Source organism: Diadema antillarum, unplaced genomic scaffold (genome assembly GCF_040938485.1).
Source record: "Diadema antillarum isolate AM-2024a unplaced genomic scaffold, OU_Dant_1.0 seq00001121_RagTag, whole genome shotgun sequence".
In the NCBI taxonomy this organism is placed as follows: Eukaryota; Metazoa; Echinodermata; class Echinoidea; order Diadematoida; family Diadematidae; genus Diadema; species Diadema antillarum.
This window is the reverse complement of record NW_027271935.1, coordinates 585,137-830,000: the sequence shown is the minus strand read 5'-3', so window position 1 is coordinate 830,000 and position 244,864 is coordinate 585,137. Positions and strand designations below refer to the sequence as shown.

Genomic DNA, 244,864 nt, shown 5'->3' with positions numbered 1-244,864 from the left:
CACAAAATTCATTACGGACGGAAGGACGGACGGACGGAAAGACGGACGGACGGACGGACGGACGGACGGACGGACGGACGGACGGACAACCCGAAAACATAATGCCTCTGGCACCACTTCGTGGCGGAGGCATAAAACTGCATTTACTCTAACGCATTTTACACACACACACGCGACAACACAATGCTTAGTAATAATTACACAAATATATAATTATACTCTATGCAATGCAAACCAACTTAGGCCTAATACATTCGGGTGTGGCGACGTATAGAGGTCAACATCCGTAATCGTTATAATACCAGTAGGTCCACATAACATCCTCTATTCCTATATAACGATTGGAGAGCCTCATTGGACAATGAAAACAGCTGTCTCGCGCATGTGCGCAGAACACCATTTCTTGAAGAGTTGACATGGTAACAAGAATCCAGCTTCCTGATTGGCTGTTGCTAAGAGAAGTTGATTCCACACTGAAGTTGCTATCCTAACATCTTTCGTAAAATGGGGCCCAGAACACCATTTTTGCCTAGTTAGCGTCGTTTCCGCGTCGCAGATCTACTCGATGTTGACGCCATGCGAAAGGCTCAATAAAAGATGATAGACGCATGAAGAGATCCCATCATAGTTTTTTTTTTGTATTTACGTTTTTATTGATTTTGATTCAAACAAATAACATAACAATCAAGTATAAAATCACAACTTGGACTACAGTAAAAAAAATACTATAGAAATAAAAAAAGGTAGTATACAATAATATACAGTAAATAAAAAAAGGTATGGTGATAGACAGCATACAGAAGAAACTCCACATAAAAGATCTGATTAAAAAAAAAGTAAATAAACGGATACAATATCAGGCCTACATATATATACGTGACAAAGATCCCATCATAGTTTCTCTGATGGTGACAAAGTTTCGAACCTGCCAGTGCAGTCAAACTGAGTATGTAGATTGTAGGGGAAGCGCTGGTAAAAGATCAGACATCAGGCCTAAAAGGTAATCTAGCAGATAAAAAAAAAGAGGGGGGAGGATGGTTATCATTATGATAACTGCTCTTTCAGTGCGTCACATTATCGCTACAAAGCTGAGGTATACTTTAAATTGACACATTAAAAAAGAAAAATCTTCACGAATCATGATATAGGCCTACACATCCGTACGATGCATGCGCTTGACAGCCAGAATGGCGTATGTCGGCTGCTACAGAACATTCTGAACGGTGTCTTTGTACCTTGCAAATACTACTAAAATAAATACAATATTACTATGCATAGGCCTACTGAGTACTGTTTTGACTACCGATACGACTTGAATGTACAGTAGTTACGAACAGAGAAGGCAAAACACTTGGTGATATTTATTTGAAATTGAATCTTCGCGCAATCAAAAAAAAAACATTGCAACGGGTTTCAAGTGCTTCAGCCAGGGGGCTTGGTCCTGCCTCCAACATCCCCGCCGCGACCGCAAGACGTACTAGTACCCCTGTTCCTCCCCTCACTCTCGAAAATCCGCCCATAAAACGTGTACGCTCGGGAGGGCAAGCAAAAAAGAAAGAAAAAGTCGTCCGTATGCACGTACGGATACTTGTACATGTAATGGGGAGACAGTGCTCGTATTTACATCATGTCTCATGCCGTGCATGCACTGCCTGTCGATATGGATGTCAGCTATCTGAACGGCATTCAGAGTGAATGTGTGCGGTCGTCGGACGGCCTCCCTCCCGATCCCATCCATTGCGCCTCTGCGTAGCCATCGGATGTATGACTAAAGTCGCTATCGGCGCGGCGGCGGCTGCTGCACGCTGCCGATTGTAACTGGGGTATGTGGGAAGGAGATCGGAGAGGCATGCATCAAAATCGCTCGTCTGCGCTGCCGTCGAATCTAAAATACTGAATTAAAAAAAAAGAGAAATATGAAATGCAGAATATTTGTAAAATCAGCTCTCTGGGATTTGTTATAATCCGAAATAAGATTTCAAATGGGCATGACCGGTTGTGTTAATTTAGTTAAGCGGATGAATTTTAAAGGTTGCAGCATGCGTTTCGGCGATCACTGATCTCTGTCGCGCATGTGTTGTGCATCGATCCGTGCGGCTAGGGCAGTGTGACCGAGTGAATATCTGTGGGTTACTTCGTAATTCTCACGAGATTCTACCGAATTGAGGTGTTAGGTGATTATTTTTACGTAAAGGATTATCAGTTATAGATATCATCTATTATTAGGAGCAATATTTCGGCTGAAAGAGCACCGCTAGCTTTGAAATCTGCGATCACAGTAAGTACACGCCTCTCCCCACACCTACCGGTACACACTCGTACTGTATGCATAATTTTCCATTGCACGTTGTCACGTGGAATTTGTGTAGTGTGTGTGTTTTATACAGGAGCTTGTACTCTCATGTAGAGGTAGTACTTCCTACACCTTTCGGGGCCCAATCTCCCTCAGTCTCCGCCGCTAGAGCTGCGAACTGGCCTAACTCCTCACGTAATACGCTCTAGTCGGATACAAATAATCCTCTCGAAAATGCATGAAGCTTCCGTCGTCCAAGTTCGGTGCAGGGTTCGTGAAGCTGTGAGCTTGCGAGTGAAACGATAGTCCCTTTTTTTATGTTTCTCTTTTTTTTTTCGCCCGAGAACATCGAATCTATCTTTGCCCTCTTACGTGTTGATTACGTAGGTCGCACGCAAGTGAGCGACTCCGGCGCGTGGGCGGTGCGACCAATTCGTGATTTCGCTGCTATAATTCGGAATAAAGCTTCATAATGCAAAACCCCCTCACGAATTTTGAGCTGGCTGTAGTCTAAATTTAGTACCTACAGTGTCGCGTGCACAATGTCAGGCCTTCCTACTGGGAATGATGCAAATACTGTTTGAAACACGAATTTGTTTTCCTCTGTATTGCACAGATGTATCGTGGTAGCTTCAGTCCCTCTCGTTGGAATAGTGAACATATCTGTGACCGTATGGATCATTCGGCCCCCGACTGAAAAAGTCGCGTCCGTTTCTTCATGGGGCTGGGATATAGATTGTAGTGTGTGTGATGTGACTGTATATCCAGTGAAATTTGTCAGTGTGTGTGCGGCGCTCAATAAGAGCGCTGCCGGTGAAAGTAATTTTCGTGCAATCACTTTTCTTTTGGGGTGACAGTGACTGACAAAATGTTAATTTTTCCACCCCAAGGCATCTGGACAGTGGTCCTATCATCCGATAGTGGATCAGATAGTGAGGATACAAACCCTGGACCTAAAGTGAAATTTAGCCTGTTGCCCATGACGAGTGACCGGACTAAGAAAGAGGATCTGTCGGCTGCTGCAGTAGCACAATCAGTAAGTGTGTGCCTGTGTTCCCTGTGTGCAAGTATGCTATGTATACAGTGCAATGACTTTTCTTTACATATGGCATTGTTTACAACCCCTCTGAACAGGGGTAAACTGACATTTACTTTATTCCTCCTGTTCCTTTTTGACAAAACAAGCCTGTGGCTTAGCACCAAAAAAGTTAGAGAGTGTTGCAGAATTTTTTTTTTCCATAATCCCATTTCTTCACCCCTAGTTGGCTGTGCATGTGAATCGTGCGCAGTCATATTCAACATATGTTAGGGTGTATAACGAACCATATGGTTGGTACTCGTGCGTTCACTGCATACATTCATAAGGAATAATGACATGCAAGTGAACAAGTGTTCCAAACCAAATCATTTTCATGCTGATGCTGTCATTTATCATCATGAAATGCTTTGGAATTGTTGTTTTTCCCTCTGCAGGGCAAGAGCATGGATTTCATGCTCCTTGCACACATGTGAGAGAACTGCATATGTTTATGTCTGACACCTACTGTCTCCCCCCCCCCCCCCCCCCCCCCTTTTGAGATTATGCCTCAAGTCTATACAATACATAGATCAGGGGTCATGATTTAATTGCTGTCTAGATACAGGTCGTCTACAGTATGTTATGAATTAACCCAATAATAGATTGAATTTTTACATGGCATAAAATATTTTCACTAGTGAGTATAGAGAACAGATGATCTCATCTTTTCACACAGCTTTTAAGAATATATTATTTATGGATATCATTGTAATGCATTAATGATTTATAGAAGTTTTGATTAGGCTTTATGTTTTATATAATTTTATTTCTTCATATGGCCTTGGGTATTTTAGATACCTACAGAAAGTAGTTACCTACCTGTAGTATATATGTCGCGTAACTGTTTTGTGGATGATTATTTCTTCATCAAATAAGGAGGGCAATAATTTGAAAATATTTATCCTCCAAGTACAATTTAAGACCAAAATATGCTGTAAAAGTGACTCAAGAGTTTGGTGTCAAAAATTTGGTTGGATTTCTTTTCTATTTGATGGGTAGAATGTGTGTTGGTGCTTCAGGATTCCATGCACACTGTATTAAAATCATGTTTATTAATGCACATCGATACTCGTGAAGCATAATTATTTTGCAGAGACATTGTATGGGAAACGTTTATTGAAGGCATGCGTTGTACAGGTAAAAATACTCACCTGTGACTTTTTTCGTTCTTTGATGCAGTCTTCCACCCCTTCTCCCCCCCCCCCCCCCAAAAAAAAAGAGAACCCGAAACAGAACAAAACAATAACAACCTGTCAAATGATTCCCTATTGAAGCCAGTTTCTGATCTAAATATTAAACAATTGATTCCCATGTTTACATTGCTTGTGTGCCTGCAGTCGCATTAGGGTGTATTGTGTGAAGCTCAGGTCACCATTGAAGGAAATGTGTTACAAGAAAGCAATGACTACGATGTAAATGCAAGTAAGAATGCTGTAGTACAAGTTCAAGTTTTGTGGAACTAAAGCAGGTGATACACACATGTACACACACGCATACACACACACGTTTTCTCCCTTAGATTCACTCATACTGTATTTGTTTACAAATTTGGCTTCACAGTAGTACTGATGCCAGTGACAGAGGGTCTTGTACATTAAAATTCCATGCAGCCACCGTATTTGCATTTTAAAATGAGCTACACTGTGTGCCCAAACACTCCGCAATGTGCACACATTATGTGGGATGGCAACTGTGCAATCAAGTAACGTCAAGTGACGGGACCGTTGAAGTGGTCATGACAATGACCTGTGCTGGTAAGATAGTGACCTCTGTTGGCAACAGCATGCACAATGCCATGTTTACATGACTTGTGAGGACATATAGGGAGGGATTACTGGCTTCAATTTACTGTACAATGTGTACATTGCAAATCTGCCATGCTTGCTTGCTTGCTCTTCTCGCTCCAACGTACAACTGTAACTTCTTCATCAGAGTTCACTTGAATGAGGCTCTTTCTTTTCTCTGATAGAGATTTTCGTTTTGCTGTGAGGAGAAGTGACATTTTCAAGTAACTGTTGAATGAAATGGTTGGTGGAATTGTATACCGAGCGATGTATGATTGGAAATTGAACTTTTGATACACCTGTATCAGTGAATACATGCTATGAGAAATTAGCTCTGGAGCTTCTTTGCAAGATGTCACAACATACAGTTGTAGCACTTTTTATTTGTTTTGGATGAAAAAAAAAGAAGAAGATGAATGAAATAGAATTTTAATGAGAGAATCAGGGATGTGTGAGAATATGATGACCTTTTACTGTACGTGTACATCTACAATATCAATTCCGAGGTAATCAAGGAAAGTCATTGAAAACTGATTCTTTTATTTCACAGGTAAAACTTTTCTAACTACCAAGGGGTGTGAACTTTTATGTACATAATTCGTTTAAATCATTAATATTTTGTTCTTTTCCATTGATCTCATTGTCACATACAGTATGTTCTTCTTTTGAATTGGATGTGATTTTTTATTTTTATTTTTTCATAATGGAAGTTATTAGTCTTTGTCAAAGAGAAACAAATGTTGTGGTTGAAGTAAATGTTCTGCAAGTGTAATTGGCACATGTTGAAAAAAAAAAGAGTCTGACAATTTCATTGTATCATAGCATGTCAAATGTAGTCCAATATCAAAACCCACCTGTTGAATACGGCAATGGAGGCTGAACAAACTGATAGTAAACCTTGTATGCTATATGAGCTTGAAATATCATGCAATCTATTTCCCCAAAAAACCATGAGTAGACCTGATGATGGAAATTCTAAAGCTCATCAGCGCTTATTGTCTCAATTAGTTTACTCTCAATATTTACAGGGTACAAATATGCCCCATGCATCATTGCGGATCAGCAATGTTTTGATTGGATACATGATGTGGCAGACAACCTTGTACTGTATGTTCTGCGCGAATGCCAATCAATGCTGTCAGACTGTGTGAACAGTAGTTTCCAAAGACAAACTAACAAACAAACAACTCCCTGTATTCCAGGCTGGGTCTTCCCTGTAATGAAAAAAGAGAATGTATGTATAGTACGGTACTGAATTGGTATTCAACATTTTCAGATGTCTATATTTGGAATTACTTTTTAGGAGGGGAGGGATTATTTCATTGTCTGTGGTATATACTGTATACACATGTTGTGTACAAGGTTTTAAGTCAATATGTGCACTGCTGATCTACTCAGACACTATACAGTACATAGTTGTACAACGGTATTACACTTTGAATGTACACCATGAAATTTGACGAATAGCCAGAAAGCAATCTGATACTCTCAGTATTTGATTCACTTTGCAAGTGATGTTTGGAAACGTGCAGGGGACAGCTTACAAATGTAGCTGCAACATATGTTACACTGTGCTCTTTTCCAATATTGGGACTTGATATTAAAAGCAGTGATATGATTTCAGGGCTTGGTACACTGTATACACTAAATTATGAATGGATTCCCATATATGCATAATCTTTTCTAGCCCAGCAGTACAGCATGTGTTTGCTAACATTGTTTAATGAATTTGTTTGTTGCTTCCTTGTTTAGATACACTTGTAGCTATGTCATTCTGCAAGGATGACTGGACTACATTTAGTATCAAAAATATACAGCTATTGTATATGATGTTCTAATAGATAACAATGTACAATGGCATGCTCTGGCACAATTGGGAGATCTATGGGAAGAAGCAGGTGGCATCATATCAACAAAGAATTGTTGCTTCAGTCATATTGGCTTTCCATAAACTAGATTTAACTCTGCTTTGTTTTATCGTAATTTTTTTTTTTTTAATCATCTACTTACATGTAACTGTGCTCCAAGCTCACAACACTGATGTTGCAAAAGTAACCCAGTCATCAGTTTAACATGTTTGTTAATTGTGTTGATACAAGGTATCAGGCAATTGCCAATTTTGAGGTGTCATTTAATTTTGTTGTGGCCTGGTTGTGTGATCGTCTGATTTTTTTTTTTTAAATTTGTTTGTTTTGTTTATACCTCTGCATTGTATTGGATGGCAAAGTTATATACCACAGGCATTGCAATAATGTGTGTTCCATGAGTGTAACACTCAAGGTGCACTTAATACAATGTAGTTAAAACTGTAAAAAAAATAAAAAATAAATGAATAAAAAAAAAAAAGAGGCGAGGTGAGCCTAACCTCATTTACATACAAAAAGTTGTATTACATTGGCCTCTATACCAATATTCTTGTTGGTAGTTTTCAGTGCACACCGAGTACCGGTACCATAGTTTTCAAAGTACAGTGCACACCATTTAATAGCACAAATACTCCATGAAGATGGTAAGTTTATACTCCATTTACAGTGTACATGATCTTCTACCTCCTGGATTGACACCCCCTCACCCCCACCACCACCACCACCAGCACCACCAGCACCACCCCCACCACCACCAGGAGCAGAGGGCCGTCCCTCCCTTTTCTTTTCTTTTTTGGCTCACCTGAGCCAAAGTCTAAAGTGAGCTATTTATGATCATTCATCATCCTGCATCTGTTGTGCCTAAACTTTTTACATTATCATCTTCTCTTCTTGAAAACCATATGATGGATTTTCATTAACCTTGGCAGGTGATGTTGCTGGTGTGATAGGATCTCAATTTTTTTAAATAGGCACTATGCCCCTTGGGGGACCCCCAAACCCCCAAATTAAGGAAACTCTGAAATCTTCTTCTCTAGAACTAGAAGTGATGGAGCTAAAGCCCCCGTTCCACTATGTAGTTCTCGCTACGATTTGACAATTTTCTCAGGTCGGGAAGGATCGGGTAAAACCGGAGCCGATCTGGACACCGTACGATGTTAGAACGCTCTAAGTACGCTGCAGTTACGACTACCAAGTGCTTGCTAGCTCTTACTACGATGATCGGGAATGAGACGTTACGATCTCTGCCGCTGCCGGTACGCTTCAGAACGATGTAGCTACGCTGTCAGTGCGATGTTGCCGATGTTATCCGATCGATGCACGCTGTATCTACGCTCTGAACGATCTATACGATCTTATCACGCTGTTACCCCGTTCAGAGAGCTGAAAAGTGCCCGATGTGCCCCGATGTACCCCGATTCGACTGTCGGTCTGCAGTCAGTCAACTTATTAGCATGCAGAACCGAAGAAATATACTGTGGACCTCGAAGAGGCTCCTCAACTCACGGTTCTTTTGCAGCAATGCATTGTATAAACAAAGACGTGCTGATTTTCCAAGGCTTTTTCTTGATGTCCTTGCTTTTATAGTCCGTCTTCCTCCAGTTGTAGATGATTTCATATTCTTCAAAATTCTGCTATGTCCTCTTCCTCCTCTTTCAGCATCACGTGCAGTCTCTCTTTCTTCGCCTTTTGGGTAGCTGCTTCGCTGCTTTCTTCTCTTCTTTTTCTTCATCTCTTCTTCTTCGAAAATTACAGCTAAAATTACTTCCCGTTCTTGTGCCGATGTTATTACACTCAGAAAGACCTTGTTACGCTCATCCCGCTGCGTTTACGCCGTCACTACGCTCTCCCTGCTGCGTTTACGCTGTCACTACGCTCTCCCCGCTTGCCGTACGATTAAAAATATGTCAATTTTGATCGGGGAGATCGGGAAGAAATTTTGAACCAGTTCAAAATTTCTTCCCGACCTGAAAAAATGCCCGCTCCAACCCCGACCTCCACACGCTGCTACTACGATACTTCCGATCCCCGTACGCTTTTGCCGCTCTCTCCCGATCTGCTAGATCGGGACAGATCGGGGTCCAAATCGTGATAGTGGAACGGGGGCTTAAGTTAGGTGCTATGAGTAAGTACATGGGTGACTGTAGTTTCAAATTTGTTCATGGCAGATCTGGGGATCCCCCCCCCCCCCCCCCCCCCCACAAAAAAAAAAAAAAAAAAAAAAAAAAAATAAAAAAAAAGAAAAAAAAAAGAAAGATAGAATAGAAGATAAAAAAATGAAATAAAAATTACCAAACCAACAACAACAAACAAGAACAAAAACTTGGGAATCAATTTTCACATTTTTATCTTCTTGAAAATGTGTTGTCAAATTTTCACCAATCTTGGAAGGTATTATTGCGAGGATGATACTGGTAGACTGTATTAAGATTTTGTACAAATGGACATCTTGCCCCTTCCCCCCATTTTTTTTTTTTTATGACAGATCCAGGAACCCCCTTGAGGCCAGGAACAATTGGGAACCAGCTTTCACATTCTAATCATATTTTTGAAATGCATGGTCAAATTTTCTACAAGTTTGGCAGGTATAGTAGTTTATTATTATCATTGTGATAGAATACAAATGGACACTAAGCACTCTTGGAGGCCTCCCAAAGCACCCCTCCCCCCTTTTCCTTGCTATGTTGTTCTTTAACCTGTAGAGGATGGACCGATTTGGAACACGCATTTCCCATAGACACCTGCCCCAGTATTCTCGGGACTCGTCTGCAACGGGTTAACATACATTGTACATCACGGGTAAAGTCTGCAAGAATGTGTGGAAAGTGAACTTGCAATACTTGGGTGAGCGCTAGACACAGTCTCCTAGTTTTGAATACCATGGAAACGCATACGATGTGCCGGAAATAGGAGCAACCCTCCTATTGAGCGCCACCAATATGTTGTATCATACGTGTTGAACAGATCATATTGCAGTCAGTAGCAAGACAAGGGTTAAGCATGCGCAGTACCTGTGATGCAAAACATACAGTTTTCATATGTACACAATGCGTACGAGACCTCTCAATACAGGTTGTATCATGCAATGATGTGAAAGTTTATACTAGGGTATACTAGGGTAAAAGCAGGTCATCATATGCATGGCAGTGGTGCATACAGTGGGTGAGGAAGGTCATATAATGAATTGTTTGCTAGGCACGCTGACACAATGTAGACACTTTCAGTGCAAATGGAGACAGGTGTTTTTTGTCTGCAGCGGCATCTTGGTTAACCCTTTCTGTGCCAGGGACTTTGGACAGTATGTACAAAATAGGCCTACAATGCTAGAAATTGCATTTCCTGTGCCAATTTGATTACATTGTAGCACTCAAAGTACACGAAGGGTTTACAAACCATTTTAAACTCACTCATTGTAGCAATTGTACACTTGTCATAGTAAGATAGTATCTTGAAACATTTAAAATGCTTATGATTGTATTTGTTGTATGCTTTTGAGGACTGCATTTACTCTGTATGCCTACAGGTTGTACCTACATTTAATGTAAAGCAATACAAAAAGTATTGTATCGTTAGGCCATACACAGAGTCTGTAGCATTGGTATTGTGGATCTTATATTTCTGGTAGATCTCTGACTTGTACAAATGTATAAACTTGTATTAAAAAGTGAGTGTGTGTGCAAAGCAATACAATGTGCATCTTAATTGTGACATACTGGACATAAATGACCTTGTTCTGAAGCATTCCCCTGTCTGCTATTGTCAGCACATTATTCAAGGTACCATACAAACTGTCTGTAGTGTGATTCAGAAGAAAACCAAAGGATCTGATTGTTCATGGCTGTAAATGAATGATATTAGCTCTGTTTTTCATTCAGCCTGTTGTGCCATATAATAATAGGATAGCAGAAACAGGGATACCTTCTCAAAAAAATTATGTAATGTTTCTTGATTACAGGGTTGTTTGTACAATACAATTGTACATGTACTGTACTACTGGATGTTAGAATTGTATTTGAACATTCTTTCCTCATTACTTTGTGTTTGTAATATTTCTGATCTACACTGTATTGTATTTATTTCATAGCTGCCAACTAGTTGTACACTGTAATCCAAATGTTCTTTTGCAAGATGTTCTAGGTGCTTCTTTATCAGCAATAAGAAATAATGGTTCTTGATACAAAGTATGATGTTGTTTTCCCCTTCCTGCAATGGAATGGTACTGTAACATGCTTGAACAAAAAAAAAAAACAACAAAAAAACAAGAATTTTTGATTTATTTATTTTTTTTTTTGGGGGGTGGGGGGGGGGGGGGGGGGCTTTTTAAAAATGGGTTTTAGCGACTTGCCTCTGAAATACATGTATGTGATATTTTGCCTCTGGCACATGCTAGTGCTGCTACATTGTACATGTACATACCTCTCGGTTGTCCATCCAGTCACCCACGGTCAAGTTATTTTATTCAAAAGAATCATGTGTAGCCTTGAGAATGATTTGTTGATATTTTGGAGAGGTACTGTACTGTACAAAGATGTACTGTATGCTACACGTATTTAATGGATGTGTGCACTAGTTACAGTGTTAAAGGAGACCTCTGGATGATTTTCAGACTTTTGAACAACTATGAATTACAAGTAAGTACAGAGTTTCAGAATTTATAGTGTTGGATGAGGAAAGAATGTTTTCAAACTTGATAACAAACTGCAATGAACAAGGGTGATGACATTGCAGCCTCACCATAAGAATGCATGAGTTGAGATTCAGGGAAGCAAAACAAAAGGAAGCATGCATACATTCTACACAGGTGAACTTTTTATCAAGTGGTATTGTAATGAATTACACGGCTACATTTCTGAAATATGTGAGCCTCCTATGTCATCAACATTGTTCATTGTAATTTGTTTAAGATTTTTCAGAGCATTGGTTTCTTTGCTCAAAGACCACAATAAATTCCACAAATGTACACATGGAGCTGTTGATTTATATACAAATGTACTACATGATGTGAAATTATGAGAATCGTCTTGAATGCCTCTTTTAACCAATTCTGCTATGTCAAACGGTCAAAGGCCTACAATAGTGTTCTAGCAAATTTGTTTTATACAAGAAATATTATGTCGAAATGAGTATACATGTGGACAGTACTTTTTGTTGACAGTGTTCCCTTTCAGAAGTAATCATTGAGGCTAATTTTGTTTAATATGTAAAGACTCCAACATAGTTGCCGAAATGTTTGTTTGTTTTTTTCATGTATGATAACCACATGTTTTTCGTGAAGTTATTCATTCTAAATGCGAGTTAATATTTGCTACATGTGCATTTAAGTTTATAATGAAACCATTAAACTAAAGATGGGCAACGATACGAGTCACTGCACTCTCAAAGATATGCAATGTTCAGTTTACTCTGCTCTTTCACAAAACAGATATTTTCAGGAGCATACATGTAATAGCCTGAATTCACAAAGCCCTAAATCTCCTTTCTGGTACAGGTACAAAGTTGTAAAACTGCTTTACAATGTAGGCAAGTACTTAATGTATGGGCTTTGTCAACCGCAGCAAACAAGCTTTGTAGTATAGCATGTACTTCATGCTTGTTCTGCTCAAATGAAAAATCATAATGCCATTGGAATTTTCATTACAGTGATTCCTGTGTACTCTTGTGCACTCCTGTGCACTTTAGCCCATTAACTGCTGAGGGTGTTACATATGTACACTTGTATAGTATAACATTGACATCGCATTATTCATTTTAGGGTCACTCACATGATTTGAAGTTATTAAAAAATTTAATATGTTAATTTTTTTTAATTTTTTTTATATTTTTAGTGTTTATAACATGTTATTTACCATTCTGACGAGAATGATTTCAAAACTTTCAAGTGGATTATTCTGTTTTGATGAAAATCAAATGTTAGATCAATATTTTATGCTGTATGTGAAATCTTAATTTTGAAAAATATAATTTTGCACAAAAAATGAAAAATTATGTATCTCAAATTTCGATGTTAAATTTTCCAGTCTTTTCATCGAAGTTTGTAGATACTGTGTAAGTATATTGGAAAGCAAATGAACAAATTTCTAGTGATTTATATCTTCATTTTATGATATATTTGCGAATTGAACAGCATGTCAGTAAGGTCCATGTAAGTGTAGTCCCACATGCTGATATATTTTTCCTGTATACATGTAGTACTTTGTGCTATAAGGCATATTTGTCCCCGCCCAACGAGTTCGAGCAGGGGACTATGAAATGGGCTCCGTACGTGTGTGTGTCCGTGTGTCCGTGTGTCCGTCCGTGTGTCCGTGACCTTTGACCTTTGACCTTGATTTTTGACCCATATCGTACATTGGCTACAAAATGCTACTCCTTCGCCATTTCTAACCCGATTTCGATTCTGTTTGCTTTATGTGATGGCACTAAGTGAGGGCTTCAAAACTTCTTCACAGAATTTTGACCTTTGACTTCTTTGACCTTTGACCTTAATTTTTGACCTACATTTTGTGGTACATTTTGCTACAAAATGCTACTCCTTCACCATTTCTAACCCGATTTCGATTCTGTTTGCTTTATGTGATGGCACTAGGTGAGCGCTTCAAAACTTCTACACAGAATTTTGACCTTTGACTTCTTTGTCCTTTGACCTTGATTTTTGACCTATATTGTACATTTTGCTACAAAATGCTACTTCCGGCGGGGACATATATTACGCACCGCGTAATTTCTACTTTTCCTTGTTTTTTCATAATTTATACACGTGTAGCTCTAATATCTTGTTTTTAGGATGGCACAATTTTTTGATTTATTACGTTGAAAGAAAAAATTACATTCCAGTGAAATATCATGAGTTTTCACGAAAATATCAGCTGATATTTTCACGAAGTTACAAAAAGTATCTTTGGGGCTGCTGAAGTGGCCTTCAGCAGTTTATGGGCTAAACTACATTTGTACTGCTGCATGCTCATATTCTATAGTCTTCCTTATGACTCTTCCTTGATATTTTATATGAGTGGTTGTGTTGTATGATATTGCCAGGGCTTCAACTGCAAAAAAAAAAACCACACCACACAAACAAACAAACAAACAAACAACCCCCCAAAAAAACAAACAAACAAACAAACAAACAAACAAACAAACAAAAACAAACCAAAAAAAAATGTGTCTTGCAAGTCCCGTGGGTAGGCCAAAACATTTTACTGAACAATACAGACAAATTCAAATTGTACAGTGAACATACTGTATTCCAGTCTATCTAAGTAGAAGTGTAATAAATGATAGTGGAGCTACACATACATTTGTACACACTCTGTGATATTTGGAACAGTGTGTGCTTTTTTTCCAGTATAGATTAGGAGAGTCCATTTCATTTGAGTTAGACATCATTTTAAAGCTTGAAGTCTGCTCTTTCAAAATCTGCCCATAACTAAAAATCCGTGTGTGGCTACATGTACAAGTGTACTTTTTGTTGGTTTTGTGATACAGGGTCATATACACTCGGACTATACAGTGTACGTGCATGCATCATGGTGTCTCGAGCCAGCTGACATGAACAAGGAGGTGATGATGACACACAGTACAGTGTCCCATTGATCCACAGATAAATCTTCTCTCTAGTTCCTACTGTATTTACATGCAATAGAAAGAAAGGGGTAATACTCATTTCCTTTGCATCATCAATCTCTGTATATGGCATTGCAGTTGACAATGATGACTTCAAGGGCAGAGGGTTACACAAATGTAGTTGCTTGATGATCAAGTTATAATACAAGTTCTATGAAAATTTGTAGGGAAACAATTTGATTACCAATTTCAGCTGCTGAATAATGTTTCAAATGGTATTCTGTACACTTCTGTGGAAGAAAAGTGCTACGCAAAAGACATGTGTAGCAGTGGTGTAAAAAATGCATCATAGCAAATTGATACATGTACATTGTAAACATGATCATCTTGGCTAATTCATATGGGTCCAACAAATGACACTGTTTGGTAAAGACATGTTGAAATTAAAGTTCCACAACATTCTTAAATATCAAATCCAGTTTTGATGAAAATTTCTGCAGCATTCTGTCTGATTTTCTTACATTTCATGAAGTCATCTTTACAATATATCTTGAGGAATTGCACTTGAATTTATAGAATTCAGTGGAACTTGTCCCACTACTCTGTTACAATGTACATGCCTACCCAACCTGCAACATTAGTCCATTCACACACATCCTAACTATAAACAGTTTTCGTAAAGTCGATTGTTGTGTATGGCCACAAAAAAACGAAACAAAAACAAAAACAAAATCACTAACTGTTATGATCTGCATCACAATGCAGAAATGGGTCCATCTTGATATGTACATTTTTTCAACCCTAGAGATTATTTGTCTTCCGCTGCACAGTATGTGTGAATGGCATGAAAAAAGACCAAATTTTTAATCCCCTGATGCCACATTAGCTCTGGTATGAGAGTGCCTGGGGTCACGCTCTGTCGCAGTTCAGGGATTTAAAGTGCTTCGCTTGCAGACGAATTAGTTTGGCCATGTGCAGCAGGCAGCAAATGAAATGAATTTATGCTACGTGATGCAAAACCTAACAACTCTTGTGAGTGATTGTAATGTCTGGAGATGTAATGATTATTCAGTACCCTCCTTGCTCTTGTACATCACAAATTCACTCCAGATTCAAAGACAGAATATTGACTTTATAGTGGACATTTTTGCACAATCTATGCTGCACTATGAAATGTCACAAAAAGGTTTACGTGCAAATATTTCCTTAGTACATTTTTACCACATGAATTGTTGCAGCTTTTAGTAGAATGTCAAGTGTCAGTGAAAACTGAAACAAACGCAGAGTGTTACCTTTACATTTAAATGTTCAAAGACAAATGAGGAGGCATACAATGCAAGTTTATGTGGGGATTCCCCCACTTTGTCTCGGGAGAGCAGTTCCCCTGTGTTGAGTTCCTTGTGTGCACACTGTGCCTGTACGTCATTATATAGATGATGACTGGCGGGGTAGGAACATACCGAATGTTCCACCCGAAGGGTTTGAAATGATATTATTGAGGGAGGTTATAAGTCCCGAGATGAAGTCGATTATAGCCTTCCGAAATAGCATTTCAAACCTTGAGGGTGGAACGTTTGGTACATGTTCCCGACAACAAATGTCGCCATCTGTTACCATATGGGTTAGTCAAATCACACTTTCGTACGCATTACAATAAATCAGTCATCTGCTTTTTCACGGCAAATTTATTGATATTGCGTAAAAATATGATCGTTCAATCGTTTGGTATCGTTTGTCATTTGTTAAGTGAAAATGTTCGCCCATGGGAGAACATTACAAAAATGTTTTGCCCATGGGCGAACATACATTGTAATCAATGTTCCTCCATCACGTGACTGTGTTTAGCTAATCACTAACCGGTATTTGACTAACCCATTTAATATAATGTACTCCTACATGTGTACATGTAGTAGATGTGCATGTTTGCCTTCCCCAGAAGTTGCACATTTTAATGTACAACTAGTACTTCTACACTGTACTTCTATGTATCATGTTTGCCATTCGATCCATGCACCCTACATTTTGTAATTACATTTTTACAATACATGCCATGAATAGTTCTTGTGCCACAATCTGACTGATTCCAAATCCAAGTCCTGCTGTACTTCACAAGTGAATTATTCCCAATTTGGCCTATGGATTCAATGAATGAAGAAAATCTATTAATGAGTGGTATAATAGATTCTAAACAGACATCTTGTGTGCATCGCATCACATGCTGTTCTGTGTTCTTGGTCCACTGTGAACCCAGCTAAATCACCATTGGGAAAAGCTGGATTCTGCTTCACACTTCAATTTTTTAACGCGAATGTTCACTATGCACGAAACATGGGTCATTTACGTGCAGAGTAGTACTCTACTGCCCAACTCTGTTATGGACTGGTGCTTGTGGATCAAAACTGCAAGACTTCAAGGATGAATCAATCATGTGCACCTTGTAGCTTGTATAGTGTAATGGAGGACATGAGAATTCTGTGTTTGCAAGCGTTTGGGCAACATATGAATTTCCCATTCCCCCCCCCCCATTTTTATTCCTTTTTAAAAAGGTCCTAGATTGTTAAAAAAAAAGAAAAAAAGAAGACATTTGATACACTCTGTGAAACCATATCGATCATGCATTCTGTGATTTCCAGATTTACAATACTACACTGTATTGTATGTTCACTTTCCCCATGTAGGCCTATATGTAGTTTTGTGTAGTTTATACAGGGTAGTTTATTAGTTTGGTGATTTTTGCTCATACTGTAGATACCGTAGCTTGATTGTGCTGGCATTAACATACATGTTTTATTGGTTGAATATTTCTGAATCCATTTAGACGTCTACACACTCGTAGACTTGCTGTTATAGACAGCCCAGTTACCAAAGTTTGACAATTTTTGCATTCAACCACCACAGGCCGTAACAGGCCATTTATCATAATAATGATAATAATCATAATGACGATAATAATAATAATAATAATAATAATAAAAATGATAATAATGATAATGGTAATGATAATAATAATAATAATAATGATGATGATGATGGTGCTAATAATGATAATAATCATAATGACGATAATAATAATAATAATAATAATAATAATAATAATAATAATAATAATGATAATGATAATGATAATGATAATAATAATATTCAAATGATAATAATATTCAATCCTTTGAAACACATAATACCAGATATTCAAATTTATCCATATATCACCAGGCCTCGAATTCGATCAAATTTGGTTCAAGGCCACTTTTTTAGGGGGCACAAATCCACTGAAAAAGGGTACAGTGTACAAGTGAGTTATAAAATCTTGTGGCTGTGAACCGTTTGATTTTGAAAGGGGCATTCCGGCTAGTGATTTGGCTAGGAATTTGATAGTTACGTATTTTCCTGACCAGAGAATGTAAAGGCCCCCTGATTTTTTTTTCAAAGTGTTTTCACTTTCAATGTATGATATCAGATGCACGTACAACACTCCAGTTTCCCTTTGACTGTGTGATGAATTTTTCATGAGTGAATTTAATGGCAGCCTGAGTAGTACACAAAGGACCTTTAAATGACTGAGGTGCATACGCTAAATGGGAAAAGATATTCTGTGTATTGCAGGTTCAAGATGTGTATTATAAATGATCAATTTATTCATTGGAATGTTGCAATGTCATAGATCATTGAATAACAACCATTGCATAAATCACTGTTATTGTTGAGGTTTGGCACCTCTGCATTGCACAATGATTTGTATTCTAAGGTTGACATCTGTCGTATGGGAATTACCATGCTGGGATGGAGCTATGGTGGGTAGTCTATTCACCAGCCTTCTTTCCTGTGTCGGATTTTGTGCTTTGTCTTTATCCTGTACATTCATCCATATGCTCCCTCAGAATATTTGTTAAAGGACAAGTTCACCTTCATAAACATAAGGATTGAGAAAATGCAACAATATTAGTAGAACACATCAGTGAAAGCTTGAGGAAAATTGGACAATCGATGCAAAAGTTATGAATTTTTTTAATTTTTGTGTTGGAACCGCTGGATGTGGAGACTACTACAGCTTGTGAGTCATATGCGTACAACAGTATAAAGAAAATATAAAAGAAAATTCAACATATTTTCACTTTTTTTCGCATAATAAAAGAGCAATTGACTTGCCTCTTTCTAAAGGCAGGGGGAATAATATTACCCATAACATTTATCAGTAACGAGTCAGGGGAATGTGTTCTTTTTTCAAAAGATGGAATTTTGTGAAATTCTCTTTATATTTTCCTTATATTGTTGTACGCATGTGACATCTAAGTTATTCATACACTGCAGTAGTCTTCTCATCCAGCGGGTACTGCACAAAAACTTCAAAAATTCATAACTTTTGAACGGATTGTCTGATTTTCCTCACAACTTTCAATGATGTGTTCTACTAATATTGCTACATTCTCTCAATCCTTATGTTTATGAAGGTGAACTTGTCCTTTAAGTTGTGCATTCATGCCAGTATCAGCATCTTTGAGTCATGATCTGTGATATTCATTGATGAGCTTCACTGAAACCAAACACATTTGGCATTTTGCATTTTCAGAAAATAATCAAAGTGACTTGGCTGGAGACCAGCCCTGTGCGTATATCATTTGCATTAACAATCCAGGTTACACCCTGTGGCAGCATGTGACATTAGTACGCATCCCCTTCTTGCAGTGTGTGAGTGTAGTGAGGATCACCAGAAGAAACGTCTGTGTGTACATGGGTACATTGCACATGTATGTATGCATGTCATGCTTGCCGAATGCTGGTTTTGACTGAGTGCTCCATGAGTGCTATTAGAAAGATAAGGAACTGCCAGTAAATTTTATGCCAAGTGCATGGTAAGTCAATGAATGCTTCTTTTATTGCAAAGGTTGTCTAAGTGTGCCCCCCCCCCCCCCCCCCCCCCCCCCGATATCAGACGATATTGGGTTTGTGCTTGATATTGCAGATGTGTGTTTAAGAGGTTAAGAAGCCACCTACATGTACACTGTACGCTATATATGTGCTGTATGAGATAATCACAAAGAGATTGCGACATGATCTTGTGTGGATGCAGCCAGCATAGAGCCATAGATTATGTTGTACACAGCACTGCGTATTGGACCACATGTGCACAGCACAGTATGTGCACCTCCCATCTCTACAATGTACAAGTGTGCTGTCTTTGCCATGTTTCCTATGGTGTACAGTGTACTTCCTGCCCGGACGGCCAGGCCATTGGTACAGTACACAAGCATGGCAGCAGGGTTTGCCACCGTTCGCTGTGGTTTTTGATGTGTTGTTCATACCTACTCATCATTTCATTACATTGTAGCTTGTATGATCCTGTCAAATTTACAGCTGCCATATAAATGTGGCATGCCCCACATGATATTTGTGGAACCTTTGTTGTTGTTGTTGTTGTTGAATACTGTGCGAGCTAAATTTTGCAAATCCCCTGTAATCATAAGATAACAAGGTGCGAATATAAAAATACATGACAAAAAAAAAAATGTGCAAAACTATTACAGAAACAAATTATAGCCATGACCGGGTTGGATCACACATGCCTAGTACACTGTACAAAATGTAGCTATAATGTATAGCATACTACAATGTACATGGGCCAGAACAGCAACATAGCGATATCGGCAACAACATGCTAGTAGTACAGAATAGTACTTCAAATGCAGAACACCCTACTTAATTGTTTTATGTGTTACTGTTGTTGTTGTTGTTGTTAAAGCGCATGGAATCAACAAGTAAAAAAATTCTGTACAAGAGTTGTTACTTCGTACTCATTCTAATTCATTTCATGAAAGTGAAGTAACAAATACAAGACCCTCCAAACTGCAAAAGTAAAAAAGATGACTTGTTTCAAGGCTGTTCAAACCAAGTGGTTTTACAAGGCACATTGTACTTTGTCATATTAATTTGACAACCAGGTAATCAAGCTCAATGAAAGTCCATTTCATATCTCTCATGAATTATAAAATCAAAAAGTCTCATTTATCTTGATGTACTTTTTTAACACCTTGCATTATTCTCCTATGATCATTTTGGATCACCTAGAGAAAACAGTATTCAAAAATATATGTATTAATGCCCCTGTGCAAAGTTATATGAAACTGGGAAGTCACATCTTTGCAAACTATTTGTGGCACAATTAGACCAGGTATCATGAGGACACTAAGCTGTGGGAAGCTGGCCCACCTTGGATATATTAAAGCCAATTATTTTCGTGTACAGATATTGTTTTGAATGAGGTCACGGACATTTTCGCAATTTGACACTGAGGCTGTCGTAGGTGCAATAACGCCTGTCCATTTGCAATATATTTGCGTGTTGTTCAACTAGCAGCCCTACAGTGATTTGCAAAAGTCACAAAAATTACACCCTCTCAAAAATGACTGCTTTTACGTTATTTTGAAATCCCTATAACAAAGTGTCTAGAGCAGCACACACGCAGCCAGAGTAATAATAATGATAATAATAATAGTAATAATGATGATGATGGTGCTAATAATGATAATAATCATAATGACGATAATAATAATAATAATAATAATAAAAATGATAATAATAATAATAATAATGATGATGATGATGATGATGGTGCTAATAATGATAATAATCATAATGACGATAATAATAATAATAATAATAATAATAATAATAATAATAATAATAATGATGATAATGATAATGATAATAATATTCAAATGATAATAATATTCAGTCCTTTGAAACACATAATACCAAATATTCAAATTTATCCATATATCAACAGGCCTCGAATTCGATCAAATTTGGTTCAAGGCCACTTTTTTAGGGGGCACAAATCCACTGAAAAAGGGTACAGTGTACAAGTGAGTTATAAAATCTTGTGGCTGTGAACCGTTTGATTTTGAAAAGGGGCATTCCGGCTAGTGATTTGGCTAGGAATTTGATATTTACATATTTTCCTGACCAGAGAATGTAAAGGCCCCCTGATTTTTTTTTTTCAAAGTGTTTTCACTTTCAATGTATGATATCAGATGCACGTACAACACTCCAGTTTCCCTTTGACTGTGTGATGAATTTTTCATGAGTGAATTTAATGGCAGCCTTGATTTGTCCTTTGTAACCTCCCTAGTTTTTATGCGTCAATTGAGGTAACCCTGGGGCTGATGCATTAATGGTTGTGAAAAATGTTTGATGTACGAGTAACAAGAGAAAAGCTATTCAATGCTCAGCGTGACAAACAAACCAAAGAATATGCAACAAACCATGATACACTGAAGTTCCTCCTGTCAGGATCTGTCCCATTCATTCCCATCCATACATATTACCTTTCATATGAGTGCAACCAGACTCAGTTCCCAGGACTTTCATGCATTCAAGGGCAGTATTTTTATGCTGATAACTGAACCATGCCCAAATATAGAACTGGAGTGAAAGACTAGACCCAGGAAGCACATGGTGTACTGTTGCAAGTGCTCACTCACCCATTACTCTCTATATACACACACACACACACACACACACCACATACAGACACACCAAGCAAGTGGCCTAGGAAAGTAGTTCCGGCAGGTGTTGACCTCTTCTTCCTGCACACTTTGTGCTGTGCCACACATAGAACTGATGTATTGGTACATGTATGAGTCTAGGCCCACTTTTAGGTGGCAGAGGTCATGTTGAATGTTACGATGTCATTGTGTATTAGCCTCAGTGCCAGACTGTGCCTGTTGAAGCCAGTATTGTATACATCTCCAGTGGTTTTCTTGAGTGGATGCAACATGTATGCCCTATTCTTTATAGACACTGAAGTGCATGCATTTATGCACCACATGCCTCATATGGCAAAACCTCACTCTAATGAGCATTGAAAATATTTACATGTCATGTTTGCATATTTTTTGGAAGTGTCTTTTGTTTGTGAATTATGTTGGTTGAATGACTATGTTCCAGACAGACTTGGAAGGTTGAGGCTCTTCACATCTTTTTGTTTCCCTCTTTATATACACCGACTGTAATAGGGAATCAATAGATAACCCTGCCCTGTACATCAGTTCCATGTAGACGTGAACGACTCATGCAGAACAGTGACAATGGTTTAATACCAATAGTCTTTGTTGCTCAGCAGGCATTGTCCTTGTTTCTGCTGGTAAGCCCAAACTAACATGCAACATGTTCTGTGGAAATGAGATAGATAAGCCTAGAGGACATGGAATGAACCGTTCATGATTCGTTGGATACAACTTTTCTCTCACTTGCTTCCTTTAATACTGTTGAGTCATCAGAGCTTTAACACCAAGCCTAGCTTCCTGGTATGGTGTGCGTCGATCCTGAGAAGCCATTTGGAGTGTCTAGATCAAAGACTATGGATGTTGGAGCATACGAACCATAGTAACTGCTCAATGCACTGTGTGGTGTACAGTGCAACGCACACAAGAGTGGGATTATTACACTGCATGCTGGACAATAGCTCCACGTAGATTGCATAGGATTCTCAAGCCTTGTGAACTAATACGAATGGGCACGTGCTCTTGTGTTTTTTGAACTCTACTCGTGGATCGTGTAAGTAGTACTGTAGAATGTGGTAGGTTTGCTATGATATTAGCATTGTGGGCTTGAAATCCAAAGTTTATTTTTATGTGCTGTTGTAGTGTTGTTCAGCAGCGTGGCTTTGGTGAATGCCGAATGGGGTGGAACCACTAGTACTTTGTGTCTGTACAGCAGACTGGTAGCTGCATCATATACAGCCAGTCACTAGAGCAATGCCATGTCATTGATAATGTGATTGATGTATCTGGTGTGCAAGTACAGATGGGTGAATCTGTAGTAGATAACCATTGGCTGGTATGATGTAAAGCCATGTTTATACAGTACATCAGTAATAGGATTCATGCCAAACATGTAGTTTATATTGCAATGTACATATGATATGACGTATTTGTGTTGAAGTATGCTGAACAACTTGTACACAGCACTCTGCTTTTAAAGGGATCGTATAGTTTTGGTTGAGACCTAATTTCAGGTTTCTAACATTTTTTGGGGAGATAATGAGAAACCTCTTATGAAAAATGAAAGAGCATGTAATTCCACAGGGAATTCAATGTTTATTTGATTAAAATTGGTTTTGAAATGGCTGAGATATCCAAAACAGAGCGATTCTAATAAAGCGTGGGACCCACCTTTCATTACAATCGCTTTGTTTTACTTTGTTTTAGGATGTTTCAGTCATTCCAAACCTGATTTTCATCAAAATAAACTTTAAATTCCTCTTAAAATGGTATGCTCTGCACTATTTCATAAGTGTTTTCTTGGTATCTCGCAAAAAGTTAAAAGCCCAATTCTCATCTCCACCAATACTGTACCATCCCTTTAAAAGAACAGTATTGTACTGAAACTCAACGTCCTTCTATTTTCTCTCATACTCTGTGTATATGAACATGTCTGATCGAAGAATGAGACAAGTACAGGTTTTTTTTAGGCATTGCCTGCAGCAAAATCATGTAGAGTTCTATAGGATGTTCTGTTTTGTAGGGTTATGCATCATATGGTAGTGTGGAACCTTAACAATGTAAGGTACAGTATTTTGTAGTGCATTGGCCAACGTGTCATACCAATTATAGGCACCTGCTGGTAGGTTTAATATTGTGTGCATTGACCTCTGCTTACTCAGAAGATTCCAGGGGACCCAATGGAGGAATGGGTTCTGCTGATCTAGCAATTTCTAACTTAATGTGCAGGAACACATTACCATATTGTTGTTGCTTTTTTGTGCCAAGTGATGAATGATAGCCATATTCACATGCAGGAATGAATGGTTTTTGCATAATTGTGATGTGAAAGCCCAAGTTTATTTGCTACAGTTCACACACATCGCACAGGGTAAATTAGTGTGACCTTTCACACACATCGCGCAGGATAAATTATTGTGAGACAATGTCTATAAAAAGAAGAAGAAAAAACATTGACTGGACAATGACCCCAGGCATCCAAGTGATGCAGACCCACTGTGGCACATTGCATTGTGGGATGAAAATATTTCTCATTGTTTACTGTTCATGCGCTCAAAGCATTGTTGCATTTTTAAAAGAAAAATACAAGCGGGATTGATTTTTGCATCTGGATGCAGATTTCGATAATTAACAAGTTCTTTAATTGTGTCCCCACACACAAATTAGTGATTTTTCACATCATGTTGCAAAACTTGAGTTTCAAAATGTGTTCACTAGATGTGTAAACAGGGCTAATGTGTGACATTCATTAATAGTTCTGTTTCAGAACAATCGCTGGTTGAGAAAGAGAAGGACATTAAGGTGCGACTAGTGCCATAGGTTATGGGAACCTTAACGTCCACATTTTTCTCAGCCAACAAAATCATATTACATTATTGTAGCCGGTCCGGCCTCTAGTTGTAATGTTTCAAGTTCTTCTAGAATTTGACGAACAGTGTCGTCATATTGGATAACAAATTCTGTTTGTTTTGTTACAGCATTTTTTTTTTTTTTTTTTTGGGGGGGGGGGGATGGGGTGCTAGAGATGGGGCTCGGCATTTTGGAGTGAGTTATGTGTATACATGTTATGGTTAGTGTGTACAAATAGGTGTGTACGTTGTATGATCTTGCACCAAAATGTTGCATACCAGACATAAGAGTACAGAAAGAAGAAATGAGTGAAGCTAGAGAAGTTCTGCAAATGAGATATATAGGCCTATTTGTGGAAGTACTTGGGCACAGATAATCATTCATGACGGGTATACAAGTGTGCTGTATGCATACAAAATGTGTATTAAAGTGCCTGTGAGAAGTTATGAACTTTTCTTTTAAAAAAGGGGCAATAATTTTTCATACCACCAATTTGGTTCTTTAAATTTCAAATTCAGCCACTCTTTAAAAAAAAAAATTGTCTAATACAAGTCCCACTTTATGAAATACATGTATATATTTGGGAAATGTGTGCCATACACTCTTTTTTTTTTTTGCTCATAGTTTGAATATAAATGGACAAATTAGGCCTATCATTTAGCTTTCCTGAGAATTTCCGAGTCTGAGAGAGAGAGGGAGAGCTATTAAAACATGTTTTCACGTAAATGACCATATTTTCACTGTCCCAGTGATGAATGGGCTTGTCAGTACAATCATGTAGATAGAATAGTGGTAATGATGGCTACAACTTTGTAGCACACACATTCCATCACATTCTCTGAAGCTCATGTGATGGTGTCCGGGTCGTTTCAATCATTGGTTGTAAAATTATAGGCCTGACTCTCACCATGCAATCTACACTGACAAACTGCAGACATCACAGGTCATCAAAGTCAGTGTACAGTGGAGGAGGGGGGGGGGGGGAAGTGAACATATAACTGTACTTGAAAGTATTCTATAGTATAACTGAAGAACTCACAAACAACATGAGCTCAAAGTTCACTGGCATACCTTATGTAGTCTTCTTCCCAGCCCCTTGTGCAGATTTATGCCAAAAACACCCATCCATATCGAGCCTTTCACGTTTTGGACACGGCTAAACAAGGACTGTGTCTATTGTGGCAAGTCATAGTATCAGTACCAAGTTGTAAAGTAGTCGCGAATGTTTCAGACAGAGGAGAACTGAAAGAAATTGTGCAATGTGAGGGTATTGGTGGAAATTAATGCCCTGTCTGTAAAAAGTTTGTAGACTGATACAATGTAAGTAAAGAGCCTTGTGATAATCCAGCGTACCTTTCAGTAAGTACAGAGTTCAGCTTGATTGATTGTATCCATTCATACTGGTAGGCTCACATGGAGGCTTGATCGCAGTGTACACAGTATTACTGCATTTTAGGAGCGGTGGTGAATAGGGGGTGTGTGCGAGGCTGCTTTTTGCACATGGTGTGAATGATATCACAGAGTTCTGACATAGTATACAAAGTGTTGTAGTCTTTTGGACAAAGGAGATCTGCAGAGGACAAGGCAAGAGTTTACCAGTATCAAATGTTTGTTTGAAGTAGTAAGTTTCTGACATGAAGAGTATCCATACTAAACTGTGAATACCGTAAAGTTCCGTGTATAAGACGCACCCGTGTATAAGACGCACCCCTACTTTCGGACCTAAAATAAAAAAAAAAAAATTCCACGCAAATATTGTGTGTGTCATACATATTATTTCAGCTCAAAATTTCCCTAGAATGCAGCATGTATTTGCTTTATTTTTCGTTTCCTTTTATACTTTCTTTTAACGGTATTCATCGGACATTGGCAAAACATATGGAAGACGCAAAATGCGAGACTTGTCTCGGTACTCACTTGCTATTGTTCCGCCTTTCAATCGTGGTACATGTGTCATGTATATCGTACTCATGAGTGTACAGTACGATCTTTGCTGTCATACATAGCAGAGGGTACGTGTCTCGCACATTGACGCATGTCAGACTGGAAGGTTCATTACGAAAAATAAGAAAAACATCAACAAGTGTAGCAGAGGGATCATACGGCGAGACATACGGTGTGTAGGGTAATTACACTCACTGTTGTTTCGCCCGGAAGGATTGCCAGTAACATGTGTGTCTCTTGTACAATGCTTGCAGGGGTCGCACTTAACTTTTTTTTTAACTAGCCAGGCGGACTACTTAGAATCAATTTTGACACTGAAGCAATATTTTGGCTAGCCAGACGGACTAGTAACTTCAGAATTTTATGATTTTTAGCTAGTCCGAAATGATTTCGGGTGGCCAATGGCCAGCGGACCATCGCTAATTTCGAACCCTGGCTTGTATGCACAGTGCTAGCCTTTTGCAAAAGGCAGCTCGCTATAATTTCAGCACACACACAGAGAGCAATGGACTTGCACACACAGCGCGCAACGGGCAAGCGCGCTACGATCCGATCGCTGTGTGCACGCAAGTCCATTGCAAAAGCCTCTCTGCAGCAAGAGCTGCTGCCTTTGCCAAGCAAAGGCTTGCTAGCTAGCTAGCTAGCTAGCTACAGTGTAGCTATGCTATCCTAGCTGACATCGAAGAGCAAACGCATGCTTCACACATCGTTCATATTTACGGTGACATAGTGTCGATCCTACTCAGTATTTTACAGCTTTTGTCTATGGCCATATTGATACTAGTACATTGATAAGTTTTACGGTATCGGGAATTTAGTAATGATACCTGTACATCGCGTATTCCAGCTACTAGGTTGGCTGTTGGTAGCTTGGTAGACTGACATCGGTAGCATACAGCAGTGCTGTTACAGCTGTTGTCTATGGCCAGATTGATACATCGTTACTGCACAAGGCCGATCGTAAGTTTATCTCGTATTTGCAGCTTTTGTGTGTGTCCAGATTGAAAGATCGCCCATTTATCCGTAAGTTTTAGTGATTGCTTACCTTTCAAACGTCGATGGGCATACATGGCCCCAAGTTGGCCTTATAAAATTGGGTGTACATGACAGATTTTTTTCTGTGATTCGACTGTATCCGTGTATACGACGCACCCCCGATTTTCAATGTTTTCCGACGAAAAAATAGTGCGTCTTATACACGGAGCTTTACGGTATGTACATAGTCTTCCAAGACTTCAACTTATAATTTTGATACTGCTCTATTCTGGTATTTGTGCATTGTAAAATCTGTTGTGTACAGTGTGTGTGGTGTGTGTGTGTGTGTGTGTGTGTGTGTGTGTGTGCTATACTGCATGGTACATTTTATATCAAAGGTATTTTCCCCCCAAAGATGAATTTTCAAAATTGGCTTTGTGGTATATTTTATATCAAAGGTATTTTCCCCCCAAAGATGAATTTTCAAAATTGGCTTTGTGGTATCCTCATTTGGTTGAAAACAACCTTGGTTTTACAATAACTAAGTAATTCATTTTTCTTTTGATATGTTCATGTGTAACTGATTGACTTACAGTATACTTGCATTGCCTGAAATGTGGATAGAGATCAAAGTTGAACTTTCATAGGAGTCATTTTGGCATGGCAGTATTCTCAGGAAGATTAACCCTTCTGCACTTGGAAGGGAGGTTAGAGTATAGACAAATCAACCCTACACTGTAGGTGCTTTTCCTACAAGGCATTTAACACTAGTAGGAGGATATAACCTTTATGCATATGATACACCTTGTACAGTGTATGTCATAGAGTTTTCTTAGCGGGTCAAACTACTCACCGAAGAACAGTCACTTGGTTATAATGACTCAGCATAAATGACTTGAGATACATGCACAATAGTATGATTGCAGAGGAGGGTTGATACAGGCGTGATACAGTATACAGCATTGTCTGTACCGGGCAAAGAAAAACATACCTGGTACATTTGAACAACCCAAACCCTTGCTGCCCCCTCCCACATACAACTTTATAGTGTATGTTACACACGATACACGTGTACATACTGTAGTGCTTGACACATGTTAAAAGGTGCTAGATAAACTTATAAAGGTACATTGTAGCCAACATCCATGTCCTAGGTCTGTTCATTAGCAGGGCAGTTCAACAGTTCTTTCTATCCAGATCCCACATTACTGTGTGTCAGGAAACTATTTCTCTAACAAGGACGGCAGAGGGAATTTTTTGCCCTGCATTGTGTGTGAATTAATGGCTGCCAAATAGGGATGTTTAAAAAGTGACTATTCCTAGCATTGCTGGCAAGGTCTTATTAGGTAATACACATTTTGTCTATCATAGTGCATCTATGGTTTTGTTTTTGTTCTGTGTAATATCTGCTTTTTTGTATACAACCTGTACACACATACACTGTACATGATGTTGGTATACAATTTGTACAAACACCTGCTTATACATTTCTTGTATCTGCTATAGACGACCAAATATTCCAGTTACCATAGGATGGAAAATTTTTACCACTTGTGCGACAACTATTTCAGTGTGTATAAAGAATGAGTAACAAATTCTTCCCCCAATAAAACTAACGAAAACAGGCAATTTAAACCCAAATGGCAATTTTCTCTATTGCATGTAAGTAACTGTAAAAACTCAGATGGCCATGGCGCTATTTAATTTCTGCAGCAATGTGTCGACAATGCTGAGCTGTTACATAGCAAGAGCTCTATTTGATCGTATAAGAAGAATATGGAGCACCAACTCAATCTCCGAACTACCTTAGTTTCATCGATTTTCTTTGCAGTTGTTACAAGCTGGAAAAAGAAATATCAAGTTCTATTAAAAGCTCTGAAAATGCAATTCTTTTGTGACTTGACAGTGAATTTTTAGTCATGATAAAAAGGGGGGAAATAGATTTGATTGCAATACATTTGTACGCTCTGCCCGTGCCTGCTGCACACAACTCTGCAATACCATGTTCTACACACAAGACAACACGGGTGTGACCCCACTTGACTTCCGTGTGTTGCGTACAGGTGCATAATATTCATTTTCATGTGGCATCCGTTCAGCGTACAGACCTGACCGCTAGTGACAAAATGTTTATATTTATATTATTTCCGCTAGACAATTCAAATTATATCAAATAATGTACATAGAAGAGACCATCTCTAGGCTATACATGGAGTTTGTCTTTATAAAGGAATACTGTATACGCCATATGTTTAGCGAGTCTAAATTTTCACAAATCGGGACTTCCCAACAACTTCGCGAGTAGTTACATTGGCGATCGTGGAGTACTGAACTGAACAGAGAAATGATATGTGCACGTTACAATCATATCAGGATCAGAGTCAATATTTTCGCATGTCTTTAATTTCGCGAATAGCACCTGACTAGCGAAATTTGCGAAAATAAATACCTCGCGAAATATTCAGCGTATACAGTATCAATCTGATGCCACTGTAATACCATGGGAATTATTTTGTTTTATGCATATTCTCAGAAGTGATGACTTCCTCATGGATAGAGCGTAAACTATTGAATTAAAAAAAAAAATCCTTTTAGTTTTAATCTTTGATTAATCTTACACCCCTTCACTCAGGTGCAGAGCTCTGGGTAAAGCCAGAAAGATTTTGTAATTTATGCAGAGTCTTGTGGGTGAAATCCTGAGTAAAATGTCGAGGTGACTTTTCAGAAATTTATCCTAGACCTGTCCGTGGTAAACATTGCAGGTGAACTCCGAGGTGAAATGCAACAGGCCAGCATGCCTGCCATATTTATACAGCATTTTGCCCTTGAGAAATTAATATTCGGGTATGTGACAAATGTACCGTGCACTTCCACTGCAGAGTAGCAGACGAGAGAACTTCAACCGGGAGCTCATTCGATGGTTTGAAAGAAATTCTTCCCGGGTGTTCCACAATTTAAATTCCCCTGTGAATTTTGCGGGTGATGCCTCGAGTGACTGGCGTGAAAGGGGTTTAAGTGTGAAGGAGTTGTAACTTTTGAGTGCATCAGACAGGGCTAAACCACATTGTACCTAAGCTAATTATTGAGTTTAATTTCTAACTGGTAATTTTTTTATGATCGGTAATGTACATTGTAGCATGGACCGAATTATTTTCTTGTAATGCTTTAGTACATGTGAATTTGCCCACTCACATGTAAATGTAAAAATGTGGACCTCATTCTTGCTCAACACTTGGTGTATACTTATCATGCCATGTTGAATGCCATTCTACAAGATGTGTGACTCATATGGCCTCTTCACCAACCAAGGACATCCCTGATTTGCATACTGTGTCCAAAGGTAGCAAACTGGAGTGGTACCTGCATGATACCATGCATTAACATGAGGGCCAAGCGCACACACACACACACACACTCACACACACCCACCCAAAAGACACTTGCCAATGTCACAAAATGTTACCCTTGATATTGCTGAACCAGATGCTGCATCATACCTGGCAGGTAAATTGAATGTATCTCATAAAGCCTCAAGGAGACTTGCATTAAAGGGACACTCTAACTGTAACTAAAGTTCAAATTGACTCTTGATTATAGGAAGAGTATATAACAGAGAAACAGCAAAGAGTGAAAGTTCAAGCAAATTGGAGACTTGTATACAAGTAGGGCATTGAAATAATGGCATTGATTACCTGATTTTGACTGACATCTTTATTTATTCATTATTTATGTGTGAATTTGTAGAATTATAGAATTCTGTGAACTATTCTAATTTTTCTTCAGTAGACAATTTTTGTAATGTATTCAAATTCTATGCAAGCCTTGTTGACAAAAGATTGACGTGACAACCAAAAGGCTTCCTGGAATCTTGCCTAACCTGGGAACAATAGCTGAAGAATACTACATAGTTGTACACATAGGTGAATTCCTGCCTGAAAAGCTTACAGTAATTGGAGGGAGTGCCCAGGCGAACAAAATTGATGTACTTCACTTAATACGTACATATACATGTCTCATTATTATGATTGTCATTCTAATGGCAATTAGAATTGCCTGTGGCAATGCATCTCGCGGATAAAATGTTTGATCCCGAACACACATTTTGTCATTAGCCTGTGAGAAAAGAAACAACCATGAATTTTATACATTGCATATTACGGTCTATTATCTTGTTCATAGCAGGACTTTAATTGACCTGTTTGGGCTTATTCTATGAAACCTCTTACAACCCCAAGTGCAAAAATTTCATTGATATCGTGCATTATAAACAGGTTGCTGTAGTTATTGAAAGATGTATCATCAGCATGAACATTGAGCTTCTCTCTCTCTCTCTCTCTCTATCTCTCTCTTTTTTTCTTCTAAACATAACATAATCCCAACTAGAACATTCTAAATTGTTTATTTCTGTACATGTGTTTGATGCACCTGCCCAAGTTTTAAGTGATTTAACATGTGCAGTACATGATTATGTCTAGCCATGGATTTGCCAAACGTCTAAAAATACATCCAAGCAACTCGGGTGAAACTGAGCTTGTCATGACAGAAATTAATCAGTCAGTGAGTAGGCGTAGCTTTGGTATAAAAAGACACAGTGCATTAACTTTTTCTGCCTTCAAGCTTCAGGATATCCAATGTAGATCCTGGGAGGGTAATGGAGTTGCACAAGTTCAATCTTTTGCATATTATTCTGAGCATGTACATTGTACATAACATGTGGGTATGGGTATCCCCATTTCAACACTCTTTGATGACAGTTTCCATTCAAAGTATGGTGATTTCAGTGGTGAAATATTCCATTTTCATATAAAGGATTTAAAGGCAAAATTGTATAGTTTATTTGGGTTTCCTTTTTTTTTTTCTTTCTTTTTTCTTTAGTTGTGAGGCTGCAAAAAAAAAAAAAGAATTCTTATTCATGGCTGCTTAATGCACAGTCCCAGTTCATCGAGATTGAACAGATGTTCATTTGGGAGAAAATGGTATTTTGTTGTCATTTTTGTTGGTGGTGATTATGCAGATCTGCTCTAAGTATGCAGGTCTGTGGCTTTGTGGTGCAATTCAAACTTTTGGCTGTGCCATCATGCGACTTGGATTGCTTTAAGCATAGTTTTATAGCACTCGTCTGGGATGATGGCTGGTATCCCATCTTGTGGTTATGACCTACTTGGGAAACTATGCATGGCACATTTTGCTCCACTTTGCATTCATATATATTTTTTTCTTTTTGGAAGTGTAAGGGGAGAAACATTATGATATCATTACCAGAAAATGAAATAATATGAGTTTGAAATACAGTCAAACCTGCCTTAGCGGCCACCTGTCTATAGCGGCCACCTGTCCATAGCGGCCACTGAAAAATCCCCCCGGGAGAAAAGCCATGTTAAAGACCCTGTGTATAGCGGCCACCTGTCTAACGCGGCCAGCGGCCACAAATTTTGTTTCCCGCGGTAGACTTTAACCTGTCTATAGCGGCCACAGAGCTGGTAATTCAGCGTGTTTTTCTCATTTTTGGCCGTGGCAGTCATTCATGGGCAACGTTAAGTGATCGCCACCGCTGCATTCATCACTTATTCAGTCATAATAATGCGCTAGTGTTAAGCTTTCCTCACGACTGTACAACATGCTACTGTGCAACAATTTCATAAACACGGGCATTGTTCAATGCATGAAACACACGTGTGCATATGTACGCATGTAAATGTACACTAAGTACTTATAGATGTATACAACGATGATACATGTACATGTACATGTATAGGCAATTCACACATAGCTGGATAACCTGTCTATAGCGGCCACCTGTCTATAACGGCCACTTTTTTCGTTTCCCTTGGGTGACCGCTATAGACAGGTTTGACTGTACACATAATATAGTACAGCTGTAGTTATACTGTAATGAGTGACGTCAAACTATTGGTTTTACTCTTTCTTTAGTTCAGAAAACAAAAGCAAAAACCAAACAAACCCAAGTGTTAAAAAAGATGGATATACCAGTCTTTGGCATATACATTTATAGATTTCGATTTATATGTATGCCTTGTATCTGTTATGATATAGTATGTAGCACATATGATGAAGAAAATGCTTTACCGTAGAGAAACATAAAATATATTGTGCATTGATGTTTACTTGAATTCTCATTCTACAATTACCAGTCATGGATGAAATGGATTCCTTATTGTAATAATTTGACTTCTTTAACACAAAACACTTATTTTCATACTTCTATACCAGTGTGTATGGCCATGAGCTTTAGTTTTTGTTTGTTTGTTTTCGATGGAGGCAGATAATTTTCATGGATTCTTTGCTTATATCTTTTCGACTACCTCTGTTGCAGGGTGTTACGAAGAAGACCACCTTGAACCCTAATGCCAAGGCATTCCAGAGTCCCAGGACGCCAACCGGCTCGGTGAATTCAGACGCTGGGGAAGGATCGCAGGACTGGGCTGACCATGATAGTGGGATATCGGTTGCCTCCTCACCGCAGGTAGCAATGAAATCACAGGGTACGTACCAATGCCAGACTGACCCCCAGCACTGTCGGTCATTTCCGGTCCCTGACTCCCCAGCAAGGTCTCCCTTATCTTGTAACCACTGGGTGTAGTAATCCCTTCTGTCTACCACATACTGTAAAAGTGGAAATTTTTACGGTGTTGAAATTTTCGGGCATTTCACGCAACCAGAAACTAGCGCGAAAATAAAAGCACGGGAATATTTCTGCTTGCCATACGTTCCTGTGCGTGATGTCTTGATTCCGCGGAATTAAAAACACGCGAAACCCTTCTGACCCAGCCTAGCACGAAAAATTAGTCGCGCGAAAATATCCACTTTTACAGTACTGTAAAACTAGAAAGTTTTGCGTGAATGAAACTCTAACGAATTTTGCAAAGAGCCGAGATTCACAAAAGTAGAATGCCTGCAAAAGTGTATGCACAAAGCATTGATATTGACTGCAAGTGCAATTCTGTACAACATCACGGTCGGCAATTCATGAAAGCCGCAAAAAACAGACCGTCGGCTCCAATTCGTAAGCGTTTCATGCCATGAATATGTTTGGTTTTACATTACTCCCTTGTCCCCCTCCCACTATGCCCATCTTACAATACCTGCCACCCTCTTCCTTCCTTGCCCTCATAGCCATGCCTATCCCCTTCAATGTCTGCACCACGCTTTTTCCATTATCCCTTACCCACTTTCTGTTCCTCACCATTAGGTGTGTCTTCATCAGCCCGAAGTTCAAACTAGCGGGATATTTTGCGGTCTGGGAAAATAGCCCGATATTGCGAATGTGCATCTTCATCAGCTCGATACAGCCCGCTTGGGGAAATTAGCCTAAAGTCCGAAAGTGGATTTCCCTGTGCAAATCTCCGTATGTACGATGCACAACAGACTGGTACAGACACGTGTTTCGGTACAGTATGTATCAGAGTAGTAACAAGCTCGACCGACTAACGTTCGTCGCGCTGATCTTTATCATGTACACAATACATGTAATGAGCTTTCAGGTGTATTTTCTACCATTCTGTTGGTACATTAGTTTGCAAATCGTATCAACATTGACAGTTTACGGGACATCGTATCTGTGATAAGTAGACAGGGCCTTCGCCGGAAAGCAAAATGAAGGGTACAGTTCATAATCTGTTGCTTGCACCAGCCAGTGCTTCCCCGGAATGTATGGTGGGATCCAGAAATTTTCGGGCTGATGGAGACGCAAACGAATTAGCTAGCTATTTCCCGAATTAGCGCACTAGTTCACAAACTAGCCTAAGATTTTGGGGGAAATTTTCCTACGCTATTTGCGTCTTCACCACACAAATAACATGCTATTTTGACATCGGGCTAGTTTCGTAAACACAAAATAGCGCGCTATTTTGAAACTTAGGGCTGATGAAGACAGGCCTTTTGTCAACCCCACCTGAACTCGATTCCTCCCACCCTTACCTTTGATAGTCCCACTATCCTTTATACCTTAGTTCCATACCATCATATTAATCTCTACCAAGAGTGTACCACTGACTTTATCCTCACTACCCTTTCTCAAATCCCACCCTCCTTGTACCTTATTCTCACACTAGATCATGTGTATCCCCACCAACCCCTTGTTATGTCTGCCATCTATATTCCAACAAACCATGTCCCCATCCCATATTGCCATTACCCCTTTATCCCCCCCCCCCCCCCCTTGTGACGTACTATAATAATTTGCCCCAAAGACTAGAACCATGTGTAGAGGGCTATATTCTCTTCATATTTTATTTTCAGCCAGCTTCTGCGGCAGATTTCAGTAAACTGGCCATTTTGCTCTGGCCGTAACCTATCAGTGCTTAGAATCATTTGTCATCCCAAATGCATGCCGGAAAGAATTGCTTTCATGAGACATTATGATAGATAGTTGTCAGCCGCAATTGCTGAAAATAGCCCATCCAAGATGCATGTGTGGATGTTTTGCCATATATTCTTTTTTTAGTCATTGGTGTTTACAGTAATTTGTGTTTTAAATTGTATACTATATCTATGGCCATTTGTTTTGAATTACTGATGTATGTTTATTGGCATATCGGATGTAGGCAGCAATCTATCTCTTTTGTTCTGTATGTGACCCTGTGCTGCTAGCAGTCAAACTCTCCAGTGGGTTAGTGAACTAAAAGAATACTCACCTGCTAAACTGATCAGAGACTCGATCTGATTGCCCACTTGGACAAAACAGTTTTGTTTAAAATAAAAAAAGAAGAAAATGTAAACCTCAGTACTGGTACTCATGAAATGCCCTGTATTGCCTGGTCATGAAATGCCATGTATTGCCTGGTCAGAAAAATTGTAAATAGTGAAAGCACAGTTAGCATGGGAGATAATACTGTAAAAGTATTTTCTTTCATGGTGGTTTTATTTTCACGCTTTGAGGTTGAACCGCGAATTTAACATCACGCAAAAATGTTTTGAAGAGTCGCGCGAAATTAACCACGCAAGGAAATGTTTTGAACTTACCGCTTGTTACAACGCTATTGCGCACATGCACACATGAAGATTCCGTGCATTGAGTGTATTGATGGTCAACACACACAGCGATACCGCGCAATACAAGCATGTTATTAAGTACTCGAGAGACAGGATTTCAGGTAAGCCTGCTTTTCATTTTGATTTTTATTTAATAAATAAAAGAATAACTGGATTATAGTTTAAGTTTTCATGTGCAAAATAAAGCAGTTTTTGCCGACTGTGAATTCACAGATTTTGCCGACCGCGAATTTAAACACACGTGAAAAAGTCGGCACCGATGGAAACATTGAAAGTATCTGTACGCGAAAGAAACCACTTTTACAGTAGGATACTGGCCTGCTAAACTGATCAGAGATTCAATCTGATTGCCCACTTGGACAAAACGGTTTTATTTAAAAGATTTTTAAAAAAAATGAAAATGTAAACATCAGTACTCATGGAATGCCCTGTATTGCCTTGTCAGAAAAAAAAAAAAAAATAAGTAATGAAAACACAGTTAGCATGGGAGATTATACGTTTGTGTTTCACATCATGCAGAGCTGCTAGTTCAAGGGCACAAATTTGCTGCCGAGAGCGTAGGAACGCGGCAAGGTATGTTAATGTCAAGCTGCTAAATTTGGCTGACACTGCTCCATAGGAGGAGATAGCTATCAGATGGTTTAAACGAAGACGGGAAAGAAAGCCAGACGGGCAAAGCTGAAGTACATAGAGCCCTTGAATATTTCACAATTCCTTGCCCTGCTATTAATAGCAGGTATGACATTTGTATCAACGTATGATACTCAAAGCTTATGGAAAGTCTGGGGGGGGGAAGGTAGGGAAAAAAACAAACAACGAAAACAAAACGGTGGCGGAGGAGAAGCGCGGGGGGGAAAATTAGGATATCTGAAAAGCGCTGCGCCTATGGGATGCGAGCTGTGTTTACAGAGTCCAGATGGAGTCTTGTGTAGCAAGAATGATGACGTAGATGGTAATAAGGCAGAGAACACCGGAGTGAAGTAAACAGGTAGCACTTGGACAATTTCTATTCTTAGATCGCATCGAGCCAACAGAAGCCGTAGGGGAGAGAAAGTGGGGGGGGGGGGGACTGCAGGAGATGGAGGGGGAGGGAGGGACAGAGAAATGAAGAGAGAAACGAAGACAGGAAATGGCAAGGGGAATGGGGAAGGAAGAGAGTGGGTAGGATAGGAGGCGCAAGTGGAACGAGACGGGGGGCACGGCTACACGTAATGAATCATTCATTGCAGGAGGCATTTTGCTGTGAATTAAGAAAGAATGGGAAGTGCGTGGAGAGATTATCCTCAGGATTGTGGCTGATGTCGATGAAATCAAAACTTCCCCCATCTTTCAAAGCTCCAAATTGTAATCCTAATTCAACCCTCTCTGTTGTATATTGTATTCTTTAAAAAAAAAAATTGAATCATTCTAATTGCATTTTGGTTTATAGTGCCTTAGATAGTTAGATGCAAGTGACAAGTGAGTTTCAAGAGGTACTGACAACATAGAAGCAACTTTCATGTCATTTGTTTAGATTTTGGTCCTATTTTCCTCCAAGCATCAACCATTCTAAAGTGCTTTTAGAAGAATTAATATTTGTATTGGTGGCAAAACCTCTGGAAGCTTTTTAAAAAAAAACCTGTGAGCGTGATGTTTATAAACCTTATTTTCCATTATAGAGAACAGAAAAAATTCAATTTTTGAGTCGCGCAGACATTTTGCACGTTTCTCTTACATTTTCAAGTTGTCCTTCGAGACAGAACAGCTGCCAAGAGAGTAGAAGAGAAGAGCTCTATGTTTAATATTTTGAGTGTCCGGAGCACAAATGATTCGCTAGTTGCATGGTATGCGATTGTATCCAACAGTTTATCAGGTTTGACTTTTAAAATTATTGTGCATCAAATACTTTGATGCCTCTTTAAAGCAAGCAAGTCTTCTCTGTTGCTCTGTGATTTCCATGTGCTGCATCTTCAATCATCAAGACTGAATTGTGCACTTTTTTCTCATTTCCTTGCCAAACCTTTACTCTTGAGCATACGAAATTGTAGTTCCAAAAGAATAATGTACAACACAAAGTTACCCTTCACATGCTCTCTGTGGGTTCAAGAGGTAAGGGGATGGAAATGTCTTGGCTTTGTTAGAGCAATGGTGTAATTGGTTAAAATACACGATTTGTGGAAGTAGAAATGAAAGGTTCAGTTTTTGTAAAGACATTGGGAAGGAATATTGTGTCAATGGTCTTCTTCCTCAATCTCTCATAATTTACGTTTACAGACTGCCTTGGTTTCAGGGTTCAGGACAGAGATGCAAAAAGTACTTTGTATCTCCTTGAAAATATGGCTCGAGAGTGAAAGAGAGCTTTATTAAGATAGTTTACAGGAAAGCTTTGTTGTAGTGACATGTGTCTGAAATGTTTGTCTAGAGTTCCGGAACATAGCTCAGAACTGGGGTATAAAAGCCTCTTTGTTGACTGCAACTGCCAATGACATCGTGTGTCTAATACAAGCTCTATGGCATGTCAATCAGATTAATGCTGTTCTGGATATTAATTGTTCATGAGCATGTGCACACACCATAGCAGATCGAAATGAGAGGTACAAAACTCAGACCATTTTCACAGAGGTCGAGAAAAGTAATTGTAATGTTTGATTACAATTATGATTACAGTTTTACAATGTGAATTATTGTCAACACACATGACTGAGGAAGGCATGGTGGATTCATTTAACACAAACAAATAATTCAATTTTTACACAAACTTGCTAACTTGGGAATCATGTTTAGTATTCCATTTCCATGGTAGTAACTAGTGAACAAGCGAGGCTTAGTCACCCATTAGTACCTCGGCAAGCAATCTAGGCATGTTGAGAATTTGATATTTGAAGTATACATATTCCAGGACATTTCTTTTCAAAAGGTCATTACATTTACAATAATGTTGTACCGTACCAAGGAAGATTTCTCGCTTTTCTTTACATGTATAATGTCTTATGATTCTTTCTGTTTAGATAAACAGTCACTTCATGCATATTATGCAGAGATGAATTTCTCACGGCTTATCCCATTCCTTTCACTCAATACTCCCCCTTGGATGCATCCATAATGACGATGTCATTTATGATGGGTCATTCAGCCTTTCGGTGCTGCCCACACACTCGCCGCTGTGCATAATTGCCATGCGGCCTTCGCCCAGCATTTTGTGTCTAAAATGCGTGTTTGTGCTCGGCTTTGATGACGTCACTAATGAGGCTGAAAGGGCCTCCTTGGTAGGGCTGATGGCTCGCGATGGCCGAAGAGTGATTCGCAGCGTGGTATCGTTAAAGGAGCCCTGCATATGATTTTCAGTCTTTTTGCATTTGAACATCCGTAGATAGACCATTTCTGTCATTTCTTACAATTAATGGATGTTTCTTTTCCTACAGCCTTGTTTACACATTTCATTTACCTGCTCCCGTTAAGTTCCATTGGTGGGAATTCACTTTAGTTGATGCTAAGTAGGGCAAGCCTCTGGCAAGCTTTGTAGTTGCTAAAGGGCAACTTTTGTGAACAAAGCATGCATAAAATCTAAAACATTATACAGAACTGGTCTGTTGGTTAAACTAGGTATAGAGTTTCAGAATTTAGGACCTATAGTGATCGTGATGCGGATGAGGAATGCATGTTTTCAAAATTCATGACAAATCACAGTGAACAAGTATCAGCTTCACATGAAAATGCCCGATGGGATGCTCAAGGAGGCAGAACAAAAGAAGAAAGCATGCATAAATTCTACACGTACTTGTCATTAAAGCCAGTGGTGTAACGCAATGACATTGCTACATGCACATTTAGCTGGATTGTGTGAGTCTCTTCCATGCATGTCATTCTTTTTCAGTGTAACATGTTTGAGGTTTCTCAGAGTATTGGTTTATCTTTTCAAGGACCACAATAAATTCCACAAATCTTTATGTGGCACTATTGATTTATGTACTACATGATGTGAAATTATATAAGTCATCTGGAATGCCCCTTTAAATAAGACAAGGGTCCTCCAATGGTGAAAGGAAGCTGTGATAATGGTATTGAAACTGGGGAATGAGGGATGTAAACACCTACTTTGTAGCAGCATGGCTTCCTTCTGTCTTAGGGGCACAATGAGAGCCGATGTCGCTGTGTCCATGTGTGGTCACGAGGGGCCTTGTGCCTGACTTTTAGGGTTTCCTTGTGAAATAAAACGATGGCTTTAGCCCACGCAAATGTATTTCTGGTGTTAGCAATAGGCCCATTTACACTTGCTTGGAAAAATCGTGATTTTTCTAAAATCGCGACATTTGGGTGTAAGTTGCTAAGCAACTACACCCAAACGCCCTCGAAACATCGCCAGAAAAATCGCCAGCCGGAGTGCGATTTTTTGAAACATCGCGAAGTTTGAGGCGAAGTTAGCGAGTGTAAACCCAAGCTGCAGAAATATCGCGATTTTTCATCACGTGACTCTCGGTATCGGATTGCACCGGGAGTTTACGCGCGCTCCCGATCCCTCTTTGGAACGTGTAGAGAGCACGTCGGTCACTGGCCAGAGTACTAGTACACGGTATAGACAGCTGTGTACATCCACAGGTCTGAACGGCCGATCCTCGGTCGGCTCGTGGTCTCTCACCTCACCCTCCCTGATGAAACTAGTACACTGTACGTGAAAACTACTACTGGTAGCAAACCTTAAGTTCTCCAACCACGTATCATCACCCCATGACAACTTAACAAAATAATGTTCTCCCAGAAATGCGTTGATTCAGATTGTGGGAGTGCCGTACTGCTCTCGATATATATACGTTGTTTGTGGAATACAGGACTCAGGAGTACGTAACAAGTGTAAGTTCTTGCTGTCGCCTGTTAAGATACCAGACCTAACTTCCAAGTCTTATATACTTCCCACTTTCGTCATATCGGCGAAATTTCATGATCCTCCTGAATGCTGCTGTAGATGAAGTTTTACACACCTACTACGTATGTAATATAGCAAGCTATATAGTTTTACCGTAAGTAAACAGTCTCGAGAAGCACATATTTATGTGTGCATTGTACTGATAAAAAGCCCTGGCTCGTGATCAAAATATACTGCACTGCAGTGAAAACGAACAGAATAGCGCGCGCTTCCACTCAGCTACCGTGTTGAAAACAGGTAAATTACGCATGCGCACTACCGACCAAAAAATCGCGATGTTTCGTGAAGCTCAAACTTCGCGTGCTTTTGCGCAAGTGTAAACGGTGGAACCAAAATATCGCGATTTTTAAAATCGCGATGTTAGTAAGTGTAAATGCGGCTAATGTCGGAATGTGTGTAATTTTGTTTTCATCATTCTACCAATGTGTGTGATGTCACCATGCTGAAGGTGAACATAAAATTAGAGTGACTACTGCATACGCCATATATTTAGCAAGTCTAATTTTTCGCGAATTGGGACTTCCCGACAATGTTTTGAGTGCTTAAATTCGCAGTGGTGGAGTACTGGAACTGAACGGAGAAATGTATGCATGCACATCACATTCGTGATGGTATGAGAGTTAATGTTTTCGAATTTTTGTTTTTCATTTGCGAATAGCACCTGACTCATGAAATTCGTGAAGATAAAAACCTCATGAAATATTTGGCGATTACAGTATACAATAAGGGGGAAATATTATGCTTGCAGGTATCTTTTGCTGTAAATAAGTGTAATAATTTTGCCTGCCATCAATATTTTATACACATGTTGCATTGTTGCAGCTGTAACGTCGGAGTGGAAATATGCTGCTGCATGCCATTAGAAATAATAATAAAGGACAATATTGCGCACCTTCTATAATAATATACTCTACTGTGCATAAATCATGCATAATATTTGGGTTATCATGACTTGCTCTGAGCTTGTTCCTTTGTTCTCTTGTGCAGTTTAAAATGTATAAAGACGGAATGATGTGGCTATGTCAGAATCATTTCATATGTGGTAGTTCCGTGTGTGTGTGTGTGATCATAAATCACTATGTTTTGATTGTTCATTGGCAGAGAAGTAATCCCTTCGATGTACTGTGTCAAATATAGCAAAGCAAACTGTGACACTAAGTCAAGTTCGTAGTCCTAGAACTATTCTTTGCTCAAGGCTGTTCATATTTTTAGAAGAGGATGAGTGACAGCAGAGGCATTCACATTCAGAGTCACTGCATGGTATTCAATGCCATAGTAATTTGTTGTCAACGTCTAATTGGCAAAATTCCATCAGTAATAGATACCACGGTATCTCAGTTGGTACTGTTCTCATGCACAATTTGTACACATGAAATACTGTGGTATTTCTGGCCCGAAAGTGCACCTATCTGCAGTACAAGCACTGTGCATGTTGCATGATACGGTATCTCTTATGGGGAAAAGACAGGAAGTGGCTTTGGTCCATTGAGAAATACACCCAACATGGTAATCTGTGACATAATTCATGCATTCAAAAGCCGGCATTATATATTTCAAGGGAAGTTTGAATTACCACGCTACACTGTAAATACCATGATGCATGTGTTTTGTGAGGTATTTCGTGGTGTAGTTAAATTCATATCATGAAATGTCATGCAAAATATGGTAGTATTTCACCGTAAGTGTGAATGGGCCTTGTGATTGCTCATCATTGTGTGATAGACACATTAGCTGTAGACATCAGCTGTTGTTTGGCCAGACAAAATAGCCAGAAATTGCTGGCCTTGTCAGATGAACATCATTTATTATTGCTGGAAATGTTGCAAAATGAGGCACTCTCATTGTACGAATTGCATTCCCTGGGCAGATATGGTAGTGTTAAATGTTCTTAAATCAAGGTTGTTCTTGTTTGGTACATAGCATGATCAGTGGATATTCATGAAATCACTCATTTTAATGATCAACATTGAGGAATCCTTCAGGCACACTAAATGAGGATAGCTTGAAGTTTTATTATTGACTAGACTGATACTGTAACCATTTCATTCTTGCCCAAAATAAACTCATGCTCTGAAAAAAGATCTTTCCCGTCCTTCAGTTGATTTCTGAGATAATTCACCTTGCTCAAGGAGAATATGAGGAGGGTATGTATGTGTGAGAGTGAAGTTGTACAATACACAACAAAGAAGACTGCCATGTGCATTTTTTTTTTAATCCGTTGTTTTGAAAATAATTTTGTGCTGATCACAAGTGGCTTAATGCAAAGTTTTCATGTGTAACAGTGTATTTTATATTAACTCACATACACACTGACAGTGATGGCTAAAATTTATTTTTGGATATTCTCTCTCTCATTCTTTCTGTATTGGATTTTTTAAATTCCATAATTATTTATTTGTCCATCATCTATTGCACAAAGAGAAACAAAACAGATAGGCCTATACAAAGTGAGTTCAGTGATTTATGCCAAAGCGTCTCAGTCATCCTGTGTGGATTCTTGGTAGTCTAGAAGAGCAGACAATCCATTCGATTGTGACATGCAATCAATTATTTTTTATTCCCCTTGACAAAGAAGCTTGATAAGAACTTAATACCATTTGACAAATGACAACGTAGTGGGTGGATTTTTCTGTCTTGCTTTCTTTCTTTTATGCCTATCTGAGATCGAAATAAACTGAACAGAAAGTGATGCATGATTTGTCTGGTTCAGATGCAAATGGCAAGCCATTTACTTGTAAATGAAGAATCCTTGGGGATTGGTGTAAAAGGAAAGTGAGAATAAGTATAAGCTCCTGTTGCTTCTCACTGATAATTTTTCATGTAGATCTCGAGAGGTCTCTCTCTCTCTTTCTTTTACCTGTGTCATTTCCATACATGTTCTCCCTCTCTGCATTTCACAGAATATTATCAGAATTCATCCTTGCAGTTTTGCAGTAGCAAGCAACTACTAAGAAATTGTCAAAATTGCTTATGAATAAGTGGGAAGTCATACAATTTGTAGTAAATCAACAGATAGAGCGTACCATATTAATAGTGTATGATTATCGGTTGAGGTTTATATTTTTGTTTGTTTGTTTTGTCTTTTTTGCTTATTGCAGCCACAACTAAGACCAGAATTACCCTAGACCAGTACAAAAGTCATATTCATGGCCAAGGGACTTGTGTTGATAATGAAGAAGGTAAACAGCCTGGTTTAATTTTGTATCTTGTCTCTTCTTTTCTCCCACCCCCTACCTTCCCCCGTCTGTTGTCTCAACCACCCCCCCCCCCCCCCCCCCAAACAAACCCAGGACCCTCCGGTGCCTTCCAGATGAACGGAGACATGGGCAAGTACACAGCACTTGGTTACCCACCCACCCCTGAATCCCCCGTCTTTCCCCTCGCCAATGGACACTTATTTGGATCCGAGTACCCCTACCTCCCCGATGGTCAAATTGTGACTGGTAAGTGGCGTGACCCCTCGTAAGTTTGCATGCCCTCTACTTAACCCCGTCTGGGTATTATGTTTGTTTGTTTGTTTGTTGTGTTATTTGTTCTTTTAATTTTTGTTTCAGTGTTATCTCGACCAAGACAACAGATTGTGGTAGATGGTGTTTTGTGGTATTGCTGTGCATCTCCACTTCTCTGTCTTACTTCGTCATCATCATCATCACCGTCCTTCCTCTTCATCATCGGCATCTTTTTCATCTTCTTGTTTGTGCTGTGCGCCACTTGAAGCTGGAGGATGAGAGCGTCCTTTGAGGCAGGGTGGCCTTTTTTTTTTGTGATGATCAAACCTGTCAGGCAAGGTGTTACATGAGCAACATCAAGTATAAACACTCCATATATACTGCTCTCCTGGACTCCGAAAGAAACAGAGACTGTAATGTGGGCTTTCAAATTTACGAAGAATCCCCATGCAATCACTTTCCAGGAATGCATTTATAAACATATAGAGTCGCTGGGTGTTTGCACACAGAAACATACACCTTGCTATAGATGTCTTCAAAAAAAAAAAAACCAGAAAGATACATCATAAAGTGGCCCATCATCAGCCAAATATGGGAAACCCACCACATGTTCATGCAGGAGTATGCATGTTTATCTCATGCAGTGTGATGGAAGTCAGAAGTGTCAAGCTTGGCTCTAACTTTACAATCGTGTATTGGAATTCAAGCTCTTCATATTACATACATGTACACTGTTTAACCAGAAATATTTTCTGTGTGAAATTTTCACGAATTGGAGCTGATGACGGCCTTTCTTGCAGCATGAAATTGCCACTGGCATTCAATGCATAAACGAGAACTTTTGTGTGCATTTTGATTTCGCAGATCTTGACTCCTTGCAAAATTCGTGAAAATTGTATGCATGCAAAAATTTCTGGTTTTGCAGTAAATGTGTACCCAAGCAAAACTCAAAAGCAAAAGACCCAGACCAGGATTGTCCAAACATGATATGAGAAGGTCGTTTGGGAATAAACAAGATCATAGTTTGCATTCAGACCGAAAGAACCATCAACTTGGTTTACTTTAATAGCATGAAATGTGTTTAGAAACACCCTGACCTCACTACTTGCGCTTTGTAAGAAGCAAGAAGACATATTATGTATGGGTAGGATAGGTTCAGGCATTTTCATTCACATTCTGTGTGTATTTGTCTTACAAGGTCAAAATGTATCAAATGCATACCTGTATCCCACATACCCACATCCACGTTGGCAGTTTTGTGGTGTGGAAGGTATTGAATGTAGAATTGTGAAATAGTAACATAATCACTATCAAATTTGCTCAAAGAGTTTTACCAATGTGAGTTTTATGAAGATGTGAAACTGAAGCATTCGTTTACTTTATGATTGTTTTCTGTAATTGGTCATACTCCATTTGTTGAAGTGCAGAAGATTCACTTTCATAATGCAAGCTATTTAGCTGGGGTCTTTTTTTTCTGTTTTCGAATGGAAAAAGGCAGTTGCACTGCCATATCTTTACCAACAAAAGTCATTTTCACAAGTCATTTTGCGCCCAGATGATTTTCTGATAAAGCTGCCTCAAGACAGCTTCTTACGGGCTGTCACTATGGTAATATCTGGGATTCGCAAATCTTAAATGATTAGGGGAGGAGAGACCGGATGTAAGGAAACATATGAAACTGTGAATGACTCAATTCCCCAGGGACGACAATTCAAGGGGCATTTTGGCATTTTAATTGTTAGTACACCATGCACCCAGAGAGAACCGCATCCTGAATAGGCGGTGCATTCACATTAATTTGGCAGTGATGTTACATACCACAGAAGTTTGTTGACACTGTTCTCATTTAGCAAAATACCAAGTGGTAATAGATGTTGCAGTCATTCACATGGTGTCTTGGTCATTCAAGAAATATTTTAGAATTGGTAGCGAAAATCCTGTGATCTCATCGGTGGAGAGCTATACAATGTGTTGATTGTTTAATGGCCGCACACTGAGTCACAGTGATGTAAACATGTTATCGCGCACTTGTAGCAAGAGTATGCGCACTTGTAACAAGGGTTCACGCACTATGCAAGCGTTCGTGCACTCAGTACAATGTATGAGACGCTTATTGGCTAAAAAGTCATGCATCCAGTAAATACTGGATGCATGGTTTTGAAGTACTGGATGCATGATTTTGGGGCTCTTGTCTATGGCAAGCCAAATATGCATCCAGTAAATTTATCATCGAGTAACATTGTAGAAAAATGAATTTTTGGCAAGAAAATTACCCATTCTATGACACGGATGACACACATGTCTTTTTGTGTGTCAGTCGGAATATAGTGTACGTGCAGTAACTATGGAATTTAGCCTAAACCCACTTGGCTTCGCCTTGTGGGTTAAGCATTCCATAGTTACCTTGTGCACACAGTTCCGGCTCACACACTCCGACCTGTGCATCATTTGTATACTGTGATATTTCTGGCAGGCGTTGCACATATCTCCAATGGGAAAAGACACACAGTGTGTCTGGTCATGTGAGAATTGCACCACTGTATGATCAGTGTTATTTTGCAACATGTTTCACGCTCAAATCTTGCATATGTATTTAGTGCGAAATTTGAATCACCGTGCAAAATACCGCAGTATTTTGCAGTGTTTCACCGCTGGTGTGAATGCACCTACAGTCAAATTCAGCAGGTTGCCACAAATGTTGTCAGTATACCTCTAGTGTAATTGCAGTGTAATTTATTCATAAATTAATTTTCACCTGAGAAGAACTTTTTTCCCCTTCATGTGAATTAGCATTCCCTGCAATACATAATTATTTGGTTTTTGTTTCTTGTTTATTTGTTTGTTTCTTGTTTGTTGGTTTGTTGGTTGGTTATTTGTCTTCTAGGGGTTTGGTGGACAACTTTTTTTGTGTGTATTGTGGTGGCAGGAAAAGAGGACCATGTTAGTATGCTAACTAGTTCAGGTAAATTTAAATGTAGTCTGGAAGTAGTGAAAGTTGAAGCAAACTCAGACAATCCATTCAGGATTTTTTGTTCTTTTTTTTTTTGTATGTTGATAAATTTCCACTGTAGCCTTCTCAAGGTGTGAACTTGACAGCAATTTGTTGTCATACCAGAACACTGTTATGATAGTGTTTTTAAAATACAACAAAAAGATAATGAAAACGATTTTGTTTTTGTTTTGCTTCAAATAAAAAGTTCAAATTTCTTTGACTTGTTTTAAGATACAGTGAAAGCTAATAGCATCATACAAGCCTTTAGGACGGAGATCTTTTGATGTTCTAGAACAGTTTATATTTTGAGACAAAAAAGTACTAGTGATATATCCAAGATATATCCAAGATATATCCAAATGCATTGAGGTTTGTGCAGTTATTTCCAACATTTGATAAATTTCATGCTTATTAGATTTTATTCAATATCGTACCTTGAATTAGACTTTAAAAAAAAGAGAGACTAAACACAAGGAATATTGCTAAACCTATACTTAAGAAAAAAGGGCCAAATCTGGGACAATGTGTGAAGCTGAATGAATCAGAAGTCGTTCATAAGAAGAGAACCACTTCTCACCTTCTTCTCCAGATAGTTTCAGTGGGTCATTCAAAGTTTATCACGGTTACCAATCAGTGTGCGTGGCAGCGCACTTCAATTGGCTATCATTACCCCGATTCTGGTCAGAGCTCTGCGGCTTGTGGCCGTTCGCAATCGCTACCGTCTAAAATGTGATTATCGCCTTATCGCGAGTCGAAGTGGTGTGTCTGGAGAACGATGACAGGCTGTGTTGGCCATTTGCAGACTAATAGATGTCTGGATTCTTTTAGTATAGATAGTCTTGTGCAGTCTTTTTTTTTTTCATGCTTTTCTCTTTTTTGTTAAAAAAATGTTTTTATTGAAATACAAAATGTGCATGCACATCATGATAAACATGCATTAATCACTAAATGGTCAAAGACCAAAGCTGGAAAACTGTTTTTTGGTTTTGGTTTTTTTTTTTAATAAGTTACCAAGTTTACATTTTTAGAGGCTATGGAATGATTAGTGGTGTTTTTCAAATGGAAGGAAGGAAGTGAGATGATCAAAGGAAGGTTTTACATTTTACTTTTTATTTTCATTTGAATTGACAGACATACACTTCTGCTAGGAAGTCCAGTGGTATCAAACCAAAGGGAATGCGAATGCAACATTCTAGCAATGCCCAGTCAATGGTTGGGAGTGGCAAGTGTGAGGGATGCTATTATGACTAAAGCACTATAGTACCATGATCAAAATTGATAACTCTTTCCTCTCTTTTTTTTTTCAGTGACAGGAGGTAGATTTTTTTAGTTGTTGATTTTTCAGAATGATTTGATAGGAGGAAGACATTTTGTTGTTTAGAATTTTGCAGAATGATTTGATGGGAAGAAGACATTTTGTTGTTTAGATATTTGTGGAATGATTTGCGTATAGAAGTTCTCATTCTCTCTCTCTAGAATCAGGCTGATACAACCGGAAACCTGCCCAACCTAGAGAGGTTCGCTCCAGACAATTAACTACCGAGACTGCCTTGAAGGAATATTATAGTTCTGAGGGATCGTTCAAAATAGAACAGTTATTTGTCGAAGCTATGAAAATATCAATAGCCATGTTTTGAATGCTAGAACTTGAATGCTCTAAATCTTGCAGAGGAGTGATCATGATATGAGGAAAGAGTGTCATGAAAAGTCCAATGCCAAACTTGGATGTAAGGATTCTTATCTGTGAATCAAATAGTGCAAAAAGAATTGAATACAAAGAAAGGAAAAGAAAAACACTTGCTTTTTATAAAAGGACTTCTACCTATAAATCCAGAATGAATCTGCAAGTGTGTATGAGTATGTCTTGTTGTACGATGTCAGACGTCTGAAGCCGGAAAATGCTCTGAAGTTTGATATTTGAAGGTTATTTGCTCAGTTTGCGTCTTAAAATAGCAGTGGCAGATTCAAAGAGAATGTGCCTGTCCTTTGAAGTCAGTCACATGTAGTTTTTGCTGCGAGCAAGTACCGACAAATGTCAACATCTGGTACACCCAACCCTGCCAAATTTTGCCGCTGTAATCCCAAATATTTGAGCAGTTTTTGAGCGATACTGGGAAATGATACAAAGAACTGCTTCGTATCACGTTAAGCAAGTGTTGAGCCTCATTCCACTATGAATTTCTATTAAGCATAACAATATTGTTACTATATCGACCAAAATATTCCTCGAGACGTGGTAATTTTAGTTGGAATATAGCAACTACTATTCTGTTACTGGGCGCTGTCTTCGGAAGGATTCAAGTGAAATAGGCAGTCGAGACTTTCAATGAACAGCAACAAGAACGAGGGAAGAATAGGATGAATTTTTTTTTTTTCAAATCCATGTGTTGGTTGAGATAGTATACAGAAAGGAAAATAGAGAAAGAAAAACGCACCTACAACACCTTGACCTGTGTGTTTTCTTTGCTGTGTTCAAAAAATTGCAACAAAAATTCCTTTTTTGTTTTCATCTGTTATTTTTTCTTCTCTATCGCTTGGTTAATGCTGACATCATTTCTTTCTCATTGCTGTTATGAAATAGATGAACTGTGTATGATGGATTTTGTATGTGCATTTTTAATCCAGAAATTGAAACAATCAACAAACAAATAATAACAGTGATGGAATAGTGTAGCAATTTTCAGGCTACTGTAAAACAAGGAATGTTTGCGTGCATTTTGTTTTCGCAAATTTCGCGAACGCCAACATCCGCGAAATTAAAATGCACGCAAAAGTTCTTGCCTACACAATATTCATTGGATGCCAGTGGCAATTTGCGAAAATGTCATGCTGCAAGAAGGGCCGTCGGCTCCAATTCGCGACATTTTCATGCCGCGAATGTATCATGTTTTACAGTATATGTCAGTTTTTTGCGGGCCATTCAACACTTTTCCCCAATGCAGTTGGGAGTGGATGCTGTTTTTAGCCACATTCATACACACACGCACACACACACACACACACACACAAATTGACAGTATTTGAAACATGACTTTTTGCCCTGCAATGCGAAAACTTAATTTGTGTGTGTGTGGACACATACACAAAAGAAAACAGTTTTTGCGATCCGCATCAGGATAGGAAAATCAGTCCTGATTGATTTTATTTAAAAACTTGCGATAATTTGCCTGGCGGTATGCGTGAGAACTGTACACAGAGACTTTTTCATCTTTTTTATTAATTCTACAATGCATCTTGCTACAGTGGGTCTGCAAGCTCATATTCCTGGGATCATGTTACGGTCACTGTTGATTCTTTTTTGAAACATTACAATAATTTGTCCTGCACAGCATTATGTGCACAAGTAATATTGATATTTTTGCATCGCAATGCAAAAACTGATAACTCTTGTGTGTGAATGGGGCTTTTTTTTTCATGTCTCTCTGACAAATCCTATTTTGCAGTCGTTTGTAATGGTCAGACCAAGTCGTTTATGCATGTTTTCTTGAAAATCCAGTGCAGTGTTTACTTCATTCACCCATACTGACTGAATCAGCTTGTGCTGTGAAGTACGTGTTTGTCTCAACTCAGCTAATCTGCGTTTTCTCCCCACCCAGCCTTTCTCCAGTGACCTTGGCTTTCGCCCCACATTTCTACAGCAAATTTGTTAAATGGAGATCCTTTCTTGACAATTTCTGAGTCAGCTGTGGTTTGCAGAAATTGAACATTCTTGCTGCTTACGAATTCTCCAAATGTACAAACAAGATTGATAAGCACATCCTAGGGGGATAAATGAGTTTGCCTCTTAAGAGCATTATTTACCATGTGCAGATGAAACAAAAATCCAGCTTTAGTGCTTCAAAATAGTTCTAAAATATAAGTTAGGGATAGAAACAACCAGTGTAAAAATTTGATTCATTATAGTCAATGTTTAGTATTGTTAAATATATATACAGAATGTGCACAGTAGTTATAATGAAATTGTGTTTAGACTAAACTGTCTACAGTTATGGCCTATTGAGAAAAATAGTGATGTCTGCTTTATGATGTAGGCTTTATTGTGAAATTTTTACATGGTAGGATGTTTTGTGATTCAACTGACCTACATATATGCATCAAATTTGAGAACACAAACTTTTTTAAATCACAGCTCCCAATGGTGAACAGTACCTTTAAGGGCTTTGTCATAAAAGTTATTAAGAGATGGTAAAATTACAAGTTTAAAGGACCCCCCCCCCAAAAAAAAAAAAAAAAAGATAATAATAATGATAAATGAATAAAAAATAAAAATAGATAGATTTTATAAAGGAGAAATATTGAGAAGGAAAAATGCAGTTTGACCCAATTTTTTTTCCCCAAATGTTTATCAAAGTTTTTAAAAAATGGTACATCGGGGGAATTAACACTGTCACAAGATTTGACCTTACTGAATTGGCTTTGTCAGTCATACAAGTTGTAGGAAACAGACCTGTGCGTATGCAAGACCTCAAAATACAAAACCATCAAGGAAATAGTTTTGAATCATTACATGTGTAGCTTTCCTGCAGTTTTGCTTCTGAAGGCTATTTCATTCTCTGTGGTTACAGGTAAATAGCACTTGTAATTACTATGTAGTAGAGGGACTCGAGTATACTGAACGTACGTTGTGCATTCCAAGATCAGGAAAATGTTGGTAATTCCCAGTCCATTGCAGGAGCAAATCTGATACATTTCTGATTAAAAAAAAAAAACAGTCAAAAAAAGTAATAGCAACCAAATAAAAACTACCCCCAAAATGTGATTTATATAGTGATGTACACTGCTATTCATAATTTCTGCAAGTACCTCAAATGATGTTTTAAAGTGTGATGCATGCACATCTGAAGTGATATTTACTTTTCTTTGTAACAAAGTGATAACCTTGTAACATTTTTCTTGTTTTTTCTTGTTCTTCTTCTCTCTGTCTCCCTTTCTTTCTCTCCCTTCACTCATTCCATGCCCCCCCCCCCAACAAAAAAAAAAAATCCTCTTTTTTTTCTCTGTAACCTTTGCTCTTAAATGTCTTGTATTTTATCATTTAAAATGTTATGCTTTGCACATCCTGATTTCTCTACCTTTCTCACACATAACTGCATCTGTACTCTCTCCTGCTGACTTTCTTTCTTCTTCCATCTGTGCCTCCTCCCTCCACCCATCTATCTTTTACCACCACCACCACCTCCTCCTCCCCATTTTGTTCGCTCCCATTTTCTCCCTTCTTCCTTGCCTTTCATTCCTCCCCTTTCCTTCCCCCTCCCCCTCTCCATCTTGTTCCTCCTACTATCCCCCTTGTTCCTGCCCCCTCATTCTTTCCCCTCCCTGTCTTACATCTGTCTCTCCCTCCCCCTCCCCATCGTGTTCCCTCCTGCTATTCTTCTTCTTCCTTGCCCCTTGTCCCTCCCCCTCCACCTCCTCCTGTGTTCCCTCCTGCTTTCCCCCTTCCTCCTCACCCTCGTTCCTCCCCCTCCCTTTCCCTCCACCCCTTCTTGCTGCTGTATCCTGCTCCCCCGCCCCATCTTGTTCTTCTTTTCTCCCTTCTTCCTTCCCAATCCCTTTCCCCTTCCCCTTCTCATTTCTGCCCCTTCTCTCTCTCTCTCTCTCTCTCCTTTCCTTCTCCCCCATCTATCTCCTACTTCCCCTTCCTTCCCACCTCTCACTACAGCTGAAGACTTATCTCAGCAGGAACCACCCAAGGGCGATGACCTACGCAAACTCTTACAGAGACAACTTGAGTACTATTTCTCCAGGTGAGTGCCTGACAACATCCTCTCTCTCTCTCCACTTGTAGCATGTGACAATTGTAATCCTAGGCTCTTCTCTTCCATGTAGCTCATCTCTGGATGTAGATCATCTCAGATACTTAATCTATTTGCTTCTGTCGGAGGATGCACTAAGAGAATAGTTCATGTAGTCTCTGCAATATTACAAAATCCAGGCTAATTACTTGACGTTCAGTCTTCATTACATAACCATGCATGGCATAATCAAGCTGTATTTGTGTATTGGGGGGCTTGTCAGGGCTGTCAAAGTAGCTTCTGTTTCTGATACCTCATTCAACTTCCTAGACTTGTATTTTCCTCCAAATTGGTTGAATCCTAAAGCCGGTGATGCGAAAATCTATGCAGAAATATAGTAATATTAGAGAGAGGAAGTGATTAAAGAATTTAACAAAGCACGCAAACACATACTCAATGCTGTTCTGGGGCTGGTTGTGGACATGAAGTGTACGAGAGTGCGCAGAACGTACAAAAGGTCGCATGATGTGGGTAAGGTGTGATGCCTTCCATCGTTGTACAACTTGCTGAGTAGCCGGACGGGGAGGGGGAGGATGGGTGTTTGAAGATGAAAGGAAATTACATGTGTCATTGACTCGGGGGAAGGGGGGGGGGGGGGGTTGGAGCACGCTCGCTCTGAATAAGGACAGTGACCGATGAATGCCATTGACTGCATATGTTAGCATTTTCTCTCAGTCCTGCGTACAACTGCTCTCTCAGACTTCGACTCGGCAGTGCGATTCTCCATCAAGTGCTTAAAGTGTTACGAAGAAACCTCGAAGAGGAGTGATCTTTTTGTGAAGATGGCAGAGAAAAACAATATCATGTGTCCGTGTGGCTGGTAAACACTCCGATTGCCGCGGAAAAGTGAAATGTCAAAGTTTGAATTACAATAGATATTCAACTGTCATTTGCGTCCACTAATTGCCGCGAGAACCATGTGACCATAAAAGTCATAATTGCAATGCATATCCACTCGTAATGCCTAGCTCATGCGTCCTTCCCCTTCCCCCATTGAGCATTCATATCCTAAGGGGTGTATTGCCTCGTCTGAAATGAAGAGTTTTGCACTCATGTCTTTATCTTATGTATGAATATGATCTTTTATTTTCATATCTCACTAGGCGTTTTCACATCAGCCCGATGTTTTAGGCATTTTCACATCAGCCCGATGTTTCGAAATAGCGCGCTATTTTCTGACTTGGAAAAATTAACCCAATCACGAAATAGTGCGCTATTTGACAATGTGAACACAAATTAGCGCGCTAATTGTATCGCTCTGATCGAGAAAATTTCTTGAGTCCAACTCAGCAAATTTCTGAAATAGCGGGATAGTAGCGTGCTATTTGATAATGTGAAAACGACGCGAGAAATTAGCGCGATGCATCCATCTTGCCTAGCGTGTGTGACCTGATCGATCGAGGCAAACTGCACACAAATCATGAGGAATTTTTGAGAGGGCGCACACATTACTGATGCTGTTTGCACATACTCAGCTGTCGAATTAGCTCGACAAAAATTCGGGATAATTCTCTTCGGGCTGATGTAAATAAGAAATGAAATAGCGCGCTAATTCGCAATCGCGAAAAACACCTCGAGCTTTGATTTTTATTGGGCTGATGTGAAAACGCCTACTGTGATATGACTGAGCTCTTGAGTCCATCTAATCAAGTCTAGGACTTTGTAAACATTGAGATAACATGGTAAATATCCAGTTTTCAATGGATGCAAAATATTTCAGGCAGATGTATTAGTGTAGATGATAACAGCGGCTCGCTCTCTCACCTGGGACACAATGGATCCGTTCAAGTATTAAAGGGAAAAGCTGCAAAACGTAAGCATTCATACCGCTAGGAAGCCAGCCCTTCAACTCTGCTGCCTGGAAGAGGGAAGATGCATTCAAAATGCCCTCTGTGATCCAGACCTCAGCATAGCAAGGAAAAAGCACTAGGTAGCCTTGGAAACAAGTTACTGACTTTGCACGTTGCTATGACAACGGAAACGAAGCCCTGGAAGGCTGCAGGCCTATTGTTGCCAATTCTAACGTCATTTCTTGTCGTCATCAAGGTCTGTTAAATACCCTCGGAAGAAATATGTATGTGCTTTTTCGTTATCACTGTTATTACTATGCTGTTCTTATTGCATATTGATAAAAATAATGATGATAATGATATGATAATCATGATTATTGGATGTATGAGTAGCAATAGGTGCTGATGCAACAGTTCTGACATTGATGGTGTTGTTAGCTGTTTGCCGGCAATATTTTTCTAAAGATAATAGGGAGGAGACTGGTATCAGTGTTGCAAATCGTGTCGATCTGCTTTTTAAAGCTCAGAAGCTGTGCACAGTGGTATTAAAATAGAAAGTGACTATCGTCGCTTACGATGCACAGAGCCACTCATGCAAGTACCGCAACCACGCGTGCAACTACTTCCATGCCAGTCATTGCCGTCGCTACTTTGCAGGTGCAATGTTTGGGAGATGAGAATAGGTGATCGTCCATAAAATGGCAGAGTTGACAGGACAGGATGCCTTCTCCCCTTCCCCCCTGCCCCCCCCCCAAAAAAAAAGGAGCAAAACATAGAAGGAAGAAAAAAAAAAATGAATTGAGGGAAATAAAATTTCCCATGGGTGCCGCGAGCAATATATCAGTGTGGGAGGATAATTCGTGCTTCCACACTCCCTTTGATAAATTGATGTTCCTTGATAGCTCGTTAGAGTTTTTTTTTTTTTAAGTTCCCAGAAGTAGCACTTTCCATACATGTATTGTAAGTAGTGCGTGCTTCGTGCAGCAAGAATAGGCTGCTGATATTGCAGGTGCATGTGGTATAATTGTTCCGCTCACATGCTGTGTGACAAGGGTTGTGGGAATGTGTAGAAGCTGCTTCAAGGGTAATTTGGTTGTCAGAGCCATGTATGCCTTTGCAAGACATTGAGCATACAGGAGACATGTCATCGGTTTTCTTGAATATCCCTCCAGTGTAGTATTACTTGATAGAAGACAGTATGTAACAATTTGTTCAGGGTGTTTGTCTGGTCATGCAGGGACAATTTGAGGACATTGTGAGCAGTAAGGTCAAAGGTCAGGGGTTTGAGGTGAAAGGCCGATACCTTTCATTGCTAGGGATATTAGTGAAGCGGGTAATGGAAGATAATGCTTGTTGACCGTCAAAGTGGAAAGTGATTGGCATCTTGTATCCATACAAGTTTTCAGATGAATATGAAGATTTATAGCATACAAAGTGCATAGTGTAGAGCCTGTAAATACATTAGTATTTAACGGTAACTCAGTTCGTCATCTAAATCATGTAGGCTTGCCTGCCTTTTGAGCTCATGATATTTGCAGCATTTATCACATTGGTGTCTCTCGCACACAGTTCTCTGGTCTGGAGCAAATCTTATTTTATTTTTATTTTTTACTTGTCTCCTTCTCCATATTCCTGTACTTTGTTTCATCTTCTTAAGAATTGGTTTATCCCAACAGAGCTTCTCAGCAGTAGACTAGAATTGCATATGTGGGCGAAATTGCCACCTAAAATAGCTCTCCTCTTGTTCGCTTGCTTCAAACCTCATGTCAAATTATGGCAAATTCTGCCGTGCTGGACTGTGATTATTGAGTCTGAAAATCAATCAATGACCCTGTCTGCCCACGGTACAGTTCCAAAATATCACAGGATTTCAAGTCGTGTCGAGTTTCCCCTCCCGATGTTGTGTGCTGCGCTGTTGTGGTTTGCGTTCGTCAGTGTTGATTCACGAGTGTGTCGTCACGCCGCGATCTGTCAGCCCTGAGTCACGGCACTTTTTGTAAAACGCGGCGGGAAGCTGTCCAAGCTCTTGTGACGCAAGTCGCTCACTACGCAAAATTAAAGGGGAAATCACTTCATACCATGTGGTAGCATAAAGAAGTAAAAATCCTATTTTCTACGAGCATTCCCGAATGACTGAAAATAGCCTTATCAAAGATAAGATCAGCTTTACCTGTACTCCTATATTGACAGACATCTGCCCATTCATTTTTGCTTTGTCTACTTTTTCATATTTTTTTTTTTTTGTATGGGGGGGGGGGGGGGGCATTGATACCTTTTTCTTTCCTGTACTGCGCTTGTTTGTTGGTACATGTAGCCTTTTATGTAAATGATACCCTGACATTTGAACAGGTGTCAGACACTCGGTCCAATTTAATTTACTCGTGGGCTTTACACGGGATATCTGAATGTGTATGTAAATAGGTGGATACGGCTCATTGGAATGTGGGAGTAGAGACTTGCGATGCTATGAGCTTCATTAGTAACAGTGTACAAGTATGTGTGTATATATGCGTACCGCATGCAGTTGCAGCCAGACAAATTTCACCCTGTTTTGTGTTTCAGTTGTTGACCTTTATGTTATGCCCAGGATACCAAAATGTAGTCTAATAGAGTAGATATACATAATGGCATCCTACAAATATTTCATTGATGTAAAAAACGAACTAACAAAATCAGCAACACACAAATGATCTATAATGAAAAGTTCCCCCCCCCCCTTTCCCCAAAACAACCCCCTCAAAAAAATAAATAAATAAATAAAAAACGATAAGTCATTGTAATATTACTCTTGCAAGTTGGTAAAATGTCTTTTTTCTCCAGTTCAGTGTGCGGTAGAATAAAACAAATATGTACAAACACAGCATAGTCATATCTGCTTTTCCTGTTACATTCAGTCCAAGCAGAATCATTTACCGATAATCTTTTAAAGTTAATTCTACTTTAAAAATCAGAGCATGTGCTGTACAGAATTACTTTGTTGCACGGGAGCAAATGTGAGTTGATGCAGCATAATGAAGAACATCGTTCATCTTGCTCGGAAATGTTGTCCTCAGGACAATATTCACCGGCGGTGCTGTGAATAATTAGTGATCGTGAAATTCGGGTCACGGATTTCAATTTGTAAACTCTGCCCGTGGATTGTGTGGGATCAGTGAGTAGAGCAATGCAAATATACAATTTGTTGTGCACGGTTCAGGGCGATCTGATTGATCGGACCAATTAGTTTTGATGGTGAGTTGAATATTTACCTCGGTTAATGACAGTACTCGGAAATTAATGAAGTTGAGATGAATAGGAGATGGGGTTGAAGGAAAGTCGGCACACTAATTTCTCCAAACAAATATGTCAGGGTTTGAGGACAGAGTGTAGGGGGCTGTAAGGAACAGTTTGTGAGATCGGATTGATGGATCAACAAATCTCTTCATGTGGATTCTATAGTAGAGATGCCTTCTTGGTAATTCAATTTGATATCACGTGTCCAGGGAGGTGGAAGACCTCTCTTCCACCTCCCTGATGTATCCCAACCAAATTGAAGTAGTACATTTGCCATACATTTTGCGGGAGTTCTTGTCTGCAGAGGGCAGCACACAAATTCCCCAAAACTTCCAAAATTCATAACTTTTGAACGGACTTTTTGAATGGTCGGATTTTCCTAAAGGTTGAACATTAATTTGCCACATCTGTGATATGTCCAATGTATGTGTGGTGAAATTTCCCCTGTTAAAAAGGAGACTGGAGACTAATATGAATACTGTAAAAGTGGAAATTTTCGCGGTGCTGAAATTTTCGCGCATTTCGCGCAACCAGAAGCTAGCGCGAAAATAAAAGCCCGCGAATATTTTTGCGTGCCATATGTTCCAGTACGTGATGTGTTGATTCCGCAGAATTAAAAACACGCGAAAGTCTTCTTACACAGCCAAGCGCGAAAAATTAGTCGCGTGAAAATATCCACTTTTACAGTACATCCACTGCTTATACTGTGGATGTAAAGTACTCCCTGTAGATTTTAGCTGTAGGAAGGAAAACAAATCAGATTTTTAATTCTTTGATGCATTCTTTTCATTTTTTCAATAATGCAGATTAGATTCAATTCACTTGCAGGGCACTTTTTAAAACTGAATTATTGAAACTTATCTATTGCATAATTTAACTAGAGGAAGCGGTGATGTGATGATACAAGACCTGTTGATATCGAGCTATACGCAGTGTGAGTGTACAACCAGGGCCGTATTCAGGCTACGCGTGAGTGATACAAGCAATAAACATGCATGAATGGGAATGAAAGATTTATAGGAGGGGAGCAATGCCATGCATACAGCACATTCTGTATGCATCTCAACAGCTTTGTCATGATAATAAACATTGTCATTATTCTTTTTTTGAAATATTTTCCAATTCAAGTTGACCTGGGATGATGCCGTGTTTGCATGAAGCTGTTGACCCGCACGTAGGACAGCCCTAATCCTGATTTGCTATATCGAGTCCCCCAGACGGTACAAGAATATGCAGTATTGTGATAAAATCGGTAATGCCCGTCGGATTACACGCCATGCATTTGAAGAGGCTGAGCAAGGAGTAAAGAACGACTTTCTTTTTCCTTCTTGTTTTGATCCCTCCCTCATGGTGAACACAAACTTGCTTTTCAGCCGCGTTTTTCACTCCCTTTTTTCCCTCCCTGCTCCTCAGCATCTGTCGCGACTTGCCCAAGTTTTCCGGATTTCAGATTTCAGCTTCCCTGGGTGCTGTCGAGTGCATATTGTGATATTGATCCGACGTGATGGCGGGGCTCTTCTCAAAACTGTGGATGAAGCCGGGGATGCATGTTCCACACGTGGAGAGTTGTTTTTGAGCCGAGTTATTGACAAGACCTCCCCCATCTTTCTCCCTTTTCACATCTTTAACCCTCTGAGGGCCACAGCCCCAAATTTGCCATTCAGATTGTACATGAACAAGTTGCTGATAGTACTGACAGAGTTAACCAAAGAGGATAAAGGATGCGGGTTTTTATTTGTTTGTTCGGGTTATTTGCGGGTTTTTTATTTTTATTTTTTTTAAGGAGAGTTTGCCTTGGAGAGACAAATGGGGTCGAGAGATATGCAAAGCCATTGTCTTGAAGAGAAGGGAGGGATTTTAGTTTACATGAATGTGTGTAATTCTGCAGGCGTATGGTTTTGAGGAATGTAGGCAAGCAGTAGTTGAGAGGTTTTATGTGTGTGTGTGTTTTTGTCCAATTATGTGTGTGTGTTTGTCTGTCTATCTACATATGTATGGCATATTATACTATAGAGAAAATATGTCTGTCTGTCTGTATGTCTATCTATATGTCTGTCTGTCTATCTATGTATGGCATATCATTCTCTAGATAGAGAAAATATGCCCCACAAAGCTGCTTGGTGTGAAATCAGTGATAGAATGGAAGCAACTGATCTGTGATATTTCAGGTGAATGGACTAAATTCAGTTTTTGTACCAGTTCTAGGTGAGTGTGTTAGAGTACAAATGACATGTATGTATAAAGGGACCCCATTTTGATTTGTTTTTATCAAATTATAAGCAGGTAGCTTGGTGTGGTAAAAATTCAAATACTGTAAAGCACAATGTTTTAGCAGCATGAAATTTTTGCGAATTGGAGCCAACAGCCTTTTTTTCACAGCATGACATTTTCGTGAGTCTTGGCTCTCATGACAGTCGCGAAATTAAAATGCACATGAATATTTCTGGTTGTAAAGTGCACAGTATGCTTGGGAAACATGATTTTACCATAATCTGTGTATTCCCCATAATCATCATCATTAAATGAAATCCAATTTCAAATTCTAAATATTTAATTCCATAGACACGAACTCCTCAGAGAACAAGACGCTTAACTGATACTTGTAAGACAGGAAAGTGCGCGCTAATCCTGTACAAAACAAATGGACAGTGCGCGGTTCTCAAGCGTATTACGCACATCACCTGAGACCACTCAAAGACGCTTGATAAACAACAACAACAACTTCAAAGACAGCGCGTCTCAGGTGATGTGCATCTTTGCCAGAGATGCGCTGTCTTTGAAATTGTTGTTGTTTATCAAGTGTCTTTGATTGTTTTTAGATCGTGTTGTTGCCAAATTTTTACCTCCTCGAAATAATCCTTATTACTTTAAAATCTCGTTCTTTAAAATGATCCCCTTAATCGAAAAAAACTACAACTATAATTCTCAAATCTTTTTAAGATGATAAAAATACCACTACCTTTGGAAATGAATGATGTTTCTAGGTTTTCGATTAAGGGGATCATTTTAAAGAACGAGATTTTAAAGTAATAAGGATTATTTCGAGGAGGTAAAAATTTGGCAACAACACGATCTGAAAACAATCAAAGACACTTGATAAACAACAACAACAACTTCAAAGACAGCGCGTCTCAGGTGATGTGCATCTTTGCCAGAGACGCGCTGTCTTTGAAATTGTTGTTGTTTATCAAGTGTCTTTGATTGTTTTTAGATCGTGTTGTTGCCAAATTTTTACCTCCTCGAAATAATCCTTATTACTTTAAAATCTCGTTCTTTAAAATGATCCCCTTAATCGAAAAAAACTACAACTATAATTCTCAAATCTTTTTAAGATGATAAAAATACCACTACCTTTGGAAATGAATGATGTTTCTAGGTTTACTGAGTTTGTACTTAGCTCTCTTTCGTATCGTCATGTAGGGTAGCCATTTTTTGTCCATTTTTATCGCGCGCCTTCGTATCTTGTTATCACTACTATCTTTGGTTCAAACATTATGTTTTCTCCTTCGTCGACACATGATCTTTCCAGCGCCACTAGACTGGTCATTGCCATTGTCGGGATATTTTGTCTCAATGAAATGATACCAATGTGGAATCCCTTCCTCCCACTCTTGCATCATCCAGCTTGTCGCAGTCTCTGCTGCTAATTCGGAGAACAGATCCCACACCGTTCATAAAAGATACAAAACCGTAATTTGCTGAAAGTGATCGTGGCTAGCGATTGGCGCTGATCACGTTGCATTATTGATTACGACAGTATCGTCAGACAGTAGTCATGCAGGGTGAACATGAATGTGGAATGTGGTGTGTGTGTGTGTACATCTGTGTGTGAGTGTGTTTGTGTGATTATAATCTTAGAATGCCTTTGACTTCTTTAGCACAAACTGTCGACTGACAACGTTGGATTTTAATCTGTGATGTGGGATCGTGTGCACTGCCGTCCCAAGTTCGTGTCACCATGCTCTGCCGAGCCAATGAAGTCTCAGGATTTGTGCCAGTGATCCAATCTGTGTGTGAAAGACCATTCTGAGGACATCACACTCATTCTCAAGTCACATTGCATTTGCACTCCTGTCCTCACTTGTCTGTATTCATGGTCCTCACGCCATTTATTTAAAGGGATTGTATAGTTTTGGTTGAGACCTAATTTCATGTTTCTAACATTTTTTTATGAGATAATGAGAAACCACTTATGAAATATGAAAGATCGTGTAATTCCTTGAGGAACAACGTTTATTTGATGAAATTTGGTTTTGAAATAGCTGAGATATCAAAAACAGAGCGATTCTAATAAAGTGTGGGACCCACATTTTATTACGATCACTTTGTTTCACTTTGTTTTTGGATGTTTCAGTCATTCCAAAGCGGATTTTCGTCAAATAAACTTTGAATTCCTCTTAAAATGGTATGCTCTGTACTATATCATAAGTGTTTTCTTGGTATCTCGAAAAAGTTAAAAGCCCAATTGTCATCTCCACCAATACTGTACTATCCCTTTAACCCATTGTGTGCTTTGAATGCCAAATGGCACGGAAAACCCAATAGAATTGTACGCTCTGTCGATGGTTTCAGGTGTGATCTCTTGAAGACATATCACCCAAGTGTAATTCAGGTTCTTACTGTCAACATCCATCTGCATCCCCACAAGTGATGCCAGAGGCATTGTTTTTTTTTTTTTTTTTCATTATTTAAAATGTGTAAATCTTGAAGAAGAAAACAAACAACCAAACAGTAGTGCAAATTTGGTGAATGGTACCCATATTAAGAATGCAATGCAATGCTTCGTATTGCTGGTTGAATGTTGTATTAAAAGCAAGTGCCATCTCCTTCACAAGGAAAACAATGTGTGTAATCCCTGCATCAGCTGTCATCCTAAAACTCTTTCTGTCTCCATAGCGTTACAGTCCCTGTTCAAAGGATACTCCTTTTTTTTTTGACTTGATTTGATTAGGTTAGAATATAGATGAAAATTTAGCATGTTCAAACAGTAAGTGGGGAATGAGAGAGCAGGCGGCTGGTCACTAACTTCCATTTGTGATGCTTGGCAGCCATCCTCACTACCTGGAAATGAGCGGCAGTAATCACTTTTTGTGTGCGCGAACTCGTTATTCCTGTTGGTAGTCAAGAAATGATCTAGTCTCCAACCTCCCACCCCCTCCCCCAGCTATTTCTGACCATCTTGGAGCATCCCCAGTCAGATATTGCAACATGCTGTTGTGAGTCACGGCCTGCCAATATTCCGGTGTCTCCAGCTTGCATGATAAAGCCACCTTGGAAAGAAGGGGGGGGGGGGGGGGAGTAGTACCTTTTGGAATTTACTTGATTGCTCATGCCTTCAACCATTTTGCAGACTACCCAAGTTCAGGAAATCTTTCCATGGTACCTGTTTGGCACTGAGCTGATGACGGACCTAAAATAGAAGGAAAATGAACCAGAAAAATCCGCATTTATTTTAAAAAGACCCCAAAAGAGGTACTGATCATGAGTCACAGGCATTGAAATCTTCAAGCGGTGACAAGTTACAAGCGAATCATGATTTTAAAGAGCTGTACTAGGTAACAACAGCAATATTTTCTGAGTGGAGATATTGTAATCAGAATGATTTTTTTTTAAAGTGTCAATGTGTGTACATACCTACAATGATAGGGGAATTTTATTGGGGGGGGGGGGGGGTAGGAGGTAGAAAGGGGTTTGATTACGGGGCGAAATGCTGAAAACATGACTGAGATTTGATGTGCCAGGATATTAAAAAATGCCAGCGGTGGTTGTTGGAGGCTATAGTTTCATTTTGAAGGGAGGATTTTATCAAGGACAGCCGGATTGCAGAGCGGTACATGATTTACGCAGAAACCTATGATCCGGGAGATTCTGTTTGGAATCCCCCTGACATCAAGCTTGGTAAAGGTGTGATTAGTGACAAGTATATGTTTTGTTACATGATTTTACAATTTTGCATGACATGCAAGAGAGGGGAGGGTGCGAAAAGGTGGCGGGAGGGTATAATTTAGGGCCTGTGCTGGTGTGTTTGGGTTGGGAAGATAGATTTGATCATATTGAATACTTTGGAGAGAAAATGTCCCCATGTGTTCATACACATTGTATGCCATTTGTACTTTTTGTGTGATTAATGACTTACATTGTAATAGGCAAGTCATTACATAATGATTTGATTAGAAGTAATCTTGTACAGTCTTACTGATTGTCACAGAAGCCCATGACATTGTTGAATTCAATTGAATATTGGGGGGGGGGGGTGAAGAGAATTATTTTCTCAGCATTATTAGCTAAATTATGAGAAATGATTGTTTCCTCCAGGAATTACTGTAGATATAACTGTAAATTGGTGTTTGTAAGCTGTAACTGATGATAGCAGTCAAAGCAAAGCAACAAGTAGGTAAAAATCTGAGTCAAGGCAGAAAATTAATATGATATTGTTATAGACTTATTGATATCTCATTTGTTGATCAGATCTCACTTGAGTATGAAATGATTGCCAGCCTGGTTATTTAACCCTGGGACCACTTGTTGAAAATAATTTCACATCGAAGGTGCACAATGTTATACTTTGTCTTTAGGAAAAATTTTCTTGTGAATTAGCACAGTGACAACAGAGCTTATTGTCCTGTATAAAGATTGACCCACAATAGCTTCCCCTCTTTTTGTAACTTTATTTATTCTATAAAAGATCATGGGGAAAAGACGTCAAACTCCATGACTGATCTTCTGTTCATAGGATTTACAGGCAATGTTTAGTTGACTACTGGGAGTCAAGGGGACAAGTTGTATCGAGGCTGGGGGAAACAGACAAAGGTCACGCGGGATATCACACGTGATAAATACTCAGCAACTGGTGACTCGCTGTTTACAAACAGAAACTCGGTATTACAAGGATTCGGGGCTTGGCAAGGGGATGAGGGTGATAGTTGAGGCCGATAGTTGAGGCCGATATCGCAAGACAGCCAGATAGTGCACACTAATGCATAGACCATGTGCCATTTGTGCAACAGATTTGTTTGTGAACAATAAAAAGAAAGTAGGAAAAATGAAGAGGCGAGAAACCTACATTGGGTAGTAAGGGATATCAAAAATAAAAAAGAGAGTGAAATTAAAAGAAAATAGTACATTTTTCCAACTATGTGTTGTATTCTTTTTGCAAGTTGGAAGTGCAGATTTCATACCAAGGTGCAGACATCATAATTCTTTATGTTGTAATATATAAGCATGTATTAGATTATAGGTTCTTCAAATCTAATGTGTAAGCTATTCTTTTTCTAAGAATAGCACCTCAAGTGCCATCTTCCCCAACCCTATATATGTCAATATTTGATGGCTTTTATGGTTATCAGAAGTTTTCTTGCATTTACAGTTTGTCACTCTACTTGAGCAGGATTATGTGGGCATTGCATTATCACATGGAACAACTTATCTTCTGTTCCTTCATTTTTTTCCCCCTCAAAGAATTCTAGTGCCGAAAATAGAATCTCTGTAATCAACAGGTGAAAACAATGAAATTTTCATTTTAGAGACTTTTTATGCACCTAGTGGTTTCCCTGTTCATGGCACTTTCAGCACAGTGCAATAACAAGGAAACAAAAACAAGAAATGCCGCACAAAAACAAAAGGCAAAAACCCACCTTGCCCTTTTCTTGAAGCAAACGCTGCCTGTTCTGAGAAGAGCTACTGTCGTGTTAGGCGGCTGCAAAAGCAGAGAGACAAGGTGTTTTGCCAGGTCTAAGTGGGGGAAAAAAAGGGCAAAGGCAAATGTGCAGTAGGCCTGTATGATATGCAGATCTTGAACCTTGAGGCAAGCTGTTTTTGCTTGATTTACATGGCAAAGAGCTGCCGAGGCAAATTTACAATATCATATGAAATGCAGGTTTTGAACCAAGAGTTGCAGTTTGACAGATATTTCATATTTTGTAATTTCTTTCTTGCCGTGTTACGGTGGTAAGTGGAAACACGGTGTGTTTCTCTGGATAGTGTCATTTTAGAGTTCTTAGATTTCAGGATACATTTTGATAAAATTTCCCCATGACATTTGTTTGCGGCATTTCAAGTCAGTGTGGCTGTTCATATTGCAAGTAATAACAGGTATATTTAAAATCATTTCATGGGGGGGGGGATGAATGTATTTCAATAGAGTAATTTAGTGATGCGGGACAGGAAAGATATTTCATGCATGTCGGTATTAATGTAAAGTAGAGCAGTCTAGGAGGGAATAGTGGTGTAGTAAACAGGCAGGGTGAGTCAGAAACGTGTAAAGGCAAGCAGTAGATGGCTTGTAATGGCTAAGGAGGGGGTGCTGCAGAAGATGTATTTTCCGAAGCCAGCCCCACCCCCCTCTTTGGTAAAGAGGCAGTGATTAGCCGCATTTACACTTACTAACATCGCGATTTTTAAAATCGCGATATTTTGGTTCCACCATTTACACTTGCGCAAAAGCATGCGAAGTTTGAGCATCACGAAACATCGCGATTTTTTGGTCGGTAGTGCGCATGCGTACGTGCGCATGCGTAATTTATCTCTTTTCAACACGGTAGCTGAGTGGAAGCGCGCGCTATTCTGTTCGTTTTCACTGCAGTGCAGTATGTTTTGATCACAATAGCTGGTTGGAACGTTGAGCCAGGGCTTTTTATCAGTACAATGCACACATAAATGTGTGCTTCTCGAGACTGTTATACTTACGGTAAAACTATATAGCTTGCTATATTAGATCACATACGTAGTAGGTGTGTAAAACTACAGCAGCATTCAGGAGGATCATGAAATTTCGCCGATATGACGAAAGTGAGAAGTAGGACTTGGAAGTTAGGACTGGTACTTTGTACTTTATCAGGCGACAGCAAGAACTCACACTTGTTACGTACTCCTGTACTAGTATTCCACAAACGGCGTATATCGAGAGCAGTACGGGCTCTCTCACAATCTGAATCAACGCATTTCTGGGAGAACATTATTTTGTTAAGTCGTCTTGGGGTGATGATACGTGGTTGGAAAACTTCAGGTTTGCTACTAGTAGTAGTTTTCATGTACTAGTTTCATCAGGGAGAGGGAGGTGAGAAACTACGAGCCGATCGAGGATCGGCCGTTTAGACCTGTACACAGCTGTCTATACCGTACTAGTACTCTGGCCAGTGACCGACGTACTCTCTACACGTTCCAAAGAGGGATCGGGAGCGCGCGTAAACTCCCGGTGCAATCCGAGACCGAAAGTCACGTGATGAAAAATCGCGATATTTCTGTAGCTTGGGTTTACACTTGCTAACTTCGCCTCAAACTTCGCGATGTTTCAAAAAATCGCACTCCGGCTGGCAATTTTTCTGGCGATGTTTCGAGGGCGTTTGGGTGTAGTTGCTTAGCAACTTACACCCAAATGTCGCGATTTTAGAAAAAACGTGATTTTTCCAAGCAAGTGTAAATGGGCCTATTATTGGACATGCTTGCCGAGTAGATGGAGAAAGGGAATTGAGTGATGCTGTTGCGGAGGAGGCCAATTGACTTGGGCTGTGACGGATGACGTGGGGGGGGGGGGTGGGGGAAGGAGAAAGAGTACAAGCTGTAACGTGCACAAGTGGATATGGATGGAAACACTTTAAAATTTCTGGGAAGTACTAGTATGTATGCGTGTGCACATTGCATGCTTCAACTATCACCAAGAATGAATAGACCAGAAAGACAAATTACGTCAGGATCTGAAATCTCTCCTGGTTTTTTTTTTAATTTCAGTTATGAAATATAATCTTGATACTGTATAATGAGGAATATTTGTGTGTATTTCGATTTTGTGAAATTAGAATGAGGTTCTTGGCTACACTATATGTGACAGCGAAAATTACATGCCACAAAAATAGCCATTGGCTCCAATTCGCTAAAATTTCATGCCACGAAAATGTCTTGCTTTACACTAGTCCCATATGTCCATATTTATGTTGCTTCTTCTGTACTTGTAGTCTTGATCTGGAGAAGAAGAGAGAGAGAGAAGACAGCATGCTATGGTATGCACAAGAGTGGGTGTGTGTGTGGGGGGAGGGGGGAGGAGGAGCAAGGGAGGAGCAGTCACAGGCGTACAGCTGTTTGTGTGCATTGACTAATGCGACTCCCTCGGTTCTTGGAGTGTGCCGTCGCCAGGAGGCAGAGAGCTCCGTTCAAGTCTCAAAGTTTTCGAGACTGCCTTCGTTGCATGCCCTCGTCACGGGCAGACACGCCAGAGAGCGGCCATCGTGGCTTGAGCACTTAATTAAGGAGCAGTTGAAAGTCCACAGTGTGGTATTCCTTGCCTAGTGGTAATTAGCTTGTTACGTGGAGAAGAGTCAAGTAGCCATACATACCGATTTTATACCTTTATGGATGTTAGGATATTAGGGCATTCAGCACAAGAACGCAGAATGATGTAAGAGCAAAGATACAAGAAAATTTGTTGGCATAACACTTTTCTACGGCAATCTTCTCCCCCCCCCCCCCCCCCAATATTATTATTTTCAGTCTCCACCTTGGAAGATTACTGCAGGCATGATGCATGTTTGTGAGTTATCTGTCTGTCCCTCTGTCCCTCCCACATCTCATTATTAGGACTTTGGGGACGGGGGCAATATGCTATGGCTTTTCTTGATACCTGGCCAAGGTATCGTACTTGAAATGTAGATGCGCTGATTAGAATTTCGGTTTCTTTTTTGTGAAAATGTAACTGAATACACTGTTGGCAAGGAAAGGGGTGTGTACAGGACACTGTGTACACTCTACTCACAGCAAGTTGAGAATGTTGAAATGTAATGAAACCCTACATGAAGCAGGTAATGACTTCCTGATTATCTAGGTCTTCCAACATGACATTCTTTTGTTGAATGAATCTTGAAATCTTCAGTGTGATTTCACTTTCTTTGAACTTCACATAGGTACCTCATTTTAAATGATTATTCAAAATGTGATTTATGCTCTCAGATTTGTGTGAATGAATGCAAGGTTAGTGATTCATCCATATTTGACATTTCATCATAGGTCAAGTGCCGATCTTGATGTAAACCACTGTCGCATGTTTTTTTTTTTTTTGAGGGGGTGTAAATGTTGTATAAAAGCATCAGCATTTGGAAAAAAAAAAAAAAAACCTTTCAAATGTGTACTGGTAAATCGAACAATTGCATTTGAATGCAGATGTGATTATATTGCGAGTGGACTATTTGGGTTCTTTAGAACACGCCATATTCATAACCGATGGAAATGGGCAGTTACATTTTGTTTGCTTAAAACCTTTCAAATCATGGAATATTCTCTTTGTACTTTTGATTCCCTTTGGTGTTGAAAGGATAGGTTGCATACAGTTAGGCGTACACTTGTTGGGCTTTTATGTCTGTGATTAGATACTCCCTGGTCTTTTTGATAGTAATACAGGCCTATCAATGCTTCCATGAAACGGGTCTCGACCTTCAACATTCTCCCCCCCCCCCAACCTTTGTGATTATAATGAATGCCTATAATTTTTGTCGACAAAAAGGTTTTCGACCTTCAACATTCCCCCACCCCTGGAAAGTTGTGTCAATAAGTCGGTAATTACTCTACACACTGCTATTTGTTTCCTTGATTAATTAACAGGTCCATTTCTCTCCAGCTATAATGCCATGGGCTTCTCACGTGTGTTTGTGTTTGTCGGCACTTTAATCACATGTATAATTTCCAGCAGCATGCCCATTTGTAGAAAACTCCATTGCAATTTGCTGGAAAAGTCATTTCCTAAATAGGGCTGGCACCAAAAGTTGATTACCATATCATCCTGTTTGTCAACCACGCAGCAGCATTACTGTATGTTTCGGAATACAGAAAGATAAAAAAGAGGGAATATAAAAAGCACATGCTTTGCCAGGGTAGTCAGCCACACCCTACACGTACATTGTACAAATGTGTACATATGTAACAATTTATCATAAACTTTGGCATGATATCTTGACAAGTAAATATCAAAGTAATCATTCATGTTCACTAAGCTCTCTCCTAGCAACATTGTAAATATGATTTTTTTTTTTTTTCTGTGTCAATCACACGCGTACACTTAATGTAGCATTTCACCGATGTCGGGAAAATTCTGCAGAACTAGATGTGATACTTGTTGCTGGTGCAAAGGTGTTGGAGTATTTGTATTCAGGTCGCGTTATTGAATGTACTTCAGAGATGTTTGGTCGAACATTGCGCAAGCTGCCATGTATCTTTCTTCTTCCTTTTTATTTTTTAGCAGGTGTGTAAAAAATTTTCTTCGGGTTTGCTGTGAGATGGCTTGGCCCCAAAAGCAGTAGAAACAAGCAGTCGTTTCACAATCAACTCTTCTAAAGCTTTTTCGTTCCAGCAGTATGATATTTGTTACTGTTGAGAATAAATCTGCCTGTAAATTGTGGTGCATTTTGATGCTGTTATCAAAAGTGCAGTCTGTATAAAGAAGGTACATGATTGGCACTAAAACTAAAATAACCCTTTAATGGCAGGATTTCCTCCCCATTTGTACTCTATTCTGGCAACATTTGAGGATGAACTGCACAACAGCACAATAATGTACATGGAGTTATTCATTGTGGTGCAATCGTTGATTATTGAGCAAATGTGCTAGATTAATGCAGTATCATCCTTTTTTGGGGGGGAGGGGTGGAGGAACTGTATATTTCATTTTTCAGATTATGCTCAACCCAAAAATGCTAAATGCATGTGAAGTTTAATGATCAGCTACATTTTAACCCGTTGAGGACGAGTCCCGAGTATACTCGGGCAGGTGTCTATGGGAAATGCGTGTTGTAGCAAAATCAGTCCGTCCTCAACGGGTTAAGCCCCCGTTCCACTATGCCGTTCTCGCTACGATTTGACAATTTTCTCAGGTCGGGAAGGATCGGGTAAAACCTGAGCCGATCTGGACACAGTACGATGTTAGAACGCTCTAAGTACGCTGCAGTTACGACTACCAAGTGCTTGCTACGCTCTTACTACGATGATCGGGAATGAGACATTACGATCTCTGCCGCTGCCGGTACGCTTAGAACGATGTAGCTACGCTGTCAGTGCGATGTTGCCGATGTTATCCGATCAATGCACGCTGTATCTACGCTCTGAACGATCTATACGATCTTATCACGCTGTTACCCCGTTCAGAGAGCTGAAAAGTGCCCGATGTGCCCCGATGTACCCCGATTCGACTGTGGGTCAGCAGTCAGTCAACTTATTAGCATGCAGAACCGAAGAAATATACTGTGGACCTCGAAGATTCATTCTTCTTTTTTTACTTTTGATTTTCAAAGTTGTTGTTGCTTCGTTATTCTCACTACTCTTTCTTCATCAGCGAGCCCGTGCTTCTGTGCCTCCAGTGCCCTGGTTATGACCCACCATTTCCCTCTCCTCTCCCCTCCTCCCCCCCCCCCCCCCCCTGTCCACCTCGAACTTACTACCTTCTTCACTACTATATCTTTCTATCCTCTCATCAATTTTTTTCCTTACAAGAGAGCCGCCATGTGTTTGTGAATGTGCGTCCGTATGTGTGCATGTATGTGTGTATTACTCTGTCTGTCTTTTTTTTTTGCTACCGCTTAGGGAAATTTGTTATTGTTGTTTTTTGCAATTATATATTTTTCTCTATGAGGGGACTGCATTCTAATACTACAAGCTCTGCTTTTTAGCAGTCCACTCCATTTCCAGCAATATTTTGTATGCATTTACCACAGTGACGTAACTGTTATTTGTATTTCTGTTGATAATTTGCCTGTATCTCTTTTACAATGTTATTCTGTTCATCGCATTGTGGTACTGATTTCATGACGTCTGTGTATATGAGCGTTTCTTTGTATTTTTTATTATTTGTTTGTTGGAAGTGAAATAAATCAACTTGAACTTGAACTTGAAGAGCCTCCTCAACTCACGGTTCTTTTGCAGCAATGCATTGTATAAACAAGGACGTGCTGATTTTTCAAAGGATTTTTCTTGATGTCCTTGCTTTTATAGTCCGTCTTCCTCCAGTTGTAGATGATTTCATATTCTTCAAAATTCTACTATGTCCTCTTCCTCCTCTTTCAGCATGACGTGCAGTCTCTCTTTCTTCGCCTTTTGGGTAGCTGCTTCGCTGCTTTCTTCTCTTCTTTTTCTTCATCTCTTCTTTTTCTTCGAAAATTACAGCTAAAATTACTTCCCGTTCTTGTGCCGATGTTACTACGCTCAGAAAGACCTTGTTACGCTCATCCCGCTGCGTTTATGCCGTCATTACGCTCTCCCCGCTGCGTTTACGCTGTCACTACGCTCTCCCCGCTTGCCGTACGATTAAAAATATGTCAATTTTGATCGGGGAGATCGGGAAGAAATTTTGGACCGGTTCAAAATTTCTTCCCGATCTGAAAAACTGCCCGCTCCAACCCCGACCTCCACACGCTGCTGCTACGATGCTTCCGATCCCCGTACGCTTTTGCCGCTCTCTCCCGATCTGCTAGATCGGGACAGATCGGGGTCCAAATCGTGATAGTGGAACGGGGGCTTTAAAGAAAATCATTAGGAAATATTGGATATTTATACCCCCACTCATACATAGTATGCTCTCTCATTTTTTGAGCAGTTGACCTAAAATTTGGCATGTGTGACTGCTACACCATAGATAGATGGGCAAGACACCTTTTTCGTCAGTATTGCAAAATATGTTGCCATGGCAACGGTAAATTTTCATAAAAGTCACAAAGTGTTGTGAATCAAACTACTGTATCAGTTTCAAAGCAATTGAGCTGAAATTTGGCGCATGCAATCAATGTAATGTCTGGTTGTGAAAGACATGAGGGGGCTTTTGTTTTTTCGTTACTTATTCAGTTGTATAAGAATACAATGTACACGTCATGCTGCTCTGAGTTTTCCAGGTTTACTGAGCATGATGAACGCATTAATCAGATTTTGCTTCCTTCTTTGTTTTTTCTTTTCTCTTCAATCTATGCAGGGAAAATCTGGCCAATGACAGATATCTGCAGTCGCAGATGGACTCAGACCAGTATGTGCCCATCAGGACGATAGCAAACTTCAATGCGGTCAAGAAACTGACCCATGACCTGCAGCTTGTTATAGATGTACTTCGTGGTGAGTAGCAGGAAGTAGTCTTTGCTCCAGGTGTATCGGAGAGAAACGGAGCTGCCCCGTAATCTTTTCATTACAGATGATGGGATAGGATGTGTGCATTGGTATCAGACCTGACAGGTTGCAAAAATCAGCCTCTGTGCTTGAAGACAGACTAGCCGTCAGATCTTGCCATAATTGTCATAATCATCAGATTGAAAAATAAGATATCATCATCATATTATTGACAACAATATTATGATATGTCAGTGGTAGTGATACTGATGATGATACCACTACTACTAAAATTCTAGTGATTATGATAATTTAATGGTCCCAGCACCTGCGGTAATGATATAGGAACAACAGAGATGATTACAAAGTAATGACAATGTTTTGATGATATTACTGAAAAGTGCAAAAAATAGAGTTTAGGTATCATTTGTGCAGTTCCTCTCCCTAAAGAAAAAGAGGAAATCAAATACAAATGGAAAATGAATACTAGTAATTTGTGATTATGATAATGAAATAGTTTTTGATACTTGGATTGACCAGTGTTTGAAATCTATGAAGTACAGAGTAAAGTCTAGCTGCCCAAGTGCCGTAAATCTTCATTTCTTTCCCAAGCACTCTGGTTGATAACGGTGTCGTTCGTCGTTATTGCCATGTTTGTAATGATTTATATGGGGATCTTCTTTCATTACAGGGGCTCGTATACAGGTCGTAAAACCTTGCACGTTATAATAATCACTGCCGCTGAAGACAACTTGCCACCCTATACACACTGGAGTATATTTCGTTTATTTGAAGGTCCCTTTTCCGATAAGATCAAGAGTAGCATATTACTGGATGATAAACATGTCGTATTTGGCTTTAGATGCTGCTTGGGTTGGGAGGTGTGATGCCCATGTCCACTGACTTTGTTGTTTCTCAGTGGTGGTAGTTTTGGTCGGGGGAGGGGGGGGTGGGTGGGGGGGGGGAAGGAGGGAGAGGGGGGAAGCATTACAGAATGGCAGTGTGCACAGGCACATTCTTAATTGTGCTTTTGGTTGTCTGTTTTTATTGCGGCCTCGTCAGTTGACGAGAAAAATAAAAGTATTGACCAGTATGAACATTTACCGATATCAAAAAACTCACAGAATAATTCAGGTTTGTCTTTTGGTTTTGTTTGTTTCGTTTGTTTTATGTGTCTTGAGAAAGAAAGAGAGAATTTAAAATCTAATGATATTTAGTGGAAATGATGTCCCAGCAATGACAAATTCGTCAAACTACTTTTAATGTTGCTCTATCCTTACTCGAATTCCCCCCCCCCCCCCCCCCCCCCCCCAAAAAAAAAAAAAAAAAATCTTTAAAGTCGCAATTGCATACATGTACAGTTTATATCATGTGGTTTTGTAAACTGGACATACAATTTGTAGTGTATTTTAGCTAGAAAATACTCCAGTTTAGGCCACAGAACATTTTGCTCCTTGTACCTGTACTGTTACTGTCGATCCCACTTAAGAAACCGAATTTGAAGTCAGAGGTCAGAGCCTTGTGTGGAGTGAAATTCTGTCGAAACCTAACAGTCCCCTTCATGTCTGCCTTGCATTATATTTTGTCACTGGGATGACAGAACCTTTTGTCCCAAATTTTTGTGAAAATCACGTTTTGGGATTAATTGGCAGAGAATCTTTTAAGTGATGTCCTATCTAAATCCTTGCTGTCTAACCCCCAGAATGAAGCCACCATGGCAGGTTGAGTGAAAGGTGGTCTCATTTGTAATAGTGCTTTGGCTGCCACATTTTTTTTGCTCTTCTCAACATTTGACATTTTTGAGATTTACGCGGTGATGTCTCCCCAACAGCGATTCTGCTATGTTGTTTCACATGAGAAACCAGAGGCCTTTGCACTTACAATCATTTGGGCATGTCCACTCAATTACCGCAGGGAGAAAAAATATATATCATCCTCTGTGCCCTTTTATGAGCACTTTTTCCACAAGTCTCAGAAAAATATTACCATCATCGGAACATTGCCCCCATCTGATCAAGTATCCGCCTTTTGATGTTGTTTGTGTGTTTTTCGTGTGTGCTTGTTTTTTATGGTGATGACTGCCTTAGGAACATTTTATACATTTGTAAGCTGTTAAGCACCTCAGTCAACATAGAATTGGGTCAGCCTTACATTAGATATGTAACTGCCACTGTTATGACCAACCTGGGCCTCTCTAGAAAAAGAGGGGGGTGGGGTTGGGAGGAAGGAATCACTGCTAGCGTCGTTTTTTTGTTTCCCTGTCTTTCGCTTCGCATAATTGATGTAGGCGTCGCTAATTTTGGTATCATGTCGTCGTCTCTCATTAGACGTGAGTGTTTCTGAAACCACAAGTGCCTCAATTTAAATGCAGTTGGGGGGGGGGGGGTGGGGAGGGGAGGAACATAGTCGGGGCAAAAGAGGGATGGAGGAGTTGGCGGAAGAGAGTTGTGCCAGCCATAGGAAATAATCATGTGCTCTGCAAAATTGTCCGCAAATGCAGAGATAATGAGTGGAGTGAGTCATGCACGTCGTATACAGCCAAGAGGAGTTGTGGGGGGAGGGGGAGACACCTTGATTGGATGGAATAGCGCCTCGTAAATTTCTCTGAAACCAAAGCCACAGACTGTGAAGGGTGTCGTATCATGGTGCCTAATGAATGAATGGATGAATGAAGGGGGATGGGGAGGGGGAAGAAATAAGGCAAATTTTCAACAATGCATGATACCATATATACAACTTATTTCGCGGAAATTTAATTGGATCAAGATTTTCAGATTTTTACAGATATTTGGTGAATAGAGTGAATCTGGAGTATGCTTTCACGAAATTGTTACATTTGTACTGCCAAACCATTTGACATATTATTTGAATGAGTATTGGCCTCAATGTAGACTATGATACACCCTACAATGTACTGGTTATTCTTAGTTACCAAATGAGGTTAGGTTTTACAGTATTAAAGACCAATTTGACTCTTCTTTTTTTTTTATCTGTAACCACCACTTAGAGACATTTAACAGTCTTTTGTTGAAAAAAAAATATAAAGACAAACTGAACAAAGAAGTTTGGGAGAAACCAACCAGTGACTAAAACCTCAATGTTTTGAGGGGGAAATTTATCATTAACTGCATGACACCTCGTTTATCATACACCAATTAACTCTGATTGACATTTATATCTTACATATACAACCTCAATCATTCACAGCAAAATAAAGAAAAGACAAGAAGTGTCCAGCATTATTTTTTATGCCTGTCCTTATTTCAAAAAGCCAAAAATAAAAAGATAAAAATTGACACATGTACAATATGTGTATGTCACTTTTAATACCCATTGCCAATGGGAAAAACTTGGGATGACTTCTGAAAGAGGGTTTCCTCCCTTAAAGCCACCACTTGCTGATACGTCATACATCTTCACTTTCCGCTCTTTAACATGTCACATTGGGTTAAAGGTAAACAGATATCAAGCCCCCTCGGAGAGCCTCTGTGCCTCCCTGCTAGTGGTGTATATAAACAGTTTACTTTTTCTGCTACTATCCATTGGGTTCACTTCATTAACAGCGGGGATATTTCATTCAAATGCAGGGACATTAAACATTGCTGTCTGTGGTCCGTAGAACTTTTCCTTGGCAGTTAATATTTATAAAGAGTATATGTCCTGATCTTGGGACTCCTGACAACTCATTCAGATCCATCAATTCAATTAGAACCAGTATAATATTCGGGGGAGTGATGTTAGGTTTAAGGCATAGTTGTGTTTTGAGATGTCAGTTGTCCTTGTTAATTAATCTGATCTCTGTCTCTTGAAGTTTGCTTGAAATGTGCGTTTTGCACAAAGGAGAGATAACAGCTTTATTCTAGTAAGTTTCCAAGTCCGATGTGTGGTTTACTGTAAGAATCTATTTCGGCAATATTCAGTCGCATTTCATTTTTGCATGCATATATTGGGAAGATGCACATGAAATAAATACACATGTGACACTACTCTATTTAGAATTCTTTTGCTTTTTGTTTTTTCCAGGAAGTTGAGACTTGCCAGTTCAGGTAGAATTTATGAAGTGGCATTTGACAATTGATAAATCATAGCAGAGAACATAAAATATTTTTTGGTTCCACCTGCTATTAAGTTTGTCAAAGGAGGCTGAGTGGCGGATACTAGTAGGACACAAGAAAAGTTTCAAAATATGTTGTGAGAATTGCTAGCAAGGTCTGACGCTTTGTAGGAAGCGAGGATGCAATCACCATGAAGGGTGGATTTTGACAGGGATTGGAGAAGGAAATGGATTAGCTCCAAAGCAGCGCAGGGCATTTCACCATATTTTATCTGCTTTACCGGTCACGTAATGCTTTATTAAATTTCAGAGTCGCCGTTTGTCCAGGTGGACAGCAAAGGGGAGAAGGTCAGGCCAAATCACAAACGATGTACGGTCATCCTGCGAGAAGTGCCGGAGACGACGCCCATCGAGGTAAGTGCACTCCTTTCATTTGCATCTCAGACATGCAGTATTGCTGTCTGCAAGAAAGAGGGAGTCGCTGGTAGAAATGCAATGATGATGAAGGGGGATTTAGACAGAGCAGTGCAAAAATGCAATTGACTCTTGCAATCTTGCAACCTTACAAGGGAGCAAGTGTCATCAACAATTACGCTAACTAGTGTAAGATGATTTTACTCTTAAATGTCAAATTGCTTCCAGTTTGAAGTGCAACAGTTGAATGAAGTCCAGTGGACATACCCTGTTGGAGCTCTCAAGGAACCGTACAGAATTTAATCTTCCTTGGACTTCATAGATAGTCCACTGACATATTAACAAAGGGAGCTGTAATGTGGAAAGAGAGCCAGGCATTTGTTCGAAATATCCCCAATGCGAGCAAGCCTATAGACTGGTGTGTAGCCAAGTTAAGCCTCAGATCACGCTGGATTATAGTCATAATGCAGATGTTGCCTTGTGGTGTAGTCCTTAATAGGCAACATAGATACAACTTGTGTTCTTGTGAAGAATTTGTTGCATGAGAGCAAGTATTGATTCATACACCAGTTGTAATATTCTTGCGGGAGAAGGCCATGTGGCTTCGTGACAGCAACATCTTTGATACCTTTTGGAGAAGAGAGAATCTGAAGAAAAAAAAAGAAAAAAAGTTAATAAAGATAAAACCCAAACATATCATGTGTTTATCTAAATGGTCGGGTGTTTTCAGCTGTTGGGGGAAAGTAAAAGTTGTATTTATGTTCATAAAGTTGCTTGGAATATTTTTCCCCTCAGTGATTCAACATGGTATTGAGGAGGTATGCATTCAGATAAAGGATGGGAGGCCATCATGCAGCATACTATGACAAAAAAAAAAAAGAAAAAAAAAATATATATTATGTAAATGGGATATTTGTGGGTCATTCAGTAACCCCCATCAGATGAGGCAATGCCTTCCCTTCGGCCGGACCAAAAGCTTCCGTTTTGATCCTTGCATGTTTGCCGACAGGAAATGCGCATGCCTTTGCCCACGACAGCGGGTGCATACTTGATCAAACAGGGAGAGTTGTGTAGAAGCCTCGCATGGCACAAGATTGCCAATCTCAAATTGTTAGATTTATCATTTTTTCAAGCTTTTTTTTTTTTAAATCCGGAACAGCAGCCGTCACAAAGTGATTTTTTTTTTTTCTGTTAAAGCTTGTGAATGGCCTGAAAACAAATTTGTCACAACCTGTTATCTCAGCCTGCTTTTGTGGAGAATTTTCTGTTTGATCATGAATTGAGGCGCTGTTTTCAAGAGTACTTTGCTACCATTGCAAGTTGCGATCACAGTTACCATGGTATTAGCCAAGTAACAACCAATCAGCTGTGAGTAAATAAACCATTACCATGGTAACTGGAGTCGTAACAACTGAAAATATCACTGCCAGTATCCGTATCTTTGTCAGTTGCCATAGCAATAGTGGCAAGGAAGCATACTCCCATCTACACAACACAATGTATTCACCATTTCTGTGAGCTGTACTGTCTTTATGTTCCGTTCCTAACATGCCTTATCAAGATATTTATGCATGGATGCCATGTCCACCAAATTTCTCTCTCCCGCAAAGTTAAAATCCAATGCTGGATGTCAGCTAAAAGAGAATTGAAATCAAATTTTCAACCCGCAGGAGGTGAAGGCCCTGTTCACGCACGAGCAGTGCCCCAAGTTTGTCAGCTGCGAGTTCGCCCACAACAACAACTGGTACATCACCTTCGAGTCGGATTCAGATGCCCAGCTGGCGTATAGACATCTACGAGAGCGAGTAAAAAACTTCCAGGGTAAACCAATTATGGTGAGTCTGCTCTTCTCATATTTTATTTTTATGCCTCCGCCACGAAGTGGTGCCGGAGGCATTATGTTTTCGGGTTGTCCGTCCGTCCGTCCGTCCGTCCGTCCTTCCGTCCGTCCGTCCGTCCGTCCGTCCGTCCTTCCGTCCGTCCGTCCTTCCGTCCGTCCGTAATGAATTTTGTGGACAGGGTAACTACCAAAACCTTTTGAGGTATCCTAATGAAACTTGGCATGTATGTGTATTAGGGGGTGAAGTTGTGCCTATCAACTTTTGGGTGCACATGCTCAAGGTCAAAGGTCAAAAGGTCAAGGTCAAATGATTAAAATTTCACTATTTCCCCCATATCTATGCAATGCCTAAAGATATTTTCTTGAAACTTAGTGTATACATGTATTACCCAATTAAGATTCTCTGGTGAAAGTTTGGGGTCATGAGGTCAAAAGGTCAAAGGTCAAAAGGTCAAGTAAAGTTAAAATTTTACTTTTTTCTCTATATCTTGGAAATTGTTCAAGGTATCTTCATGAAACATAGTATATATGCATGTACTGACTGGCAGTGGTTATCTAGGGAATTCAGGGTTCATTGGGTCAAAGGTCAGGGGTCAAAGGTCAAGGCAATACTTCAAAATTTTACTATTTTCCTTATATTTATGCAATGCCAGCAGGATTATTTTGTTTAACTTGATGTATGCATGTATAACCCAATAGAAATTATCTGGGATTTTTTTTTTTTGCCAAGAAGGTCAAAGGTCAAAAGGTCAAAATGAAAGTGCTGAATTTACTTCTTTCTCCATATCTCGGAAGTGGCTCAAGTTATCTTGAAACTTAGTACATATTTATGTATGTTCTGCCTGGCAGTGATTCTCTTATAAATCAAAGGCCAGTTGAAAATGATAACAATTTACTGTTCAATACCGAAATTGCACTTTTTCTCCATACCTTGAAAATTACTCGGTGCATAAACTTATGAAAGGGTCAAAGTCAAGTTAAAGTTCTTAAATCCCCAAATACATGCTCTCCTCCAATTCATCCAATTAAACATACACGTGTAGGTCAAGGAAGGTAAACATTCAATACATTTGTGACAAACATGTCATTTTGATATTTTGCCAATTTTGTTAAAATGTAATCACACATTTTTCTCTCTGCCTTTAAGAAAATTATCTTATTCAGTGATGATTTGAAAGAGAAGAAGATCAGACTCATACATGCTGTTCTTGCATTGCCTGAAACAGAGCCATTCGCAGGATACCAAAAATTGTATGAATAGAATTCCAAGAAGCTCAAATAACTTAACAGCCTGAGCTCATCCCTCCCCCCACTTCTGGTTTTTTTTTTTTATTCTTGGCTTACATATTATCTAATACTTTCTTTTGATTGTGAATGTAGGTTGCAAGTCATGACTGAATTCAAGACAGCGCCCCCCCCCCCACACCCACCCACACACACACACCAATCACATACATGCGTATAAAGCACAGCAATTTGTGTTTTGAAGTATGCGTGCTGTTGCCATGCATTCTCTGTTCACTTAATCCGAATATGTAGGTATACATGTTATCATGTTCGTGGCTCGTCCTCATGTTTCAGCTCTTCATACTGTCATGGCTGATAGCTCTTCAGCCGTGAGTCACAGAGTTTTTGTTGTGGTTATTTTGTCGATGCTTCATGCAGTACTATGCATGACGGTGAGTCACATGCGACTGGAAAGAGGGGAGATTGAAAGGACATGCTTTGAGAGAGCTTCCATGTTATCTAACGCCGCATCATAAACACAGCGAGATTACGCGCAGAGCTGATTTTTCCATTTGCCTTGCCCAAATGGCAGTCGGAAAATCGGTCTGCAGCGATTTTGTTTGGCAAGGTATATAACGCAATAGTAAAATATCTGATGAATAAGACTTGGTTCCCCCCCCCCCCCCCCAGCCCACTCTCTCTTTCTCTTCAGCATGATACATTCTGAACATGGGAAGGATAGATGATGTCGTGTTGTGAGTTGCCTCTAGTATTGACCTCCGACCGCTTTCTATGTTAAACCCCGCTGGCAGGTGGCCAACGTGACATGTAGGGGGACGGTACTTGAAAATGGGGCAGGGTCAGGAGCACACAGCACATCCCATTATCAGCTTAATGTGGAACAGAACCCATGCCCCCCCCCCCCCACACACACACACACACACACTCACACACATAATAATGCATCAAGGTCTACCAAAGAGAGCAGTCAATTGGCATAAATGCATCTTGACATCAAAGTGGTTTGTTCCCCTGTCTTTTCGGTAGAATCAAGAATGAGTTGGTGCGTCAATCTTCCCACAGGATGATTTCCCCACCTGTATTCTGTCTCATTCTATTGCCAAATTTTAAAGACTATTTCAAGTTTCTGAAATGGTTTGGGAGGGGGGCTGGATAGCTGCCATGGCAAAACGAAACAAAATGTAATCCTGTGACCCTGAATTGAGTGACCAAGGCAGATACATTGTAGTTTTAAGTACACACAATGTTTGTGGTCTTCGAAGTTTTAAACTCCAGTGATTAGATTGAAGTTGTAAACTATAAGGGGCATCCACACAACACCTAATGTTCAAGATTAGACTGTGGAGGCAAGCCCCGCTGTATAGTTTAATCACAGACTTGGATGAAATACATACACGCAGCATGAGTGAAACTCAATAATGTAGGATAATACAGTAGTGTACAACACACACTGGAGATTGACCTGGAAGCTAAGGGAAAATGGGGTTCACAGAGAGGTGACACTAACTTCCAAATTCGTTGATTATTGAGTCCACATTAAGTTAAACTACAAGTGGAATCCACCCCCACCCTACCCCTCGTGGCTTTGGATAGAGTGTAAATCTTGTGGTTCCAATCATCTTTCAAGATTGCAAACTTTTGATTGCATCTACACAGTGCTTACAATATGTAACTATGAGTTGATCATTGAAATATAAAACTTTAAGCTAATCTTGAACATTAGGAACTTTATGTGAATGTGACAAATATATTTGCTCTGTACACTATCAATTACTATGCACACTGATGGATGTTCAATTGATACTTTCCCCTGGGCTTTGTCATCTTTAGACTGGCAAAAAGCAGCAGAGACCAGAAAATAGTATTCGAGAGCGATATTTTAACACTGTCAAACAGAGAGAAGGCTTTTCATTGAACCACCATTAGTACATTAGTGACCTATATTGAAAGGAATGCTGTGGATGTTGCAGGGAGGGGTTAATACTGGAAGTGACAGCCATCTTTGTGCAAAGTCTCCCCCAGTTCGGGAAATTCCATGTTTGTATGGTGAATATGATGCTAAATGTGTATTTTTTGTTTATAAGTAGAAAAATATGATTATTTCAAGTCTAGAATTGACATTTCAGACATTTGTCAGAGTGGACTTTTTCATTTTCGATGTGATAATAAGCAGAAACGAAATGGGGATTAGTACAGTCTGCCAGAAATTTGTTAAACATGCCTTCTTCCAAGAATGATCTGTATTCCTTTGGCATCGTTGTGGGTTTCTCAGTGTGTGCAAATGTAGGGGAAGATCTCTGTGTTGTCAATGTAGGTACACGCTTACTGCACGTGGATGTGTGTGTTTATGTGTGTGTGTGTGTGTGTGTACCTTTGGTTACGTGTGCTTGTATGCATGTGTTTATGTGTGCATGTGTTGTCGTGGAATTCAGCCAAGATAGCGGTCAGTCATTACACACAAGCTCTTCGTGGTCAGTAATAATGATAAGTGAGTAATCTCCGTGGCCATGCTTCGCACTGCCACTGCCACTGACCGCTGGAGTGACTGTAGGGGAGGTCAACTGACCATAAATACCCTATCCCCAAAGTGTCCTGAAAGGGGGGGGGGGGGACACTGCCACTCTGGTCAGAGGAAATGGACTCTACGGCCAGATTAGCTGCCAGAGGCATCGGTACAAGAGATGTCACATTTGCCTACGCTATTTATGCAGGCTCCTCTCTCTTTCTCTCCCCCCCCCCCCCCCCTTCTCGCTCGCTAGCTCACTCCTCATCTCTCTCCCTTTTCTTTTTCCTCCTGCTCACCCTTAGTGCAGTGGAGCAAAGAAGAGTAGATAGACCACTTTGGCTAATGCATCTTAAACATGAGACTGATGATACACAGGTGGATAATGGTGTGCACGCAGAGTATTAAGTGTGATTGAAATGAAACTTACCTTGAAATATGACGACTTGCATGTATTTCTAGATTTAGTCTTTCTCTTCTCTTCTTTTTTTCAGCCAACGTACAGTAGCCGTCTTTCATTGCTTGTTTATAAAGGATTTAACAGATTCAAAGTAATGAAAAAAAAAGACCCCGCGCGATTTTGATGTTGTTGTTTGTACTAGCCCCCATCATCTAAAAGTCATTTGTTGATTGATTTTGGATATACCCGATGGTTAATAATTGAAGTGCCTGATGAAAGGTGGAATTCATATACATACTATGTACATTGTATGTCAGGACTTGTGTTTGTGTGTACTTTGGCATGTGTGTACAGCAATCCTGTGTATGTGTATACGTGTATAATGTTTGTTTGACTGTGCGCATGTGTGTCTGTGTCTGAGCCAGTGGTTCCGAAAGGGCTAATTGCATTGATTTTTATTCTGGGGGTGGTTCATTGGGGAGGGTGGGGAAAATCTGGTGTAGTCACATTATTGCTGCTGAAACACGCACAAATTGATGAAGAACAGCATACAATGTATCACTAGCAGGTAATGATTTAATAGCCAGCTGTTAATCCAAAGTAATTCACATTGTCCCAGAGGGACAAAAAGGCAAGAATATTACCTTTATATGGTGGAACATGATATCACTTCTGCTGTGGTTATCTCATCTGTTTTTGTGTGTTCATTCTGTCTTTCTCTCAAAAAGATGCAGCACTCCGAAGAAACAGCTATTGCTACGACAACATATTGTCTGAAATTTAAATATTCAAACTGCTGTTTGATCCAACACTGCTGTAAGGAATAGTGATTTCCCCATATTTCATGATAACACTTCCAGTATGTACATGTAAACTGTACATTGCTTAGGTTGTGGATTGTGCCATTTGCTCTTAACTGTGATTTTAAACTAAGTCTTTGATCGTTTTTGCCTACATCTGTAGATATTCATAGCAAAATAATGCTTTTCTATGGGGGGCCATAATTACTCCGAAGCACATGTCTCAAGCAATGGCCCTCTGTTGTAAAGATAGATAAATAAATGTATGATTTATTTCATAATTACTTCAGACAAGGTTTACCAAGTAACATTATTTAAAAGTTTTTTGGAAATGAATAGGAGATATATGACCATTACCTTTCTAAAGGGGAGAATGTGCTTTTTACTTGGTGATTTTGATATGCACTGACAAAACAGGTCCCCCTATCAAGATGCTAATAGCTAAATGAATGTATGTTGCGGCATACTAGTGGTAAGAAGTGACCTTCCACATACCACAGCTATGAGCTATTTCAATAAATAGATGATGGGGTTATGATACATTTTATGTTGAGGGGCCATAATTACCCCGGGGCCACAATTACCCCAGTCTCCCCTACACTTTATATGCCGAACCTTTGGCTATAGATGAATTACGACATATAGGCTGAACCTTCAGCTATCGATTGCGACATATTATTCATTTGCATTGTATGAGAGTGGCCTTCATGTGCATTGCGAAACCCAGGTTGGGTTTGTCTACAAACTTGACGCTGTGGCCAAGTCGTAGATACCAATGGAATAAGCTTGGCAAGTTGGGACTGGATATGTGGGCTCCCGAAGGGTTGAGATTGTAGCATTGTATGGAAGGGTTATAGTAAGGGATTTAGGAATAGATTTAACATTAGGGATTTGAAGAAGGGTCTTGGTTAATAAAGTGTAATGTCATGGAAAATTACGTTAAGACAGTGGAGGATGATGCTGTTGTGCTTGCAAGGTTTGTGGCAGGTCTACAATTATAAGAGGCAACAGAGCTTCACTTCCTCGTTTCATGACTCTGTGTAAGACAAAACTAATGTGCCACCCAAACCTGTAGCTCTTCTGGCCTCGGTGAAAGGGGAGTTCTGATCATAGGCTGAAAGTGGTAGATAATGAGGTTGATCTTCTCAATGAAATTGGATGACAGTCTAATTTAGCTCATCAGGGCTTGCAGGTAGGTATCGATTGAAGTTCCCCGAAGCCCGCCTCTCTGTCATCTGACACTGGGGCCGTGTACCACCCGGCAATTCAAGCCCGATGCAGGCTGCTTGCGAGGTGCCTCCATTACATTTGAGACGACATAGTTGGCGAGTAATGGTGTAGCAGTTTGGTAAAGAAAGGTCCGCGTGATGGGAAGAAAGGGCGAGAAACTTGATTTGACCCCGTGAGCGTCTCTTCGTTGGAGAGACACTTGGTTGGCATCATTTAAGTGTAAGACTCTGAGCATGTATATGACAAAGAGTTCAAATATTTAGCATAAATCCTACTCCTGTTTAATGTCCCTGTTTATATTTCAGCAGAAAATACAGCCCCTGACTCATATTCTATGTGTTGAATTCATGTCACTCATGAGTATTGTTTGCAGTAAGAGAACTTCATGATAGTGTTTAAATGTAAACTTGCATTTCTATGTGAATTCATGAAGCATGTTTTATGGTGTTTCTTTGTTTGTATATGTTTGTATTTGCCTTGAATATAACAGGCTAGGATAAAAGCTAAGCCCTTGCAGAGAATAACGTACACCTCCACGCCAAAGGTGATGAACGGCTACCACCTGGCCACCACCTCCTTCTCCCAGGCCCAGACGGCCATGTTCCAGCCGGCCCAGTTCCAGTACACCACCACGGCCCCTACGCAGCCCCTCAACGGCATTCTTCAGCAGCCCTACACGTACTACCCAACCAACGTCCCACAGTGGAGCCCCACGTACTATGATGCTCCGCCAGCTATCGTAAGTTGTCTCCCCACCCTTCCGAGCCTTTTATTCCCCCCCCCCCCCCATCCACACACACAAAAAAAACACACTCACCCATACGCAAACACACATGCATATAATAGGCCTTTAGTTTCTCAGTGCTATACACAACGAACAAACAGTACGTCCTTTTCCATCAACCATGCCAACATTCTTGTGGAGTTGAGGCTGGCATCTAGTGACATCCAGATAACATTTCTTAACATACAGTTTAAATCTGTGTTGCCCGGTAAATACATTTCAGCTTTGACAGTGTCCAGCTTACATGACAAAATAAACACACTTGCATGTATTGGTATGAAAATTTATCTAGACATGGGCAAAAATTTGACATAAATATATGTATAAGTGCAAAAATTCAAGTTACTTCAAACAAAGTGTTGCATTAATTTTAATTATTGCATCATGACAAATGTTCACACAAAGTTTTTGAGCAGTTCGACCAATTATTTTTTAGCTAGACCCCCAAAAGCATGGTTAGTAACGTTACGGTTAGTAACGTTACATTTGTCCGGAGTAATTCCGCAGGTCATTTCACCCTTTTGTAATTGACAAAATGTCACATGACTTCTGGAGTATTTAAATGTATTCATCTTTTACCCATTAGCAAAACTTTGAGGAAAAAATTTCAAAGGAACCCACTGTAATTTGCATTTAAGTGAATTTCAGCATCCCCAGTCCCACATGTACATTTTAAATGATGGTTTTAGATCTCGCGAAATCAATAAATACGAAAAATAAAATCTACTGAATTTGAAAGACCTTAATGATTGGTGAACATCCATGGCATTAGTTGGTACCTAAATTAAAGAGTAAGATAAAGAGGCACATTTCTTTTATCCATGTCATCAAATTTAGTTCATGGAGCATTAACTGTACTTTTTGCCTGCAGTTTGTCTGCTGTTAAAAAGTTATAAACCATCTTTTCTTTACCCCAAACACACATATAAATACAAACGGCCTACCCACTATCACAAGGCTGAACACAGGTGATTGCTTTAGGGAAGATAGTAAAGCCACGGGAATGATATTGATGACTGTTAGGTAAGAGTAATGTCAATGATTAAGGATGTTATCTTAGTGATAAGGGCTATCAGTATATCAGTGAAGAAAGTAATCTCCAGTGCAATATGACCTTTGCTTCAGTGTATTCACATACCTTTATTCCGCACTCGCTTTATGTTTGCAGCAGCATACATGTATAATTTTCCTTTTATTAAAAATTGCATAAAAGCATCTCACTAGCTGGGTCCTTACGCTGTTTTTGAATTTATTGTAAAGGTCTGTTGTAAAATCTTTCCCATCCTGGCGTGAGAAAGGTGGCATAAAAGCAGGTCATGCTCTGGAACTCATTTTAAGAGTCGTTATCTACACTTATTCTACTGCTGACCTGTTACTTTGTATTCGAAAAGGGGAAGGGAAGAAATGAAAAAAAAAAAAAAAGGACGACGACACAGTTAAGAGGAACAACTGTTTCTATAACTAGCAAGTCCCACCGTTGCCTCATCAGAAAATAACCCAAAGTTAACCCGGAATCCTGAGGGATTTACCCCCTTCCTGTGGGTGTGAGTCACTGAATATTTACGACTTCTGTCATTTAGCTCCACGTGCTGCTCAGCGAGATATATCGGAGGAAGCTATGTGGCATTTTTTTTTTCTTACTCTTAATTTTGTGTCGGCTAATCCCAGTATGTCATCTTGCCATGTCATGGATCGAGACAGAGAGAGAGTGTGTGTGTGTCTTGGGGAGGGAGCATATCAAAACGGTGACCTTAATTTTATGTCTGTGATCTGCCAGAAATTCTTCCCTCATTTCTGCCCGCTTCTTCCATGGTTTATGCGCTCCCCACTCCCCCCCACCCCCCTCCGGCATGTTGCCGAGGGGGGATTGCGGGGGTAAAGCCGACACGATTCGGTGTCTGCCGTCAACATTGTGAAACTGAGTCACTGGTGGAATTAATGATGGCCGTGAGCAGAGGAAACTGTCATTTGTCAGCGGGGGGATCAAGTTCGGTTCATTTCTGATCGAGTGGGGTAGAGGGGGAGAACAGTGTGCCGTGCCCCTCTGAATAACATTTAGAGCAAACATTATTATGCAACATTACGTGGTGGTTGGAGCGCTGGGGGATTTGAATGTTTGACAAAATGGCAGTGCCAAGTCTATTTCTGTGATAGTTCAAACATAGGAATCCTGACAGACTGCCATCAAGTTGATAAACCTCAAAGACACTTGAAAATGTTGGCTTCTGTTCAAAGGATAAGTTTGCTCTATCTGGAGACAGTGTAGTATTGTTGTTGTTTGGTTGGGTTTTTTTTTTGGGGGGGGGGAGGGGGAGAAGAAAGATTCTAGCGATCAATTTCAATCAGGCCTTTAGTCTTAGTCACTTCAAAAATATATGGATGAGATCTTTGATGGCAAGAACTTTCTCCTTTATCGTAACAATGATTTATTCCTTTTAGTTTTGCATGCAGTCCTTTAACTGTGTTGCCATTTATTTGCCCCAAATATTCAAGTGTGTGAAGAATGTTATCAGAAAAAAAAAGGATAATGCCAATATATACATGTAGTATGAATAATATCAGTATTTACGTGTGTTGTAATTTTGGTCACTACGCATACTTATCTGAACACTGAATGCTCATTCCAGTTTGACATTTATTTGACAAGTTTGAACTCACTTTGTGCCAAGCCTGTGAGCTCATGTCTTTCAATAGCTTGCCAAGTTCAGAAGTGTCAAATCAAAGGCCATACTTCAGAATTGTTGAATTGTGTTCAACCAGTTGACAATTAGACAATAGGCCAGCTCATAGTCAGCTCATGTTGGCATTCTGACCAGTGACTTTTCTATTTTTTCTCTGTTGGTTAGGCACTTCACTGGTTGTCAGAGCAACATCATGAGTAACCTTGCTGGACATAACAATTTATGGAATTCTTGGAATTCACATTTAAGCAAAGAATGAACTTGCATAGACCAGGTGACTAGAATAGCCCATCAATTCATACTTGGGCAAGCGTCCATTTCATCGTTTTGCATTGAAATGCATTAACAAAACTGTTCTGTTAATATTGCCAAATACTAGGCTGTAATGAACTCTTTTTGCTTTCGAACGGACATGCTAGCAGTTAACATGTATAAGGATTACATCATGAATAATGATTTTGTCAAAGATGCATATATCTCCATGAATTTAAAGGACAAGTTCACCTTCATAGACATGTGGGTTGAGTGAATGCAGCAATATTAGTTGAACACATCAGTGAGAGTTTGAGGAAAATCGGACAATCCGTTAAAAAGTTATGAATTTTTGAAGTTTCTGCTCAGTCATGGCTGGATGGAAAGACTGCTATAGCTTGTGATGTCACACGAGTACAACGATACAAAGAAAGAATAAAGGAAATTCAACATGTTTCCATTTTTCTCGCATAACAAAAGAACACTCGAATTCTCTCTTTCAGGGGGCAGGGGGAATAATATTACCCATAACATATGTCAGTAGCAAGTCGAAGAACAGTGCACTTTATTCAAAAAGTAAAGTTTTGTGAAATTCTCTTTTTATTTTCCTTATAGTTGTACGCATGTGACATCATACACTGTAGTAGTCTTCTCTTCCAGCAGTGACTGCGCAGATACTTAAAATATTCGTAACTTTCGAACGGATTGTCCAATTTTCCTCAAACTTTCACTGATGTGTTCTACTAATATTGCTGCATTCTCTCAATCCTTGTGTATATGAAGGTGGACTTGTCCTTTAAAAACCAACATGCTCGCTATCATCACAAATGACCTCTTTATGCTCATGGGCAAAGTGGAAACTACAGTACAAACTGCCATATAAATAGCATTGATTTGTGAGTAACAGTGCTTGGGCTGTTCGCTGCACATTGGGCCACCGTGTATGGTATTCTTGCTCGGCCATTGTGGTATCGGTTGATGTCGCCAGCACTTCTGATGGCTTTCTCTTTCTGTGCTTGCATGCATGAAGGTCTAAGATTGATGTTTCTCATGAACGGTTTAATGATTTTCCCTTATAAGAGCTTGGAGTCACACGGGCAAGAGGGTTTCGTTAGTGTGTATGAAATCAGACTTTGGACTGTGAAGATGTGTCTCAGATATTAATATCCCTTTTGCTCACGATACATGATTTTTGTTCTTGGATGGATTATGATAGATTTTCATTGTCCTTGCAAGCATTTTTCATGTAGCCATGTGTTCCTGTTTTGTGTTTAGATATAGAGTTCAGTAACATAGTGCTGCTATTCTGTTTGTGATTTTGAATTGTATTTATAAACAAATGTTCAGATAATTCAAGAGGAACCTCGCTACAAAACTTCTAATACTGCATCTGTCATTACTACTTGATGGTTGCCTCCAAGATCAAGTACACAATGCCTTGCCAAGTGCCTCCGTCCATCATCAGCATTTATATGTCGGTTTAAATAATTCATGGCCAATATCTCCTGTAATGCTATACCAAACTTCACAACCACCACCGCCCGAAAAAAAAAAAAGGGAGTGTGGGGAGACATTTCAATCATGTACCAATTGATATCCCAAATGTCATGCATTAAAGTGGACCATATAAGCCACACCAAAATTAATTTATACTGTATGAGCTGTTATTTTCACAAAGGTTTAATTTTTGTGAATCACTGTTGGACTGAGAATTTAACTACATGCAAAAATATCTCAGACTGACCGGCATTAGTGCACTTACGATAGCCGAGGTGTCAAAATTGTGAAAATAACATCCTTGACCTCCTCATTTGCGAAAATATATGTACGTGAAAATACATTATCAGATTGAAACAAATTATGTTTTTGCATGTTTTCTGTGCCCTTTCAGCAGCCACAGCCATTTGGGACCACCAGTGCCTTTCCGCAGAAGTACCAGCCCAGCAGCAGCAGCAGACACAACAGCTACCAGGGGCCTCGGAATTCCCAGAGGTGAGGGACATCCCCCTATTCTTTTCAAAGGATGACATGACCCAGAACGCCCTCGTGTGTGTGATTTGCATCAGTGGGTGCCCTCACATGTATGATTTGCATCAGTCGTTCATTGTTATTGTTTACTGGATTTATTTGGCATTTATCATTTTTAAAAAAAGAAAAAAAAAAGAATAGTTGTGCCAAAAGGCTTCACACCGGTGAAGCCAGCTAGCCTGTCTTCCAGACTGATTGACTTTTTGTTCTATTTCAGTAGCACCCGTACTGTACACTTAAAGAGCCGCTCGTAGTAACAGAGAATCCAGTCCCCCTAAAGACTATCCCCATCTTTGAATCCTTGTGATAGACAGCTCTTATTCTCTCAATTGGGAATGTGTGCTTAGGGAAAACCATGGTCACTTCATACTAATGCAAGGCGGCATAAACATCACTCAATGAGTGAAGGGCATTCTCATTCTGGATTTCAGGCCGGCTGTAATAAATGTTTCATCCCAGCGTTCGACCAGATGACATGTGTGAAAAGTGGAGATGCACGCTTGAATTGCTTTAAAAGCTCAGGATCATTAAAGCCCACCATTACATAATGAACAATATGTCTCTGTGTGTATGTGTGTTCTTGCTTGATTACACTTTTGACTTTGCAATGTCTGTCTTCCAAAGAGCATTGCAGTCTTTTTGTTCATGTTGAAAGGACGTCCACGAATCAAGTCTAGTCTTTAGAATACTCTGGTACAGAACCCTAGGTTTATCTTGCACCTATGTTTGTGTCAAAACATGCATGTATCAGTCTTAAGAGGTTGCATCATATTGTATTTTCTATTGTAAATTTGCCAACTTCTACACCTGCTTAAGGGCAGTAAACAGGAAAATGCATACATACATGCACACCCACTATGTGGACAAATGTACAGAGGCCATTGAGACATAAGATAAAATGTAGAAAAGATTAAAGGGATCATACAGTTTCGGTTGAGACCTAATTTCAGGTTTCTAACATTTTTTTGTGATATAATGAGAAACCTTTTATGAAATATGAAAGAGCATGTGATTCTATAAGGAATTCAACGTTTATTTGATGAAAATTGGTTTTGAAATGGCTGAGATATCCAAAAAAGAGCGATTCTAATAAAGTGTGGGACCCACACTTTATTACGATCGCTTTGTTTTACTTTGTTTTTGGATGTTTCAGTCATTCCAAACCCAATTTTCATCAAATAAACTCTGAATTCCTCTTAAAATGGTATGCTCTGTACAATATCATAAGTGTTTTCTTGGTATCTCGCAAAAATTTAAAAGCCCAATTGTCATCTCCACCAATACTGTAGTATCCTTTTAAATATAAAAAAGCAGCAGATCGTTGGGTTTCCTTAAGCAGGCTTTGGTAAATCACACACTTGGACGATTGTTTTCTGCCATTTAAAAAAACAAAAAAAACCTCCGTCAGTTTGTCTAGCTTTAGTTTGCCTCTCATGGGATAGAAACGGGCCAGGAGACACGATCGCCATGACAACAACAGACACCGACACCCCCCCCCCCCCCCCCACCCCACCCTCACCAACCCACCCATCTTTGCTCTCTAAAGTCGCTCTCAAAACTTGACTCATAAACGGACGGCGAGAAGAGTAATGACGTCGCGCCATAGTCTGGCGGAGAGCTGTGCCCGATTTAGCGCCTCTCGGGACCACTTCGCATCCAGGGTGCCGTGTTTGTCATACTGCCCTGCACTCGTGTGAATGCGGAACAGTTAGAGTGGAGGAGAATAGCGCCGTGAAACAGCTGACTTTAGAGCCCCGATTGCAGACTTGGATAACCACTGACAAAACAAAAATTGTTAAGATTAAAATATCCCTTTAGAGGTGTCCCGTCCTTTCTTTGTCATCTTCCAAAAGAGTTTCCATAGTGTACTTTGTAATCGTAGTTTCCGGCATTTTTCAACTAAAATCACTTCATTCAGAATTTTTGCAATCAAGTTTCCCTGCAAGTTATCTTATATGAGTACACTTCGTGCAAAATGAAGAGTGTTAAGCTTTTCTCTTGTTCTGAGATAATTTTAGAAAATATATTTCGGAAAAGAAACCTGTGGAGGATATGACTTCTGTCCTGTAGCCTATCATATGCAGTGGACTGTATTAGAATCAAGGAATTGTCACCTTTGTTTGGTCCTGAATATAATTTAGCACATATTGGTTTTAACATGGTAAAGCTGGGATCTACATTGACCAATTTCACATTCTCTTCTTGACTGAATGATTAGTTCAAGCAGATCTGGCAAAGGTCACCCAAGGTCGTCCAGTACTCCCGAGTTGCGCATGAACGATCATCGCATGAACGACTGCATGGGAATCCTGGACCCCAACCCGCCACCCCACCACCGACACTTCCATCCCCAGGAGCATCGCAGGTCGACGCCCCCCGCCATGCCCCTCACAAGCCCCCGCATCGCCCCCTACAGGGGGGACGACGCCCTGGACCGGCTGATGGATCGCAAGGAGGACCGGGGCGGGGAGGTGTTCCTGGCCCCCAAGCGGCGGGAGGGCAGCGCCAGGAGGGGGCCCATCCACCACTTTCACGACGACACCATCATTGGTAGCACCAGTACCTCATTGCAGCAGAGTCACAGGTGGGCGTCGGTCGGTAGCATCTCCCCTACACCGGTCTTGGCATGGAGTAAAAAACTGTTTTTAAAGACTCCAAAACTCCAGGCTGTTTATCTCTCCTTTTAGTCAGAGTCAAGTAGTAACAAACACAGTATTTGGTCCATTGCAAAAGCAAAGGCAGCCACCATCCATCCTGTCCATCTAGTCTCCTATGAATCAACTTTTTTTTCTTCTTTCTTCTTTTTTTTTGCATTTGGTGTGCTTTACCATTTATAAATACCAAAGTTTGCCCCTCGGTGACTAGCAGCAGTTAGTAAACGATACCAACTGGGCACATTGTGCCATAGAAAGAGAAAAAGTTCTGCCTTGAGGCATGCCCACCTTCATGCCATACTTCTATTATGTGATGAACCGTTGTTGTGTGGGCACTTGACAGTTGATTGTCTAAACCCATAAAGTTTTGCATTGACACAGGGATTGGATAGAGCAGGAAATGAAAGCTGGTTACGATACATCCTCAATGGTGTGTTGCAGGTTATTTGTGTAGACTAATTGTCACATGTGAAAGTAGTCATGAGGTGTTTTAAGGGTAGAACAGCTCATCAATCCATCAGGCTTTTTTTTTTTCTTGTGTGTCTGCACTTTTATTTTGTGGGATAGTGAATATTAGACATGCACAAGTGGATAAAGGGATAGTCTGTCACCACAGGGTGGGTCAAGATTTTGAACTTTTAATTTTTCTGTCTCCTCTCTTCGCATGGTCTGTTCAGTTTGGACAACATCTTTTAACTAAAACTTATGCTCTGTAGGTTTGACAATACTGCGTATTCCTAGAACTGAATAAGAAATATGAGGATTTTGTTGCACATTTGTGATTGGCAGGAGACCGCCCCCTAGTAACTCGACCAATAACAGTACCTTCAGAGCGAGACGAAGGCGAGAGGAGGAGACGAGCATCCTCTCCTCTCGTCGGAACACCAGTTCCGGAGGGAGCGGTGGCGGCGGCAGTGGCGGAAACGCCGGCAACAGCTCAAGCAGCGGCGGTGGCGGCGGTGGCAGCAGCAGCGCGGCATTGGCCAAGGAAGCCCGCGACGTCAAGGAGAAGGAGGCGTCCAAGACGCCGTCCTCGCCCAAGATCGACCTGGCCTCGTTTCCGCCGTTGCCCGGGCGACCCCCCAAGGATGAAGGCGGGGAGGAAGGGAAGGACGACGCGGCTGGTAGTAAGGATGCGCTGAGCATGACTCCGATGGCAGATGTCGTCAAGGGACTGAAAGAACCCAAGGTGGGTTGTGCGAGCATTTCCACACAGTGTATGCTCAGTGTTTCGATTGTCTGGTGACACAAACTCGTTTGACAATTCTACTTTGTGCTGTAATGGAGTCATAGCCACAGAAACTGAAACAAGAGCTCATGACTAATGCCTGTGCTCTATTGTTAACCTTGTGCTCAGCACAGGCTCCATTTTCTTAGACCCACTTCCAAGCATCTATGTTCACTGCACTATGACATGAAAAGAGCTTCATGCAATCCAAAGATCTCTGGTGCCCCTTTCATAGGGAGGTTTTCTTTTATTGTAAGCTCTCATAATGACAGTTTGCTATGGCAGCAGTCCAAGTTGCAACCTATCAACCAATAGAAATTGAAATTTAGCTGCAGTTACCATAATTAAAATTTGCAAAAACAGAAAGCATCTGTACAAAGTTGGCCCCTGATATACTTGCATACCTTTCAAGAAGGGAGCTGTTATACAAAACCCCGATGTATTTCAGTTCCTAATGTACAATTGAATCTCATGCACCCCCAACGATCTGCCATATATGCTTGCAAAAACATACAATTTTAATTCACAGCAAAGAGAACCTGTCAAAAGATCAGGCACATCACACTATATCGTGTGCACTTTCAGCAAATCCTCACTCTTTTCACAAAGTTTCATGTAGCATGTTGTGAATACATTGGAAGAGTAGCCATGATCGAGATATGGTGATTAAACCTTCCTCTCTTTGTTCATGTAGAGGGTGGTGAGAACCACCGAGCCAAAGCCTGCACCGGTGCCCGTCCCAGCCACCAAGGACAGCTCCACCAACACGGCGAGCGTGTCCACGGAGAGCAAGGAGGTGGAGAAACCGGCGGGCGCCGCATCCAAGGCTCCGACCCCGTCTCCGCAGCCTGCTAAGTGAGTGTGGAAGGGAGGGAGGATACAGCTACAGCTACAGAGTTGCAAACGTCTAGGGGTTGTTGGTTGTGGTGTTGGTCGTGGTGTCACTTGTGGTGTCGGTTGCAGTGGTGGTGTAAGTTGTGGTGGTGTCAGTTGTGGTGTCGGTTGCAGTGGTGGTGTAAGTTATGGTGTCAGTTGTAGTGGTGGTGTAAGTTGTGTCAGTTGTGGTGGTGTCAGTTGTGGTGGTGGTGGTGGTGTCGGTCGTGGTTATGGTGTTGGTTGTGGTGGTGGTGTCGGTTCATGTGGTTTGTATAGGTGGTGATGTTTTGATGAGAAATGAGAGAAAGGTGATAATCATGATCTCTAGAGACATGCTGCTAAGAATGTGATGTGAGGATGATGACGAGGACAATTCAGTGGCTTTGTAGAGGAAAGCCCATATATAAATAATGATGTCTATTGTTTTAAAAAGGTGAATTTAGTACCCTAACTTACATGAAAGCAGTTGATAGTTATGGCATTTCCATATTTGCCAACAATGTTCTCCATACCACTGTTGTCAAATTTACCAATACCACCAGTATTATCTTTGTAAAAAGGGTATGTTATGGAAGATCAAGTTCATATATCTTGTTTGGGGGAAAAGTCATATGTTTTGAATGCCTTGTCATATTAGGAGGATTCACAAGTTGTCTGCAAATTTGTTTGAATGCATTTGTGGGTTTGTGTGTTTGTGTGTTTTATTTTGTAGGGAAGAAATAACAAAATAATTCTAATGAAACTTCACCCACTTGTGTCCCCCCTCCCACTCCCCCCAGGCAAAAGCAAACTTCATCCTACACCCAGACGGATCCAGAGGAGAAGCAGTCCTCCAAGGCAGAGGCCAGCATCACTCCTGCTCATGGCAGCAGCAGCAGCAGCGGCACCGTCTCCGGGGGCCACAGACCAAACATGGCCAAACCTTCCGCATCTTCCTTGGCTGCCTCCAGCGCTGCCACTTCTTCCCCCTCCACCCCCTCCTCCTCCTCCTCCTCCTCCTCCTCCGCTGCCCTCGCCAAGGCAGGGAGTGCTGGCCACCCAGCCGCGGCAACGGAGGGCAGCAAGTCGGTTTCCATGGCGACGCAAGCGGTGACATCATCGGTTGGCACGGCAACGCCTGCATCCTCGACCTCCTTGTCTTCGGCAGCATCTCACGTCGCTGCCTCAGGGAGGAGTGCGTCTGCAACGAGTAGCGGCTCAAGCACTGCTGCAGCCCCGTCTGCCAAGTCAGCGGTATGTAATGCCACACTTTTTGTGATGGGTGGGGGAAAAAATAAAGTGGGGCGGTAAGGGGTACATCGAGAAAGAAGACCAAAAAAAAAAAAAGCAAGAAACAAATGAAATAGATGAAGGAGAGGCTATTTTTATAAGTCTCTGCTGGATTGACACTGATGCCCAGTGTTAGGAGGGGAGAAAAAACCTGTTTATAGCATTGAGGATTTTTTTTTTTTCAGTGCATCTTCTCCTTAGTGTATTAGGTCAGGTTTCTGGCACCTATGCATGATGAATGCAAATAAGCCATACGCAAACATGCCTTTCTCACATATTTTTTTTTCTCTCTTTGTTGTGTTGATTTTTTTTTAAAGGTCTCTTTTTTTTTTCCTCATTCCTCTTCTATTCTCTCATGTTGTTTGCTGTTTTACTGTCTTGCATGTATTTCAGCATTTGCACAGATGCCAACTTTCATTTTTAGCAGTATTTGGTACCGGGTTTTATTTTTTTTTTCTGCCAAAATTACAGCAGGGTTCATGGAAAATACTGTTTATTCCAAATTGTATTACTACACATGCGTATTATGGGAAAGGTAAAAATATTGTTTTTCCACCAAAAATATGCCTTGTCAGCCCTCAGAATACTGCAGTTGTTTTTTTGGTTTTTTTTGGTTTGTTTGTTTGTATTTTTTTATGGTCAGCATTCCTGTCAGTTCCAACACACTGTGAAGAATCTGTATCTCCAGAGTTTACGCTCCACTAACCCGAGAGGACCAGTGCCCTTAGTATTCACATGGTGGTAGCCAGTTTGGCACACCCCCTTCCCCCATACCGCTCTCTAGTATAATCTAAACCCGATACCTCATTTGTACTTAGCAAAAAACGGGTTCTGAAGCCTCAAGCAGCCTCAAGCAGCCTGTCCACCCGGTGTAAACAGAATTCGGAACAGGAGATCCAATCAGATCAGGGGTTTTTGAGCCTCCTATAGCAGCTTAAAAGAACCTCGGGTTTCGAAAAGTGGCTTTTTTGCCGATCCGGAAGTTTATCACAGAAGGTCGTCAGCAGCTACCGTAAACAAACCAGCCATCATGACTGACCACCATAGATAAACTCTGCACAACTTGCACACTCTCGCACTCAGTCATGTTTGCGGTTATGTAAGAAATTCAAAACCCCACTTCATTCATCGGGGGGGGGGGGGGGGGGGGGGGATGGGGGGACTCGGTCACCATGAAAACGGAGCCAGTCAAGGCCGGCAGCCAAAGCAGTATAAACGAAAGAGACCTTTTTTGTGGCCTTTTCAAACCACCTCGAGGAGGCTCCAAATTTCGCCCGCATTATAAACGGGGAAAAGGATAGTTTTGAAATTAGGTTTGTAGTGGGTGTAATATCTGTAGAAATGGCCTGTAAGCATTAAGTCTGGAACCTCTTGGTGGTGTCTTGGGTCCCATTTCATACAAAAGTTGATATGATAGCAACTCATGCTGGAATGGCAATTGTCATGGTAACAACAAGAATCTAGCTTCCTGATTGACTGTTGCTATGGAAAGTTGTCATCCCAGCAAGAGTCGCTATCCTACTATTTTTTATGATATGGGGCCCCGGTCTAAATCACTCACTTTCAGGGAAATTAGCAAGAGGGATGTATAGAGACTCCAAAAAAAAAAGATGGAACAGTGCCCTTGATTTTAGATAAAGAGCATGAAGTGACAGTGAAGTGTTCTAGCTTACTACAGTATTACGACTATGTTGGAATGCAATTGATACTGTGCAAATTTTGTAGAGGTCAAATATTTTGTTGACATGATATTTTGTGAATCTGGAGTTGTAAAGACAATTTTGTGGATGGTTGAATTCGAGATGGGGAACGCAAGTGTCGCAGTGCTTTCATGTACTCAGCATGTAGGCATGCATGTATGTACATCACTGTCACACTTAGTACTGTAAAAGTGGAACTTTTCGCGGTGTTGAAATTTTCGCGCATTTCGCGCAATCAGAAACTAGCGCGAAAATAAAAGCACACGAATATTTTTGCTTGCCATATGTTCCTGTGCGTGATGTCTTGATTCCGCGGAATTAAAAACACGCCAAACTCTTCTTACCGGGCCAAGCGCGAAAAATTAGTCGCGCGAAAATATCCACTTTAGCAGTACTCACATAACGACTTTAACTTTTGACTTACGAAATCTGTGAAAACAAAACCCCAGCAAGATTTTCAGCATGTGCAGTAGATGATGGACTTCAGTCATTTGAGTGACAGAGGATTTGATAAACCCCACTTAAAGGGGACCTCCGGATGATTTCAGACTTTTACATTTGAACAACTATAAATTAGTTAAACCAAGTACAAAGTTTCTGAATTTATAGTGATTCAGTGTAATTTGCTTAAGATTTTCAGTTTATTGGTTTCTCTGCTCAAGGACCACAATAAATTCCATGAATCTATACATTGAGCTGTCGATTTATGTACTACGTGATGTGAAATTATGAAAATCGTCTGGAATGCCCCTTTAACCTCTGTATCTATCTCCTCATTTACTTACTAACCACACAATAAGATGCCAAGGCAAGTACGGAATGAACTCTAGCATCTCTGATATGTCCATCTGCTTTGCGTTTCTATGTGTACAGGATACAGCAGGACCATCCAGGCTGAGCTATGCACAGGTTATAGCCAAGAAGAAAGCTCCAAAGCCAGCTTCGGCGAATTCTTCCGAGAACCCTGAACCTTCCAAATCGAACACCGGCGGCAGCAAGCCTGGCGCACCACCTTCCGGTCTCCAGGCGTCCGGCCCCAAGGACTTGCCAAACCCAAACGCTGCCACCGCGGGCAGCCATGAAAGAACTCAGAACTCGACAGTCGGCATGGGGAACCACACCGGCCCCATGCAATCCCACCCCCAGCAGATGGGGGCCAAACCGCAGAGGTTCCCCCGCTACCGGAGCAAGCTGGAGCAGAACGGCGGGGAGGGACATTTCTACTCATCGGGTGGTAGGCACAGAGGGAGAGGGGATTATGGGGAACGAAGGTCCCCTCCCCATCACAAGCCAGCCAGCAAGTAGAAACCACGCCCCTCTCAGTCGCAAATGGCATCCACTCCGCAAACACCCAACTTTGCAGATTGCTAGCAAAATGGAAAAAGGAAGCAAAGATGAATTTTGAACAGGGTAGGAACTTAATGAAAATGCTCTATAAGCGAGGGTCATTGGCAAAGAAAATGTCTAGACTGCAGCCAGCCTTTCTCGGGGCGTGGTTGTGAGACAAATCTTTGCTCTGTGCTTTATTTTGTCGGCGTGATGTTCGCGGATGGTGGAAAACGTGCCGCTTTTTGTTTGTGCTTGGGCAAGAGTTGGAGAAGTGCTAGAGTGGAACAGAACAAATATCGCCCTGAGCCAGTTCAGTTGAGCAATGTTTGGAGAGTTGGGCATGTGTGCTGCTGTGTGACGACCTGGATGCCACGTAAGGTGGTTTCGCCCTGTCTCCCCCTCGGGGAAAAATGCTCTCTCCGAAGGCAAGGCGCCCTGAAAGATTAGCCGGATTGCTGCTATGTTTGCAAGAGGAGTGTGAAGACCCTGCATCATTGATGCAGCTATTGAAGATATCTGCTACGAGTATAGGAACAAACATTTAGTTTCTCCCTTGGAATGTGCTTGCTGAGCAAGCCAGCAAAGCGGAAGATTTGAGTGATATTTGATTTGACGTTTTCGCTGTGAAATTGCCCAGCGGAGGCCTAGGGCAGACTCTGAAATTAATTCATTATCTGTGTCGTGTTTTTGTTTTTCATGCCAAAAAAAAAAGAAAAAAGAAGGTGAAATACAAGCAGCGTATTTAAGTATGTGGAAATGAAAACTTCCATGATGAGAAGTTGTCTTTACGTGCCGACTGTCACCTCTGTTGATGCTCCGTCTGTAGCGACTGTAATAGTGACTCTTTGTGATGCCAGTAGTCTGTGACCTTGTTATAGAGCGACGCTGACATTTTGACCTTTGTGATGTGACATTTGACATTTGACCTCGTTTCAGTGTGACATTGACGCTGACCTTGTTAAATGAAGGGATGCACGCCTCCAGTTTGTCAGTGTTGGAAATGTTTCGGTGAGGTTCCGGCAGTGAGCAGCAGAACTGGGAAAAAGTTGATGGAAATGAGAGTTGTCAACGCTGAATATCTTCACAAGGATGTTTTGCCACGGAGTTTCGAGCATCATCTTGATACTAAATGTGAATGGAAGGAAGTGGAAGCGCATTTCTTACAATATCCAGCAGAAGGCGGTGCAGGAGGATGCAGTCCGTACATGGGAGATCAGGGGATCCCGTCTGACATGATCGTAGACAGGACGGTTCAAAAGCCAAGAGCATCGCCTGCTTCCGATGAGGCCGATGCGTCGAGAGACGAGAGCTGCGGAATTATCGTGTATTGCCGCGAGGGATGGGTAGAAGCGCTGCTGACGTGACTTCGCGGTTCGGGCAGATTGGATGTTGGCGAGACAAGTCGTCGCTTTCGGGATGAGGGTTTGCAAAGTTCCCAGCTGGGAGCAGTCCCTATCGCGAAGCTGTGTGCCAGGGCAGCAGGAGTAACTGTGGCAACTTCTTGACAACGTCCAGACGTAGGACCAATGTCTTGTTATGCCACCACTGCAGATCATCGCATCACAGCGCAGGCCGAGCACGAGAATAATTGTCTGTTGATGTATCACAAGCGAATGGTCCTTGTAAAGCAGGCCTTTCAGCTTGGGATGGGCTTGTGTGAAGGGGAAGTAGCTGTACCCTGGCAACGGAAAGGAACAGTATTTTCTGCTGGTTATGCCAACCACACAGAATGTTATATGTTGGACTAGCAGGCCAATGGACATGTAACGAGATGAAGGCTATGGGAGATGTAGGTCTGCCAAGAAAATTCTTGGATTCTGATCACTGTGCAGATAAGAAGATTGTATTTTTGTGTTTATTTTTTATTAAAGATATGTGATATTTGAGTTTATTTTTTTCAAGAATCACTTGAGAAAAAAAAAAAATTTGAGAGAAAAGAAAGTCACTTATATGTGCAACTCTTATAATTGATTATGTGTGGTTTTTTTTGTGTTTTTTTTTTAAGTGTAGCGTGTGCATATCCAAAATGTCATTAAGACCAAGCTCCAAGATATTAGTTGAGCATTCAAAAGATAAGTGACTATAACTTAGACGTTCCTGTCATATGCAGATGCCCCTCATATTCTGTTGTCAGTGAAAGGCAATTCCTCTTCGTGATCAATGCAGTGCCGTGCAGAGCAAGATATTCTTGAGTAATTATTAGAGAAGGAGAGGTGGAGTGTGTGGAACACCTGGATTTTAAAGTCCAGCCAAACAGGATTTGACAGTATTGTTTAGAATGCATAGATTTTTAAGTAATTAAATGAAATTATATCTAGAGTAATACCATAGCATGACTGAATCTGAGGGCTATGAATTTATTTCTGTCTGACGTTTTTAGATACGTCTCATGTGGAATGTGGAGATCAGGCAAACTAATAATATATATTTTTTTCACTGGATAGTTTGTGAAAGGTTCCCTTATAACGTCGGTGACAGATCTCTTTTGAGCCGTGTGTTACGATGCAAAGCAAGGACACCAGTAGTTGTGAAAATCAGCTGATTTCTCTAAATGTAGTAATGTTGATAGCTCAGCCACAGGTCGGTACTTGGTGTGCTAGTTCAGAGTTCACTGAACCGCTTACAATGTAGAACGGCTTTGGGCACCATCCGGACAATTATCCCGAGTCGATGGTTTTCCTTGTTTAAGTCCCATGATAATCCCTTTTAATGCTTGTTGTTTGCTTGCCCTGTCCCTGTGAGGGAAAAAAAAAAAGATATATTGTTAAGACTTAAGTATTAATTTTGTTCTCTAGTGAATGATTATTGTGTTGTTAATGATCCCTTTGATAGGATGGGGGATAAGTCATGATACTCGTGTTTATGTTAACATGTAATTACTCTTGATTGTGGAAAGAATAGCACTTTCCTTGACACTGGCAAAGTTCATGCCACGTCAATTGTGATTGCTCTGGATAGCGCACATCAGCATAATTTTGCCTTTTTGTTTTTGTCAGCATCAGATTGCTGAAATGTAGCAACATCAAGCTGGTGTTAAAGTTGATCAGCAAGTGGCTATTAGCTAAGACACTTTAGTTTGAAAAACTATCAGTGCAGTAGATGTGAGGCAAACTGTTGATGAACTGAAAGGATGTTAGCTCAAGGTATAGCCCTAGAAAAGAGTTACGGCCTTCTTGCCCTGCGTCCAAGACAGGATAGCGGAAATGCCGTCAACCGTTTGTACTTGCAGCCGAATATCCGACCACCTTCGCGCTCGAATTCAACACGGTTGTGAGCTAGCTTTGTCATAGACGCATAGGTTTGCCCTTTCCCAAGACTCTGGACAGCCAGATGGGAGATGTAGCATAAACGTAAACGGGCAGCATCAAAAGCTTTCAGGACGGAAGTATTGTATGCTACGAATGACAGGCTTGTGTTGGGTTTTCGCTCGTCTCAAGAGTCCACCAAGCAGAAGTAGAATTCCCTCATTTGTTGTTGTTAGTTTTCTTTCGTTGCTTCTATCAGTATTGACCTGCTGTTGAGCTACTTGGGCTATCATTGATTGCTTTAGGTATGTGGTGTATGTCTGCCTGATATATAGGGCACGCAGAAGAATGATATGTCTATATCACTGTATACATGCATGTATTTCCGAGTTGGCTTTTGAAATTTTGAAGAAAAAAAAAAGAGAAGAAGATAAGACAAACAATCAGTACTTCTGTAACAAGTCAAATTTCCATTCTTCTCTCCAAAGATGTGTTTTAGGTTGTGATGAGAAATGCTGCAAGTGTGTATAGATGATACATTGTAGTTGATAAGGGGGTAGCCAATAAAAAGAAGAAAATGAACAACAACAACAACAAAAATCACAAAACCAAAATATATCTGTTCATTGTGATATGTTGTAAGAATTAACGAATAGGGCTACCTCTGTAATCACTTAGGAGTCTAATTCTGGTATTCACATTTTTGGTACATGGTGTTGGATTAAACCAACTCCAGCAAGGGCGTCCCATTCAGAGTTTGGTGTGAACGCAACTTGGAAGTTTGTTCTCATCCAAAACAGGCATTAGCAATCCACTTTAAATCCAGAGTACCTATTCTCTTTCGCTGCCAAATGACAATTCAAACTAAAGATGAAGTGCAGATGTAGAGACGGTGTAATTAATTTCCAGTTTCTCTATGACGGTGAAAGTACAAGGGATTGGGAGAAATGGATGAGAAGGCGTGGGGGTTATTCCACATTTGAAATATATTGACATTCAAACGGCAATTTTCAGTGGTACCTAGGAGGTTCATACTAAAAAAACACAATTTCCAAAAACAGCCATCTTGAAGCAGAGAGGATGCTTTTCACCTGGAGAAATCTTCTTTTCTCTCTTTTTTGTTCAATATATCACAAAATTTGGTGCTCATCTAGCCTCAAATATATTTTCTGCATGCCAGACCGGAATAACCACAGGTACAATGTATGATACGTGTGATTGATATTTACGACTGTTCAACCGGAAGCACCGAAAATGCTCCTCCCACGCAAGAGAAGAATGTGAATGATGGAAAGATTTGGAAGATGAAAAAAATATGAGTGTTGGAATTCACCAGTGGGCATTTTAGATGTTTGAGGAAGAAAACCTTAATCATTCAGACTGGAACTATCCCCAAGGTCCAAGTACCGGTATTGCGATAAAGGGAACAGGATGGCAGGGTGGGGGGACAGATAATCTCCGAGTGGCATGATAGGTACGCCACAGTCCGATAGCCTACACAAGCTGCCAACCTAGGGTATTGTACTTCAGTAGTAAAAGGGATAAACAATGAATGTGTAAGATACACTTGTAAGTAGCTGACATGTATTCTGTGTGTTCATGGAGACTGCTCCCGATCTGTTCATTTCGTACCCTAGTCTGTACCCAGAACCTACGATGTTGAGTGGCAACATCCATCAGTGCCCCCCCCCCCCCCACCATTCCCATGACTGCCGAAGACCAAGCAATGTACTTTACCCAGAAGATGTTTGTTCGTGTTGTGTGTGACACGTTTCTTGTCTCACTGAGGTATTCTGTGTGTTTGTGGCATTTGTTTTCCTCTCACCCGACTCATACTGCAGACCACAAGCAGAATTTCATGTAATAACCACTCGAATTGGTGCAGTAAAACAACCTTGCCTCAAACTCCATTGGTACAGAAGATGGCTGTGAATATTCAAGGACAGTTGCTTAGTGATAGGTTACAATTGTACAAAGCCTCTTGCTAGAAACTGCTGTAAGTAGCTATCCTAACATCTAGATAATCCTCTTTAACTGTAATATGGCCAGAAACTGATGGGGCTAGTACCCAGAGTCGTGTTCGTCTGTCCTTAATCCTTTTTGGGGTCAAGAAGGAGAAATTGTCCAGTCAGTAGTTGTTTAATTAGATTCCTCCTTCGTTTAATTCTGTCATCACAATGGTCAACCTGTGTGTTTACAATGCCTATTGTATTATAGTACGGTGTAGTGAGGGTTTAATTTTTGAGAGAAGATGAGAGAGATGGATATTACATGCAGTCATCCCAACAACATGGCACCATGGCCCATCCAAGTCGGGTGCACACATTAATAGGGATGTAAATACAATTGTGTATCTATGGCGGGGCTGAACTGGATCTTTGTGATCATATTCAGGTTGTCATGAGTGGGGTGTGTTGAGCGATGGTACAAGTTCTTGGGGTCCACAGATGGTGCTTGGAATTCACAGAGAAATACTGTCACTGGCCACTTGATGTGTACACCATTAGTACTCGTATGAATACAGGAGAATAATCTATGATAGAATTGCACTATGTGGTTTCGAAAGCAGTGTAAAGATGTGTTTTAATGAGGGTACTGGGACAATATTTCACGAATGCTCAGATTCGTCCTTCCCCTTGACTTTAAATGAATCATTGCAATATTACGAAGCAAAAAGAAATACGATTCTCACTTTCAGACACTTCGATGGCCTCTTCTTTTAATAGCTCACAGACACAAATGAAAAAAGATATGAGAGAAAAAAATCAACAGGGCAAGGTGGATGAGTTGATGCAGGTGATTTTAAGAACAGTCAAATCCTAGGCTTAGATACTTACCACTCTGGACTATATTATAAACACTGTCCAAGTTGAGTAACATGCTTTTACAATGATCGAGATCTGCCATGTCAACGGGTGATACCAAGTAGTTAACACATGATTCTTGGCTCAGAATGTCTGCATATCAGTCATCATATCCAGATTTGCATCAGGCCTCTTTTGTCACGCTGGGAAATTTGGGGAGGGGGAGCTGGCGTTGTCGTGTGATGTGTTCAAAACAAGTGAATAAGACTAGTTTCAATGGCCTGCTGTAATACACGTATTCATGAGTGTGTGTCATTTACTCAAGTACCGTTTGAATGTATCGGGATAGGGACAAATAGAACAGGGAGTGTGTCTTGCGGAAGATACAGGGTGAACTTATCAGAGTCCATCTGAACCTCGGAGGGACAGACACATGTTTATTTACAAGTGTCCTTTCTTGTTTTATTGTTGCATAATTCTTTTAGCGTGACGTAATGTCTCGCTCTGAAATCCTTCTAAGACCATGCAGCTTCTACTAGTACACAGTGTGTGTGTGTGTGTGTGTGTGTATGTAAAGTAGGGGAAATCCCAAGAATCCCAAGGGACACCATGTACACACTCGAGGCAGTTGATCTAGAGTAGAAGGCTCCCTCACCACAGGGTATTCTATCCGCCTGCAACCCGGTCGTCGTGGTCGAGGTACTTAAAAAAACCTTCCGTGTATTCAGATGTCATTCTCTACCCGCAATCCCCCCCCCCCCCTTCCCCACATAGTTTCACAGAGACCGTACTTTTAACTGTAACCGTACTGTCTCGATGTGAGGCCCTGCAACGTACGATGACCGGCATACTTGACTCTTATACTGGACAAACCGTAGTCTCGCACGATGTGGTAGAAGAAATGGGTTCACCACATTCAGTTCTTTGTGTTTGTCAAAGCACACGGAGAGAGAGCATGGTATTCTCCTGGAAACAAACGAAAAAAAAAAAGTGCTTCCTTTTTGTTTTTTCTTTCTTGAAGATCTCTCATGATGATGTAATGTTATGAATTTGATTTGGAATTATGTGATTAAGAAATCGTATTGAATTGAAGAGAAATGTTATTGTAGGGTGCTGATATATATAATATTGCTCTTTTGAAACATGTTATGTGACAGCTGTAAATAGATGTGAAAAAAAAGAAGAAAAGTTATATTATTGTTGAGATTTTTCTCGTGAAATTTGATGTTTGTGGCAAGCCTTAAAAGAGAAGACTATCAGTGAATAATCAAAATTTAACAAAAAAAAAAGATAAAATGTATGCTGAGTATGCATGTGAAAATTAATCTGTCGTGGTGGCAGTGACTGAGAAGTGTAAAGGTTCAGAACTAAAGGTCAGAAGCCTGCGGAGTGACAACATCTTAATGTTTAGAGGAAATTTTGCATCAGTGCTGGAGAAGAACAACAACTGTCATTACCAGGCAAAAGTTGTCCCTGGCTCTCTTGGAAGCAACACCAGCTATTGTAGCAAAGCAGGGCAAAGTTAAATGGGGAGTTTGTAGATGTCACAAGATAAGATGTGAGTGGACAGTTAGTCCTGATATTTTTTCTCTTGTGATTGAAGCAAAGAATGTCCAGCTTCCACCGTTTTTAGTACGTTTTGTCCATTAAGTGCCAAAAGGGCATTGATTCTGTTTTTTCTTTTTTTTTCTTTTTGGCAATGTTTATGCCCTTCTCATTCCAATTTATATAAATCTGTCCTTCGCGCACAACTGTACGTACATCCATGAAAAATAGTTGAGGGAGGGTTTTCCTTGGTTAGGTGCAGGGGCAGATCCAGGAATTCCGTAAAGGGAAGGCACCTTTGCAAAATTAAAGGGGGAGTGTACGCCCCGCCCTATTTTTTCTGTTTATTTCTTTTGTTTTAACAAAAAAATAAAGAGGGGGTGTGCACCCGGTGCGCCCCCCTCTGGATCCGCCACTGAAGTGCATTTCATGCCCTTGACTAGTGGTATACCTGGGGCATATACAGAAGTGGCAACTCCACCAATTTGCTGTAGTGTCCCTGGATTTACTTTACACTTCGCATTTAGACAAGTTAAAGTGAATTACTTTGAGATTGCTCAATTGCCTATTTAACTTTTCTGCCTTGTTGAATGAAGCACAAGGCAGTTGGATTTGCCAGTGCACCCAAAAGTTGTTGATGCAGGGCGTTCTACGAGTAATTTGGGTCCTTGCAAATTCGGGAAGCCTGATGTCAGGAGGGGGGAGGGGGGAGAGGTTGTTTGTCTGCAGAGACTCTATGAGGGGATTCCCCTGAAAACTCCACGGGGGAATCCCCCTGCAAACTTCACCCGAAGACCCAAAAGCTTCTTGACTGTGACTGCAGTGTAACCTGCCTTTATCTCCCTGCCTCGCTATGTGTTCCTCGCGCTGTTTGCCGCTATGCGAATACGAGATAAGAGTTTGGCCTATCAACCTGGTCTTTCAGATCTCCAGATGCCCATAGGCTCATTTTATATAGTCGGCTTCATCAGTTTCCTATGTGAAAAGAGACAAGTTGGTGTCATTGAAGTTAAGTAGTATGAAAGATCTTGCCTTGGCAAAGGTTGTTCCTTGTGCACAGTATTAAAGTATTTCAGCGGCAAACTCAGTGTAGGTTGACTTGATAATTGCCGTTAAGAAAGCATATGGATATGACAGTACAGTAAAAAAATATTTGCAAAAGAGAAGAGGAAAAAAAGGTCAATGCCAGTATGTCACAATTGCCAACAGTATTGAGATGAACAGCTTAATTTTCACATGCAAGATGTATAAAGATGAATAAATAAGTTAAGTCAAAACATGTAGATTTATCATGCAGGGATGGTATGTGAACTAGTCTACAACTTCAATTCCAGTCATGTGTATTTTTGTCATTTATGGGATATGGGTGGTAGGCGTGGGTTATTTGATGTGTTTTTTTTTTCCATGTGAATTTTATTTTTTGAGCACTGGGAAGATTTTAATGTTTTGTTGGGGGTTTTTTTCTGTGTCGTTTCGTGTTTGGTGTCAAAATGTTGACATTTAGGTTGTTACCTATGTTGGCGTGTGATGATACATTGTGTAACTTGCAAGGTAATTTTTTTTGGCTCGAGAGCAATTCATGGTGTGTGTCATCTGTTGGAATTTTAGTTTCCTTGCGTTATTTATTGGATGTATTTTTTTTTTCGTAACCAAGTGTGATGGATGTGATGCATTTGGATTAGTTCACACTTTTCCGTACATTTTTGCCAGACCTCCAACGGCCAAGGAGCGTACCGTTTCCACACTCGTTTGTTGCCAATGCCTTGATGAGAAGATGCTGTGTCTTCAGAGGGCGCATTTTTTCCCCCCTCGTCGTGTCACAAAATGAATCACGGTGCAGGTTTCACGTGGCCGTGAAAGTGACGACCATGCAAGTGTGGCAAATGTTGATCCTTGTTGTTGCCGTGTTTCCTGCATTCCGAAGACATGTTTCACACTTTCTTGCCAGTACTTTTCTTTCGCAGCGAGATGAAGGGTGCCAGTAGCCGATCAAGGAATATGCGTACGAGGCAAACGTGTTTTCCTCATCAAAATAACGCAATATTTCAAGCTTGAAAGTATTCGAAAACTCGGACATTAATCGTCATCATCTATTCAGGTCATGGGGGGGGGGGGAGGTGGGCGGATGGGTGGTGTGACAAAAAGTATTATTTTTACTGTGGTCACATGATCAATGCAAATATTTCACATTTTCTCTATGTTTCTCTTTAATGTTGTCCATTGCCTGCATTGTGGAGTATCCATTGTAGTGGCTTGATTTAAGACTAGCATGGGGATTGTACAGTACCCCTTCTCTCCCTGTTTACCTAGATACATCACATGTAGCAAGCAAACATGTCTTCTTTGAACTTAACTGCTCAGTTATGTTGGCCAGTGTATGCTGAAAGTTTAGATTTTTTTTTTTTTTTGATTTTTTCTTTTTGTAGCAAACCAGGGTTTGTTTCAATATCTTGAACAGATGAAGGAAGAGAGAGGGGAAAAAAAACAAGTAGGTAAGCTATCGAAAAGAAGTGTTTAGTGTAAAGTATTTTGCTTTGTAGAATTACAATGCCATATTCTAAATCGTTTATTTCTTCTGTTTTTCATCTTCTGTAGCTGTGCTGTTTCCATGCCACGTGATACACAATGTTTGTGTGTTGGGTTTTTGTGTGTTGGGTTTTTGTGTGTGTGTGAGTGTGTTTTTTTTTTGTTTTTTTTAACCACCTGTCTCTATTTCCCGTTTTGTGTTTTCAGATTTATTTGCATATACCTTCAATAAGTTGTATTGATATACCATGCATCACTGAAAGATGAAAGATGTGAAAAACTATGTTGAATGTGCAATTTTTCTTTCCATTCTACTGTGTTTATGGCCAACAGTTCCAATCTAAATCAGTTGTTTTGTCTGAATCTCGAGCTCAAGTATATGAAATTCGATTTGGATTGGATGTGTGTTATGAGTGTTGTTTTCCTTTTTTTTTTTGTTCATGTTTACTGTCCATATGTAACATGTGCATATCTATTCATGCAGTTAGACTCTAGCTCTTTTGCATTCTTGCAGTACAAATAACAGATTTGCCAGCTATAAATGTGCAAGATATTCAGCAATTATTGCAGGCCAAGCCAGGCTGTATTATTGACTCATTTCTGTATTTCTTTGCTTATAAAAACAATAGTGTGGCTTTGAAAGCTTAAGGGAAAAAAAGCGCAGAACTGTTAGATATTTTCTAGTTGTTAGCTTGGATATAGCAATTCATCAATAACTGAAAAATCTAATGTTAGCATGTAGCCATCCTTGAATCAGACTGCGGTCAATTTCTTCACCGACCACTCTTTTCACCGGTCAGCCCAAATGAAGATAATTCCCGTTTTGCACACACAGTGGGGTGATTTTGCAAGAGGCACCCAAATTATCCAGAAGCTGGAAGCAGTTTTTTTGTGTGTGAATTTTGCCGTTCTTTCGAGTAATGAATTGAACCCAAAGTATAAAGAGACTTGCCAAGTCATCACAATAAGCTTCAGACTTAATAAAAGATGATGAATCTTGAGACCTCCTGAAACAAACTGTCAGTTGCCCTGGGTGCCTTTTTAGCGTAGAAATTTGCAGTCATTGTAAGTAACAATGATTTCAGCTACTTGCACAGCAGCCTGAACTGTTGATTAACACACAGGCCACGATATGATATCCTTTCAAATTCAAAGAGATGTATGGTTTATAAAATGTATGCAAGATGCTTTACTTGCCTTTATTCCCAAATTTCTTTGTCATTATGCTTGGCATTCATTAATGAAACAGAAATTACTCAGATTGTGTGCAAAACAGAACAGTTTGACCCTAATTTGGATAACAAAATCTCATATAAGTTGAAACTGTATGGGGTATTCCTATAACACCCTCTTCCACAGATGTTTTGCCCTCTTGAGCCTATACACTGCATAGCACACCCTGCTCCACTCTTAATCCAAGATCTTCAAGGTTACCCCATATAACTGTAAACGTTTTCTTTGAAGAAGGAAGTTAATGTCCACTTTGATATTCTCTGTAGCAACCTTGGTTGACCCACCCCCCCCCCCCAAAAAAAGAAAAAGTACATAGCAGTGAAATGTCATTGTTTATACAACGTCTGTATTTTTCTTTTGTAGTTTGCCTTTAACTGTTATTTTCTGATGTAGATCGCATATTAAGCATGTGCTTTAGTGGTACTCCGTAAGTTTTCTCCCACAATATCAGTCTCAGTTTTGTGCAGTTCAAATCCTATTGCTCACATAAAAAGAGGTGGGTTCTTTGTGACTGGGAGCTTTGTTTTATCTTGTTTTTCTCTCTCTTTAGATACAAGTATGAAGTAGTCTGTATAAGTCTCCCTGTGTGTTTATGAGACTGTACAAAACAATGGCCAACTGTCCTTTGTGTGTGTGTGTGTGTGTGTGTGTGTGTGTGTGTGAGTATGTGTGTGTGTAGATAATGTTAGTGATGTTTGTATTATACACATTCACTGTCAACTCTTTGAAGTTTCTTCTCTTTTTCTTTAACATTACCAGGAAAACAAAAACAAAAAAAAACGTACAAAAAAAAAAGCAAATAGTTGTATGCCTCTATCACGAAATAAAGATATTTTGGTACTTTTTTGAGTGGGTGAAAATTTTAAAAGATGAAAAATCAACAAGTACTCTTCTTGTTATGTCACACCGTATATGCATGTTTAGCTTCTCATTGGGATTAGTAAGAGCTTATTTTACATTTGTGCGTTGACAATTTTCTTCTTGTGTACATAGATATAAAGTGAATTTCTATGGCAAATAATGAGTGACATACAGGTGGCAGTTTTTGTGTACATAAAATCATGTACTTTCATTGACTGCCTTAAACTATTATGTAATACGTGTATGTTTGTGAAAGAAGTCCCTGCAATTTACATGCAAAAAAAAAAAAAGTAGTAAATGCAGAACAAAGCAAAAACTTCAACAAAAAAAGAGAAAAAAGTGGTTTTAACAGGAAAAGAAATGTTTATGTATTGTTGCAAAGTTGCTGTATGGTTGTAACTGAAAAAAAAAAAAGAGCTAGATAATTTTATGATGCATTTTAAAAAGATGTTGCTTTTTTTCTTCCAAAGTATTAAATTGGTGCAAAGATGTATTTGAATTTACCATGATTGGCATTGAACGCATGAGACAGTCGTTTTTCTTTTGCTTTGTTTTCTCTTTCTTTTTTTTTCCCGCCATTCTTCTTTTTGGTTGGTTTGGTAGATGGGGTTTTAATTTTACATTCAGTTTCCGACACATTTCAAGTAGAATTGAAAACTTCACACTGTGTGGTGGGCCTTTAACTTCTCGTATGCAGACATTTGACTTGGTGGCAAAAAGTACGGGTTTACGTATAAATACCACTTGCAACGTACTTCACACTTCCTTACATGTGTAATGTCGAGAGTTCGCTGTATTTTATTGTCACGACGAACAAAGAATGTCAGTTGTAGAGGGAATGAGGTCATGACCTTGCAAACTGTAGACTTAACATGTAGAAGCAACGCAACACAAGCCTTTCTATACAGAGAAGTAATGCATGCATTATATTGAATGTAATATGGACACATGTTGAAAAAAATACTTTCATTGAAAAAAAAACAAAAAAATTGTCACTTTCTTTCCTCTTGTGAATGAGCTATGTGGATAAAAAAATAAATGATGATGAAAAATTGAAAAAAAAAAGATATATGATCTGTGGAAAATTGTTCTCTTCCGTGTGTATTTTTTGTTTTTGTTTTGTATGCTCTCAGTGTTAGCCTGATTTTCTTTTCTCGTTTGTGTGTAAGTATCTTAAATGGGAATCAAAGACATTGAATAAGGTTATCTTCACAACTGCCAGTTTGTGTGGTTTTTGTGTGTGTGTGTGTGTGTGTGTGTGTGTGTGTGTGTGTGTGTGTGTGTGTGTGTGTGTGTGTGTGTGTGTGTGTGTGTGTTTTGGGGGAAAGAAGGATTGGGGTTAATTTCCATACATCTCAAATTTACACGATTGGCCCCAATAGAGATATTTGAAATACAGCAAAAATGTGACTTGTACACTGAAAATAAAACAGTGTAGCTGGAGACACACACAATGTAATACATTGGACTTAATGCCCATCTCTCCACAGAGCGACTGAATTTTACAAGATATCCTCCGTACGTGTTACCACAAATGAAATTTGAATTTTGTCCAATCTCTGGCCATTAGCACATGTGGTAAAGATACTGATATTTGTATCCAAACGATCTTAATTGCATGAATTGAATTGGAAGTCAACTGAATGAATTATGTAGAAAGATACAAAGTTAAAGGACCTACACCAAGTTTTAAATGTGTATGAACCGTCTTTTTGTTTTCAAACAAAAGTGAAAAATTAAATACATATACAATATACAGTAAACCTCGGATAAGTCGACGTCGAGTGAGTTGAAAATCACTTAACTCGAAGCAAAATAAAAAGTCCCGATTTTTCCCTATGTATTTTCTCTAAGAAATATTTGGATAAGCCGAAGTACGAGAGTCGAATTTCGGCTGTGTCGAAGTAAAACATTCAGTCCCTTTTGTACAAAATATACGTAGTTTACATCACTTGAGCCGAAGAAGATTTCTCTGGCATTCTCATTAGCCGGGTTCACACGTACACCAATTAGCGAGATACAAATCTCGAGATTTGCATCGCGATCGTCATCCCGAGTTTTTTGCACGTGTGGACAGAAAAAACCCGAAAATTAGCGGGATAAGCATCGCGATGCTAATCCCAAGAAATCTTGCGCTGGTTCGTCAATTAGCGGGATAATTGGCCGTGCGCTGGTACGTGTGAACGGTTGGGATTACAATCTCGAGTTTTTACATCCCATCATGCAATGCGCACATCACAACAGCGAGGCCTCTGCGAAGAGGTCCTTCACCTCTTTGGAGCACAACAACAACAGCGCGCGAACCACACCACTGACGCGTAAAAGACAATAGACAAAGGTAAGTGCGCGCAAGCAGTGATAGAGAAGGGCGCTGTGTGACCCAGTTTGCAGGCTTTGTTGTTGTCTCTATCGGCAATTAGCGGGATAATTTGGTACGTGTGGACGCTCGCCAAAAAAGCGGGATGAGCATCGCGATCGTCATCCCGCTAATTTGTACGTGTGAACCCGTGTGAAAGGGCGGTGAGTTGGCTCAGTCGGTAGCGCGTCTGCCTCACGATCACGCGGCCCGGGTTCGAACCCGAGTCTGGACTGAGCAATGTTGTGTGTAAACATACCGTCCCCTCTAGCAAGAGGCAAAACACTCTGTCCCTCGGATAGGACATAAAATGGAGGTCCCGTGTATGAGAGAGTCACAGCTCATGCACGTAAAAGATCCCGCTTCATTCATTCATCGCAAAGAGCAGGGTGTCTAACCCGGTGAAGTGGTCCCACCCCACATCTAACTGGACCCCATGGAAGACCAGCTTAGTGTAGCTGAATATGGGCTATCCAGCCATCTTCACAGATGGAAAATGAACAACAACAACAACAACAACCCGGCTATTACATTTAGAGGAGAATAAAAAGTCGGCAGTCGCAGAACCCCATCCCTGACCTGCTGCAGGTAAGCATGCACACTCACCGTACCGCTCCGCACGCATGTCAAATACATACACATGTATACATGTATTATACACAGCACATCGATCCATACTTTATCCATACACACTTCACATCCATACTTTATCCATGTCAAGCCAGAACTCCTTGGTCAACCAATTGCTGCTTTAATATTTTAGTGACAGGCCAAGTGGGCGGAGCTTGTTTGTGTGTGCCCGGCTGGCTGTATAGTTTTGTTCAATGGAGGTGGGATGGGCCTGGGAGAGTGTTTGTCTCATGGTAGGTTGACATAGATGGCTACCTATGTTGCACCATAGACATAGCACATGCACATTGCCACATTAGCGCAGACATTCTCAGAACTACGTTTAACTACACTAGTATTGATACAAATTCCATGTTCAATTTAGAACAAAATAAGAACATTATCTTCAAGAACAGACAAATTTGAATACAAACACACACAGGCACGCACACACACACACACATGCATGCAAATGTACTGTAATACATGTACATAACTGTGAGTCGAAAAAAAATCGACTCTCGCGAGAGTCGAAGTTCACTTAAGTCGACGCATTTTTGTCAGTCCCGAGAGCTTCGACTCATGCGAGGTTTACTGTATATATACATGTATATATATATCGTTGCTGGGGCAACAAGACCTTGTATCTGCAATTTTGGTGAAAATGACTTTTTTTGGATTAATGGTCAGATAATCAGTTAAGTGATGTCCTGTCCAAATCCTAGATGTCTAACCCTCAAAATGAAGCCACCACGGCATGTCAAAGGAATGTCTATCCCATTGCAAACAGTACTTTGGCTGCCATGTTTTTTTTTTTGCTCTCCTGAACATTTGACATTTTGTAGATACATGGTCTTGTTGCCCCAGCGACAATATATATATATATATATATATATATATATATGTAATATTTCCATATGAAAATAATATATTTGAATAAATTGTCAGATAATTGGTTAAGTAACAACCTGTCCAAATCCTAGCTGTCTTACACCAAAATGAAGCCACCATGGCATGTCAGAGGAGAGGCAATCTCATTTGTTACAGTGCTTTCGCTGCTATGTTTGTTTGTGTTTGTAAGTTTTGGCACTCGCCTGAACATTTGACATGTTTAAGATACAAAGGTTTTGTCACCCCATATACAGTCATATACATATACATATACATATGATGCAATATTTGGTACCCTGGGGTACCAAATGAAAATTCGCCATTTTGTTGAATTAATTTTTTTTTTTTTCAGCGCTGTACCCTGGCTTACCAAAAAATGTGTCAAAATATTTTTTAGTATTATTTTAGTATTATTATGCACAAAAATGTTTTCTTATTTGTGATTATGCAACAATTAATGTCTGCAACTGATAATTATTTTCTGCTCTGAACCTTTTTCTTTCGCATTTCATCTCTTATTATCGACCATTCGCGCACGCGTAGAAGATTATACAGATGGCAGCCCCCATGATCAAATTTTGAAGAAATACAGATGATTTTGGGGTGAATTTTCTGGGCTTTCGGTGATTATTTTTTTTCTTCTGAAAATAAAAGTTATGGTAGATGATGTTTACAATACGGTGTGGTGCTAGAAATTACTTCGAAAAACACCTATGGTGCTAGTTCTTTGCGACGACTTTGCCGTATCCGAATTCAGAATCGGCGTATCTGAATTCGGATACGCATTATAAATAATGGGCATGAGATGGCGCTATACAACGCAGTACCCCGGGTTACAACGGTACCCCGGTGTACGGCGTGCCGAATCATATACATATGTATGCATTTTGTACAGAGTGGGTGTGGCCTGTCCGACCCACATTGGAATAAGATGGATTGAGGCTGGGACGACAAAGTTTTTGTTACTTAAGTTTGATATCATGGTGGTGGTGATTTGTTTTGTCGTCAGAATGTGTGACATGTTGTTGTGCCACAAGTATTTCCCTCCCTTCTGTAATAATATATACTGTATATACACTGTACAGTCATGCAGGCTCATTTTCTCCTCGGCTGTAGCAATTAGTGGTGGCACTGCAATGCAAGTGCACGAATTTTTTTTTTTTTTTTTTTTTTTTTTTTTTTTTTTTAATCATAGAAGAGTGGTGAATCTCTTTTTGCGAGACCTCCAAACTTCAAATTCTATCGGAGGATGGCATTTATTTTTCCAGCAAATAAAGCATAAGTTATATCTGCTCCTTAGTACAGTTTATACCTGTGGTACATGGAGGGGTCTGGTTTGGTTTGTCCAAGGAAGTACTAGGCTCGCTAGTACTGTACACGCCGAATATTTCGCGAGGTTTTTATTTTCGCAAATTTCGCGAGTCAGGTGCTATTCGCTAAACTAAAGACACACAAAAATATTGACTCTGATCCCACATGTGGATGTGACGTACACTGTACGTGTGTACATTTCTCCATTCAGTACAGGACTCCATGATCGCGAATTTAACCACTTGCGAAATCGTGGGGGATTCCCCAATCGCGAAAATTTAGACTCGCGAAATATATGGCGTATACAGTACCTCCTTGGTTGATCTGGGGATCTTGCACCTCACAGTTGGATTGAATGCCAGGATATACTGTATTGTCAGTTGAGAATCAGAAGGGCTTTATCGCAATTTGGGGGGCTATTGAGGAATAAGTACAACGTATCATGCTGTAGAGCTTGATCTCTTCTACGTTATGTCATTCATAAATTGTCATTTTCAGTAAAATGTTTAAAATTAAAACCACAAGGGAGCTATTTTACCCTCTTTTTTTTGGAACAATGCTCATACATCTACCCACTATTGATTAAATAAACTTTTTATTTCATGTAAATTGATTGTTTGTTTTTGTTTACGCTCAAATCTTAGAACATGTCAGCATGCTTCTGGTCCTCAGCTGATGATAATACAAAGTACACTGTATGTTCACCAGATGGGTAGTCATTTTTTTTTTTCAGGATCTCCCGAAGTGTCTTGAATTACAAATGCCTCTCTCTTTGTAATTAGGGTTTATGCACAAAGCAAAAGTTAATGACACAAGGTGATTTTCAGACAATTTTTATCATGTCCAAAATGAGGTTGTTGTTTTTTTTTTTGAGCAGGTGATCACTATGTGATTGCTTCCCTTGAACGCAATGCCTTGTACAGATACAAGCATGGTGTAAGGACAGCTTGCAAAATTCACTACTCCTGTTTTTTACACAGTTGATACGTAACAAAATACACAAATACTCTGGTTCTCTCCTGTTTGAATGATATTGTTTGATCAAACATTTTTATTTAAGATATTAAGGCAACATTACACCACAACAAATTCCATGGAATGGTACTGGAACAAGTTGCATAAAGAGTTAGTATTTCTTTTCACAATAGAAGTGTACACATTTTTTTGATATACTTTTTCCTTCATCAAGAATATCAATTGCTAATTGAATGTCTTTTTTAACATAAACTTATTACATATCAAAAGCACAATGTTCAGAACACTGTCAATAAACCATGTCATTAAATATACTATGAGCAAACTATAAAACTTAATATGCATTCCAAGTTCCATATTTCATCCATGTGACAACAGATCCTTCAACTTTAATATAAATAATAATTAGGATAATCAAATTCATTACATTGCAACATTAACATGCACAGATTGATACTTTATGTGCAACATATTTATGAATATGAAAGAATTTTATGCATTTCAGAGACAAAAGCCATAACCCATTCAGTTTCTAGACAAGGAGACTGCCTATTAAATGGCTTTACACAGAGGACACACTTGTTGATACTGACAAAAGGACACAGGCAAAGAAGCATCTATACCTTTAAGATTTATAAAACAAATAATGAACACAACATTCAACTTGACTTCCTCCTTTTTTTAAACAGCTAGGAGAGAACGATTCCACATCAGACCTTGCACTGGGTTTAGATAACTTTCTGTTTTCTATCTTAAAAGACAGCACTACATAATGAATTTATAATACGCTGCCAGAGACATAGCACTTTTATTGTGTCGTCTTTATTCCTTCAAAGTGTTTCAACACAGGAGGCAAATTACACCGCATATGTCACTTTTTCACAAAAACTACAAATTGAATGAATTTCATTTCTTTCTCCCTCTTTTTTTAAGGGGGGGTGGCAAACAGAAGGATTTACACGTAACTGAAGAAGCGGCATTATTGCACGTGACAATAGTCACGTCTGTTTAATTTTTTTCTCTCTATTTTTGATGGCGATGGTAAAATTGAATACTTAAAAATATCATTTTCACAAATTTGCATTGTGTATGCTTCCTGGTTTATGCGCTGTCTTAAAATGAAGTTTGCAAAAACATTTAGCAATATGACTCATTGTTCTGTTTTGTTGGGTGTTTTTTTTTTTTCAATGGGGGGGGGGGGGGGGGTCCTTGAACATGAATATTGATCAAGTCTATAGGCCCTATAGTATACAGTCAACCTCCCTAAGTCTAAATCAATAGAACCAGAGAAAATCCTAAGACTTCCTTGAATTTTGACTTGCTCAATCCAAATTAGCACATGTTTATAATCACCCAGGGTATAATTTTTCTTTGATTTAGTCAATTTTTCGACTTATGCAAGGTCGACTTTAGGCAAGGTTGACTGTTCATTGTTCACTTTCCTCCTGCATGAGGGGACGTATGAGAATATGACTTCCGAGATTTCTCTCTGTCTTGGCAGTATCTCCTTCACATCTGTTGAGCACCAAATGCTGCCCTCTTTCCTAATGACAATACACTGAACAAAGTAAGTATGCAGGCTGGATAATATTAGTAGGATACATCCATCTGGAATTGACTGAAATTTGTACAAACACCTATAAAATACCAATAATCATGGCCCTAGCCTTCACATAACTTACATGCACTTACTATATGTGATAACAATTAAATGATTGAATCTGAAATATTGCAGTTCATTTTACGTTATATACTTGTAGTCTAATCTCTACATTGATACAGTCAGTGAAAATACAATCTCAGTGACAGGAAAATAATTAGATATGATGACAAAGTCTACATGGCAAAAACAGAACAAGACAAAGCATGTAAATATGATTGGCATAAATTAGGCAAATCAAAATACAACAGCTCAAAGACAATGATGGTCACACCTTATTCCCGTACACAGGGCCCCCATTAGTGGGGTGCGACAATAGGAGAGAAATGGTTATCAACGACACAACCACAAAGTGAGATGCTAGTATCATTTCAGCAGAGGGAAAAGAATTTGATATTTAGATGAGAACATGCTGTCTACATAAACTGAAACATAATTTCTGATTTCTGATAAGATAATCAGCTTTGTAAAAAGTTCCAATTTGCAACTCTGAATTCTCAACAGAGACTGATAAACCCCCAACGGTGGTCAATAATTTTGTGCACATTCTGTGAAGAGGTGATCAAGAATCGATTGTTTTTTTCTCTTGTGGTAGCTTCAAGCTACAAAGCACTGCCATAGAGATTAATGTTTTGCTATTACATATCTACACCACATGATACAGACTGAAGTTAACCCATTGAGGACGAGGTGATTTTGCTATAACACACATTTCCCGTAGACACCTGCCCACATACATTGTACTTGGGACCAGTCTTCAATGGATTACTGTAAAAGTGGTTTCTTTCGCGTACAGAAACTTTCGCGGTTTCCATCGGTGCGGACTTTTTCGCGTGTGTTTAAATTCGCGGTCGATAATGATAGCGTTGTACAAGCGACGAGTTCAAAACATTTTCCCGTGATGTTAAATTTGTGGTTCAACCTCAAAGCGCGAAGAGCGCAAAAATGAAACTACCTCGAAAGAAACCACTTTTACAGCAAGCTTTTTTTATTTTGTTTCTTTGTTGCTTTTTTATGGAGCTGTACAATATAAAAAAGGAAATGCCTCTTTGATTAGTAACTGCATTGTTCCATAAATGATGTGTGGGTAAATGAGTGAATGCCTAGCTGCTAATATGAAAGTACATCTATGACTAGCTCCATTTTTATGCAAACTGCAATGACATTTCACACAAAAACCAAAATCTCACAGCAAGACTGCTGTACATTTTTTCCAAATCTCCTCGCAAATGCCGCGAATCTCACGGTTAGGCCTTTGAGCCCCAGCAGCATCAGAGACAGGCAGAATTGATTGGCGAAGGTAAAAATGATTAGGGCGTACATTGTCAACAAGTTTGACACAACATGAAAAACAAAAACAAAAACTGGCATATACACTACGACATGCAAGGCATACAATTGTACATCTTGTACGACTTGTTTTGTTCTGCCATACTTAGAAGTTGCTCGGGGAAGTAGTCTGGGCACACACTTTAAATGAGTTGTTTTGATCTGCTGCAGTGAAACTATCCTTTTTCTTGGTACGAGGTTAATGGCTTATAATAATAACTCTGACAATAAATCTCAAACTCCGACAAATAATATCTTTCCTTCCCCCTTTATCCCTTTGCTCATAAATCAGAATCTCTTGGTTTTTTTTTTTTTTCTCTCTCTCTTTTCTTTCTTTGTTTTTGATCATTGGGGGAAAACCATCTGCAGAAGTCAGTGTGATAATTTCATCAAGACATTACTCCACTTCCTGGTAAAAGCTAAACATGTTTGGCTGGCGAAACAGACAAAAAAAAAATGAAATGCTTTCTTGGAATCTATAATCACATGTGACATCAAATTTTCAGATAACTTTTCTACAAAGGCAAATTCTACATGTACACTTTTCTCCAGAGTATTAGAATAATCTGAAACAGATTTGTTTAATCCCCTTCTTTTGGGAGAGCATTCATTTAGGGGGAATGATACATCCTATTTAAGAGCTGGGGGTGTTTCACTATGTCAACATTAATTGTGAGATCGACTAAAAATTATGGTATGCCACTGGTTTTCCTGTTCAATTTTATTAGCCTAATCACCACCCACTTCAAATTATCATTAATGTTTACAGAAAAATTCCACCGTTATTTCTTTTATCTTGTCTTATCAATGGCTACATGAAAAAAAGTTTCCAAAATATTCGTTTTTCATAGAAGAGTAAGTTGAGCGACATTGAAGACATATGCAGCATACCATAATTTTGTGGTCAATCTTAAACTTTAAGTTCGACTTAAATTCTTCGTGAAACACCCCCCAGGTAGAATGGGGAAACATGGGTGGCCCAATTGAATTGATATTTGTTCCCTGCCCACCGGGGTACATTCGAAAACCACAAATAGCGCCTGTCACACACGTGTAATCGAATATGTCCATCGAAGCATATGCTCATCAGAAGCCTAATGGTCCATTCTTGTCGAGATTCTTCAGTGCGTGTGTACTCACAAAGAGATCACTGACAATGGTGTAAATTTTTCCTTATGGGGATTCTTGAATATATCCGAGCCGGGCCAGCCTTCAACACTCCATGGTATGCCCATGCTACCGGATTAATATTCTGTCATACTATGAATAGGATCAATGTCATGCTATATCATACAGAGAAGAAACACTTTTATAATACGCCCTCCCTCACTTCTTCTTTTTTTTTTTCTTTTTTTTTACAGGCAATCACAGGGGAAAAAAGGGGGCAGACTCGCCATTTAAATCTTCGTTACACTCTGCACCCTCAAGATTCTAAATCTATACTTATCATAACTAGGAATTCCACAAGCACATTGCCCCTTTGACACAGTAAAGCACACTTGAGAGACATCCTTGGTTTCTTGGTCTATTACGAAGGGATTGACCAGTTTTGATGATTGAGTTTGTCAACTCACGTTCTGGAATGTTCTAGTAAGTAAAGCAGTAAAACTAATCAGATAGAAAGAAAAAAAGGAAAGAGCCATCTTGGCATATTTTCTCTCATTTCCAGACCTTAGAGAGCAGACATGGCATGACTTTTACATACAGTTCTTTTCTGTCACACCTTTCTTCAGCCTCCAGCAAAACATATTATCCCTGCCCACTGGGTCTCGCTCCACAATCAAATCATGCAGATCAGATTTCTCTGTGTCATTGTGAGCCATATGCCAACAAGATCTAATGAGTATTACAAAATGAGAAAGTACAAACACAAACCTCAACACGCTAGATCGGCTCTAAATTTGCAACCTGAAGGGCGCGACTCGTGATTGCACCCAAATCACACATTTCTTTTCCTAAACTGATGTACCTGTGGTCATACACTAAGTGACTCTAGATCTACAGTGTAGCAAGATCTGGCTAATGCAGTAGGAGGCCCTCTACTGTTCATGTCACTGTGAACTATCACACACCCAACGTCAAGTTCAAATCCAAGCACGCACACATCAAGAAGACATACATGCCTACATATTAAAACACACTCAAGCACACACACTATCTTTCAACACACTATCTTTCAACACACACACACACACACACACACACACACACACACCAAAAAACAAACAAACAAACACACACACACATTGTATACACAGACATACACACACACATACACAACATACACACATGCACACACAAAACTTATACATTTGTATCTAAAATGTTAAATGTAAACCAGACAAAATCAGCGTTAGGTTTGTAATATTTTCACCTTTGAGTTTTAAAGAGTGGAGTCCCCCAACCATCCATGTAACAAGAGAGGGTGAATCCCACGTCACTGTAAAATACATCCGCATTTACTGATTCATCCACAATGTCCTCACGATAATATATATCTACAGGTAACATCTAAATGCATGTCTAATTTACTCTAACTGAAACTCACTCACATCTCAGCATGTAACTTCTCTGAATTCAATGTCATCTCCGGAAAGGCAACAAGAGCTAGTGTCAGTTTACAATGTGTACCATTCTTCCTTCACATATACACATTTCACACTTTAGCTGTAAAGAGCTCTTGGCCAATTTGTGAGTATAAGTGTATTTCCCCTATCACCTTGGTTTCATTTCTCCTCACAGGTATTAAAGAGCTAAGCTTGTGAGAAAAAAAAATTAATGAGTTGAGCCACAAGTATTTAAGGCTGTGTGCAAGTTGTGAAAACCATTTGAAAAATGTTACAAAAAAAGGCAAGAATTTCCATTAGAACCCAGCATGCCTTGAAAACTTGGCAGATGTTAGAAATGGTTTGACGAGGCAAACTTTGACAGGCACTATCATGTAATAACAATTTTCAATTTGTCTTTGTGTGTGATTGCCATATTATACAACACCTCAGAATGATGTCGAATTGTGATTGGCCAAGAACATGTCACATGACATTCAATAGAAAATACCTACCAAACTCATTGAGAGTGACAGCCAACGTCAACTACCGGCCAGTTCGTGCATTGGGGCACGTAATACCGCACTCGGCGCGAGATTCGCCACTGGTCTATTCAACGCGGCGCTACGACGCGCCTTGTTGAATAGACCAGTGGCTTATCTCGCTCCTCGTGCGATATTCGTGCCCTATGCACTCGCAACTCATAAATTATTCGTATATTATATGATGCCCAGTATTCTTCTGTTTTTACTTTTTTTTTTTAATTGTCACCCATGCAATGCACGATTGGTTTTTTTTTTTTTTCCTTCTTCTTCTTCTTTTTTCCGGGACTGCTTTCAAATCCATGCAGTCAAATTAGTAGTATCTACTAATATAGCGAGTTGACGTAGGGTTAACCATGTATCGCCTGATATGACATACAATAAGGAACCAGTTTACATCCTTATGTATGTAAAGACCTCTAACACTTGGTATTCTATAAAACCAAGTGCCTCCATACAAGTTGAGGAACTGTATATACACTGTACATGTATATATATACAGGAGCACCTATGAATATTCCCAATAGAGGGCTAACACATGTACTGTATGCATTTTAAAGCCATTGTGTCGTCAAAGGGCATTGTCATACTGTGAAGGACCCTTGAGCAACCACATGCCTTCAGATTTACGCAAGAGTGTCATTTATTCCTATGTTCAGACATCTGCACAGTCTGTGACATACATGTAGCTGGGATGTTTCGAGACGAGGGTTAACACCACAAATGACATGTAAAGAATTATGTACCACGTGCTATGACCTACAGTGTGAAACATTTTAGCAGGTGGTATTATATGACAATACATTCATGATAGCCGAATAGTCCCATATTTCAGGTGTCCATCCAATGGAGTTGCTACTTTTGAAACATAAAAAAAAAAAAGAGAGAGAAAATCTACACAAACAGCTTATCTTGTCTGCTATAAAGCTGCATGTCACAGTTTACAATTTATGAGATGTTGAGCGGACCCTTTCAACTCATCAGAGCATGCTGGGAGGGGAGGAGAAACGGAGTAAGACAAAAGAGTTGTAATAGGCAAGCTTGAAGACATCGGGGCGAGAGGAGCATCACGACGAGGTGGTCCAGCCAGGAGGGCTGGCTCCAGGAGGAGATGGAGGAGGACCGGTAGACGACTGGTCATCAGCTGGATGAGGCGTAGCGTTCCTTCAGGAGGTGGGCGTTGCGGGCGAAGCTGGCCGCCTGCTCCCGCATCCGCTCCGTCGTATCCTCCAGCTCGCTCAGCTTCTCGCCCCGCTCCAGGGCGGCCTGTAGTGTGTGAGGATGCGGGCGATGGGCATAAATGGTGGCAAAGGCGGGGCATAGCATGGTGGGGGTGGGTGGGTCAGAGTGGGTGGGGCAGAGATACAAAATGCCGTTTGAGTGTGCATTGGGGTGTGGCATTGGCAGGGGGTAATGGGTAATGTATAAGATGTGGGCGACGGGCGTAAACGAGGCAAGACGGGGCAGAGCCGGGTGGGGTGGGTGGGGCAGAGCAGAGGAACAAGATGTCATTTTAGCATACAATGGGGTGTGGCATTGGCAGGTTGGGCAGTTCAGTGTATAAATGATGCAAAGCATGACAGATGTTGAGCAGGAGAGGCAAATTTTGAGGTGATTCAATTTCATGACCCATACAACATTTTGAGCATCCATGGGACGTTGGCATAGGAATACGACCGAGGGACGGGACAAAACATGCAACAAATGTGCAACAATTTGGCAATTCAAGTGATGAAATAATTCATTGGTTTCAAAGTCAATTTCAAATAGGTTTAAATATGATGATGCAGCACATATTAAGAATATCACAATTATGAGATAGAAAAGTGTAAATTTGCATCAAAAGATTAAGAATAATTGGAGTTGGTTGGGGAGTTACATCAGGCAGATTTTTGTTTCCATCATCCAAGTTGGAGACAATTAAGAAAACAGAAGATTATGACCCAAAAAGGGTACCAATATGTTTCAAAATATTTTGTGGAGAGTGCAGAAACAGTATAGGGATGGAAAACAGAGCAATATGGGATTGGTTGGATAAGGCAGGAGGGGAGTGAGAAAAAGCAGCAAGAACAAATATAATATGTAGATTGAGGTAAAGGCAAAATCACGATTTTAGCAACAAAGATGTCAGTATTTGTCGATTTGTGACATATTTGCAATGCGTCAATTCATCCCGATTAAGAAACATGGCCATCCAGACAAACATACAAGGGAGATATTACACAGAGATATATTAGTTGGGGATGTCGAATGTTGCAATGCATCAATGGGTGCAAGGGTATACAAAGTATCATTGCCATTTCCAACCCAGCATATGGATCCATAATTGCACAGAAAATGAAATATGATGATCAAATATGATGGAGGATTTGCAGTTTAGATACGTAGATCATATGTTGCATAGGAAAGATGAGAAGGAAATGGAATTGTCAAAAGGGCATAAGTGACGAAGCAGCATTAGTTGTTTGGGTTTTATTCATTTTAGTTGTATCGAACCAGTGCATGACGGAGGCAGTTGAAGGAAGAAAATGGAAAGAAATATTATTCCACAGAAATGGGATGAGGGCATATATATGTTAGTGAAATTATAAACCTACAGTTGAGGAATGATTTACTATTAGTGCACCCAGTCATTTCTAATTTCAAATGAGGAGATATACAGAATACATATTTTACCGATGAAGAGCCCACTTATGATGTTTCCAATATTTTGCTGGAACTTGCATGATGGTCACCATAACAGTACCACTAGTGATGCTTGTACAGCCTACAGCTTTATACTGGATGTGTATGCCTTTGAAGTTTGAAGGACAAGTTCACTTTCATATACATGTGGATTGAGTGAATGCAGCAACGTTAATGGAAGACATCAGCGAAAGTTTTAGGAAAATTAGATAATCTGTTCAAAAGTTCTGAACTTTTAAAAAAATTTGCACAATCACTGCATGATGAGAAGACTTCTATAGTCTATGATGTCACATGCGTAGAACAATATAGGGAAAATATAATGAGAATTCCACAATACTTCATTTGCTAAAAAAGTACACATTCCCTTGACCTATTACTAATGTATAATAACGGTAATATCAATTCCCCTGCCTTCTGAAAGACGCAAGTCAAGTGTTCTTTTAAATGGTGAGAAAAGTGAAAATATGTTGAATTCTCTTTATATCATTCTACGCATGAGGCATCACAAGCTGTAGTAGTCTTCTCATCCAGCAACGGCAGCACTAAAACTGTAAAAAATTCTGAACTTTTGAACACTTACAGACTGTCCAATTTTCCTCAAACTTCCACTGATGTGTTCTACTAATATTGTTGCATTCTCTTCACACTTTCACTTATGTGTTCTACTCAATCCATGCTTTCAATGCATTATTTCAATCCACATGCACATAGAGGTCAACTTGTCCTTTAATCATCAAGCACTGTTTCTGTTTCATGGGTAAGACTAGTCTAGAACTTCGGGGTTAATACTGCCATGGTATTTAACATAATATGTTTCCGTTACCATGTGTGTACCAATGTTAATTCTCAGTCTACGCAAATGAGAGTAGGTATTAAAAGGGAGAGAGGAAATAAAAACAGTATGTTAATCAGCCATTTGGGCTGCAGGAAAAGACTTATAAAAACACATTCAAACACATTCCAGACATTATGAGGAAAAATATGGTAAACATGAAAAGGGATAGAGATAGTAATATGATATGACATAATAAGAAGAGTGACTGAAAAATAGAATTGTAGAATTCTGACAGTAGCATGCATCTTCTGGCAAAATAAGTTTTAGAGATAATCTGTGAATCAATCAAACAGAAATTTAGAATGACAAAATCTCAAAACTTTTACCCTCAGTTCAACAATTGCTAATCAGGATAACAATACAAAATCAACATTTTAAAAAAAAATTCAGCGTATAATTTGATTCTTTTCATGTAATAAAAGTTACTGTCTTTGTTTCCAGTAGTACAGTGATAGAATAAAAAGCTACTAGGCCAATACTATGAAAAAATATTAAACATTATAGGAATATGCAGTGAATGTAAATATGTCTACTAAACAGATGTTCTATCCTGCTCCATTTATGTACGCAGGACTCTAATGTTTTTCAGGAAGCTAGATATTTTTAGGTCTACAGCTTTTGCATCGAGATAATTTCCAATCTCATACAATGTATGTCTGATTCTTTCTTCTTCTTTTTTATCACAAGGGTTCTGTACTCAATAGGAAAACTTCACTGAAAGTTTTGATTTTCATTTCAGCTGTCATCAAGCCTATTAAAGGACAAGTTCACCTTCAAAGACATGTGGGTTGAGTGAATGCAGCAATATTAGTAGAACACATCAGTGAAAGTTTGAGGAAAATCGGACAATCCCTTCAAAAGTTATGAATTTTTTGAAGTTTCTGCTCAGTCAAGACTGGATGAGAAGACTACTAGAGTTTGTGATGTCACATGTGTACAAGGATATACAGAAAGATTAAAGAAAATTCAACATATTTTCACTTTTCTCGTCTAACAAAAGAACACTTGACTTTTCTCTTTCAGAAGGCAGGGGGAATAATATTACCCTAAATATATGTCAGGAACAAGTCGCAAAAATGTGCACTTTATTTAATTTGTGAAGTTTTATGAAATTCTCTTATTTTCTTTATATATCGTTGTACGCATATGACATCATACAATGTACACTGTGTAATAGTCTTCTCATCCAGCAGTAACTACCCAGATACTTAAAAATTCGTAAGTTTTGAACGGATTGTCCGATCTTCCCCAAACTTTCACTGATGTGTCCTACTATTAGATATTGCCGCATTCACTCAATCCATATGTATATGAAGGTGGACTTGTCCTTTAAAGAAGACTAAAATTATATGTAAAAAAATCTAACATAATATTTGTAATCATGTGCACAGAAAGAGAGAGCAAGAAAGCAGGAGAGAGTAAAGACCAGATGGACCTGAATATATGTGACCCGCTACAACAAAAGGATCCTAAAGTCGCTGACAGCTGAGCCGAGAAAATCGAGTTTGAAGTCGCATCATCAAAATTAGTCAAAACAATCGGATTTCTGTATTTGGCATAATTTTGTAGTGTAATATTTTGTCTATCATCCTCCGAAATTTTAAAGTTAAACGATCAAAGGAAAGGCAAGAAATCGGTGTTTTTCTGGCCATGATTTTTCGACTTTTAACGTTAAGAGAAACATGTCCGAAGATTTGGATTTAGCGCCGGGAGCTAAACTCCGCCCCCTAGTAACGAGGGAGTGATCTTATTGGCCAGTGCGTGGCATCCGTATTACTGATTGGTTGTGCGTAGACCGCTTGAATGAACATTGCGGAGGTTGCTAGGAGCATGCCTTCTACTGTCAAGCAGTGAAAACTGCCTCGCCTGCCCTTGATCATCATAGCGTCGGAAGGAAAACTTTGAAGGCGTTTTTCTCGAAACTCTGATTTCTTCAACTACTTGACATGCGCTAATAAAATCATCGATATCTCCGCAACCAAGTACTTTTATGAGTTGTGCTATACATGAAATTAAAGTAGAAGAGTAAGGGAATAATGCCATGCATTTTTCAGAAAATTGTCCTCCACGTCTTTCGGACCCTTTTGTTGTAGCGGGTCACATATAAACCTTGAGACTGTTAAGGACCACAAAGTCATTATACAAATCAAACATATCAAAATCATATAAACATACATTTATTCAATTATTCAGTCATTAAGTAATTGAGTGATTGATATACTGTATACGCCATATATTTCGCGAGTCTAAATTTTTGCAAATCGGGAATTCTCAACGATTTCGCGAGTGGTAAAATTCGCGATCCCGGAGTCCTGTACTGAACGGAGAAATGTACACGGGTACGTCACATCCACATCAGGATCAGAGTCAATATTTTCGCGTGTTTTTGATTTCGCGAATAGCATCTGACTCGCGAAATTCGCGAAAATAAAAACCTCGCTAAATATTCAGCGTATACAGTATTTTATTTTCATACTGAATTACAGACAAACATCCATTACCTGTCTGGGATCTGGGAATCTCTGATCAGTTCTGTGGCTGGCCTCCTCCCTCTTCTTCTCCAGGGCAGCCAATTTATCTGTGGGGTTGACAAATCACGGAATCGGAATAAGGATTCCAGACTTTAAAACTCTTAAAGGGATAGTGTAGTTTTGGTTGAGATGGGGTTTCAGGTTTCCAACATTTTTGGATGATGATTTTTTGAGATCACGAGAAACCTCTTAATATGAAAGAGCACATACACATAATTCTAAGAGGAATTCAGTTTATTTGATGAAAATGGCCAAGATATCCAAAATTAAGTGAACCGAATAATAAAAGGGTGGGACACATCTTTTGTTATTATCACCACTTTGTTTTACTTTGTGTTTGGACATCTCAGCCATTTCAAAACCAATTTTCATTAAATTAACTTTGAATTCCTAATAGAATTGTATACTCTAAACATTTTGATATAATTATGTATCTCTCAAAAAGTTGAAAGCTAAATCTTCATCTCAACCAATACTATACCATCCTATAATGGAGGCAGTAGCTCTTAGAGACTTCTGCTTTCAAGCAAAATTGGAGAGAGCAATAGACACATTGAATTTAATGGATATATATATTGTTAGTTCGTCTTTTTCTGAGGACATGTTTACCCTGCGTTCACATTAGACCCCACGGTCGCAGATACAGTCACCAAAGATGCTATCTTTTTTTTTTACGACTGACCGGCCACACTGCTATCTCGACTGTCCATGAGCTGTGGGGCCAATCGTGGCTTCGGGAGAGCCTTGCCACTTAAAACTAGACGCTGCGCTTGTGCACATTTGATTGAATAGAATAAAGCTGGGCGCTATAAATTACGGCCCAAAGTCACTCTCTCTACCAAATTGTGTCTCCGGATCCGACTCGCTTTGAGGGGACGAGGGGACTGAGTGCTCACACTATGATATTGGAGGAGCCTTAATGGCCCTTTTTTTTTCCACGAAGGGGATCTATATTTAAATCATGGTTAATCATAGTAAAGCAAATTTCGTCTGCATAAATACATTTGACACATCACGTATGCCAACAAATGTCTAGTAACAAACATACTTTAAGTCAAAGGTATATTGTACACATATTTCATGCTTATTTCAATCTATGGTCTAAATTTAAGCCACCTTCATGAATTTGGGCCAATGGACTGAAATGTGCACTCTACCAGGAACTCCTGCCCACTCACTGAAGTAGATGGCCCACAACTGGCCACAAACGGGTACATTTACCTCACCAATGACTAATTCATCTATTAAATGTAAATGATATACACTAAAATCCTATGGATGACATTACGATAAGATTCTCAGTATCCCAAAGTATTCCAAGGCAACTCTTTAGAAGATGCTGAGCCTTTACATGAATATCAAAAAAGTTTTAAAAATGCATGAAGCATTGATTTCTTCATTGTAACAGAATGCTGCAGCTACTGCAACACTCATCTACACCGCTCTGATCCGAATGAAATAGCCACCTGCACAAACAAACAGAAAATTTGAGAAATTGGAAGGACTGCGCAAAGAGAAAGCTACAAGTGAAGTACTGCTTCTGAGGTGATAAGTCTCATCTGAAGATGTGTCCTAGAAAACAAGCACCCTCATCAATAACTAGTGCTATCCTCTCAGTGGCTGGCCAATCTGTGTGGCATTCATTTCCGTTTGCTTCACAGTACTTACATACGATGCCCCAATCCCTGCGGCCAATTTCCAATCACTTACCCCGTGCGTACTTTGACTTCATGCGGTCAGAGCTGACCCGCTTGAACTGTGACGAGGAAGATGATGTGTCATCTGGAGGAATTGAAGGCAGAAAGAGAAGGAAAAAAAAAAATATTATAGCAAACATTTAACCCTGTCATGACCATTGGTATAGCATACCAGTACGCATCTTTAATATGCAATACGGATTAACCCAACAGATTCAACCTACTACCTGCTGGAATCATCTGTGTCATGTATCAATCCTACACCATGGGAAATTATGGTGTTGAAGAGGCAGCCAGATACAGCAAGAAAAAAGGAGCGCTTTGGTGTTATCTAAACTTGTGGGTAAAACAAAGATATTATGATCTACCTCCATAAGAGGCAAATAATACGAGAATTTTAATCATTCATTAGATGCTGCATTGTTTTAACAGTGCGCTTTTCAATGATGCTGATGTGATGAAAGTTAAACAATGAAATACATTATTAAAAAAATACTGGGAATAAGATATATATTTTTTAAAATACATGGAACTGACTATACACACTGCAGGGCAGGTTGATTCTGTTATATGCAATATCCAGTAACATTTAGATAATAACTGACAAATACAGTGTATCTATGAGGTACCCGTGTATACGTGTACAAGTATGTGACATATGTTTGTTTGTTTGTTTTCCGTATTTTGTGTGAATGCACAATTTACACCTGCTGATAGTACCACATTACTCTGGCTAGACACACAATATTGGCACTATAATAGTCCAGCTATTCTCAACTCCAGGCTTGTAAGGTTTATTGATTGCAATAAAGCACAATTTTGATTCTTGTGCAACACTTCTCCATCTGTGTTTTGTTCCAATTCAAAACCACAGGGAAATGAAATGCAAAGTAGTAGTAAATATGATGACAAGACAATATAAAACTGCATACATATCACAGACCAGTGGACAGTCACTCAAAAGCAATGAATAATGCCAGCCATAACAAAGTTAAGATAAGTCTCTTTGATAATCTTGGCTTTAAAGGGATCATATAGTTTTGGTTGAGACCTAATTTCAGGTTTCTAACTTTGTTTTTGTGAGATAGTGAGAACCTCTTATGAAATGTGAAAGAGCATGTAATTCCATGAGGAATTCAACGTTTATTTGATGAAAATTGGTTTTGAAATGGCTGAGATACCAAAACAGAGCGATTCTAATTAAGTGTGGCACCCACCTTTTATTACGATCTCTTTGTTTTACTTTGTTTTTGGATGTTTCAGTCATTCCAAACCTGATTTTCATGAAATAAATGGTATGATGGTATGATCTGTACTATTTCATAAGTGTTGTTTTTTTTTTGTATCTTGCAAAAAGTTAAAAGCCCAATTCTCCTCTCCACCAATACTGTAATATCCCTTTAAAATATATGACATGTAGTCTCAACAGACTTGCATGAGGTACATTGTACATTTTATACATCTTACAAAAATGCTTGCCCAAAGTACATTTTGTGAGTGATGTAAAGTGAACAGCATATTCTGTATCCTTTGACTGCTTAGGGTGGGATTTCACGGAGCACGCGAACGATTTGCGAAGGATGCGAATGACAAAATCTAACATTCGGAAAAGTTTTTCTCCGAATGTGTTCCGACAATGAAGCCGAAAACTATTCTTACGCAATTTGTGCGAAGTTCCCACGACGTATGTGCGATTGTCGTGTGTATCATTGCTAAAGTACAGCATGTTACGTACACAAAGAACACGCGACGGAAATGCGAACAACGAAACATTTTCAATAATCATGGGAGAAAATGTAGCAAGGAGAGGTGGAAGTAAGAAAAAAAAAATCAACTCAAAACAGCTTTCTTGAGTTGAATTTTTTTTTCTTTCCTGTATTTCTCCTTTCTTTTTCTCTCATTTCTCTATTGTGTGTTTGCCTACATTTTTTCCCCCTAGGACGTATCTCCACTAGTAAAGCATTTGATCTTTTTTTTTTTTTTGCAGTTCCTCCAACACATAATCTCTATATTTCAAATGAAATTTACATACTTAAGATTGATTTTAAGTGTATTCTGCGATTTTTGTTTGTATATCAAATATTCTTTCTCTTTGCTAGTCTTTAATTTCTTTTGTTACTATAGTTGTTAATAATTGTTTGATGTTTAGATGTATGCTACGATTTTTATTTGTAGAAAACGTACAGTGCATACATCCCCCAAACGTGCGCTAAACGTTCGCGAGAATGTCTCAAAAGGTACGCGAACAGTTTGCGATTACGTCGTAAAATGATCGGAAAAACTTCGCAGATTTCGCGTAACATTACGCGAGACATTCTCCCAAGTTTCGGAGTCTGTTTGGGGTTTCACGAACATTTTGCGAACATCGCGCATGTCTTGCGAAGGTCTTGCGCATATGACGAAGCTTTAAAGACACTTTCTAGAACAATTCACGAGCAAATCCCGACTAAGTGTGCGGAAAAGGTTCGCAAAAAATTTCAAACTTTTTTGAAATTCTCGCCGAAGTAAAAACGACATTCGCGAACAATTGACGACGCTTCCGAACCCTCACGTCTGTTTGGCGATCTTTTGCAGACTAAAATGCAAATGCTGGATTTTGCCATTCGCGTCATTCGCAAATCGTTCGTTTGCTCCGTGAAATCCCACCCTTAGAGTGCCTATTGGCTCTGAAAACCCCATAGCCTTCTACACACTGTCTAAAGTCCCTGTAACAGCAAGGGTTAAAAATGAACAGCTCCATCCATTTCTCCCTTTTGTATGCCATCACATCCCACTGTCAAAAACCCTTTTACACCATCTTAATTTCAGCCTTGTGTGTACACTTGATGTGTCCTGCATTAAACTTTTACGTGCCCTGGCACTTTCAAATAGCTTTAACTTGCTACAGCTGTATAAAGCTTTATCATCAGCACCTAGTAACCCATCCACACTTGACCTAGTTGTAGATTAGCTCGCCCACTCCGGTATGGGCGAGTAGATATTTTTATCGGTCCAACACGAAGGCCATGGTGACACAACAGAGATTGAGGGGACTATTAAAGGACAAATCCACTTTCATATACATAAGGATTGAGAGAATGCAGCAATATTAGTAGAACACATCAGTGAAAGTTTGAGGAAAATTGGACAATCCGTTCAAAAGTTACGAATATTTAAAGTATCTGCGCAGTCAATGCTGGAAGAAAAGACTACTACAGTGTATGATGTCACATGCGTACAACTATATAAGGAAAATAAAAAGAGAATTTCACAAAACTTTAGTTTTTGAATAAAGTGCACATTTCTTCGACTTGCTACTGACGTACTGTGTATGTCAGGGGGAATATTATTCCCCCTGCCTTCTGAAAGAGAGAAGTCGAGTGTTCTTTTGTTATGCGAGAAAAATGGAAATATGTTGAATCTTCTTTATTCTTTCTTTATATCGTTGTACTCATGTGACATCACAAGCTCTAGTAGTCTTTTCATCCAGCTGTGACTGAGCAGAAACTTCAAAAATTCCTAACTTTTTAACGGATTGTCCGATTTTGCTAAAACTCTCACTGATGTGTTCTACTAATATTGCTGCATTCACTCAACCCACACGTCTATGAAGGTGAACTTGTCCTTTAACTCTCCATGTGCCGTGGTGGAAACTCCCTGTGTGCCACATTATTCTGAGACACTAATGGTTTCATGCTTTGAAAAAACATTCTGTTTTTAAAGTTTATGTAACTTCTCTAGATTTCTGTTGAGCTGGGCAAATAGTGAGTAAAGTTGTAGAGAAAACGCCAAGCTTTGCTTTGATGTATTATTGTATGACAAATCTATGATTGTTTTTCTTTCACAAGACCAGTAGCTACATTACTACAGAGGCATGACTTTTGCTCTCAAAACAGGGACAGAAACTTCAAAATTACTCTCAAATCCAGTAGAGAACACCTCTTGATCATCAATCACTACATGAAATGCAAGCTATATGTGAGAGGAACGGAAGGGCGAGGGATGATTTCATTGTACCGCGGCATTCGGCGATTTATCAATCGGATTGGGCGGATTGCTGCGTTTGAGCAGAATATGCGAAGTTGGCACGCCGTTGATTGAGTCGGACGTGCGAACATGGCACATAAAGAGTTAAGTAATCCTGTATATTCATTGCCAGTAAGTTTCTAGACATAGACTGTGCTAATTGATTGGTGGTGAAAGCACTCTAAACATGTCTGTCAATCTGTGACCAAAGCAAAGTAAGGGTCTCCAGGTGGCAAGACGCAATACAAGTGGTACCTACATACTATCGCAATTCTTACAAAACAGACAGAGAAAGCTACACATCAGTACATTAGTATGAATTCTCATCATTACATGGTATATCTGAGAGAGTGTGAACACAAGCACACAACAGAGATAGATGCACACAAATGGTACATTGTAGATGTACATGTGATTTTGTGTGTCGTTTAAAATGGTGTGAATGGAAGTTACAGGGTAAATGTCTCTGAAACTGAGCATTTAAGATATAATGAATGCCGCTTGGTTGTCATTAAATACTACATAGGAATCAGGACAAAACTATAGCCAATAAAGAAAAAAAGGAGCAATTTGGTATTAAGAATTTCAATGAACAATTCATAAAAAACATAGAAGATTGTGGACCATAACTTTTGATATTCTACTATTGACAGCAGATTCCTCTTAAAATGAATTGTGAGAAAGCTAGTAAACTCAGGCAAAGGTTTATCTCAGACAGTACTTAAAGATGATTCCTCTACCACTCCATTATGTCCTATACTTTCTCTGGATGGACAACATCAAAGAATGGATGTGACTGGATGCAGAGGACAGAGTCAGGTGGCAACAACTGATTTTCAGTTTCTCATACTGTCACTTATATGACCTGTGGGTCATGAGAAACATGACGTTGAAGATGACATTCTCTTACAGCAAACTTTTTCATTCTTCTTTTCAAAAATTCCATAAGCCGAGAACTCCCTGGCAACCTCATCTAACATGTCTACTTTCCTTTCTTTCTACTTACTGTTCACTTGCTTTGAATTATCATGGTAGCTACAATGTAGTTCTACTGATTATGTTCCCAATACATTATGTGCATGTCCCAGAGAGAGAGAGAGAGCATTGGGTCTCTATCACTTCCACTGTTGACAGGTAGCCACCATTGTAGATCAGGTCTTGGCCTTTGACTCGCTTGTGGTTATATAAACAAAACATATCCGTGTAAAGTTATTAAAACAAACACAGCAAGAATTCTACCAGAAGTAGGCCAGGGAAAACAGTCTATATACACATCATGGCATGTGATGCAACAACGAGCTTCAACCTATAATACTTCAGAATACCATGATCATTACTTTAGAATGAAAAGCTCACTACAAACAAATGGGTGACTTACGAAATTTGATCTTTCAGCACACACTGATTATTTGAAAGAGTGCACTTTGAAAAAAAAGACATTTAAGAGTCAATGAGGTTACTCTTCTGTAATGTCAAAAATAATATCACAGAAAATAAAGCCTGATATTAAAGAAAATAAAGGCAATTCCACTTGTAGATCTTGTTATTGTGCTTTTGTTGCTTCAATTTCATCACTTTCACTCAATACTATCATCTCTTTGAAGTATCCTACATTTTGTAATTCTTCTTTTACGTCAACTGAACATTACAGAACCAATTCAAAAAACGAACATACACTTTGTATGCTGTTCATGACAAATCTAATTTGATTTATTTTCCACATTTTAAATCATCACACTTTCACGGAGACACATTTTGTGTATTATACGTGTAACTTTCCGCTTCCATCTCTACATCAACATGGTGGTCAAAAGTGACACAGCAGGACCTTGGCAATTAGACCATGACTGATGTTCAAGATAATGGCTCAGTGATTACTATACCATCAGTGCATCTATCTGCAGCAATACTCAAGGCAGTAGTCTTTGATATCAGACTCCTTTTTGGCAGAATCTTGTGATCTACAGCACATACTGTAAAACCAGAAATTTTCGCGTTCATGAAACTTTTGTGTATTTCGCAAAGAGCACAGATTCACAAAGTAAAAAGCACACAAAAGTTCTTTTCTGGGCACAATCAATTGAATGCCAGTGGCAATTCACAAAAGTCTCTTGTCGCATAAGTTTGATGCCACAAATGTTTCATGCCACAGGCAATGAGGGAGATACTATCAATTGCATTCACGGATTCTGAATGACCTAATCTGGATAGTATTAAAGATGACGTCTGATTTCAATTATGTCTTTATAAACATACTATGGAAACTACATTGCTACAAAGAAACATTGTTTGAGCATAGATAGTGCTACAAATCTAAACTTGCTAAAACTGTCCTTTGTTACATCTAGTTCTCCCTCGCGTTGTGGCTTAATTAATTGCAAAGAAAATTCATTTTTTTTTAAATCTCAAATTAGAAATGACAAACATTAGTTTCAGTAGAGTAAATAGTCACTGCTAGGAAACAAAAAATGTATTTTATTTGTTTATTTATCCATTACTATTATTCTTTGGGGGGGGGGGGGGTATTTAGTGAAAGTTGTTAATCGACCTATTGACTTTGTAAGACAGATAGGGCCTACTGAATTCCAGAGCTGGAGGATGAGCTTTAGAAAACAAAAAATGTAGGGTCCATCATAATAATACTTTGATGATTCAGCCAATCATAGACATTTCATTTTATCTTAAATACGACAGACAGTTGTGATTAATCAGATCTTCAGGCAGGTAATGTGTTGTTCAACACACAACACACACGTACGTGTGATGATTAATACCCAACTGACTGCAAGCTTTTGCCAGCTGTTGTATCACACTCGCAGCAGAGCCACTGCACAATTTCTCAACGTCCATACTATTTGTACTTCAGTATCTGACTACATCGGAAGACGAGATTCCAGTGAGTCAGAGAAGATTAGCAAGTAGTGACAGACTACCAGACTACCAGTAGCAATATCTTTAAAGAGGAAATATGATGTTTTCACGTTCACACATATGCTGAAATTCTCAACAACATAACAATTAGGCCTTCGTTACAAGTCAGCACTAGCAACTGACAAATCAATCACGACTGATTACCAATACGATAATGAACTCACAGAATGTATCATCCACAGTCTGAACGGCACATCTCAGGCACAACATTATATTTCTTTCTCTGTCTCTGACCGATATTGATATACAAAATCCTGGAAAGTGTTGCAGTAGAAGTAATGCCCAGAGAAACAACAATATGCTGCACTAAGCTGTACAGAATGTTTGCATGGGATGCGACTTGCTCACTCATAATTCGACTAAAATGATCCCCCACAAGAAAAGTTGGCCCCTCAGATTTCCTTGGAGGGAGGCCAGTATTGTATGCAGTGCTCAGTAATTTAGAGCAACTGTCAAGAACACTCAAAGCTCATGTCTGTTACTCTTCTCCAGTGATTTATCACACATTGTAAAGGTACCGTTGCCCAATTATGCACAATCCCTACATAATCAAGGGAATTTGATGATAAAATTACAATAAACTGAAACAGAAATTCACTTCCTGTTGAAGATTACAAAATACAAACGTTCCTGCTGGTCCATACTTCACCCTCTTTGGTTCAAACTTTCTGTTATCTCGCTTTTTAGCACATTTTCAGATACAGATTATGAGGGGTGATGTTCATTATTCTGAAGGTTTGTTAATCCGAAAATGAAATAAGGTTCATTTTTCCAAAAGGTTGGTATTCTGAAACACGAAAATTCTGTATACCTAGAGGTTTGTAATCTGAAATTGAAAAAGGGTTCATTAATCCAACCATTTGTAACAAATTCTGAAGGTTCATTATTCAGAAGGTTGAGAATTCCATGTACATGAAATATCAAGTTCGCTCTTCCGAAGGGTCATTTATCTGAAAATGATACGAGGTTCATAAATCCAAAAGCGCAAAAGAGGTTTGTGCTAACGAACCTTAAAAATTACAAGCCATTTTTTTTTTCATTGCAGATTAACGAACCTTCAGAATAGAGATTATTATTTCACTTTTGGTTAATGAACCTTATTTCACTTTAGGAATAATGAACGGTAACAGTTCTTTCTGACACCAATAAACCATTTCTTCCTTTTAAATATTCTACAATGAAATCTGAACCACCAACTTTTCAAAATATGTATCAATCTTTTATAAGAGAAAGCAGTTAAAAACATCCATTTAAAAAGTGGTAATTTACACTAAGTGCTGTTTGAATGGCATTTGTTAAAGGGACTGTACAGTACTGGTTCAGGTGGGGATGCATGTTTTGAACATTCCTATTAAAATGAGATAATGAGAAACCTCTTATGAAATATGAAAGAGCATGTAATTTTAAGAAGGATTCAACGTTTATTTGATGAAAATTGGTTTTTCAAATGGCTGAGATATCCATAAAAGTGATAATAATAAAAGGCGACAGGCCATGCCTTTTATTAGGATCTCTTTGTTTCACCTTGTTTTTGGATATCTCAGCCATTTCAAAACCAATTTTCATCAAATAAACTTTTGATACCCCTTAGAATTGCATGCTCTTTGACATCTCATAGAGTGGCCGAGCCCACCTTCATTTCAGTGTAAACGCGCAAAAGGCCAAATGCTAGGCCAAAATTGGCCGCGCATTTGGCCACGCTCTGGAGGTGGTCTCGGCCGCGGCCGAGCCTGGCCTTTTCTCAGTGTAAACGCAAACTGGGCCAAATGCGCGGCCAATTTGAGTCTGGCTTCCAAACCCTCTGCCTGTACTATTTCGCTATTCAGGATATTAACCCCCTCAACGTCGAAAACTAGTATAATTTAAGGTGGTTTTATCCTGCAAAGGATTTTTTCCTTCAGCAAAGGCCTTTGCCCGAACGGCGACTTCATCCCCACCGAATTCAGTTGGCAAAGTGTCTGAAAACCAGACAATACCAAATTGCGTTTGTTTACAAGCAGAGCGCTACTCCGACAAGATATTGAAAGGTTTGAATCAAAAGCGCGGCCGAGCCCGGCAGTGTAAACGGACAAAATTGCGGGGCTCGGCCTCGCAATTGAGGTTGGGCTTGGCCGCCGCTCGGCCCAACCCCACACTGTAAACGGGGTCTAGGACCCAAGGAAAGAAACATTCAAGAATTTGACTACATTAGTAAATTAGTCTATTGTACCAAGTACGCTATTTTACAATGTATCCGTCTCAAGGGGGTGGGGGATCTGAAACATATGACACTGAGTGCATCACATTTATCATCAAAAGGACCAGAATAATGGCATTACGAGAGTGCAGAAAGAACTCACACCTCACCACAGGACATTCGTGAGTACCACCCTAGTGATGAGATGAAAATGTGACTAGTAGAGGTGCTTTAAAATGCCCATGGAATGTTGTGCCTCTTTGGTACACAAAAGGTCATAATTATCTGAATATTTCTCTATTTTTTTTTTTCTCTCAGTACCGGTTTTCAGTTCACTGCTCTTGAATTGGAGAGCGTAATGCCTGGATAAATTCTCTTATACAATGACTGCTCTTGATGCAATATAACATCATGCTTCAGAACCGTGGGAAATAATTGAAAAATCACTCCTTGACTAACTCATAATGCGCATACATCCATTCATATACTGCATGCGAATATGTGTGTACATGTATGTGTGTGTGCATGTTTGTTTTAATGGGATAGGGGTGTATTGGTTTCCCTTCTCCCTGGATGGATTACAGATGAGTTTCACATGCTGCATTTGTGCAAATTTACTTTGCCACCCATTTCTGTTCACTGGGAAGTACACGTATTTGGACCTAACAGATGGTTGCATATGTGTAGTGAATTCTTTTTTGTATTACAATCAGATGCATTATAATCCAGACAGGGTAAGACTGCTGTTGGACATTATAATGCTAGTAGGTGCTTATCACAGTCTTTTGCAATTTGCACTGTACAGAGTATATCTAATAGATGGTTATACAAATAACACAAAAAAATACAACTTTTGCATAATTGGCATTGTGACTTTAATAATGTATGACTACAATAATGATGAATACATTACAATCAGTGGAAGTGGGGAACTCTTCCATCTTGAGAGAACAATTAAACAATGCATCATAACATGATGTGTATTGCACTATAAATACGAGTAGGGCACGGAATGAATAATATGGTCATATCTAATTCAGTCACAAACTGCCTCCTCGGAGGAAAAAGACAAAACCTACACACATGCAAACACACACACACACACACACACAGACACACACACACATAGAGGATATACTGTGGATAGCATTACACCAAACATGAAAGACAGAGGTGCATTCGAGATGCATAATTATATGTTAAACAGGATGTCATCTAATTGAGAGTACAATTGGATTCTGAAGTGTGAGGGTGGCACTTTTTTTTGTTGAATGTACGTGTACCACAGACATCTACAGGGCACAAACCATCAAATTATATAATTTATGCATCTAAAGGTCAAAAATATTATATTCAGAAATGGAGAGATGGACTACTGCAGGATCATACGAGTGCGAGCAATCGGGCATCTTCCACACATAGCGTTTCCAGAATTTGTCACTGCACCATACCCGAGCGGCTGTCCGATGTGCAGCGATCTTGCACAACAAGATAATGGTGTGGCATCGACGCTCTCAAAAAGCAGCAAAAAGGCACCTTTTCCCCGACTGATAGATATACCGTATACTTACCTGAGCTCATCGTGAGGTGAGGTATTGCTTTGAGATAAATGGAAGATGCTCCCCAGTTTATCAACACCACCCCTTGCAGCAAATGCACCAGATGGGAATATCAAAATAGCAATTTCTACCATACACTCAGGTGTCTCCCAAAACTGACAGGTAAAGAGAGCAAAAGACAAGGACAGAGAGAGAGAGAGAGAGAGAAAGAGGGATGTAGAGGGGTATACACAGTGTACATACATTATCTTTATTCATTATACAAAAGCTGCCGCAGATGACTATGTGTGGTCCCTGGATGCGTATGCATTTTCTCCTGTACATACATTCGACGATCAAAATTTCATATCTGTATCTGCTCGTCGTGCCGCTTGGTGGGGCGCATGTAACACAAGCAGGTGCATCCATTATTTAGGGCAGAATCAGCCAAGTGGAGAGTTGGCTGCTGTCTCCATAGCCCTCATCATCCATTGTAAATGTTAATAATATGAGAGGGTATAAAAAAAAAAGCTGCAGATTAAAAGGTTGACCTCTGAACAGGGATGCAAGAGTCATTAGTGCACTGATGGTCAGCAGTTCCTACATGAGATTCCATTTTGAAAGGAGCGTTCATCCAAAAGGAAATCGACATGGTTTTCATCCAAACCAAATTTTAATATAAAAAATAGAGAAATCAAAGAAAAGTAAGAGTAATTGGTATAACAGATATTATTGTTCTACACTTATACAAGTACATTATAAAGGAAAATTCTACCCCTGAGAGTTGTGCCCATTGCCTGCATCTATGGATGAAATGTTTACCGCACATGAGATGTTCCTATTGGCTTTTACAGGTGTGTATTAAAAAAAAAAAAATGACTTTGGCTTTGCTGGGGAAATCAAAACATGGCACTTTTTTATAGCAAATTATTATTTACAGCAAGCAGCTGTGGCTACAAAAATAGAAGACAATAGCATTTAAATACCTGATACATCATTTAGTTATTACCACTGTAACATACTGACAATTTGTGAGCATTCATTGGTCATTGGAACTAAAAAATTTGAAATCTTACAGTTTAACGCATCAAGCACAACATTGACTTGGGATCTCGCCTATCGAAGCCTTTAAATCACACACTTGTTGCACCTCGGTGGGTAGCCTCCTTCCTTGTTTGATCTAAATATATCTTTGACATATTGAGGGATGTCAGAATACAGTTCTGAACTGATAAAGAATTACAAATAAGATACTCATGAAACTGAAAGCATTGTGGCATTTGATGACATTGACAAATAAAATACTATGCTTTTTTTTTTATGCTTTTATGACAACAAATGATTTTTTTGTGTTCTCTTTGAAGTCAACTACAATGTGCAAGTTGACTTGCTAAAACTTCTTTGAAATCATCTGACCTCTAAGGATAAAACTTGCTCTTTACATTACCAGCACTAATTAGTTTGAACAGGGAATGTTCAATATCTAACCAATTCATAATGTTTTCATCTCACAGGTGTCTCTATGACATGCAAACAAAATTTCATATTTTCTGATAGAATGACACCCACATCATCATATTTTCTGACACCCAGATCATGAATGGTCAAGACTTGTGACATTTAATTACAGTAGGTATAATCATGACCACAGGAAGGGAAGATACCTGCAATCGTTTCATTGTAAAAATTTGTCTCATTTCTCGTTCTAAGAACGGAGATTTAACTGTTAAGAGGTCATTTTCTTTTCAGTGTTTGACATAATTTCAAGGTAGTACACTGTACCTCATCTACATGTACATGTACTGGAGAGTTTCAAAGACAAAATGGTTGAACTACTATTGATGTTGAAAAAGGTAATTTTAAGTATTTTTTTCCATCATAACATTGCAGTCCAAGTCATATTAGAATTACCCAAAGTGCAGTGTAAGAAGTCTCTTCCTATGAAAAGGCAAGTTCCACTTTCAGTTATCATACATGTAAATTTGATATTCTTCAGTATATCCAGGGAGGTGATCGTGAACGTCCTCCGGTTTTGCAGGAGGGGCATGTTGAGGACAGAACTAATGGTAAGTTTGGGTTTATCGTGCCTAAGTATATCTTAGGCACGATGCCATGGTTGGACTTCATTATTAACAGCGCCCTCTAGTGGTGCAATTAGAACAAATTACAAATAAGGTTCCAACTAAGTCTCCATTAAAAATGCATGGGTAAATTGTGAAATGTCATACATGTCATACATTTTCCCTGCTACATTAAACAGATTCATGAACACAGTTGCATTTACAATGACCTATGGATGTAGATATTAATCTATTACCATGGTAGTGTGACTTAAAAAAATATGATGAACAAACCATTTCCATACAAGCAACAGGATACTTCATATGCAGCATTTCAAGTGCAGGTGCCATCAAATTGGTACATAACTTCCTTCATTGCAATACCGAAGTTTGTCTTAATGTTGACATTTTTAATAAGCAGTTAATGGGCATTCTTCCATGCAACTTCCATATTAAAGAGCCTCTCATTATTGTTCACATATTCCTACATTTCTCCATCTCTTCAAAAAAAACATTTTTGGCATGTTATATTTCTAGACAATAACAAATGGCTGATATGTGGGAGTTTTTTTCTTCTCCTCTGCCCTATGTACCAAAGCCAACACAGCCTATCATCACAGTCCACTCTGTACATTGCTCCCTATTCTGGCCTTAACATCATGCAACTACTGTAAAAGTGGATATTTTCGCGTGACTAATTTTTCACGCTTGGCCTGGTCGGAAGAGTTTTGCGTGTTTTTAATTCCGCGGAATCAAGACATCACGCACAGGCACATATGGCAAGTAAAAATATTTGCGTGCTTTTATTTTCGTGCTTGTTTCTGGTTGCGCGAAATGCGTGAAAATTTGAACACCGCGAAAATTTCCACTTTTACACTAATACTTTTATCTCTTTGTTATTCAAATATATTGCTTTCATTGTACACTCACACAATAAAGGAGATTGAAGTAGATTGACATCTGCCTGTTCATCAACACATTGTATGTGTTATAATGCATTACTTCAAAGTGGCAGCTGCCTTCATGAAATCACTGGCTCTTTGTACTTCATTTCATGTCATCATGCATGATGTTCCAGCGGAAGCCTTTGGAACACTTCTGATTCTATCGCTGAAATAACAAACCTGGATCACAAACATCCACCACGCAATAAATGCAAAACTTGAAAGTGAAAGTTCATCTGTACACCATTTTGTGAAGTAATCCTTTGTGATCCTGTGCCATAAAATTGCATGTGACTCACTGATGTGCCTTGATAAACTGTACCTTGGAAACACAAAGTAGATCTACTGCATGTTTCCAGTCACATGTTGGGGACTTGTGAAGATACAATTTTGCATTAAAAGGATCTAATTTATTATCACTTCCTGCCAAACAGTTGCAAGTCACCACATTATATGATGGTTAAAGTCTCAGGCCTCCACACTTGCACCATCCTCATCCAAAGCAGTGAACATATTACCATAGGGGACTTATCAATATCATCTGGTAATTACAGGTTAATTCATCAGTCAAATGGCAACGCAAAAGACTTTAGAGACTCAAAGATGATAACATGCAATGTCATCTAATAACAAATGTGTTTTTGAAATATGAAAGTAAAAGTCTGGGCCAGAGACTACAAACAATCCCATACCCTGTGACAGATAATTGTTTTCCTGAACTTGACAAGTTGCCAGGCAATCACAAGCAGAGATTCCCATTGAGCCAGTGTGATATGCATGTGACCAAAGGAACTTTTCAATACTCTCTCACTACCAAGATGTTATACACTTAAATTCAGACGATTCTCTCTGTCTACTACTTGGTACGTACTGTAAGAGTGGACATTTTCGCGGTGTTGAAATTTTCGCGCATTTCACGCAACCAGAAACTAGCGCAAAAATAAAAGCACGTGAATATTTTTGCTTGCCACTTGCATGTTCCTGTGCGTGATGTCTTGATTCCGCGGAATTAAAAACATGCGAAACTCTTCTCGACCGGCCAAGTGTGAAAAATTAGTCGCGCGAAAATATCCACTTTTACAGTATTGACAAAATCTGAAGAAAGCACGTTCTTTATTCAAATGATTGATTATCACATCAAGTTAAATGTTGTCACTGGGGTGACAAGACCCCTTTATTTCAAATTTTGGTGAAAATTTCTCTTTTAGGACTAATTGTCAGATAATCAGATGTTAAAGGGATTGCTTGTCCGAATTCCATGCTCTGTCTTTAATACCCCCAAAATGAAGCCCCCATGGAGATCCCACTTGATCAATGCTGCTTTGGCTGCCATATTTTTCCACTCTCCTGAACATTTGACATTAGTTTATAAATATGAGGTTTTGTTCCCCAACAGGATATGCAGTACCCATGGCTACAAGGGATAAGAACCATCACTAGCTATTGGGCTGAGGCTCTGTACATGTAGTCTAGTGGATGTAAAGCCAGCCTATTATATATTTACAATCAGGAGGTTGGGGGTTCAAACGCGCCCTGAGTGTATGTACATGTCTATGCCCATGATTTTTTTTCATAGCTTTTACTCTAAACACTGAATAAATGGTGTTTATTTTACATCGATGAAGGGCAAATTGTCATTCAGTAGCAATAAAAGTGTTCAACTTGATGCAAGAATTGCTAATCTGAATAAGTATAATGCAATGCCCGATGCTAAGAACATTGTACTAGCCATCAGGCGGAAGCTTGGTAGTCCAGTGAATGTGACACCTGTCAAGCAATTGGAGGTCACAGGTTGAAATCCCACCCGAGTACATGTCGACGATATTTGTATCATGGTTTACTCTAAACACTGAATGATTGGTGCTTACAAAACTTGTACTCTGTATTCACATCAATGATGGGCAATTCGTCAAAAAGTGGCAAATAAACATAAATTCTTTGGAAATTTGACAATCAGTTCTTGCTGACAACTGAACTTGTTGTGTGAAGACAAGAAAGAATTATTGGAAGATAACCCCCACCCCCCCCCCCCCCCACCCCACTACGATTTGTTCTAAATATTTGATATTATAAAGATATACTGTAAGTTTGAGTTCACATTACTTACGTCGAATTCCAAGGACAACCAAGATTCATAGAAAACTATTATTTAAACTGCAGAAATCTATTAAAACTCGGTGTGATGTAAACTCTGTATTAAAGTAAACTTAGGGTTTAATGTTTTTGAATATCACTGACAATGTTTGTTTTTTTCAAGATCATTTCAAATATTGCCTAGCAGTTGATCATAGTAGTTAACTAGTCGATGACTTGCCTTGAGAAGCCTGTGTTATGACTGATGGCTTTCTATTTCTTTACACTGCAATGTACATGTAAAAGCACAATACATGTTGGTCCTGAAGGTGACTCAGAAAAAAGATCATTGTAGATGGGCTATGAAGACTTAACAACAAACAAGATTTATTCGTTGCTCTTTTGATAGCATGATTATAGCATGATTATTTCAGTACTAAAAGTTCTGCCCACAGGTTGTTCCCGTTGAAACGGGAAGATATTAACACTATGACTTTGATTACCCCCTGCTCTTGCATCCACGCGGGCACCCGCGGGAATCCACGGCTGGTCTCAAGGCCTCGGTTTGTTTTGTGTTTTTTTTTTCATGTTTCTTTTCCCCACGTTATGAGAGAAAAATAAGATATTTTCGTCTTCATAATTTTGCTCCCTCCTTGTTGTTTTTAATCACCAAAACTTGGCTTGATATATCATATCAATATAGAACTACATCTGCTTCAGATTGTACATTATCATAATTAATATTAGGCCTACAATTATTGCTCCTATTATTGTTATTATTATATCATTATTATCATTATCCTTATCATTATTATTATTATCATTATTATTATTATTATTATCATCATTGTTATTATTTGGGGAGGGGGAGATCATAGTCATCAGGTTTAATAGGCACCCGTGGGAGTAGGTTCTCACGACCTCGTATTTTTTTTCTTTAATATTTTTCCCCTGTTATGGAAGAAAGAAGAATATATACATCACTGCATTCGTCTTCATTTGCTCCCTCTTTTTTTGTCACCAAAACTTGGTTTGATAGACCATAGAACCACACATTCTATTTCCACTTGCAATTTTAAAAATAGGCGGTCGGCAAAGCGAGGTTTTCCTCTACGTCCGCTCATCTTATGAATATGTATGATTACAGCAGCTCTGCAGTAAACGAATGGACACAGCTGCGCGTGTAATCTGATATGTAAGGGTACGATCGGCAAATATATTTAGCCGCGTCCTAAACAGTCTGCGTACAATGACACCGGACTTGAGAGCAAACGGCGAGCAAACTAAATGACGTACCTGAGCTGCATATAGTATTCTGCAGTTGTGCAAAATACAATTACATAACCAACGTTCGTTGTTTTCATTTGGGGACGCCAATAATGGCGAACTGTACGTAAATGCCCTTGTAGTCCATGTCACGCACACACAGATTCGTGAAACCATCGTCAATACATTCAGTACACGTAACAGGCGGAGGCAAAGGTACATCACAGAACTATATACACACAGTGTAGAGTGTGTATAGAGTTCTGCGAGGTACATTGTGTGTGTGCGTGCGCGTCCGCCGGAAGATGTCAGAGATTTCGCTGCACCATCATCTTTAGTATCCCCCAGTGTCTCTGCAAGCTAAAAGATGGAAGATCGAGAAAGCAGGAGGCCAGCGCAGGTTCCGTGAATATTGAAACGCTCGGCTCTTTCGTCACGCACAAAAATGCATTATGCATGTAGCTAATTAATTTTTCTTTTTCGTCCTCGACGTCGACACGGAGGCGGAGAGGGGACGAAACCCACGCCATTCGATGTAGGATACTCTCCTGCGGCCGACGGCACCGGTCGCAACTGCCCGGAGCCGACGGCTCGGGAGGAGATAGAGAAACCAGCAACGCCGAAATAAAACAGGAAATACATAAGGCCGCGACAACAACAACAACTTCGAGTACACCTTAATAGCTATTGCATAACACTTGTGTGATCTACACAATCCCTTCTTTACTCAGGCAGATTAAGGTCAACCATGTTTGCTACATACAAACACTTAAAGATGTGTAGTCAAGTGTACTTGGCAAAAAGAAGAATGCAAGGAATGTGTGGGTAATGACCTTTCCTACAAAATTATGAAGAATTATCACAACTCAGGGTGGTCTTCAAAATAATCTTGCTGTTATTGCTGATAGCATGGTTGCCAGGATTTATTCACATATTCAAGTATGTGAATGAAATAAATCATGTATGAATTCCACATTGGATGGGAGAAGTGCAGAAGCAAAGTACTGCACATATTAAAATCAGTATAAGGACGTGTATCAAAGGATTTGCTTTAGGTATTGAACATCTGGTTTGCAAACAGTTAATCTGTGACTGCCAATTTGATCAAACTGGAGTTTAAAAAATGAACATAAGAATTTTTTGTACTCTAGTTTGAACTTTAGAAACAGGCATGCCACTGGAAATCCAAAATAATGACACCGCACCCCTTTTCTTTTCATTCTTGACTACGGTACCGGTATTAATTTCCCCAAAATGAATTTTCAGTGTACACAAAAACTGTGATGGTAAAAGACAAAAAAGAATCACACTGAATCTTCAGATATTCAGATGTATCTCTTTCCTCATACACTGTAAGCCTTTCATAAAATACTTGAGTTCTTTCCTCCCTTTGACGGATACAAGTGGATTTTCATTTTTATTGTCGGCGTAAACCTCACTGAATACAAGACAGAGCAGTCTTGAATTCTAAATGCTTGCGATTCCAGAGGCACTGTTCGTGGATTCTTTGACGCAACATTAACGCAAAGCATCTTGTAACTTTAGACTCGCCATCAATTGCCAACCCATGTGTAATCTTCTGCCAATGATGAATAAAGTGTATTTCCTCAAAACTGTGCTTATTCAGGCCACCCAAAGCATGCAGTGCATTAAAATAGCATAGTGACTTGGTAGCATCATGTACTGTAAAAGCTGTTATTTTCACACATAAAACAGATATTTTTAGCGAATGACGAGGTTACAGACATTTTCGTGAGATGATGTTTTCATGATTTGACATCGAGGCTATCATAAGTACTCCAATGCCTTTCAACTCACATTATTTTCGGCTGTCGATACATAAACAGCGATTTGTGAAATTCACAAAAGTCAAACCCTCATGAAAATACAATGTAGCAGCTTTTACAGTACGGTACCATGCCGTCATTTCATAAGTAACTTTGGGTTAACATTCTCTTCAAATCAAAGATGCCTTGTACAGGGGTACATGATCACAGTCACACATATATCCAAACTACCTTTGCGATGTACATGTAAGACATACACATCTACCCCATCCTCATACCATGGACCTTCGTTGTAGGTCCATGCTCATACATACTGAGCTCAATTCTCTTTCATGCATGCATTTGGCTTTTTTTTTTTCATCCTGAGAGTAAAGCCTTTTCATTTTTCTACAAAAAACCAACATTTCTTTATAAGCACATGTGAATATAAGATTAGATACTTTTCATTGGTTGTTGTTGTGGGTTGGTTTTTTTTTTTTTTTGTTAAATTATATTTTTCTTTAGATTTGTCTCATTCATTTCGCATATATGAAATTTTAAAGTGGAATGCAACATCATGTTCAAGTTGTTGGCTTGGTAAGATTTCATCAAATTAAAAACCTTAAGTCAGTAAATTTGTGAAATTTCAAAGTTTTCCCTTTGACAACAACCCATCGACCATAAATTCTTGTTTGTATTTTTTTCAACAATTACGTTATTGTATAAGTATAAAACAATGGGAGGGTTGTAAGATACACTGTAATGACATCATCAGCTCTTTCTCATTGTCCAGGTGGATGTGACCATCATACTGTAATCAGTAAGAATGTAGAAACTTGAATATTCCATAATTAGCCCTAAGCTCCAATTCAATCAAACAATTGCTATTCCGTTTTCATACTGATTTTAATCTTTGTGTAGAGTCAATTGGAACATGGTTGGCTAGAAAGAAAAGGAAAAACCCTACCTTGTATTCAAACAAACCCAAGATATACCTGTTTGGCATACCATGTCTGGGTGTGTACTACAATGTAGCTTCGACAAGCATGAAATGCAAAGTTTTCAAAGAAATTAACATGAAAACATGCACAAACACACACTCACTCACACACACACACACACACACACACCCCAAACACCTAATCTAAATTGAACACACTGTACAGACAAATCTAGTTCAGTGCTGACTCTAGGACTTGGTGTGCAGTACAGGGCTTACATTCTAATTCTGCAATAGGACTTGAAAGCAAATGTAAAGATAAGTCCTCATATAAAGTCTATAGAAAGTAGGATCAAGACATGCAGGTACCCATTTCTACATCGAACGAGGACACAAACTCACTTTCGCTTGTACCTGCCCATTTTGGAACACAACGGAACTGCCCTGCCAGTGGTTAACAACAAATGCAGTGTACATTGTGGCTACCTGTTGATAATGGCTGAACAACCAGTCAAATCAAGCTGCACTAACAAGAATTTTAATGAAAAAGAATAATGCCTGTTAAACAGCACGATTATATTTCCTTCAATAATTTAGCTCTTTCAATACAAAGTTGGTATTCTTTTTATCATTTCATTTTTATTCTTATCTAAATGCAGTTCCTTTAGACCATTTTATTGACAATGTCTTATGATGGAGTCAGAAATGCTCTCATATTGCTTGATATACAATTAAAATAAAAGATGAGAAAGAAAAACCTCTTTAACCCGTTGAGGACAGGCTGACTTTCCAACCAAGTGTATTTTCCGTAACCACTTGCCTGAGTATACTCTGGACTCATCCTCAACGGGTTAATAAAAGACTTGAGATATTACTACACCCTATATGTACTTGTACGTTTGGCAGCAGGGGCCTGTTGACGTCTATCAACCCATTTTAAGGACAGATTGATTTTACTCATTCTATAGATGCATTTCCCATAGAAACGTGCCCGAGTTTTCTTAGGACTCGTCTTCGGGCTAAAAAAACATCTTTTCATCTCACAGTTGCTGCCATTTCATACCAGCTCTGTACATTGTAGCAAAAGCCTCCTTAGCATGTGGATTACTCTTAGATGGCGTTGACGCTGAAGTGAGTGTAGTACAGTAAGAGAGGAAATTTCTGCATGTAGCAGTTTTTGTGTGCCATCTTGTGCGACCAGAAACTAGCATGAAAATAAAAGCATGAATACATTTTTGCTTGTGACATGTAACACGTAACATTTTGATTTTTTTTTTAAACGAAATTAAAAACATTCTGAAATCATCTTACCCAGCCAACTGCGAACAATTTCTCGCACAAAAACGTTCGCTTTTAGAGTATTAGATAATTGGAACACTATCACAACTTTCATCAGGACCTGAACTATAACGTTTAATTGTTGTCATCTGCAAGACTCAAATTGATTCCCCAAAGGCACACTGATATATTGATCACTGTCCACTAATAGTGGACCATTTAAAGCCACACTAATACACAGTAGAGCTCATTAAAGCCTCCACATGCAATCTCACACTGGACAACCTACAGTGATGGGCAGCAATTCACTAAAAAAAAAAAATCAATTTTCTGCAAGCACATTGCAGCGATACAATATATAGCATTGACAAAGCAGAATATAGCTCCTCCTATATTAGGGACTTTTCGATTTGCACGTTGAGCCAGGCGTCACCCTGTTATGACGTAGTTTTTTCGTACTGCGCATGCGCGAGTGTCGACCCTCGGCTCATCGCACAAATTTCGAACGCGTTAACCCCGGTTATCACCGTCCACCCAAATCGGTTGTGCCGCGCTCAACCCACCCTTGCTATGACGTCACACTCCTCTCGGGTATCGTGCGAAAGAGCACGATGACTCTCGGGAAATCCGTGCTCAGTTCACCTGTTTTCCTTTTTCTTTCGAGAGAATATTTATATTCTAAGTGCATGAAAGCTTATGATCTTGATATGTCACAGCAGCAGCGCTGACATACAAACTACAGTCTCTGGTACCTACTTTATTTGCCCGTTTTCACTGTTTCGCACTTTGCAACTGCCTACCGTAGTCCCACACATGCATTTACACGTAATGCTGTTCGCAAACAGATTTTGGTGCTTTTGGCCTAGCTAGTGCAGCAGTGCATTTGCCTAGTAGTCTTACCATGCATCATGTTTTAAAATCAACATAATTCCTCCCAGGATACGCATCTAGTCAAAGACAAAATAAATATTACAAGTACAGAAACGAGTCACAAATTCCGCTTATATGCACGCAAGGCACAGGGCCTGGTTGCCTCCTGCACACGCCACGAGACGTGACGCCGCCGGCGCCCGAAATCGAAACGTGTGTTAGCAGCGGGTCAACGTACAGACGTGACGCCTTGACGTACGGTTGCGCTCGGCGGCACGTCCTTCTCGTTCACCCAATCGAAAACTCCCTAATAATGGTCTTGTGGATTTTGAACTGTGCTATATGAGACTGTGATAGGTTTTCATACTTTAGAATGTCAGTAAATGAAAGTCCTCCCATAGTACTATTAAAAGGATACAAATATTATTGTTGGAGACGAGGATTGGGCTTTTAACTTTTTGCAAGATACCACGAAACTACTTATGAAATAATACAGAGCATACCATTCTAAGAGGAAATCAAAGTTTATTAGAAGAAAATCGGTTTTGGAATGGCTGAGACATCAAAAAACAAAGTAAAACAAAGCGATCCTAATAAAAGGTGGGTCCGACCTTTTATTAGGGTTGCTCTGTTTTGGATATCTTGGCCATTTCAAGATGAATTTTCATCAAATAAACGTTGAATCCCTCTTGGAATTACATGTTCTTTCATGCTTCACAAGAGGTTTCTCATTATCTCACCAAAACTATACAATTCCTATCAAATGTGCTTGAGAAACACAGCGAGTTTATTCCCCATATCTCGTCAAACCAGGTTCGGTATACAGTGTATACTCAGGGCTGCACACTAACCAATTTCTTCTGCTGGCCCGACCTGTCTGTCGGGCCAGTAGGTACCCAGTTTTTCCATTTTTTACTGGTTCATTCCTGAGAAAGTTACCAATCCGTCAGTGATTTTTACTGATCAGGGACCGTCAGACCAGTGCCAATGTGCAAACATTGAGTACCTTTGAGTTGAGAAAATGGTCAAGGTACTTCTGTTTTATATGACCCATGCTGACAACAGAACTGACCAGATTGCAAAGTGCATTGAGGTTGAACAGATCTATGTCCTTTCAAAGCCGACTGTATGACCCTCAAGCTATTTTAACGTCTTTCATTCTCTTAATCTTTATTCGTTTGGATCACATTTCAGAGCACAAAATGAATATGGTGTAATACACCCACAAAGACAATCACACCTTGCATTCAAATGGTCAACGGACCACCCATTAGTACCAGTACTTTTCCCCTTTTGCTTTGAGTGTGGTATTCCAGTTTGGGCTCTCTTTTATTCAAGCTAGAGTGAATCTTTATTTTCCTTATCTTAGTGAACCCATTTTGGTTTGATGAGATATTGCAGATAAAGTATTTTGTTGTTGTTGCTGTTGTCATTTTCATTTTCATGTGCTGCCTTTAAGAGCATATTACCCCATATTGGTATCACAAGACCATGAAACATGATCTTAAGGAATATACAGGTAGATGTTTAAATAGCATGATGTTCATTTATAGGCAACTTTGTCAGGTTTTTATACAATGTATCTCCAAACTCAGTTTGCAACAAGAACAGTTTTGTGTTGGAATGAGGCATACGACCACATGCAGTACAATTGTAGAACATGAAGTGCTGTGATCATTTTCTAAACTCAAAAAATATGTTTGTTTGCTGATTCTTTGCATGGTACAAAATAAATATCAGGTTTCTTGAAGCGCTTGGAATTGGTACTTTGTTTTTAATCAATTCCTTCATTTTAATCAATATAAAAGAGAGGTTGGCAAGCTCATTTGAACACATGATTGATAAACTACATAATTCCTCATAGAAAAGCATGAATGACAGGTGAATAGAATGGAGAAAAAATGAGCATAGCATATTCATTGAGTGAGGGTTAACTTTAAAAAACACAGTCTTAAAAATTGACCCCTTTTTTACATTGGATATTGCCTATCTGGAAGCACAATATATAGCACACAGTATACAAAGTATTTTGATGCCAAATTTACATTAGATAGTCAGGAATGAAAAACAAACAAATGAGGCTCTCCAAAAAATTTCTTAAGTTCAAATTTTTGAAGACTATGTATCATTTTATCTACATCGTATGAAAGTCACAGCAGCTACAAAATTTCTGTGTATATCACAAGAATGTAGCTAGTAAATGTACAGTACCTAGTAATTTTAACAATGTACCTGCATATTTAACCGTACACCCGCATGTTTTAAAAGCTCTGTCATAATCCATTTGTATGCATCTACCCTGACAATCAGTACATATCAAGAAAACTGTAATCTCATTCGTTGAGAACTGTGCATTATATACTGGCCAAATGTTCGATATCAAATAATTGACATGACCACTAGCGATAGCCAGTACGGTACGTGTAAGCATGCAACTGCAGCAAGAGTATCTGTGTTTGTTTTTAATGAGCTCACGCACTCAGTGTCCAAAGCGTTTGCACAATTAGCAAAGAGATGGCTAGCCTTGCATCAAGCAAATTTGCTTTGCATCAATAACAGTACCAAATGCCTTCATGATTTTAAAGGACAAGTTCACCTTCATTGACATGTGGGTTGAGTGAATGCAGCAATTGTAGAACATATCAATGAGAGTTTGAGAGTCCTTTAAAAAGATTTATTTTTAGCAAGAAATTTGTCTACTGTTCTATAAAGAAAACGATGCACAAGCCTTTTCGTTAATCAGTAGGAACAGTGTACATGCCAGCTGTGATTGTGGAATCTACATAGTACTGTATACGCCATATATTTTGCAAGTCCAAATTTTCATGAATCAGGAATTCCCAACGATTTCGCGAGTGATTAAATTCGCGATCGTAGAGTCCTGTACTGAACGGAGAAGTGTACATGCGTACGTCACATTCACATCGGGATCAGAGTCAATATTTTCGCCTACCTTTAATTTCGCGAATAGCACTTGACTCGCGAAATTCGTGAAAATAAAAACCTCGTGAAATATTCGGCGTATACAGTACCCACAAGGTGAAGCCGAGTAGTTTCAGCAATACCATGGTTATATGCACACAGATTGCAGTCAGCTTCTGGCAGACAAGAGCATGTGTGTGTGCGAATAAAGAATCAAAATTGTGAGTGTGTTTGTGTGTTTCTTTGCTTGGAAGAATATCTTCCCTGTATCAGCCTTCTCTGCAATTTTTTCCACAATTGCGTGGTCATTTTGTCTATGATTGAAATCCACAGGATGCCAAGTGTGCAAAATTTCCTGCATCATTCAGTGAGCAGATTGGGGTCAATACTGCCAGAGACCACTGGAGGTGTTGATTGATTAAAAAAACACACATTAAAAGTTCAAAATTGTGCAATTGCAGTTTGGCTTGACAGGGGTGGCAAAAGAAGCAATGATCCATGATGAAGAATGCTCCGACTCACACATTTAATAATATCTTGCTGGTTCTGACGTGACATTCACACAAGCAGGCTTGCAATCGTAGAGAGCGCACAGCAAATGTTTATTGTGACATCACAGCCATGGGTAAACATGCCTTAACTATTTTTGCTCAAGCAAAATTGCACGGCCGACAGCCACAGCAAGCGATGGTACTTTTAACTGAATGTCACATGATGGGCAATCGACCAATCGGATAGCTACGATTCTTTGTAGGTGTTGTATACTCTATGATGGCTGAATTTGGCTAAAGAAATCATGTATGTGGAAAATGACAAATTAGAATAACATTGTTTTTTCCCTCTACAGTGGTAATTTTTGTTTAAGTGATGTATTGTTAAAGGACCAAAGTGTTATTACGATACTTCCAAGCAACATCCTGTTGGGACATATCTGTGTATGCACAGGTGAACACAGTGCAGTCTACCGTGCAGCTGTACTCACACTGTACACTTCAATGCACTACAACACACTGAAGTTTCAAAGTCACTCCAAAACACTCATTTTTTAAGGGATTGTTCAGGCTCATTGTGTTGTTGTTGGCCTAATTTGTGATCACATGAGAGCCAAGACAACCTTGGCACTGAGTGTGATAATGGCAGTTTTTTTAACCATGTATCCCAATCTCGAAACTTGGAAGTTAGGACACAGAAAAGGCAAATAACAGAGCTGCCAATTCTAATGTATTATGCCTGAGATTCACACACTTCTCCACTTTTTGTGCTACTCTCTGACAATCTCACTTTACGTAGAGCAAGAAAATACCTCATACATATGTTGCTCAAAGCTGATTTTGTTGGGTGTGCAATCTTTGGGGGATTTTGAGAATACTTGGATTTAGCTCTTTGAGAAAGAAGAAGCTCTCTGTTTATAGGGCTTTTCGATTGTGTGGACAAGGACGCCCTTCTTGTGCTAGAGCGGTTCCAAATGGCTGCAGGTGTTTAATATCACCGATTTCAATTTGAAGTGCACACGTTCACGACATACTGTTATGAAGTCACGGCTCTGTCCCCTCCCCTGTCCTGGCAATTGGAGCACCAAACAATGACGTCACTTATGTCCTGAATCTAGGAGGACATCAAATCCTTGGAAGATATCTTGATTCTGGCAGTGGACGTGCTAGAGAACCTGGAGCATGTGCAGTTCCTTTTGAAATGACATCATTATCTCGTCATCCACGTCCAGGACGTGAAATCGAAGAGTCCTTAATACCCAGAAGTGGAACACCCACCAACCCCAACCGTACCTGTTATACCACCATTACCACCTGTGACATCACTTCCTCACATTAGGTGCATTCACATTTTAATCGCCATGATACTTGTTGGCATGATTCTCATTGAAAACACACTGTATACCATGGTGAGATATAGATACTGCAGTTTTAAATTTCCTTGGCACTGATCTCATTTATGAAATACCATGGTATTTCCAGAAAGCATTGCGCATGCGCATGCTTCCAATGGGGAGAAGATCTCGAGACAGGAAGTGTGTGAATAGGTCACATGAGATGTTAGGTCACATGAAAAATACACTGGCTTACTACAATTTACTCTAATATCTTTACGCATATTTTGTGCGAAAGATGAATCATCCCCCGCCCCATATCACAGTATTTTGCAGTGAATTTCATGGTGCATTTGCATGTCACATCACGATCTAGAAAAGCACTCCAAGAGGGCAGACCTCCATCAAGCAGCTCATTTCCACCTATACACTTTATGCTGCAAATCACCCTTATATTTCCCAATGATAAGGAATCCTTTCTAGTGTCTCAGAGTCAAGTCAATTTGAACCTCACCTTCCTGCTGCCTCTAGAGCGCACGCTCAGTGCACGTACGCACACCTAAATATGCGCAGCCTGACCTCCCTTCTTTAAGGCTGTGTCACACCATTCCGGGCAAGCTAAGCGGGCTTGTGGCGAGGAGGTAGTTTCCAGCACGTAGAAGATTTTCAGCGGGCGAACAAGAATGTTTGCAATTTTCATTCATACCATGTCATATCGTATGGGGGAACTTCTGCGGCTTGACTTGCGGGGAAACAAATTTACTCCCCGGAGCTCTCCGCAGTTGGTCCGCACCTGACAGTATCTAGCGCGTAGTTGCCCGGAGGTGCTCACGCAAGTCCGATTTAACCGCAGCCAAGTTTTGAGCATGACCAAAACTTTTTCCGGGTGAGTCGCGGGAATGCCCGTAGAGGTCCACGCAGAACGCCAGTAGGAGACCCTTAGCGGCAGCTCTTCCCAGGCAATTCCCACGCAGGTACTTCGCAGTCAGGTATGCAGTCAAGATAATGAAATTCTGTGAGATTTCAGCCAAGGTTCCATTAGAGGAATTCCTTCACTGAGTTGTCAGCCCCCACGCGACTGGTACAAAGGTCACACAGTATACTCGCAAGTATAACGCGTCCAGCAAGTAAGACACATGCGCTGACTCGCACAAATCCTTTTCCGCCCTCAGGAATGTCCGGTATGCTAGAAAATCCCTACACGTAACAAGCCCGAGTAGCTTGCCCGGAAAGGTGTGACAGGGCCTAAACACGGTTGCGGGGAAAAAAAATATGCGTGCGAGTCTCCGGGCGACTACTTTTGAGATACATGCTAGGTACTGTCATGTGCGGATCATCTACGGGGACCTTCGGGTAGTCAAAATTGTTCTTTGCAAGTCGCACGCAAGGCTGGTGTGACACGGCCTTTACAGTTGCTCTGCCAATAAAAGAACCCTTCAAAAAAATCACACACACACACACACACACACACACAAATCCTGGCTCTAGACGGTGGTCCAGATCATTACCAAAATTTAATCATCTGTTTTATGTCATTATCAACCTTTCCTGTAAAGTTCTATCCAAATCCATTCACAACTTTTTGAGCTACACTGTATTTTGCAAACAGACAGACAGATTAAGGACAGACAGACAAAGAAATGCCGGCAGAGCTCAAAATACCACAATATTTCACTATAATATACTCCCACCTCTTTTTCCATGTTGACAGCTTGAGATATACTGTAAGGTCACCAACACAGGAAATCACACATCACAAACAGGAAGATTAAAAAAAAAAAGTTCTGCATTATAAAGAAATACGCTGCCGTATGAATTTAATGATTGTGTGAATTCTGAGCTCAGATTTTGTCAGAACATGGGTAAAGGAATGGAAATTTAAAGTATAATAAGATTTCCTACAAAAGGCCACAAAAAATAGTTTACAATTCAATGTACATAGTTAGGGGACCACATTTAAATGATTCCCAACAAAACTGCATAAATTTTCCTTAATCAAAAATATGAAACATCAGAAAAATTTCATCAAGATTTTAAAATAGATTACAATTTCAATTGTTGCAGAGGTACAGAAATTTTTTGGTTCATTCAAGTTCGGTTTGGCTTTTGAAGCACAGTTTTGCTGTAATCTGGAGCCACTTTTAGCATGACAGTACATAAAATAAATATAGTTGCATATAACCCTACTTTATCAAATGTCTGAATGTGAACAAAAAATTCAAATTTTGTTCTTGATAATGTATCATATTCAAAACCACGTAAAAAGAAGAAGACCATAAAGTGATGATCTGAATGTTACTCACGTGTATCAGTACTTGCAGCCGATGTTGTCCTTTCTTGTTCACTGGCCTCCTTTCCCTCATCTTCTTTCTTCTTGTCATGCTTTAACATTTTTTCTACACCTTTTCCGACCTTCTTCTTTGCCTTCTTCATGTTCTTGCCGGCCTTCTTAAAGAATCCTTTGGTCTTGGATTGCTTCTTTCCCTGCGAATCCTTTGAGACATCCAGGGCAGAGGAGGTTGGCGAGGACGTCAGTGTGGAAGCCCGGGAGACGAGCTGCGTCTCGGATCCCTCGGAGGTGACAGATGGGGCCTGTGGATGGGCGGGGAGCATGCGGAGAATCCTCTCATCCTCCCCCTCCTCCTCTTCCTCATCCTCCTCACTCAATTGTCCCGGGGAATGGCAGGTGTCAGACTCCAGAGATTCTGCACTAGCTGCGCCCACACCTACAGTGGCACTCACGGCAGGCGAAGACACATCCTCGCTGTGGTTGCCTTCAACATTTCTATTGCTATCATTTTGAACAGTCGGGTTGGGCGTGGAAGTCCGTGTTTTATGGCGGGCTGCAGCAGAGGAGGAAGAGGGGGGCAAGGCACTCTTAGTAATTCGTGTGAGGTTGGCGATCTCCGCCAGAGTTTTCCGCGGACTGCCGTCGGCCTTTGAGGCATTTTTGGAAGATTCGACAAGGGGTGCTGTGTCCGACGTTGTTGTTGATGTCAACTCCGGTGACTTCGCCCTTGCTGACTTTGGAGGCTCACTGTACAAAAGGTCTGTGGGAGATCTCCTTGGGGAGGAAGAGGGGGATGTCTTCTTAGGTTTTTCCTCCTCTGGAGTTATGGTACCATAGGATTTTTGTGGAAGTGCTTTGGTTGATTCATCTGTCATCTGCTCCTCCAAGGCCCTACTGTCTGTAGGTCTGAAACAGCAGCACATGCACCCCATGACTGAATCTAGCTGCGACCATCTGTAGGCATCAGGAGTATCCCCATGTGTGGTCCGATGGCTCAATCTGTAACAATGGAATAAAAGCACCAAAGGAGGAATCAATCCACACTGGTAACAAGCAGACAATACTTTGGGGTAATGGTCTCGTGACTACCTATCACCCAAAGTTATGACTTCATTCAGGAAATAACAAGGAGAACGCCACACGGCTCTTTGACATTGGACCATGCACACTCCTGCCAAAGTGGTAGTTGCTCTGTACGTTTAAAAAAAAAAAAAAAATGTAAAGTGCATATTGCACGCATAATGTAAATTAAAATCTGTGCAAGTGGTACATTTTGCTTTTTTTTTTTAAACTTGGAAATTCGAGATATTATTGCCTGCTTTAAATATAACTATATAGTAGATGCTGTATATCTTTACGATAGAAAATTGCTTGTACTTTCCTCATGGACAGGGATACACGTAACAATTCTTTCTCATTCTGACATACGGTCCCCCAGTGTAAATTCAACTACAGTTGAACCTCTCTTATCCAGCCTCCCTTTATCCGGATCTCTCTATTATACGGACGCAATCTCGCCGTGATTTTTTTTTTTTAATAATTACGGGAGGAAAGGGGGATTCCCAACTCTTTGAAAACTCCTACCCAAACACACATGAATTACATATTACAGTCAAACTCGGATACCTCGAATTCGTCGGGACTGAAGAAAATGGTTCGAGGTACGCGAATTTCGAGGTACGCGTACGTCGAATATTCTTCGACTTATCCGAAGTTTATCGTTGTTCAACATGGTATCTGTTGTAGTGCCTACTGATTGTTTGCATGCTTGTCAATTGGAATTGAATCGACTTTTATATGAATGAATTGAATGAAAATCGGAATTGAAATTAAAATTTCAGAAATAAAGATTTTGGTGGCCCGATCGCGCCACCGAAAAAATTCGGATGTTTGCCTTTCCTAACTTTTGAAAATGAATAGCGGTAACAATCGGCTACGTAAGATGCTAAAATAAATGTCAGATGTTTGCTTTTAATTTTGGAAATGAATAACGGTAATATTCGATTCTGTATGATACTAAAATAAATGTCGGATGTTGGCTAATACTTTTGGAAATGAATAACGATAAGACTGAGCTCTGATGGTGCTAAAACTAATGTCAGATATTTGATTTTGCGTTCGAAAATGAACAAGGATAACATTCGGCTCCGGAAGACGCTGGAATGAATGTGTAATATTTGCTTTGACGTTCGGAAACTAATATTCAACTCCGTACCATGGTTTGATAAATGTCGGGTGTTTCCTTATACTTTCGAAAGGAAATAGCAATAACATTCGGCTCCGGAAGATGCTAAAATAACTTTCTGATGTTTGCTTTTAAATTTTGAAATGAATAAAAGTAACATTCAACTGCGTTCAATGGTAAAATTAATGTTTGATGTTTGCTTTGACGTTCGTAAATGAGTAACAATAATATTCAACTTCTAACGATGATAAAATAAGTGCTGGATGTTTGTTTTTACTTTTGAAAGTAAATTGCAATAACATTTAGCTCCGGAAGATGCTAAAATAAATGTCGAATGTTTGCTTTGATGTTCTGAAATGAATAACAATACAGTGTAATATCAAACTCCGTACGATGATAAAATAAATGCCGTATGTTTGCTTTTACGTTAGGAAGTAAATGGTAATAACATTCAGCTCTGGAAGTTATTAAAATACATGTCGAATGATTGCTTTTACGTTTGGCATGTTTGGAAGTGAATGGCGGTAACATTCTGCCCCATACGATGTTAAAAAAATATTGGATATTTGCTATTACATTTCGAAATGAATAACGGTAATTCAGCTATGTTTGATGGTAAAATAAATGTCTGATGTTTGCCTTGACGTTCAAAAATGAAAAACAGTAACATTCGGCTCCGTACAATGATAAAATAATTGACCATTGTCAGATGATTCATTTCACTTTCGGAAGTGGACAGCAGTACCTTCAGCTCCGGATACGATAATGAAATAAATGTCGGATGTTTGAAATGAATAACCGTAATATTCTGCTCCGGACGATGCAAAAATAAATAACAGATTGTTGCCTTTACATTTGGAAATGATAAAGGGTATTAATCCACTCAGTTAGACGCTAAAACAAATAGTGGATGTTTGCTTTCACGTTTCGGAAAAAAAAAAGAATTCAGCTCCGCCAAGATGCTAAAATGAATGTCGGTTGTTTGCTTTTACATTTAAAAATGATTAACGGTTATATTCGGCTCCGTAAGGTGCTAACATACTAATATATGTTGGATGATTGCTTTTACAATAAGAAATGAATAACGGTAACTTTCGGATGCTAACAAATGTCAGCAAATGCTCCCACTTTCTCATTTCAAACGTAAGTTTTAGCGTCCTAGTATAAGCATCAACTTTTATAATAATCTCTACGCCTATGCAAAATTTGCTAAATCTTAAAACACAGAATAAGGTGATTGAATTTTCTATTCACTTCTTTAAGACATGGGCATCTGCATCACTTCAATAATGCTTAATATTAATTGTTCTATGTTTAGTAGGACTAATTTAGTTTTTCTAATGTTTTTCCGGTTTTGGTTTTTTTTTTTTTTTGCGTCAGCAGATTTTACTTTTGACCACCAAAGAATAACAAGAGACCCGCGGGTCTAGCGCTCACCTGAGTATCGCAAGTTCACCTTTCACGCAGTCACTAATCTAAATTAAAATTTGACCAGGCATTCTCAAGTAGAAGATGAAAATGTACAATAAGGGCCCAATTTTTTAAAAATTCCTTAATTTGGGGGGATTGGGGCCCCCTGGGGCCCTCTGGGTGGGGCATGGTGCCCATTTTGATAAATTGAGATCCTGACCCCCTAGGGATGCTACCTGCCAAGTTTGACAAAAATCCATCATGAGGTTTTCAGGAAGAAGATGAAAATGTACAATTCAGGCCCCCATTTGGACCCTTCCAACCACCCCCCCCCCCCCCCCCTACCCAAGAGGGGCACCCCTGGATCTCCTATGAACAAACTTCAAACTACAGTCATTAATGTACTCACTCATAATATTATCTCAGCTCTATAACTTCTGATTCTAGAGAAGATTTATAAAGATTCCTTCATTTGGGGGGTTTGGGACCCCTGGGGGCCCCCTGGGTTGGGCATGGTGCCCATTTTAACAAATTGAGATCCTAACCCCCTAGGGATGCTACCTGCCAAGTTTGGTGAAAATGGGTCATGGGGTTTTCAAGAATAAGATAAAAATGTACAATTTAGGCCCCATTAGGACCCCTCCTCACCCCCTCCCCTGGGTCCCAAGGGGGGCACCCCTGATTCTGCCATGAACAAACTTGAAACTACAGTCATCAATGTACTTACTCATAGTATTAACTTAGCTCTATCACTTCTGGTTCTAGAGAAGAAGATTTTTGCGGATTCCTTAATTTTGGGGGGTTTGGGCCCCCTGGGGGCCCCCTAGGTGGGGCATGGTGCCCATTTTAACAAATTGAGTTCCTAACCCCCTAGGGATGCTACCTGCCAAGTTTGGTGAAAATGGGTCATGGGGTTCTCAAGAAGAAGATGAAAATGTACAATTTAGGCCCCATTAGAACCCTTCCCCACCCCCCTCCCCTGGGTCCCAAGGGGGGCACCCCTGATTCTGCCATGAACAAACTTGAAACTACAGTCATCAATGTACTAACTCATAGTATTAACTTAGCTCTATCACTTCTGGTTCTAGAGAAGAAGATTTTTACAGATTCCTTAATTTTGGGGGGTTTGGGCCCCCCTGGGGGCCCCCTGGAAGGGGCATGGTGCCCATTTTAACAAATTGAGTTCCTAACCCCCTAGGGATGCTACCTGCCAAGTTTGATGAAAATCGGTCTTGGGGTTTTCAAGAAGAAGATGAAAATGTAAAAAGTTTACGCACGACGCACGACGGACGACGCACGACGGACGACGGACGACGGACGACGCACGACGCACGACGCACGACGCACGACGCACGACGGACGCCGGACGAAGGGCGATCGCAATAGCTCACTTGAGCCTTTGGCTCAGGTGAGCTAAAAATCAATGACATTGGTGACCCGATAAAGTCAGTGTGGAGCCCTGTCTATTCCATTCTTTATTATGCTCGGCCTATACATACTTCCAGATCATTATACGACACTACATGTATTTTCATAATCACATTGCTGGAAAAAAAATCCAGTGCTTGCATTCTCGGGGAAGAATAAATGAAACAAACTTCGTGAAAGGCCGAAAAAAAAAGTTAAAATATAGGCACTATAATACGCAGGAGATTGATGTTAGAACAGTGGACCGTGATTAACGCCAAAGATATAACTTTCAACACCTAAGCAGGTGCGCCACGACGGTTAAGAAATCTACGCGCACGGTATGACTACTCGGTATCACCCACGATCAAAAATCAGAACACAGTGGTTAAAGAAAAGTGCGTAGTGTTAACGTAAGTACTCCATTGGCACGGGTGCTATGTGCATATCGTGTACGTGTGTAGTAGGTAGGTGTTGGGGGTTTTTCTTGTCAGCTGTGTAGGCCTACCGGGTATTTCTTTGGGCGCGCGATTGTTAAGAATATTTTTACAGTCGAGTGTGAAAAGATTTGTGACATGTCTCCGCTGTCCACGCGCGCTTAATCGGAGATTCTGAGTGACGTTGCAATTCGATTCGAGCTACATGCTGGGAAAAACAATAAGTTAATTAAGATCGGGACAGTAGATTTCACTTCGAGGTAACCGAACTTCGAGTTATTTTCTTCGAGCTACGCGAATTTTAATACACGGAAACTCCATAGGAACAATCGGGACTTTCATTTTGCACCCGAGGTAAGTGATATTCGGCTTATCCGACGTCGAGGTATCCGAGGTTGACTGTACTTCCAACATGATTAACATACATTACATCAAATTTCCTTCCAAATTGCTTACCTTCAGACATTTCAACATCCCCAAACATCCCCGAATGTAACAATGAAAAGGTTGCAGTATACACATTACTACATGTGGTACTACAATGGGCTACATCAGTACATATGTGTATGTTATGTATAAAGCATTGAGTCTCCCGTATCCGGCCAAATCCCTTATCCGGATGAGCCGCGGTCCCGACTTGTCCGGATACGAGAGGTTCAACTGTACTCCCAAACTTGTCTCACAAGTCTCAGTCCATGAAGGAGCTGAATACATGTACAATGTCATGGCATCTATGCAACACTATGACTCTGTGATACATGATATTCTGATAACATCCCTAATTTGGGACTGATAGTTACATGCTACTGTATTCAGCACACAGTCTCACTTTCAATAGACGTACAGTTGTGCACAATCGATCTCTCCCAACACACACAAGAGTAACTTCATTGAATCAATGAACTTTTCAAAACAGTATTTCACTTCAAAATGGCCCTTGGTTTCACCATGGGTTTAAATACATTGTACAAAAGTGTGTACCTTCACTAAATCCTGTGCAAGATTGCTATCAAAGTGGTACACTATGTTTGTTAGACAAATTGTGGTGTACATCTGGTACATACACCCACACATGCACAGGATATGAATGACCACAAAACAAGAGATTGCACAAATACAGCCTTGAAGCAGGAATCCAATTGTCCATGACCTGTAGTTATGAATTATGCATAAAAGTAGACAGATTCACTCTTGTGAAAGTCAGTCTTTTTTACCACAAAGCAAATGATTAATCAAGTAATCATATTGCTTTCAAGCCCTGGCAAAACTTGAGTACCGGTATGTACAATAGAAAACTGAAGAGAAAGTGGGTGGATGTTGTGTCACATGATTGAGTGTTTGTGTACATGTTACCTTGCATGGCAATACCAGGGATGTGGGTGTGGTCTTCGGGAGTGGTCTCCCACCTACATGTCCCTGGAAATACCAGTAATTAAGTCACCATATAAGTTTATAAGGCTTTGTTAGATTGATTGATTGATTGATTGATTGATTGATTGATTGATTGATTGATTGATTGATTGATTGATTGATTGATTGATTGATTGATTGATTGATTGATTGATTGATTGATTGATTGATTGATTGATTGATTGGTTGGTTGGTTGGTTGGTTGGTTGGTTGGTTGGTTGGTTGATTGATTGATTGATTGATTGATTGATTGACCTTTTTTCTGTTTTGGTCTAGCAGTTAAAGGTAAAAGGTCAAGTCTTAAAAGCATAGATTTAGTTTTGAAATGATATACTGTAAAACATGATATATTCGCGGCACGAAATTTTCGCGAATTGGAGCCGACGGCCTTTATCATGGCATGAAATTTTTGCGAATTGCCACTGGTGTTCCAAGCATATAGTGTAGATATTTCGCGTGCATTTTAATTTCGCAAATCTTGGCGCTCTCGAAATTCGCGAAATTGAAATGCACGCGAACATTCCTTGTTTTACAGTATAATCACATTCTCCCAACAAAGTGAAATGAGTGATAAAAAATCCAGTCTGCAGAAAAATCATTGAGAGAAAAGACTTTGAAGTTTAAAGGTCTACTACAAATCAAAAAGCACACTGACTCCCCTATGAATCATGTGTGGGACAAAAAGTTTAAAACTCCATACTCTATAAAAAAAATCGAGTGAAAATATTCACTCTTAAAGGAGTGAATACAAAAAAAAATGAATTCAGAGTGAAATTGGAGTGAAGTTTGAGTGAAAATGTTCATTTTCACTCGTTTCAGAGTGACCTCAGGGATCACTCCAAAATCTTCGAGTGATCCTTGAGGCCACTCCAAAATGAGTGAAAATGAACATTTTCACTCAAAATTCACTCCAATTTTACTCTAAATTCACCTTTTTTTGTATTCACTCCTTTAAGAGTGAATATTTTCACTCAATTTTTTTTTGGGGGGAGAGTAGCAATCACCATGAAGGGAGTATCAAATTAATCCCTCTGACTTTCACTGCTCATTACACATTCCTTAGCATTTCAATGTTTCACTCGCTGTTTCAGACATTCTGTCTAATGTACACTGTAGAGAGAAGCTAAAAGAAAGGGGAATAAAACAATTATAATGTATTCATACATGTGGATTGCATGAATGCAGAATTATAGTAGAACACATCACTGAGGTTTGATGAAAATTGGACAACTTGTTCAAAAGTTTTGAATTCTTAATGTCTCAGACTTACTGCAATCACTGGAAGAGAAAATTTGACTATTAAAAAACAACTATTTTCAAAGTCATACATGAATACCGTACACAAAATACAGTAATGAATGAAAATAAAGTTCATGGTAATATTATTCCCTCTGCCTGCTGAATGAGGTAAGCCATTTTTTTTTTTTTTTGGGTGCTTTTACTCAATCCACAATTGGGCTGTCTTCACCTCTGAGGAAGATAGAAGAAGTGGTTACTTTTTAAAAGACACTAAAAATGTAAACTACACTGTATTCACTCAAAATGTATTCATGACTTACATGTACTGAGAAATCAACCCATGTATAATATTGTGTGTGTGTGTGTGTGTGTGTGTGTGTGTGTGTGTAGGAATCCATGATGCATGTACAATGTACTCCCATATAATTTGGGGTTGTCATTATATGCTCATGTGATTGTAAACAATTGAAATATTATATACCAATCTGAAGGTCATGAAATAATTTCTTTGCCAAGATGTAAAACACTCACAGGGGCATATGAATCCAAGTACCCAACATAATTCGTTATGTCAGAAAATGTGCAGGTAAATAAGATGGTTTCAGAGCCATACCCTTGCAGAAAATAGTTATAGAAATTCACCTTCACATAGAAAGATAGCAAAGGAGAAAACCTGTGTTGTGATTCTTGATTGTTGTAGCTCCTCAAATCTACTATCAGACTTTGTTCACAGATTTTATGCGATCGTATCACACATGATAACATGATTTCAATCCAAGCTGCAACCTCAGTGTTTGTAATTTATAGTTTGTAAAACAAGTCATTAACTTGACTGCCATGAGCCAGAACGGATGTTGGTTTGTTGACAATGCACTCATGCAGAGTGAACATAATGCAAGACATGCCACAGATTATACACTATAGGCAGGTGATGGACAGATTTCGAAATCATGCTATCAATGTGCACCTAATCATTTCATCGCCATTTTCTGAACTGCTAAATGGCTGTTGCTTTTAATCATTTGCAGAAATGAATGGACGACTTTAAAAAACAAATAATGATTTTATCATGAATGATATCCAAGTACACCTGTACATCACAAGTATGCTTTACCTATTAAAAACCCAAGTCTTTTGACTGTAGGCCCACCAAAATATTAAAGCAGTTACAGCTGTACTTCCCATGCATTTTTTACAGTCATTTGATAGAAAAAAAACATTCAAATAATTTGGGTAAATTAACATGTCAGGCTTGGTCATATCATAACAGGCTTTAATAGTTAAATATCATATAAACTGCCTATTTTTGCAGACCATAATCTCTGAAGACATTTCTTCACAGAGGAATTTCTATCTTGCAATTGCTGCTCAAACAAACAAACAAACAAAACATGCAACTGTCTTCCCAGTTTCATATCTGTTTTACTGCACATGTGACTTCATGAAGATCATGATTTCCAGAATCTGTCCAAGGCACCACAGAAGCCAACATACTGTACACATGTACAGTGTAGCACTCAAATGCACTACGCCAAAAGTAACACATGAAAGTCCTTCATAAAATCCACTCATATGAAATGAGACAAGACTGAGGAAAACAAACAATAGAACAAATCAGACTATGAGAGGATTAAAGAGACCAGAGTAAGAAACAGATACTCATTATCGTGATGAACAGAGTAAATGATTGGTTGAGAGCATAAACATGGCCAAGCATTTATCTTGCCTATATATGCAATTTTCTTCACATGCAATTTCACATCGTAATGGTGACCAGGTGAAAATCCATCGCCTTATCTTACTTGTAAAAATGGCTGCTGAGAAATTGAAGACTCCTACATGTGAAACTCTTTTGATGCCAACTTCTGTATCTGCTTTATCATTTTATCATAAAAATAATACAAATTATCATTTTGATTGGGCATTAGTGATTTTACACACATTTGGTACGTGAGAAACAGTCAAAACGTTGATGGCTATTGCCTCAGGCACGTTAGACTGTTCCAATGGTACATTGTGTGTGAAATTTTTGACTGATGTCCTCACTGATGTGTTATACACTAAATTGCACTGTGACAGCATGATAGAGTATTACCTGTAGGTACATGTAGGAGCTCAGTAGAAATAGCTCGAGTGGTCGTCAAATACGACGTGACGCGGGAGACAAAATTCGCGGTGATGCGAAGTGATGCAAGGTGATGCGAGGTGCTCTCAGTAGAAACACGCTCTATGTCCAGCCTGGGACTTTTGAAAAGGCAGACATATTGTACCTTTATACAGGATTCAATAAATCTGGCTTGCAGTAAAGAAGGCTACAAGTGAAAAACGTACTGAGAGCCAAGACTCCTGCCCCGCCATTTTTTTTTTTCAAACAAAGACTGGCACACAAATAGAATGAGAAACCATTCAGTAAGATTACTATGTGCCAACAAGATTTACTCTTTTTCATTTCCTTTTTTTTTTAATTCTTGTCTTTCTTTCTTTTTTTCTTTTTTTTCTTTTGCTTTAAGAGTTAAATTCTATCTCGAGGTGCAAGTAGATTACGGCATTACGGTTTATGTTCTAAATCACTAAACCCGCAAATTTTTTTTTTTATCTTATAGCTGACAGGCTACCTGGTTGTAATCTAGTTTTATATGGTCAAAAGTTTCTGGCACTGTGATGCAAAGCTATGAAAGCTTCATTTTGCAACCTGAAGTACCGGGATTGATTATCTGCCACATCACAAATTACATTAATTTTGCATTCAAATATCTAAGCATGATATAATAAGAATGAAGATTAAGCCGCTCTGCATTAACCTCATGAAAGCTTCAATGGAAAGGGTTATAATTTCAATGTGTGTGCACATAACATACAGGTGTACAATATACTGGCATGGATCAAGGAAGAATCCAATCAATGACTGCTTCCACAGCTAAGGGTCCTGTAGTCCATGAAGAATGACATAATTAATCAAATAAGATTTTGCCTTGATGATTAGTCCCTTGTACACTGCACTGTCCTAATTAGGATGGTAGCAGTTTCCAATGCCCACACAGTTTACTGTACTTTGCTAGTTGGTGATATGATGTGTTGATTTGCATTAAAGCTGTAGCCTTCTTCTAAAATTAATCCTGTTAATGCTGAATTTTGTTCTGTGAACGTCACCTGTACTACATCTGGATATATCTGACACTTAGAGGAGAAGAAAAATGATGTTAAAAAATGATATAGAACTTCTTCAGGTATTTTCTAGTGCCTACCATGTACAGCTGTACAATGTACAACAGCAGAACCTACATGTTCCAATTAGTAAGTGAGACATATGGTGTCTCTTTACACTAAATTCAAAACCAGCTATAGATTTTAAAGTACAATAGGAAAGATTGATGTACACTGAACTGTGTTTTTGTTTTACTGTAACTTTGGAAACGAAACGAGGTCATGACACAAAAACATACGGAACTTGAGAACATCCATCATTTCCCCAGTACTGCACATTCAATATAAGGGGCATTATCCCTCAGTCTTCAAATATCACAGTACAGTACCAGTACGACTGACTGAAAAATGACACCATGCTTGATCTGATGCTGGTTTAGCACATAGCAGAAGACTTCAATTTCCCCTTAAAGCTGCCCTTATAAACCACGCTTTGAAGCACCAGCATACATTGTAGTTGTGGTAATGGACACCTACAATGTATTTGAAGAACTTTGTTACCCAATCGTAGCTTACTGTTTTTCAGGAAAACAATTTGCCAAAACATGTCAAGCGTCATAAATCCTTCAACTGCAGGATGTGCGGTATAATTCATACTTCTTTTAAACTATAGTATCATTTTAAAAACACGTGTATCAGAACTTTTGATGTTAAGTGCACACAAACAGATACTTTACTGATCATCTCGCAAATATACAACATATGATTTCAAAAGAATACTGAAACCATTTCTGTAATCCGTATTCAAATTCATGGATGTTTCTTTTCCTACAGCCTAGAAACAAACCACTTTTATTCAACTGCTCCCTCAAAAGCTTCATAGGCAGAAATCTGCTTTTTGAATAGCATTTATGAGTTGCTGCCACATAGGGCAAGCTTTGTGGTTGTTGTTATACAGAAATTTGCATAGAATTCATAAGTTATGACTACATGTAAGTAGGGCAAGCTTTGTGGCTGTTGATGTAATCTTTTGGTAACACAGTATGCACAGAATTTGAATAAACTGTAAAAATGGTTTAAGAATCTAAACTGCATTTTCCTTGGCAACTTTTTTTCTTCTGAAGGTGTATCTTGGACAGTCAAATATTTTGACGCTGAATAATACCTAGAGAGGCAAGTTCATTGCAACCTCACTGATGCACAGATAAGCTTTTAAAGGCGCATAGACCCGGTGGGTGCGGGGGCACTGTTGGATGATACTGCCGATCACCGTTAGCATTGATGCAAAGATTGAAGTTGAGCTGTCATCAAGAGTAAAGCGCATAGGTGTTGATAGGTAATGTTGCCTTCGTTGTCTTCTCTGCGCATCATGCAGTCTGTAGTGATACCAGGGAGTGTGTTTATGTGCTTCTTAGTATGATGTCACAAAAGATAATGTTGCTAAAGCTGTCATCCCCCTCAGCCGAATCATGAGCCGAACTGTGATTGGACCACTGACTATATTGGATCAGACTTCTTCAGACTCGTGGAAATGGGTCACAGCGTAAAGGCTAAAGAGGAATCGATAGTGTAGGTCTCTATAGGAAACTTGCGCCGTGCGCCCGCGTACGCATTCAACTATTAAAACCAACGGGTCCATGTGCATTTCAAAGGTCATTACCAATCTACAGAGTTAATCTCTCATGCAATCACAAGTAAAAGTGCATTGTTTGGATTGAGAAAGGAAATAAAAAAGTGCTTACAAGAACAAGGTTTACAGATTCTTTTTTCTATTTACTTTGCTTTGGTGTCTTCCTGTCACCTGATGTTTGGATATTTCCTGTCATACATGTACATGTATCAACTGACAAACAAGGACTTAAAGGACAAGTTCACCTCAATATGTGTGGATTGAGTGAATGCAGCAATATCGCAACATAGGAGAACTTTGTTCATACAGTTTATTTAGAAATAAGCATGATGGAGCTAGATATTCTAAACTCCCTTATGGCAGTTTATTTCTCACATCAGCTCAATATTATTGTCCCAAATCCTTCTGGATAATAAAGATCATCTTTACTTGTCAGCCACCACTCACAGGCATAAGGGCAGAGTGAAATCACAGAGAGCACTGGAATCATATCTAACACAGAATAGCCAATTGTTTTTAAATAAATACCGTACTTGCCTTTACGGTTTCGTAATACAATATATATCCGCATAACAAACCTGGTAATGGTCTACATTTGGTTACAACACTCCTTCCTGCTGAGATAAATTCCACACCATCTTGCCCATGAGATTGAATTCTATGCTGCTACACATCTGGCAAGTAAGAATTACAGTACTTTCTGTAATTTACGTTTTCAAATCTTCTGAGAGCAACGACACAAAATTTGTTCAACACTGTATGATACAATGCTCAGTAAATTGTTATTCTTTTGAAGTAGAATGGGACATGAGTGGCATTTTATTATTGAAAAAAAGTATGAAAATGTACTGTGAATGGCATGATAATTTAACCTTATGATTTGATCTTTGTCTTGCCAAAAGGTTGATATAGTGAATATCTAAATTGAAAATGTTGACATGTGGAAGCAAATGTTGAACATTTCTTTATCCTGTCTTCTTCCTTTCCTCCAAACCATGGACCATACGGGATTTGATCACACACAAAAAAAGACAGCATACATTTCTGTACAGATACAGTACAGTGTATCCAATACAGGAGTTTGATACTTGCCATACCAGGAAACAAACACTATAAAACAAAACTTCCTGATGCTTTCAACTAAAAGTTAGACTAGAGTTCTAGACCACTGGGCCCCGTTTCATAAAAAGTTGATATGATAACAACTCTTGCTGGAACGTCAACTGTCATGGTAACGACATGAATGCAGCTTCCTGATTGGCTGTTGCTATAGGAAGTTGTCATTCCAGCAAGAGTTGACATCCTAACATCTTTTATGAAATGGGGCCCAGAAGAACCACATTCTAATTCCATGCTAGTTTGTGTTCTGCAGTAAACACTGGAATGACAAAGCATTTGATTTCTCAAAGCTCAAGTTCAATACAGCAGACTCAATATTACCTTTAGAGTTACCTTTATCCTACTTCTGGAGGATTTACTCTAATTTCAAGATCTTCTGGGATTATTTTTCAGGGTGTAAATGGTGAATTTTGTTACACGGTTACTTTTATGAATCACAGCAAACAGACACAAGGATACTTTAAACTTGCGCACGCCTTTGATTGTTGAAAATGAAGGTGCTATGCAGCTATTGAAGTTGTCCAAACAATGATGTGAAACATGCTCAGGCCACTGACCATTTTGACCTCTACTAATAACAAGATATTTCGGGCCACAGGATTTCATTCTCCAATGTTTCAGCTCACAATAATATATCGTAACAGTTCAACTATACTCAAAATATCATTATCATTATTATTATTATTATTATTATTTTTATTATCATTATTATTATTATTATTACCGTTCTTATATAGCGCATAATACCTTTGGCAAGGTCTCTATGCACTGAATAGACAAATTTCTACAATTTATTAACAATTGCATGAAGAAATAAAACGAAATGTATTCGCTCGATACTGGTATGACACGCATGCATACGATACACACGTGTACTACAGTTGTAACTAGCATGTGTGCAGTGTGTGTGCACATATGCTAGCGGCACTGCAAGTCGGCCGGTTGCTGCCAGCAGCGGCACAAACTCATTTTCTGAGGGGCAACTACACTCCAAGATTCTTTGAACTGCTCTACACTTCCAGAGAATGTAGCAATTTTCCATCAAAAGACTTCGCAGAAAATTTGTTCAGTTCGTCTGGCATTCCACAATGCCAATGAACGTTTTAGATCTATGCCATCCATCAATATTTCACAATCGTATTGAGGCTGGTATAAAGAGCAGGGATGATTCCACAAATTGTGCACGGCTTATACATATGTACTCATGTACGATCCTAATACGGTGAGAGTCACCTGTACGGTACAACAAAGCGGCTGGGGAGTGGTGACCAGGGAGAAGCGACTCGGAAACAGCGCGCAATCTTGCACACATCTGGCAGCATTTATTTGTAGTGCTCTCAATAATCATTTTTTCGATGGTGGTAGTTCACTCACAGTGACATAGTTGACAAGCTGAAACATGCAGTAATAGATGTCAGTAGCATAAAATATTACAGAATATATAAATTGACGGGCTGTGTGAGGAAGCCAACAAATTTCAATCATTTTCATTTCATGCAGTGGTGGACTGAATTTGTGTGACACTAGACCTTGGCTTTACCTTAGACCTAACTACACGCAGCCACTGTCGCTTCGTGACAGCGGCTGCATGTCTACTCCTTCGCAGACATTGTTATTTTTCAGCGGTGGGTGTACGTTTCCTTCATGAACATCTTTATCAATCGTGGAAAACTAAAATATAAGGAATCCCCGTAGTCTCTGATAATCATTCAATAATCGGTATGCGTTTTTTTTTTAATTACGTCAAAAACCCACCTAAATCCGTCCTTAAAATCTGTATTGCTTCACTCCTCATCTTCTGCGTGTTATTGAATGGCAATCACTCTCCTATACTACAACGTAGCTAGTCGGAGCGGAAGTGACGTCAAATCATGAGAGCAGCACGCACGGAAATACATGTACCTGGTACGTAGAAGACAACAAGCTTTATGTAACACATGAAACGCACGGGCGTACGTAAAATGCCACCACAGTACCTGGGGTTGAGCGTTCGTGGTAGTTCGTTGATTTTGTGAATCATCGCACAATCTACTCCGAAAAATTCAACAATAAGGTTTGGATACCACCAAAACACCAAATTCAACTCGATATACGATACAGGTGGGTGGTATTACTGTTAAAATCAAACAAAATAAAAGACATTTTTTGTGGTCTTGCCGTCAAAAGTGACGGTCGTTTACAACGTTTAAACACTAGTACATGTCAGACTGCTGTGCTTTGCACAGCAGTCTGGTCAGGCTACCTTTCGACCATAGCATAGAATCTTGGCTCTCGCAAAATTCACAATTCCTCGTTTTACTACATACAGTTGTCTATTGTAAGCCTCCCCCTCCCCCCCTGTCTAGGTTAGACGTCTGGAAGCCAATTGCAGTAACAAGTTAGAGGTAGTCTAGTAAGTAATATATAGGTCTATATAGTAGACCGCAGTGCGTTCATCCTCGACCATTTGAGGGCAGCACTTTATCGGAAGAAAGAAGAAGACCTATTTGTAGCAATCACTGCTAGACTAATAGTACAATTGTACTGAACTGTATTAAGCTAAGTAAGTACTCTGAACTTCCTGAAGGGTTAGGAGGCTAGTCAGGCTACTAACTGGGCCTACTGCTAACAACTGTCTATAGCTTGCCCAAGCTTCAGGTAGCGATAGACCACGCACCACCAGCCCAGCACGACCCAGGGTCGCCGGTCGCAGGGAGGGAGATGTGTCTCTCAGAACTCCCTCGACCCTCCCTGGCCTGGATCACTGGAAAAATGCTGTGATTGGCAGGAACAACGCTGTCCCTGGTAGGAGACCTAGGGTCTTGAATCTTGCTGTATGAATACCGAAGGTCATTGATATGTCACAAAACTCAAGTTAATGTAGAACGTGTCAACAATACCAAAAAAGTTATAAAACTGACTTACCTTTCACGAAAGATGCATGCATAGGCCCACCCAGGCACTACTGAGCCGGAGCCCCGCCGCGCTGCGGTTACACTAGACTAGTCACAGACTCGTCAGAGGCTCGGTCTCAGATCACACACGCAAATGGCAAAACATTGGCCGCTGAACGATACATGTAGGTGCTCCACAGTTGCACAGCTGGACAACTTTCTATCAACAAGTCACGCAAACTCTTCTGTTGTGATCAGAGATTACTTTACAATTTTACTGTGAATCTATGCCGTGCACATGACAGTCACAATTACCATACTTCGAAAACTTGCCATACCTCCCCTGTAATTCCATTTAGTGGAAGTATGATGTTTGAGAACAGCAGCAGTGCGTATCACACGTTGTGTACGTACGTACATGTACGTACTGTACGTACACGTTGTGTATGTGTGCCGAAAGTATTGTAGGTAAACCGATAGATCGGATCATCGATCATCCGTATCCCCCAGCGGCTGGTATCGGTGTGTTTCGAATCAAATTTTATGGTGCTTGTAAATTCTTTATTGATATTCTTGAGATATTGTTACGGTTGCTGTTGTCGCTACTTTTAGATTTTTTTTTTCACGTCTAGTAATATCTATCCAATGGAAGTAAGAATCACGAAATGTTCATCAAGACAAAGGGATGGTTTAAAAAAGTTACTCAATCGCTAAGGATCAGGGAGATTCAGTTTTATAGCTCCGTTTGTTGTGATTTGTGGGTTCTATTATTATTGCTTTTTGGGGGGGGGGGGAGGACAGGGGTGTATTGTAACAGGACGCCGTCTAGATACCACCTACAGTAAGCCATTGCGTTGCTTAGATAATAAGTATTATGATCGGGCTGGGTTTGGGTTTTTCCTTACCCTTTTTCATGTACTTTTACTTTCCTTTGAACGATATTTCCTCTCGCTCTCAGTGGACCCTTGTCTCAGTATCGGATCACTCCACTGCCACGATGTTTCCTGCCATGTTGGTTCCTGATAAAGTGATAATGATACACACATTGTTTTGTTGTTGTTTTTTGTTACCAAAATATATTTATTGTGGGATTGTGATATTTTTCTTCCTTCCTTCCTTGTAATCATACATTGTGTATCAATTTATATTAGGTGTTAACCAAGGGGAAGAGTCAACTTAACAGAAGGGGTTTGAGAGTTATCCATCGATCTCAAGAGAATATTTGGAATGTATAGACTTACATAATTATGATAATTAAATGTTTCAACGAAACAGTTAAATATCGTACTATTCGATCATCACAATAAGGTACACAAATTAGATAAGACGAGTCTCCATCTGGCTTACTAGGCCTATAGGCAGGGCTCGACACTAACGGTGGCCCGGTGGCCCGGGGCCACCAAAAATGAAAGTCTTGCCATCAAATTTCAAAAAAGGGCAAATTTGGTGGCCCGCCTCGGGCCACCAAATCTTTTTTTTTTTAAGTATGTCAATAAATTTATAACTTTTTTTGCGCCGGAAATTAGCAGTTAAATTTGTTAAAAGGATGGATAAAAGGGACTAAATGAGTGCCTGAGAGTGAGTGTTGCGACTTTGTTGAGGTTTATTCCATCTTCCAGTTCTTACTATGATAAAACTTGAATATTTGACTCATTAAAAAAAAAACAGGACTTTTAATGTTTGTTTTTTTTTTGGGCCATCAAATTTTTCTCTCGGGCCACCAAAACTTTGAAATTGAGGATTTTGGTGGCCCCATCGGGCCACCAAACAAAAAATTTAGTGTGGAGCCCTGCTATAGGCCTACACATACGTCAATTCATTAAAAAAAAAATCCCTCTCAAATTACCACTATCACAGAGGTGCATTGAGTCTTTTCATGTGATCTTAAGTGAAGTTAAAGGAGCAATTCACTTACGTATATATCCCTAGCTATCATCGATAAAACAAAAAGGTGAACACAAAGAGATTTTGTGTAAATATGTATATTAAAAAAAAAATGTCTTTTTAGCTATGTTTCAATCAGATTCAACTACATTTTCAAATGTTTAAGGTGCACTCACTTCAAGCTGTGCTTACTGAGTTGTCACCTCCAGTTTGTCATTACTGAATTGTTACTGCTGTTACACGAATTGATCTGGAAAAATGTTCTATTAATTTTATAGGCACCTAAAATGTCTTTTGGTGAGCATATTACACGACGACCAAAATGTCATCGTTTAAATTTTGACCCGACCTACATTTCAATTTTGTTGTTGTTGTTGTGAAGCGCACTATGCGCGCTTCTCTCGTTGCTGCAGCAGCTGCTGCTGCTGCTGCTGCTGCTGCTGTTGTTGTTGTTGTTGTTGTTGTTGTTGTTGTTGTTGTTGATAATGTAGTATATCGGATTATGACCAAAGATAGAAGAGATATCAGTTAAGCGTCTTTGATTATGACGTAGACGCGGATGTCTTGTATAATTGTGACGTAGAAGTATACTCAGTACTTACATGACTGTGAACGTTGCCATGATTTACGTAAGTACTCAGTATTACGTAATTACGTTGAGCAGAATTGTATGTATTGCGTTATGTTGGGTTGTTACCAAGACGCAAAAAACAATCAAAAACAATATAAGGCCAAGTAAAAAAAGAAACCAGTTTCTCGTCCTCGCGCGCATCGATTTTGGCCGCCGCATCGATTTTTTTACTATTTACTATTTTCAAAATGGCGCTGAAAATACCAAGAAATTAATAATTCTCGTCCCAGCCCGCTCCCCGCCCGCATCGATTTTCAGTTGCCGCATCGACTTTTTTGATATTTACTATTTTTTCGGCCGCAGAAAAAAAAAGAAAGATCGACAATTCACCTAACAATTGTGACGTCTCATTTCTAATTTTTACGCCTTGCGTCCTCTACTTAGCTGTAGACTGTAGTACAGCTGTAGCTTCTGTGTGTAGTGCGTATGTAATAACGCATGCATTTCACACTGCGAGCTCGGCCGATCGGCAAGAAGGAATGACCCACAAAGCAGTCGAACTGCACTGTAGTTGGATGGGCGGCGCGGCGGGCCGGCCTACTGGGCTGTGATGTATACTTGGGTGACCCGCACCTCGTCATAGTTAATGTTTGCCCATAATTGAATCACATTTGGCCACTGAAATTCTTTGAAATCCAACTCACATACAGGAAAAATGCTGAAAATTCCAATGGAATCACAAGTTCACTGATCGATATTGAAAATTTGCAGCTATCGTCGTCAAAGGCGAACGATGCGAAAAAGTTGCGCGCTAAGGAAGGGGCCCGCAACTCGTCACCCGCTCTCCCATAGACTTAGCACGTAAAAGACGTGTGCGATGACCGTGATGTTCCCATAGACATACACGTAAAAGATGCGTGCGGGTGACATATAACACGTATTCCTATAGCCCTATTAAAATTTCAGATTTTCGCGAAAAACTGTTCGGTTTTCACCACAATTTGCTTGGTTGTGGTAGTCCTGCCAAGTTTCAAGCGTCCAGAACACAGTCTCGGGCATACATTTTTGTTCAGTGCGCTCAAAACGATTTTAAGCGGGGTGACGGTATTCGGGCCCCTGACGAGGTGCGGGCACCTGGCTATACAGCGCACTCGGTACGTCGTGAACGCGATAGCGGCAACATTTTTGCGAACAATCGCTGATATTCCACGCATATTTCGCGCGTTGTTCGTATTTTTCCCCGTTTCTGATATTTTAAGGGGATGAATTGTACTGTACAAATGCTTGTGAGGATTGTACGGTATCGAGTTTGTATACGTTTTCATGTCATTGTGACTATGTGCATGTGTGTGCAGTGTCGGAAGATACGGTGCCAGCAGGGAGGTCCACACCTCCCTGGTGCCAGTGCAGTGGTGCCGCACCGTATATATCGGCAAAGTGTGCGTGTTTTGTAGCTGTCCAGGGTCCCCATCCCCTGGTCTGTCACGGCGATACATTCTATTTTGAAGAGAAAATGAATGCGCTTTTCCAGCAAATGTAGAATTATTAAATGGGTGTATCTACAAAATAAATAACTTTTCCACGGATTCTGGTTTGTCTCGTATTTCTGCGGGATACTTTTCTTCACGATGTAAATTCACGGACACAGCCGTGAGTGGTATCATCTGTAGTGTGTACTGTTATACAATCATTCATCATCCCAATAATGAGTGATTATCAAATGTCTTTTTAGAACATGAAGAAACATCTTTAAACGTTTAATGCTAGAATGCCATATCAGTATCATTTTGACATCCATTTGCAATTGTACAAGCCAGTTTCCAGTTGAATGTGCTACAATTGTACTGTGAAGAACTGCAGATATACATACCAGCTGTGTGGACACAAAAAGTCACAAACACCAATAAATAAAGCAGTGTTTTGAATATCATGGAATTTATTTCAGTCATACATTTGTTGAAAGACATGTTTTATACCTGTTTCAATTAATAGCACAATACATCAGAATTGCAAGAACACTGGTATCAGAAAAGCCATTACAACACTAAATACCAGTATTAAGATGGTCATTTTCCCTTGACATCTGTAGTGGAAAGAAAAAGCAAATGTATTTCTGCATGCATGAAGTTTCATTTCAAGTATGGCACATATCTATTTGTTTGAAAATGCACAGAGTGCAGGCAAGACGTACACTTGGGACCTGGTCTCATAACACAGCTACCAGAGTGATATTTCATTTCATAAATTGAATATAGAAAATTGTAAAGCCCTCTCTCGTTACCTTTCTCAGAATTACCGGACGAGAAACACAAATTACTTTCATTTTGACGATCCTTGAAAAAATAGTAAGATATCAAATAGTAAGGACCTCCCTCATCGCCTTGCTCAAAAAACCCGGACGAGAAACTACTTTCTTTTTTTACTTGGCCTAAACCTAGTTTGAACAGAAAGAGGAGAGATTTATGAGAACCAGAGAGGTGACAGGATCACAGTCACTTGCCTGCAAATATCATCTGGATTTGAATTGATTAGCTGCGATTAAACCACCGTTTGCATCCATCAAAGAAACAGTAACGAGCTTCCATTGAACTACTTTAGTGTGTACGTGTGTAACGTCATCCTTCATTATCGAATTCTTTTCTCTCTTTTATTTCTTTCGCTTTCTAGCTGGTCCACATCAGCAGGACGCACACTTTAAATTAAATGGTCAATTGAAAAGCTCTTATCTAGCCGGTCATAATGTATGCACAACCTGCGTGCATGATACAATCTAAAGTTTGGAGCGATATATTTAGCGGTGTCGTGTGAATAGGCCGGTTTAAACGTTGCAGATCCCTGTATGGATGTATCTTCCTTCCTGACATAGCAACGAGTTATTCTTTCAACCGGTACCTCAAAAATAAAGTTATCCAATTTGCATATACGGTGCACTATTGTTATATGACAAAGTCCTCGGAACCGAAAGTTTTGTTTTGTTATATCAAAAATTCGGTATAATGGAAGAAAATCTAATACAGTATGATGAAAACACGCAATCCATTCTAATTGTTGTATGTTATCTATTTCTTTTCTTTTTTTCATTTTCGGTTTAACGAACATTGACGAACCTTACTTCAATTCCGCATCTGGATGCACTTTCGTAATACCGCAACATTAATGCTCTTTATAACGAACCCTGTTTTATTTTAGGACAAACGAGGATTTAGGTATACAAAATTCGGAACATACGAGTTCTTTGTGTTTGGCGCAGAGAGCGCATTATAAGCGATTTATTCAAACATGCTGAAAGCATCCGCCCATGAGAGACGTGTTGTTAAAGTTTCATGCTCGGTTATTTCGTAAGCGATCCGTCGTATTTCATTACAGCGGAGATAATTTCTTTGTTTTCTTTCTCAATAGGCTAACATTCCAAAATCATTTCGTTTTAACGAGAATAATTTCGTTATGTCCGTGTTCGTCGCAGAGGGAAATGCACCACCGGTATGCGATAGAGCACATTACTCGCGCAGCCGTGACTTTTGAAGCTATAATAGTTATAGAATGAAAAATTCAACTCCGATATACAAAATGAAAACTGGTTAAATACGGTCGAAGAAATAGATTTCATTAAGCATTTATACTCGATCTATCCGTGGCTGTATTTCCTTTATAAATTCGACGGGAATAGGTTTGTTCCGATATTCCTTCAGAAAAGAAATGCAATTTAGAGGACGATGTGGTGACAGAGTGCAAAATATAGAGCGCTCGTCTCTGACTCACAAGAGCTTTGGGTTCGAGTCCCGCGAAGGCGACATGTTTGCCCTCCAGCGAAGGCACTTTGTTCATTGCAGCTACTCACCACCCAGGAATATAAAATGGGTACCGATAGGATGAGAATGATTGTTCATAATTAGAATGGTTGATCAGCGTGTATGTGCGCGCCTGCAAAATTGGCGACTGACTGGAATACTTGCGAGGAGTCCAGAGTGTAAGCACTGTCAGTGCTTGTTGGAAACATTATGCAGCGACCAGGTTGATGATAGTCTGTATAAAGCCAACAGAAATTACTAACAAGTCTGAAATGCGATAAATCAAACCAGCTATTATTATAACTTTGGAAGAGGCTTGGCGAAAATCAGTTTTCCTCTAAAAATAGAATACAATATCTAAAAACAAAGAGAGAGAGGGAGAGAGAGAGAAATAGAGAGAGAGAGGAAAATCAGGCATAAACAGGACACGACACATTGACTTTTTTTTTTTGTATGTGTGTTTTGTTTGTGTGGGTTTTTTTTTTATTCATGCCGACTGTTTACCGTTTCTGCGTAGATTGTAAATAAATCAATTATTGCAATATGATGATATAGTGGTGAAATCGTTGAGAACTTAATAAGCGGAGCTTGAGCTGAAAACCCTGAAATGTAAAACACTAAATATATTGAATCGCTTGTATACTTTACAGGGGGTTAATTGTTGTTGCTTTTTTATTTTGCTTGATTTTTGACAAAGATAGTTTCAATGCAAAAAAAAAAACCCGAAAAACATTATTTCCAAAGTTTTATCAATAACAAAAAAAAAATGAGAAAACAACACCTTTTCATTGAAACGCAACTGCACTTGTCACATAAAAACATTTTTTGAAAATTTCTTATAAAACTTTTCGCACGTATTTTGATTATTTTCTTTGTTCTTCAGCAGCTTTAATGTCAAATATCTCAAATATAAAAAAAAATCCCGATATATCTGTCTTTGCATTTAAACTTATATTTGCAAATGTCTGTTGAAAATAAACACATTCAAATTTCTTGGCTCACACTGATCCCATATTTCATCGCCTAAAAACTCTAAAGGCTCATGATATACCTAACTGCCATATTTATGCATAATGTTACGACCAAAATCACTCCGAGAATGATCGCACAAAAGAAACAATCAACTGATGTTCAGGCGGTTTATTAACAGTGATATTGTGGGTACAGACGGGTAATCGGCGTCATATCAGTACAACAATGATCAATAGAAACAATTACAAATCGGTAATGGAATCACTTACATGCGTCCAAACTATCACAAAGTCGCTACAGTTCCCTGATAGTGTCCAGATACGATGTTCGATGCACAAATGAATGATCCGCGATGCACCGATGAATGATTCCTGCGACGTATGTAAAATCCAGAGGCACAGGTTACAATAGTCCGCGTTATAATTCCAGGGTACATAGATGTCCACAGTAGATCCACAGTATAATGTTCCCAGCAAAATATGCAGAATCCAACGACCACGTCCAGTCGATGCGTTGAATGATGATTCACTTTATATTGTCCAGCTAGGAATCCAGCCCGTCACAGCTTTGCCGTAGCAATGTCCGTTGACATTAAAATATGGAGTCCAATGAAGGCACATTAATTCTCTGCAGGCAAAATGTCTCCCAGGCCAAGTATCTCCTCAAACATAACAGGTCAGCAGGTAACACAGGACTGACTATAACAAGTCGCTTCAGAGCCAGAAGTGACGTAACTCTCAGAGCAGAGGTGTTGGGTACTCTGCCTACTGCAGAATTTCTCTGGCTTATATACTATCCATTCACCCCCTTCTAGCACATTCTATAACTCTCTCCAACCTACTAGCCAGTCCAAGTTCCAGGAAACCTGGATGACTCACTGCCTAACTATGTACAAAACATCATTGCCAAAATTAACTACCAATCACAATGGGCTACAGGGACAGTGCCTCACTCAGCCAAACATGTAAGCACTTCCCAGAACCTTCTGGAATGGGTGAAATCATTCTAGATTGAGTGAGCTATAATGTATTTCCTGTTACATGCATGTACTGTATAGCTACATTGTATACCACCTAGAAAATTCTCCACTTATCTGGTCAGCCTGTATGTACTATATCTATACCACATAGAATGTTCTCCATGAATCTGGTCAACCTGTGTACATACACATTAAAACAGCCATGCATACAGTACATCATACATATATGTACATAACTACTAGTGTGTACATTTGTGACAATAAACACACTCGAAATGTATTACCATTTTTTCATAATGCCCTAGTAACCAATGACCATATTCACTCATACCCTACCCGTCGTTTCCAAAGCTTTTACTTGCTCAAAAGTCGATCAGACATCACGGTCCGGATACATGGAACACTCTTCCTCAGGAGTTGAAACAGTGTGCCTCCTTGTTTTCATTCAAAGCAAACTTAAAGAAGCACATTTTATTACAGTATACTTCAAATACGAACTAAACACAAATGATTTATATGACTAATATTGGTCTCCCGATAGCAACATCGCATATCGTTCCTTCTTCCAGCAAACCAATTCTATTATTCTAAATTCCAGCCTATCTGCCCTTGTGCACTTTTAAGCACTTGCACCGCAATTCACCACCATCACACATCAGAGTTTATTTTCCCCTGCTATCTTCGCAGCAGAATTTGTATTGTTAAGAATCTAGTACAGCCCTACCTTTTCCTCGGGCCAGCCATCTTTTCAAGCAATGCTTACAATGGCAGCCCTCTGCATAATCGCTTCTTAACTACAACTATCGTTATTGTAATCTCTGCTGCATAGACATGCATTAAAAATATACCATTAATTTCCTTTTATATCGTTGTTTATGCAAGTCAAACGACTCTGTTTTAAATTTACTTTGTATGTTTCCCACATGTTCATGATTATGTAACTTATGTATATTGATTTGCAGAAAATAAAGTATCTATGGAGTATCAAACAAAACAAATATCATTTAACAGGTGTGAGATGTTCGTTGGACATCGGATGGATCAGGGTGGTGCATGGTGACGATGAATAATGCTGGAGGATGCACTCGAGGATATCAGTGCAGGGTGCTAGTCATTGGTAAAGAATCGATGGCGAAATTTTGTAAGGAAATTGTTCAGTATTTTGATAGACGATTGATCACAAAAACACGTACATATATAAACCGCAAATGACTGCTTTATTTTTATGACCATTATTTAAAGATAATCCAAACATACTTTGCACTCTAGAGAGCGAGAGTACTCCAAAGAGATTTTTCTCTTTGGAGTACTCTGACTTTGTAAGCCCCTTCATTAAAGGACATGTTCATCTTCATAGACATGTGGGTTGAGTGAATGCAACAATATCAGTAGAACACATTGGTGAGAGTTTGAGGAAAATCGGACAATCCGTTCAAAAGTTATGAATTTTGGAAGTTTCTGCTCAGTCACGGCTGGATTAAAAGACTACTATAGCTTGTGATGTCACATGAGTACAACAATATAAAGAAAGAATAAAGAAAATTCAACATATTTCCATTTTTCTCGCAGAACAAAAGAACACTTGACTTCTCTCTTTCGGAAGGCAGGGGGAATTATATTACCCTTAACATACGTCAGTAGCAAGTCAAAGAAATGTGCACTTTATTCAAAAAGTAAAGTTTTGTGAAATTCTCTTTTTATTTTCCTTATATAGTTGTACGCATGTGACATCATACACTGTAGTAGTCTTCTCTTCCAGCAGTGACTGCGCAGATACTTAAAATATTCGTAACTTTTGAATGGATTGTCCAAATTTCCTCAAACTTTCACTGATGTGTTCTACTAATATTGCTGCATTCTCTCAATCCTTGGGATGTACTAGTATATTATGAAGGTCGACTTGTCCTTTAAAGCCATTTGGGATGCACTTAAACACTGCCCTCTGCAGGTGGCTAAGCAGGTTGTTGTTGCCTTGTTGATATTTTGTGTGGCATCGAAGTTGGGCAGACTTTGTGTGCTCTGCAAGGTTCAAGCTATCAAGGTAACATCTAACGTGTTATATACGTTTTTATTGATACTGCGATACTTCTTAGTTGCTTTGGTAAGCGTTACCTAATTGACGATGTGTAAAGTATCTTATGACGAACTTGTGATATTAGTTTATATCTGATCTGAAAAATTTGTCGACGATTGATTCTGCGGAAATGTGGTCCCATACGTTGAGGTACATGTAAGTGCGTAGTGCAGTGTAAATCTTTTAGCAGTTAGTTTGTCGTCGTAGAAAGCATTTGTTTGTTGATATTAGATATCATGACACAAACGTGGACGCATCAATTAGCATAAATGATCATCATTATACCCAGAATCTATATTTACAAAGTAACTGTAGCACTCGTACTGGATCTGTTATTTAGAAAAGTAGATCACTCTATCAGTATCAGGATCACTCGGAAATGCTTTATTCTAACAGTTATTAGCTCTTCTGTGTTGGTTTGTGCATTGTGTTGTGATCAGTGATGTGTTGAGTCTGGAGGAGAGGCTGGAGTCGTGGAGACAGAGAAAGTGGTACAATGCCACGATGACTAAACGGTTAGCCTTCCTGGATGTTATTAAAAGTAAGCTCAATTAATTAGCAAGTCTAGACCACAACATAATTTCAAACGTGAGATTGGAACTAATTTTAATGTCAGTACCGGGTATACTATTAAGCCTCTAATTTTAGAATAGATCTAGATAAACATTAAATTCTATACCAAAATATGTTTTGGTGCTCTGGCTCTACCTCTGCATATAACATTGTCATTACTGACACTGTGTTTCTTTAATGACTAAAGCAGTGCTTTTATTAAGCAAAATATCAAAAATAAATATTCTCTGAGTCTGAACATTACACATTATTGGTGCTAATCATGTTCAACATCAGTGCTGTAGTTTTCCAATTCAAGTATTAATTATCTCAACTTTGATTTGTATCTATAAATAGAACAACGTCCTTTTCTTTCAGATGAAAATATTGCTGTCATGATGCAGTTTCAGAAAATATGCTTTCTGAAGTGTTGAATGCAAAGTGAATTGGATATGTCAAGCATGACACCAAGACGAAGGCAAATCAAAGACTGGGACATTGACTTGTTTATGGTGTAAGAAGCTAACAGCCCTCAAGCCATCATGGGCACGGGGAGCTCATTCCCCAACGATGGCGATGACGACGACCAGCCTGGTGTCATCAAGCGCATTCCGATCGAGATGAAACCGCGGCGGACCCTCGGCAGTGCCCTCCGCTCCGTCGGGTCCTTTGGGCGTCGGCCCAAGGGCATGAGCCTCCGGTCTTCCCTGTCGGTGGAGCTGGAGAGCACGGAGGTGGAGAAGTTGCGGCGGGACTTTGAGATGTTCAAGATTGGCAAGCAGAATGAGATGAGCGACCTGCTGAAGAAAGAGAAGAAACTGGAGTCAGAGAATAGACGACTGCGTGCAGAGTTACAGGTATCCCTGGGCTGTGAATCTATAGTTTTGACCTCAGCAATTCATATTTGTGACAGTGCATCACAAAACCAACAAAAAGTCACACCCCTTGATTTAACGTGAAGACTCAAAAAAAAAGGTGAAATGGGTCAACCAAGTCAATCTTGATTTTGTCATATTTTCTGAAAGAGCCATCCTTCTACATTATTCTTTACTTTGGGATCATAACATGAATGGGAAAGTGTGTTTTCAGCAGTTTTTCTACAACCCTTTTTGGGGGGAGAGTAGAATGATCAGGTATGTTAGCACGGCTTGGTAAAGATTATAAAAGCACTTGAATAGACCCTGTATTTCAGTTCCTCTTTTCTCAGTTTACACTTTGCCAGAGTGTGTGATTTCTTTCCAGTCTTTAGATAGGGTAGAGAGTCCATTTCAATTAGGTTATACATCATTTTAAAGCTTAGAGTCTGCTCTTTCAGAATCTGCCCTCAACTAAAAATCCATGTCTGGTGACTTTTTGTTGGTTTTGTGATGCAGGGTCACATTTGAAGTCAGCATTGTAGATTTTACTAATATTACACCATTGTTTTCTAGAGTTTATCTTTGAGTTTACAGATCTATGCTGGCTCTTGAAGAATATTCAGCCTGTTTAGCCTTCGTGGTCAATTCTTTCTTTCTCTGACTCTGGTCAAGAATTTACTCTGAACAATGGTCCATGAAAATTGGAATCATGTCTTGGAATAAAAGAAGCATGAACATGTCATGTCAATAAAGCACTTAGTCTGTCAGTAAACCTGTCCAATTCTCATGATTCATAATATTTTTGACACATATTGGCAGTTTGTATGTCACAAAACCTCCCAACAAAATACTGTGTGTGTGAATAAGATTGTGGTAATAAAGTTAAGGCTTCCAGTTGTAAGAGCGAATATTCAATGTCGTTTGATGTTAAAGGTGTGATCTTCTGCTGTACATGCATGATATGTACTTTTTGTCAACACTTCGGTGATTATAGTCTACATTAGATGTAACTGACATGATTTTCATTGTGTTCTTGAAGTGTCATGAAGAACTGTACAATGAAATGATACAGGCACAATACATCTGAAACATGTTTGATGTTTAACTCTCACACAGGCCCTACAGAAAACTTGCAACAAGTTACGACTGGAAAGGGACATGGCCCTTGATGCAGAGTACCAGGCCCTGGAAAGAGCCGCAACATTCGAGCATGACAGGAACAAAGTACAGAGACAGTTCAAGGTTAGGATTCGGAACAGAAATCTGCCATTCTGTTTTGTTGAGATGTAATCACTGTTGGCTCTATCTGTTAACCACCTAAATGTAGTCTAATAGACAACTACTACCAATATGTCTTCAAGAACTCTATGTATTGTAGATTGACGTACAGTACCGGTACTCAGTGCGTTATGTCAGTGATATGATCTTGTAGCTATCTCTGTGACCAGTGGCTGCTACATGTACATTATAGAGATGGCTGATAGTAGTCTGCAGATAATACTAATATCAGTGTAATTTAGTAATGATGCTAAAGATACAGTCTCAGTCCCAAACTACAATGTAAATTGTAGGCATCCCAAGAGGAGATTGAAATCATTGACCATACCACTGTGGTAGGAACAACATATCTACTGAAGACTAGACCAACTGACACATGTCGAGCTACTTTGAAAATTCTAAGACCTTGGAAAAGATAATGTCATTAGTCATACAGGTTTTTTTTTCATTCTTGTGGTATAAATCATAAAAGTTTTGAGTCCTGATTGCTAATCAGAATGGAGCCGAACTCATGATCTTTTCCTAATGCTTACTTTATGTTTCCAAGTCATGTAAAAGTTGTGATTTTTAGATCCTTGGTATGATTTCTTATTCAAAGCAATGAACATACTGAAGAGAAAATATTTCACTTGTTCTTTCTGAAATGAAGAATGTTTCATTTGATGCGAACTTTACCTAGATTGTGATTCATTCACCTTTGAAGGAAAGTATCATATGAAACATACTATGTATATGGTGCAACTTTAGGTGAAGAGTGTGATGATTGCTTTCTCTCCTTACAGCTGTTCCGTGAGAGCAAGGAGAGTGAGATTAGAGACCTGCTGCGAATCCGCCAGGACATGGAGGCACCCGTGCTCTGGGCCAAGCCGGGGGAGATTCCACCAGAAGACGCAGGATTGCACAACGGCGCTGGGGATCAAGGTATGCTCCCCTTCTCCATGTCAGACGGAGTAGACTGATTGACTTTGTGGGGACACAGGCAAACGAAGGGTTTTGTCACAAAATGAGCCAACTCAATTCTTGTTAAGTTAAGCAATTTGCCAATAGAGCTGCTAAAAAAAACACACAAAGAAAATGATAAGAAAATATCTAATATTTTGAATTATACATTCAAGAATATTCCTTGCTAATTTTACAGGTGAGGTATCATTGTATCCCCCGAACGGAGTTCGGAGGATACTATGGATTTGTTGTATCCCCCGAACAGAGTTCAGAGGATTTGGCCTTGTTGCGCCGCTGCCGCGTCCGCTGCAGAGATTTTCTTGTGAGCGCTCTACTGGCTGCAGTTCTTCTTAGGTCACCTTCAAATTTGGCATGAAGGTGTATTGTGGTAAAACAAAGACGCCTATTGTTTTTGGTGATGGCGCCCTCGCTTGTTCCGTCTTTATACGTGAAAAGGTAAATTTAAAAGGGTCTGCTTGTGTGTGCGACGCTGGCCTTTTTTGTTGACCGATTTTTATGCCTCCGCAACGAAGTGGCCGGAGGCATTATGTTTTCGGGTCGTCCGTCCGTCCGTCCGTCCCGTTTTGTTTTTGTCGATATCTCAAGAACCGTGTGGTAGTTTTTACATCAAACTTGGTATATCCTTGGGGGATAATACTTTGTGTGGATTTTAGGGTCACAGGGTCAAAGGTCAAAGGTCACAGGTTATTTTGTGAAAAACAAAATTGAAATTTCATGTTTTTATCCATATCTCGCAAATGGTTCAAGGTATCTTCATGGAACTTAGTATATATGCTTGTACCGATGGGCAGTGATTATCTAGGGAAGTTGGGGGTCATGGGTCAAAGGTCAGGGGTCAAAGGTCAAGGTCAACTCCTCAAAATATCACTACTTTCCTTATATTTATGCAATGAATGAAGGTTTTTTTTTTTAACTTGATGTATACATGTATTACCCAATATATATTCTGTGGGAAGTTTCTTGCCAAAAGTCAAAGGTCAAAGGTCAAGTGAAAGTGCTGAATTGCACTTTTTCCTCCATATCTCAAAAGTAACTCAAGGTATCATCATGAAACTTACATATTTATGCTTGTTCAACCTAACAGTGATTCTCTTTGGAACTGTGAGGTCAAAGGTCAAAGGCCAGGTTTAGATAATGCTATTTATTTTCCCATTTGATACTGAAATTATACTTTTTCTCAATACCTTGAAAAATTACTCAATGCATAAACTTATAAAAGGGTCAAAAGTCAAGTAAAAATCATCAGTTCCCCAAATGCCTGCACTCTGACATTTTAATCATTCATCCAATTGAACCTAGTTCTAGGAAAGTGAACATTCAACACATTTGTGTCAAACCTGTCATTTTGATATTTTGCCAATTGTTTGAAACTGTCATCACACATTGTCAAGACATTGTACTATAGACCTATTAGGAGAACCATGCATTATGGCGGAGGCATATCAGTCGCCGTAGCGATATATCTAGTTTTTCAATTTGGTATGTAAATGTATGATAGTCAAATCTATACACCTATACCTATTGATAATGCTGCCCTCACTGTTCCACCTTTTACAGGGTCAAAATTTGCCAAAGTACTTATTTATGCAATAACTTGATTGTTACTCAACGGATTTTATTCAGACTTGTTATAGAGGTGTATGGGTGGTCATTCTACATAAAGTTTGTGGTGACGGCGCCCTCAGTGTTCCAACTTGGATGCCATGTCACATTTCTTGTGTGCGCTCTATCAGCCACATTTCTTATCAGATTTTCTTCAAATTTGGCAAAAAGGTGCATTATTAGTGAAATGAAGATGCCTATTGTTTTGGTGGTGGCGCCCTCGCTTGTTCCGTCTTTATACACAAAACGGTAAATATTTCAGGGTCTGCTTGTTTGCACGATCCTGGCTGTGTTTCTTGACTGATTTTTTTTTCCAAATTTGGTATGTAAACATATTATAGTCAAATCTAGACACCTTTACATACAGCCCCCACTGTTCCACCTTTTACAGGGTCAAAGGTCATCCTGATCAAGACAAAATTTACAGTTTAGCCTTAAAAAATCATCAAAATGGGGTATGGGAGGGGGGGGGGGGGGGGTGGGTTCGGGGGATACATTTGCTAGATCGGGTCCCCCGGCCGAGTGCTCTAGTTTGTGAGGGGTTTTATTTTACTCTAATAATGGACTTTTTTTTTTTTAATGTTTAAAAATGGCACTTAGCCAATTTTGCAATGGAAACTCTTCAGATATTCATGTTAGATTTAAAAAAAAAGAATGAATCTGATTTTCTATGCCCTCACCCGTTCCAAGTGAGTGTCGGTAAACAAGAGAATGGAAATTAAACCTAAAAAAAAACCACAAAAAACAAACAAACAACAGAGACGAAGAACAGCACAGTCCAAATCTCCTCCCACGTGTATAAAGTAACACTGATATAACTACCAGGATAATTTTAGTCTGAATTAGATGATTGGGTAAATGCATGAGATCTCACACTATAGTGACATTCTGAATGCTCCTGATTACAGTGTTTTATATAATTAGATGCCAATAATCTAAAGGTATTTGCTTTGCTGCCAGTGCTGTTCTTGGCAAATGATTTGCAAAAAATATGTGGATGTGTTACAGTACTTGCAGAGACTCCAGCTCTCCCATTTTCGGCAGGAGATCTCCCGCCGAAAACCCATTTTTGCAAAATCTCCCGTTTTCCCGCTTGAGATTTAATTTCTCCCGCCCTGGCTCTGTGTCTCCAGTTGGAAAGGATTTCTTTCTTATTGCTATTGTATGTTTAAAAAAAAAAAGCCTTAGATAGCACCAGAGAGCATCTAGAACCCTAGGAACTTCGCGCTTCGCACACATCAACTTGGAGTCTCCCGTTTGCTAGGGGTTTCAGGCGGGAGAATCTCCAGATCAGAAGGTGCTTTGGGTTGGAGTCTCTGTACTTGTACAGAAAGGGCTACTGCCATATACATGTGCACTTGTCATTCCTTGATAATGATTGCAAACTATGTAAACTTGTTGCAACATCTTCTATGTGAAGGCAATCCTGGTGACTGGTGGACAGCGCTGGAAAGTGAGCCCTCGCTTGGCAGCATGTCGCAGCTCCAGCCGCTGTGGAACCGTGACGCAGCTCTCTATGCCTACGATGCTGACGGCACTTCAAGCAGTGATGGACGAGGTGAGTGTGATCAAACATGAATCTCCAAAACTTCTGATGGATCAAGATCATATTTGTCTCAAAGATACTTTATACGTCATATTCTTAGGGAATCTAATTTTTCACGAATGAAGATGTCGGGGTTATTAACTTCATGATCATGGAGTAATGAACAGAGAAATGTACCTTTGCAAGGTACATTCGTGTCCAGATCAGAGTTTGATGATTTCCTATGTTGTTAATTATTAGTGGAAAAATGAGCATAGAAAATGGGATTCCATTTTGTTAGATCCATGAATAGTACCCGACTTGCAAAGTCACAAAAATGAAAATATGTGAAATATATGGCGTATTTAGTATCTTACTCATTTTGAAGGTTCACAGTAGTTATGCGTGAAAATTGTTTACTTTCTTCTTGAAATATCTTTAGGAGTGCATGCTTTGTCAGTCATGTCAAGAATACTAATATTTGGCTCATGGTGTAAGTGAATTTAGGGGATAGGTGCTAGAATTACTCTGTATTACAAAGTGTCTCATTTCATGTAAGGTTTTTGCTAATAACCATACTTTTTTTTGGAGATGGGGGAGGGAGAGGAGTTTCACAACACAAAAAAAGATAAGAAAAAAAAATGGGAAGAATCATACAATGTGTTCCAAAACCTTTAACTGAATGCAGATATAATCATCTGACTATTCAATCCTTGGCATGAAGTTCAATAAAGGAAACATACAGACTTTCAGTTATAGTCCCTTCACCTTCCACCAAGGTTCATACCATGAGAGGAACAAACACTGAGATTGTTATTCCACATATCCTTTTTGAGTTGGATACATTTTATTGAAGCCCACAAAAAGACTGGAGACTTCTGCTGTGGAAGATAGTTCTTAAATGTATCACTTATCCTTCTTCAAGACTTTTGTTTGTGTCTCTTTTTCAGGTGAGATGGGTGGTATTGCTTCATCGGCACTGAACCAGATGCTAAGCAGCCTGTCTACGCCCGCTCAGTTCAATGTGATAAGAGTCTACATCTGTGCTCCCCAAGACATGCAGGAAGAGGCTTCAATACTGCAAAAGGTAGTGACAGTCTTGTTGTTGTTGTTGTTGTTGTTGTTGTTGTTGTTGTTGTTGTTGTTGTTGTTGTTGTTGTTGTTGTTGTTGCTGAAAGTATACATGTGGTGGCGATGATGCATCAGAGGGCACTATTGACAGATACTGTATGTCTGCACAATGTTTGGGATTTTGACCTTTATCAGCTCATCATGGGTTGTTAGATTTGACAATGTTGCCTTCTGGTATGAGAAGACAATGATACAGGCATAAATAGAATGAAACTCAGTGACATTATAAACATAGAAATTTTTGAAGATAACTCTGTATACAGAAATCTGGCTATAGTGTGTAAAATGGAGCACTGTTTCACATACACTGTGTGCATTTTTCGTGCATATGTAGTTATTCTTTTCATCAGCATTATTATTGTCTTAATAGTCAGGATTATCATCATTGTTATACCATGGCAATTGATAAATTTGTACAGGACTACACCAGTCAGCTAAGGACCATTGGTGACAAGGAGGGTCGCTTTGTGCTGTTGGTTCACCTGACCTTTGACCCCGAGTCAGCGGCGACGTCCCTCCTGGACGAGGACCTTGTGAGGATGCACGCCGTGCGACAAAAGGAAGTGGAAAACTGCACCGTCTTTGTTAACTTCCTGGGTCAAACCATCGACAGGTTAGTAAGAGGTTGCTCACAATGGTTGTTGATGTTCACAATGGCACCTCGGATTCATCCAGGCAGTGTGATGAGATTGATAAATTGTTGAATGTGTTGCGGTGTTTGATATCACTGGGAGAGTTTCACACTTGTATGCATGCAAAAATTCTGGAATAAGTTTTTCCTGTGTCTAGCATTGTTCCTCCATGGATCGATGCTGGCTTACATTGGTTAGAATAGGTAAAGAGAGTCACAAGCAAGTTAAAGCGGAACAGTGTGACAATCAAATGATTTTTTTTTTTCTAATGTATAGTGCACTCCCGTTATAACATACACAGTTATAACAAGATGTCAGTTACAACAAAATAAAAAATCAGACCACAACATTGTCAGCCCTATGTTTTTTGTTGTTTATTTGTTTGGTTATAACGACATTTCGATATCGGGAATCCACTGTACACTGTATTCACTGAGCCAGCTTCCCAGTGCACATGATCATTCTTCACTTTCAACAATTCTTGCAAAAAAAAAAGAGTAAAAAGCAGGTGAACTGAGATTATAAGATCATTCAGTTCACATGTTTGGCAGCATTACAGCTCAGTGAGAAAAAAACAAAAACAACTGATTACTGTGACCTGCAAGTTGGAGCTGATTTTATTGTGAAGCACTTCATTTCCAGAAATGACACAACATTTTAGCAGTTTGTGATGTAATGAAGGATTTTTTTATTTTTTTCCAGGGACAGCTCTTCGAAGATGATACAGATTTTCATCAGGTACAACCTGTCACATTCATGACATCCCTCACTGTAAATTCTTTGTTCTCATTTTTCTCAACAACAACAACAACAAAAACTTTAAAAAAATGCAGGTTTACTGTTGAGGAAGTGGAACTTGGTCATTTACATGAGCCTGGATCGAAGCCAGCCATCTTCTGCTTCAGCAAAAACAAACAGAGGTTGGTCTCAGGAATTGACTCATACCTTAATTATAGTAACGATGGTAATAATGACGATCGTGATCATGGTTATAATGGTGATGGTGGTGGTGGTGGTGGTGGTAATGATGATGATGATGATGATGGTAACGTTGATAATATTGTTGCTAATGAAGATGATGATGATAGAGAAGAAATTGATAATGATAGTTATGATAATGATAAGGAAAAAAAAAATAAGGTAGAAGACAAAAGAAGGAGAAAACAATAGCATGAAAATGAAGAAGAATGTTGATGATAAGGATTTTAGTGATAATGATAGTAATACCAGCAAGGAAGGTGAACAAAAATAGTGTCTGCCAGTACAGCTTAGAATCCATTACATCTGAAAAAAGCCAGCTAAATATGAATATGATGCTTGTTATGCACATCTTAATATATAAAGAGTGTAATGAAACAGAAAAAAAATAATTGCGTGCTTTTAGTTTTGCTCCTGCTACTGCCGTACTGCTGGAAGTGAATGGAATTTCTGTGGTAAATGATTTCTCCATGTTTTCTCTTCATAGGTCGGCACATTTTGAGGAGGGTTCTGAGGAACTGAAGATGCGGATCAGAAACAGCGGGAGTGCCAAAATAATTGAAGATGGCGACAGCCCAAAGGACAGGGTGGATCGAGTCTACCGAGAGCTAGAGAAAATCATCAAACTGGTGAGAAAATTATAGTTTCTATCTTCAGTCCATTTGCATCTTATAGAAGTACTTATCTTGTCAAATTACTGTCCTGATGACCTCCAAAATATGCAAAGAGATCCTTAAGTTAATGTGTCCCTTTTGCAACCCTGAAATTAGATTCCTTTCATGAGCTGGTATATTGCATATGTACATGTAGATATTTCAGACCTTTCCTCAGAACAATAAAACTGGAATCTTCTTTAAATGATGGAAGGGGAATAAACACTTCAGATTTCCTTTGATTTATTCAACCCCGAAAAAATTCCCACCGGTATAAAAGGGGAGTGCATTCTCAAGTGACATGGAGTTACGAAGCAGTTTGTCATTTCTGTTTTTCACAACTCTGAGGTGTGTCACTGTAAGCTATATGCACGTAGTTGGGACACATTTTTCTTCAATCATGTGAAATTTTGTTACGTTTGTAAAAGGGATATATGACCTTTCACTATGAGGGGAAAGATTTTGGAGATATCTTTAAAAATATCTTTAACCTCAACTGTCACTATCATCACCAACAGGAGCTGGGTATCGAAGGCCCCCCGCAATCCTCCGACACTGATGACGACTCGGGGTTTCCCAGCGAGCTGGATGAGAGCACGGAGGAGCGATGCGGGGGACTCCAGTGGGATATCCACGGAGACGGAGAGCAGCAAGAGATTCTGGCCAACATCGCTGGTGGAGGCACGTGTGCCTTGGCCTTTGAAAAGGTATGATACGCCCCCCTCTTTGAATCAAGACTTGCTGCAAAGGCTGTGGATCACTAGCCACTAATATTGTGTCCATGCAGACAGTGATTCATGTTTTATGTGAATCCATCCTCAAAAATCGTGTGCTAGTGTGTATCGGAAAGTGTCACATCAAAGAAATATTGACTGTTGTGAGAGGCATATTGGACTACAAGGTATATGAGCTAAGCAGGGTCTTAGCAAGGTTGTAAACTCTCTTCACGCCCATATTGTTAGTCTTGACTTGAATACAGCAGTGCTCAATCTTCTTATCATGCTGTAGTCTTTCTGTAAGTTGTCAAACATTGATACTCATGCAGTGATCTTGTTATCTGGTGGGTGGAAGAACAAAACCAAGTTTTGCATAGTGCTGAAAGAGTGGGTCTGTTTCTCAGTCAGTCATATCCAGTCAAAATAAATGCCAGTGATGCTCCATCTAATATGTTGTTCCAATCTGTTTGCTTTCTCACATACATTTGTGTTGTCTCTGAATTTTGTGAAATCCAGGGCCGGCGGAGCGTTTAAAAAAGTGGGGGGCACTTCAGGGTTTCATGAGCTAACAAGCAAAAAAAAAAAAAAAAAAAAAGGTCCTCAGCTCATCTCTCCCCTTCCACTTCCGGGTTTCGTTGACTGACAAGCAAAAAAAAAAGGGTGTCTTCAGCGAAAAAACATAACCTTACCGTGCTCACACTTCAAGATCTCTATCTATTTCTTTTTAGTGCCACTTACGTACTTACCGGGTTAAAAAAAGGTGGGGGGGGGGGGGCCCAAAGTGATGAAACCTTATGTAATCCTTTGTATCCTTTGTATGGTGCACAAAAAGTGTGGGGGGCCCACGAGCACTTCTGGACCCCTCCCCCCGGTTCCGCCGGCCGTGAAATCAACGATTCCAGATAATTCATATTCCACATTACAAACCCTGAAGGTACATGAGTGTGTGCATGGGTTTCTGCATGCTCGCTTGTAAATGTCTGTGTTTATGTGCCCAGCAAGCAGTGAGACATAGTAAAAGTAGTAGTAATACCATCAGCAAAAGTAGAATAGATTTGGTAAGTTTTCTTAAAGTGTTGTTGTTTCAGACTTGGGGGACAATAATGACGATGGTAGTAACAAATTGTACCTATTCATTTCACAAGAAATTGTCCAGACAACTGAGGTATGGTATTTCTCAACCTTTCTGACTGCAGCACTACGAGTGTATGAGTGAGCATGTGAGTGCGGCCGGACCACTCCCGCCCCTGCTGGTCAGCGGAGATGCCGGGAGCGGGAAGTCCCTGCTCCTGGCACGATGGGTCCAGCTGCGGCAGAAGAGCGTGCCCTCAGGTCTGGTCCTCTACCACTTCGTGGGGGCACCAAACTCCTCCAGCGCCAATGCTGTCACCATGATACGCAGGATGACTGCACAGGTATATATGCCGAAAATGAGCGATTCAGTGCTGCTGTGAGACTGTAAAGATAGTCAGAGTTGATGGCTACTTTGACCTATGTGTCCCCTTGGCCAGGAGCAGGCATTATACTGGGATTGGTCAAGTTTAATGTTTATATACACCAACCCCCCCCCCCCCCCCCACCCTGAAAACAAAAAGAAAAGAAAGAAAGCAATAGTGATTTACCTCTTATAAGGGTAAGGATGTGGTGTTAGGCTGGCTAGAGCTTTCCATAAACTGAAGGCAAAGTGTCTTTATTTATTCTTTTTTGATAGGTGTAAACAATCATACATTATAAGAGTGCATATAGCATCATGACAAACATTACTTTGAAAAAATTTCTGTCTTCTTGTGTAAGCTGTACCTGTTGTCAGACAACAGGTACAGCTTACACACGAGCAACTATTTGTGTTTTGTGTGTGTGCACATGCGACAAGCTTGTGCAGGAGAGATATTCAGGTCATGGTTTACCACGGACATACCATATACTGTAAAATGTTGCATAGAACACAGCCTATGTCGCCGTTTCCTTCGCTTTGTTGACTGTGTGTTCCTGAGTTGAACAATAAAGAAGTATTGGGTGCACAACCTGCAGAATCTCAGGTCTCTATACCTGGTAGAAAATCATATCATATGTGCTCCTTTATTCTCAATCCTATGCTCCCCATTTGCTGTGCAGTTGATGCAGCAGGTATCCACACCACCCGCCTTGACTTGTGAGCCCTCACGGCTGGTGGAAGAGTTCCCCAAGTGGCTGGAGAAAGTCTCCACCAGGCTGGCCGGGGGAATCACCATCATCATCGACTCACTCGACAATCTTCAGGTGAGTGCATCACTTCTTGCAATGCAGGATTGTTTCATTCTTTCACCCGTTGAGGACGGACTGATTTTGCCACAACACGCATTTCTTATAGACACCTGTCCAAGTATACTAGGGACTCGTCCTCAACAGGACAAGTGTTTTTTTTTTCCCCTTCCTGTTCTACAGTTATTCATTTTCCATCTTGTTAGTGTTTTTTGTTGTTGTGTTTTTGGTGGGAGATGAATTGTCACAATATGTATCAATTTGTCTGATTTTAGACTGAAACTATGGTTTGTTTGTGTTGCATTAAGTGAAGTATTTCATGTGGAAGTTCACCTTAGTTACATAGACTTTGATGTTAGGAATATTCCATTGTCTCTCTCTGAAAGTGTATGGATCAATTTGCTTGTCCCTTTCAACACAAGTTACAAGTGTACCACCACTCTGGTACATTGTACAAAATTTTGCCTTTTTGCCTTTTCATGCAGTGTCAGCAGTTATTAGAAATTTGTTGTGCATAATGCACAATGTGAACAGTTTTGAGGGATTCCTCGGGAAACATCTGTACGTTCACATAATTGTATTCACTGCTACACACAAACCAACACAGCTTCATGTCTTTGTTCACATTCTTTCTCTCATGTTTTTTATGATACACAGAACAGAGAAACTCACCTAGGCTGGTTGCTAGACCCTCTTCCTGTTGACACCAGAGTTATTGCCTCGGCCAATCCTGAGAATTGTTTGCCTGCCTGGAAGTGAGTCTAACTCTTCTCTGTTATATTGTTTTACTTACATGCTACTCATAGGTCATGTGAATGTTTCAGAACATATTTGTCTGTGCTATGTTTGTAGGCTGAACTCCCGACAACCTTGTGTTTGTTTTAACTAATCATTGCGGTAATGTTAGATGAAGAGTCGATTTCACCAGTAATCTGCATTCAAGGTTTGTAGGAATTTTCATGTAATATCCACTAAATATTTTTCCAAGATCAATGCAATTTCATTATAATTTATTAGATTTATTCTGCAGTGATTTCTTTGAGAATGAACAGGCCCAACTCTCAAGCTTAGGTTTCTTGGGGTTTCCTTGTGATCATGTGGCATATGCATAGCTACAGTGATAATTCTAGTGTGCCGAGTCAGGCTAGGGCATTATCTGTTGACAAATTCTTTAATTCAAATTCAAATTCTTTAATTTTGATTTTTTAAAAATTTTCTCATTCCCTCGAGGTGACCAGCTTTGTGAGATTTAACCCTAACTAGGCCGGGGGGGGGGCCTCGGAGGCCCCCCCCCTCGACATTCCGCGCGATGTATCGCAATCGCAAAAAGCTATCGCCGCGACGTTTCATTACTTTTTTTTTTGAGTCTCCCGCATCTTTTGACACCAAATTTGCGACGCCCGGGCGCGCGGTTCCGAAGTTACGCATAAATATGTACATGCATGTCAGACCCAAAATTGCTCAAAAACGTTAATTCGTGTACAATTTCAATACAAACTGTGCTTACAGGCAAATTTCATAAAAGCATGATTATTTGGGTGTTTTATTGATTAAAATCAATGAATAACATATTTTCTTGTTCGGAGCGATGTCGCGGACAAATTTCATCGAAAAAACAATGAAAAACATAAAGTCGAAAACAAAGAAATACATAAGAAATTCCAAAAAACAATAAAATACTTAAAAATTTTTTCTGATATCACAATTTTTTTCATTACATTTGCTAAGGACACTAAAAAGAGTATTTACACAAAAAATGTGCCTGTTTTGAGCTTTATTTTGTGATTTATACCAAATAGTCTGATTTTATGCATCATCATGCATAAATTAGCATAATTTAGCATAAATGATGATTTTTTGAAAAAATAACTTCATGGTATTTTAGATTACATCATAGGCAATGTGTGTGCCAATTTTCGTCACGATCGCGCGGTCGACGGCCGAGATCTGGAGGGGGGGCCTGGGAGACCCCCCCCGGCTCTATCAACTACCTAAATAGCCTGGCCTAGTTAGGGTTAAGTTAAAGGACAAGTTCACCTTCATAAACATAAGGATTGAGAAAATGCAACAATATTAGTAGAACACATCAGTGAAAGTTTGAGGAAAATTGGACAATCGATGCAAAAGTTATGAATTTTTAAAATTTTTGTGTTGGAACCGCTGGATGAGGAGACTACTACAGCTTGTGAGTCATATGCGTACAACAGGATAAAGAAAATGTAAAGAAAATTCAACATATTTTCACTTTTTTCGCATAATAAAAGAGCACTTGACTTGTCTCTTTCTAAAAGCAGGGGGAATAATATTACCCCTAACATATGTCGGTAACGAGTCAAGGGAATGTGTACTTTTTTCAAAAGATGGAATTTTGTGAAATTCTCTTTATATTTTCCTTATATTGTTGTACGCATGTGACATCTAAGTTATTCATACACTGCAGTAGTCTTCTCATCCAGCGGTTACTACACAAAAACTTCAAAAATTCATAACTTTTGAACGGGTTGTCCGATTTTCCTCAAACTTTCAATGACGTGTTCTCCTAATATTGCTACATTCTCTCAATCCTTATGTTTATGAGGGTGAACTTGTCCTTTAAGGTTGTCCAAGTTGTCATGGATGCACAACCTCTTCGCGGCAGAGGGTAGAGGGATGCAGATTTGAAAAGCAGACAACATCTCCTCTAGTATTAAAGTTGATGGGAATGTACCACATAACCCATGTTGTGTTTGTTTGCTTGTTTGTTTTATTCCCCCCCCCCCCTCCCTGCCCCATAGGTCATGGCCAACCATTCACCTGGAGCCCCTCTCGCCAGCCCACTCCAAGGACCTCGTTCACGCCCTCTGCCAATCCAGTGGCCTCCCCCTGGCTCCGGAGCAAGAGGCGCTGGTGGTTGCCCACTGCCGCACCCCGCAGACCCGCCTGCCCCTCTACATCACCCTCCTAGTGGATGAGCTCGCCCACAGCGACCGGTCAATGCCGATCAGTGAGAAGCTGGTGGCTGGATGCCTTGATCATGTGGACACTGTGTCACTCTACCAGTATGTGTTGGAGTCCCTGGAGACGGACCATGAAGACTCAAGGTGTAGGGGACTCGTCAAGAAGGTATCAAACTCTCTCGTGAAGTCAACAGTGATGATGATGGTGATGGTGATGATGATGGTGATGATGATGGTGATGATGATGGTGATGACGTTGATGATGATGATGTTGATGTTGATGATGACGATGACGAGCAGGAGGATGTCGATGATGATTATGATGATGTCAATGATGATGATAATGATGACGATGATGATGGTAATGATAATGTGAACAGCAGAAATGGTAATGATGAATTACCAATGATATTGAATCTAATGAAAATGACGAAGATTTGGATTATGCAGGGTTGACAATGATCCTGGTAGTGATGATGAGAACAGTGGTACTATTGATGGTGAGTGCGCTCTGTGGTTACCATTGATTGATAGAAACCATTGTTATAATGATGATGATGATAATGATGAAAAACCATGAAGATCATTACTGTCACTTTAAAAAGGTTAGTGTTGACTATCAAAGGAGGGATTATAGCAGTAGATGCATAATTTTGATGATGGAAATGGAATTGCCAGTGATGATAAGATGAAAGGCCAGAAACATTGATGATAGTAATCATGTGTACATGTATTCACTATATGTACCAACCAAGCATTGCTAGATATCCAAGTACTTTTACTAAATACAAGTATCAGGGTCTTGTACGTAAGTTATCTTCTATTGTTGATGTTGCAATTGTGAGTTTTACTTAAAACAGGATCAGCTGTGCAATTGATCATGTAATCGTTATTGTGCGTTGACCTTGGGAAAAGCGTGTAGACCTGACCACATCCCGACAAGGGTCCAAACTTGCTTTCTGGGACACATGACAAGTGTTTAAACAATGAGAGTGATGGTCTCCCACCTCAACGACTTCTCCTCAGGTGTGCCTGCTTGTGTATGCAGCAAGGAACGGCATTGCGGAGTCCGAACTGTTTGACCTCATCCCCGACCTGACCTGGAACCAATGGGCACCTCTCTGTCATGACCTCATTGACCGACATGTCATGACCTTCAAGGCAGGGGTCATCACCTTCGCCCATGAACAGGTAAGGGAAGACAGCATGGTGTTTGGGGCGTATTTAGGTTATCAATACTACACATTTAAAGGGATCGTATAGTTTTGGTTGAGACCTAATTTCATGTTTCTAACATTTTTGGTGAGATAATGAGAAACCTCTTATGAAATATGAAAGAGCATGTAATTCTATGAGGAATTCAACATTTATTTGATGAAAATTGGTTTTGAAATGGCTGAGATATCCAAAAAAAGAGCGATTCTAATAAAGTGTTGGACCCACACTTTATTACGATCGCTTTGTTTTACTTTGTTTTTGGATGTTTCAGTCCTTGACATTCCAAACCCGATTTTCATCAAATAAACTTTTAACATGGCATGTTCTGTACTATATCATAAGTGTTTTCTTGGTATCTCGCAAAAAGTTAAAAGCCCAATTCTCATCTCCACCAATACTGTACTATCCCTTTAACCTTTAATACTGGATGGAAATCGCTTCATGGAATCCTCCCTTAATCAAATGAAATATGATAGATTTGTGGGTTAAGTAAGATAAGGGCGGTAAGTTTGCCATAACCTATGGTGTTAATGGCACCTTAACACCCTTATCTTTCTCGATAGACGAATTGGTTCTACATGTATGTCAATTCTGTGAATCTATTTACCAAGAATTTACTGTTACTAATGTGACAGTTAATATTTAATGTTTTTATTCACTGTGTATGTATGTTTTCTGTGGCAGATATGTTTGCTCTCCAAATATATAAACTTGATAACTGCTATCAACAATATCCATTTCCTCATGTAGACTTTTTTGTCAGTCGTGTTGATAAAAACATGCCTTGATGAAATAATGTTGTGGCATGATGCACCATGAGGAATTAAAGTGTAACTGTGTAATTCTGTTGCAGCAGTGTCTTTACTTTTTCCCGCAGCAATTATGTGGAAATATGATGATGCATCTACAGCACTCTTATGCTGTTCTCTAGATCTACGATGTATGGCACCCTGTAAAGCAAAATGGGCATAGATTTAATAAACATGAAACACAGCTGGGAATACAATTACGATCCATGAATTGTGCAAGCGTGTGTCACCTCCAAATATCACTTGTGTTTGTTTTCTAGGCCCGAAAAGCTGTGCAGCTGAGTCACTGCACAGAGCAGCACAACGAGCGAGAGCTGCAAGCCGTGGGGAACAAACTCATCCACTACTTCAAGAAACTTCTCAAGTGAGTTAAGTCTGGAAATACTCACAATTCAAGAGGAAACTTCAGACTCTGTTGAGCTGTACTTTAAAGAACAGAGGGAGTCAAATAGATGGAGCAGCAATTTATGAGAGATACTGTGATGGCGTTACAATATCGCCACATCTAAGTTGCGAAAATTATTGTGGTCGAAAGCTTTATTCCATGGATACACGAAACTGAGCAAATGAATTGGGGTTCCATCTCATATTTTCATTCATAGTATATTTTGGGTCAGTTTCAATATTTGTTTGAGTTTTTATATTTGTCTAATTTCAATGGAGCATTCAGTAATCTGTAACTCAATTAATTAAAGTCATAATGATGGGTCATTTTGATTGCCAGCTCACTGGATAGCATATATATACCCATTAGTTGTTGGAAAGAGCAACAGATCATTACTCAATAAACCGCCCATATCTATACTTCCATTTAGTATTCAGTATGATTTTGTATTGATTTTGTTTTTTTTTTTGTGCATAAGTGCATATTTATCTGTGTAGTTATCATCTCAACTCCCCATAACAGACCTGGCTCGGTGACAGTCCGTCTAACGGAGGAGCTGCCCTACCTTATCCAGGTCTCCGGGAACAGTAGCCGCCTACAGGAGACCTTGAGTAACCTCTGCGTCTTCCGCATTATGTACTCCAGGGGGCGCTGTTCGGAACTCCTCGCCTACTGGCAGGGGATGGGCATTGACCGGCAAGCGATGACCAACATCTACTTTGCCACCATCAAGAAGGTGGAAGAAAGTAAGCTGGGATGATCTTCCAAAGGCGTTTGTAGTCCACAAATACTCTTATGAGAGTGGCATGCGTCAAGGAGAAAGTTAGATTGTGCAAAGTTAGGAAAAGAGTAGCTATTGATAGGTGGGAATATTCTGAATATTCACACAGATGGTACAAATATTACATCACTAGGTGATCAAGAACTCTTTGTATTGTGTGTTGCAACCTACAGCCACCTCTTTGAAGCAATGCTCTTGTTTGTTGTCATCATTGTTCTTCTCTTCTCCAACTCATCATTTTGATGCAGTGGACTCCTGTTACAACGAAGTCCTCGGTACTGGCAGTTTTCTTTCATTATATCGAAACTTCGTGAATAAACAATAAAAAAACAAAGAGTGGATTATGTTGCTGTCTGAATTTTTACTTCGTTGTAAACGTAATTTGCTATAACCGTGTACGTTATAACAGGAGTGCACTGTATTGTTGGTGTTAGTGTAGCTGATGTTTTTATTATTACTGGTACATTTAGTATTAGTATCAAAATAATGATGTTATTGCTGATGAGCATTGTTGTTATTATCATTATTATTTTTTATTGTCATAATTATCGTCATCATCGTTATCATCATCGTAGTTGTCATCATCATCAACATTGTTATTGTTATTTACTTGAATCGTCCTCGCCCATTTCTCTCTCAACAGATATTGGAGGCCACATCACCCTGCCACTGATTGCTGACATGTATGAGATGTTAGGGAGATTTGTGAAGGATCTGGGACTTCTCAACCAGGTGATGGGACATTATAAAAGAGATGTTCAAAGTTGATACGGCACCACGTATAATATTAGTTGAAATGAACCTCTAGAGGTGCATGTCACTGGCCTTAAGTAATGATGCAGTTGGATGATGCAGTGAGATACGTGATGAACTTTCTCATTTTTGTTTCTCAAACCCAAGTACCCAGTCTGATAGTATCTTTGGATGCTAAGGTGTGATACCATGCTACATCTGGATCCGATATTCATCGGGTGAGAATAAGAAGGGCGTTAAGTTGCCGCTAAAGCCATAGTGTTTGAGGGAACATAACGCCCTTCTCATTCTCACCCGATGATTTATATCTAATGGAAATAATGTTTCTCTTTCTGTTATTGTGATTAAGGCACATGTATCTAAGTTTCTTTGATTCATCGTATCATGAAAGGAATAGTATCAGTGAAGCTTAAGTTCTGCTTGTTCATTGTACTCTGTAGCTACCTTCAGTTACTGTATACACCACATTTTAATAGTGTGTCTAAAATTTTGTGAATCCGGACTTCCCAACGATTCTGCGAGTGGTTAAATTCGTGATTGTGGAGTCCTGTACTGAACAGAGAATTGTATATGCATAATTTCATTCATATCAGGATCAGAGTCAATATTTTCGCATGCCTTGAACTTCGCGAATAGCACCTTACTCGTTCGCAAAACTGAAAACCTCATGAAATATTCGGCGTATACAGTATCTGTATTCCAAACTGAACTGTTGAAGCAAATGCATAACTTCCATCTTGCTGTTCTGCCATCGCACAGGCCGTTGGGTCGGTTCAGAGGGCGCTGGAGATCCGCGAGTCCATCGACCCGGACCACGTGAGCGTGGCGCAGTGCTTCCACCTGCTGGGTGCTATCCACGGACAGGGGGGCAAGTTTGGCTCGGCGGAGGCCTACTACCAGCAGGCCCTCATGATCAGCGAGAATGCTCTGGGCAAGGGCCACCTGGGAGTGGCCAAGGTCCTGGATTCGTTGGTCGTCATCTTCCGCAAGCAGAACAAGTATGTAGCACATCCCCTCCCCTCCCCCTTGACCCTTGAGTTTTGCCACTGAAGTGCTTCATTAGAAAACTGATAACTGATTATCATTAAGGAATAGCAAGGTGGCTTTAGTGAAGTAGTTCTCTTCAAATAATACAATAAAACCATTATTTGTGCCCCTCCCCCTGCATCCCTATCAGTACATGTTATACTGTATGCATGCATGTTAAGTGTAACAACACACGAAAATAACAACGCGCGAATTAAGTACCTGAAGCAATACAGGAACTAAAAGAGAACAGTTTTGAATGAACATGCTGTACATTCAGTCAAACTAATTTTCTCCCATCTTTCACACCAGGCACTCACTGGCAGATCCCCTCCAAAAGCGGGCGCACGCCATCAGGAAGCAGGCGCAGACGCAGCTGTCCACCCACCAGGCGAGGGCGCTGTCTGCCCTGCGCCGTCGCACACTGCAAATGGAGCAGCTCACGCAGGGGGCGGAGTCTGCCGACCTGGCGCGGACCCTGAATGAGCTGGGCATGCTGTACTACCTGCAGAAGGATTGTGGGTGAGCAGTCTGTGTATACCGAGAGCTAATGTGTCACCCTTCTGAAGAAAGAATGCATCAAGTTGTGATGTGTGAAAGTTTAGAAATAATCTAGAGGATGATGATGATGATGTTAATGATAATGGTAATGACATTCAGAATTATAATAGTAATGATGATGATTATGGTAATGATAAAGAATCACAAGCATATTCATAATGATAATGATGCACAATCATAATCATGAAGATAACAACAATAATGGTAATTCTTGTGAAGATGTTGACCATCGCGGTGAATACTATGACGATAGGGGAACAAATTAATCACTTGTCTCACGAAGAAAATCATAGTGAGGTGTACGACGTTTCGCTCGCTTCTGCTGAGCTTGCAAGCAAGATGAGGTACCGTTTTGAACAAAGTGAATTTTGTGGTCCTGATGTGCTGTTTCTGTCTCATTCATGACAACATACCAAATACTGTGTTCAGGTTACTCATTAACCTCATCGAACTGAATTGAATGAAAACGTTTTGAAAGAGTATGTCAAAGTCCACTGACAGTGAGTGCGGATGGATATGAAAGAGGTTCTTATCTCACAGTTGAAAGGAACATTGATAATGAGAGTGACTTTCATATTTCCATGTTTGCCGCAGCGCTGCAGAGAGCTACTTCAGACGGGCCCTGGCCATGCGCGAGTCTGTGCTGGGACCGAGTCATGTGGACGTGGCCCAGAGCCTCCACAGTCTGGCCACCCTGCACACCGACCGGGACGAGACAGCCCTGGCCGAGGAGCTGTACGAGAGGGCGCTTTCCATCCGGGGCGCTTCCATGCCACAGGACCACCCATTGGTGCTGGCGACAGCCAGAAGTCTGGCTGTTCTATACCGGAAACAGGTGGGCACCTCTCTCATGGCACCCCTCGTCCCTTCCCTACAGTTTAAATGTTAGGTTGGCCCCACCCTAACACTAGGCTTTACCCCTATTATTACCGTTGGTGGTGGTGTTGTGCAAATAATGTCAGTGGTCATTCATTGGTGTTGAAGTGGACAATATTGCTGTTTGTCCTGGTGTAGCCATCAAACACTCCTTTTCAAATTTTATCCAATTTTTCCAAGAGATGGTATTGTGTACTTGTAATATCGAAGACTAAATTGGGTGGAATTTCTGATTGAATTTGCCGCGAGTCTAGTCATGGGAAACGAGAATATTTGTTCAGCTCTCTCTTCTCAGGTTGTTTTTTTCTTCTTTTTTTTTTTTTTTTTAGGCTTCAGATACCACGTTAGTGAGGTTGGCTGGACTTTTGTCTCTTATGGTGTATGCACTATGCAAGTACATGTATCTCCTTCCTTTAGGAATCTTCTGTATGTAAGCTGATTGGGAGTTACATTCTCTGTGTGAGCAGATAGGCCATCTGAGAGAAAACAAACATAATGAGACACAAAGTTGGATGATCAGTTTCCTTACATGGTGAAAAAAAACATTTCTAAACAATGAAGACAGCTTGTTACAGCTTCAAAGCAAGTAGGATTACGAAAATGGGTGATATCGTTTTTGTTGTTTTGATGGTTTGAAATTTGTAGTTATTTGAATCTTCGCTGACTGCTAACTGGTCTGTTGCTATGGAAATGTTGGCAACCTTGTGACTATTGTGTTCAGCTGACATGTGTGATCTTTGCATTGCTGATGTCACTTTCTGTCTTTAAATCATGTGATCCATTAAAGGGCAAGTTTGACAAGGCTGAGCCCCTGTACCTACAAGCAGTGGAATCCAAGGAGAGGAAGCTTGGCGGGAACCATCCCAGTCTGGCCACAGCTCTCGTCAATCTGGCTGTACTCAGGTGCCAACAGGTAGATATGAGATTTGATCACCATTCTGTATAGAAGAACACTTGGATCATTGCATAACTAATACTGATATGATAAAAACTCCACCGTACACATTTGATACAGAGATCTCACCCAGTGATAATGCCAACAGGCAACTTTAGTGTGTGGCTGCCTGGCCTGCGAAAGATGAAATACTGTAAAACCAGGATTATTTGCATGCATTTTGATTTTGCAAATTTTGCGAGAGCCAAGATTCGTGAAATGAAAATAAACATGAAATCTTCCTGTCTCAACTATATGCATTGAATGCCAGTGGCAACTCACAAAAATTTTATGCTGTGAAAAAGGTCGTAGGCTCGAATTTGCAAAAATTTCATGCTGGAAAATATCTTGCTTTAAAATATTGTGATTTTAGGCATCACTCTGCCCCTGCATGATTGGAGCAGTGTTTACCCTTTCTATATATGAAGAGCTCATTTGCAAAGGGGGTTAGATCCATTTTTGACGAAAATTGAGTTATTAGCATCACTGCACAGAAAATCATTTGAGTTAGCTACAGTGAAAATGTCAAATCCAGACAAACATTTGAATAGAAATTATAGCAAAATTAAATTTTGATCTTCCATACACTTGTGTACAAATTCTCACAAACAAACCAGTTTTTCTCTAAAGTACTAAAAGTGGATCTAACCCCTTTTGCAAATAAACTCCTCATATATATATATATGCAAAAACATCTCACAAAAATGTCTGTGACCTCCTCATTTGCAAAAATAGCTGAAGATGAAAATAAAAGTTTATACAGTAAACTTCTTCATTCATGTGATTAACAAAGAAAATTGAAGCTTACTGTATAATAGTCTGTAGCAGTGAATATAATCACCAAGTTCTGATCGAGTCTTGTGTTTCATTTGTAATAAAAAAACAAAACGAAACAGGGTAAGCATGACGAGGCTTCTCCGCTGTACGAGGGCGCCCTACGGATCTACGAGGAGCACTTTGGGCCGAACCACCCTCGCGTGGCGGACACGCTGCGCAATCTGGCCGTGCTGCGCTACGAGCAGGGCGACTTCCAGGAAGCGGCCGTGCTCTACAAGCGGGCCAACGAGATCAAGGAAATGGAGAGCTACGGGAGCAAGCCAATGTCGAGGCGGTCGTCGAGTGCCGGCTCCACCATGCTGAAGCTGGCATCGCAGGTCTATGCCACCTCGAGGTAGCACACAGAGGCCTTGTCTCCAGCTCAGTTGCCGATACAAATGCCAACTATATGAGGATGCAGAGTTCTATAGGCTGGGAATTTCATTGGTAGTCTAAATTTTAAAAGTTCATTGATTTTGCAAATTTCCATCAGTGTAAATGTGTCCAACATATACTGTTTAAGCTGTTTTTCAATCATGTATAGATATTTTCGTGAATGAGGAGGTCTTGGACATTTTTGCAAGATGTTGTTTTCGCAAATTGAAACCGAGACGATCGAAGTGTGCTATTACCCTAGCACATGGTGACATTTTCGCAGTGATTTGCAATATTCACAAAAATAACAGCTTATACAGTATCTGTAATTTGGAGGATTGTTGGTGACATGATATTCAATAAGTACTCCATTCAACGCGCCGTGCAATTTTGGTTCTATTTTTGCGTGCAACTTGGTTCGATTTTTTCGTTCTATTCCACGGTTCGAGAAATGTACGGTACTGCGTGTACTGTGTGCGGTACATGTATGCACGTACGTAGGCCTACGTAGTGCTAGTGTACGTGTGTGATTGATGAGCGCTAGTATAGCTGTGACCTGTATCTACACTGATTGCACAAGCCAGAAAGAGAATCGCAGTGGATCCACATGTAAGTATGGCTATATTTTTCATACATATATAGACTTCTAGGCCTAATTAAACCAAAAAGATCTACTTGGACGTTGTATAAATCAAATAGTGTATGGTCTTTACTCGTGCAATGGAACGAGATTTCGCACTCGGCGAAAGATGAGGCGCACTATTCAACTCGGCTTCGCCTCGTTGAATAGAGCGCCTCTATCTTTCACCTCATGCGAAATCTCGCACCATTGATGCATGCATTCTGACAAGCACATGTGCAAGGTATGTCAATTTTGCGCCTGTTTATTTAAAGTCAATAGGCTAAATCTAAACCGAATTTTTTTTTAAGCGGGACCAATGAATCGTATCTACCCTGCGCTGAAAAAAGCAATACGCTTCCACTGCTACAACACAGCAGGACATCATTGGAATCAGTACTTATTGCACATAATGATGTGCACATTGCTTTTGATATAAAAAATGAGCAGTGGTCGGTTAACCCATTCAGCACAAGCTGATTTTGCTTTAACACACATTTCCCTTAGACACATGCCCAAGTATATTCTTCTGTACTAGTCTCCAATGGGTTAACAGACTTAAAGATTATAATGAGGTACTTAATATAATTATTTTTGTTTCTTTTTTTTATGTATGAGCTAATCTGTGCAAGTGTGTGATGTAGTCATTTCTTGCTATTGATAATGTCTATTTCATTGGTCTGTCTAGTGATGTTAAATGTCCTTTGAGTTAGCCTTGATGCTTTGTTGCTTCATCAGGAAGGTTTTGAAGGAAGTATCACCTTGAGAAGTGTAAAAGTAGACCAAAGACCAAAGCATAAGTATGATCTTTGTAAGTATGCTCTTACATCTGTATAATACAGTTGCATGTTAGTATCATCGAGGCTCACTTTCTGTGCAATATTCCATCTTAAAGTCCTTGCATTCGATCTTGAAATCCACTTTATTAAGGAGCTGATTATTGCGGCGGTGTTCATAATGGACATGCAGTAATCTTTGTATGCTGATTTGTAATATATATTTTAGGTATTCTCAGCTGAATTGTGTAGTCCAATTGGTTCAAAACCCGAGGCAGAAACACATGTGATACATGTAGCTATCGCAGTCTTTAGCTACTCTTTCATTGGAAATGTACTACTGTTTTGTATTCTTTTTTACTCATAGAGACAGTACAGGGTAGTCGGTATTCCTTGTCTTTGAACGAGGAAGCTAATTTTGTATTTATAAAGCATTTCAGTATTCTGAGGGCTGAAAAGGCATATTTTTGGTGGAAAACAATATCTTTACCGTACCTTTTCTGCCGTAAGCATGTGTAGTAATTGTAGGAAAAAACAGTATTTTCCATGAACCTGCAGTATTTTTGGTGAAAAACTATACAAAATATGCTGTACTGCCAAAAAAGTAAGTTGACATCTTTGCATTAAACATGGCTTTTTATGGTCTATAAAAAGACCACAAGTGTGTTTAAGTATTAGAGGCTTACCAATATAAAAGAGGTTGAACTCTGAATACATGTTCATTGTTACAGAATGAAAATTATGATGATTCAACACAGTGCTTAAATTTTATTCTGTCACATTGAATAAAGAAAAAAAAATAGGCATAAATGTACTTTTAAAAATGAGGGCTGTCAACTTTAATAGTGGTGGTTTTCCCTATAACCTTTCAAGCTTCCAAGCTGAAGCAGCTAATGGTTTTAGCAGTGAGAATGAGAATCATTGAACACTAATAATTCTCAAGTGTGTGAAGTGCCTCTAGGTACTTTAAAGTGGTAATATATTACTTTATAATATGTAAAATGTTTTCACATACTATAAATGCAGAAACTGTTGCATTGCTCAAATATAAGGGTATGAATTTTGGGTTCCACTGAGCTTTGACAAAATAGTGAAAGTACATACATGTATTTGTTTCAAGATATCCATCTACATGTACAAAAATTCTTTGGTCCGGCCATAGAATTATTCACTTTAGCAGAGTACACTGAAATCGACCCATGCTGCAAAATTAATTATGCCAAAGTTTCCACTTTAGTAGGATATTCTGATACCCTTTATCCAAACATATTGGCAAGGTGAATTAACACCTGAACACTCCCATAAGCTTTTCATCTTTTGGAAATGAAATGATAGTGAAAAAAAAAAAGTGATCTATTCTGATCTGAAGCAGAGTTGAGGGTTAAAAATTCAAATGCACAAGAATTCACAGAGTAGAATTTTGAAGATCAGAGCAGGGTGTTATAACAGGGAAACCTAGCAGAAGTGTGGAGAGTAGGGACTTGCAGAGTCACTTTGTTGTAAGAGGATTTTGTTATACTGTATCTGACTTGTTTAGTTTGTAATGAGATTCCATCCATTAGCATTAGCATTTTTCCCTTCTCTCTCCAATCACGTGCTGTTCAAGCCTTTTTTTTCCTGTTCATTCCTCAAGAAGTTAGGGCATTATGCTGTATACACCAAATATTTCATGAGGTTTTTATTGTTGCGAATTTCTCGAGCTGAGTGCTATCTGCAAATTTAAAAACGTGAAAATATTTGAGTTAACTGTGCTCTCAACATGAATATAACATGCACACATACATTTGTCTTTTCAGTACTGTGCTCCACAATTGCAAATTTAATGACTCGCGAAATTGTCAGGAAGTCCCGATTTGCGAAAAATTAGACTCGCTAGATATATGGCATATACAGGGAAACCCCGTTATAACGAGGTTGGTGGGACCACTATTTTTTTCTCATTATAACCGGTTCCTCGTTATAAACGTATGCACGTTTCTACTATTTTAATATGTGCACATGAAAATGGGACCAGTAGAATCTCCTTGTTATAAGGGGTATCTCGCTATATCCGAGCTCGTTAATCTCTTTCTTCATTGTACATGACAAGATGGTTCTGGGACTTCGTACTAAAAAGATGACATAGTTTTCCGACATATGCAAAACAATTTTTATAATTAAAGGGATGGTATGGTTTTGGTTGAGATGAGGGATTTAGATTTAACTTTTTACGAGATAATTAGAAACCGCTTATAAAATATTACAGAAGATACAATTTTAAGAGGAATACAAAGTTTATTTGATGAAAATACTTCTGAAATGGCCGAGATATCCCCAAAAACAAAGTGGAACAAAGTGATTGGAAAAAGAAAGGTAGGTCCCTCCTTTTATTAGGACCTCTGTTTTTATCGGTCATTTCAAGACCTGTTTTCATCAAAGACACCTTGAATTTCTCTTAAATTTGTATGCTTTTTAATATCTTATATAAGTGGTTTCCAATTATCTTGCAAAAAGTTAAAACCTCAATCCCCATCTCAACCAGAACTATACTATCCCTTTAAGAACTAAATACCATGTGTAAGTATTGTATCCACAGTATTTGTTTTGGTGAACTGTGTTCAATGACAGGCACTACCACAAGTATAGTGGTACATCTGATACAGTATTCTATTTAAATTGGAACATACACATTTTGTCTGTTCTGGAAGGGTGTGAAAATCTTCACCAGATTTTTGAAGTCTTCCAACATTGCATTATGCATCCTATGTGTACACAGTATTGTGACAAATCTCAAGTTTATTTTATACATTTTATACGAGAAGCTATTTATTTTTCATAAAAGATTGTAAATGAAACTTTTTATATTAGTATTAAAAAGTATAGCTGGTGCTAGAAATAATAATGCATGTCATACTGAAGTTTCTGTGAATTTCATGTCGCATGTGTGTGTGTGTGTGTGTGTGTGTGTGTGTGCATCAAAGAGATTATACCACAAGAGGGCGTAGTCCAGTGGGGAGGCAGCCGCGCGAGGGAGCTGCCATTTCGCGTTGTGGGAGCCGCCATTGCACGGATCCTGTACAGTTATTAATCAGTAGATGGCAGTGCACTGTTTAATGCGCTCGACTTGAATATTCGGCGCAGTGACCTTGCGTTGTTTTATTGTGACGTCACAATGGTCACGTTTAAGCGTCATAATGGTGCTGATGTTGTTTGATTTTATGGCGTGAGTGGGAATGTACGCGAAACAAACGTCATAATGCTCAAGTACTGTCTAGTCTACACCCAAGTTCCCACTGTTTATTTTGCGAACAACAAAAAGGTCTGGACTCTACCAAATGGTTCAAATGATATGATATCATCGTAGAAACTAATATTTAAACAATTAACCGCATTGTGATTCTGAAAATGAAAATGTGTAATGAAGAATAACATATCATTCCAGATATGATATGAGAAGATATGACTTGAACGTAGACTTAGATCCAGTGCCAGGAGCTGAGTGTGCGCTCCCTCTTCAATTTTGGACGCACTATTTGAACGCACACGTATGGCGACTACTTACTCTATAGGTATAATCTCTTTGGTGTGCATGCACTTGTGAAGTACTATATGTGTGCAGACTTTATGCAAATTAGCGCTGTGCTGGCACAGGATGACATTGAATCATCACTAGTCCATGAAATTATGAAATTAAAATTTATCTGGATGTTTTTGTGAGCGTGCCTAGTCCATCAAGTAGGGCATGTGTAACTGATGTGTGCCAAAATTATGTGTGCATAGTTTAGAGAGGATACATGTATTATGTGTATGCATACATGTGTGTGTGTAGTGTTTGCATCTGTGTGGTTGTTTGTGTACACTGACATATCGTTGTGCCTTAAAATGTACACCAATGGCATAGGAATATATACCAGCAGGCAATCACAGACACCTAATGAGGACACTCGACACTTGCTGAGTAGATCAGTAAACTGCGGATCTATGACATTTAATGAAAGAGGACCTTCTGGTCACTTTCGAGTTGACATTGCGTAGAAAGTGGAGTGAATACAAATACATGTATAACAGTGGGTTTCATGAAGAAAAAAAGCAAAAGGTGATACATTGTACAGTTAATGAAATTGTTCTGAAAAGTTTCACTTCACACACTTCCACATATAAGTGGTGTCAGTGACAATCACATACATTGTACCCGTATGTAAATAAGGTAGCAATGATGTCATTCCAGTTCTATACATTACTCTCTAGAAATTTCAAACAGCTAAAATTGTGTTTACAGCTTAAAAAAGACAAGCTCTATACAGTACACATTTGCCTTGTAAGGGCAATTCAAAGTTTAAAACCTGAAAAATGCAAAACAGTTTGAAAACATGCAGCAATACATTTGTATCAAAAGCTTGGACTTTAAAAGACATGTTTCTGGGTTTTCAACCATAACATTGTATTCATACAGGCAATCTGAAAGCTTCATTTGTAGCATTGCAATGTGCTTCATTTCAAACACGTGCAAGCAGCACTGAACTTAGCTGATTTGACAAATAGGCAAGAGAGCACATGTGGTGGGTACACCATTGTTTATGAAATATGATTGAATATTCTCTGTTCTCATTAAAACTACATGCATTACCAACAAGATTACACTTTTTAAAACATGAAATTGTTGCATCCTGCTCAATACGAAATAGGGGAAATATCTCGGGTCTGGCCCCATATTCTACTTGGCCTTCAGCCTCATGGTATAAAATGGCACCCATCAGACCGAAGATATTTCCTGTAATGTAAAACATGATATTTTCGCGGCATGAAATTTTTGTGAGTTGCCTCTAACATTCAATGCATAAAGTATAGAAAAGAACTTTCACATGCATTTTAATTTTGCGAATCTTGGTTCTCCCAAAATTTGCAAAATTAAAATGCACGCAAAGATTCCTTGTTTTACAGTATTCCGTAAACACGCAAGGGTAACTATGTGATAGTATTGCCCATTTATCATGTTACAATTGTATAGTATTGTGGTAGTGCGCCACCTACGATTGACAAGAGAATCAGCAAACAAGGGGATGTAGTCACTGCAACACTATCACATCTCTAGATAACACTATTGTAGGTTCCTAAAGGTGTTATGCTAAGTATGGTATCGAGTTTGCAAAACACACATATCAATGAGACTCGGCCCACTATCAAAGCTTGGTGAGACATTTGAATTCTTCATGGCACTGAAACCTCTTGCACAGAACTGCCATTTGGGCAATCTTCGAGACTCTCACCAGGGACCAAATAATATGTTGGATCAGGGAGATAGGATAGAGGATTATAATTGACTTGTCAGATATATTATCCGGCAAGTTCCTTCATGAAATGCCCCCCTGATGTCCCTCATACCCTCCCCTTGAAGATGCTGAACCACTACCGACTTAACGAAGAGCATCGTTGCAACAGAGACAATCGTGCAGTCCGATGGCGCGGATTGCATTAGATATTTTAGGGCCCCTTCCGTTGACCTATGATGGCAACAGGTATATTTTGGTAGTAGCAAATTACTACCATACACTAAGTTTGTTGAGGCCTATGCCATTCCTGATGAACAAGCGCATACGGTTGCGCAGAAGTTAGTTGAGGAATTTGTCTGCCGGTATGGTGTACCGAAGGAAATTCATACAGATCAAGGTCGTAACTTCGAGTCGAATTTGTTTCAAGAAGTCTGTAAGCTCATAGGTGCAAAGAAAATGAACTACTCCGTACAATCCAAAGTCAGACGGAATGATAGAACGTTTCAATAGGACACTGTTAGGAATGCTAGCCACTATGATTGACCCTCTTGAACACCAACAACACTGGGATCGCTATATCCCATTTGCCACCGCTGCCTATAGAGGCACTGTTCACGAAACAATCCAAGAAACCCCGAATATGATGTTTGGCCGTGAGGTTACCCAACCCATAGATCTGGTAGCACAACACTCTGCCCCAGAATTACGCACGGATTACGCTGCCAAACTTAGAGACCGTATGGAAGACATGCATGGTACGGGTGACTAAACATGCCAAAAAGAACATGACACAACAGAAGAGAAATTATGACAGGCAAACATCAGGTGAAACTTTCAAAGTCGGACAGTTTGTGTGGCTTCGGAACGACTTTCATAGGAAGGGTGTAAGTCCCAAACTTACTAAAAGATGGGAAGGCCCATTCAGAGTCACCACTCGACTCTCTGACGCGACTTACCGAATTCAACTCACTCCCAGAAGCAAACCAAAGACAGTACATTTTGACCGTCTCAAACTCTACACAGGGGAAGAACTATCCCCATGGCAAGAGACGCCATCAGATACCCACTCGATTGAAGGGGTTACTTCAGACCATTCAAGTGATGATGACAATGACGAAATTCTGAGTAACTTACCTCCCGAACGTACAGACTTGACATCCTTCCAAACGCACCAAGCCAGACGCTATCCTACTAGAAATAGAAAACCACCAGATTATTTCTACTGGGCAACTCTTATTCTTTTCCTATTTCTCCCCCTCAGCAAAATGCTGTTTACCTGCAGGTTCTTTACTTACAAAAGTTGCCGAAAGGACAAAATGACAGAACATGAAGAACGGCGACATGCTACTCTCAAGTCTCGACGGGAGCGAAGTCGATCTCCCATCCACACGACCCCCGATTTCACCAGGCGTCACCCAACTCGTCCCACTCTCCCCTATAACCGCCAACCCTGTGAACTCCCCGTCATTCCCTCCCAACCTCTCTGACGCGACTGACCGAATTCAACTCACTCCCAGAAGCAAACCAAAGATAGTACATTTTGACCGTCTCAAACCCTACACAGGGGAAGAACTATCCCCATGGCAAGAGACGCCATTAGATACCCACTTGATTGAAGGGGTTACTTCAGACCATTCAAGTGATGACGACAATGACGAAATTCTGAGTAACTTACCTCCTGAACGTACAGACTTGACATCCTTCCAAACGCAACAAGCCAGACGCTATCCTACTAGAAATAGAAAACCATCTGATTATTTCTACAAGGCAACTCTTATTCTTTTCCTATTTCTCCCCCTCAGCAAAATGCCGTTTATCTGCAGGTTCTTTACTTACAAAAGTTGCCGAAAGGACAAAATGACAGAACACGAAGAACGGCGACATGCTACTCTCAAATCTCGACAGGAGCGAAGTCGATCTCCCATCCACGTGACCCCCGATTTCACCAGGCGTCACCCACCTCGTCCCGCTCTCCCCTATAACCGCCAACCCCGTGAACTCCCCGCCATTCCCTCCCCACCGCCAAAGATCTCGCCCGTCAAGGACCTCCCGAAGACCCCCACCCCCAGTCCCACCCCTGATCCTGTACCTGAGAGATGAGAAAGCGGAAGAGCACCCCATAGCCTACATTAGCAAAAAGTTGCTACCAAGAGAACAAAGGTACGCAACGATTGAGAAGGAATGCCTGGCAATTGTGTGGGCTATCCAAAAGTTTCAGCCGTACCTGTTTGGGACGAAGTTCTTTGTACAGACAGATCACAATCCAGTCCGATGGCTCCATCAGATGCAGAACCATAATGCTAGGTTAATGAGATGGTGTATGCAGCTGCAGGCTTACCCCATGTGTGTAGAACTCAGGAGCGGGGCTAAAAATGGGAATGCGGACGGTCTGTCACACATGTAAGCTGTGATTATTATGCAATTATAGCCATTCCTAGTTATGAGGAATTTGCTCTCTGGTAATAGAATTATGAGAAAATGTGTGTTAAAGGGGAAATAAACCCAAAACATGAATTCTGCCCACTTGATTGGGTGTTAATGACTTCCCACATTTGCCTAGGGTACATCCATGTATGATTTTTCTAAAGAGAGAAAAATCTGACAATTTGAGAGCCTTGAGTGGGCAAATATGCGTCTCTGCACAGAGCCATGGTTTAGAAAGTGCCGCCCATCGTCGCGGGGGGTGTGACGTCTGTGCGAAGAAGTCAGTATCCGTCTCTAATTGGTCAATCGTCATCATCAATATACTCCATGTATTGTTGATTTATTAAATCAATAATGATGGTATTCGTGAGTTTAATACCAATTAAATAAATATTGCAAGGTAATATATATTTTTTGTATGACTAATTGACATTTAAATATAAAATTTGATGTAAAATTAACGTAACATATTTTTACTTCTCAAATCGATCACAAGCAGGAACGCAGTTTCGCCAAAGAGTTAGTCTATAGTTGCAAACCCTCATTTACGTTATCGCTATCGATATTTTCACTGCATATGCATATACGTGCATTTTCCTATCCTGCATCTCATATTCGTATATCGCATATTCGTCGATTCTTCTATCTAGCTTACGTCGTGTTACTTTAGTTTTAATTTAGTTTTGGTACCTGCAGCTATTTTTGAGATCGTGAAGCTTTGTTGAACGTTCATACCTCATGATGGATATGTCGAAAGGACCGACGGCCTATGCTTACGAACCTGTGTTTTCTCAACAGGAACTTGAACGTCGCATGCGTGAGCGTGCAGCTGAGGAAAGCGACGGGACTAGTGACAGTGACAGCGGTGATGATCGGCCAGCTCCCCCGAATCCTCCGGATCGAATGAACACCAGAGACTGGTGCACCTGTGGAAATTGTGAACCACTGGACTCGCCAACACAATGTGTTTGCTGTCACGAAGTTAGAAACTGTGGACAGTTTCTTGACGACACTACTGCGAGGATTTTCAGCCAGTCTGCACTCACAGGGCAGTTCTGAGGACAGCTCTGATCGCCCGCTTAGACTGTCGTGGACATGCGAGAAGACGACTGCCACGAGTACTCGAGAATGTGTCAGTATTTTAGTTTTCATCATGTTCATTTCCCTTTTTCTTTTCTTTTTCAAATAGGTCTAGATCTATAAATTAAAATGTGTGAGTGCTAGTGGTTTGATAAACACATTCTTTATACTTGAGTTTGGCGCTAATGCATTATCGAATTTTGTATCCATATAGATCTAGTCTAGAGTTAGATCTTTCTAGTCTCTAGAGAGTTCTATCTCAAATTTCACCAGACCGAATTCCACCACAATTAGCTCTCCTTAAATCTCAGTCATGATAATGATGTTGTTAGAGAACATTATAGTCTTATATAATATGTTAACATCACAAGTTAACCCTCTGCCTTGCTGTTGACTATAAGAGAACTCTCTACCCGAAAACCCCTTTAAAGTACCCGACGATGTGAATTTGAATTTCATCATCACTTGGACACTAAATACCGTCCCGGCCAAGAAGAAGGATTCCGTAAGCATGGATGCCAGACTGTAAATATTTGAACGGCTGCAAGATGAACGCTAAGAAGTTTAGTGAACATTGTTCCTGTGGCCAGGATTGATTTGTCATCATTCTATAAATTGAATAATGCACTATGAATGATTTCAATTTTGCTTAATCACTATCCAAAGAATTATGCACCTAATGTGGAAAGAAAGTGGCGATTTAAATGCTACTCACTCACAGCTGGCTTTCAATTTGCAGGAAGAGATGAACATTTATCATTACCATGTGTATTCTAGAGCATTTTCAAGTATGATAATACAATGTGCCAGTGACACAGTTATTGAGCAAGTGGAAAACATGGTTTGAATGTCTGACAGTTCAGTTGGTCAGATGACAAATAATGAATGTGTGTAAATAAGTATAAATGTAATTACTTTATGTTTAATTCTTTCAACAGGGAGCAGAATCGTCTCTTGGTGAACAAGATGAATATAATGTGACTTTGACGCATTTATAATCATTGGTTAATGGAAATGGGTATATGAAAAAGAATGTTGATCTTTATCATTCCACCCCATTTACATTATCTTAAGGAGGGAGAAGTTTGTGACAGAGCAAGTGGATCAATCCTGTGTCATACATGCACCACAAATTGACGATATTGAATATCAGCCATTTGAAAGGATGACATTTAATTTTACAGCATATAGTGAATGCATCAATACTGCAGCCACCATATTGGCTCTATTCATGTATTCATCGGTCACTCATTGAGTGGGAGATACCCACTCTCTTATACCGCACCGGAAGACTTGTGAACTTCATCTACAAGACAATAAATGACCATCTTTGTACATATTGTACATCACTGTCTGCTTTGGAGTTCTTCAAAGTGTCATCCTGTGGTTGTTGAGCGTGAAAGGTACGCCAGTGTGCTGAGAATGCGGCATTGCTGAAAACCATCCAGTTACACCTTGTCTTAGGATTGTGTAGAGTGTCGCCGCATGAGGGACAAGGACCCAGAAAATGATGAATTCATGATTTGGGAATATCATCACTTTGAGGGGGGATTCTGTGCTGCAAATCACGATGGACCCAGTTCATCGATGGAGCAAGAGGCAGCCAGGATTGCATTTGGGCGCTCTCTCTGTCTACACAAGCTCAGGTACACAAGGGTCTTGTGTGATGGGGACTCCAAGTCACTCAATGACTTGAACCAGATCCACAAACCAAGATATGGCAACAAAGAAATTGAGAAACTGGATTGTGTGAATCATATACACAAGCGACTGGGTAAGAATCTTTGAGAGCTAAGGAACAGTAGTAGCACAATCAAAGGTGGGATGCATGGGCTCACCGATTCCCTCATTGACCGGCTCGGTGACTATTACCGCAATGCAATTATGATGAACTGCACATCCTCAAAAGACCCAAGGGAGATTGCCACATGTGTGGCAAAAATGCAGCAGGACATCATGGCAGGACTGTATCATTCCATCACACATGATGATCCTGCCGTTCAACACCAGTTTTGCAGCCCTGAGTGGTGCAAGTATCAACAGCACGTGGAGTCAGGATCATCAGCGGAACCGCCTCCCATCAGAGGAATATTACCCCTTACATTCTTACCAGAAATAAAGAAGGTGTATGACAGGCTAAGCAGCAATGAACTATTGAAAAGATGTGCTCCAGGTCTCACACAAAACCAAAACGAATCATTCAACTCAACAATATGGAAGCGCTGCCCAAAAGAACGGTACTCCAGCATACAGGCTGTAGAGAAGGCGGTTGCATCTGCTGTTGTAAGCTGGAATAATGGGGCGGAAGGGCGGGAGCGTCTCCAAGTTGCCCTCGGACTGCCTGTTGGTGTTCATGGCAAAAAGCAAAGAAAAGTGCTACAGAGAAAGCAAAAAAGAAGAGGAAGGCCCATGAAGCAAGCTCAGAACAAAGAAGAAGAACGGCTCAAAATGATGAGAGGAAGTGGTTATGGACCTGGAGAGTATAATGACTGACTGAACATCCAACATTAACTATGTGCACAATAAGTAAACTGTGAATGTTGAAGTCCAAACAGATCAATTTATTGTTCTGTTTTCCAAATTTACATTTAGGAGATGCACTACAGAGATAATGCAATGTATCATGGTCCCTGGAACTTGTATAGTACTCAAATATGTTTATCCCATGGAATTGTAATATTTACACATTTACCAATATTGTATGTTTACTTTAATCGTGTATTTACCAACATTGAGGTTTTACAGACTAAAATTGCAATAACTTGAAGATTATTCATCAGACTTTGCTGAAATTTGGAGGAAACATTTTTTTTTTTTTTTACGAGATGAACAAATTAATGATGAGTTTTGGGGGTACCTGTATTGTGAGCAAAAATATGTCAGTGGATGTGTAGGTTTTCTGCTTTTTCAAATTATTCTTATCAATCTATGAAAACAGCAGAATATCTTAAAAAGCCATCATCAAAATATTGTTATATCAACATTATATCTGTCTTTGATTTGACTAAGGGATATACCCCTACACCTCTGAGGAGTAGTGGTTGGAATTTTGATATGAAAAAAAGAGAGAAATTTTTGCCATGACAGGTAAAATTGCTTGTCTCTCTCTTATTTTATGTTGTCTAGTCTGTTGGTTAACTTTTCTGGATTCCTCAGGATCTAAGCTTTCCAACAGTATATGGTTTGTAAGGGGTATCTTGCATAGTTTACAGGTTATTCTTAATTGATCGCGGGCACACGAAAACATGAAATAATACCCCACTGCCCCCTTAAGACAAGGTATAGGTGGCATTTATTATTACAACAATACATGTATATGACATGGATCGATATAATAATTATTGTGACTTACTTGAAATATTCTCTGGAACTTAGCGATTAGCATTATGTATTACTTACCAATGTTAACACAATAGTCAATGCATCTAGTTGAGGTCATTGACACTATTGAGAATAGACTTTTATAGGCTCCATTAGATTTCATGTTGATATCTTTGATAAACATTGGTAGAGTTAGAAATCTGTTGTTATGTAATATGAGGAATTATCAGGAAATTGTAATTTTTTAAGATCATATTGTATTAGGTTGGCAGTTGGTTTGCACAGGAACGATACAGAGGAAATATGGCATTATAAGTCGCTCCAAAACATCATGAAATTGACGTAATGTTAGGAGATGCATATGCTTTTGCACTAAGAAACTAAAGTTTTCATTTTCGCTCGTCTGCATATTCCTTTCATGTTTTTTTGTTGTTGTTGTTTTTGTTTGGGGGGGGGGGGCTGTTGATGGTTGCATGGTAATTTTTTTTGGTGAAATTTAATCTTTCATTTTGAATGTGAATTTGAAAGCCCCTACAAATACCATAGTGAGAATTTAGTTGTCCTTTATGAATTAAAATTCGTTGATATTTGATAATGTGTTATAAATTTTTGAAAAAAAATATCATCTCTTATTCTTTTTCCTCTCAAATGGAACCACGAACACTTCAACCAGGACCATGGGGACGCAGACGTCACTTACATTGAGGAATATGGAATTCCTGGACCACATTTCAAGGGAATTTCATTGCGTGTCCTACCTCATTGATCAAATCCTGAATGAGCAGTCATGAAGATACATTAATTTGTTCACCTTTTTGATTACTAAACTGTGGCCTGTGAAGCATCAGATCAACTATGTACAATGCAAACGGAAGAACCAACCCGAGAAAAAAAGAATGACACGAAGTTCTTACCGACTCTGGGTCTGAGCAATATGCTAAGAGAGAAAGGAAAACTGTGAAATGTTGCTTGAGAATTGGGCAATGACTGTAGTATGGGGAGACACGCCCACATTGTCACTCATATCCCATGTTCCCACCAAGGTATGCACATGCTTGCCTTGGCGGGTTACTCCTGTACCGTGCAGGCACATGGACAGGTTACCATTTCTTCATCGGTTTTACTAATATGGAGGAGCGATTCACAGCTTTAGAGGGGAAAAAAAGTGGACTCTTTGGCCAGTGCACTGGACAAAAGTATCCAAAAGCTGTCGGAGGCAGTGAAATGTATACCTCTTGGATTCCTTCCCAGGTTCAGATGCTTCTTCGTATCTGGAGAAGATAGAAACTGAGGCAATCAGCAAATCCTCAGTGAAAGTGTACTGGATCAGGTCACAGAGGAAGCACCAGACCAGGTGAAGGCTGGCACACCCATCAATCGGCCCCAACAGCTGACCAGTGGGTCGCTGTCACCAGGAGCATCCACCCCAAGCACTGCTGATGAGCAAGCTGATTTCATGGCCATCAGCGACTCATACAAGAGGGTAAAGATGCCATCAAATTTATGTAATTCATGAAGAGTTGTTTTAAATTGTTACATCTTGGAAGCTATATTGAGGATGCTGTTCTGCCGCCATTACCCTGCAAAAGCAAGAAGGCTCTCAACGAACTCAACACCCTCCTAGACACTTCTCATGCTGCCAGAAAGAAATTGGTCAGCAAAATAATTGAAAGCTGTCATATATTCCTAATTTAGAAATGCTATTCTCTAATCTAATTCATTAGATGTAATTTATATACTATTAAGTAAATTTGAATTTGGCAATGTGTGCTGTGAATGCAGAATTCAATCACTAACTTTAGACTATTAAAGAAGACTAGCGGTATGGATTGAATTATGGTTCAGCAGGAAACAACTTGATAATTTGTGGTGCTGATATCTTAACTGTATGTGTACATGCTACTGTAGCTGATCAGTGTTCATTATTTTAGGGATGTGGTCTTTTCATCTTGTTTTAGAAACGCATCATTAGCCTCGTTGGTGGGACCGGGTACACAGTGTGCTTCAACGCGTTGAAAAAAATTGTGGGCCATGAGGTCAGCAAGACGTCGACGTCATGGGAACAAAAGGAAAAAATTCCTTTGCAGAATTACGAAATCTGCATGCTGTAATCATCAGAAGGAAGAATTCTTCTTATCCATCAGGAGCTACTAGTTGATCAATTTTCATTATTTTAGGGATGTGGTCTTTTCACCTCTGTTTTAGACACACATCATCAGCCTTGTTGGTGGGACCGGGTACACAGTGTGCGGTAACGCTTTAAAGAAGATAGTGGGCCATGAGGTCAGCAAGATCTTCAACCTCATGGGCACAAAGGGAAAACATTCATTTGCAGAATTACGAAATCTGCACGCTGTAATCATCAGAAGGAAGAATTCTTCTCTACCATTAGGAGCTACTTTGTGAACATCTGTGACAATGTGATAAAAAAGTTCCCTATGAAAAGTGAGTTCATAGAGCATGCCAGTGTTGCTGATCCTAGACACAGAATGAATGCCCGATTTTCCTCAGTGTGTTACTTTGTGAAAAAGTTCCACTTACTGGAAGACCAAATAGATCAACTTGAGCTAGAATTTGCCAACTACCAGGTTGACAAACTTGAAAGCGTGTCTCTTGACCAACAAATTGATGACAGCAGATAACAACTCAATAATTTGTGATGCTGATATCTAAACTGTATGTAAACATTTACGCTAGAGTAGCTGATCAGTTTTCATTATTTTAGGGATGTGGTCTTTTCACCTCTGTTTTAGACACGCATCATCAGCCTCGTTGGTGGGACCGGGTACACAGTGTGCTTCAACGCGTTGAAAAAAATTGTGGGCCATGAGGTCAGCAAGACTTTTAACGTCATGGGAACAAAAGGAAAAAATTCCTTTACAGAATTACGAAATCTGCATGCTGTAATCATCTTCCTTCTCATCCATCAGGAGCTACTAGTTGATCAGTTTTCATCATTTTAGAGATGTGGTCTTTTCATCTTGTTTTAGACACGCATCATCAGCCTCGTTGGTGGGACCGGGTACACAGTGTGCGGTAACGCTTTAAAGAAGATAGTGGGCCATGAGGTCAGCAAGACCTTCAACCTCATGGGCACAAAGGGAAAACTTTCGTTTGCAGAATTACGAAATCTGCATGCTGTAATCATCAGAAGGAAGAATTCTTCTCATCCATCAGGAGCTACTAGTTGATCAGTTTTCATTATTTTAGGGATGTGGTCTTTTCACCTCTGTTTTAGACACGCATCATCAGCCTCGGTGGTGGGACCGGCTCCACAGTGTGCGGTAACGCTTTAAAGAAGATAGTGGGCCATGAGGTCAGCAAGACCTTCAACCTCATGGGCATCAAGGGAAAACATTCGTTCGCAGAATTACGAAATCTACACGCTGTAATCATCAGAAAGTCCTGTGTTTTCAGAGGGTTTAAGTTTATAATCATTTCGCAATTAACATGTTCAACTATGTTTTCCTAGTTCTGCAACTGTATCATACTGATGTGGCCCTGTCTATCTGTAGACATAGACAGCCATCAAACTACCGCCCTATTGGCCCGCCGACCCGCACGTATGGTTTGCTCAGGTCGAATCACAGTTTGCCACAAAAGCTATTACCCGAGAGCAGACGAAATACACTATGTCGTGGCATCCCTTCAGCCCGACATCGCCCAGGAGGTGCGGGACTTAATAATTTCACAACCGGAGGAGCAGCCTTACACGACTTTGAAAAATGCTCTCATCTCCCGGACGTCTGCATCGGAGCAATGACGACTACAACAGCTCCTCACCGATGAGGAACTTGGCGACTGCAAGCCGAGCCAGCTGTTGCGGCGCGTGCACCAGCTATTGGGGGACCGGCAGCTGGAGCGATCCATCTTGAAGCAGCTTATAAAGCTATTTCTTCAACGGCTGCCGGCGAATATTCAACTCATCCTCGCCACGACAGGCGACAGCGTAGAGGTGGAAAAGCTAGCGGAGATAGCGGACCCCATCATCGACGTAGCCCATGTCTCGGCACCAGCAGCTGCACAACCAAAGACGGACGAGACGGAATAAATAGTGATTGCTCAATATTGTAAAACAGTCACTTGCTCAATGACTCGTCCATGTGAAACTCCTTCGAATAAAAGGTTGCAATTTCACGTGAAACTCCTTCGAATAAAAGGCTGCAATTTCTCATGTACTACTTGCGTACCCTGATGTCTCATTTCTCTCTCTACAGCTTTAATTAGTGAGTAGGTGTTACTGTGGATTCGTGTATACTTGCATCAGCAATACAAACAATACATCAAACAAACACATTCATCTATTCTTGCTAAACTAATATCAGGGTTAAGTTGTAGAATACTGTATTGTTGCTGTATATGTGATTTGGAGACTAACATTATGTATAAACCTGAATATCACATGTACTTCATTACCAGGAAAACCACTTGTCTGGCCAATTAGAGATATCTTAACGAGTTGAGGACGGGAATTTGCCGTGAGGATCGAAGTAAATTCACTGTGGTCGCTCGTTCGCCTCGCTTTATCGAGACAACTGTCAAGATTCTCCCGGTGATCGACATGTGAGACGAGTCTGACGTTGCTCACGATATCAACAAATTGTTTACGGTCAACTTGGCTCATATTCAGAGCCTGCAAGATGAATACTTGAATTTGGTTCACTTGCAGCTTACATGGTACAAAAACACACATAAAAAAATCACAGATTACACAACACGCACTGCTACAGAAACTTGAGAAAATGGCCAATGTAAAAGACAGAGGACATTGGCAGATGGTGGAAAGAAACCACCTACTTGAATTGATTACAGAGAGAATTAGCATATTACAAAACAAAAACAACAAAAAGAAAGAGACATCAAAACAAACGAAGAGAAGAGGGAAACATGGGAAGAAATTACAAGGTTGTTCCAAACACCTAATGGACGAAGTTGTACGTCAGCAAAGAGAAACACTGATGATGTTAGGGCCACAAGATTTCTTTTTGATATCTGGAATTGCAACGCAGAGTCACAGTGGAAAGTGGATTTGAAAAGTTTGGACAAAAGTGGACAACAACGCAAATCAAAGATCAGTGGAAAAGACTTCAGATCAATGCAAAAAAGGAGATTTCCTCCTACCAACAAGAGAGCAACAAACCTGGAGGGGGGGGGGGGGGGCACCTCCAGTGCCTCCGAGTTCTATCTCCATCATGATAAAGGACATGTGTCCCAAGGATTTTCTACAAATGAAAAACCCATACGACGATGCGTCCTGTGATAATGAAGCTGTAATACTGTGTTCAAGTTTCTTTCGCGAGGTGCCCGTGGAACAACATTTGAAAAAAGCAAGAGGTCGGTTTGAAATAGAAAATAACAGGATTTGATTTGAATTGCAGCACCCGGATCCTGACTTTGAAAATGACGGCACGCAGTGACACGTCATACGCCGAGCAAGGGCCCATGCTTTCCCCTCTGCGAAACCTGAGGAAAAGCTTGGAGGTAAGCCAGTCTTGATGAAAAATAAAGACATACCATCAGTGAGTGAGAAGGGAATGTCAAATGAGGACATGTACAAATGCCTCATCAGTAGTGTGCAAGGACAATAAAGGGGATACAAAGAATTTGTAATCTATGGAGGCTGTACGTGGAAAATCGGGAGTCAAGAATGAAACTGATAACAAATGGCTTGAACATCAGAAATGCCAATGTCGCAGTGTATGACCAAAACCCTTTCATCACAGCTGGGAAAGAAATCAGTCTACGTCTCCTCATCAGAGACATACCACTCTCAGTTCTCGATACTGTCATCACCGATGAACTGGAAAAATGCAAACACAGGGTCCTCGGTGCCCCTACCCAAAAACATTTTGTACATATTGCATTTGTGTGATGTCTTTTTCTATTATAAGATAATGCATTACTTTCTCTAGAGACTGACATTATCTGTGTTTGCATGGTGACTTAATGCTCAGTTTCATGACCGCAACTGAGTAGATGCTCTATGATGTCCTCCTATTTTCTTTATGCATTAAATAATTGCATGTTTATTGACAGTACTGTTAGTTCAAACTCTTTGACTATATGGTGTCTCTGCTACACCATCATACTGAAGATATACAACCATGCTTGTCTCCAGGCAAAAGGTCAAGCTATGGTTGTTTAACAGAGTAGACTTCATCATAGTCAAGGAGAACTTGGCACCTCTCATGAGTGGTCGAGCTTCAAAGCAGATGAAACTGATAACAGTACACTACGAGAACATCAATCATGTCAATGTCATTGGTTTTGGAAGAGTCTAATAAGGTGGATCTTCATCAGCTCAAGCTTGAAGAATAGCGAGCTTGTGGGGGATTAGAGAAATAAGCCTGAAGTCAGCTGAAATGTGCAATTGCGTCTTCACCAGCTCGAGCTTCAGGCATGGCAAAGTCGGATTTTTAAGCTCGATGCTGGCACGAACACACTCCGACCCGACTGCCCACATTCCTGTGTGGTGCGAAACACATGCAGTGCCGATGTTTAAGCTTGACCTAGTGAAGACGTGTTAGGATTAGCACGCTATTTTGCAAATTAGCTGGCTATTCTGCAAATAAGTCCAAGAAATCTTTGGCTTATTTTCCGATTGGAATGGCGAATTCTTTGGATCACAAATAGTGGGTTATTCTTCAAGCTCGAGCTGATGAAGACCCACCTATAGAGAATACAATGATGTCTTTGTTGTCATTGAGAAGATGGACCTGCTGATACTAGAAGAGGGAGTCTGTGCATCTAAAACCATGCAAAGCTGGAAGCACAGTATGGCGAAAAACTGTTGTCCAAAGAAGACTCAACGAGAGATTGTACGAAGACACAACGGATGAAGGTCTATTCCCGAGGAGAAACAGAGTAGATCTCAAAAAGACAGAGGAACTAGCACCAAATGTTGGACAAGAAAAAACCAGAAAATACAGTTCATAGTCTCCAACAAAGTGCAACCACATGCGAATGAGAGTGAGAGCAAAGAGGTGCATCATCCTCCATGCATTGTTGTGACTAAACACCGAGGTCACACGCAAGAAGACAACACCAAGCAAAATAAACACCACAGAAAACAAAGTCCTCAAACAGAAAAGACAAACATGAGCGATATTCCGTCTTTTCCAAGGACCAGATCTGGCAGAGTGAGCACACCACCCATAAGACTTGGGGATTACATTGAAAAGTGAGATGACTGAAAAAGAAAAAGAAAAGAAGGTAAAAATAAAGAAATAAAGATGAAATTCATGTCTGGAGATGTTTGCCTTCGGTTTTTATTCTTTTCTTGTGTGTCCAAGAAGAGGGACCTGTAACATTTGGGGGCTTGTCCGGGAACAATCTAATATGAAAGGAACCAGGTAAATTGGTTGGGTTTGGCAAGGAAATGTCAAAAATTTTGGTCCTTGTTGCCATGGTCATGCAAAGCGCAACGGCTTTCTTTACCATGCATCGGTAGAGCATTATTCATGCTGCATATTATAGGCTGCATATTGGTATTGTACTGCACACGAACGAACATGTGAATGTACGCGGAGTGAGCAGTTTGTTGGGTAATCAATAAATCTGCTCGTTTGTGGGAGGAATTTGTGTTGATTCGTACCTGTATTTCTGCATTAATTGTGTGCAGGGATTGGCTGAGGATAAGCCAAATGGTCTTGTAGTGTGGTACTAGGAATGTTAGTGCTTTGTTTAGGTGTTTAGTGTCTGCAATTGGGTGTGTTCACTTGCATGATTATGGAAGGTGGTGAACTTTCAATCAGAGAATTATAAGAGATCCATCCATACAGCAGTTACACTTGTGCAAGAAGAATGCACTATAAATATAGTGAGGTTGTGAGTCACTGTGAAGTACCAGCGATTGAGCACTTTATGCGCAAGTCAGAAATTTTGCATAGAGGAAGTTTTACCTCCTGATGCAGCAAAGGAAGTTTACATGACTCCTCCTAGATCAAAGTCCCCTGATGTTGATTATCACACTAGAGACTGTAGGCCAATAGTGTCTGATAGTGAAGTCAGGAATAAAGAGCTTGAGTCCGAAAAGGCCAGAATAGACCTGGATAAAGGCTAGCTGCTGTGCCAAAACCAGACCAAACCTATCACTTCCGTGCAGACCACAGAAGGGTTAACTCCTGTGTAAAAACTGATTTGTTTCCAATCCCATGTATCATTGACTGCATTGATAGGATAGATAAGGCAAGTTGTATGTGAGTAAATTTGATCTCCTCAAAGGATACTGGAAAATTCCTTTGATACATATGCCAAGGGCAAAAGAGATTTCAGCAATTCCTACGCCACAAGGACTGTATCAATATACAGTCATGCCATTCAGCGTCAAGAATGTGCTGCGATGTTCCAAAGAATTGTAAATGGTGTTATTTCATTTCAGTGAAAGGAAAGCAGGCAGCAGGGATTGTTCTTGACTACATCCACCCTTCTGAAACACCATGAAGCACAGACTCACCACCACTGCCTCCTGTATCTCAAGCCCAAACTCCAGTCACCATCAGGCACAGTCATCATAGTGATGTTTTAGCAATTGAGAGAAAGAGAGGTTGGCAAATGAGAAAGAAAAGCTGGATTTAAGAAGTGAAAAAGGTTTTCCTGCTGAGGAAAATTTAGATGACAATTCAATGACTGAAACATAAAGATCTTTTAGGGTTTTTTTTAGATGCACACATATCATGATATCGCTACACTTTCTTTCTCAGATTTTCCTTATTATATTTCATGAATTGAACAAAGTAATGTAAATGCATGCTAAGTTTTATGCCCCCGCCACGAAGTGGTGCAGGAGGCATTATTTATTTTTGTTGTACACCAGGGTGAGAATCTCATTGTTGGCGTGAAGTGCGACTGCATTGCTTTGGAAGGGAGATGTTGTACCTACATTGCTGGGTTGGCATTCAAGGTAAATGAAGCCAACAAAAAGGGCTTTATTGGTATTGCATGCACCATCTAGTCCTGCAGTTGGAATCATAGTACACAAGTGAAGATCATTCATTCTGCAGCAACACATTAATGGCCAAGTTGACCACTATTTTAGCATTTGAAACCGATCAGTATCTAATTGCCCACCTCGACAGCCACACATGAAGTCTCTTTCTTTAATTAAAGGGACTATTCTTTACCACATGCGTACAGCGAGTCCACAGTCCGCATCGCAGGGTAATCACAGGCCTACAGATGCAGTCATCACCCATGGAAGCCATGATACACTACTTGAATGTGGTCCACGCAAGAAGGTTTTTGACGAGAATGTACAGTTGAATGACACTCAAGCAAGGTATCTTGCTGAAAAGACATTACATCAGAAATTAGCACTCTGGATCTCATAACAAAAACTGCGGATTACCAGTAGTTCTGCTGCCAGCGGGCCAAACACGGAGACACCAATCCAGCTATTATTAGAGGAACTTGTATATAAATATGTTATAGTGTTACTTTTCTGTTGTTTATATACCTTCTGCAGATTGTCAACATTGCTGACGTATGAGTCGAAAAATTAGAACTGCGACTCGAATGAGCAAAGAGTCAAAGACTTATTTATGTTGACAATCAATATTAGTGCCAATTCCTCCCCGATCCTTGCTTTTTTTCCAGGGTTATTTCCGTGAATTCCATGCTCTTAACTTCACTGGTATCTTATCTTCCTCCGGGGATCTGGGGAGTGGATTTCACAGCGGATGTCCTCTGAAAACTGATCAGTTCCAACGGGCGATGCTCCAGTGTAGGAACATGCCAGATCGGGACACAGGATTATCGCCCGCAATGTGCCTTTTTGGCAGATCTATCCGGGACTTCATCCCAATACACCCAGGGAGGTACCATCCACATCACACCTGGAAGGACACCTTAAGCGCGCGAGAGGAAGCGCTCCGCCATCGACACATGCGGGTTTCCGAGCGCTTGTCCCAGCACACCCGCCATCTACCACCCTTGGTCGTTGGAGACTCAGTGCGCATCCCAAACCAGACTGGCCCTTACCCCACCAAATGGGACAAGACTGGCATCATCGTGGAAGTCCGCCAGTTTGACCAATACGTGGTGCGCGTTGATGGATCTGGCCGCGTTACCCTCCGGAACCGGCGCTTCCTCCGCAAGTTTACACCCGTTGTGCCCCGGGCACCACTCTGCATGTCCCCCACCCCGCCCGCTGTGTCACCCTCCTATCCTGTGGTACATCAGTCCCGCCCTGCCTCCACTGATGCACCTCCACCGGCCCGTCTGGACCCACCTCCTGCCACAACCCCTCAAGCCGTTCCACCCATTTGCTCACAGGCCGACGACGTCCCACCCCCTGCAACTGCCCCTCAACCTGGATGCCCGCCCAAAGATCCTGGTCCTTCGGCACGGCTTCCATGGGCACTTACTTCTCTCCCCTTACACAACGCCCCAGGTCTCAAGGAACGCCCCGTTGCTGACCTTGCCACCACCGCGCCTCCAGGACCTCGCCGATCCCCCCGTCTCCACCCCCCAGTATAGCTTAACAAGGGAACATTTTATGGACAAATCTTTGACTGCCTCAAAGACTTGGGGGGCATAGAGGAACTTGTATATATGTTATAGTGTTACTTTTCTGTTGTTTATATACCTTCTGCACATTGTCAACATTGCTGACGTATGAGTCGAACAATTAGAACCGTGACTCGAATGAGCAAAGAGTCAAAGACTTATTTAATTATAAAATGGAATAAAAATTACCTTGATCCCACTTTCAAAGGAAATGCTGCCACAGCGCATGGTCAGCAACATGAACAGATTGCACAATAGCAGTTACAGAACAAGACAGGTACCCAAGTCCAACAAGCTGGTCTCATAGTAAGACCAGAAGAGAGCTGGTTAGGTGTAAGCCTTGATAGGTGGATTGATGAGGTCACTATTCTGAAGATCAAGTGCCCCACATCCCAAAAACTTTCAAAATACAAAAATTCTTTAACTGTGTAGAGCTCCATACTACTGTAAAAGTGGAAATTTTCGCGGTGTTGAAATTTTCACGCATTTCGCGCAATCAGAAACTAGGCGAAAATAAAAGCACGCGAATATTTTTGCTTGCCATATGTTCCTGTGCGTGATGTCTTGATTCCGCGGAATTAAAAACACGCGAAACTCTTCTCACCCAGCCAAGCGCGAAAAATTAATCGTGCGAAAATATCCACTTTTACAGTACATTGTGTTTTATTCCCAAACCAAAGCCCATAAGCTGTGACCGAACACTCAAGCTAGACACGCACATTTCTTTAATGAAGGACAGACTTGGCCTCGCAATGTGGTACGGGGGCTTCACTCGACAATTTAGGAAGTCATGAGTACGAAATGTAATGATTCGGCCTATCATAACCCACCGTAATTTAAGTACCTGAAAGGACAAGATCGGGATCATTCTGTAGGATTTAATCGACCAACCCATCAATCGTCAACTGTTCATTAAATTGTTATGCAGCCCTTTGCAGATCACTGTCTATGACTTCAAGTATGGCCACCAGGAGTAAAAGTAAACCGGCTTTCACCACAGCAATATGCTTGGATTTATTGCCGCTCTCAAACCGACCAGGAAGGTTTTGTAGTGAAGAAAATTGATGATTACATTGTGTGCCTTTCAGACATGAGCGATGTATCTTCATTTAGTTATTCTCTGCCTCCCCCCCCCCCCCCCTCCTAACAGCTCTCCCACCCTTCCCCACTCTCTACTCCTTCCTCGCAGGCTATTTTCTATTCAAGCATATCTTTGTTTCAATAGAATATGACATCCCTATATAAGGGACCGTCGCAAGTACGATTTCCTGATGAATCCGAGATGGTTTGTTTTTGGATTGGTTTTTTTAATACAGATCAGCATGACGCCAATGAAAATATCTTTGATAGAATTGTTAGTTACCGGTGGAAAGCTTATAAATAGAAACATCCTCCCAATGAGAGACAAATACCAAGTAATGATGAGATCCAACAGATGCTCAGCGAAAGGAAAGACAAGCAAAAGGACAACTATGACCACCATGGTCATAGAGAGTTGCCAGACCTCAAAACAGGTCAAAGAGCAAGTCTCAAGGACAGCAGGTCTGGACTACAGACACCAGTAGTTGTCAAAGATGTCACTGTGCTGAGCCGCACTCTTACATTATCCAGACCCTGAATGGCCACTCTCTGAGGAGAAATCAAACTGCTCTGAGAGACCTCAGTACCCCCAAAAGGCGAGTTCACTTTGCACCCATCCCTGACGCCATTCCACCCAGAACCGAACATCCTAACACACCTGGCCGTCTGAGTGTGTATAGAACTAGGAGTGGCCGTCCAATCAGACCATCCAAAAGGTTGATTGAAGAGTGAGTGTTTTACTCCTGATTGTGATATGCTCCTAAGGATTTTAAGGTACAATAGCTTTAATACTCTCTAAAAAGAGGCTAGAACTATAAATGGATTGCCTGCAGTTAATTAAAAAAAAAAGATATCAAATACCCTTGTAACAATTATTTTAAGTAACAAGTACATATACATGTTGAACTCAGAAGTTGAACTATACTTCAATGTCAAGTTCAAATTTGAACAAAAGGATTTTTTTTTTTTTTTGATAGGGAACCGGATTGTTATAGAATCACCATACTCCTAAAAAGCAAATAAGCCTGTTATGTGAAACGCATTATTATGAGCTCAAATGTTGGCTAAGGTTCCTGTGTTTAAGTTTTGGCATATGACTTTTATCTTGAAATAATTCAATTGTCTAGTGTCGGGTACATATAACAACTTTCTTTCAAAAGGAGGGAGAAGTTGTGATATGTGCTACCTCCTACAAACTATGTTAATGTACAAACGTATACAATTTAAAGCTGTGCACTCTATCTGGCCTGTTGCCTTGGCAATAAAGGTAGACTCTCTGAAATATTGTTGCATATTGGGATCAGTTGAATCTGTAGACGTACTTTCAATGAATTATCGCGACATGCGATCAAGTTCATTTAGCAGAGTGATTTATTTGAGAGGTGTCTTTATATAGCATGTCCTCTCTCTTCGAGTGTCAGATTCTGAGTCTTCCTGCGAATCATACAGTTCACTTCTAACATCCATGATACACAATTGGCTATAACATATTAGAAGAGATATGAATGGCCCTTTCCCATATGATTTTCAGCCAACCCGACGGCAAATCTGGCAGAGGAACAACGAAAGTGACAGTAGTAACAACAAGGACAGCCATGACTTGCCCCACGGCTGCCACCAGGCTGTTGGTTCCGACCTGCTCCTCCTTCGCGACCTAAAAGCTCCACTGTCCTGTCTGACGCAGGCTGTGGATGTCTGGTGCAGATGCTCCCACTGTCTTGCAATGCCAAGTGAAAGAGAAAATCTTTGTTGTAAAGAAGTACATTTTGCCAACATTACGGACTTCTCCTCTGTTAAATGCATATCACGACATGAGACTTCGAGAAGGTATGCCTCAGTATTGCCGTGCTTGAAGGCGTCAATGTGATGCGATGGCATGTTCAGGGAATTAATGGAGCCAGTGCTATATTGAACAAGTAAGTCCTAAAGTAGCCTAGACTTGCGCTAATGGTCCTACTTAGGCATAACAAAGTTGATATCTCAAATTCTGTCTTACCAAATTTCATCAAAATCACACAAAATACTTGACATCTTGTTTCCTACAGCTCATGCAAATTTGTTTTGCATCCAATATCGGGAACTGTTGATATAGCCACGACTATTTGCATATTACCGCTCAAAACAAGTCGCTTTGCTGCAAGGCACACAAGCGTGCATTCTGAAACTGAAGTTAGCGATCTCCTTGTAAGAGTATTTGCCAGCTTTTACGTGTGTGCGTGTCTTTCGCAAGTGCTATCACCTCATTATTAGATACTGTAAAACGAGGAATTTCGCATGCATTTTAACTTCGCGAATTTCGTGAGCGCCAAGATTCGCGAAATTAAAATGCACGCGAAAGTTCTTGTCTACACTATATGCACTGAATGCCAGTGGCAGTTCGCGAAAATTTCCTTCCGCAAAAAAGGCCATCGGCTCCAATTAGCAAAAAAATTCATGCCGCGAATATATCATGTTTTACAGTAGCTAACTTTAGCTACACATGTGCCGATACATGTCATGAGCTGATCGCTTACTACATCACACTAGTCCAGATACTGGACGACTTTAATCTTCTGCATTCCCCACACTAACACACGCATATTTGTATACATGCATGCACCCCTCAGGGCCACACAATGCGCCCAACCGCTGATTGTGACACTCCACCAATTGGTACTCTCGAAAAAACATCCATTGCGGCAAAATATCGCCTGGCACAACGGCATGATGGTAGATTGCAGACGACCATGGACGCGCTAGGCACCGTGATATCGCTATGTCGATCAGCCTCAAGCAAGATCGCACTGCACAAATGGCTGCGGCTTGGCTGGCATGGGCATGCAGCATGGCGCTGAGCGCCAGATGCGCCGGCCCGCGCTGCCAGAGCAGCAGGTACTGCCTGTAGTTAGACCTAGGGGAAGTGTGGGAGAGTTGAGCCACTTTTTACATTTAGTGATATTGTTCAATAACTATACACAATTTATGGATTATTCGTTCGCTGGTATATACTACAACTATTCAGGCATATTATGATAGCCCAATAAGACACCTAGCACAAACAACTTGGGGGTGACACTTCAACAAAAATATTTTGCAAAATGGCTCAAGTCTCCCTTGATGTGGTGAGAGTTGAGCCACGGGGTTAGGAGAGTTGAGCCACTATGCTATAGGCCCTACATATCATATTAAGAAGTTCAGGCTTATAAAAGAAAATGACTATGGAAACCTATCTAAGGAAGGATGGTGTAATGGTAATAGAGGGGGCGGGGCATCTGTTTGACTTACGGGTCATCGGATGGATAATGTGGATGTTGTTGGGGTCCACCTACGATCACATGATTAGGATTTCTAGATGCACCCTGATTGGATTTGCGTAGTAAGTCAACTGTTGGTGTTAGGAAGAAGAAACCGCCTGTAGGGCGTCACCCCTGGCGAGAACACCACATACCTTTCCAATATTCCTCACCTCGTCCAATTGCAGACCCGTTTCTTTCACCAAAAAATGACACTCATTGAGCCACTTGAAGGGAGGGTTGAGCCACTTGAGGGCTGAGCCATTGGAATACTGGGTATAGCCATGGCACAACTCTCCCTCGACACGTTGGCACAACTCTCCCCAGTCGCCATTTAAACTAACCCTCAAAACCTACGAAAATGACCACACCAAACATGTTGAAATTTGCTGAAAGAAACAAATGATATACAGACTATCTGCTACTCCAACTGATTCGCACTTATCCTCTACCATAGGTGTGAGAGAAAACCACATATCTGACAAGTGGACATTCACTTTTGGTGACCAAAAATGGTTTTTCTTTGACTATTTTGTCATGCTTCGTCCAACGTCGCTGCCTCATACACTGGTATATAGTTAATCATAGGCATGAACAAGAAATGGCAGCAGCTGACTGCTGTCAGTCACTATGAAGATGTGAGGTTGCCTGGATCAACTCTCCCAGTGGCTCAACTCTCCCACACTTCCCCTACATAGCTGCCGACCGATCTATATATTTGTCTGCTTTGACGCGTCTGATGTTTGAAAAAAAATGCATGCATATTTTTTCAAGGAAGCACACATTTAAAGGGACGTAAAGGTTGTGCACCTGTGACATGACATCCGAGCTCATCAGCTCATTAGCATAATTCCCACCTACAAAGTTCCATTTTTAACATGAAATTACGGACTTAAGTGTTCTGAAATTTTGATTCTGTTTGCACCACTTGGTCTTTAAGAACTAAAAGAACAACATACAATTTTTTTTTTAAATGTACAATGCCCTTTTAAATAAACAACCACAAGCTTTAGTTAAGTTTTGCACCTGACAAGTTGAAGGCAATTCTCATTATTGTGTGTGTTTGTCAGGGTGGGTGTGGTCGTTTAAAAAGCAAAATATGTGTGTGTCTGGTTTCTATCAAGTCTGAATCACCCTGCTCCACAATTCTTCTCTGCAAATTTACCAGTAACCTGTCTGAAACTGACAGTTGATTATTAAATATGTAGTGTTGTGTGAAATTGACTGCAGTTGCAGTGAGCAAAACAACAAACTAATAATAATAATAACAACAACAACAATAATGAATATACTCCCTTATACACTTCATGTATGCAGGGGTATAACAAATACAATGTACAGCACTTGTATCAGAAAGGTGTCATCAATCTACTGACCTATTCTGAGGGCCAGAGGGACATTATACTGCATATTTTTATACACAATTAAATTGGAAAGGACAAGGGACAGACAAAAATATAAAGAAGCATTGCTCCTCTGAGTAAAAGGGATTCCCTAAAAACTGGACATGCATATCAATAATCAATGTATCATACAGACAATTTCTGTGCAGAATAGATGACAATTCCTCTCGCTTCATCCTGGAGAACCTCCGCCAAATGGAAGTTCTTCCGCACCATCTGCAGGAAGCGCTCATCGCGTTCATAGCGAATACGGCAGGAGAGCAGAATGAGGCTCTCCTCCCGACACAGGTGGAGGAAGGTTCTGAGCAAATCCGGAAAAGTGTCCTCCAAGTATACGATGTCGGCACCGAGGATGAGGTCATAGGTCACGGGAAATTCTTCCAGATTCTTGCCCCACGTCAGCGCTCTGACTGCAGGTCCTGATGGTGATGATGATAATGATGATGATGGTGATGACGATGAGAAGGTTGTTTTTTCAGCAGGTGATGGTGGAAAGTTCAGCTTGACATTCTCTTTGAGGGGATCCAAGGCATCATCCCGATCAGTTACTGTGACTTCTCCTAGAAACAGGTATATGGATGAGTAAAACACGAAAGTAGAAGTCTTTGATACAATGCTTTTTAACAATCAGTGTACAATAGGAAACTTGATTATTGGCTATCAAAGGACGAAGAATCAGACATCTGTACATAAAGTAGTTTCTCACTGAAGGAAAATCAGTCTTGTTTGGTCATTTTTATCTGAGTAAGATTCAAAATTTATGTCATATCAGATGTATTCACATTTAACATTAGTAGCAAAGGAATAACATGATTGTAGTCATTTGTAAGATTCATTTCTACATGAATAGCCAAGATATGAAACTGCAAACAGTATTACCCCTTCACTGTTCAAAGAGGCAACTGCTGAAAAGAGAACACAAATGCCAGCACAAAAAGTG

At 39.9% G+C, this 244,864-nt stretch overlaps 4 protein-coding genes and 1 pseudogene across 9 annotated transcripts in view; 3 read left to right on the top strand and 2 right to left on the bottom strand.

Moving 5' to 3' along the window:
* Positions 1-2,079: 2,079 nt before the first annotated feature.
* LOC139743919 (uncharacterized) lies at positions 2,080-103,613 on the top strand. Of its 5 annotated transcripts, XM_071654387.1 has the most exons (15): positions 2,080-2,278; positions 3,184-3,329; positions 34,180-34,348; positions 45,048-45,200; positions 53,858-53,942; positions 73,989-74,125; positions 78,481-78,584; positions 80,255-80,419; positions 87,096-87,344; positions 92,214-92,314; positions 94,569-94,934; positions 95,794-96,193; positions 96,927-97,087; positions 97,888-98,341; positions 100,951-103,613. In XM_071654387.1, exons 2-15 carry the CDS (start codon positions 3,273-3,275, stop codon positions 101,380-101,382), a joined length of 3,033 nt encoding a protein of 1,010 aa, XP_071510488.1. In that variant the 5' UTR covers positions 2,080-2,278; positions 3,184-3,272; the 3' UTR covers positions 101,383-103,613. The 5 variants fall into 5 exon arrangements, with proteins under 5 accessions (XP_071510488.1, XP_071510487.1, XP_071510486.1 ...); XM_071654386.1 differs by lacking the exon at positions 2,080-2,278 and having other exon boundaries at positions 2,443-3,329; positions 92,217-92,314; XM_071654385.1 differs by lacking the exon at positions 2,080-2,278 and having other exon boundaries at positions 2,443-3,329.
* Positions 103,614-126,138: 22,525 nt separating this feature from the next.
* LOC139743911 (uncharacterized) lies at positions 126,139-163,592 on the bottom strand. 2 transcript variants are annotated; one of them, XM_071654377.1, is made up of 4 exons: positions 162,488-163,592; positions 133,604-133,675; positions 131,864-131,940; positions 126,139-127,105 (listed from the first exon to the last, which is right to left on the bottom strand). In XM_071654377.1, the coding sequence occupies exons 1-4, from the start codon at positions 163,404-163,406 to the stop codon at positions 126,980-126,982; spliced, it is 1,194 nt and encodes a 397-aa protein (XP_071510478.1). In that variant the 5' UTR covers positions 163,407-163,592; the 3' UTR covers positions 126,139-126,979. The 2 variants fall into 2 exon arrangements, with proteins under 2 accessions (XP_071510478.1, XP_071510479.1); XM_071654378.1 differs by lacking the exon at positions 126,139-127,105 and adding an exon at positions 129,350-129,378 and having other exon boundaries at positions 162,488-163,591.
* Positions 163,593-190,513: 26,921 nt separating this feature from the next.
* On the top strand, positions 190,514-214,227 carry LOC139743910 (nephrocystin-3-like). The gene is made up of 22 exons (XM_071654376.1): positions 190,514-191,005; positions 192,122-192,247; positions 193,066-193,204; positions 196,269-196,406; positions 197,324-197,460; positions 197,924-198,117; positions 198,970-199,056; positions 199,602-199,743; positions 200,286-200,474; positions 201,680-201,898; positions 202,599-202,742; positions 203,382-203,479; positions 205,499-205,826; positions 206,687-206,851; positions 207,948-208,051; positions 208,595-208,818; positions 209,497-209,585; positions 210,366-210,604; positions 210,945-211,154; positions 211,788-212,028; positions 212,857-212,982; positions 213,900-214,227. Exons 1-22 carry the CDS (start codon positions 190,691-190,693, stop codon positions 214,176-214,178), a joined length of 3,933 nt encoding a protein of 1,310 aa, XP_071510477.1. The 5' UTR covers positions 190,514-190,690; the 3' UTR covers positions 214,179-214,227.
* Positions 214,228-236,788: 22,561 nt separating this feature from the next.
* Positions 236,789-238,601, top strand: LOC139743901 (uncharacterized; annotated as a pseudogene).
* Positions 238,602-241,851: 3,250 nt separating this feature from the next.
* Positions 241,852-244,864, bottom strand: part of LOC139743900 (protein N-lysine methyltransferase METTL21A-like) — a 6,923-nt gene continuing 3,910 nt past the window's right edge. The window contains exons 3-5 of the mRNA XM_071654367.1: positions 244,057-244,484; positions 242,677-242,874; positions 241,852-242,127 (exon numbers count right to left, since the gene is read on the bottom strand). Coding sequence (XP_071510468.1) covers positions 241,852-242,127; positions 242,677-242,874; positions 244,057-244,484 — 902 coding nt within the window. The remainder of the gene's footprint in view (positions 242,128-242,676; positions 242,875-244,056; positions 244,485-244,864) is intronic.

Coding starts and splice junctions, on each gene's coding strand:
- LOC139743919 (XM_071654385.1), top strand. CDS start 3,162: ATGTTAATTTTTCCACCCCAAGGCATCTGGACAGTGGTCCTATCATCC. Junction 87,345..92,213: donor ATGATGCTCCGCCAGCTATC/GTAAGTTGTCTC, acceptor GTGCCCTTTCAG/CAGCCACAGCCATTTGGGAC. Junction 98,342..100,950: donor CCCCGTCTGCCAAGTCAGCG/GTATGTAATGCC, acceptor CTATGTGTACAG/GATACAGCAGGACCATCCAG.
- LOC139743911 (XM_071654377.1), bottom strand. CDS start 163,406: ATGGGGTGCATGTGCTGCTGTTTCAGACCTACAGACAGTAGGGCCTTG. Junction 133,676..162,487: donor GGCTGCAAGTACTGATACAC/GTGAGTAACATT, acceptor CAATTCCTCCAG/ATGACACATCATCTTCCTCG. Junction 131,941..133,603: donor GAAGTCAAAGTACGCACGGG/GTAAGTGATTGG, acceptor TCAACCCCACAG/ATAAATTGGCTGCCCTGGAG.
- LOC139743910 (XM_071654376.1), top strand. CDS start 190,691: ATGGGCACGGGGAGCTCATTCCCCAACGATGGCGATGACGACGACCAG. Junction 193,205..196,268: donor CAACGGCGCTGGGGATCAAG/GTATGCTCCCCT, acceptor TTCTATGTGAAG/GCAATCCTGGTGACTGGTGG. Junction 206,852..207,947: donor TCACCTTCGCCCATGAACAG/GTAAGGGAAGAC, acceptor TTTGTTTTCTAG/GCCCGAAAAGCTGTGCAGCT.